At 42.5% G+C, this 243,793-nt stretch overlaps 46 protein-coding genes, 2 long non-coding RNA genes and 4 other non-coding genes across 80 annotated transcripts in view; 31 read left to right on the forward strand and 21 right to left on the reverse strand.

Moving 5' to 3' along the window:
- The window catches only part of LOC27208412, a 13,238-nt gene extending 1,086 nt beyond the window's left edge, over positions 1–12,152 (forward strand). The window contains exons 1-5 of one of the 2 annotated variants that reach the window (XR_001600855.3): positions 8,731–9,081; positions 9,176–9,405; positions 10,497–10,585; positions 10,755–10,859; positions 11,068–12,152. This is a non-coding gene — a long non-coding RNA (uncharacterized LOC27208412). Of the gene's footprint in view, positions 1–8,730; positions 9,082–9,175; positions 9,406–10,496; positions 10,586–10,754; positions 10,860–11,067 lie in introns of those variants that run through there. The other variant, XR_005543890.2, reaches the window with a different exon arrangement.
- A 15,887-nt stretch (positions 12,153–28,039) lies between these two features.
- Positions 28,040–31,295, forward strand: LOC123327212. Its single transcript, XR_006541767.1, has 2 exons — positions 28,040–30,739; positions 30,962–31,295. It is a non-coding gene; the product is annotated as an uncharacterized LOC123327212 (long non-coding RNA).
- Positions 31,296–35,547: 4,252 nt separating this feature from the next.
- Positions 35,548–38,285, forward strand: LOC6732147 (tetratricopeptide repeat protein 30 homolog). Its single transcript, XM_016180073.3, has 5 exons — positions 35,548–35,768; positions 35,826–36,004; positions 36,092–37,093; positions 37,227–37,437; positions 37,701–38,285. Exons 1-5 carry the CDS (start codon positions 35,709–35,711, stop codon positions 38,214–38,216), a joined length of 1,968 nt encoding a protein of 655 aa, XP_016024834.1. The 5' UTR covers positions 35,548–35,708; the 3' UTR covers positions 38,217–38,285.
- A 10,456-nt stretch (positions 38,286–48,741) lies between these two features.
- Positions 48,742–49,081, reverse strand: LOC120285290. Its single transcript, XM_039296819.2, has one exon. It carries the CDS (start codon positions 48,953–48,955, stop codon positions 48,782–48,784), a length of 174 nt encoding a protein of 57 aa, XP_039152753.1. The 5' UTR covers positions 48,956–49,081; the 3' UTR covers positions 48,742–48,781.
- A 48-nt stretch (positions 49,082–49,129) lies between these two features.
- Positions 49,130–50,563, forward strand: LOC27207293. Its single transcript, XM_039296814.2, has 4 exons — positions 49,130–49,634; positions 49,689–49,779; positions 49,835–49,927; positions 49,998–50,563. Exons 1-4 carry the CDS (start codon positions 49,485–49,487, stop codon positions 50,207–50,209), a joined length of 546 nt encoding a protein of 181 aa, XP_039152748.1. The 5' UTR covers positions 49,130–49,484; the 3' UTR covers positions 50,210–50,563.
- Positions 50,564–60,233: 9,670 nt separating this feature from the next.
- On the forward strand, positions 60,234–64,428 carry LOC6732148 (choline O-acetyltransferase). Its single transcript, XM_002079244.4, has 4 exons — positions 60,234–60,401; positions 60,462–62,927; positions 63,001–63,449; positions 63,507–64,428. The coding sequence occupies exons 1-4, from the start codon at positions 60,363–60,365 to the stop codon at positions 64,345–64,347; spliced, it is 3,795 nt and encodes a 1,264-aa protein (XP_002079280.1). The 5' UTR covers positions 60,234–60,362; the 3' UTR covers positions 64,348–64,428.
- A 7,511-nt stretch (positions 64,429–71,939) lies between these two features.
- LOC6732149 lies at positions 71,940–72,363 on the reverse strand. The gene has a single exon (XM_002079245.4). The coding sequence runs from the start codon at positions 72,310–72,312 to the stop codon at positions 71,992–71,994; it is 321 nt and encodes a 106-aa protein (XP_002079281.1). The 5' UTR covers positions 72,313–72,363; the 3' UTR covers positions 71,940–71,991.
- A 290-nt stretch (positions 72,364–72,653) lies between these two features.
- Positions 72,654–73,116, reverse strand: LOC6732150. The gene has a single exon (XM_002079246.4). The coding sequence runs from the start codon at positions 73,073–73,075 to the stop codon at positions 72,785–72,787; it is 291 nt and encodes a 96-aa protein (XP_002079282.1). The 5' UTR covers positions 73,076–73,116; the 3' UTR covers positions 72,654–72,784.
- A 15,158-nt stretch (positions 73,117–88,274) lies between these two features.
- LOC6732152 (glycogen synthase kinase-3 alpha) lies at positions 88,275–89,817 on the forward strand. Its single transcript, XM_002079248.4, has 2 exons — positions 88,275–88,431; positions 88,493–89,817. The coding sequence occupies exons 1-2, from the start codon at positions 88,317–88,319 to the stop codon at positions 89,665–89,667; spliced, it is 1,290 nt and encodes a 429-aa protein (XP_002079284.2). The 5' UTR covers positions 88,275–88,316; the 3' UTR covers positions 89,668–89,817.
- A 468-nt stretch (positions 89,818–90,285) lies between these two features.
- LOC6732153 lies at positions 90,286–92,761 on the forward strand. Its single transcript, XM_002079249.4, has 2 exons — positions 90,286–91,985; positions 92,044–92,761. Exons 1-2 carry the CDS (start codon positions 90,429–90,431, stop codon positions 92,707–92,709), a joined length of 2,223 nt encoding a protein of 740 aa, XP_002079285.1. The 5' UTR covers positions 90,286–90,428; the 3' UTR covers positions 92,710–92,761.
- Positions 92,762–92,844: 83 nt separating this feature from the next.
- LOC6732154 (dnaJ homolog subfamily A member 2) lies at positions 92,845–94,696 on the reverse strand. The gene is made up of 3 exons (XM_002079250.2): positions 94,487–94,696; positions 93,978–94,424; positions 92,845–93,862 (listed from the first exon to the last, which is right to left on the reverse strand). Exons 1-3 carry the CDS (start codon positions 94,553–94,555, stop codon positions 93,209–93,211), a joined length of 1,170 nt encoding a protein of 389 aa, XP_002079286.3. The 5' UTR covers positions 94,556–94,696; the 3' UTR covers positions 92,845–93,208.
- Positions 94,697–95,157: 461 nt separating this feature from the next.
- On the forward strand, positions 95,158–98,828 carry LOC6732155 (NAD-dependent histone deacetylase sirtuin-1). Its single transcript, XM_002079251.4, has 2 exons — positions 95,158–96,849; positions 97,029–98,828. Exons 1-2 carry the CDS (start codon positions 95,643–95,645, stop codon positions 98,300–98,302), a joined length of 2,481 nt encoding a protein of 826 aa, XP_002079287.1. The 5' UTR covers positions 95,158–95,642; the 3' UTR covers positions 98,303–98,828.
- Positions 98,829–99,297: 469 nt separating this feature from the next.
- LOC6732156 (polycomb protein Sfmbt) lies at positions 99,298–106,400 on the reverse strand. 4 transcript variants are annotated; one of them, XM_016178328.3, is made up of 8 exons: positions 106,262–106,400; positions 105,291–105,574; positions 104,023–104,902; positions 102,258–103,556; positions 101,941–102,190; positions 101,365–101,876; positions 101,011–101,294; positions 99,298–100,438 (listed from the first exon to the last, which is right to left on the reverse strand). In XM_016178328.3, exons 2-8 carry the CDS (start codon positions 105,435–105,437, stop codon positions 100,106–100,108), a joined length of 3,705 nt encoding a protein of 1,234 aa, XP_016024837.1. In that variant the 5' UTR covers positions 105,438–105,574; positions 106,262–106,400; the 3' UTR covers positions 99,298–100,105. The 4 variants fall into 4 exon arrangements, with proteins under 4 accessions (XP_016024837.1, XP_016024839.1, XP_016024836.1 ...); XM_016178330.3 differs by having other exon boundaries at positions 100,942–101,294; XM_016178327.3 differs by lacking the exon at positions 106,262–106,400 and adding an exon at positions 105,673–105,867 and having other exon boundaries at positions 100,942–101,294.
- Positions 106,023–106,701, forward strand: LOC27207656. The gene is made up of 2 exons (XM_039291073.2): positions 106,023–106,316; positions 106,408–106,701. Exons 1-2 carry the CDS (start codon positions 106,023–106,025, stop codon positions 106,594–106,596), a joined length of 483 nt encoding a protein of 160 aa, XP_039147007.1. The 3' UTR covers positions 106,597–106,701.
- A 109-nt stretch (positions 106,702–106,810) lies between these two features.
- LOC6732157 (sorting nexin-29) lies at positions 106,811–108,655 on the forward strand. The gene has a single exon (XM_002079253.4). It carries the CDS (start codon positions 106,923–106,925, stop codon positions 108,486–108,488), a length of 1,566 nt encoding a protein of 521 aa, XP_002079289.1. The 5' UTR covers positions 106,811–106,922; the 3' UTR covers positions 108,489–108,655.
- A 249-nt stretch (positions 108,656–108,904) lies between these two features.
- On the forward strand, positions 108,905–113,190 carry LOC6732158 (UDP-N-acetylglucosamine--dolichyl-phosphate N-acetylglucosaminephosphotransferase). Its single transcript, XM_002079254.4, has 5 exons — positions 108,905–109,311; positions 109,371–109,512; positions 109,575–109,788; positions 109,857–110,091; positions 112,517–113,190. The coding sequence occupies exons 1-5, from the start codon at positions 109,166–109,168 to the stop codon at positions 113,007–113,009; spliced, it is 1,230 nt and encodes a 409-aa protein (XP_002079290.2). The 5' UTR covers positions 108,905–109,165; the 3' UTR covers positions 113,010–113,190.
- Positions 110,093–112,326, reverse strand: LOC6732159. The gene has a single exon (XM_002079255.4). It carries the CDS (start codon positions 112,146–112,148, stop codon positions 110,685–110,687), a length of 1,464 nt encoding a protein of 487 aa, XP_002079291.2. The 5' UTR covers positions 112,149–112,326; the 3' UTR covers positions 110,093–110,684.
- On the forward strand, positions 113,132–114,487 carry LOC6732160 (radial spoke head 1 homolog). The gene is made up of 2 exons (XM_002079256.4): positions 113,132–113,273; positions 113,448–114,487. The coding sequence occupies exons 1-2, from the start codon at positions 113,199–113,201 to the stop codon at positions 114,405–114,407; spliced, it is 1,035 nt and encodes a 344-aa protein (XP_002079292.1). The 5' UTR covers positions 113,132–113,198; the 3' UTR covers positions 114,408–114,487.
- Positions 114,488–114,555: 68 nt separating this feature from the next.
- LOC6732161 lies at positions 114,556–121,568 on the reverse strand. Of its 2 annotated transcripts, none has more exons than XM_016178325.3 (5): positions 121,416–121,568; positions 117,153–119,198; positions 116,634–116,926; positions 115,937–116,568; positions 114,556–115,869 (listed from the first exon to the last, which is right to left on the reverse strand). In XM_016178325.3, exons 2-5 carry the CDS (start codon positions 119,151–119,153, stop codon positions 115,028–115,030), a joined length of 3,768 nt encoding a protein of 1,255 aa, XP_016024843.1. In that variant the 5' UTR covers positions 119,154–119,198; positions 121,416–121,568; the 3' UTR covers positions 114,556–115,027. The 2 variants fall into 2 exon arrangements, with proteins under 2 accessions (XP_016024843.1, XP_016024844.1); XM_016178326.3 differs by having other exon boundaries at positions 117,153–119,214; positions 121,416–121,525.
- Positions 121,569–121,689: 121 nt separating this feature from the next.
- On the forward strand, positions 121,690–126,177 carry LOC6732162 (ER degradation-enhancing alpha-mannosidase-like protein 3). 2 transcript variants are annotated; one of them, XM_016180074.3, is made up of 8 exons: positions 121,690–122,150; positions 122,224–122,611; positions 122,861–123,007; positions 123,063–123,882; positions 123,955–124,348; positions 124,523–124,794; positions 124,953–125,051; positions 125,110–126,177. In XM_016180074.3, exons 2-8 carry the CDS (start codon positions 122,460–122,462, stop codon positions 125,629–125,631), a joined length of 2,406 nt encoding a protein of 801 aa, XP_016024845.1. In that variant the 5' UTR covers positions 121,690–122,150; positions 122,224–122,459; the 3' UTR covers positions 125,632–126,177. The 2 variants fall into 2 exon arrangements, with proteins under 2 accessions (XP_016024845.1, XP_016024846.1); XM_016180075.3 differs by having other exon boundaries at positions 124,523–124,767.
- Positions 126,178–126,457: 280 nt separating this feature from the next.
- Positions 126,458–132,685, reverse strand: LOC6732164. The gene is made up of 5 exons (XM_016178323.3): positions 131,923–132,685; positions 130,101–131,819; positions 127,990–130,044; positions 127,730–127,928; positions 126,458–127,666 (listed from the first exon to the last, which is right to left on the reverse strand). Exons 1-5 carry the CDS (start codon positions 132,380–132,382, stop codon positions 126,940–126,942), a joined length of 5,160 nt encoding a protein of 1,719 aa, XP_016024847.2. The 5' UTR covers positions 132,383–132,685; the 3' UTR covers positions 126,458–126,939.
- A 434-nt stretch (positions 132,686–133,119) lies between these two features.
- LOC6732165 (ethanolamine-phosphate cytidylyltransferase) lies at positions 133,120–139,962 on the forward strand. 4 transcript variants are annotated; one of them, XM_016180077.3, is made up of 7 exons: positions 133,120–133,625; positions 137,428–137,678; positions 137,740–137,806; positions 137,991–138,103; positions 138,783–138,946; positions 139,007–139,192; positions 139,253–139,962. In XM_016180077.3, exons 1-7 carry the CDS (start codon positions 133,543–133,545, stop codon positions 139,568–139,570), a joined length of 1,182 nt encoding a protein of 393 aa, XP_016024853.1. In that variant the 5' UTR covers positions 133,120–133,542; the 3' UTR covers positions 139,571–139,962. The 4 variants fall into 4 exon arrangements, with proteins under 4 accessions (XP_016024853.1, XP_044779831.1, XP_002079297.1 ...); XM_044923896.1 differs by having other exon boundaries at positions 138,846–138,946; XM_002079261.4 differs by having other exon boundaries at positions 133,121–133,625; positions 138,819–138,946.
- LOC6732166 lies at positions 139,606–141,130 on the reverse strand. Its single transcript, XM_002079262.4, has one exon. It carries the CDS (start codon positions 141,117–141,119, stop codon positions 140,187–140,189), a length of 933 nt encoding a protein of 310 aa, XP_002079298.1. The 5' UTR covers positions 141,120–141,130; the 3' UTR covers positions 139,606–140,186.
- A 99-nt stretch (positions 141,131–141,229) lies between these two features.
- On the reverse strand, positions 141,230–141,425 carry LOC120284283. The gene has a single exon (XR_005543517.1). It is a non-coding gene; the product is annotated as a U2 spliceosomal RNA (small nuclear RNA).
- LOC27207931 (leucine-rich repeat-containing protein 24) lies at positions 141,235–144,456 on the reverse strand. Its single transcript, XM_016183561.3, has 3 exons — positions 144,325–144,456; positions 142,225–144,035; positions 141,235–142,163 (listed from the first exon to the last, which is right to left on the reverse strand). Exons 2-3 carry the CDS (start codon positions 143,879–143,881, stop codon positions 141,865–141,867), a joined length of 1,956 nt encoding a protein of 651 aa, XP_016024856.1. The 5' UTR covers positions 143,882–144,035; positions 144,325–144,456; the 3' UTR covers positions 141,235–141,864.
- Positions 144,457–145,077: 621 nt separating this feature from the next.
- Positions 145,078–145,273, forward strand: LOC120284284. The gene has a single exon (XR_005543518.1). It is a non-coding gene; the product is annotated as a U2 spliceosomal RNA (small nuclear RNA).
- Positions 145,102–149,125, reverse strand: LOC27206199 (actin-binding protein IPP). The gene is made up of 5 exons (XM_016168994.3): positions 148,225–149,125; positions 147,974–148,165; positions 146,872–147,716; positions 146,557–146,812; positions 145,102–146,490 (listed from the first exon to the last, which is right to left on the reverse strand). The coding sequence occupies exons 1-5, from the start codon at positions 148,675–148,677 to the stop codon at positions 146,356–146,358; spliced, it is 1,881 nt and encodes a 626-aa protein (XP_016024850.1). The 5' UTR covers positions 148,678–149,125; the 3' UTR covers positions 145,102–146,355.
- A 59-nt stretch (positions 149,126–149,184) lies between these two features.
- LOC27206826 (peptide chain release factor 1-like, mitochondrial) lies at positions 149,185–150,569 on the forward strand. Its single transcript, XM_016182619.3, has one exon. The coding sequence runs from the start codon at positions 149,288–149,290 to the stop codon at positions 150,464–150,466; it is 1,179 nt and encodes a 392-aa protein (XP_016024857.1). The 5' UTR covers positions 149,185–149,287; the 3' UTR covers positions 150,467–150,569.
- Positions 150,570–150,599: 30 nt separating this feature from the next.
- On the reverse strand, positions 150,600–151,654 carry LOC6739234 (exosome complex component RRP41). The gene has a single exon (XM_002076107.4). It carries the CDS (start codon positions 151,364–151,366, stop codon positions 150,626–150,628), a length of 741 nt encoding a protein of 246 aa, XP_002076143.2. The 5' UTR covers positions 151,367–151,654; the 3' UTR covers positions 150,600–150,625.
- A 53-nt stretch (positions 151,655–151,707) lies between these two features.
- On the forward strand, positions 151,708–153,509 carry LOC6732168. The gene is made up of 4 exons (XM_016180080.3): positions 151,708–151,879; positions 152,004–152,420; positions 152,473–153,054; positions 153,113–153,509. Exons 1-4 carry the CDS (start codon positions 151,861–151,863, stop codon positions 153,454–153,456), a joined length of 1,362 nt encoding a protein of 453 aa, XP_016024858.1. The 5' UTR covers positions 151,708–151,860; the 3' UTR covers positions 153,457–153,509.
- A 165-nt stretch (positions 153,510–153,674) lies between these two features.
- Positions 153,675–154,457, reverse strand: LOC6732169. Its single transcript, XM_002079264.3, has one exon. The coding sequence runs from the start codon at positions 154,344–154,346 to the stop codon at positions 153,849–153,851; it is 498 nt and encodes a 165-aa protein (XP_002079300.1). The 5' UTR covers positions 154,347–154,457; the 3' UTR covers positions 153,675–153,848.
- Positions 154,458–156,886: 2,429 nt separating this feature from the next.
- On the forward strand, positions 156,887–157,646 carry LOC6732170 (protein PRRC2A). The gene has a single exon (XM_016180081.3). It carries the CDS (start codon positions 157,069–157,071, stop codon positions 157,621–157,623), a length of 555 nt encoding a protein of 184 aa, XP_016024859.1. The 5' UTR covers positions 156,887–157,068; the 3' UTR covers positions 157,624–157,646.
- A 1,544-nt stretch (positions 157,647–159,190) lies between these two features.
- Positions 159,191–159,977, forward strand: LOC6732171 (protein Mabiki). The gene has a single exon (XM_002079266.4). The coding sequence runs from the start codon at positions 159,294–159,296 to the stop codon at positions 159,870–159,872; it is 579 nt and encodes a 192-aa protein (XP_002079302.1). The 5' UTR covers positions 159,191–159,293; the 3' UTR covers positions 159,873–159,977.
- Positions 159,978–161,293: 1,316 nt separating this feature from the next.
- On the forward strand, positions 161,294–162,332 carry LOC6732172 (proteasome subunit alpha type-1). The gene has a single exon (XM_002079267.4). The coding sequence runs from the start codon at positions 161,388–161,390 to the stop codon at positions 162,255–162,257; it is 870 nt and encodes a 289-aa protein (XP_002079303.2). The 5' UTR covers positions 161,294–161,387; the 3' UTR covers positions 162,258–162,332.
- A 672-nt stretch (positions 162,333–163,004) lies between these two features.
- Positions 163,005–163,897, reverse strand: LOC27206505 (protein Mabiki). Its single transcript, XM_016178322.3, has one exon. The coding sequence runs from the start codon at positions 163,796–163,798 to the stop codon at positions 163,178–163,180; it is 621 nt and encodes a 206-aa protein (XP_016024860.1). The 5' UTR covers positions 163,799–163,897; the 3' UTR covers positions 163,005–163,177.
- Positions 163,898–165,721: 1,824 nt separating this feature from the next.
- LOC6732174 lies at positions 165,722–168,465 on the forward strand. Its single transcript, XM_002079269.4, has 4 exons — positions 165,722–165,966; positions 167,539–167,919; positions 167,998–168,144; positions 168,205–168,465. Exons 1-4 carry the CDS (start codon positions 165,861–165,863, stop codon positions 168,357–168,359), a joined length of 789 nt encoding a protein of 262 aa, XP_002079305.1. The 5' UTR covers positions 165,722–165,860; the 3' UTR covers positions 168,360–168,465.
- An 849-nt stretch (positions 168,466–169,314) lies between these two features.
- On the forward strand, positions 169,315–170,937 carry LOC6732175 (circadian clock-controlled protein daywake). Its single transcript, XM_002079270.4, has 4 exons — positions 169,315–169,478; positions 169,538–169,912; positions 169,965–170,111; positions 170,705–170,937. Exons 1-4 carry the CDS (start codon positions 169,400–169,402, stop codon positions 170,854–170,856), a joined length of 753 nt encoding a protein of 250 aa, XP_002079306.1. The 5' UTR covers positions 169,315–169,399; the 3' UTR covers positions 170,857–170,937.
- Positions 170,938–171,234: 297 nt separating this feature from the next.
- Positions 171,235–171,430, reverse strand: LOC120284260. The gene has a single exon (XR_005543493.1). It is a non-coding gene; the product is annotated as a U2 spliceosomal RNA (small nuclear RNA).
- A 285-nt stretch (positions 171,431–171,715) lies between these two features.
- On the forward strand, positions 171,716–171,829 carry LOC120284268. The gene has a single exon (XR_005543501.1). It is a non-coding gene; the product is annotated as a U5 spliceosomal RNA (small nuclear RNA).
- Positions 171,830–173,085: 1,256 nt separating this feature from the next.
- LOC6732178 lies at positions 173,086–177,241 on the forward strand. Its single transcript, XM_002079271.4, has 4 exons — positions 173,086–173,754; positions 176,229–176,645; positions 176,711–176,860; positions 176,919–177,241. The coding sequence occupies exons 1-4, from the start codon at positions 173,538–173,540 to the stop codon at positions 177,068–177,070; spliced, it is 936 nt and encodes a 311-aa protein (XP_002079307.1). The 5' UTR covers positions 173,086–173,537; the 3' UTR covers positions 177,071–177,241.
- Positions 177,242–178,645: 1,404 nt separating this feature from the next.
- Positions 178,646–184,314, forward strand: LOC6732179 (serine proteinase stubble). 2 transcript variants are annotated; one of them, XM_016180083.3, is made up of 5 exons: positions 178,646–179,479; positions 182,317–183,451; positions 183,508–183,643; positions 183,722–184,018; positions 184,076–184,314. In XM_016180083.3, the coding sequence occupies exons 1-5, from the start codon at positions 179,275–179,277 to the stop codon at positions 184,229–184,231; spliced, it is 1,929 nt and encodes a 642-aa protein (XP_016024862.1). In that variant the 5' UTR covers positions 178,646–179,274; the 3' UTR covers positions 184,232–184,314. The 2 variants fall into 2 exon arrangements, with proteins under 2 accessions (XP_016024862.1, XP_016024861.1); XM_016180082.3 differs by having other exon boundaries at positions 178,647–179,479; positions 182,335–183,451.
- Positions 184,315–184,448: 134 nt separating this feature from the next.
- Positions 184,449–185,206, forward strand: LOC6732180 (N-alpha-acetyltransferase 20). The gene has a single exon (XM_002079273.4). The coding sequence runs from the start codon at positions 184,551–184,553 to the stop codon at positions 185,163–185,165; it is 615 nt and encodes a 204-aa protein (XP_002079309.1). The 5' UTR covers positions 184,449–184,550; the 3' UTR covers positions 185,166–185,206.
- A 536-nt stretch (positions 185,207–185,742) lies between these two features.
- On the reverse strand, positions 185,743–186,524 carry LOC6732181 (N-alpha-acetyltransferase 20). The gene has a single exon (XM_002079274.4). The coding sequence runs from the start codon at positions 186,500–186,502 to the stop codon at positions 186,014–186,016; it is 489 nt and encodes a 162-aa protein (XP_002079310.2). The 5' UTR covers positions 186,503–186,524; the 3' UTR covers positions 185,743–186,013.
- Positions 186,525–187,829: 1,305 nt separating this feature from the next.
- LOC6732183 (histone-lysine N-methyltransferase 2D) lies at positions 187,830–210,943 on the forward strand. Of its 15 annotated transcripts, XM_039298387.2 has the most exons (13): positions 187,830–188,029; positions 188,355–188,547; positions 198,012–198,688; positions 198,951–199,723; positions 200,306–200,797; positions 201,063–201,129; positions 201,394–201,601; positions 201,742–201,813; positions 202,416–202,693; positions 203,071–203,115; positions 203,215–203,346; positions 203,895–209,185; positions 210,202–210,943. In XM_039298387.2, the coding sequence occupies exons 2-12, from the start codon at positions 188,537–188,539 to the stop codon at positions 208,472–208,474; spliced, it is 7,335 nt and encodes a 2,444-aa protein (XP_039154321.1). In that variant the 5' UTR covers positions 187,830–188,029; positions 188,355–188,536; the 3' UTR covers positions 208,475–209,185; positions 210,202–210,943. The 15 variants fall into 15 exon arrangements, with proteins under 15 accessions (XP_039154321.1, XP_039154315.1, XP_039154324.1 ...); XM_039298381.2 differs by lacking the exons at positions 187,830–188,029; positions 188,355–188,547 and adding an exon at positions 194,389–194,802; XM_039298388.2 differs by lacking the exons at positions 187,830–188,029; positions 188,355–188,547 and adding an exon at positions 194,429–194,802 and having other exon boundaries at positions 198,012–198,343.
- Positions 191,866–192,774, reverse strand: LOC6732182. Its single transcript, XM_016178320.3, has 2 exons — positions 192,637–192,774; positions 191,866–192,574 (listed from the first exon to the last, which is right to left on the reverse strand). Exons 1-2 carry the CDS (start codon positions 192,637–192,639, stop codon positions 191,945–191,947), a joined length of 633 nt encoding a protein of 210 aa, XP_016024864.1. The 5' UTR covers positions 192,640–192,774; the 3' UTR covers positions 191,866–191,944.
- On the reverse strand, positions 210,736–213,324 carry LOC6732184 (DNA fragmentation factor subunit beta). Its single transcript, XM_002079277.4, has 3 exons — positions 212,977–213,324; positions 212,506–212,629; positions 210,736–212,451 (listed from the first exon to the last, which is right to left on the reverse strand). Exons 1-3 carry the CDS (start codon positions 213,214–213,216, stop codon positions 211,463–211,465), a joined length of 1,353 nt encoding a protein of 450 aa, XP_002079313.1. The 5' UTR covers positions 213,217–213,324; the 3' UTR covers positions 210,736–211,462.
- Positions 213,325–213,517: 193 nt separating this feature from the next.
- LOC6732185 (UV radiation resistance-associated gene protein) lies at positions 213,518–216,332 on the forward strand. Of its 4 annotated transcripts, none has more exons than XM_016180085.3 (6): positions 213,518–213,639; positions 213,692–214,134; positions 214,196–215,060; positions 215,124–215,446; positions 215,499–215,909; positions 215,980–216,332. In XM_016180085.3, exons 2-6 carry the CDS (start codon positions 213,761–213,763, stop codon positions 216,092–216,094), a joined length of 2,088 nt encoding a protein of 695 aa, XP_016024866.1. In that variant the 5' UTR covers positions 213,518–213,639; positions 213,692–213,760; the 3' UTR covers positions 216,095–216,332. The 4 variants fall into 4 exon arrangements, with proteins under 4 accessions (XP_016024866.1, XP_044779853.1, XP_002079314.1 ...); XM_016180086.3 differs by having other exon boundaries at positions 213,621–213,639; positions 214,193–215,060; XM_044923918.1 differs by having other exon boundaries at positions 213,588–214,134.
- Positions 216,333–216,668: 336 nt separating this feature from the next.
- On the forward strand, positions 216,669–231,016 carry LOC6732186 (probable phospholipid-transporting ATPase IIB). Of its 2 annotated transcripts, none has more exons than XM_016180088.3 (6): positions 216,669–217,985; positions 224,230–225,067; positions 225,150–225,924; positions 225,993–227,337; positions 227,399–227,472; positions 227,530–231,016. In XM_016180088.3, exons 1-6 carry the CDS (start codon positions 217,360–217,362, stop codon positions 227,661–227,663), a joined length of 3,792 nt encoding a protein of 1,263 aa, XP_016024869.1. In that variant the 5' UTR covers positions 216,669–217,359; the 3' UTR covers positions 227,664–231,016. The 2 variants fall into 2 exon arrangements, with proteins under 2 accessions (XP_016024869.1, XP_016024870.1); XM_016180089.3 differs by lacking the exon at positions 216,669–217,985 and adding an exon at positions 222,966–223,365.
- LOC27208456 (translation machinery-associated protein 7 homolog) lies at positions 219,555–219,981 on the forward strand. The gene has a single exon (XM_016184018.3). The coding sequence runs from the start codon at positions 219,678–219,680 to the stop codon at positions 219,870–219,872; it is 195 nt and encodes a 64-aa protein (XP_016024871.1). The 5' UTR covers positions 219,555–219,677; the 3' UTR covers positions 219,873–219,981.
- LOC6732190 lies at positions 230,014–237,373 on the reverse strand. Its single transcript, XM_039294856.2, has 6 exons — positions 237,365–237,373; positions 236,199–236,656; positions 234,968–236,123; positions 234,476–234,839; positions 232,228–232,408; positions 230,014–232,162 (listed from the first exon to the last, which is right to left on the reverse strand). The coding sequence occupies exons 1-6, from the start codon at positions 237,371–237,373 to the stop codon at positions 231,451–231,453; spliced, it is 2,880 nt and encodes a 959-aa protein (XP_039150790.1). The 3' UTR covers positions 230,014–231,450.
- LOC6732188 lies at positions 232,473–233,345 on the reverse strand. Its single transcript, XM_002079281.4, has one exon. The coding sequence runs from the start codon at positions 233,343–233,345 to the stop codon at positions 232,569–232,571; it is 777 nt and encodes a 258-aa protein (XP_002079317.1). The 3' UTR covers positions 232,473–232,568.
- Positions 233,431–234,415, forward strand: LOC6732189. Its single transcript, XM_002079282.4, has one exon. The coding sequence runs from the start codon at positions 233,431–233,433 to the stop codon at positions 234,274–234,276; it is 846 nt and encodes a 281-aa protein (XP_002079318.1). The 3' UTR covers positions 234,277–234,415.
- Positions 237,374–243,793: the final 6,420 nt, after the last annotated feature.

Below are 243,793 nucleotides of genomic sequence, written 5' to 3' on the forward strand. Positions count from 1 at the left end.
TCATTTGAGTTAATCACTTCATTTCAATAACACAAGCTGTTGTTTGCTGCATTACTTAACAATTACGATACATAATTAAGTCAGTCATATTTTATATAAATTGAAATCATAGTTTTCAATGCAAACTGAAAGAGCATCTGTAATTCGGCTAGTGCCACCATCTTGTATTTTATTTTATTTGCCATTTTATTGGCGTATTTCAAAATTGTTTGGTGTTGCACGATAGCAGACGCACCGATACCGTATGAAATGACACTCGAGGGGCCACTTTTGCTCGAGTTTCCTTGGCCTGATGGATGACTTAAAGCTGCATTTCTGCTACTTCCAATTGAAATTCAGCTAGCTTTCAATTTAAGGTTCGCCAAAAGCGCTCAGCTAATGCGGATTCAAATTCAGGCTTGATAAATTGTTTGACAGCCCATTGAAGCGTGTAATTTTTCGCATTGTTTCACTTGCCATTTGAAATGAGTTTGCAGGCTAGTGATCTATCGCCGCCAACCGATCTAGCTCTGGCTTTCCTGTCTTTCTATGTGCCGGGTGTTAGATTTAATTTATGGCGCAACACAAACGCTCCATGCTCTACATATTCCGGCTACCAGTTGGTTAAAGGTGTGCCACCCCACCGAAACCGAAAATGTTTGGGTCGGTCAGAGACAAACATCATGCGCCCATTCCACGCGGTTCGATGCCATCCCATCCAATCGCTAATTGTCATCGACACGGGTCTTTGTTGTTCTGCAGCTGACTGAAATGAATGGATGGAAATTGGGATGGGCCACCGGGTGCTTCTGTGCCGGATGCACTGCAAAAAATTTCGATTTCAATATGCATTACCAAAAAAAAACCATATATCCTGTTGGATCATGCAGTGTATCTGTATCAAATCGTTTTTATTGGTGCTGTTCTCCAGGCGCGTTTCGTCACTATGTGAGCTTTAAAATGTTAAAAACTAATGTTATTTTTTTCCATGGACTTCTGTTATTGTTGAAGTTCCTACTGCTGATGATCTCCATTCCATGGCAATTGCCTATCTGCCGAAAATTATCAGCCAGCGACTGAGTGACCTCGCCTCTTCTCTTCTCTTCTTTTCTTTTCTTTTATTTGGTTCTTCTGCTGCTGCGACTGGCTTCGCATTTATTCAATTTATTTCTATTGCCGCCGCACTCATATCGCCAGTTTTCGTGTCGAGTTTCGTGCCGAGTTGAGCTAAGTTGCGTTGAGTTGAGTTGGGTTGAGCCAAGTCGTCTTCTTTAACATCTCCTTGGTCTTTGGCCACAATTGTCATTGTACTAATTCCATTAAATGATGGCGACTTGCGTGCTTTTGTAATTGAAGTGCTCGTGCAAATGGAAGAGGAAGCAGCGAGCGCAGAGGAAGCAGTAAAGTCAAGCCACACTATGGCGAACGGTATTTTGCCATAATAGGATAGGAAGACTTACAATGAGAGACAATCTTTAGTAAAATTAATAAATATAAGTCTTATTTTTCTTGAATTTATCAATTTATCAATACAACTAACTTTAGAAACTGCAGTAATAGCCTTAGAGAATCTTCACAGTGAAAATAGAGCTTCGGCAATGGCACAAAGCATCAGCATACGTAAAGTAGAGCTGTCGTAGAAGATTTGGACTTATAAATAGCGGCTAAACCGGGGGTGGGGATGAAGTAGATCCGGAGGTGACTGAATAGTGTCTGAAAAGCTGAGACATCGGTCGAAAAAGAGCAGCTCAATAACTAAGCCACGCCCCTTTCGGTCCACATATGCGTGCTCGAGTGTTCAGTCTGCTCGAATTGAGACATTCGACGCCATCGATGTTGCTGCTGATGCGGTTGCTGCTGCTGCTGCTGCTGCGACTGCTGCTGCTGATGTTGCCGCCGTATATGTTGCTGCTGGCTCGCTCTTATCTGTTGCTCGAAATTCCTTCAAGAACGAGGGGATGTCTGGCACCGAGAATGCTATACCCTTTTATCAATAATTCTCTTTATCGCACAAATAAATAGAATTCTTCAAAAAGAAGGGAAGAACTCGGAAATGCCATTATGAGTGAGTACTTACATTTATGAGAAATTTTAGTGCGCTTTAAATTAATAGTAAACTTGGAAATAAAATTATATTTGTTAAATGTTCAGCTCATAACTTTCCAGCATGCACTTATAATATCTCTACAATTTAATAAATAGTATACATACATATAGTCGCTAAGCTTCTAAGAAATTAGAGTATTCCAGTCGGCTGCTTTAGCTTTTCACGCGCTTTTCCCCCCTTTTAACCTCTTTTCCACCCATTTGCCTTTGCTCTTGTAACGAATGCTTATCGTGAGGGCAAAAGCAAAGCCAAAACGAGGCCGTCGTTGTTGCTGCTGTAGAATGCAATTTTCTAATAATTTCGTTTTTTCATTTTGCGTTGTTTTTTTTTGCCATATATGTGTGCACTTGTAATCACCATTAAAAGCGCTTGAAACTTTCTGCTCGCTTCCTTTGAGTTCCAGCGACTGCCCCCTGACCCACCATGCACCACCCTGCACCACCCACACATATTTACTTATGCAACCCACAACAGCTTCCCGCCAAATCGTCCCTCTAATCACCGAACTGCAGCTGCTCAAGTTCTAATGAATATGTTAAATCTGACCTAATTTTACAGCGTAGAAAAAAAAAGTTCAAAATTGTGCGCTCAAATGCATTCGCATAATTAGATGCAGCAGAAGGGGGCGGGACAAAGGGGCGTGTCTGCAGTAATGCGTGCATTTTAAGTGTTGGTGTGGTGTGCAAAGTCTGGGGCGAAGGGCAAAAAAAACGTTGATACGAGCAAAGCCTTTTTTTCAGTCAATTTCGTGTTGAAAAGTTTGCAAGATTTACGGAAGAACATTTTTAGTTTTCGAACATTTTGGGCAGATACTCGGAAATGTAGATTGTTCCTATCTAAAATGGAAAAGTTTTGCAATAAGGATACAACTTTTCTGGTAAAACTAGTTTTTATAAAATGACTCCAAAAAATATTAATATAAATACGAGCGTTTTCTTTTCTGCTGAGAATTGCTGTTGTGCCCTTTTTATTTCAAAACAATTTAAATGATTTTTTATGCTTTAAACCTCATCAAAAGCAAATTAATAGATCAAGCTGTTATCTACTGAGAATTGTTGTTTTGCCCTTTTCGTTTTAAAAAAATTTAAATGATTTTTTATGCTTTAAACCTCATTAAACGCAAATTAATAGATAAAGCTGTAACCTCAAAAAACAATCATATCGGCGTCCTACTTTATTTTTAAAGCACCTTTAACACCCCTAATATTCCCACAGCGTCAATTCGAAAACAATTCACTCAAAGTCAAAGAATAATAAAAACAATCAAAGAACAAACCAAATTAAAAAGCAATTCCCAGCTTGGAGCGCCATAAGAAGTTCCGTGCTGTAACCAAGTGGACAACACTTACAACCTATCAAAAGCATCCCGTCCACCCCATGAAATGTCTCAATTTTGCGCTCGACAAAACTCCAAAAGCAGACCATATAATAAACACATAAAAGTAAATAAAAATCGCAATAAAAAACAAGAAGAATACAAAATATCTAACGAACTGAGAGTGGACAAGCCGAAGTGGAGATGATGAAAATATCGGGCATTGCCAAAAATACAAAAAATGGCTTTTTCTGCCAAACCAGCAATAAAGTCGAAAAGCAGTTTATCAAATCTCCACGCACCGAGGGGGTGGGATTTTCCGGGGTGGAGGTGGGGCGTCGCTTTTCTGAGGCGATGTCTCCCTGTTGCCACAAAACAAACAACAAAAGCCCCTGACGATTACGCATCGTGTGTCGTCGCCAGTTTCCTGACCAAATAAACAATGGAAAATAAGAAAAAGAGGCCGAAGGCGATTTTTTAATACACTTGAAGCATTAGGAATTTAATTTTAGAGAAGTACAATAAATAGATATATAGACCCTTTAGAATATTAAATATTATTTAAATAATTTATACACTTGTTAACGTGAATGTATTATAAAACATTTTAAATTTTCACAATTGTTTATTAGGCTTTTTAAAAATATATTTCCCGTATATAAATCCGTTTACTGCTCAGTTTCCTGTTTCGCAGCATTTAAAAATAAACTTACTGTTAACAAACAATTAAAAGAATACTTACAAAGATTCCTCGGGGCGTCGCAAACTTCTGGCCAATTTCGTGGAGCCATTTGTAATGGCCTTGCAACATCCCAATTCACGGAAAACTTTTGCCGCTGTCTTCTCGTCAAAAGGACACGCAAACCGCAAAATGCGGGGATGGCGGCCAAAAAACTGGAGATGTAATGAAAAAAGCGTTAAATGTCTTAATTTTTCCTTGCCGTCTTTCTGCGAGGAGGGAATAAAACGCATGACAGGCAATTTTCGCAAAAAGTTTTTTAAGAAACTGGAAACTCAAAACAGTTGGTTGGGTGAAATAAAGGGAGAGCCGGAGTTCAATGAGCCGCACAAATGAGCAATGGGTCAGGCGGAGCACTTGTGTGGTCAGTTTTTGGTTTGAATTATTGACATTTGTGTCAGCTACCCCTCACCCGCTGGAAAAATACTGCCCTCCATCCAAAGTTCTGGGGCAGCGTTTCCGATTTCTGTGGCGACAGCTGTGTAGAGTGGATAGGGCTGGGATCATATGGAGTGGCATGAGCATTGGCTATTTGAGGAATTTATGCAATTCCAAGTGACTTCTGTGCGATTGTCCGAGTCTTTGCCGTTTGGAATTTGTGGTTTGTCGGAATTTTTAATTGGCGAAAAGCGGGGTTGTGAGTGCAAATGAAATGCAAACATTAATGAATAGCCAAAGAGTTGATAAATAGTTTGGCTAAAATGGCATGAAATCGATTTAAACTCAGTCATTGCCAAAGCAATGAATATCTGCGGTATTTAAAATCCATCATTGATATTTACAAAATGCTGATATTTATTCAAAAATGTTCAATTATCACCTGTTATAAGCTAGAATGCCAATTAAGTTAGTAAATATGAGCATATTTATATATATGAATTATATATATTTTCTTATGATTTCAAATCATTTAAATATTCACAAATTTGTGCGAAGGAGAAAAACAAATAGTTTGCATTCTCTATAATTTTTATTCGACTTAATTATATTTAATGATACACATAAATTGCATTTAAGGACTCAATAAAACAAGAATAGCTCATGTGCTGGGGCAACTCTCACATCACCATTAAGTGATGACTAATTAGGGAATTTGGCTAACTTTCCGTTTCGCCTGCAACCCTCTGCAATTGTTAACAATTGTTGTGCGTGTATATAGTATAGACTCGTATGTTTATATATATTTCGCTGTGTGGCTGGGCTTTTTTGTTATGGCAACAGCTGCTGGGTGCTGCGGCGGCTGTTGCAGTCCGACAATAAATAAACAGCGGGCCACTTGAAATTGGATCGCCAAAAAAGAAAAATAAACAACGAGACAGACGGCAGCCATAAACCCGTACACCATCCACCAAACACCATATACCACATACACACACACAAGCACGAAAACAAACACTCGCCAAGGGAGTTTTCACTTTTCTGACACTTGACTTTACTTGGTTTGTCCAGGGTCCGAAGTCGGTTGACCCTGCCCCCAGCCGCCAAAAAGCCCCCCAAATGCCCCACCATGCTGGCGATGATGTCACAGCAACTGGCCATAATAACTCATAAATGAAAAGTGAAAATCGTGAGGAGGCCCTGCCTTCTGCTCGCCGTAGAAAGTTGCGCAAATTCTTTGGCCCTGGGGGCTTCGCATCGGGATCGGAGCAACCGACTGGAGCTGGAGATGGGGCTTAACTTAAATATTTGTTGAATTGTCACGCTTCTTTACATCATCAGCATCTTGGGGCCGATTGCCATCGGACTCATCATCGTCGGCGCTGTCTTCACCTTCATTCCGGCCGCATCCTGCGTACGTTTTTGAGGACAGCTCTCGATTTGTTTTATTTTCCATATCACACGGATGGGAGAAGAGCATTCAAGGCAAGTGAATTTAAATACTCTACGAGTTCTGAGCTACATTGAATCATTTATTCATCAAATACTTGGTATAAGGTAACATATTAGCACTGATTATTTGCTGGCTACTTGATACCATCATGTATCTTAAACTAATGTTCTTATAGATAAAAATTTAACAAATTTAAAATAGTTAATGGAAGTCATTCTAGGATATTAATACTTACTAACAAATATGTATTTTTTATAATATTTTTATTTATTTTTGATTTTTATCTCTCTCAACCTCAATTGTATCTATATTTTTCCCATACAAAGAGTAACTTAACTTCGAGTCACTTTTTGATAATCTCTTATTGAAGCACTCTTATTCGTTTTGTATCTATTGACCGCACATTCCGACACTTGCAATCGTTGACGCCCCAGTCTCGAATTTTATTCCACAGCTGAGCCGAGTCCGTATCTGAATCTCAGTTTGCAGCTGAAGCTGAATATGAAGCTTTTACTGCTGCTGCTGCTTCTGGCCTGCGGCAATTATGAAACGGCAGGCAGCAGACGGCGACTGTCGTTGACATTGATAAAATCGTTGGGCGCGTGCTGCGCCCAGACGACAGATCCGATGGATTCAGACACAATCGGAGATACGGATGCCAGAAGGTAAAAAAGGGGCCAAAAGTAGCTGGAAAAGCAGCAACGCAGGCACAGGCACTTATCGCTGGCGGCACACAAGCGTTTTTCCGGAACTCCGACTTTTGCTTTCATCGCAACGGGCTTGGACTTCTTAGAAAATTGCTTCCATTGAGCGAATGCTATCCACATTCGAAGTCGTCTGCATTCGCTTAGCATATATTTCAAGCTTTTTGCCTGACATTCACTTTTTAGCTGCTCTGCTGTAATTTATGTTGCTAAAGTTCTAGCACGGGTCACGTCGCAGACAGAAAGGTTAAAATATTCTTTAACTTTCAGGAGAGGCTTAAAGATACAACTTAACTTTAGAATATTATAAATTTTATGATTTCTAACAAGAGCTCAGATTCCAATCAATTATTAACTGCTTCAAGGTCTTGATATTTGTTCCAAAGACTCTAGAACATTTTGAACTTAACTTGAAACATTTGCGAGCCCAAGAACCCATAGACCTAAACATTTGTTTCCCCTTTTCGGTTGTTTGGCTTTGGATTTTCGGGTGGATGTTTGTTGCCGCCTGGGAACCGGTAGCGACGTCATTTAAATAAACAATGTGCACTGGTTCAAATTTATGCGCATATCAAGCTGACAAGGTTATGAAAATGCTAACACAGCCAGCGACTGCCAGACAGCCTGGTTTTCAGTTCCTGTGCACTCCACTTTTCCCCCAGCTTTCCTCCACTCTAGGAAACCCGTCTCCGAATCCTTCAGCTGCTTACCCGTAGGCTTCGCCGAGCTTAAGGCTGTATCTGTCTGTCTTTACCTTTCCTCTTAGGCACAACTCACCTATGATTCATATCTGATGTCCTGAGTTCCATCCTCAGCTGGATGAATAACTTTTTGGAGGAGGAGGCGGTGGAACTGTTAGCTGGCATAATTGAAATGTAAATTCACGGGAGGAGTTTTCAGATGCAGACAAGTGAGGTGGCTCGAGTGAAATTAATATTTTGTTTGTCATCTAACAAAATAAACTAGAAATGGCATAAGAAATTAAGGTGCAAAAACAAAACCAGCAACTTTTAATAGAGTTGGATGGAAAAAGTTCTTGTAAACTTTTTGGTTAATAGTAGATATATGGTAATAGAAAAAAAAAAGAAATTTCTTTCTTAAAACTTCAAGTATTCTATAGTTTTTACAACAGCAACACTTATTTCATCAGCTGCAGTTCGCCAGCTAGGAAATAAGCACAACTACCCCAACCCCTTCATCTAGAGACAAAGCAACTCATTTCCCTAAGCATATGCAAAATACATATTTAGCATATTTTTTGCTGGCATTTTTATTTTTCTGGTTTTTAGGTGGAATAGTACATCTTTATGGCGGCCATTTGGTTACACATTTGGTAACTGGCGTTGCTCTCACAAAACGTGACTTTGCCTGCATTTTTGCGCCACTTGCGGGTGGATATCACCGCCCATTTCCCCCTTTTGCAACCACCAACCACCCCCACCCGCGCTTGATCCACAAAGCAGACACACTTGTGTAAGACCCACTTTGGTGGTTTCATAATCAACACATCCAAGTGCCGACGACTACGACGACGGCCATTTTGCGGCCACCATCAAAAAAATGCCCAGCAGAAGTGCCAACCATCCACCCACTGGGAAAACTCTTAGGAAAACTCTGCCCCCCGCTCCCCGCTCCGCACTTTCATTCGCCCAGTCGGCCTGCATAAAACGCTGCTTATTAAATTTCGCTCAATTTTAATAAGCAACTTTTTTGTGCGCACATTCCCAAGAAACAAAGTGAAAAATGCTGCAATTATGAGTTTTCCTACTCAACCAAATATTTGTATTAAAAAAGAAAATCTGTGAAAGGCTACTATAAGAAGATGCTCTTAAAATATAATTCAAATATGAACATAAAAAAGAAAATATGAATAAACAAATTAAGCAAATTTAAACTCCTCACAATTGCCAAAGCAATCGTTTTAGCGACCATACCCTTTTCTAACCCAAGTAAAAGATAGTGTATTTGAACACTGAGTAAAACAAAATAAAAACAGCAACGGACTGTGATGACTTTTAATGAATTTTTCACGCGCGCTTTTGCAAATGAAACTCATTTTGCCGGGGCACGTTCTTCCCTCTCGCTTTTGGCGGGGAGCGTTTTAAGCAGATTTGCTCGCATGAAAGCGAAAACTAGCGAGACTAAAATGTTATTACGCATACGCTCCGTTGGCCGACGGATGGCCCTTAAATTTGGGTCAATTTTAGTTGTTTTTCGTACACGAAAAATTTCCAAGCGCAAGTGTTTCAGTTTTATTCGTTTTTTCATAAGGAGCCTCAGCTTGGGCGACAGTTCATCGACTTAAAAATGTTTAAACAAAAGCTGAAGAAGCAACAAGCTTTTCTCTAGTTTTTGCAAACGAAATGAAAGAAATGAGTTCACGTGCCCTCCCCGTTTATTTTAATTGTAAGATATTGTTGTTGCTGCTTTCCTTTATTTATATTTCCCTTCTTTTTATTTTATTTTTTTTTTTTGCTCTGTTGGCTAACAAATAAAACAGAAATGAGCTGGGTTTTGTGGCCTAATTAGTTTCACCTGTGTCAATGTGCAAACAAAGCCGCCAAAGCATATGGAATGTATGCCAGGAGCTTTTGTTGCTGCTGCTGCTGCTGATGAAGAAGACAACAACGGACATATACACAAATATATATGGTATAATATTCAATGGGAGCCAGACAGACGAGACTGCATCCAAAACAATGCCAGCATTTACTGAAAAATCCATCCAGGGTAAGAGCTTCATTTGTGCTTTCTACAGAAGGCACCTATAAAGGAATAATAATCTCCACCAGTGAATGCTCCTATATTTTCGTCTTCATAATCACTGCTCCAAATTAAATAATTTAAGAAGAATGCTTGAAGTACAAATAAAAGATAATCATCGTATGCTTATGAGTCATATATTTTATTTTAAACATGATTAAACTGAAGCCATTAGAAAATAATATAATCATGTAAGTTTAACATATTTAAATGTGTGCGCGGCGTGGGTGCAATAATCAAAATGGGTTGACTATGAATCCAAATGATTCATAGTCACACTACATGACTATTTTTCTCTTTGCTGATAAGAACAAACCCTTTTCAAAGTATGACTGTGCTAAACAACAAAGAGCACACTCAGTTCGTGTGATGGCATTACTAAAAATGTAGTACAAATTTTGTTTAATATAGTTTCTTATCCTTATCATACTTAATTTTTGGCTCATGCACATCTCTTGCATAAAATGTTCAGACTTTGAATAATGCAGATTATCGCACCGTGAGTAAATCCCAATCTGAATCATACAGGCATATCCCAATCGGCTATCGAAGCCGAACTTGTGGGTATCTTGCGAATGCTAAGCACATAACCGGGAACTACACACACTCAAATCGGTTTCATTGTCACTTCCGAGAAGTGTTTACCCCTAAGTCTGGCTCCATATAGATGGTTCTTGGTCAGTCCAGCCATAACTGCCAACGATTTCTTGGAATCTACTAGCATAATAAAAGTTTAAGTCGTACACGTAAGACCAAATAAATTACGAATCAGGCAAACAAGAACCTGCAATCCCGCTCGACTCGAATAAATAAATAAATAAATAAAAATATCTGCAGAAAATAGAGAAACAAAGAGCCCAGCCATATAGCAAGGTAAAAAAATGTAAATTATTGAACGAATTAATTCAAAGTTCAAGTCGCACGTTCTACGTGCGAAAAAGACAAACGCAAATAACAAGACAAAATAAACAACAAGAAGGCAAACGAAAGCAAAAGTTGCCGAGAATTCGTGGCACAAGGAAAACCAGACTAGAATAAATTTTTAATTTCAATTTCAGAATCAACAGCGCAGACTTCGATGTGGATACACCATTGCGCATAAACTTTCTGCGGCTCCTCCGATAGACCTAAATCTGGTTTTCGAGCGGTATGTGTGGTATTTCTGAATACACTTAAAGAATTTTGATCATATGAACTTATGCAAAGATGAATGTAATACTCATCGAATCAATTCTGACCCGAAAATGTATTGCTTGAAAGAATTGGCACTGAAATATTAAATAATAATAAATGCTTTTAACTTGTATTTTTGCCAGTGTACCACATACGTATCACCAGGGCAGTCTGCTAATTGCGTAGGCGCTGTCCCGCATGACCAACTAGATTTTTCAGTGGCTACTGGGCATTAGAGGGGGACAGAGGTGGGTTTTTAGAGCCCTAGGTGGGTCTAGTCTCGCCTGAGTTGTAGGTGAAGGTCACCATTCTGTTGTTCTATTTACGTTCTGTTATGTTAATTCTAGCTGGTAGTTCGCTTTGCCATTCCCATGTACATCAAAGTTGTGTGTTTTATGACTATTTCTTAACTTGTATACATTAATCATTTAAACATTTCCTTATCGTTTCTTCTAGTTCGTTTCATTGGACACGCGCCTTGGTAAGATTCCATTGGGATTTCTTTGGGTTACTAGAGTACTTCAATGATGCTCCATGGACCAATTTTACTGCGGATGGTGCTCAATGGGAATTCTTTAAAGTGCATTAATTCCAGGCATACATTATACTTATGTGTAGATAAGGGTTAGAAATCTGGTAGGGAACAAATTTAAACTGAATCTAAACAGATTCGTGCTGAAATCTACAAAACCGGAAGACTTCACCACTCTTATTGTTCTCTATGAAAACATGCTAAACATTTCGCACGTGGAATATCTCACCTTGTTGTAAACTACCAGAAAATTACGTATCCGCCGCGTGTTGCGTGTCTCATGAAGATTCACGGCTAAGAGAAGAGCACACCGATAGAAAGAGAGACGAAGAGAGGACGGTATGAGAAAATAGCTGAAGAAACGACTGCAAATTGTATGGCATTAAGAGACACTGTTGCCAGAGCTAAGTGCTTTTAATGTTTATTAATTATGCAATTAAATTTTGCTGGTCATTTAATTGTTTAATACTCATATACAATACAATATACCACAAGTTTATATGGTAGGCGAGTGGACGAGACACATTTGGCCGTCCAGCTTCTGCGGTTTTCTCCACTGTCCGATCTTTGTAATGAGGCGACTAATGCGCATTTAATTTGACACATTTGACTTGGCTTTTCGACTTTTCGACTTGACGACGACGCGGGCTCGTGCCTAATGGGCCAGTCTTTTACAGCTCTTAGCCAAGTGGAATTATGTCAGCTAATTATTTAGTTAACATCGTTATGCGCCCGACTCCGACAAACAATTGTGAGCAATTTTTCTATTCATTGAGTGGAAATTGTTTTTGTACAGCGTTTTGTTAGGTGCGCGCCGCTGTGCTGGCATATAATTTTCAAGACCCTGAGACCGAGCCAAGGTCAGAGTATTTAGCATTAGTTAGATGGCTCTGTCTTTTTTGTGCACTTTTGGGAGTCACGAACCGGCACGGAAGACGTCACCGCCAACGGCTCACAATGAGCAAACAGAACTCTTCTTTAGTTCGCTTTCATTTTCAGATACGTAGATACAGCTGCGGTTAAAATAATAGCACTACTGCAGGTGGAAAGTTGATTTCCTAAAAAAAGGTATTGAATGTTTATTTTTTTTAAAGTCTGATTGCATGAATAATAAGTACCATATGTTGTCTCTCTAAGCAAGAAATTTTGACTCTCTCAATGTAACGGTTCTTTTTGTTTTTGGGCACTTTCTGCAAAAGGGCGCTAAATGAGGCGGTAACAAAAATAGCACTGACCACGTTTTTGCTGAATAAAATTAATAGGAGTGATTGCTTTGGGTTTTTTTTCGACATATTTTGAAAAAAGGAGTTGCATTAAAGGTTTTAATTGAATTTTTTTCAAAAGAAGACCAAAAATTCTCTAGTTATGGGTCGGGGAAAGCATTTTACCGTCGAAATAAGGAATTTGATTAAAAACATGATCTGTGAAGGTAAAACCTACGCTAAAATGAGACGGTTTTTTTTGTTTTTCAAACAATGTGATCCGCAACGCACTGCTGTTCGTCGAAAATAACGAAAAACGTGGAAGAAAGCCCTCTATGTCCAATGTGGAGATCAAGCGCTTGGTTCGGCAAAGCAAGAAGGAGCCTTTTAAGCCGGTGACGGAACTGAAGAAGGAGCTTCAGACAGCTGCAAACGTGGAAAAAGTTCGGAAACACTTAAGACAAAACAACCATAATGTGTGCAGTCCCAGAAAAGTCCCGCTTTTGACTGTGAAGCATGTGGCAAAGCGAATCGAATATGCCAAGATACGCAAGGACTGGCCTGTGGAGAAGTGGCGCCACATTTTGTGGTCAGATGAGAGCAAAATTGGGTTTTTTGGTTGGAAAGGCTCTCGGTCTTATGTTCGGCGTCCACCACGAACTGAAAATAATCCTCGCTTCACCTTTAAGACGGTAAAGCACTGGGGATCAAACATCATGGTATGGGCGTGCTTTTCATACTATGGAGTAGATCCGATTCATATGATTCAAGGCATCATGGATCAGCACATTTACACAGATATCCTGGAAAATGTGATGGCGCTATATGCCGAGGATGAAATGCCGTTTTTTTGGACATTTCAACAGGATAACGACCCAAAACACACGAGGAAGAAGGCTCGAAAGTGGTTTGAGCAGAAATCGATCCGAGTAATGATCAGTCACCCGACTTGAATCCAATCGAAAAACTTTGTGCGGACGTGAAAAAAAGGTTTCTGAAGCCAAGCCCAACCATAACGAGAAACTTTGGATTCATGGGGGATCGAGGATCAAGGATTCATGGAGCAAAATTCCTCAAAAACGGTACCAGGACTTGGTGGACTCCATGCCAAGAGGATGCGCAGCTGTCATTGCCAACAATGGTCACGCAACCAAATATTAAGATTCTTTAAACATAGTTCTTAAGATATAATCCATTTGTTGAACTCTTATTTTATTTTTCTAGTTAGTTTTAGCAAAATACGAGAAACAGCGCTATTTTTGTTACCGCCAAAATTTGGAGGTTTTTCTTTGTTTTACCAATTATTTTTAAAATATCCATTAGATCTGTTACCAATTTTATTATTTCAATTGAAAATCATTGTAGTATTTAAGATTAGTGGAAAAAATTTTGAAAAAATTTCAGAAAATAGAGAAACGATGGGGCAAACACGAAATGTGCTTTTGGTGCTATTATTGTTACCGCAACTGTACATACTCTTAGACTTTGTATACCCGTACAAGACTCGGCTCCGCCGAAGGCCATATAAATTATGATAATCATAAGAATTACTTGTGTCTCCCTCAGCCGCCCTCAGCAAAAAATTCTTCTGCCTCTTAGCCTCATTTGCGTCTTTGCATGTTATGTAATAAAACTGAAAAAGGAACAGTCACAGAAAGGGGAGGGGCGAATATGTGAATGTTTGTGCGAATTTTCAACAAAATTGAATCGAAACAGCGACTTGGTATTTTTTACGATTTACGTGATTTACTTTAAAAATTCTTGAATTCATTTCCTTTGCGGTCTGCGATTTAATTCTGCAATGGATTCCTTATAAAGCACATACATATACTCGTATGTACACCCAGCCACTTTTTTCCTGCCTTTCGTTGGCTTTAAATTGATAAATGTTCTTTAGGTTTCTTGGAGAAGGGTCCTCTTTGCCCGAACAAATCATTTGAGCAGCGAAAATGCATTTTGATGGGCATTAAAGCTTTTGAATCGGGCTTATCGATAAGCTCTTTTGTGCTGCCAATGGAATTATTTATGGACTCTCGATGAAAGATGTTTTCAATGGGGTCGATTCGGTTCTTAGGAAATTTATGTATATAGTATGCGGCTTAACAGAAAGTTTGTTGTAAAATAAATGAGGGAGAAATAATCTAAGAAATAAAGCGAAACCTTGCTTATTCAATTTGTCATAACTCTGAAATCACATTTGTAGAAACGGAAAGTACTTGATTTTTTCAACTATAAAAAATTTTTCTTTATGTTAACTTTGATTTATTCCTTCCAAGTCTCCAACCGCTTTTTTTGCCATTTCTTGGTATTCAATACCTGATGAGACCGCCGTATGATTAATGGTCTCGATAAGCTCAGATGATAAATATTTAATTATTTCATTTAACCAAAACAGAACTTGTCACATTATTTATCTGCATGACATGGCCAAACAATTTCAATTGTCACAGTATTTATTTTATTTCGTCTGCCCCATTGTTGTTGGCACAATCGACCAAATTTGTGGAAGCCATTTGATTTCAATCGTTTGCGTATCGATTTAAAATTCAATGCATTCTGCATCCGCCATCAGCCACGCCCACGCTTCAACGGATGGCTCGGACGCCCCAAAAATGGATTCACCAAATAGTTTTTGGTTGATTTTTATATTCCATAGCCATCGATGAACTGCAGCTTTTGTGTCATGTACAACATGCTGAAGTCACTGGCGTTGATGATGATGATGTTATCGACGATGATGATCACCACGACGATTGCTTGTCTGACTTCTGCGCTTTAAATTTATTAAATTCATCAGCTCTGACAGTTGACAAAACAAATCGCCGCCTCAGAACGGCAGCGGCAAACAAATTGCTGGCCAAAAATGTGACAAAGTCTGATCTAAAATAAAATATGGCAATACGAAGACATGAATTCGGAGTGTACATTCAATGATGAAGTGGCTTATTGTAGTGGGTATACCCTATATGGGTACTGCTATGCAAATGTAAAAAAGTGGAAAGCTCTTAAATTATTGTAAATTATAATTAAACTTAAATCTATATATAATGTGTAGCTTATGTTTTCCCTCTTTCAGATATTTCAGGAGAGGTTTCTTTGTTCACTTTTAAGTTGTGCAAGGGTATTTAAATCGTCGGCCCGACTTAAAGTTAACCACTCTTTATTCTTGTTTGTGAAGCTGCTGCAGCCGTCCAATCATCGACCACACGTTTGGCATATGAAATGATTTGTGCCCATTGTTCGATTGTTGGACGTGTCGGCTCCTCGGGCTTTGTGGCTTCATTGGGTTCCTGGCCCGTTCTGAATTGATTTGGCTCTGGATGCCGGTCGCCAGTTGCCAGTTGCCGGTGGTTGCCTGTCGTCCGCTGTCGATGGCGCGTATTGATAATTGAAATCAGGCATGAAATCGCTGCGGCCACTTGAGTTATGGCGTTTGCCTGGCGCTTTTGTTCTCGCCACACTCTCTCCGTGCACTTGGCCACCCCAAAGACATCCGACACAGTAGCCGCTGAAAATTTGCATAACAATTTGAAATTCTCGGCCAGTAACGAGAAGGATGGAGGATTCCCTGGCCCGCAATCCCCCACTGCATCTGATTGCTTGCTCCATACGCTTGGGCGCTTGGATTGTAAGCAAATTCCCACTTTGGCCATGGGGCTATTTAAAAATTCCAACTTTTTTGGGCCTGCAATTAACAAGAAGAGGCATCCATTCCCTCCTCCCGAACCTCCTATACATATGTGATGGAAAAACTGCGAATTTGTTGTGTCTTTGCAGGCACGTGGCTTACTTCTTCTTTTAGTTTTATTTATTTTTTACATGCCACACCCACGACTGGATATATGCCTGCAGCTAAAAAACTTGACAGGTCACAAAGTGGAGGAGCAGGAGCCACAAGTTGGAGACAGCTGAAACGAGCATTCAGGGCACAAAGTTGCCAAAGATCGCAAAATGTGAAAGCAGTCGAAAGGAAATTTGGTTTGAGTAAACGTTATTTTGGCTTAAGTTACCTAAATAAATCAAATGTGCATATACTCTGTTTGATATTTAATTTAAATTCGATATAAACTAAATATTACATGCATTACATTTAAAGGTGGTCAGTCGTTTGCCTCAACGTTATCCTTGAGAGATAAAAAACCCAGGAAAGGGTATTAACAAGGTCATTTACGGCAACCTTCGGGCCACCAACGATGACTAGAGATGAGGACGAGGATGCCTCAGCATCTGGCAAAGACAGTTGTTAGTTGAGTTTCCTTTATGGCTGCCACGAGGGTGGTCTGCATCGTTTCGGTTTTCCACCGCTGCCTGTACTCAACTTCTGCAGTTGCATTTATTAGTTCTTGCGAAAATGTTTTATGCTTCAGCGGAGCAATTAGCGTTGCTTTGATTAAACGAAACGAGATGAGGGGAAAAATTCCGAAAAATAGGGTAGGAAAATGAAAGAAAACCCTTACCAAGAGATGAAATAATCATTCTATGTTGTGTAGAAATCAGTGAGAGTGTGCAACCAAATAGTTTATATTTTAGAAACTTTAAATTCGCAAAACTAATATTTCAGTTTATGAAGACTTCAATGCCTTCAATGTGAAACTTTTGGAGCTTTTAATAAAATGATTTTGCAGCATGTGCCTGGCGGGAATGAGATATTTTGAGCGAAAACTTCCGATCGATGACTTAGCCATGGCTTCATGACACTTTTGACACTATGTGTGCACTAAAAGGCATCTGGCACAGCCCCCGATAACCCGATGGAAGCCCCTAGAAATCCGCCATGTAGTATATATACCAAGACCAGAGTGTTTAAAATTCTATCTACGGACCGCACAAGTGTCCGTGTTTGCATTGCCGCGCTCGTTTGTCGTCTATTTGCTTAGACATTGCGCTCGCATCGTTTGGAATCGCATCGCTTGGCCCGGCGCACATGGCGTATGCGTAACCTTGAGCTTTGTATTCCGATGATATTGCACAGGCAAGTTGCTAGCAGACCGACATCGATGATGATGATGATGATGTTTCCACTGCTGCTGCTGCAGAATCGGCCAGCTAACGACACGCATATGACTGCAATATGCTTGAAAAATATAACAATTATGGCTAGTTAAGAATTCCGTCCCTCTCGACATTTCCCTCCATCTCTTTTTATGGCCATGCAGTGCAATTAGTTACAGTCGATTTGCAGTAGAGTTTAAGAGATAAGCTCAACAACAAAAACATATTTCTAAATAGAGCAATTTTTATGGAAATTCAATAATTAGAAGAGGCTATAATCTTTAGATGAAATGGATTGATTATCCTTGTCGTTGTGGTTTTCCTTGTGATTTACACATTGGAATCACATACTTTTTGGACTTGACTAAGCCAACTCTCCCCGATCGAATTGCCAGTGCCACCACTGCGTATGCGTAATCGAATCATCCATATTGCGCATACGCAATGCAATCCACTTCCAGCGTTAACCTTGCTACTTCCACGCTAACGATCTTCCGGCTGGCATAAGTACAAAGGAAATTGGCGATAGCGAAAACAACTTCGGCAGCATCAATAACAAATAACTACAACCGGTCAGCTGCATTAATGCCAAGAATTTCTAATAGGAAATGCCGAACGAACAGAAAAATACTGAAATTGCTCCAGCAACTCGACAAAAGCAGCTAGCCATTAAAAAAAAACAAAAAGGCGCGACATTGCGGGGTTGGGGGGCTTACAAAAAAAAAGTTTTGCTTACGTGACCACAGCAGCAGCAGAAGATTTACACGTCTGACCTTGGGGGCGAAAATCTTGCTGCAATCTTCAATAATAAAATTAAATATAATTGCCGGAGGGAGACGATAGAATAGAGAGCTGCTTCCAGCACCAACACCAAATGCAACAACTACAATGGCAAATGCAAAAGCAAACTGCCAATCAAATTGTCAGTCAAGTGGAAAAGAGCAAAAACTGCAACACGAGCGGGCCAGCAAAGAAATTTCCACAAGGCGAAACTTCTCGCTCTTCCCCATCACAGAACTGAATAGAATAGAACTGAACTGAGAGATCGGGCAGAAAACTAACACCCCGGCCATATATACCATATAGTATAGATGGGATGTGTGCGAAACTTGGCAAAAACAAATAGTGCAAAGACCTTGAAACGCTGCTGGGATTGGAGGCATCCGAAACAACAACAAAATGCAAAATCACCCTGGAATAACCGGCAACAACTAAGCTAAAAAAAAAGAAAACAACAACAACAAACTAAACAACAAAAATTACAAAATGCAACACGCAAACTTAGAACCGAAACGAGCGAAACAAATCGACAGGCGGATGGAACGGCAACAATGGCATCAGCCGCAGCGCTGTTAAAAATAAAGAAATAAATAAACAAAAACTACTTGCAACTACATATTTCTAAAGAAACCACTGGGAACTGTGCCTCAGCATCGACGACGTATTGGAATGACCCTTTTTAGCATTGATAATCAAAAGTTTTGATAAGAAATCAGCTAAGAATTTCAGGAAAAGATTACAGCATTTATAACGACATCAAACACGGTTTATGTTCATTTAAGCAAAGTAAAATCATAAAAAATATAAGCATTTACTTAATTTAAAAAAGCATAAATCTAGCTTTTATCGTTTCTGTTTGAACAAACACAAAAAAAAACTATTTTCTCGTTTATTAACTTGGCCGGCAAACATGGCCAACACCTGCCTTTCCAACTTGAAATAATGGCTAATCAAACATTAAAGCCAATTGAATATTAATTTAGACGCTTGTGCTTGTTAATTATTTGTTAGGGTATTTCAAGTTGACCTCAAAAGCTATCCCAAAGATGCATTCTGCAGCGGCGGCAGCTAAGCAATTTGCAAAATGAGCGGATTGCAGATTGTGAAATCGCAGGGTGGCAGCCAGGGGATGGAAGCTGGTAAAGCAAAAGGCTTGTGGTTATGGGTTTGTACTTGGCACCAGCTCATTTCATTATCATCTTCATTAGGAGAGTGCGAGGGGTTGCGGCTCGGGTGTTGCGGGGGTTGGAGGTTGCAGATGCAGCGAGGGCTGCGAGATAAGCTGAGGCGGATTCGGATTCTCCATTGCATTTCAGATTCAGTAAAGCTCCGCGCCGTCGTCGTCGTCTTATGGCGCAGTAAAGATTTATTTTCCATAGTTGCTGCTTTGCCGCCTGCCCGTACAGTGGCCACTCGCTAAGAGATATTCGGCTAATACAAATTTATGAGAAATAGTTGCTGTCATATTTTTCCGAAATTTTTCAAAGTTATCTACCCTTTTTGATGTTTCAAACATTTTGTTTTAAAGTTAAAAAAACATTTACATTTTCTTTATTTATATAAAAAATTCGTCGTTCAAGTTTGTAAGTTTTTTTGAACTTTCAAATTTTAAACATTCAAACATAACATATTGTAAGAATGGTTTTGCTGTACCTAAAAGTTTAATAACTTTCTTACACTTATAATTTTGAAGTTATATTATTTCAGAATTCTTAGGAATCTAATACATAAACTTAAAAAGTGCTAGTGAAATTACAAAAACCTGCCACAGCATGTGTGCTGCTTATTAGCCACCACCACTGTGTTTCTGTTTTAGTTTAGCAATAACTTTTTGCCGCTGTTGTTGTGCGGAAATTTCGCAGTGCTTTTTTTATATTTTTTTGTTGCTCAGCAACGCCCATTTGACCGCAGTGCAAGAGTGCGAAAGAGATGGACGACGAGCGGGACGAGGAGGGCGCGAAGCTGGACGGCAACTAAATCATGTGACTTTTTCCTCCGCCTTAACAGAAACGCTTTTTGTCGTCCCCTAAATGGACTTCTAAAGTGGATTTTTTTTATGCGAGAATTTCGGTTATTAAGCAAAGTTCAGAACAATGCAGTTTTGCTGATTCGTTGCTGCCGCCGCGATGAGTTAAAGTCGCATTTTTATGGGAAAGGGGAATTTTTGAGACCAGCTTGCTGGGGTTAAGGGTTGGTGGGGACAAGGGTTGCGGCACTGGTATTGTGGTTCGTCAAATGGAAATTGAGCTGGGAATTACCTTAATCTGAGAGGAAACTGATCTATTGAAAGATTCAACTTATTAGCCATGAATTCTGGGAATTCAGCTAAAACGAGCTCTACTCTAAATGGGCTGATTATTCCAAGTTGTCATTAATGGCAGGAATCTGTAGGGACTTGCATTGTTAACGAAGTGCTTTATTTATTGTTGCAAGAATTCTCATTACTTATAGTTAATTTTGTGTTTGGTGATTTTCCGGAATAAATTTAAATTATAATTAACTATCATCTGTTATATACATTTTTAATGTAATTACAATTTCGGGTATTTATTTAGAAAATAGAGCTTTTAAAGCTTGTGGCTAAATTGTACATAAATAAGTCCTTTATATTTGCGACTATTTACGACTACAATGCACCAAATGATTTCAATTAAATTATTCGAAATTGTCTTATCACATAAATGCCATAAATCGATGATTTTCATACTTAATTGCTCACAGAATTCGGGCATGGAAATTGGTTTATTAACTCACAATTTCCAACTAATACGTAGGTTATGGCATGCCCATTTAAACCCAATTTTGCACTAATGACGTCTAATTAATTGCACAAATAGCTACGATTCAGTGAAGGTTCCTTCATCCAAACCATGTCCTTTCCAACATCCCAACTCTGGTTTATTGTTAGACAGGAATATTGATGAGAGGACAAGGACAGCGTCTGGTTTCCATGGAGCAGGAAGACTTGACTGATGGAACCATAATCGTTGCCATTAGCTACCCCTCACTGGATTGAGCTTATTGAATGAAATACAAAACTATGAGAGTTCTCGACTGGACTGGACTGAACTGACTGACTTACTGGCCTTGGGCACAAGATTGGCCAAGTTTATGCTAAAAGCAGAATATGCAATAAAAGCCAAGGCAGAAATCAAGTTGACAAAAAGGTCGGAGCTAGCGACGGTTTCTTTAGCTTATTATGAATGCATATTTCAGGCTTAATCCCAAAGTGGCAAAACGAGAATGTTGCAGGACGGAATCGGATTGGATGGAACGGCTTTTGGGCAGCCGGCATCCAATGTGGCAACATTCACATCAAGTATCTTGTATCTTGTATCTCGGATCGCTCTGGTTTCGTTTCGCTTCTTGTTCCCTGGCTTTTTGGCCCGGTCAACTGGTTTGAGGGTAGCTTCTTCTTTTAATCGAGTTCATCATTGTTCATTATTGTCGCCACGGCTCTTGCAAGTGTTTAATTTTATGCCGCCTGCTGCTGCGACTGCTGCTGCCGCTGCTGCTGCTGCTGTTTCTGCCTCGAAGGTCAACAAGTGCCAAGGAGGAATTGGCCTGGCCAAAAACTGGAACTTTTTCGATTTCATATGCCTACGCCTTCGATGGAAATTTTAATAAGCAACCGAAGGTCAGCAACAGGAGATTTTTAGCCTGCGGTTTGGTCAACAATTTTGCCTTTCATTTTCTGGCTTCTCCTGGTCGAAGCCACTCGGAGCCACATCAAAAACCCGAGAAACTTCCACAAGGAATTCTAATCAGAAAAGTTTTCTCGGTCCGTGCAGCTGGGCCTGGGAAAATCATTTGGTCGAGAGCCAGCAATTTCCACAAGGTTACCTCGTCGTAAGCCTCAATTTGTTACAACCAACAACCGCACACGATGACAATTGCATGTCACATTCAGTTTCCATCTATCCCTCAGCAAGTGCACGCGAAGAGCACCTGAGTGGCCCACCTGAGAAACCGATCAACTTTCGGGGGTGGACAGGTGGGCGTGGCACGCCCCGAGTTGACACACAAATTAGTGGCTACCCAGCGGGCTGGCACTTCAAGTTCAAGACAGAAAAAAACACCAGGTAATTTGCATCTGTTAGCCAGAGATGAGGGACAGCGAAAAAAGTGAGAAAAGATAAAGAGAAATTACAGGTGCGGAAGTCGAAGTTAAAACACACTCTCAATATCCTTTATAGCATTAAATTAAGCCGCTTATTTAGTGTATAAATTGTAGTCAAGGTATAACCCTGCTTAGTTAATTTGAAGTTAAGGTTTAAATATCACAAATTGAACAATTTACGCTGGTGATAAGCTTTTTGTTACCGAATTATTAAGTCATAGAATATCTGCTCTCAATTCAAATATCCCTTTCCTGCATGAGGGTATGAAAAGATCTCCGAATGCAATTGCAAATTCAAGTGCATACACAAATTACCAATGCAAACAGACAATAGCTAACTGCAAACAGCATTGGAGGCTCTCGACTAGGCATATTGAGTCACCAAGCATGATGGCCATCATGGCCGGCGGATACATTTGTATCTGGAGTGTGTGCGGCTACAGATAGACCAGATAGAGCTACAGATACAAATGCCCAAACACATGCAGATACGTATCTCGTTGCTGGCCGCGCTCGAATTACAAAAAAAATCGTGCAAATTGTATTTGCTCTTTTTGGGTACAAATACTCAATCACTCGGCCGGGTTTAGTGTGTCATTTTCCAGATACAGATACATTTACATATACTTACGCTCACAGAACGTGTTTAACCATGATGGACAAGGGCAAGGGATTTTTCACACTCTGCCGTTTGCATAATTGATTCGAACAGATTCGATTGGAGGCCGATTGATTTGCTGTTTTTGCGGCCGCTGCTGGTATCTCTCAAGAACTTTAATGAGATGGCAGGTGGATAGATTGGGTTAATTCTGGGGTAAACAAAATTGCCATGAAATCGGTCTAATTAGCTGAAATCAAACGTTGGAACAGGTCGCGCTTTAAATGTGAGTTTAATTTAGATGGATATTCATGGGAACGAAAAATTTATATTTCCACAGTACAAGAACAGCTCGATTATAATTATATAATAAAAAAATATTTTTAGTTTCTTTTACCTCAAATAATTCGGAAACATAAATTCAGATTGTACAATAAGTCTCAAATTTCTTGCTAACTCACAGAAGTTTTTATTCAAACATATTTTCTTTTTAATTGGATACTTCACCGGCTATTTTCCCTCCATTATCTGATCAAAGAATACCAAGTATTAATTCCATTTGGACGTCGTTCATGCCTATTAATATCTTGACTTTTAGCTCAAGAGGCAAACAACAAATGGCCAACAGAGGCAAATTTAAATGAATTGATGCAAATGCAAATGCAGAGAACAAACAAATGATTGACATAAATTACAGAAAATGGCTGCCACGGCTAACCATGAAGATCATTTAACGCTGGCTTCTGCAAAATCTATCTTTGTATTTGCTGCAATTGAAATCATAAATTCTAGCAGCTTAATGACCAGAGTCAAAGTGGAGTCAAGCCAAGTGGAAAATTGACTAAGAGGGGTAAGAGTCGAGGCTTTGTTAGCTTTGTTCGGTTTGGTTTTGTAATTATATTTTGAACTTTGCCGCCAAGCTGCAAAACGTGCCTAATTGATATTCTTAATGGCCATACACACAGATAGTCGGAGACTCGCGTCGGCGACTGAGCAATTCACACTTCATTTGAAAATTTGCATACATAAATGCCAATACAGATTGCATGTGATGGCCCAGAGCCTGGCCAAAGATTCCAGATTAACCAAGTTTTAATCGATGGTAGCTTTAAGCTTTAAATTGCATTTTACACTGCAAGAAGGTAAAGGTAAGTCTAATTAATGCACTTGCTAGTTAAGTCTTTTAACTAATGAAAAATGTATTACAAACCCTACTATTTAAATTGTTCCAGACTTAAGATTCTTTTACAACATAAATTAGATTGGTTACATACATACATATAAATAAATGTTTTATCTAAATATTAATACGACTGCATACTTAGCTTCTTAGTAATATATAGATAACTTCCTCATAATGCTAATTATAATTGGTAGCATTTCAATTACGGCCAACTTTACCAACTTTTCTTGGAGTGCATTTGGGCCGACTTGGCCAACTCTCACGTTCCCAATATCGTGTCCAATGCTAGGGCTTCGCCAGTGCACTGGTCCGTTAAATGGGTCGAAGACAAAGCTGCGGTTGTTGCTTTTGTTTTTGTTGCTGGCGGTAGTGGTGGTGGTGGTGGTAAACGCCCCGCAGAAGAAGACCAAACAAACCGAAGAGCAGAAGCTGGCCAACACGTTGACAATGACAACAATTGTAAGCGACAGAGCAAACATCCATTCAAGCAGCCCAACCAGCAAGCAACAGCCATCCGTCCATCCGTCCAGCCATCCATCTGGCCATCAGACATTGCCGCAATTTTAAATGACCAAATTCGTCTTGTGGTTTGTACTTGAGAGACCCAAAACTGGTAAACGAAATGCTATATCAAATCGGCCAAGAAAAAAAGAGAGAACAACTCGGACCAGCTGTCAAATCGACCAAACTGAAATCGAAAACGAAAACGAATCCGAACCGAAATCTTTCTTCTTCTTGTGCGTTTTTTGGATTCTGTTTTGCAGCCGTAAAATGTTAAAATATGTAGCCATAAAATCGCCTTGCCGCAGCTCAAATCGAAATGCAATAAATGAAATGTACAAATGAATTAAATGATTGAATTGTTGCTCAGGCGGAGATGCAAAGGGAAATTAAGCAAGAGGATGGGGAGAAAATTTCTGTTGAAATGCGTTTACTTTTCATGTAGCTTGACTAAATGATAATTTAAACATTTATTCGTCAAGATTTCAACGAGCTCGTGCTGCGTATAAATCGGATGAAGTGAAACCGAACCAAAATTATGGAAGATATAGAGGTTTTAAAGATACAAATGTTTATAATATCTTTGTTTTTCAAAAACTCAAGATCATGAAAAGGCATGATTATTATCATAAAATGTGTATATTACATTTCCAACTAATTTACATTTGCTAATAAATATGAAAACAATTTACAATTTTTTAGAGGCAAGATTTCTTTGTATATTTCTAAGAATGGCAAATTTTTAGATTGAATATTGGCTTGTCTTGCTTTTGCAATCACTAAAAATGATGATCATGCGATCATCAAATTACTGCCTGATCTATCTCACCAATTAGTTAAATAATCAGCATTAAAATTAGTCTCGATGTTTTTATTAGGAAATGAAGCGATTAGAAGAGGCTGACAAGTTGATAAGGGCGATCTATAGATTAAATCGCTGTCCAGGTATACTATAAGTACCTTTGTTAATCGAAGGGGTGTCAAACAATTCCGAAAATCAGACCCATAATCTGTCAAATATAAACATCTTGGCGTTCTTGTTCATCCATTAACAGTTGTCTACAACTTTGACATAATGTTCAAGGACAAATTTCTACACACAGCCATTTTGATTTACAACCTCAATTACTCAGCCGCCGTTTTGGGCAGCCCCAAGAGAACCGAACTGACACCCGACCACGCCATATAGCATATAGTATATAGCATATAGCACCAGCTCACAGATCGCAGAACATAGCTGAAGCGAACCAAACCGAACCGAAAAGAACTGCGCAAACCATCGCCATCTTCAACTGGTGGGCCATTTATGGGTCTGGCAATGCCAGAAGACCGACAAAACATGAGAAGAATTCTTGGGCTCGTATTATTTATTTATTTATTTCGTGTATCGCTTAACTGCCGAAATAAACACGATCAAGGCTAACTGCGACAACGGCGATGACAACACGGACTGGAAAACACATTTCGGCACCAGTAATTTCAGCTTCTTTTGGCCAGAAGCCGCCAGAACAGCCAGAACAAGTGCAGATACAATACAGTCGGTTCGCCACGGCGAAGGTAAGATATTGGTATTTATTTATGCAAATTTCTCGCTCGGCAGCCAAATGAAGAACATGTGGCAATGGCGCTGCTCCGATGTTAATGATGTTGGCAAACGTTGAGTGGCAAATGCAAATTCTGGTTTTCTCGCTTTCTGGTGACAACGCTTGCGAAGTCAATAGGTTGCGTATACGCAGCGTTGTCTCTTTCAAGGATTGAAGTATGCCAGTTTTATGAGCCACTCAGTAATTAATTTTATCTATCGTGCCGACTTTATGACTTCTCATTAATTCAGCTAAATGCTTGGATTATAGTTACTAGTCAGATAAAGATAAACGGGCATTAAAGATTACTTAAATATATTGATCATTAAAATGATAGCTTTTTATTAGAACTGTTATGGTTTATACATTTTAAAAAGTTATTTTAGATATTTAACTTTTTGCTATAAAAGGAAGCATAGCCATATATGGTTTTAAGAAAATTTACCCTTTAATATCTTTTATGGAAAAAACTCTGTTAAGACTGTTTATATTAATTAAACCATAAAAAAGACGGATTTTTGGCGAATACTTCAGGTTACCCTGCTCTCTCTGCCAAAGTCACGCCGTGTAAAATAATTGCAATTTGTCAGCGGAGCAACAACTACAGCCATTCATCGCGATGATGATGATGATTGCGATGGATTTGATGATGGTGGCGGTGCTTTGGATGATGAGCTGCTGGGCCATGGGGCGTATACAGAATGTAGAATTGGTTTCGGCTGTGAACGATGATCTCACATGCACTCATTGCATGAAAGAGACCACAGCGAGTGAATTAGCTCTCTCTTGTCGTTGCACACGCACACACACTCATATATAGAGAGCCATCACTTACAGATCCAGAGAGCGAGAGAAGTAGCCTTTGTCACTTGGAGCTTTACAAGCCATTACATAACGTCGTAATGAAGCGTCAATCTGCGTCGCAGGTCCAGAAGTGGAAAACAGAAAGCAGAAAACAGAAAACAGAGAGAACCAACCCATACCAATACAGATGAGCAGCGTTGTGTGAACATTTCATGGTCACCCATACCAACAAATCCACATCAGTGCGCGAGTGTGTGTGTGTGTGTGCGAAGTAAATATTCGCATTGTAGCCAAAGAGCAGAAAAAAGGCACGAAGCCAGTCAAACATTTTTCCAGTGCACTGTGAACCGTTTTCGCATGGTGGAAACTTTTCCATGGCATTTAATGCATCCCCAACAGTGGGGAATAGTAAAGACCTTTTACTAGAAGGAGAGAGAATTTGCTGTGTAATAATGCAATTGGCTTTCAGCTACCCATTTTCCACCCACTCCCCCCTTCATAGTTTAGCCCCAGCTTCAATGGTTTGGCAGCCACTTTTTGTTCAGTTTCTGTTGCGAATTTCACTTTTTGCACTCCGCTTTTTATACATTTTATTTTCAGCCAGCTCTAGTTTGGCAATTACATGGGGAGCTCTTTTTAAATTAAATTTTTAAAGCTGACAGCAAAGCAAATATTAATGTTGCAAGCATTAAACGCTCGATAGTTTAGAGAACAGTTGCAATTGAAGTATACAATTTGGTTTAATACGCATTATGCTATTTTTAAATCAACATTAAGTAAGAATACTTATTTAAGGGTAGTTAAACCAAAAGAAAATTTAAGTAAATATTATTTCCATATAATAAGAACCTAATGTTGTTCTGGTCATCTTACTTTTTTTACTTCCGTTTCAAAATATAAATTGCAATAACATTTTACAACAGACCAACTAACTGAATACCTCCCACAAATCGAGTGATTTACTTTGTTATGTAACTTAAATATCTAGCTAATGCATTTCGTATTTATTGGTAGTACCCATATCCAAACTCTTGCTTTCCTGGCTTCTAAGAATTATCTTTGCAGCGACAAATGCATTTAGCTGGAATCCAAACCAATCGCCGTGTGCCATGGTGCGTATGAGTAATGTAAAACCTATGCTGGTAAATATTTCTTTAGAACATTTAGCTGGAAATCCAGCACAAACTGAGTCATCCACCTGGGTGGGCATAGAATCTGCGCAGCTTCCAATTACCAACTGAAAAACAAAACACTCTTGAATTAGTCACTCTGAATTTCGTTCTAGGGCTTGGCTGGCTTAGCAACGTATACGTAATATCCAGTACAGTGCAGTTCGTGAGAAGCAACCTGCGCGTTCTGCTGTTGCATTTTATAATTTATAATTACAAATGTACAGCCCTTGGTTGCCCCCTGCCGCCTGTCGATGCTTTGATTTATTTAGCTTTTTTATTAGTGCATCGGCGAGTTAGACCCGTTTCTGGTCGGCGGCAATTGCAACCTTGAACTTGATATTAGATACGATGGCGCGCGTGAGTGAGATTGTGAGAGAAATATTTGTCGACTTCTCACAACCGGTTTTCGCATCGATCCGACGGCCAAGGGCAATGGTATCTCTGGCACATCATTTTCATCCCGCCCAGTCATCAAAATTTAATTTAAAGATACTTTTGCCCGTCTATATGGGCCGACTTATCTTTTCGGCTTTGCCTTTCTCCACCTTTTTCATTTTTCTTTTTTTTGTTTGAGGTTGACTCATATCGGCAAAAGAATGCCAAATATTTGCTAGTTATGTGCGTTTAGCCGAGGCAAACATTCCACCACCTAATCCCCACCCACTCGTCCTGTTTGTGTGTGCAAATATGTAAATCAATGTGGGTCGCCCCTAATGGCAAGGGCCCCAAAAGGAACGGAAGGGCGAAGAGCAGTTCCTGTCAAGTGGTTGGCAGGCTACATAAATTGTGTGACAAGCAAGGAAGCAACACCCCTTGTCCCACCCAACAACACCCACTTGCGAATGGTGAATGGGATGGGAAAGTACGGCCTCTGGGGAGCGTCGTCATATGGAAAATTATTTTACGGCCACGCATCGCCATGTCACCGTAAAGTTTAAGTGAAATAATTGCACATTAAAATGCATCAAACGGACAGATGCAGCCAAGTAGATTCGAAAATATGGTACACATTTCTAGGCACTACAGTGCTACATATACATATGTATGTGGATACTGTGTGATTATATTTTTGTTTAAATCAATTCATTAAGATTGCCATAAGAAGTAACTAAGTAGGTAAGTAAGTTTTAAGTGTACATACATACCTAAAGTGGTATGCAACATTTTAAAAGGAAACCAGTAGCTTTCCCTTCTGTAGAGTATTCGCCATCGGAAAATAAAAAGCTATAAAGAATTACTTAAACACTTATATTCAGGCATATAGGAATGATCTATATGTGCATATGGTCGCCGAGACGGCCTACAATAAATTTCATCCAAATTACGTTTTCATGCCGTTGGCGTGCAATTTTCATTTAATTGAGGCTTATTGCGGTCTTTCGGGTGGGTGGTTTTTGCCCGCCTGTTGGCTTGGCCCGATCTCCAGCTGGCCAACGTGACCGACTGTTCATCTGGCTGCCCGCCGGAATGGGGAACTTGCCTTGTCCGGTCGTTGGCGCAACAGATGCGCCCGCATTTCAAAGAACAATACAAAAATTAATCATTAAAGACTTTGACGATGAGTATAATGACGACTACGGCGACGTTGACATCGAGATCTAGCATAAAGAAGCCCTCCTATGCGTACATATACACGGCTTGTATCTGTCAGATAATTTTGCCTTTTCCGTGCATGTGAAAGCGTTGTTTATTAACTTGTATGCTACTTTACTGTTTGATATATAACATTGAGCGTTCTATAATTAAGCAACAGAAAAAAAAAGAATCACTCACAATGCAGCTGATTGAGTGACGATGAAAGAAAGGTAAAGGGGGGTGCAAGGTGGGCACAGCGCATTGCCATCGTAAAAACCATTCAATGTCACATTTGATGGAAAATGCAGCCCACAGCGCTTTTCCACATTTATTTTTCACTTAGAAAACATTTTACACTTGCCCACGTACATTTCCCCTTTTTTGTGCTTTGATTTCCGCATCGAGTTTTCTTTGTGAATAGGTTGAGTGAACCTAAAAGGCTGCATTGTGAAAATATTTCCCTTCACTATCAAGCGAAGAATATCTTCTACACACAAATAAATAAAAATTCGAATAAAAATTCTCGAAAATAATTTCGGGGATTGTGACACACTTTTGCTGCTGGCATGGAAAATGTTTTATGAATATTCTAAGCGGAGTGCGCACGGCGGGAATGAAAATAAAATAAACAAATTCCATGACAATGACCTTCTATCCCAGCCCAGATAAACAGATCTCGCAGTAAGTGAGCAAACATTTTGAGCAAACCAGCCAAATGTTCGAAAATTCACATAAACAGAGAGGAGAAATGCTGGTGAGAGTGTCTGAAAGTGTGGAGAATCTAGAACAAATACAATATATACATATGAGTGTAAACAAATATATGCCTAGAACATTTCGTTTGAACGATAATGAAATAAAAACAAGTTCACTGCACGGAAGTATCAAAGCATTCGGGTTTCGGGGGGGTGACAGCTATACAAATCGAAATAGAAATAGCAGAAGAAATAGCAGAAATTGAAGCAAAACAACAATAATTAAATACTACAGCAGGCACGACGACAACAAATTCCATACGTCATCATTGTGTGGGCACAAATGATTAATTAAACATTCGGCGGGCAAGTGTGTGTCGTCACAAAAAAGGTGGGAAAATTCAACAAAATTCAGCAAACATGCATGTGTACCGAAATGTATTTACATAAAACACATAAAAGCTTATTTGTTTGAAGTATCTAAAATATTCGAAACTAACTTCATTCTAATGAAATACATATATTCTGTTTAAAACTTAAAAAGTACTAAGAGAAATGAAGTGAAATTTTTACTTGAAACACTTAAATAGTAAACTTTTTTATATTTTCACAGAAAATTCTTAAAGCCATTAAGTCAAAGACAGCATTCTGATGTATAGTGAGCAATCCTGCGGCCATTTCCCGCCCACATTCACCCCAATCGATTTTCCCCCACTGCACTTCGGGCTTTAAATTAATTTGATCAGCTTAAGTTTCATTTTCGGCGATTTTATTCTGGCCATTTGTGAAACCAGCTGCCCGCACGAGCGGAGTTGCCGAAAAAAACATGAGAGTGGCCAGTGAGCTTCGGGGCTTGAGATACATTTTATGGACATCATCGTTAAAGTAATCAGCAGTAACAACAAGAATCATCAGACGGCGGCATTAAACCAAACCAAAAATAAAAAAACAAGCGCACATATACGCCTATATAAAAGGCCAGCGCAGCGAGCGAAATAAAGTTAAAAGACTTTTAACCAAATTCAAGGTCAACTTCGTTTCAATAAATTGCAAACGGAATGGTACGGCCAGATCTGTGGGCAGATCGGAGTCGACCAGATGACAGGGGACTGGCCCGAAGAAGATCTGCGACTTTTGACTGCATGACGCAAATGAGGCAAAAACCTGGCTTACCTGTAACTGAATCTTAGCCCTCCCTCCTTCTGCCACTCCAAAGATCTCGAAATATCCCAATACCAGGCAACGATTTTTCAACCGAATTTTTAGCGTGTTAATAAAGACTGTCGAAAAATTAAAGAAAGCTTTAAAGAAGCACATCAGCAACAAAATTAATGAAGCGAAGAAGAACAGCTGGTATAATAAATACCTTTTTGTATTCTTTAGCATTGCAAATCTTCCAGAAACATTCAATGAAGGAAAATATATAAAATATATTTAAAAACTAAACTCAAAGCACAAGTAATTATCTTAGGTAGCAATGGTTTGCTTTGGCTCTATAAGGTTGACTTTCTTGGCCAAATCAATATGCTAAATTTGTTTTAAACTTAAGACCCTAATATCAGTACTTTAATTATGCTCTGTAAAACCACAACGAGACCAAAACCATTTTGGTCTAAATGCACTCTCCACATTTCACTCTGGAAATGAAACCGCAAAATATACAAATATTTCCAGCATTTATTTAGCTCTGCGCTTAATTTGTTTATTTTACCTGTTAACCAATTTATTTCTGATAAATTGTTTATATGTCGTTGGCACACACAAGTCTGGGTCTGGTATCCGTTTCTGCTGCGGCTTTTGTTTACACATTTTAAATGAGCTTCATGTATTTTAAGTTCAATCAACTTTGCACCGCAGCCAAAAAAGCCAAAAGCAGCGACCACAACAATTGATTAATTAATTAATTATTTATTGAACATGCAGCAATCAAAGATGTGTTTTTTTTTGCACATTCTACGTGAATGCGTTAGTCAAAAAAGCAGAGAGAAATAAGATTAATCGATGTAATAAAATTATGTTTTCCATCTAAATTTTGTACGATAAAGGAATTAGAAACATTAAATGTAAAGGAAAATATTCTAATAATATTCTTTTTCTTTTAGAAATAGGTTCCCAAATATTGATGAGCAAAATGCTTGCATCTTACAGACTAAGATAATACTAAGACTCATAAAACCGTTTCAAATATTAAAGCTACAAATTTGAAAGATCTTTCTTATTTTGCATAGAAAATATTTTATTTTATAAGTAAATGTATTTAATGAATCTTCTGAAAAAAGAAAGAATGTACTTAGAATATATACACATGCATTGCATATAAATACATACATTTGAATTGAGATATATATAGTATATATATTTGCTTTTCTCTGTGAAATCTAAACACTTGCATTTCGCACACTTGGTAAAATCTAAACAATATGCAACCAGCGAACTGAGATGAATAAAATGAGCGGGAAAAGCTGTATGATTTATCGCAGCGGCTCCAGCAGCTCCTCCACTCGAATGCCCTCGAATTCCCATCATGACAGCCCCCCACCAACCCACCGAGCTGGAGCTTATGGAACGGAATATCATTATTATTGGATTTGAAAAGTATAAAAGTTTGCCAGCTCCAAAATAATTAATTTTAAAGGGTTTTTAACTAATGAAACAACCATATAACCATGCTCTCTACAGCAATGTATATAGCAGCAAAGATAGTTATTGCTTTGATTATAAACTTATTGAATAGTAACTTTCTATGCACAGCATCTAAAATAATACACTATTCAATTAGAAAACCATATTCCCTTTGTTTCCCTCCAAAGCAGGAAATGCTCGCGATTTGATTCTTTTCACTATTTCCTCTTCGGTTTCTCTGTGTGGTTTCTCATTGTCAGTTCTCTGGGGCCAAGTTTTTTTTTTTATGGCTGCGGGACAGGAAAAGATTGTGCCACAAGGTCAGCTGAAGTAAACCGCATTATTGTTTTTTGTTGTTTTTTTTTTTTGCTTTTTTCTCGCCACTAATTTACAACTGAGATGATGCGCAGAGATGCCAGCTAACGATAATGATTTTCTAGGTTTTCTTAGACAGTCGCATGCAAATGTCTAGAAAATCGTGAAGAAAAATATTGAGTGGGTAGTTAAAAAGAATTTATGACTCAAGAATTGGTGTGAACTTAATATTTGCGAAGAGTGTGGAATATTGTTTCGATTATATAAGTAAGAGTTCTTGAAACGACTGTTTCTGATCACCCCTCTCTTTAGTATTCAATGATCTTTTCGAGTCTAAGTACCTAGCCAGTAATTTCACCCTTGACTCGATGACTTAACTAAACCCTTGACTCCGCCGTCTGGCCATAAAATAAAAACCACTTCCAAAGTGCAGCAGCAGCAGCACAAGCAGTTGAAACAAGACTTTAGGACCGAGCAAGTGTTAATTTGTGGCCACATCAACCCGAGCTCTTGTTGAACCCGGCAACCCTGAAAACAGCCCTCCGGCAAGTGCAGCTTAAAAAAAAAAAGCGGCAAAAAATTAAGAGATTAATACGAGACAAGCAAATGCAAAATTTCAGCCATAAACAAGTCGGGAGAGCTCGGCACAAGACAGGGAATGCAATAAAACCAGCATGAAAGTAATGTAACATTCGGAAGTCGAGGCGGGAAATACACTCGAAAAATCATGGCCAATTTCTTCATAAAAAAGTTTAATTGGAAAAGGAAATAATAATATTTAAATAATATTTAAAGCTATATAAGATATCAAATACTTTATTTAGTTTTGGTCGCACTTAATTTGCATAATGTATATTATTTATGCCAGTAAGAAACATACCTATCTTTGGAATTGGTTTTGGTAATAGTATCTAATTTTGGTATCTATACTACATGAGATACATGGTATCATAAATTTTATTTGAAAAACGTGTCGCAAAACAGTTGATGCATTTTAATTTTCTGAACATAAGGGGAAAATTATAGCATCCAATGCGATGGGGTTCAAAAGAAAACGATACTCAAAATGATATTTCATCGGACATTATCTAAATGCCTCTCGCCTCGTGTTCTTGCCGGTGTCTTGGGGCAATTAGGCCCCTGCAATAATTCAACAAAACAGAAAACAAAACTTGAACTTCAGCCCGCTGAGCGGCACCTTGGGAGCGAGTGCTTGTGTGATATCTGGTAATTGCCAGCATCAATTGCATTACTTATGCGCCGCGTTGTCGCTGTGGCTAACTGCGGTTAGCCTTAGGCCCGGGATCGAGAAAAACTAATGCGCGACGGGTGACATTGTAAGAAAATGCAGTTGCACTTGATGCTGCCAACTAAAGATGCGAGCAGCGATGAGATGACATGAGAGGAAAACGTTTAGCTGGCATCAAATGCATTTGTTATATCGCTGCCAAGATTTCCAGTTCACCATGAAACGGGACGCAGCTGGCCCCGGAGTCTCATGGTCGCGTTTTTGAACCATTTTCGCCAAGAGCTGGAGCACGAGAGCGGGCCAAAACCCGTTGTGCAACATTTGGTGGCCGCCGTCGCATTTGGCCAGACGGATGACGGCAAAGCAACCTTGACCCGGTTCTACTTCTAGAGCCTGGTCACCACATAACCTCCATTCGCGCTTGACTACTGGCCTTTTCCATGCTCCCAGTTGGCTCGGCTATCAGACAGACACAGAACCTAATTAGCATTTCCGCACGTTCGCTTTGTAGTTGTAGTTGTGAGTGTGGGATTTCCACTGGCGAAGGATACTGTTGCTCCTTGGGAAACCTAATTAAAAGTGCTCCTTGAACTCGCCGCCTGAAAGGCTTCAGCACGGATTAATGCCTCCGGTTGGCAGCTTCCAGTTAACACTTTAAGTCTTCCATCAGCAAGTCAAGGAGGGGGCGAAAGCTGGCGAAGGAGCTTGCCATCAAGATGCTAAAGTTTTCAATTAGAACATTTTCTCATTTACATTTCAAATGGATTTGTTGCGCCACTTGCGCCCGTTTGCCTCCATCTTAATTGGTTTTTATGGCAGAGTTTTGGCTAAGCGATGGATATTGCTTGACTTTCTGGGCGTTATTTTATGTGGTTGGTTAAACAAATCGAAGTTGAAAACTGGTAACTTGTATATACAAGATAAACTCATCAAAAAATATAATTATAATATAAATATAATTAATTATAAGACTTAACTCAACTGTAAACTGTCTGTTTCAACCACCCTTATTTCAATGCCGAACAACCAACTGTTGCGGGTTGTCCAAAGAAAAAAACGTTGCCATGATACTTGACGGAAAACAAATAAGGGTCGCCATGGAAACACCGACAAGCGACCATAACAAAGGGCTTTCAAGTGTATTTTTCATTTACCAACGGACCGCTCAGCGAAAATGTTGCATCAGGGAATTATCCTGCGCGAGGGGCATGTGACGAGGACAATATATAATCTGGTAAACCGTAACATAATTATAATTAAAATATAAACACTGAAGGACGCAGTGCTTCAGATCAAGGACAAACGCTACGAGGATGTGATCGAGTGCATAACCAGTTTCGGTGAGGCGGCCAACACGAGGGCGGGTCTATCCACCCTGGGACATTGCTACTACCACGCCCAGAAATACGAGGAGGCGGCCACCTGCTACGAGCAGCTCTGCCAACTGGCGCCCAAGGAAGCCAAGTACAGGTGATGCACAGTTCCAGTTGGTCCATCTACCAGTATGGTTAAGGAAAGGTGGAAATCAGGAACTAAAGCAAATGGGATTCCTTTCAGATTCTACTATGCCCAGTCGCTCTATCAGGCTGGCATCTTTGCTGATGCTCTGCGGGTGCTCAAGCAAATGGGTGACCAGGATGATGAGCTCCGGGAGCAGTGTCTGCAGCTGCAGAGTGCGATCCTCTACTCCAGCGAGGATTTCGCGGGAGCACAGAGCCTGCTGAATCAGCGGGCGGGAGGCACTGCAGATACCCTCAACGATGAGGGATGCTTGCTGTTCCAGGCTGATCAGCACGAGGCGGCGGTGCAGCGATTTCAGGCGGCGCTTCAAGTGGGTGGCTTCAACCCATTGGTGGCCTACAATGTGGCGCTGGCACATTTTCAAAAGAAACAGCGAGCCCAGGCACTGGATTACACATCCGAGATTGTGGAGAGAGGAATGCGTAATCATCCGGAGCTGGGAATAGGCGCACAGGTGGATATTCCCGATGGCGGTGCCAGGAGCGTGGGCAATCCCATCACCATGGCCATTTCGGGCATAACTCAGGCACTTAATCTCAAGGCAGCCATAGAATTTCAAGACGGCAATGAGGAAGCAGCCAGGGACGCCCTCCTGGACCTTCCTCCTCGAGCCGAAAGCGAACTAGATCCGGTCACATTGCACAACATGGCCTTAACCGATGTCGAAGGTCCTGTGGCGGGTCTGAGGAAGCTGGCGTTCCTCCTGGAACTGGGTGCACCCTCCTGCCCCAAGGAGACGTTCGCCAACATCCTGCTCATCTGCTGCAAGAACGAACTTTACGAAACTGCTGCGGATATCCTGGCGGAGCACACGGACCTCACCTACAAGTATCTTTCGCAATATCTCTATGAGTTATTGGACTCCCTAATAACCGCACAAACAAGTGCCGAGTTGGCCGAGAAGAAACTAGGTACTCTGGCCTCCAGTCTTGCAGGTAAACTGCGCAGCTTGGCCGCAAAAGTGCAGGAGGTCAGGGCCACCAATGAGCAACAGGCACTCAGGGATGCCCTCAAGGACTACGAACAGGCACTGGAACTGTGAGTTAACCTTAACGTGGTATTTATTTTCTAGAATTTATTTGCATTTCATTAAGTATAGGTCGCGTCAGGATTTGTGTTTATCAAATGCAACAGTATTTAATTTTATAATATTACGATTTTTCAAACATAGTTACTTGCCTGTGGTGATGGCTCGAGCCTGGATCTCCTGGCGGGATGATGACTTCGTCGGAGCTGAAAGGGAATTCCATGCCAGTGCCGAATTCTGTTCGGAGAACTCCATTTGGCGATTGAATGCAGGACATGTGCTATTCATGCAGGGCGACAAATACAATGAGGCGGCTGCCTTTTATGAGCCCATCGTGCGCCAGCACTCGGATGATGTGAGATTAAAATATTCAAGCTATTCACACAAATATTTCCTTTTTGAATACCCGGTACTGAATAAGGGAGTTACACCAGTAGCCAACAGGTGTTTAAAACAGGCAATGTCCTAGTAAATAAAATTAGAGTTTAAGAGTCCAAAAAACATTATTAAGAGCATAATGGCATTCACAAAAGTACCGGGTATCTAACAGTCGGTACACTCGACTGCACCATATCAGGTGGCACCCAATTTTAATCTTCCATCCCCCGTGTCAACCAGATCATGTCCGTTTCCGCAGCGGTGCTGGCCAACCTGTGCGTCTCCTACATCATGACATTCCAGAACGAGGAGGCCGAGGAACTGATGCGAAAAGTGGAAAAGGCCGAGGAGATGAAGGGCAATCTGGGCAAGCAGTACCACCATCTGTGCATTGTCAATCTGGTGGTGGGCACACTGTACTGCGCCAAGTCCAACTATGAGTTCGGCCTATCCCGCATCGCCCATGCCCTGGAGGGTGGGTCTGGGAACCGGCTGTATGCCGACACCTGGCTGCATGTGAAGCGCTGTATCCTGGGGCTCCTCACCGGCATGGCCAAGCAGAACATTATCCTGCCCTATGCCACCGTACAGGAGGTCCTCAACTTTCTGCGCTTTTGCGAGGCCTACGGCCTCTTTACGCCGGCCAACATTTTTTCGGCCACCGAACAGGTGCCGGAGGAGCCACTTACAATTGGCCTGGAGGCCAGGAAGTTGAGGCTACTACTGATTAAGCTGAGCGAATACGAAAACTTTTAGATTCGGCTTTAACTGTTTAACAAATGTATTCAACGAAATGAAACATATTATAGTCAAATAAGAAATAAATATCAAAGAGATTTACGGAATAATTTTGATATATAAATCCTTTAAGTGCACTTTACTGCACCTTCTTTAAAGAACTTAATTTAATTGTGATAAGACAAATATGAAATTTCAGAAGAAACCTCATGGATCAATTTGTCTTGGCTCTGTGACAGCTGGTAATGCCACTAAGGACTCTGGCCGAAGTGAATAGGCAAAACAAGGTGGGTAATAAATATAAATTACAAAAAAAAGAAAGGAGGATGAAGAGAAATCTGTCATAAATCACATTAATGGCAGACTTTCATCAGGCAGGTAAGCGCGCAACCAGGAAGTGGATTGTATGCCAATCTATTGACAAAGAACCCGGCCAGCACGTGCTAACCGGGGTGAAGTGAACTTCCCATTTATCTACTTTCACCCAACCCCATAAGCGTTCTGCTCGGCGAGCACGTGAGCACTCACGCGTTCGATTTGACAACGTGTTTATGTCGCAGCTCAATTCCGTATTGACAGCCTCATCGACATCATCATCATCATAGTCATACCCATCAATGGCACAAAAAATGTCGAGCATGAGCACCCGACTACAAAATACTTGGTAGAAATCAAATTGCTTACCTAAAGCCGATTTATCAACAGGCAGTACCATTAAACTTAACTCGAGCAAAACAGAAATCAATAAAATAATCATTTTGAAATATGAACAGGAGTTGGATTGCAAATATAATATTCAATTCCATATTATCATGATTAATTTATTTATAAATATAAATAATATAATTAAAAGGTGGCTATATATTTATTTGTATCTAAGTCAAATCTTTATTATGTTTCGGTTATTTGCCAGTTCTATTAAGTATTTTTTTTACTCTTACTCTTTGAACTCCATACACTCTGCTTCCAATGAGGTATAAAAATGGCGACAAAAAATCGCTAACAAGCACTTTAAGCTGCTACTGGGTGCTGTGGCATGCCCATGCCCACTACGCATCCCCACTCCGTCATCATCCCCTTTCGCCACCCCATCACCATCCCCATTCGCATCCCCATCACCATCAGCATTGATGTTGTCATTATACCCATCGACATCCTCCTTGTCATTACGCGACGCATACGAAAAAAGAGGAGGCACATATAGAACATGGAAACACTTGTCATTAACACAAACAGACTGTGCGACTCGCCCTCACGAAAACTTGAGGATGTAGAATGGCGCCTGCATCGGCATCTAAGTGAATATAGCAACACCTTTGGCGCTGGAATATCGTAATACCCTGACGGAAAGTGGGGAATTTAGATCTTAGATTGTGTGGTAATCCAAAGAATAGGCTATATAATTTTAAATATGATGAGAAAACCAATTGAAATTAATTTTCTTAATTTTATAGAAATATAATAATACAGAATCTCAATATTATTATATTTATAGTTCGTTCCCGCTTTTAATTATGGGATTAGAATTTATTCGGCCTACTTAACAAAACCATTAGATTAAATATCGGCAGATTTATAAAGATTATGCAGATATAAAGATATATAAGATAGAATAGAACAATCTTTTATATTATATTTAATTAAATAAAGCTTATATTAAAAACTGTAATTATTTGCCTCTCGCAATTCTTTGACATTTCAAGAACGATAGTATTTCTTAAACGTAATTGAATTCCCGAAGAGTACACGAAACTTAGGTAAACTTTTTGTAGGTCTCTTACATTTTTTTGCGCCGCCGTCAAGAGTTTCTCATTTTGCTTTACTTTATCATGTCTGCTTGTTAGCCGCCTTTTGTTGTAGCCTCCTGTCTCCTGCCTCCTGATCCGTGCGTCCTTAATCCTCCTCCTGTTTCTGCCCAATTCCATTTGAGTCTGTCTCCAGTAAATTGTGCATTTCAACAGCCTTAACACTCTGTTGCCCCCGATTTCCCACTTAACCCATCAAGCGATGTGTCGATTGTTAATATGAATGCCTTTCAAGCAGTTTGCCTCTGGAGGGCCAAGCAAAAGTTAAGTTTTGGCAACTTTAAGCAAATTGTGCATGCCACTCACTTAAACTGATTTTCCAGGCCATTTAAAGCAGCAAACACGGAGTACCAAAAGCACATAAATATGCATTTTTCTAAATGTCCTGGCAAACAGCTTCAATGCAGACCAACCAACTCGGCTGTCTGATCCTGTCACTGCCATTGTATTGCGTAAAAAATTCAAAGCCAAACGGGGCTAGCCGATTTAAACATACCCTTAAATATATAAAATTAAAAAAAAAAGATAAAAAGAAAAAGGTAGAACAATTTTATAAATTTCTCTGTTTTATTCATAATATAATAAATATTTTTAAATGAAAGTTGCTCTATGTGGTAAGTACATTTTAAATAGTTCATTTAAATCCTTCTCTAAAAATATAAAGATTTATGTAGTTTAATATATTTTTACTTGCTGTATTCATCTTCAAACGCTTTAAATACCCCTAAAAAGGGTATAAATCCATTTTATAAACCGCATTCAAGTCAAAAATCAATAAGGCTTTATGGCTGCTCCTGTTGTGATTCTTGTTGTTTTTGTTGACCGTCGGCATTTGGCGGGGCAATTGTTGCATGTCAATGTGTGAGTGTGTGCGTTTGTGACCGGTTAACTGTAAACGAGGAAATAACTCAGGCGGCAGTTGAAAATCCAAACAATATGAAATGGGAAAAAACTGGCAAAAATGGAGGAACGTTGGCATTTTCAAGAGGAAATCAAATATTTTGCTTTTCCGGTTTCTGCCAAGCGGATGCGAGAAATATAGTCCAACCACAAAATATTTAAGCTCGATTATTTCATTCAAATGCTATTGGAAAACCTCTAAGCAGTGAAATGTTTAATAAAAGACAAGCAGGTGTTTATCGGTCAATGGTGTAAGTAAAGCATTCATTGTAAATTGTGCTATGAAATATCTAATAACAGCCCAAACCATCACTTTCTTTTATTAAACCTTTCAGGCCATCATCCTTTCTGTTCTTTCGACAAATTCACACAGAATTTTTACCCGCGGCTGTCAAGAACTACCAAGCTCAATAAATCAAGCTTTGATTGCTTTTATCGACAGAATAGCAACAGAAACTCAGACAGAAGCGAATAGAAATAGTAAATCACTTTTCTCTACGGTCAAAGCAACAAATAACACTTTTGAAATGGCACGAGTACTTCCACACACACACAGATACATATGGCAATGAAAAATTGTTGGAAATTCGGCTGAATTGAAAGAGGAAATTGTCAAGGCGTGTTTGGGGTTTCTACTAAAATGTTGTTACATCCATTACGTATACGCAGCGTAGACAAAAGCGAAAGAGAATCAAAAGGGTCGAGTCGAATGGCGAAATCAAATATCAAATAATTGCTAGCCATCTTGAATGGATGCCAAAAGAGCTGAGTTGGCCATTTATTCGAATTTACACAAAGGCAATAAAAAGTGTCGTCTAGGAATTAAACTTCAAACACTATTAATGATTCAGCGCCATGGTCCTGGCCATGAAATGCAATCTGGAAACCATTTATTTTAGTTAATTTTGAAACTTTTCAGACCAACATTTTGTCATTGGGGTTCTCATTAATCAATGGCTTGGCCAGAGGCTAAGAAGGGTCAACATTGATTGACATGTATTTTCCACTCATGATTGATGCAACAATGTCATTCAAGGATTGTTGGCCGTCTTCAATCGCTGGAAGAAGCAAATATCTGCTCCAACACGTTTCGCATTGAAAATGTCCAGACAGCTAAAACCCTGAAAGTTTCTCTGGGGAGTATTAAAATTTTCTGCGCCATTTGCCCGAACTGCTGTGCTCCCAGGACAATGAGGATATGGAGTTGGGGCAGAGGTCTTAGCAGCGGCCAATAACCTTAACAGTACATTGGTCCCAGTTTTAACAGGTCCTGTTAGGGGTGTAAGAGTACCAGGGTAGTTCTCCCTTAAGAGAACTGTTAAGGAAGATTTTGTCCTTCAGATAAAGAGATTAAAAAGAAAACATTGAATTTAGGCTCAACATGAAGTGTATTAATTTATTCTCTGTGGCTGCCGAATAAAGATAATTTTAAATTTGTACACAGATTTGGTATTTTTTGCAAGTATTAGCTCCGGAATGATACTATAGTAAAATCTAAAAATATACCTTATCATCTCATTATCATTACCTACTTTATAAAAATAGAGTCAGAGCATATCAACCAATTTAATCAGCACGCTGGCTGCACATGAAATCGCCGACATCTAGACTTTAATAAAATATAAGAAAAATAAGGGAATACAATCACAACAGCACAGACACCGTATAATCTTCTCATTGTCTAACATTCCATAAGCATAACATTATCTGCTAACTTAAAAGAGCCAACAACAATTGCAGCGAAAGAGAGGTGTCTACCAAAGAGGGTATCTCTGAGTTTCTCTTGAACTTGAAATTGAAATCATTTCGCATCCTCAACTTCTCTTATATTTTTGTTTAACATTTTCAGATTAGCTCTAGAAACGCAGATTAAGCTAACTAAGTAAGGTAAGCTTACGCATCGGGAAAGACAAACTACGTTCTTTAATCAATACGAAATTGATAAGAATTGAATCGAGAAACCTTGAAGCTACCTAAATAAAATTGGCTCGACCAAAAGTCACAAACAATTTGAGTTTCCAAGGGTGAAACTCAAGTAAGTGAGGCAGTCAGCTTCAAGGCAAATTTTTCACAATGCGACGAAATAAAAATAAAAGACCCAACAAATTGTGCATGAAATGCTTCCCAGGCGAAGTCCCAAGAACTGGACGCTACATATACATACATAAGTATGTATATACTGTATCCCCGAGTCATTTGAAATTTGCACAAATGAAAATTGTGGCAGTAAATTGAATTACCCAAAACAGCAGCAGCAACAACACTGACTATCGCAGTGGAAACAAAACAATAAAAGCGCCGGAAAAGGAATAAAAGTTGAAAGGACGAAACGGGCCTCCTAACTCCTTTGCCATTGTAACCACCAGCTTTTTTTTATCCACCAACCTACCCACCAACTCCTTTCTAAAATAAATAAGAGCAGTGGAGAAAAAGAGGAAGATGGATTTGGTGGTGTTTTTCGACTGAAAGATACCTGCTATTATATACGACGTAATAGAAAAAGAAGGAAATACTCCACTGATTCCTTAAGCCCAGAATAATATAAACAAATATAACATTTTTAAAAGTTAGAAATATCTTTAAAATTCTAGTATTACGGTAATTTTGATAGAGGTTTTTAATCCTGAGTAGAAAGCAATGTTTGACTTTCTTGTTTTTCCAGTGAAAATATATTTTTTTATGTAATCTCTTAGAAAAGAATAGACATCCTTTTCCGCGATGAATACGGGGTAAAAATAACAAAAATAAGTGGTGGCCACTGACTGCAAAGTCAAATGAAAATCCCCGCGGGGCTGTCTACCATCCACCCAGGCCGGAGTTGCCCCACGATGTTGTCACATTAGCCACGCCACGCTGTGCGACCTTAATGAGCATCCCAGACATATGCCATGGGGCACGGACCAGGAGTCTTGAGCCTTGGGCCCTGGCCAGGGGGCGTGGCCCGGGTAGCGGCGGTCAGAGGTTGTGGGCCATGTCCCGGATGCCTTTATCGCAGTCCAAATCTCTATACTCCCGACGAACGTAAATTGGTATGTTTAGGTTGTCCTTGAATTGTCGCATTGCGGGTGGGTGGCATTGGGTGGCTGGATACTGCGCTCGTATACGAAAAAGGACACCCCTCGCCATATGTAAATGTCTTCATTGTTGTTCATCCCAACACTGACACTGACAGTTGCCTTAAGGAGGGGTTGGTCCGCTGCGAAAGAAATAAGGAACATATGGTGGGGATATTGAAGGACCTCGCTTAGTGAGGTAAACATGAAAATAAGAAGGCTGTCAGCTGTGAAACCAACATAAAATTAACTCTAATTTTAATTCAACTTTCATAATCACAATTGTACTACTGTTTATGAAGTACGTTTACAACATTTTCCATCCATTTAATCCAATACATAACGCCTGTGATCCATACGTGATTTTTAACCAAACATAGAAAGCCGCAATCTGCGCCACTTTGGTCAGTAATCAGCGTCGCGATTATCATTGGCATAATCATCGACGTTTCAAACATTTTGCGGCCCTAGATTGAAAATCATTTCGAAATGGCATCGACCAGAAATTCGTTGCTGGCACACTTCCCATTTTGCAGCGGTACCACATTTGGCAAACACCCTCCTTTTCCGACCCCACAAATACCCACAAATCTACGCGAGTTTTCCTCCGCACTTGTTGATGTTAATGCACATTACGTATACGCACGCTGGACGTTTTTATTTCTCTCTTTTCTCGCTGCATTTCGCATTTTGCATTTTGCATTTTGCGATATGCAGTTCGCCGTCTGCCGCATAATTCTTATTTTAATGCTGCACTTTAGGCACATGCCAAAAATGAGATGCTTTTTGGACGAGGACGTTTGTGTAAATGAGGGGAAAAAAATCCAAAAAATCTCCAGACAGAATACAGTAGAACTCTGCTTGTGCCACATTTCAGTGCAACGCTGATTTTCGGTTTCTCGTTACAGCTGCGAGTTGCAAGACAAGAAGTTGTCTAGTAGGCAATGTGTTTATGTGTTTCGGGCGAGTGTTCCACGAATGCTGCTGACGTCAGCCGTGCCTGCCACACGAGTCTTGTGGGAACAATTCGACGGAGAAGAAGATGATGTTGGCCAACTATGCAAACAGCCAACTGCATATGTAAGAACTTTCTGATTATCCTCTGCTAAGCAGAAATTATTTCGTGAAGTCACTCAAAATGTAATAATTTAATTTAATAATTAATATAGTTTCACTTTCAGAAAGGAGAAAGAAAATCGAAAGAAAGAGTGTATATTTGTAAACACTAAATAAAAATAAGGCAACAATTTTGTTATCCAAAGTTTAACTTTTGATTAGCTTACCTTAAATTTCTTTCTCATATTCGAATATTTATTTGATAATAATAATATAATAATAATTTAATGCGTAGTAATGTGATACTCACACTTTTTAAACAAATCTCTTGTGCATTTATAAATTTAATGGTTGTAATGCTCTTAAACATATTATGCAAATGGATTTAATTAAAAGCGAATGCTTTTTAAACTTCATTTTCACTCTTTTACTAAATTTGGTCAATTTGCATAGAATGCTGATATCCGCAAGTTAAATCTTTTTTACTATACCTATAGCTGCATAATCAAAGCCTTTTTTTATACGTGTTTTTCTCTTTTTTTTTCTTTAGCCCGAATTTTTCTAAAGTTTTTAAAATAACATGCCTGTCCTGGCGAAAATTTTGTGCGTTGTTCGGTTCGCTTCTGTTTGCTGCAGTTTTGCTCGATTTGCGGCAAATTAAGTTGGCCTGGCCAGCAGACCATGCCCACCCAACGGAGCACACCCACCCAACCACCAACCACCAACCACCTCCCACTGCCTGTTGGGTGGTGCATTGTTCACGACGTCGTCTGGTTTCGGTTTTCGGCTTCGGATTGGGGGTCTGGGGTCTGGCTGCTGCCCAAAAATGCAATAAAATTAAATGTTTTTGTGTAAAAACTTTATGACTTTGTGTTTATGTTCGCAACACGCTCAACTCTCGCAGCAAGTTTTCTGCGTTGTTTTTTGGAGTTTTGGTCGGACGCCTGGCCTGCTTTAGTTTCTGTGGCTGATTGGCAATTGTTTTTGCTCCGGCTGCGGACGCCATGCAGAGAACTGCAAGGGTGGCACTTTTTTACCACTCGACTCACACCCTACAATTTTGTGTGTGGGTGCTACCCGCCACGCACATCGCGGGTACTAACAAACACACAGTATAAATCTGAACATGTAGACAAGACACCCCGTTGTGCGCGCACCCGAATCAATACGGTGCTCCGCGTCGCGGGTGCCGATCACACACTGCCTAAAAAGGGATGAGTGAGAAAAACACTTGTGGGTATACCGTTAAACACATGGGTGTTTCCAAAAATACTCGGGTGTTTCCAAAAATACTCGAGTGGTCTCGTAGGTAATCGAGTCACAGACAAGATGCGTAACTCCATGCGTTTTACACTCCATACGTTTACACACTATTCTTTCGGCGTGGCTCTAGACTTTGTCGAATACTTTGTAAAATATGCCCTTCATCTTATTATTATATATTATTATAATTATATATATTATATTATATTTTATTATATTATATATTATTAATATAATATATATATATATATATTATATTATATATTATTATATATTATATATATTATTTACGTTATTATTATTTAAATATAGATTATAGTAAAAATAATAGTACATAATGTCACAAAATTCATTTCAAAAATGACTTTATATAAGAATATTTGTCATTAGAGTATTCAGGTAGCGACGTGTAAAAAATTAATAACGGAATGATTCGAAACGGGTGGCACCCATTGAGTCCATCAAAGACGTGAGCACGAAATTTTTCTTGGGTATTCCCTTTTACCCTTCATTTCTTATACCCGTCACGCTTCCTCCCATACAAATTTTAGGCGTACAAAAAATGACCAGAGAACTGCAGCCCGCATACAAAAAATGACGTGCGGCCGATCGTTGACTGTGCGTCCACTCACCCAAACGGCTCTTGCGCAGCAGGCCTCGGGTGGTTTTTTTACTCGTAACAAAAACACAACGTCGGTAAAACACTCGAGTATTTTGTGTTGCCGCAAGTAGGGTGTCAAAAAAAACGGGGTGCCTAGAGTACCGAGTGTTTATCGGGTGGACGTAGAGTGCGAGTGGCGGGCTGCAGTTCTCTGACGCCATGCTCCTCTTCTTGGCGATTTTCGTGGTGGTGTTGGAGCTGCCGGCTCGCATGTGTTGACAGTAATTAATTTAACTGGCATAAATGAAATTTATATGAGCAACACATTTTGGGACACTTTGACAGACGGCGAATGTCATATTTTTTCAGCCAATAGGCTTAAATAATAATGCCAAATTCAGCTAAATCTGTTTAAAAACAAGGAAGGAAATAAAACAACACATAAATAATATTCAATTATGTTACTACATTTTTCACTGTAAAGTAAGCCCTTTTTCTGTACAGTTTTTAACGTATTTAGACTTTAGCTTTTCTTTTGTACCTCCTCTCGTAATATAATCTTCATAATTTGTAATCCGTATCGCCATCATCTGCCGGACTTATCTCGTCATCAAATTAGCACGCTCGATCCCAATAAGAGGCCCCATCCATAACTCAAGTAATTCCAGACGCCCCACCAATTATGGTTTCACTTTTCGCCCTTCGCCGAAAGTTTTCTCTTCTGCAGCAGCCGCAGTTCTCTTCGCGATGCTCTTTGCTGGAAGGCGGCTGGCGAGGTGAAATCATCGAGTGGCAGGCACGTTCGCCCTTCAATTGGGGGGCGTGCGAAATGCATCATAAAAATCAAATATGAAATATAATTTTTAACAGCTCACGCTTTTTGACAACATCATTGAGGAGCTGCTCGAGGTGTGTCCAACTAAATGCTTATTAATTATGAGTCTGCAGGCTGGCATACCATAAACAGCCGGCCAAGTTCGGCAAAAGTAATTAACTTAATTATCGCTGTAAAAAGAAAACTTTTTTCGCCCAACTGTCGTAAAATAAAAGTTACCAGAGGAGTGAAAAACCGAAAAAACAAGTAATAAACAAATTAAGCTGCAACCTCCAGTAATATTGAACATTTTATCTGGCAGAACAACACGATACTTGTAATCATGAAAAAATGCTAGGGGACAAGGGAAAAATAGCCATCCTTTCAAACCGTATTAACCACTGCAATGCACAACATCAAGTTAAATATTCAAATCCCGTTTGACCTCCTGGACCAGGGTATATATTCATATATCCACCCATATTGTCATGTTGAAAAACTATTTAAATAGCGGGAGAAAAGTGGGTGCACAACTCCCGCGATTGATTCACACAGTGAACTTCCGCAGCCAACGAGCAAACAAAAAGTTTACGCTTCATAGCACAAATTGAATAAATCATTTGACGTTGTCGAGCAGTCAAGTTGGGAAAATTGTGGGCGGGGGTGGAAAAACCGGGGCTAAAAGTTCGTGGGTTCACATAATTGTTGCGCAAAACTGACCAAAAATAAAAGCCCCTCCATAGGCGGAGGCAAAAGGAGGCGGCGAATCTGATTTAATTGAAAATAAATAAATTATGCTGCTTAATGGCCTTAGAAGTGAAGCAAAACAATTTGCAGCCTTGAAAATTTATAAGATACAAATAGATTGGATAAGTATCTACATTTTAGCAGCGTTAACATTTTATATTGTTAGCTAATGTTAATCTTATATGCACTTGAATGTTTTAGGTTTGTACTTAAAAAGTAAAAGTAATTAAGTTACATGGGCACCTTCAACATCCAAAAGTTCTGATAGCAACTCATTTGGCCACATATGATATTACACTTGTCGTTACAAAATACCTCCACTTGCACTTTATTAACTGCATTCCTTAACTATATATGAAACTATACCACTTGGAGTTTCTGCCGCAGCACGGCCACTGGGGAATGGAGCATCGTTTGGCTGGGCAGGAGCAGCAGATGGACCACACCTCAACCAATTCCAACAGAAGGACCATCAGCACCACAAGCCAGGTGACGGAAAAACGCAGCGATGGAATCATTCTGGCGACTCAAATGGTGACTTACAACTGGGCACCAAGGCACATCGAACAAGGCTTGTCGAATCGTTGAACCAAATGGCGATGACATAAGCGCATCAGCAGCTGGCGATGCAAATGCATATGCAAATGCAAGTTGCTGGAACAGAAATTGCACGGACCAAGTTAATATATATCGCCAGACAACGCCGGAGTGTAATTGCGAGTGTCCGTGCCCCGTTTCCGATTCCGCTGCACGTTTCCGTGATGGAATATGTACACACCTGCGAAAAGAAGCGAAAACAATCATATCGTTGAGGCGTCATTCGTTGTGCAATTCCCCCGCCCATGGAAATGCTCAACAAAAGTCAAATAAATGCAGTAAATACAACCAAAAAAAAATAACATTGGTCGAATGCCACACGTGAGATTTGGCTACAATGGAAAGCCAGGTAGACGCTTTAAAATCCGCATCGAATTCATTAGCCAACCCCTATTGATAAGCCAAATAGACGTTTATTCATTTTAAAGCTATTTTAAAAACATTTCGCTAATGCACTTGACCTATTTAATATGTGTGGCAACTGTACTGCTTATTCTTCCGCATTTTTCTGAAGGACAAAAAAGAACGGGTTTGGTAACCGCACTTGAGGTAAAGAAATGCCTAAATGTTACAATCCTAAAAAATGTAAATAAAAAAAAGGTAAGAAGTTAGTTAGCAAGCGCCTTATAAACTGATTTATTTGATTTACATTAGTTATTGGGTGTTTGGTTCGCATATGCAACAACACCAGTGAATATACCCGTCTATAAACGTCGTTGTTCATCGTATAATGTTAAGGAAAGTAGTAAGTTTTGGATGTCACATTTTGTATTGTATTTGATATATTTCAATTTGGTAAGCCTATTTCGATACCAACATCGTGTATACGGACTACAAGCAAGTGACTATCACCTACGAATGCAAATACAACGACATGACCATGCTGAACGATCGTAAGTAATTCACATCAAATAGTATTTTTTAAAACTATACAATTATTCTATACCACTCCATAATTTTCAGTTAAAATCCGCGTTTTAACACGCACTCGAACCCCTGCGGTCGAGAATTTAAACAGAGCCTTAATCTTTCTAGATTCACTTTCATTTCCAATAAGTAAATTGGATTTCCTCAAGGCGAAAGCATTCTGCTTTGAGTGGTACGAATTGAAATACCACTTGAAAATCCGACCGGGTCGATTCAATGCGCCCGTCAACCGGGTTTGGGATCATTGACGATGTGGCCGTTGATGACAGCATGAATTAATTGCATAACTATCGCTAATTATTACAACATAATCAAGGGAGGAGCTGCAGCCGTGGAGAGGAAATCGTATAACTTAATTAGCCTGGGCTGGCCCAACCAAAATCAATTACCAACGACAGTCGCACTTGACTGATTGGGCCCGGGTCCTTCAAGGAACCCAATTGTGCTGATTTCAGTGTCCTTGCTCCCAAAACTCACACAGAAATTTATATAAATATATACATGTGCATATATTGACACACAAAGAAATTTAGACATCCTATTCCACTGATTTGAATTCCATTAAAATGAAACTATTTAGCAAACATGTAGATGTACTTGAAAAACCTCATTCTTTAAATATATCAGCAACATGCATTTAAAATTAATTTCTAACTACATAAATATTTAAAAAGTTCTTTTGTAATAACAAATATATATTATAGATTTACCACTTTATTTTCCACTGTGTACACAGTCACATATGGATAGCAGACAGCCTCCTGGTATCGAATTGATGCCTTGCCCATTCTGGCGACGCTTCAATTCAATTTACCGAAGGGGATTCCTCTTCCAAAAAAAAAGGGAAACTTGGAAATTTCTATGGGCCTCCGAAATTTGTGTGTCTCTGCCCATTTTCATTCTCACATTTTTTTCCCGGCACGGCTGTTTGGCTTCCTCTTGCCAAATTGCTCGGGCCAGTCTCAAATTGGCTTTAGGGTCCTGGCTGTGGGCAATAAAATCAAACCCATACTGGGGCCCACTTGGCGTATGCGTAACTCACAATTATCCCTCATTGTGTGGGCGTGTCCCCACAGGCATGACGATGGGGGCATGGATAATAGTCACTAGCCAGGGATAATTGTCATTGTCATGCGAATTTCGGATCCACAGGACACGAGAATCTCGCTTCCGGCTACAACAGCTATGTATACCCCAGGCCAAAAAGCGCCCGGGGACAATCCAATTCTCGAATTTCCATTTGCATTTGCATCTGTCTGAATGCCCATATTTTGCTACTAATTCGTTTGGACTTTAAACGGCTTCCTCGACTGAGTTAACCCACTGTGACATTTCGTTTGTTTGCGAAATTGAATTGCTGCGGGGCTTTTTGGTTAATTTGCTTGGTCCTTGTGAATAATTAACGTGAATTTTCAAGTGAAAGTCGAACAAAATATTTGTACATTGTGCGTGGTAATCAGACCACGTTGGATGTGTTTAAAGATATTTAAGACATGCTTTTTAAGATAAGTAAAGCCAGAAAAATTGAAGTTAGGTGTTGATGTTAGTTACGAGTAACAAATAACGAATATAATCATATAAGACAATGAGTTACTGATTATTCAGGGATCAACTACGATCATAATAGTGGTAAGCCAATAAGAACAAGCCTTATGAAAATCAAACCCCAGAAACCACAGCAGCAGCATCTGCAGCAGCAACAGCTTAGTTGCAACACAAAAAGCCACAGCAACAGTAGAATATCAGCAAAAACAACAGCAGCAACATCTGTTACGACAACAGCAATTTTCGTTTAACAGCGAGCAGCAACAGTAGCAGCAAAAGTAACAGCAACAGCAACAACAATTGCAGTGACAGCAGCAACATGGCCATAAGAACACGAATGTCACAGTTTGCGTCACAGTATGCAGTATATAGAGATAGCTATATACATACATATATACATGGCTAAAAGCCTAATTGATGCGCTCTTTCCAGCATTGCCTGGTTTTGTTGATCTTCTTGTTATATAGCCAACTGGCGTTGTTGCTGTTGTTGTGGCTTAAAGCTAAAGCTAAAGCAGTTATTCAATTTGATCTACTGGCAAACTGCGCTGTTGCTGCCGTTGTTTTAGCCATTTGCCTGTCCGTTGTCATTGTAACAATTTTATGGCTAGTACGTTTTTATTTCCACAGATTTCAGTGATTTTCTCTAGTCTCGTTTTTTCTTTTTTTTTTTTTTGTTTTGCTAACAAGCGCCGGTTTTTGTTTCGATTGCATGACGCATTTAGCGATTTCAAGTTCAAATCACTTTTCATGGGTCTTTATGTAATCACGTAAGCGTCATTTGCGGAATACGTTTCGAATCCAGATGATGACTGTGACTTCATGCAGAATGAGATGACGCTCCTAATAGAGTTGCATTTAAATTAATGGCCCGAGAACTTGGATTTCGAGATCTGTGAATACGAGTTAGCTGGCGCTAGCCAAAAAAAAAACCCAAAAAAAAACTCTTAATTAGCCGAAGAAGTTCTTTTGGCTTGGCCACCTCAGTGGGTTTGGCTTTAAGTCGTCTTTTCAACCGCTGCTCGACTGGTTCCACCAGTTTCCGTTTCATTTCGATTTCGATTGCGGTTTCGTTTTCGCTTCTTTCACGTCCAAGAACAAGAACAACAAGAGCTTGAAGACAAGAGCTTGATGCTGAAGACGCCGCCAAAACTAAAACAAAAAGAGCAACGGCAAAACGACGTCGACAAAGTATATGAAATAAAATAAAGAAAAAGAATCAACATTTATATTGATGTGATAATCTAAAGATCAAGGTCTTCCTTTTGCCATTTCAATAAATTTTGTTGTTGAGCTGCGTACACATCGTGGACACCCGAAACGTTCAATCTTTGATACCGACGGCGCAGAAATGAAACTAGAATTCCGATCCGAAAGATTGGTGATAGGACAAGCAGGAAGTGCGACGGTACACTGAAATAAATTACATACCTACTAATTAGTGACCAAGGTTCTAGTAAACTTAATAGTATTATCTTTTGTTGTGTTCAATTGGTTTTTTATAGCAGATTGAAACAATAGTTAATAGAGAAAATAGAGTAGAAAAAGAAAAACCGAAAGTTCAGACAGCCAGAAGTGGAGCATAAGCCGAGGATTCAGTTCAGCTTTGGGGAACAGTCGTGGTCCCAGCCTCCGGTTCCTACTCTCAGTTATGTAAAACATATGCTAAACTAATGTGGGTAGTTGCCGCCCGACAGCAGGGGGCGGCGAATGGGGGGAGGGGGACCTGGGTTTGCAATTCAAATGCAGTTTGCAAGTTGCTATTCATTGGGGGAAGCTGCGGAATCAGTGCAAGCAGTGATGAGTGATGATTTCGTTCCTCCATCCCGTCTATCACCCTCCCTTTCCCACATGCTGCCGTCTCTGTCTCGAGGAGCCTATAGACTGTAAAAGTCGGGAAAAAATCTATAACTATAACTAAACTTTATATGCTCTATTGCAAATTTGAAGTAGACATATGTATCAGTACTCTGTATCATTTTCAATAATAGTTATTGGTTTTCTTGTTGATGAAAATTATTATAATTAATTTTAAAATTTTTATATTCTTAACTAGAACACATTCTATACATACATTTCAAGCTTCTATTACTTATTGTGATGACTCCATGGACTCCATCAATTTATTACAATATAAGCAACACCCTTAAATCTTGTTCGTCATTTGCATAGCCGTCAAAAGGTTCAATTTTTTAGCCTACCTCATCGATCCCTCAGAATGATAAGCCTTAAGTGGCATCTACCATCCTTGATGGGTAAGTTTCCATACCCCAAAAGGGGAAAATAGAGTGCCAGACAACAAATCTGAGTCAAGCGTTCAGGCAAACAAATGGTTGCCCCCAAATGGGGAAAAGCGAAGAGTCAAATGCTCACACAAATATGTCACGCACAAACAACAAAAAATGCGACAAAATGAAAAAAAAAACACCTCGAAAAAAATGCTTCGAAAATATATGTAAAAGAAGAAATAAAAGTCAATGGAAGGGAACTAGGTTCGTCGGGTTCAAATGAGGCGAGCCAGAGACACAAAAACCCAAAGAGCGCCTAAAACTTTTTCCCATTTTGCCCATTTGCTTGTGTCAAAGAGGAAGCAACAGTTTCGATGATATCCAAAAAACGCCGAGTTCTCAAAGGGAAAACGAAACCGAATCGGAAACTAAGAAAACATCAGACCGACTGAAAAAATATGCTCAAGAGGGCGTCAAAGTTGACGCTTATCTGCGCCTCATTTGCCAAAGGCGGCAACAAAAGCCTCATCAATTTCAAAGGCCTCGACCGTCGGGTTCCAAGATTGAACCACTGACAGCTGTCTGCAGGAGGAGCAAATGCGATGGATACTCTTGCCGCAGAACTAGATACATTATGGCCAAAGAGGATGTAGTTAAAGCCGACGCTGAAATACACTCTTTTTTGTGAAAAATCAACATTGAACTTAACATTTGTTATGTCTCTACAATCTTCTTAAAAACAACAAACTCTTAAAGATATTTCTAAAAATATATATTTTCAATGATATATGTTTTAGATGAATAACAATCGTTTTCTAAATGCCAAATATATATTTTTTGCTCTACAAATAGCCAAATTAAGAGGCGAACAGTGGACACTGTCGCGCCAAAGTTCACTCAACTTTCAACTCGTAATTTGTCATTGTGCCAGGCGCCGTGAGTAGCCAACTGAAAGCGACTCCCGACAGCTGCCACCTCCCTCCATTTTCCAATTTCCCCCCCATTTAGCCCAACCCCCGCCACAGTTTTCAGCAGAAAAGTGTCCACCAACGGACATTGCCATCGCTGGCCAAATAATAAATATTAAAATCGTTTGCGGCAGTGGCACGTTCTCACCGGCGTTTCCGAATCCCCCAAAAGAAATCGTAACAGCTCGATGCCACTGCAACGTTGCGTATACGCAATAAAATTTATGTTAATGCAAAATACTTTGGACTGTCGCATTTTTGTGGAGAAAACGGCTAACGAATGTCAGATCGCAATGAGACTCGCATGTGGGGGTGGTGATTAATTTGCGTATTGTTCTTTGGGATATATTTCTCTTCTCAATATATTCCTTATTTCCCGGCATTTTATTTTTTTTTTTTATTATTTTCCCGTCGCGACATTTCCCCAGATGCTTTTCGGCCCGGCAGCTGCCATGTGCATTCAACGTATGGATGTAGTGCTCAAGTGCGGTGGTTGTCCCCACTCTTAAGTGGGTAAGGGCATTAAATGATTCCGGCTGGGTATTGAAATCCATATCAGAGCCTTCGTACCTGAAAATTGCTGGGCTTTAATTTACCAACTGCTTGTCTCTCATTTTTATAGAATTTAACTATGTTGTAGAAGGACAAACTTTTGTTTACTAGGTAAGCTAACAAATAAACAATCATCTAAATAAATAAAAAGGCTTTTAAGAAGATTTATTTTTAGCATTTTTCAAACATTCCAATAACATCTGATTTGTTCAGAATACATTGTATTGTAATTCTACAAATGTAAATTGATTAGAGCAATCTGCGTCCGACTTTTCGAATGCATGTATTTCGCCGAGCCTTTTAACTTTTCCACTCATTTTCCGCAACTTAAATCAATTTGCCTTTACTTTGAGCTGGCAGCATGTGGTTTTTTTTCTCTGGCCGGCTTCTCATCGAAGTCTGCCATATAATTTGCAATGCAAACAGGACTCATGTCCTGAATCCCAGCAACAGCATATATGCTGGAATTATAATGGAGGGCGAAAAATGTATATATACATATATACTGGTTGAACTTCCACTTTGACAGACGATGACGAAGAGTTTTCTTTTGTGTCGTTAATAATAACAATAATAGCAACAACGATGGCGGCGCGGAAACCTCCAATAATGAAATTTATTTCTTTCGCAGGAGCAAAGCTTAAAATGCCTTTGGAAAAATCTGAACTTCAAAAGCTTGACATGTAATGAAAATTCCTCGAATTGCTAAGTAAATTGGCCTTGGAATGGAATTAGAGGCGGCTTTTTCCGCCATCCAATCATCATTATCGTCGTCATCGAGTCGAGTGTAAAATGTAATTTATAGATACTAAGAACTCTGGCCAACAGGTTGCCAACTGGTTTTCAAATACGCTTATAAAACCCACCCAAGAATTACAATAACGATGGAAAAAAGAGCCCCAAAGCGGAAGCGAGCACTACAAATTTCATTTACAAACAGTCCTTGAAGAGCCCAGCGCCGACCAACAGATATACAGGTGCAACTGGACAGGTGAGTTCCAATTAGCACATTACATGGAAGGAAAATCTAGCCGGCGAGGGCGAGGAGGCAGCTCGTCTTGACTTCGATATTGAAATGAAGAGGCGCTTCGCATAAATCGCATAAATATGTTAATTAGTCAAGTGCCGCACGAAGCGAACGTAAACATTCTGCGCTGTTCGCTTGAATTTGTTTAGAATTAATTTCAGCTTCATTTGATTTGCATAAATTGTATGAATGTTTAATGGACTTGTTTGCCGCACAGCCAAAAGCAAGCGAAATAATAAAAAAAAGGCAAAAAAACGCTCTTCGAAACGGCAGAAAGTAAAAGTTAATTATCGCATAAGACTAGAATCGTCAATTGGGTATCATCTAGAATTGGGTCAATGGAATCGGGGAATCGATGAATGAAAATGGAATTGCTTGCACAACGGCATTGATAAGACTTCAAATGGTTTAGTAATTTGAGGAGCTACAAATAATTACACAAACACACACTTCTTGTGCGCCACAATTGACCTCCGACACTCGGGCCGTGATTAAGTATACGCAGCGTGGCCGAGTCAGATTGTCTCAATTTCGTTGGAAATGGTTCACAAGAAGCTGGGCAAAGGAGAGATAAGCCAAGAGGGACAGAATTGAATTGAAAAAACTAGCGCTCATCGCTCGAAATACTAGTCTTTAAGTAAACCAAAAGCCAAAAGGCCCACGAAAACCATGATAAGTCGACACACAAAATTAATGCTGCCCAAGAATCGGATTCCAGCGACAGCGGAAGATTTCCACTCGGCAGACTGATTAAATTTGTTTACTATGCGATGTCACTCCACGTTTGTGTCTTCTTGAACAGATGATGGCTATGCCAGTTCTGATTTGATGCCCTTTTCTAGCTCTTAAGTCGCATAATGACAGGGAAATTATTGGTCTTAGCTCCGTTTCTCATTCCCTCGATTTCTTATCGATGGAGGGCAAATTGAATTTGGTCTGCTGCTTATCTGTCTTTTGTTTAGCAATTCTCACTTATCGGGTATCTGACTACGAATCGGAATCTCTGGCAAAAGATATGGCGACTCTTGTGCCAAATATTTGTCAGATAACCATAAGAGGAACCATGGAGGAGGACGGCACCCAACCCAAAATCCAAAATACCAAGTACGTGCCAAGTGCCGAGTTTCTTTCGGAGCCGAGGAAGGGCACTTTCCCCTTTGGGTAGCAGAACTGCAGTGGATTTACGATGGTGCTGCGATTCAGGTCTCGTCGGGTTACGTGGGTTGTTTGGCTTGTTCTGTGTGTTTCACAGGGCGATAAAAATTAACTCGTCGAGCTGAGAACTTACGGGCGGCCCTCTAATCCACGTCTCAGGTTTACACGTGCCACCATTTCGCTGTCCATTTCTCGATGAGTGCGGCGTTATCAACGAAACCTGAGCGAAGCCCCGGTCACTTTTTAATTTCGGTTTACGGCGCCCAGTTCAATTGGTTCCACGCTCCTCGGACATGACTCAATGCGGACATTAATCATGCATCCAACCAAGTTTCGGTTAGTTGTGTTTTCAACTAACCAGTCGAACAAAGGGTGTTAGAATGCTTTTTGTTTCAGCATCGCTGAGCAGAGATTTAAGAGTCGCTTTTGCAGTGGAAAAAAAAGCAACCGCAAAACAACAATAAAGAAACCAAACGAAAATTACTTTTCTACTAATTGCAACTCTGGAACTGCTGAGGTCATCAGGTGGATTGTGAGTACATAGAGCGACCGGGGGGCAGATCATTTGGCCAACAGTTCAAAACAATGCACAGGAAATTCGCATTTACCCAGTGCCGAGAGAAAAGCCAACAATAAACCAACAAAAACTGCCATGCAACATCAACATTTTCCTTTTGCCATTGTGGAGCGGTATTTGCACAAAGCCTTGGATTGAATAATGATGCCGGCGGGATCAGAGGCAAACGGAGAAGGAATAGCTTATTTCCAGATTGAAATTCTCTTGCTGGCAAAAATTTTGATACGCTTAGGGACTTAGCAAGTGATATATATAGGCAACTAGGATAGTATGGGCACTTTGTTCATTTTATTAAAACATTCCGTCTTTTTTTAAGAAACAAATTGCTCGTTTGGTTCACTTAACTCGTACAGGAATTTTCTAAATTAAATCAAATTAAATATAAATTAAACCCACAATTCTTAAGCACGGCAGAGCTCTTCCGTGATTTTTCCAGCACTTGCCTGCGAGTTGAACCCCTAATCACTGCCCTTCGCCCAAATTGCAGCAGCATCATTTCAGCGCTGGGTTGCCAATTGAAGCGGCGGCAAGCAAACTCTATTGCATAACACCTGACAAATGCAATTCAGGCAAAATGCTTCGACGATGCCGATGATGATGGCCTCAAGTGAAAAACACTCACGCAAACACGCGACGCACTTTGAGCTCTGAATTGGGGGATTGGGTATTGGGTGCTTGGTATTTTGTATTGGGCATTGGGTGGCTCCATTCCAATGGGCACTTTAATAAAGTGCAGTCCAAATTGTGGGCCATCCGTTGGTGGCAGCGCTGCTTTCGTCGGCTTTGTTGTTGCTGTCGGTGGTGCTGATGCGGCGGTGCTGCAGTTGCAGCCACCGTGGCGTCAATTATCGCCGCTGTACGCAAAGTGGGGCAGGCAAATAATAAAAACGCGCCCAAACGCAGTCGTCAGGCTCAAAGCACTTCATTGTCAAATGAGCTTAAACACCACGCCCCTCGGCCCCAATACCGCCCCCTTAACACCGACTCCTCGACCCTCATCCACCCGACCCGCCAGCCGATCCTCCTCAGCCCCATCTCGATTTCATTTGTGCAGCACTCTTTGCTGCGTTTTCGTTTTCATTTCATTTCAGCATCTCAATGTTTTGATACCCTATCATTTCTCTTTATTATGCGGTTAAAATTCTTTATAACTTAATTATGAAGCACTTTCTTAATATATTGTTATTTTAATCGAAGTATTTTCATTGGTATTTTATGAATAATTTTATGTTTTAATTTTATTGGACTGATTTTTCAAAATGCATTTTAATGTGCACCTGTGCAAGCCACACTTTTAATCTCATACATAAATATATTAAATCAAGTTTATATCTTCATTAAATGCAATTTTCATAATACATCATACATTGCACTTACAGGGTATATAATGGCTTTAACTGAAAAAACACCTCTGCCTGGCTTCTTTTTTATGTTTTTCTGCAGTTTTGTTCGCCGTTTTCACGCCTCACTTGCCACCTTGTTTGCCTCGTTCGCTGATTTGCTGATTGATGGCGACGTCTGCAATTGAGACGGCAACTGCGACTCCGACTGCGAATGCGACTGGAACTGAGACTGCGGCTGGAACTTCGGTTCCGTCTCCGCGCAGGTGTCGCCGCCTAATTAAATGAAGGCAACGCTCACGCATGCGTAACCTGCAAACACTCCCTGGCCCATTACCCTGCACCGCCCCGCCCCCCTGGGAGCGCCGCCCTTCGCACTTGCATTGTTAAGAAAATGGGTCAATATGCAATTATTGCATTTATTTTTTTTTTATATTTTCTTTGCAAAGCACCGGGGGCTCAGCTTCGTTTGCGTCACATGTGGAGAGTTGAGAGGCGAGTTCGCAATAATCATAATATGGCTACTTCACTTGGCAAAGCAATCAACCCGAGGCCTCCGAGGTGTTGATTTTGTTAATATTTCACCTCCTACCCAGATGCCCCTCCAGTGTTCCCTGTGTTCTCTGTCCAGCGCTCCCGATTCGCGGAACTTGGAGTGGAGCCAATGCATCGATGGATGTGCAACAGCACCCAGTTCTTTGGGTTAATGAAGCGACGCCAAAGTTGGTTTGCTCTGCTCCAATTTCGAGGGTGATGGAAAAACACTTTAAAGGAAACCTAAATTGATTTTGAGAAGTAGACGATAAACTTGCAGAGAAAAACTATCATACCGAATTTTGGGGACATGCATGAAGTGAAATTTAATTAAGTATGTATCTATGCATGTATATGTATAGCTTTCAGAAATATGTCTAAATTTTAAGCAATGTTTACCCTAAAATAAGCACCCCTCCTAAATACAATACCTTTTGGACCACGCCCACTAAATTAGCCCTTGTTTGAAAAGCGACATGAGGGTCCTTCTAGGCACCAAATGCTTCGCGAACCTCGTAAGTTCCTCGGATCTCCAGATATTTTGAAACATTTCATCTAAATGTTATCATTGTTAGTGTAAGCACCGGATACGATGGCATCACAAGAGCAAGTCATATCTACCGCCACAGCAGCTCTACGATGTAGCAAAGAAAGTCGTCAGAGCCCACCGATTAGCATTTTCCTTCCGATTTTTATCAAGCAAAGGAAAATCACCGGAAACGCCAACTTTGGATATAATTTGCCGGGTACTAGCGTCAGCAAAAAACTACGGTGAAAGCTCTGGCAAGCCGAAAGAGCCATTAAAATTTGAATCCGTGGGTCAGACATCTTCTCGTTCCAGCAGCCAGGCATCGACGACAAATCCACTTCATATAAAAGGGGAAAGCCCAAAGCAGCCATCAAAAGGTCAATTTGAACCGGAAATAGTTATCTTAAAAACCCCGGAAATCTTCAACTGTAAGAACTGTTATGAAAACAGTCCAGAGATAATGATTGTGAACTGTAAAAATTGCATTGAAGATGGCCATAGTCAATCTACAGAATCAGTTATGGGAAAGGCCACATCACTACTACATGAAAACAGTGCAACTCAATTATCAAGTGTTTTAAAAAAGGAGCCCTCAACATCCGCATCCAAACCATCGGTTAGCCAATCTCTACCATCTGTTGCTCCAAAAAAACCCGACGAGTCACCAAGTTCTACATCTCTTAAAGAAAGATTTTCCATGCCGCAAAAATCAGCATTTCCGATGGGTAGAAATCCCTGTTTTGACGGCAAAAAAGATAAAAAATCGAAATGTCCGCCACCCAAACCCAAGCCGTGCTCATCATCGAAAGATGATCACAAACCGCCAGTTAAAAAAGGGTCCCCTTCAAAATCTAAGTCAAAAGATCCACCTAAAACAGTTGATTCTACTGCACCACGTGCACAGAAAAAGGAAAATGCTTCCGCAAAGCCAAAGATCGCGAGCCCACCTCCAAATAAAACCCAAACAGATAAATCACATGAAAATCCAAAGGTTGGTTTTAATATGCCGTCGAATTCGGCTTTTCCATTGGGTAGGAACCCTTGCGTTGATGGTAAGAATGATAAAAAAGTATCTAAATGTGCGGCAACGGATTCCAAGCCACAACAAAAAGCCAAGAAAGACGATAAGCTGAAAGTTGCGGCTAAAAGTGAATGTAGGCTAGAAAAGAAAAAGGAATCTTGCCGAAGTGCATCTGTGAGTGAGAAAGCAGCTACTGTTCCAAGTGGTTCACCTAAACCTCCAGAAGGCATTGCACCAAAAGCCGAACCTCGAAAGAAAAAGTCAATGAGGCAGGGTGTTGTCAAGCCAAAAGAGACTCCAGCTAAACCAATGAGTCAGAAGTCAGCTTCTAAGGCTATTAAGCAACCAAAAGACGAAGGGCTACCACCGGTGTCAACTTCCCGGTTTTCCATGCCGCTTATGATGGCATTTCCCATTGGAAGAAATCCTTGCCGGGATGGGCCAAGGGGATCATCCAAAAAAGAAGAAAGTGCTTGCGGTAAAAAGGTAGTCAACGATTGCCATTCAACATCGGATATCTGTCAATCTAAGAAGAATAGATCGAATGCCGCGGATTCAGAAAGAACTTCAAGCTCATTGAAAAGTGTTTCGCAAAAAGATTTTAAACAATCAGATGCAACAACGTCTGTAGAATCTCACAGCTCTCCAAAGTCGAAGGCTTCCACCCAAACTTCGCCACCGGTCAAGGAAATCAGTATGTCTGCTCTTCCTGCCCCCAAAGATCCAAGCATCTCAACAGCTAAAGCACCATTGCCACCAAATAAGGAAACCAAGGCACCTCCAGCTCCACAGCCTTCGCCTTCACCTTCTAATAAGGAAATCAAATCTAAGCCACTTTCAAAGCCCCAATATTCCAAAAGATCGAATTGCGAAGTAAAAACCCAATGTGCTGAAAAACCGCAAAAAGTTCCAAAGACATGCAAAAAATCGGAAATTCGTCACCTAGCCGATGCCAATAATGATCCGAATAAGAAACCCGAACTAAAAAAGTTTCCAGCTCTTCCGTTAAAGCAAAGCATCGCCAGTTATATAAGCAGTATTGAACCATTTCTTACTGAGGAGGAACTCAAAGTGGAACAGAAGGTGGCCAAGAAGTTTGTGGACAACGAGGGTGCGAAACTCCAGGAGCTTCTCGAGGAAGAAGCCGAGTGTACGGACAACTGGCTAACTCCCAGATGGACACGTTCCGCATATTTGACCTATCAGGCTCCGCTGACCGTCTTTTCCAGTCCGGGTCTCTCCTTTCCCATTCAAGAGTTCAAAGATACCAATGATTTTCTTAACTTCACCGCTAAAGCTATCTACGGTATGTGCGAATTCAAACAGCTAGTCGACCAACACAAAATTCCAGTGGTTAAGATGGGTAAAAACTGTCTGGACAACAGCCAGTTTGGTAAAATCTTTGGCACGGTTCGTAAGCCAGGTCGATTCTGCGATACCATCGAACAGTATAATGATGCCGATTATATTGTGGTTGTATATAATAATAATGTGAGTACTAAGAAAGTTATCATTAGAAAGTAAGATTGAATATTCTATAATTATTTCGTTGTCTCCTTTGCAGTACTTTAAGTTGCCAATTTACTCTCAAGGTGGAACTTTGTTGCATGCTCATACACTGAGAGATGCGTTGCAGGATATACTTGACTGTCCCATTAAAGTGGGCAAACACTTTGGTCTTTTGACTCACGACAATAGAAGCAACTGGGCAGAGGCATATACAGTACTATGTCGTCATCACGGAAATGCAGATACCGTGGAGACCATTGAGCAGTCCCTGTTCGTGGTCTGTCTGGACAACTGTGTACCCACGCCGAAGGGCGAGGAGCGGATTGTCCAGGCCCATCAGCTCCTGCACGGTGGTGGAGTGCGTCAGAATAGCGCCAATCGTTGGATGGACAAAACCATTCAGCTGATAGTCAATCCAAATGGTTTGGCCGGATTTTGCTACGAACATTCGCCCGCGGATTGCCAGCCACTTGCCATGCTGATGGATTTTGTGCAGCTGAAAGTGTAAGTACATCTATAAAACCTATTTTAATTTAATGCTAAATGAATCTTGTATTTTAGCACTGAGGCAAACTATGGCTGCGATGGCTGTGAGGCGGACAAAAAGGTCACATCCACGCTGTTAAAATTTCAACCTATCAATGAGTGCATCAATTTGTGGTTGTGTCAGGCAAGGCGAAATATTCAGCGGATCGTCAGCCAGCTGCAGATGAATGTGATCAATTTCGAGTGCTACGGCAAGTGCTTCATCAAGGCGCAGGGTCTGAATCCGGATAGCTACATCCAGATGGCCCTGAGTCTGGCCTACTACACCATGCACGGAAAAATACCCGCACAGTACGAGTCCGCTCACTTAAGGATTTTCACTGAGGGTCGCACCGAGACCATAAGATCCACGTCCAATGAATCCAAGACCTTCCTCCTGGCCATGCAATCGGAGAAGGCGTCAATGAGCGAGAAGCTGGCAGCGCTTCAAAAGGCCGTGGATGCCCACGAAAAGTTGATCAAAGAGGCCATTAATGGCCAGGGTATCGATCGGCATTTGTTTGGCCTGCAGGAGATGGCACTGGAAAAGGGAATGCCAATACCGGAATTCTTTCGGTCCAAGGGTTACGTCCGATCGGTGACCTTCCAGCTCTTCACCTCCCAGGTGGCCACCTCCAACGAAGGATTCATGGCATACGGACCTCTTCTATCCGACGGATATGGTGTCTGCTACAATCCAAAGGAACGTAAGATCACCTTTGCCATCTCCGCTTGGAAAAGTTGCAAAGAAATCAACACCATACGATTTGCCGAAGCCATCAAGAAGTCCCTAAACGAAATGAGAAAACTAATCCTGCTCACAGGAGGTGATCATGCGGGCGAGCATCCATGTAAATGCGAAAAAGTGCTGGTCTAGAAGGGAATACCCTATAGATTTCTGTTTGGATACCCTCATGTGTAACGTTTTAAAACAAGGCAAATATACACTCGTGTCATATTTTCAGTTGCATTAAACAAACCACTTTAGCTGAGTTTGGGTTCAGGGTCGTTGAAATAACGAACGCATATTACTCACCCCAAAACCATGCTCACCTTTGACAAAAAAGAAAAAACTGGAGACGCGTGAAATTCTCTTCGAGAATATTAGCCTGAGTCAGAGGAGAAAAGAGTGTGCAGCCAACTCAGATCATTCGACATCGCCCACGGGGCTTCTTAATTAAACAAAAACAGTTCGGGAAAGAGTAAGTAAGCTTGGGTGATTCAGTTTTTGGGTGTAATTGAACAGTAGACTTAGCTATATTGTAAATATTTCATTAGTGTAAAGTAGTCAAGTACTTAATAGTTAAATGTGGATCCCAATGCACCACTGACCCACTTCCATCATGAATGCGGCGCCTTCTTCTCCAGGGGGCAAAAAGTCTGCCATTATCATCTCATATCTGCCAGTTCTTATGCAACATTTGCAGATGCAATTCTTTTGAGTTTGCTCTCGGTTCTCCGCTCTTTGACGGTTGCAATTTTATTGCTAAATTAAGTAATTGGTACAAGAAGCCGCCATCTCTTCAACCCCCACCTCTCTCAGGCAATCTAAATGCACTGCTGTGTTTGCCGCGTATCTGCAGAAGTATCTGAGTATGTGTATCTATTATACCGTCGCATCTGAGCATTGCATTGCTCTCTTCTATTCGATTCTTTGGTATTTCACTTCTGCTTTCCATTGTGAATGTGATATGCAGATGCAGATACATGCAGATTGCAATAGAGTCCACGAAAAGCCTGAAAGAGAGAGTCGAAGAATACACATGCTCAAAGCAGTGCAGCTGTATCTGCATCTGTGAGGTACATCGCTATATATATCTCTAAGAATGATCATTCCAGCGAATTGCGACTTATTTTCATGCGAATCCCTAGCACTGCATTGCTGTCATTAGCCAAATTTCAGGCATTCTAATTGGATCACTCCATTTCGTCTCACTTCAATTCACTTCACTTAAACTCAAATCGCTTAAAACAAATTATAAAGTGTACTTGAAAATGCTGTACATATGGGAATCTATTTTCAATACTAATAATACTATAGTATAATGATTGAATTTTTAATATCATTTTTACCTCAAAATAACAGTAATGAAAAGCCTTAGAAGTTCGAAGTTAAAACTCCATTTAAGCAATTAAATATTTTCCAAATACGAGTAGCTGATATACCTGATAAACCGAATTTAGTTGACTTTGCCAAACTCAGCGTGTGAATCACACGCCTTTCGGCGCAGTTCGGCGGTGGGCGTGGTCCGGCGGTCAGCCCTCCTCTCACGTGCTGCTCGTCATCGCCGGCCACAATCTGATCTCATTTTAATCACAGCTAATGAATGTCAACACTAATTGCCACTTGAGTGCCAACACTCAGTGGAGCTGGCAGGGCTGGGGGAGGGGGGTTGTGTGTGGACCCAAAGGGGTGGACCCCAAAAAGTGATCTCAAACAAAACAAAGTTAACAAGCAGCAAACGAAAAAAAAGACTCAAACAAAAGGCAAACAAAACTGCGAAAGCCTAATTACTGGTTGTTATAACTATATGGGGCACAAACCTCTCCTTTTTCGCTGCGTTGGGAGGGGGGAAAAGAGTTGAAGGGCGGAGGAGTGCGTCACTTAAACGACTTAATATTTACAAAAATTTACACAAATTAATTAACCAATTAGGTGAACGTAGAGCAGACATGTTTGGTCATTAATCATGGAGTGTTTTCTATGACCAACCACAAAGTCCCCTCAAGCTAATGAAGTGGTAAAAACTCAATTCAGAGACGCTTTAATGGGTTTATTCAAGAGTGATAGATGGATTAATCGATCTTTGGAATTGTCAAAGCCCTAAGCAGTATTTAACCCTATTAACCGTTTGGCACTTAATAGGATCTTTGATATTATAAACATATTCTTTATTGGTTTTTTCCAATGTGAGATTTGTGTATAGCTAACAAATTAGTAAAGGTAATAAGATTGAATGGGTCTCCCTATTGGATTAAATTGAATTCTTTGGTAGCAAAACATTTTAAAGTTGTAACTTTTGCATTAATTAAACCAATAATATCCTAATTCCATGATTGCACATGCAAGCAGATGGAATCAGGCTTATTCGCCGGCCACATGGCGTATGAGTAATCAGCGCACCGCCTTAGCCATTTATGGAGCCCCTGCAGCATCGATCTTGACTTGGCTCTAAAACCGCCTCTTGGACAACGAATTCGATTCAACGATTGACTGTTTGTTTGTTTGTTTGTTCGTTCGGTTGTTTGCTTGGCGTGGCTCTCAGCTGCGATTCCGATTTCGAGCTCGTTCCGTGGCCATTTGGTGCCATGTCATGCTCCGCGCTGCAGTTAGCCAGCTTTTGAGGATAGCCTGCGACCAAGTTGGGGTCGCAATTCTTTATTTGTATTCCGAGTAATTGTCGTCGCTGCTGTCGCGATGATGTCATCCGGCAGGTAGATATAGGTGCCAAAAGGTGACTTTTTGCAGCAGTCATCGTGGCGAGCTGCTTGTCGTTGATGGATTCGTTGTGGCGAATCTCGGATTGGATTGGATGGATTGGTTTGAATCCGATTGAATTGGCCAGAGTAGGTGCTCTTGTCTTGGCCGCTTGCTGCGCATTTTGACCAATTTTAGCCAAAACTCAATTAGTCTTAACTGATGTTTCGTTTGTGCTGTTTATAGAACTCTGAGAAAACAAGGAGCGGGGGCTTATGGGTGCTTTCTGATATCATTGGGGTCAAGGACAGGGTTCAGCCAGCAAATCCCAGCACACAGATCTCAAAATCGTGGCTGCTGCTGCGCAATTCAAAGAAAGCCGTGCACATAAATTCAGTTGGCTAAATGTGCACATACATTTGAGTATACAGCATTCTGAGCTGGCTTCGATTCGGCGTCTTTAATTAGCACTGAAATTAAACTTTTTTTTCGGCCTGAGCTTTTTTCCTTTCATTTGTCGCATTACCTGAGACTCCATTTATCCAACTCTCGAAATCCCAGTTCGTTTGAGTGTCCCGAAATTCCAGTTCCCAAGGGGCTTCCGCCGATCGACCGACTAATTCTTCTTTAAACAAACCGAGAAGAACCGAAAAATGAGCAGCAGCAGCTCAAAAAAAAATAAGTAAGTTCAGAAATCTTCATAAACACGCTAACAAAAAGTTCTTTTGCCAGCGACCTTGGGACTTTCAGTTCATCTGCTTTGCGTGCTTCATTTTATGGACTCGCCCCCCATTTTATTTTATTTTATTTATTAATTCGTAATGCCATTTTACGTCTGGCCATTTGGATGTCATAAAAAGTTTTGGTTCAGTTTCAAATTTCTTTGAATTCGTTCGCTTTGATTCGCGAGAGGAGTATGCATATGTAAAAAGAACGATGCCCCAAAAGAATCTTTAGAATGCAAGTAGCAGAAGCGATACCATTTGCTCTGTAGTATCTGCCAAAGTTGCACAACCCACACTCGCATTCTGAGTACTTGCTTTGCTCGCCGCCTGGCCTCTTTGACTTCAATTCCTTTTGTATATTTACATTATTTTGGTTTTTGCCTCGAATCCGCATTCAGCATACGCCCTGTTGCCCTCGCCACTCCGCCAATTGCATCTGCAAAACACATTCGCCATGGAAGGCAAAAGTAGAATACCAAAGAAGAGCACAGAGCGCGCTTCTCATTGTGTGCCGCCCCGCGATGCCCAGATGCAGATACGAGGCCGCCAGCGGTCTAATAGATACAGATACTCGGCCACAGATACCCAGATACTCGCACAAAGGCAAACATAGCTGAACATTTAGATTGCAGAATCCACAGCGAATGCAGGGCAGCCGGAGGGAAGGGCGGGGCGGATGGGATACGGAGGCGGAGGCGGCTTCTTGTACCAATTACTTAATTTAGCAATAAAATTGCAGCCGGCAAAGAGCAGAGAACCGAGAACCGAGAAAGCGAGAGCAAACTCAAAAGAATTGCATCTGCAAATGTTGCATAAGAAGTGGCGGCGCAAATATGAGTTGATAATGGAGGAATATGTGGGGGGAGCGGTGCAAGGCAGTTTGACTTTTTGCCCCCTGGAGAAGAAGGCGCCGCATTCATGATGATGGAAGTGGGTCAGTGGTGCATCGAATAGAGGGAACACTATGGTTATGATTAAGAACTATTTGCTATGTGTTTCCAATCAAGCGCAGAATCTATTTTAGTAACTTTTCTTTCGCACAAATATATATATATGAAATGTTTAAGAATAATTGAATATAAGTAGTTATTATTACTTGTTCTTTACAATTAGTATTTATTGCAAGCATAACTCATCTTTTTCTATTCTAAGTGCTTAGAATCATTCATTTCCATTGCATATTAAGTTTGAATAATACGATATTTTAATGATTATTATAAATGCATCATTAGTACCTTCTTCTCCTAGCTTTTAAGTGTAAGAAGCCGATCTCTTCAGCTGGGCAACAGATTCCGATGAAGTGCATTAGCCAACTACGAAGTTATCCCTAGTTACCCAAGCATTTTGCCTCCATTGTTCGAATACATGCAGTATGGGTATGATTTAGTGCCACCGCCGACTTGGCTGAGTTATTAATTAGCGAGCTGAGTAAGTGAGCAGCCCACCTTTCCCCGATTGCGTTCTCGGATGAGCTGGACTGCCTGCACTTGACTGATCTCCGACCCCCGTCCGAGCCCCAGGTTCTCTTAGTCATTCTCAAACTCACGATCGTTTTTGGGGCCTTGTCAAAGGTGAGTAATAAGCGGGAGATCGTATATGGCTCGTTGGATGTTTCCACAGAAATTCGCCAAGTTTCACGGCAAATGCTCACCTTGAACTTGGCCAGACAAGCGAGCAGAGAGATGTTAGTTAGCTATATGAATTTGAGTTTTCCTATCTATTGCCCCCTCGGGTTTGCAGTTGCATCGCGCTGCTCAGCGAAGCTTAAAATATTTAAATGCTAAGCTACGTTTTTCATTTTTTTTCCATTTTTTTTTAATTTTTTGTGGCGGCTAAACAAATATGAATGCGAAATTTGTTTGGCGTTGCGGCTCACCCACGAACTGGTCATGACAATGCCGATGACGGTTTTGTTGGCCTGGCCAAAAAGCAGAACCACCACAAAGTAATTACGTCGAAGAGCGAGAAAGATAGAGAGAAAGAGAGAGAGCTACGGCAGGTTATGCAAGTTCAAGGCTAAAAACTCTGCATTAATTATAATTATTTTTGCATTTGTTAAACGCAGAGGGGCAACAACGACAACAACAATAATCATCGAGCTGCCTGTGTTAATTGTCTGGGCGAATGCAAAAGAGGAAAAACAGGTAAATGCAGAATTTGTTTTGCTCGAATGTGGTAATTAATTGTGGCCAACAATCGATGGCAGAATCCCCCAGCCACGGGGGTTAATGCCATTCAAAAGAATCGAACCCCCAAGATCAGTAAATTACCTCAAGATTGAGTTTTTATTACCTTGTAATACAGAGAGTATGATTAAAAGAAATACAAACAGACATTATTTAAAGACGTAGAAATTAAATAAACAAGACTAGGGGATTTCCACAAAACTTAACTTAAAAGAAGAATTGCAAGTCTTTTATAGAAAGTACAGAGCGAAGAACAATAGATATTATCAGCAAAGTATTTGGCACACTGCCATGTATATCTCATATCATTTGCAGAGATTTGGGATACCCGATAAGCGAGTAAACAAAAGGCTGATAAGCAGCAGTCCAAATTCAATTTGCCCCCCATCGATGAGAAAACGAGGGGACACAAAACCGAAGGGTGACTTAAGCCAGCGATTGCTCTGCCATTATGGGTCTTAAGAGCTAGAACAGGCCATAAAGTAAGCTGCTGGAGGAGGGGATGCCACCCATCTCCATTCTCCATTCAGCCATCCATCCATTTAGTGAGACACAGACACAGAGTGACATAATAAATAAATTTAATCAGTTGGCTGCGTAAAAGCTCTGCTGAATGGAAACCCAATCCGAATCCGATTCCGTGGCAGACTTAACTTCTAGTGTCTTTAACTTTGGGATTTACTTTAAGATTGCCGCCGTCTGTGTCATCAGTTCATATTTCGAGTGCTTAGCGCTCATTTCTTTCAATTCCGCCCTTTTTATGACCTCCACCACTGGCATCTCCTCAACTGGCTGGCTTATCTCATTGGAAGCCCCGATTCTCATTCCGTTCTTGTCGTTGGGCGTCGAGACAATGTGGCCTTGCCCACGTGGCGTATGCGTAATCAAGTTCTTAAATCCGACTCAAAGGGCAATTGTGTTGTGACACCCAACAAGTTTTCATAGCCGGCAGCTAACATACTTTTCAAATTATTTCACGTACATCATTACGTACTTCAGTTTTAATGGCATTATAACCACATTCTATTTAGCGCGACTCGTCGTGCGAGCTTTCCATGATTTTTCTCCTTTTCGGAAATTTACATCCTTTCGGCTATTTGAGTGTTTATTTATGAGGATTAAAGCGGCAATTAAAACTCTGATTATATGCGTTAAATGTGGCTGAGAAAACTCTGGGTCTTTAATAAAGTGTGTGGAAAATGGGGTGAATTTAATAAGGGAAACGTTTAAATATAATTGAAAATTTTAAAATGAGAAACCTGCTGCTCGTCCTGCGGCAAAAACGCAAAAACAATTTTGCGGTTTCCATTATTTACACCTCGAATTCGCTGTTGTAATTGTTATTTTAACGGGGTAAATAATTAGCAAAAGCAATCATTTAAATTTAAGTCAAAATTTAAACGTAAAATTGTTTAATTATACGAATACAGTCGTTACTGTGTGCCAAGAGAATTTGCATAGTAATTGATTGCATTGCAATCGAAATAATTGATTGTTCTGCTCGATGTTTGTTTTTGATTGATTCGCCGAGATAGAAATTACGCTTTAATGTGGGTAATTAAATTTAGATCTGTTGTATGTTTAGAAACAAATATATTCTATTATTTCATTTTGTTAAAAGGGCTGAAACAAATATAACTATTTTCGGAGCTAAGTTTGCTTAGGTCTTACGCAACATTTTCCTCTGATTAGCACTGTTTAAAATGTATTCATGATGCGGAAATCGATTTAATTTCTCTCGATAGCCTTCGCTTAGTTATAGTTATGTATAACTGGTTAACGCTATGCTGAAGACTGAAATTCGGCTATTAACACAGAACGTTGGTTCAAACATAAAATCGCATAAATATGCTAATTTCTTTTTGTTTTCGTTTTCATCGTAATGGTATTCTAAGCTCAAAATAGGTTTCGTTTTTTTTTCTACTTATTATTCACCTAATTAGCATAAGCTGTATGATTAAAGATATTTAGACAGGGGCGCTATTTTAAATCGACAGTAAAAGTGGTATTTTCTTAATGATGACATAGGCGAAACTGATTTGAAAATGGGTCAAGGCCCTTTGGATTTGCTAGAAAAAAAAAACAGCTAATAAAATAATTAAAAAGTTTGTTAAGTAATAAAATCGAAAGCATATAATGCTTAATTTTTCAAATTTTTTTTATTTAAATTGAGTATTTTAGCATCGTAACATTTATCCCATGTTTATAAACTGGAATCCACGAGCGCCTTCATTTGAGTCACCTGCGGATCTATCGATATCGAATCCAGAATTTCTCACCGCATCGTTGCCCCAATTATTTCTATCATTGCCACTGTTATCCAGTGATTCCAGTAGCTTCAGAGTCCTATCGACATCAGAACTGTGAACACTATCGCTCCAGTCCAGGTTACCACCTGAAGATCGTGTTCTTCCTCCTTCGCCACCGAGATTTATATTCTGAAATATACCCGATGCACCGATCGCGGTATAGATTAATCCAAACAGCACCAGCAGTCGGAGAATGGATTGCATTTTTCTTTCGATTAGCTCTGGCTACAGTTGACTGAATGTCAGTCGGCTCTTGAGCTTGGCTTTTATAGCCTTGCCCTGGGTTATCAGCAGCAGTTCTAAGTGGTTGGTTTATACACTTTTAGACTGAGGTGAGTGCGGGAAATTCCAGCGACACAGCTTACCACAATCTTAATTAATATACTAAACGAGCTATTAAATTCCATCTATGACTACTATTTTATGCGTACTTAAGATCGAAATTGCGATGGAGGCAACATTCATCGTCAAAAATGATTGATTTCAAGCCCACTCATTAAACTATATTGTAGTTTATTTCTTTAAGAACATTTTAAAATTCGAACTTTTATATAAAGCAAAAGCTATCTAAACAGTTTCTTTTATTTCACTTAATAGTTATTATTAAAGAACTAGTTTATTTACAGACAATAGGATAGCATGACTTAGCATTACAGCACTACTAATTATTGCAATATCAAGTAGCTGGTTCGGTGGTAATATCCATAGAATCCAAGGTCGTTTCATCGTAATCAAGACTTGGATAGTCGGTTGAGTTCTCATGAGCTGCATCGTACTCCTGCCAGCGTCTGACCAGCTCGTCCATCGCGTTCATGAACTCTTCGGCACTGTTGTATCCACTGCCAGATTCCTCCAACGCATCATCAGTACCTTCCGGGTCTTCAATAAGGTCGTGCGGATGGGCGGCAATTAGAGCCGCACAAATGATTCCGAGTAGGAGAAGAAATAATATGAAGCGGCTAGCCATGCTGATCAATACACTGCCGGCAACTGCATAGCTAAATGCAATTTCTTTCGTTTTTATATGGATCGTGTCGGTCGGTAGTAAGTTCAGTGGAATTCTGGAAAATCCAGTCTGGGCTAAGCCCAAGTGGCAGCCGCTTGGATTTCCTCATTCATATTTATGCGTTGGGCGGTACTAGAGTCCCCTCTGAATCATCGCAGACCCAGCAAGAGCAAGCATTGCGCATACGACACGTTGCCACTTGCGGATCAACAGTCATGCAAATAAGTCTATGATTAATTCCAAATAATTGCTGTGTCTGTTAAGAAAATTCTCGTCCATGCCAATCAACTGTCAGTGGCTAGAGTAGTGTCAGAAAATATACTCTAAATAAGGGAACATAAACTTAGCAAAGCCACTGTATTTCAGCTTTCCTTGTAGGCCGATGTGAGTGCTGCCGGCAACCCTTAAATGACTTGGTTGCCAGCATCGAGCACTTTACTCCGCTTCGTTGCCTCAATCCCTCGTTGGCTCCTCCGGCACTTTATTCAATTTTCCAAAGCGCGCGCACTCAGCTGCCAGTACAACCCCACTTTGTCACCCCAAAAAACGGGAGCCCATCCACGAAAAACCTGTGGTAAAAACATGCAATCTACTCACGAGGCTAATGCCCTTTTATGGCATTGGAGTGTGCCGCATCAGCAAAACGGTGCTGAATCGCTGCTGCTGTAGATGCAGCATTCAACCATCTAACCACCATGCGAACAACACCATTAGATGGGCCACCAGACTCGATTCACTGGGGCTGCAGCTCATTATCCTCCGGGGAAGCAGCCACCCGCCCATCCACCGAATAGCTGGTGGACTTGTCTGCAAATATGTCGCTCATTTGCATCGCCATCATTGGAGTCTAAGACTGCGCCATTGAAATCAGAGTAAGCTCTTACACGAATCGTTTTCAGTCATTTTCAAAACGTTTCAGAAAATTCTTCATGTAATACAAAAACTTTGCTAGCAACTGAAATAATAATACAAAATTTTTTTTAAATTATTTTAATATTGTCCAAATTCTATAAAGAATTTATATCTTAAAAAATTTCAAACTTTTGCTGTTGCTTTGGTATATTTTTGTCTATTTTTCAATAAGTCATTTAAAAATCCCCGCATACCAGCGGCGCAACAAATCAAAGTTGGTTTTGAGTTTTGTTCAGTGGTTTTTGAGACCACATGAATACCCACTTCTAGGTGTATAGAACCTTAGCAAGTGCCATTAAAAAAGATACAACTGAAATGGCCCAGGCACTCCGGCATAAAAGTACGACAGTCAGTCAAATTAACATTTCAGTCACACAATGACCTTCACCTAGAAGCCATCAAAGCGTACCCAAACGACGGCCCAGCCCTAGCCCCAAATCCCCAGCCCCAAAACCCCAAGCTCCACCGGAGACCAAAGCCAAAACCAAATCCAAAGCCAAAACCAACTTCAACGCAACGCGACCAAATAACATAAAAACCAAAGTCAATCAAAAAAAAGAGGAGGAAACTAAATATTTTTCAGCTAATGTCTAAATACCCTTTTCGATGTTTAGATTTCAATATCAATGATATTGAAGTTGTAAAAATAACTCGAATTTAATTGTTTACAAAAATTACATATAATATGAAATTTTCTTAATAAAAAACCCTTAAATTTAAGGGTATATTTTTCAGTGTTATAAAGCTCTTTTAAAAATCAAAGTACCCCTTGGAAGGGTACCACAAATATATGAAAAACGAGACAAAGTCAAAGCTGGCTTTTGCTCAGTCGGTCGCGTAATTTTGTTTTCGTAGCCACTTGATTAGCACGCTCTGAGCCATGTTTAAACGTGGGCTGTTTAGCCAAACGGCAGTCGATACACCCGACCTGGTCAAAAGCGTAGCGTCCAATACCAATATCGGCGAACAGAATTCAGCTAAAGACCGCACTAAAAGACTTTGACGCAAAAAACGTGCGAGTACGTGCCGCTGATTAGTAAAACAAACAAATTAAATTGGTCTCTACTTTATGCCCGATTTTCTTCTATTTTTTTGGCTTACGACTTTTGGCTAAGAGCTGCAGAAAAGAGCTATGTTGGCTCAAAGAGATTTATAAACTTTTCAAAGAGAAGCCAAGAGAAGTCAATAAAAGTTTTGGGTCTGCACGTGAAACAGATGTTATAGTTTTAAACAATATTTCCTTTTTAGTCTAAGAGTAAACGAATCAACTTTACTATCAGTTTTATAATTAAGTGTAACTATTAAAACATCATATTATTTAACTATAATTGCTGGTCTTTAATAGCCAGGTTAATGTAAAAAATTCCCATTTTCAATGCAGTGGTTCTTGTTCGTGATATTTATAATTCATATTTAAAAGATTAGCTCTTTTGACCATCAAGGTCCACCACAAATCGATTTGATCTTTGCGACTACTGGTCTTGGCTTATTTGCAGGCATGGTGGCACCTGCTACTTACTGGCCAACAGATCTATGAGTTAAAATGAATATTTATATAAGAATGGATTGCATTGTCATGAGTAGGCAAACGTCTCGCATTCTTGGCTTTATTACTTGGCCCGTGAAGGAGAAGGAGAGTCAGGTTTGTTAATCCATGCCGAATCAATATGCAGGTCGCGGCTTTGACTCAATTCTTATTTTGCCCGATACGTCATTATAAACCGCAGTGTTTTTGGTTGGCGAGGGGGGTTTACTTGGGCTAAGCCCATTACTGGACACCAGTTGGATAACTGCTGCCGATGCTGCTGATCTTACACCGTAAAAAATTAGAGGGCCCAATCAAAACAAGCAAAAATGGCTAAGAAAAGTCTAACAGAAATGTTAAAAAGTAAGGATTTTTAAGATATGAAAATATAATATTCCTAATTTTTTTTAAATATATATTTATCTTATAAATTACATAATATATTATCCGAATATACATACTAAAGTAGTACTAAAAGAAACCAACATCAAGTTGTAATCTACTAAACCTTAATATTAAGGACATATCTTCTAATGTTTTTCTACCCGTAACAAATTAAGTATTTACCCTTTTTTATTTTCAGTGTACTGCTCCCACTGTTGCATTGTTCTCGGTGGCGTTCTTAACGAGCGCAGCATGCAAAACAAGGCGCAAGACGCCATTTGGCTAACAGAAACACACAGAGGGAATCGCAGAATCGTTTTTATGGCCGCTGCGCCCCCTGAATGATAATGATAATCGAGTCCCAACTGGGTGAATCTCTGTCCACCGCACCGGTGCAGTCCAGTCGAGTCGGGTCTGGGTGCCTCTGTGAATTTTTCTGCCTGATTGTGCGCACGCGCTCATAATCAAAGAGCCTGCTGCTCCTCCCAAACCCGCCAACTTGGCCAACTCGCTGGCTGGGCTGGCCTTTTATGATGGATGGAGCGTTGGCGAGCGATTCGCCTTGACGTTGATGCGCCATCAAGGAAAATTATTGCGTGCGCGCAATTAAAACTAAAATAAAGTTGCAAAAATATGAATCCAAATTTGCATATACCAAAAAAAAAATTACATCTACATCTGGACAATGCAGCCACTTTACGCGGATGAGTCAGTGGCGGTTTGAGCGACATCCGATTGCATTGTTTAAATGTTTGTTTAAATATTGGTTTTGGTATGGGCACGTTTTTAAGGAAGTTTTAGGATGAGGAAAATAGCACAAAACATCAATTAAAAGATAAATCACATACCATAATTTAATATATATAAATTTTTTCAGACATCTTAATTTCTTAACTCATAAAGTAATTATTTCCATGTGTTAACAATCAGAAAAATCCATTAAAATTGCACCTTTACCATGTAAGCCCATTTTGACTTGTCCCTTCATTTAACAATTTACATTGATAGCTTTAATCTCATCACGTTTCAGTTGAATGAAAGGCTTTAAATTATTTCGTATTGTGCATATTGTGCAATGGACTTTTCTGCTGAATCTTTTAAACATTGCTGATTCAATTTGGCGTGTCTGTTTGAACCTTTTATAAAATAGTTCGGCAATGGAGCGCACAGCTTTGGTTTTCGTTTTCAAAAATTTATAAAGGTTTTGCGTATATTTATTGTATTTTTAACGTGACGCATGGGGAAAATGTTTCCCTTCCTGTGGAGCGGAAGCCCTTCTCGTTTGGTGACAAAAAAAAAAAGGAAAAAGTGGCGACATGGGGCAGCCCAAAATCATCGGACTCCGGCGCTTAACAGCGACATTGTTGACATATCTGGACACTTGGATCGCTATGTTTCTGCCACGATATGTTGCCAGTACCATTATATATACGTATATATATATCAAACGAACCCAGTTTGTGTGTAAATTTGTGTTTATTCGCCGGTTTCGCTTTTGAATTTATGGTAGGGAGTAAAGTGGCGATGTTGGAGAACTGCCAAACAAGCCTGAAAAGTTGTCAGCGATGCTTTTTGTCTATAATACATATATAGGGAACATATATATAGGAACGTCTATTAGATTTGGTTAGGAAATTCATGTTTTAGTCGAACATAAGATGAAGGATTGATAGATATTTTAAATAGAGTTGTGATTTTTAGCCAGCGGAAATAGTTTAATTTGAATCTTGCTTTTAACTAACTTATATCCTGTCTCTTTGCGCATCTATTTTGTTTAACTATGACTATTTTGTTGGGGCTATTAAGATTATACTGCTAAATTTATATTGATTTATAATACTTCAATACTGTTTATACTTCAATATTGCTTATTTATTTAAGCCATCTTGTTTTGAACTACCAAAATCAGTACTTTAATATATATTTTGTTTGAATTTTAGGTTCAAGAAATATTATCTGCATCTTTGCTACTACTTTCAATTATTTACGTTTAAATTGAATTAAGTGCCAAAAATCGCCTGCCCAGCAATTGCTGTCTTTTGCGTCACAAGATCTCCGGGAAAATGTACATGCCAATATACATATCTATACATATTTATATCCATTTATATACATATCTTACCGGCAATCAAATTATAGAGCAATTCGAGACAAGTCAAGACCACTTTTGGCTGTCAATATTTCATATTATTATCGATTTTGTAACCAAGTACACAACGAAGCGGTACAAAACCATAACACATTCTGGCATGGGCCACTAAAGATGGATATCTGGCAAAACATATTGGCGCAGTAACAATATTTTGCTTTCCAGGCCAAGCTTCAAATGACCGAATGACTGACTGGGTAACTGACTGAATGACTGACTGACTGCCTGACTGGATGACTGACTGGCATCAAAAACTAAGGGGAATACATTGAGCCTGTTTATCAGCAGCCTTAGTTTCAGCATCAACAACGGCCAAAAGCCGGAGGCGAAGCACGCGTTCTCCAAATATTTATGAGCCGCAAAAACAGAAGGAGGACGACCAAATCGGTGTGTGGATGGGAGGAGGGGGGCAAGTGGCCAGGGGGACTTTGGGCCAAGTGATTTACCGACTGAGCTTCAAGTAGCCGCAGCAGCTGTCAATCAGCCTGCAATCAGCCTCCACTTTAAGCCTATAAAAACGTCTGCAGTTAGCGGTAAAGCAAAGCCAAGACCCAAAAAAAAAAATATATATATATAGGTATAAATATATTTAAGCCAAAAAGTAAAAGTGGCTTACGGTAAAACCATATTCGACAACAAGAATTTCATACATTTCATATTGCGCCGCACCCAAGATGAAATCCATGAAATGGAGACGCGTCCCAAGTGTACAAAGACAATTAGTGACCTCAAAAACGTTTTGCAGTTAAAGATTTTTACCCTGCAGTTGATCTTTTATGAGCGATATGGCAGGGAGTCCTCACAATATTGTCGGCTGCATTTAGTTAATGAGATCTTAAACATTGACGGGCCGGATTTTCACTTCACTTATGGCCAACAAGACGTGATCGCAGGCCTAAAGTGCTAAATGGCCATGAAGAAATATTTTATATGAAATATTTAACAAAAGTTATATTATATTATATTTTTCGTATTTAATATAACATTTTTAGGTTGAAAGATACATATACATATTAGATACTTTTCTACATAGATTGATATTTTCGATTGCAGGCAAAGTAGTTCTTAGTTCATTTACCTAATACCTTATAACTACTTCAAAAATAGTAATAGTATAACTCTGTTACGTATTTTGTGAAATTAAACTTTAGGATCTTACTCACATATTTGGCAGGGTGTGGTTGGGCTCTTGGTTCCCCGAAGAATGGTCATCCAATTTGGGTATCGGTCACGCGGGCAATTTCTACCTGGCCAAAAAATATTTATTTGTATATGGCTGTTTCTTTTTTTGCAGACCTTCAGTGCGGCCAAACGCAAATAAAATCCCCAAGCAAATTAATGTTGTATCTCTTATTGTATTTATTTTTTTATATATTTTTTTTTTTTTACTTTTTTTTTACTTTTTATTGGCCAGCACGAAACGAAACTGTCAATTGATGTCTTCGGCGCCGGACGAGGCGGCTTTTGGTATTTCCTTGGAATTATCTTAATGTGAAATCTTGAACTATGTTTGGGGCATGGTCACAAGTAGGGCTGGCCGGCGAAAATACCTAAGACCATTTTTAATGGATTTCGGTCTTGACACACGACATGGCCGCAACGTCTTAAGGCGCAATTAATTGCAAAGTTTTGTAACAGCCATTTAATGTCACAGAAACTTGGCCTACAGCGAAAGTAGGCCTGAAAAAAAAGTAGCAACAGGAATCAAGTTAATAAGCTCCGATCCAATCTTCAGTCATATGCATATCTAACGAAAAAACCTTAAGCAATTCGGGATTCTTATCTTCATTGGCGTTGCCTTTAAGCCAGATTATGCCCACTTTAGTGAGCCACAGAACCCTTTTCGCATCCCGGCGATTACACATAATTTTCATGTTAATGGCGGCTGGCAAATGCCAAGGTAGAAAAGGTATTGGTGGGGAAAACCCCTTCAGAACAAACAGAAAAGGAGTAATAAAATGGTAAGAATATGGGAACATATGTGAACTGGCATGTGTGCAGCTAAGCGGAAATCTAACCGACATTCCAAACCGAAAAACACACAATCTGAAAGGAAACGTAAAGGAAGGATTGCAAAGCTTTAAGACTTTTAAATACTCTATTTAAGTCTAGAAGTTTCATAAATTTCATAATAGATTTCAAAATAGATAGATTGCATATAAGAAATATTGATTATAAAGCAGTTTCAATTGCCAAACTTTAGGTACAATAGTTTTCCCACGTTTTTTCTGCACCACAAAATCTTGTCTAAAAACAAATTAATATATGTAATTAATGCTTATTAAATACAATTTAATTTTAGGATCAAGAGCAGCCATAAGCTCCTGAACATAAGCCATAAGCTCCTGAACACAAATCCGACGATTCGTGACCTAATTTCGAATTGAAATAACTTCGAACTATATAGGTTTTATATATCCGCCTTTTATTAGTTTACACCCGGCCATAAGGAAGTAATACGCCAGATTACGTCACTCAGCACGACTCCTTTGGCAGGACAACAAAGTTGGGGGCTTTAAAAACCCCGAGGAGATTATATGACCAGACGAAACGAGACCCGGGCTACTAAGCTGCACGACAAAACCCATAATATCCTGCAGTGGGCCATAAAAAAACGGGAAGGGCAGAGCAAATAAAATGGTCCACAGTCTTGCGATTCAGGTGTGTAAGAGCAGCCTATGGACCAAAATCCACAGACTGACATTGGGTTACTTTTTTTTTTTGGCCCAGTCCTGCGGTTGTTTGTCTGCTTTTTTTCTGTTTCCAACAACGCTCGGAAACGGATGCGGATACGGATGCGGATGTCTGCCATAAACGAGCTCATTAGTAGGCACAATGTGCCGTGGCTAATGTGCTCCAATAGATACTCCGGCGGCATTCCTCAAGCGATTCGGTTTAAAGTTGGGCTCTTATTTTGGCCACAGGAATATCGCACCGAGCAACGAGCGCCGTTAAAGCCAACTTTTACAACAGTTTTAAAGTCGTAAACACCCAATGAAATTTTAATGACCGCTGGCAGGTTGTGGCCACGCCCCCATTCACTTACACACTGAAGCGCGACGTGGAGCAGTAAAATATAAAAAAAGAAGAAACAAAATCCTGAATCTGGTCCAGCGATTCTCGCATCCTGTTTAAAGTTGAAATATACAGGGCTTATTGATTTTTTTTTGTGCAGTCGCCGGCGCTCGTTTCGTTTGATTTTGGACAGTTTAATGCTCCATTGAATGTTCCCGGAGTGGAGAGATGGTGGTGGTGTAGGTGGAGGAGCCCCCATGGGATGTCCATGTTTATGCCTGGCTGCTCCACAACCAGGAGGTCCTGCCACTCCGTCTTACCCTTTCGCTGTATCTCCTGCCGGAGATACGGAGAATGCACAGGAACATCCTTCGCCCTTTCGTACACTCGATTGGCAACTTTGTTTGGCCAAATTGTCTCTTCTCCCGCCTGCACTTTTCCACCCACTTTCCCGGCTTTCCCCCCCGCAGCAGCTTGAAATGTCAATTGCGCTTATTAGGGTAAAAGTTCACTGCGCCCTAAGCGAATTCGAATCCTAGAGATGGACTATCTAGAAATTGCACTAGAAATCATACTATCTTAAGAATACTTTGATATCTTTAGTAATAAGTAGCCTCATAGATATTAAATTTAAGTAAAAATACACTTCATTATATATAGCTTCTTAGTTTGGTCACTGCTTTTCTCACGAAGCCATCGCAAACCAAAGAGGAATATTCTAAGTACGCGGAGGGCAGTGGGCGGAAAAGCCGTTTGCCAGGTTGACTAACAAAAGTGGAAAACATTCCGCCACTTGACGGAGGTGTTTTCGAAAGTTGTTCAAGTGTGTGGCATATTCCGCTGAAGAACCCAAAGGACGTGCTACTCAGCTCCTGCCAATGGAGCAAAATCCCGATGCTGATGACACTGCATCTGGTAGGGAAAATAACTAAGATGTTTGCCAGTCGGCTAATGACAGATACCAGCTTTCGGCAAGTTGTTGTTTTCGTGCTACGAATAATTTGTACCGTGACAAAAGCATTAAGACAATCAAATTAGTCAAAGACGAAAGCTTAAAGCCAACTGAAATGACCCAAACATCTGGCCAAAAAGTCGCATCAATTTTTCCCAGTTCCTGGCAGATATTGCGTATACGACAGATGGGTTTTTGGTGCTGTCTTCAACGAGATTTATTTGTCCAAACGAATGTCCGACCAAGCTGTGACTGAAGACTGTCATTTTGAGTCTGAAACTCGGGTAGATTGAGTAAAATATGTTGCACGATTTATTTGAAAATGCAAATTACTTCTGAAGGTGGCTAATTAAAAAGTTGGGTCTAAATAGACCCTCGAATAAGCCTAATTATGTTTACATTTTACTCAGAATTAACTGATTGCTAGCAGTTAAGTAAGAGCTACAGATAAAATTATATAACTTTAATATAAGATAGTGCTAAAGCTTTGCAATTGAACTAATTTTGGTTGAACAAATTAGCACCTTGTGTTCGATTTGTATTTGCCTGTGTAAATTTGCTCTCTACCAATAATGTCGTAGTTTTTGCAATAAAATTTTCATAAAAATGCAAAACGGCAATTTCGTGCTAGCCAAAAATGTTGTCGCGCATCTTTTTTAACGGCATCTAAAATACGCGTTGAATATTGCATTTTATGCGATTGAATAATTTGTATTTAAATCGTTTGGGTTCAATACCCTCGAATAGCCAAACAAGTTGGCTTCGCTCGCTTTTTTTTTTTGGCTTAAACGCTTTCGTTGTTCGGACGATAAAATGTCAGAGGGGATTAGATGCGAAACAAATACATTTTGTGGAGTAAACATGCATCCCTCGCAACCGTTCCGCTCCTCGTTCGGTTTTTAGCGCTCAACACGGCGTATGATTAATCTGCGAACGACTAATGCACTTAGCGAGCAGGGCTATGACATTAAAACTTAAGTGTGTGGCCCGCACTTAATTTAAAATGCATGTTAAAACGCCATTAACCGGCAAGCAGGAAGTGCTGATGTCCATATAATGCGACTACTACTCGCACTGTTCTTGATGATCATCTGACCCCCGGGTACAGGGATTACGGATCCATTCCGTGCGTTTATTGAACTCCAACTGGGGGGCAATTGGACAAAGCAATTGGCTACCCATCGTATCATGTCGCCATGCAGCCAAGCGTTGCATATAAATTGCCAAAAAATATTATGAAAATCCGATGCCTTAACAGGTAGCTATAATTACAGGGTTCACAGCTCATATGACTAATTAGGTTTTTTTTCAGCGTTACGCTTGTTTTTTACTTGGTTTTTTTTCCCCCTCCGTGGTCTGCGATTGCATTTGTCAGCCAGCTGGTTCGAAGCTCTTGAACCCCCGACCAGCTCATAAACCAGTCGAAGCAATTAAAAAGAGTCTTAAAATACAGAGCAACTTGCAGGCTGCGTGCGATTTGTACGATAAAAATAAGGGGCGAGCAAGAGATTCGTTTCTTGTTCCCCGAAAAACACGAAAATTACCTGTTGGCGACTGTCAGTTTGAATTATTAAAGCTTCATGCCACACCGTCAATCTTTGCAAACTCGATTTTCGTTCTGCTTCGATCACTAAGAGCATCCTCAGAAAAGTTAAAAAGGGGAAAAAATTTATAACTTAAGAAATTCTTTACTAATAACTAAGCAGATGGTAGAACCTAGCTTTAAAGGAAATGTTTCAAATACATAGGTTTATAGTACGAATATAGTATATAACAATTTATTTTAGTTTGCAACAAATAGAAACCTATATATATTAGGCATTTATAAAAGATTCTACATTGATCCTGTAAAGACTATATATATTCTTGATCAAATTAGAGCAACTTAGGCCATATTTTTTGACCCAAAATACTATGCATTGGCTTGGAGTTAACAACGTTATTGGTTAAGTAAGGACTATAAAGTTTATATGTTATTCAGAAATTTTATTTATTTATTTATTAATTTATTTATTTATTTATTTTCAGTTGTTATAGATTTCAAAGTTCGAGAGCAACTCTGTGCGGTGGGAACAGTTTGGCTAGCTCCCAGTTCGCCTCTAACATGTTCGATCGCAACGTGATTATGATCTGCCGCTGCCGTGGAGCAGAGCAACCTTGACCTGGTTCTTGGATCTCGAAAAGGGGCGACTGCGCCAAATGGCAACAAATTGCACGGCTGTCTTTGGCCGCAGCCACATGGAGTTGCAAGCAGGAGGCACTCGTAACCGGTTAGCCGCTTTTTTTCCCACCAATCTGCAATTAACTGGCTTTTCGCAGCGCTTAACTTGGATGCCGCCCCGCGGGGCAGACACGCATTGCGGTGGGCGTGGCACGGCACGTTAAGCCAAATAGGATTTTTTGGCGGTCAACAGGTTGGTGCGTGTAAGGCTGCGGGGGCGTGGCCTCAAATAAAAAATATATAAGTCGCTCAGGGAAAAATAAGAAGCTTTTAAGTCAGACAAGCTATTTACATGTATGACTAACAAACTTAAAAAAACGTATATATGATGGCTTTTTATTTAGTTTTTGGGATGTGTATAATGTCCACCAGTAATTTTAAGTATAATCACAGCTTCCTTAACTTTAGCTGCTGGTATTTACTATACCTAATACCATTTGAATTGATTAGAATTAAACACTATGCGCAGTGTAAATGTAAAGTAAAATGTAATCTTATTCTGCATATTTAGCATAGAAGTTCGTCATCATTTGTGTTTCGTGATTAATCTTTACCCAAAGGGGCTTAATTTAATTTCGTCTGCTTTATTAAAAATTCCATTTGGGTTGAGGAAACCCCTTATAAGTGGCAAACCATTTAATTAATTTACGATTTTATACCTGAACACTTAATTACATGTGTGTAGTAAATGCGTAAACTTTTCCCAATTCAAATTTTGTTTATGTGTAAATTAGTAGAAATTAATTACCTTATGCATACTAACAGTCGCGCAAGAGTTTTTCTGCTTTTGTAAATTTTTGTATAATTACCTGTTTTTTGGAATCTTTCTTCCACTGCCAATTGTCATTATTAAATTTTTATTAGCCCATTTGTTAAGTTATCAATATATTTTAAAGCATTAATCGTTTAGAGAAGCCAAGTACTTATATTCAAAATACTTTAAAGTTAAGTTAATGTATAAATGTGACACACCTTTTTAATAAATTGGTATAAACTACTATCTATATATATATATAAAATAAATAAGTCGCACCAACACGGCAAGTATTTCGCGATAATATCAAACAAACGAGACTAAAGTTCGCTCATTTGAAATTTAAATTCCATGGATATTTGCCGCCTGCCCAGCGTGCAATTGGTTTTCCAGTTTACCCTTCATTAGGCCCGCTCTCCTGTTGTTCTTGTTGTTCTTGTTGTTGGCATTACCTGGTGCTTGTCGCCGATTTCTTGCGCATTGCCCATTAATTTGCAGTACAAATAGCCGCGGAGAGCCGTTAACCGGTTTTGAAGAGCCTCGCATCTAATACCAAGTTCAAGGTCGAGTCCGAGACCGAGAGCACAATGCATCGCAAAGGTGTGACTATATCCACATGTACACCATATATACATACCAGTCCAAAGCCACCAAGCATTCAACCATTCGTTCTAACCTCATGCACTTAACGAAAAACCTGAAAAAACGCCACTTAAAACATAAATAATATTGCATAAAATATATACATTTGAAGGCTTCTTGTTCGGAAGAAATATATATATAATTTGAAAATTTTCTTTAATTCAGGCTTAGTATTTTTCTCAGTGCACCCAGAGCTTTTCAATTTGTTATGGTGGGCGGTGGCAGGCGCTTGTCTTATTCTCGTAGCTCATTCCCATTCCCCACTCATTCAAATCTTGCTTAATTATACAGTGGGTAAGTCTAAACAGCTTTATGTTCTGTGTGGGAGGGGGAGGGGGGAGGGTTTTTGTTAACTGCAATTGAAAGATTTTCCCACGAATTGCGAATTTCCATTAAGCCATTGGCTTTGAGACGTCAAGTGCTTGGCCACGAGAACCGAATACGGCACGTTTTCCAATTGAGCAGCGTCGAAGAATGCTCTCTTCAACCGAAGGGTACTTACCAATATAAATATTTATTCTGCAGTTAATTTTGGATTTGCACAAAATACACTGTTTAATAATATAGCATAACCATTTATGGCGCAAACTAATAGTTTCAAAGGCTAAAAAGTGGAATGTTGCGACCAAAAGCAAAGGTATTTCCACTTAAATTATATGAAATAGTAAGTAAAGTATCAATCGTTTAGAGAAACCAAGTACTTATATTTAAAATACTTTAAAATTAAGTTTAGATTTTTCGAAAACTGTACATAAATGCTCCTAAATATGCTCTTAAATTTGCACTACTCAATAATTATAATTCCATTTTAAACAGACATTTTCCTTCAATATTAGCCCATATTTTCCACCCATTTGCATCGAAAATAAAGCAAATTCGAATCTCTCAACGGGTTTCGCACAAATCACATTAAATGCCAACGCATCCGAGTTCAAACCGGGAAAAATATTGATCAAGTGTGGGAGTGGGAGTTCAAATATTGATAAATGACCCGATTTAGATGGAGGAGTGAACTTTTTGAGTGGCCACATGTGCGGTTTGATTTATGAACGAACCGGCAAAGAGTTGAGGTTCATTAAGACCGTTTTGATAAATGCGATAGACGTCTAATTTGCATGGAGCTGGCGAAATGTTCCGGGCACACATCGAAGCATCCATTTGAATCCATTTGAGTCCATCTGAGCCAGCCACTTTGTAATTATAATGCCGAAACGTTTCAGTAACCCGTCCACATTGCAATGGATGCCATTTCCCCCTTTAGAAGAAGAAAAAAAATGAAGTAAAATCCGCAAATGCCGGAAAAAAGGATAGATGGAGCAGGATAAGGGGATGCTGTTTAAACGGATATCCTAAATGTCTGCCAGGATGGGCGATGCTCCGCACTTTTGGCCTGACACTCGTTTCCGTTTCGAAGTTTTTCATTGCTTCCCATGGCGATTTTACGGGCGAATGGAGTGTTGAGGTCCTGATGAGGGGACCTGTTGCGCGGAGACAGATTTATGCCATCGTAAAATATGCCATTTGAATTTGGAAATTTAGTTTTAATAACCCAAAAAAGGAAGCGAACGATAGCGGAAAGTTGTGTTTATTTAGGTTTCGTTAGAGATGCGCAATATAACAGTTTCACACACTACTACATATTCATTTACACAATCAAATATGTATGTCTATAAGTATGCCGCCTGAAAGTATGCAATGTTTGTTTTACAATCAGAACGATGACATCCGGTTTCGGAACCCCTTTATAACCCCTTTATTAAACAATTTTTGGATTAATTTATTTCACTACTTTATTCTAGCAGCATAATCGGTGTCACGATAAGGAATCATCACTATCTAAGGATTCCGACAAAGAATCCGTTTGAGCAAATACACCAAAATCCAGACCATCCTCCCACGCACACACACACACGAGACGAGCACACACATACACGCATCGGCCATTAGTGTGAGTGCTCGTCCTTTCTCTCTTCCAGCGGAAGTTGTCTGTGTTAATGGAATTACATGAATTCCAACTCTGAACCGCAGAGTAAAAGCGAGAATACACTGGCAGGCGACATTTCCGCAAATGCATGGCCCATAAACTTTGACGGAGGTCGGTGTGGTGGGGGTGAAAGCATTTCCACAAAAGCGTGACTGAGAGGTCTAAACGAATAGAGAGAGAGAGATAGTTGCGGCTAAAGCGGAAATGATAATGGCTCGAACCGACGACCGACTTTTTATCGCATTAAGGACTCTGCCCCATATACATAATCCACTTTTGACTTTCCGCTGGCAGAAACAAAATCGAAACAAATGTGTCGAATATTTGGAGTGGTTTTTCTGATCAAGAATATATATACGGAAACGAAACGATATAGTCGGAAACGATTTCTTCTGACTGTTACATACTTTTCAAAGAATCTAGTATATCCTTTTACTCTACAAGTAATGGGTATAATAACATGACTTCATGACTATGGCTGTCAGCAGACTCAAAAGGAGCTTTTGGTGGGTTCTTATTATATATCATATAATATATTTATATACATTTAAATATGGCGTATTACCATTTGAGGATGAGAGTATCCTTGGCAACTCTAAAGTTTTCATTTCCAACACTTTTATTTCCATTCACAACACGATTCCTGAAATCGAACAAGGTGGCAATGCCCAAGAAAAGTGACATTAGTGCTATTCGTACTATTCCTTTCAAGCCATTACCTTGCTTATTTTATTGGAGAAATAAATCCGATTTTTTTTTAAGACTTTCGTTAAAAATGGGTAAGTCAATTTGTCCTAACATTATTTAGGATTTCTTTCAAATCACTCATTCCTCCTTTAGAAAATAAAGAAAAGAAGCAAAAGCCCTCTAAACGCCATTCCCAAATTCCACTCATCATTCCCAAGAACTCGGTGATCAGCAGCTATGCCGTCAGTCGCCTCTGCTCGGAACCTGCTCTGGTCAGGATCGAGGTTAAGGAATTGATTGGGAGTGGATCCTTTGGCCGGGTATACCGGGCTCATATCAATGAGTCCGAGGAGCTGGTGGCCGTTAAGCAAACCCTCTACAATCCGAAGTTGACCCAGCGCGAAGCAGAGATAATGGGTCAGCTAATGGAGCACAACAACATTGTCCGGCTCATCATGCACTCCTCCGTGAGCTTGGGCTATCCGTCAGTGGAGTACGTTTTGCTGGTTATGGAGTACATGCCTATGACTTTGCGGGACTATATCAACTATCACCTACCGCTGCTACAGCACACAGAGCGCGTAATCAATGTCCGCATACTCTCGTATCAGATGTTCAGGGGATTGGGATATCTTCATCTACTGGGCATTTCCCATCGGGACATCAAGCCCGGGAATCTGCTGATAGACAACCAGACGATGGTGCTAAAGCTAAGTGATTTTGGCAGCGCCAAACAACTGGTGCCCCAGGAGCCCAGTACAAGCTACATTTGCTCCAGGCTATATCGTGCTCCCGAGCTTTTTGCCGGACACGAACTTTATTCGTGTGCCGTGGACATCTGGAGTGCTGGATGCGTCCTGGCGGAGCTGTTCAAGGGATATCCGCTCTTCTCCAGCCACAAACACGACCGAAAGCAGCTGAAACTCATCGTTAATACGCTGGGCACCGATGGCTTGGAACGAGCTCCAGAAATACTCTCGAAGTGTGGCAATTCACTGCACCCACGGACTACTCGTCCCAGTTGGAATTATCTCCTGAATGCGGCTGTTCCGCAGGATCTGTGCGGTCTCCTGAACGTATGTTTCATCTATGAAGCCGCCGCTAGAATCTCACCCATGATGGCATGTGGTCATAGTTCCTACGATGAACTGCGCATTATGGACGCCCTGGGGCTGCCCATGCCCAATGGCAATCCGCTGCCGCCTCTGTTCAACTTCAACAGCCAGGAGATGGGCACAGATCCAAAGCTTTGGGTCCAGATATTACCGATCCATTTGGCTTCAATGGAGGACAAGTATTCGGTCGTAGAAGTCTTTGAAGAAGTCTAGAATATTTTCAAAATAAGCTATGTCAGGGATTTTTCAGGATCTAAATGTCCTCTTGTTACTAAGTGTGTGTAAGTGTCCTGACCTGGAAAGGACAAAAAAATAAATAATAAAAATGTAATAATAAATAACATAAAATAACATATCGGCGATAACATAAAATTATCATTTGGATGGAAAGATTATCAAAACCTTTTAAAAAACTTTTCTTAAGAACTTAGACTTTTATGCAAAAAGGGATACACTATAGAAATGTTAAATATTTAATATTTCATTTCATATTGATTAAAATCAAAAATTTGGTGAGCTTATATTAACATTTAAAATTGGAACCACTAAAACACTCGGAATCGATTGCATTTTTTAAGGACATGAACCGAATCTGAACCGGAACCATACGTTTCTTTTTTTATTGACACACAAAAAGTGAGTTTTGTAAATTGTGGTTGTGTGGAAGAAAGAATAATATTGCTATTTTTATAAAATATTAAATATTAATATTAATTAAAACTTAGACTTTAATTTGGTGAGAACTTCGAATATATTTTATTTGGCTTTTGAATATCTCTTATCCCTGAGAACTTGTTCTCTGTCATTTAGCCATATATCGAAGTAGCCCTTGGAAAAGCCAAAAGAAGTTTAGCAGGACCATTGGAAAAGTGAATCAGTCTTACAGGAGAGCTCGCTCCGGACGGCTGGAAGGTGTTCGGTGTTCTGTGAAAAAATCGAAGGAAAATTTTGGTTGGTTGAGATTTTGCCAAGTCATGGAGCTGCCTTCTATGGTGGAGCGTTCGGGTGATCGCCTGGTGGTGCGCAGCTTGGTTAGTGGTGCCCCACTCTATCAGTCATCTATTGAGGGCGGACCAGGAGCTGCCCTTCCTATGTCCCAAAGCATGCAGCCGCCGATAGGTCAGGATTTTCTGGAGCAACAACTGGAGCAGTATAAGGCGAACAACTTCATGTTTCCACTATCGATGGCCGGGTTTGTTTCCGCGAACACTGCACCACCAGCGGGGGACTTGGCCAAGGAGAATACGGAGAACTCACTGCCAGAGGGTAATCCGTGCAACAACAACAACGACGAGGAGCTGCCCCAGTGCAAGATACGGCGTAACTACAGCTGCAACCAGTGCGCATTCTTCACCCAAAATCCGCGCAGTCATCTCTCGCATCTACGCGACGTCCATGGCGAGCGGATTGTGATCAACGAGTGCAAGTTGTGCCTCTATGCCTCACGCCACTTCCAGAAGCTGGTGCGGCACATGAAAATGGTGCACGGCTGTTCCGATGATGGCGGCGCAGTGCAGGGAGCAGGTGCTCAGCCGCGTGGTAAGCGAAATCTGTCCAGGGAGGTGCGCAAGCGCCGTCTGGAGGAGAGCATTGAAGGCCAGGGTGCGACTGGGCAATCGCTGGACGTCAGCGTGCTGCGCATGATCCAAAATGGACCGCCACTGGAGCAGCTGAAAGTAGAACTGCAGCAGCAAGAGAAGCAGCTACTGGCCAGTGTCCAGGCGTACAATCGACAGCAGGAGATGCTGCAGCTCCAGCAGATCGTCGAGAGCCACGACAACATATTCTCCATGGCCTACGAGTTCCAGACCAAGCTGATGCCGCCTAAGCAAGAAGAGTCCCTGAAATTGGAACAGCAGAACAGCAGCTCCGATTCCGAGGTGCCTGCGAAGAGTCCGTCGCCGGATGCCAATGAACTGGTGTCGGCTAAGGAGCATTTCCAATGCCAGAAGTGTTCATATAGCACCCCCATTCGAGCCAGATTCAAGAAGCATGTGAAGTACCATTCCATGCCGCTGATCAAGTGCAGCTCATGTGATTTTCACACACCCTACAAGTGGAATCTAGACCGGCACACCAAGAACCATGGTGCCAATGGCCATTTCAAATGCTCGGGCTGTGACTTTAGCACGGATATCAAGCAATCGCTGACCATACACGAATCAAACCATCATGCGCCCATGCCAGTTCACCAAATGGGCAACCGAAGCCGTGATGATGGAGAGGATCAGGTGGATCAACAGTCAAGTGGTTCCAGGAAGCAAGAAACGCTTAAAATTGCTGCTACCGTTGCAGCGACGGAACCGCTGCTTCCCCGGACTTCGGGAATCGTTTGTTCACACTGCCAGAAACGGGTGGGCAATGCCATGCAGTTGATCAACCATCTACAAGTGTGCACTTTGGCCTTGCACAACACCACCCAACTGCATGCTTCTATCAACGCGGAGGTGGATCTTCACGATGAGGACTTCCCCAATCCTCCCACTGATCTTAGCTATTGCGGCGTAGAAACAGCTCCTGGCTATGGGGAGGTAAGGGGTTATACCTATATAAATATATGGTGTTGCAAATGTATCCCTTTGATTTCAGGTCACAGAAATTTTGCCAGAGGAACCCGAAGATATGGCGCCATTGAAGAAGGTTTTTAAGTGTCCTCATTGCAGTTTTTGGGCAGCCACTGCATCTCGCTTCCACGTCCACATCGTTGGTCATCTGAATAGGAAGCCCTTTGAATGCTCTCTGTGCGCCTATCGCTCCAACTGGCGCTGGGACATCACCAAGCACATCCGATTGAAGGCTCTCCGTGATAGATCCCATAACCAGGCCCAGGTGCTGATGAACGATGAGACCGGGAGGCGCAACTACGCCAAGTACAATCAGTATCTGACTATGATGAAGGTAAGCGCCGAACAGATGGCCGATTCCAAGGGAATGCGCACGGGTGAAATGATTGTGATGCCACCGGAGAAGCTAGACGACCACCATCCCATGGAAACGGAGGAGATCATCGAGATGGTGGACAGCGCTCCTTCGACCTCGGCACTGGATTTACGAAAGCCCAGGGATGATCCCACGGAGCACTTAGCAGGCAACAGCGATGAGCCGCCGCAAGAGGGAGCCAAGAAGGAGCCAAATTTAGAATTGAATTCATCACCAGTCATGCCAAAGCCCAAAGAGTCGCCTATGAATTTGACCAAGTCAGATGGTGGTCCATCAGAAGAAACGACATCCACTGATGACTATGAAAGCGATTAGAACGGATCCTGGAATCCTCAATTCTCTGCAACAATATTACATAATTATTGTATTGAAAAATTAAATAAAAAATACGTAAATCGAATTAAATTTATCCGGTTTTTAAGATTTCTATGACAAAATTATAAACCTTTCTACAGTGAGATTATTGTGTATTGCTTTATTATTTTGTAGGGATAATTGGGGCAAGTTCAGCCCAAAAAAAAGGTACCAATAAATAAGTAGTTAATAGTGTTAAAACAGTTAATTTAGCGTGGCTAATGTATTAGTGACACACCTATTGAAGATCAGATTAGCTAAGCTTTAGTCTCGAATAATAACACTACGAATTTAGATCACGCGCTTTTCACAGCAAACATTCCTGTATGAAAAATAATACTATGCAGATCAGGACGAACAGCGGCACCAGGAAGCAGACTTCATCTACGCCGAAAGTGCCCAGGATGAGCCACAAATCGAGGCAAAGATACCGCGCCTGCAGGAGCCACAACCACAGGCACTAAGCCGTCTGGCACTGTACGCCCTCAAAGTGAGACGACTGTCCGTCCTCGTCTTCCTGCTGTCGCGGCTGCGGCTTATAGTCCGTCATTTGCACTTCCTCGGCGTTCTTTGGGATCACTATCGGCTGCCTGGGAGGCAGTAAATCCTCCAGCATGGCCAACTGCGGTGCCGTGGCAAAGTCGTTGTCCGGAAACTTAACCTTAAACTTCATGTAGAGATCTCCACTGTCGGTGGCCTTGTTAAAAACAGGCATACCACTGCCTAGCACCATCTTAATTTGGTTGTGCTGCAACACTTCACCAGGGTATGTGCGCAGACAGACGTTTCGTCCATCCAAGTGCTTAAAGCAATGCGTGTAGCCGCACAACGCCTCCGTGATGTTGATCTCCAGGTCTCGCATGTACAGATTGGCATGGCGGCGCTGAAAGAGTGGATGTTCCAGCTGGTCGATGACTACAATTAGATCCCCAAACTCGCCGCTTCGCATTTGGTGGCCCTCATTTGCGAAGGGAACCTTTAGCATGTGAGGTGCTCCTCGCTCCACAACCAGGTCCCGCTTCATCTTCTGCTGTACAAAGCCACTGCCCTGGCAGGGACTGCACTTCTTGTCGTTCCTTATGGTGAAGCCCCTGCCATCGCAAGTCGGACAGGTCTGAAAAAAAAGATGTATATAATGGCTATTTGCTCCGAGGTGTGGTATATCGGGTCTCTCCGGATGTGTGGTCCGCGGCGTGCATTCATTATAACAACAATCAATTGTTACATACCGTATCGAAGGGGCTGAGGCCCATGAAGCTAAATGCGGCCGCTCGTCCAGCTCCGCCGCAGGTCTCGCAGCTCTCGTGCGCTTCCTTGGGACCGCCATCGCCGTTACACTTGGAGCACAGCTTCTGGCGCGTGTACTCCACTTTCTTTTTCATGCCGCCGACGTAGATCTCCTCCAGGGTCAGCTCCACTTTTACCACGACTTTGCCATTGCGCCTGCCCCGACCTTCGGGAGAGACTCGTTCGAAGGGGAACCACTGGGCGAAGAATTCGGAGGCATCAGAGAATCCCTCGGCGCCCTCTTGCAGGCCCTTTATTCCATAGCGGTCGTAGATGCGCCGCTTCTCGGGATCGGACAGCACTTCGTAGGCGAAGGATATTTCTTTGAACTTGTCGCCCGCATCGGGATTCTTGTCTGGATGGAACTCTTTTGCCAATTTTCGGTAGTTCTATTGGTGAAAAGGTGAATACAAACTATTTACCAACATATCGAATTGGAACTGTTACATACCTTTTTTATTTCCTCATCAGTTGCATCCGGCGCCACTCTGAGAACGTCGTATAAATTTAGGTTGTCCATTTCCTATTGCATCCCCAGTCCCCCTACAAACTAAAATATTTGTACATTGTAAGTGTACGACTTATTAAATTATTTAACAATGTATTTATGACAATATTTTCAAGTCATATTGGCTAACAAGTATGCCCAAGTTCTACCAAAAACCTATAATTTTGGGGAAAGTACCAAATAAATACTTCAAATCGCAGCTTTTTTCGGGAACAGTAGACACTTGCTGGAACGTTCTGGAAATCTGTTTACACATTTTTGTATTTAACAGCTTTGTGAAAGAATTTGAACACATGCAATGCATATTATGCATACATCAATTTATAATACTACTATGATATGTATGAATTTATGCCATAAAAATGATTTTTGCTTAGTTGTTAAAATATCGAGTATATGTGATAAGTAAAAATGTGCTAAAAATAATGTTCGAAGCATAGTTTAAAATTAATTTTATTGACTTTTTGACTATATTTAATACATATTTTAATGAAATGGATTAAATTAGATTTGCCAGAAGGCAGTGGCCACTGTAGCAACACGTAATCAACTCTCAAAAATCCCGAAAAATACTAAAAACATACCGTGATGAGTCATGCTGGCGGCACTTTCCATGCAAAAACGCGTTAGCACTTTCCACACGACGTGTCAGGGTCCCACCCGAATCACGTCCACCATCGCACATACACACACAGGCGCAGCTACGTGTGCCATCTTGCTTTTTTCATCGGAAAATTTTCCAGAAACTACGCTCGAAAATTACGAAAAAATCGCAACCAAATGGTGTCGAAATTTTTTTAAAATTTAAGTTTCGTGCGGATACGTGAAATAAAGTCGGGTTGGTTGAAAAAAGCGCCGCCAAACGATCGCTGGAGAATTTTTTCAATCAAGCCAAATGGGTGCGAAGCTGACGACGTAAAAATTTTTGTGTGTACCAACGAAAGAGCGGAGAAAACGGACGAGGCGAGAGCGCAAAGCGGAGAGACCGAGGAAACACTCGCGCAAGAAGAAGAAGAGCCAGCAACAGCACCATCTACGAGAGTTTTCTCTCCGTGAGTCTGTGTGTGTGCGCGTGTGCGCGCGCTTGGGTTGGGAAAAAATGATGGAAAATTACGAGGAAATTCGCCTGGGCCACATTAGGTCTAAAGATCTGGGCAACCAGGTGCCAGACGCTCCGCAATTCTATCCGCCAGCTAAGTTTGATTTTGGCGCCGAAATTCTGGCCTCAACGTCAACAGAGGCAGAGTCAGAAGCAACAGCAACAACCACAGAAACAGCAACAGCAACAAGCGAACTTGCTGGCAAAGCAAATGGTGAAATCAAAACAAAAACATTGGCTGCCAGGGAAGAACAAGAGATTGGCGCCAATTTGGAGCATAAAACCAAAAATCCCACGAAGTCAATGGGCGAGGATGAAGATGACGACGAAGAGGAGGAAGAGGACGACGATGAAGAGGAGGACGACGAGGAGGAAGTCACCGGAACGAGCAACGAGGATGAGGACTCCAGCTCCGATTGCTCCTCATCCGTGGGACCCGACTGGAAGATGCGCTGGTTGCAACGAGAATTTTACACAGGCCGTGTGCCGCGCCAGGTTATTGCCAGCATTATGCCGCATTTCGCCTCTGGCCTGGCGTCCGACACCGACGACTCCGTGCTGTGGGACTATTTGGCCCACCTGTTGAACGAGCCGAAGCGACGCAACAAGCTGGCCTCAGTGAACACCTTCGACGATGTCATCAGTTTGGTCAAGAAATCACAGAAGATCATTGTGCTAACAGGAGCCGGGGTATCCGTCTCTTGCGGCATCCCGGACTTCCGCTCCACCAATGGCATATATGCGCGATTGGCCCATGATTTTCCCGATCTGCCCGATCCGCAAGCCATGTTTGATATCAACTACTTCAAGAGGGATCCACGTCCGTTCTACAAGTTTGCCCGCGAGATATATCCCGGCGAATTTCAGCCCTCGCCCTGCCATCGGTTCATCAAGATGCTGGAGACCAAGGGCAAACTGTTGCGCAACTACACCCAGAACATCGACACCCTCGAGCGGGTGGCAGGCATTCAGCGTGTAATCGAGTGTCACGGCTCCTTTTCAACGGCCTCGTGCACTAAGTGTCGTTTCAAGTGCAACGCTGACGCCCTGCGGGCGGACATATTTGCCCAGCGAATTCCGGTGTGCCCGCAGTGCCAGCCCAATAAGAAGCAGAGCGTGGATGCCTCGGTGGCCGTTACCGAGGAGGAGCTGCGGCAACTGGTCGAGAACGGCATCATGAAGCCGGATATCGTCTTTTTCGGCGAGGGTAGGTGCCATTTTTATACAGATTTATTATATATTATCAATAGCCTTGGTGAAATAAATGCAAGAGTTTCCAATTCGACGATCAAAATAAGTGTTTATTTAAGAGTTAAACTATTGAAAATACAAAGTAACGCTATTTACCATATATCATATTGTGTTTGCTTTTCATATTGCCAACAGGACTGCCGGATGAGTACCACACGGTCATGGCCACCGACAAGGACGTGTGCGATCTACTGATCGTGATCGGCTCCTCGCTGAAGGTCCGACCTGTGGCCCACATTCCCAGCAGCATACCGGCCACGGTGCCGCAGATCCTTATCAATCGCGAGCAGCTGCATCACCTTAAGTTCGATGTGGAGCTGCTGGGCGACTCCGATGTGATCATCAACCAGATTTGCCACCGGTTGTCGGACAACGATGATTGCTGGCGGCAGCTGTGCTGCGATGAGTCAGTGCTTACCGAAAGCAAGGAGCTAATGCCTCCGGAGCACTCTAATCACCACCTCCATCATCATTTACTTCACCACCGCCACTGCAGTTCAGAGAGCGAGCGACAGTCGCAGCTGGACACGGATACGCAGTCTATTAAGTCGAATAGTTCGGCTGACTACATACTGGGCTCAGCTGGCACCTGCTCGGATAGTGGATTTGAGTCATCCACATTTAGCTGTGGAAAGCGTTCCACTGCCGCCGAAGCGGCAGCTATCGAACGTATTAAAACAGACATACTGGTGGAGCTGAACGAGACCACCGCCCTAAGTTGCGATCGTCTGGGCCTCGAAGCCCCTCAGACAACGGTGGAGAGCTATCGCCATCTTTCCATTGATTCCTCCAAGGATAGCGGCATCGAGCAGTGCGACAACGAAGCCACGCCTAGCTACGTGCGACCCAGCAATCTTGTTCAGGAGACCAAGACAGTGGCGCCCAGCCTGACGCCCATTCCACAGCAGAGGGGAAAGCGACAGACTGCAGCCGAGCGCCTGCAGCCTGGAACATTCTATTCGCACACCAACAACTATTCGTATGTGTTTCCAGGAGCTCAGGTATTCTGGGACAACGACTACAGCGATGATGATGACGAAGAAGAGGAAAGAGCACACAATAGACACAGTGATCTCTTTGGCAATGTGGGGCACAATTATAAGGATGATGATGAGGATGCATGTGATCTGAACGCTGTTCCATTGTCACCATTGCTACCGCCCTCACTGGAGGCTCACATAGTCACCGATATAGTGAATGGATCCAACGAACCGCTGCCCAACAGCAGTCCCGGCCAGAAAAGACCCGCCTGCATTATAGAACAGCAGCCAACGGTCATCCCAACGCCTGCTATTGAGACGGAAATTCCCCCACTGAAGAAGCGGCGACCAAGCGAGGAAAATGAGCAGCAGACCCAAATAGAAAGATCTGAGGAGAGTCCGCCTCCAGGACAGTTAGCAACAGTGTAAACGTAATCTTAGCCCTGGTAGTAGTTTAGTATTTATTTTAAACGCAATTCAAACCAACTTGTAAACAGAGAAGCTGCGAAATCGAAGCCGAGGGCCATGTTACCAATTTCATTCCCTGGAAATGTACTGGAATCGGAAACGATAAGTCCGTTTACTTGTTATTTATTTAGAATATGAGAACACTTCTATTCCCGGTATCACGAAGTTTTCAAGAAATGAAACCGGATCCACTAGTTTACTCAATTCGAGGCTTTAGAGATCTGACCCTCGTTGCTTTACCACCCACCCCCTATGCCCAATCCCGTTTTGATATTTTTGAAAAACTCTTAGTTTATTTATTATCTCTCTTTTTCAAAACGAATCGCTGTAAATGTTAGTATTTTATTATATTAAGTTGTTATTGAGGCCTTTTTAGATAAACTAAAAGAGATAAGCGGAAAGTTGAATATCCTTTAGAAAGCAGGGTTTCTTTGTATTCAAAGAAAAGCAGCGCCTCAACTTTAAATCTAGTTCTAAGCGTAACATATTCAAAACTATGCAAATGCAAACGGAAAAATACGTTAGTTTTAGTTAAAAACTAGACACAAACACTCTGTATATAAGCACTTGCCCCTAATTTGTATTGTACATGATTCTTTTTCTACTTTTTTGTGTTATCTCCTTACCATTTTATATTTCTATCGGTTATGGCAACTATTTTTTAACATTGATACACTCGCACCCACATCAAAATGGATCAGCGCATGAATTAAAAAAATATTCATACAAGTTTGAAATTTGGTGTGCGTGTTTGAAATGTTTATTCGAAACCTAGCATAAATATATAGCCACCAAACGCAGTGTAAACATAGCAGTAAGAATTTAGTCTATATGTCTTAAAAGTGTATTAATATCCAGAATATAAACCAATCTAAAAAAAACAGGAAAAAAAATGCGTTTTGATTGTAGAGCACACTTCAAACCCAAAGAAAACCAACACATATAGAAGTCGGCGATTTTTCAATACTTGCAATTTTGAATTCGGTTTTATTAAAGTATTTTGACATTAGCTGGTACCTTAGAGATATCTAAATATATATTTTATCATTAAGGTTGCCTTCTTCAAAAGTTTGCCTTACACCAATAATGCCCTCCTTGCAGGGATGTGGGACACCGGAACGAAGTTAACCGAAGGAGAGAGCGGCTGGTTAATCGTGGATCTTACGGACTAGGAGCGACTTGCAATCGCTCGGTTTACGACTGAAAGTTGAGGACATGCTGCCTGGGTTGTTTGCTTGCGCTTGCTTCTATATAAAATATGATATTCCTGGGTCCTATATAATCGGCGACGGCTTTTTTTATGTACAATTTACAAGCCCATGCTATGCAATCTCCATATATTTAAGTGAATACATGGTGTTGCATGCATTGTTATTATTATTTTTATAAAAATATGCGTGATTTAAAAAAAGTCACTGTCCCCAATTCAATGATCTTTATACAATTGTTGATATATAGAACTCTGACTGATATAACATGAGCGTACGGCTAAGATCTACGGTTTACAATTTAATCGGTATAAAATAACGCGCTGTGAGACTTGAGTTAGTTATACAATTGTATCATGAATGGTTGATCCATTCTAGGCAACGTTTGTGTTTCGATTTCCAGTGCTAACAAAATACTTCAATATCTATATATATATATATATATATATATTATATATTCATACGTACTAGTGTACACGTATAAAAGTGTGTGTGTTTGTCTGTGTTCTATCGGTGATAACTTTCGTTTCGCTTTGAAAAAACTAAAATCCGCGCACTATAAAAACGGAGATTTGTTGGTCTTGTGGGATCTGGCTCTGCCCGGATTAACCTTGCACTTAAGCTGTGCAATAAGGTCGGAGATTTTCAGTGCTGGGCCCACCTTCATGCCCAAAAGTGGCATGATATCGTCCTTGGTTAGCTGCAGGAGTCGCTTTCCGTCGATCTTGTTCCGGCTGAAGGTGTCACAGTGGGCTGTGCAATCGTTCACCCGCAAGAACTGGGATACGTCGTACACGTTCCATGTATCCGGCACCAGCTCCAAGTGAGGTTCACTCGAATCGATGTCGGCCAGACGCGGAATGTACTTATTATTCGTCGCAGAGGAGTTCTACAGTGCGGTAAACAAACAAGGATGTAATTAGTAAACGTTTAATGTTTCATTGCATTATGGGTTGATGATGGAACAATTGGATGTTGGTGTGTTGGGGCTGTTGCAAGTACCAAAAATAACAGTGCGTAAATTAAATTATATACAAATTGGCGTTTTATGAACGATTTCGGTTATATACATTTATGCAATAGTGTTACGGAGCTTTAGCACAGTGGTTTAAGTTGGGCTATACAATCTATATTATATGAAATAAAAAAAACTTAAGCTAAACATGAAAAACTTGGATTAATATGGATTATTTTGGTAAAAAGCTGAACGAAAAGCAAATAAATTAAAGAATTCAATTTTACTCTAATTTAAATTTAATTAATGTTTTGAAACGAAAACCACTATGCTCTTTGGACCTCCCGTTTAGATGCATGAGCTGGACTTCAGGCGGGCAAGCAGGCTGGCTGGCTAGATGGATGACTCTACGCACTATTATTCCGCTAAGTACTCACCGCAATGTAGCTAGTGGCTTTGCGGCCCACAGTTGGTGGCGCAGGAGATTTAGTAGTAGATTTCTTTACCGTTTTGTTACTGCCCGTGGCGAGGGTTACCAGTGAGGCGGAGCCACTTCCGCTGCCCGATCCAGCGATCAGATCACTGGAGGACTGTGTCGTCGACTGCTCGGAGATGTGGCTAGTGCTACCGTCTCCATCGCCGTCCGCATCGGGATCCTCCTCGTCGCCCTCCTCCTCGGGCTGATTGTTCTCGTAAAAGGCAGCATTGTGATGCTCCGGCTTTAGCTCCAGCTTGATGCTCAGCTTGGGTAAGTGCGGCGTGGTCTTCAGCGCAATTGTACGCGATTTGACTGGAATAACGATTGAAGATGCATTAGTTATTAATAATGACATACAGGAATTTCAATGCCTTAGACTCACCCGACTGAGTGTTATTATCGGTTGGAGTTTTGCCTCCCGTTGCTCCCTTTTTGGGCTTTCGCTTTCGCTGGATTTTGGGCTTTGGTGCCGGTTTCGGGGCCTGCTGATGTGCTACTCTCGGTGGGCCTTCTAGCTTATGATTCACCAATACACACCATCCGACTGGATATATATCGGCCGATTCGCAATCCAACCACTGGTCGTACTCATCCGTCCATCCATCAAAGTGAACCTTGAGTAGTCGACCCACCACTCGCGCCACTGTGGCCACGCAGACGAGTCGGGGATCCATGAGATCTGCACACTCCAGACTCATACCCACCTCGAATCCATGGTCGGGAATAATCCGATGAAATAGATGCTGGCCAGCGGCTACGGCTCCCGTGTCGCGGAGGTAACCCTCCCAGGTGAAAGTACGAGAGTCGTAGCCGTTCGGTGGCGTAACCGAAATGTTGTTGACGGAACAGAATCCAGCCGGAAAGATACATGGACTCTTTTCATGGTAACAGAACCTAAAAAAAATACAACAGAAGCTATTTAGATTTGACGACTTTAAATGAAGCCTTTAAAGCTCACCAATCCGACCCTGAGGCATCCGGTTGATAGGAATCAATGCGTATCATCATGTATCCGAACTTGAGAACCGCCATCACTGTAGCTGGGCATATGGATGATAGATTGAGAGGATCCACCGCTTCCAGCTTCATTCCTTCCACAAAGCTATTGGTTTTGCCGTCACTGTAGTATTCGTCGAAGGTGAAGTTCATCTTGAACAACTCAATTGTGGCGTCGTCCTCATGAACCTCGATCATGGCTTCGCGACCAGCTGAAAGTGGAAAAGTTACGAAAAGTGTTATTTAAAAACAGAAAAAGGTAGAGGTAAATATTATTACCCAACATGCGCTCCAGATAGTCCTGCGGGGCAGCCAGATTATGGCCTACTGTGGTCGCCCAGCCAACTGGATGGATGATGGGTGAGTCCTCGTGACACCAAAAGCCATCGTCGGAATCGAAGTAGCGCAGGAAGAGGCGCTTTCCCACGATCTTGGTGACGGTGGCCAGGCGCACCTGCGAAATGCGATCCTTGTCCACGCACTCGAGATTCAGGCCAAGGCGGAAGCGCGACTGGAGGCTGTCGTTGATTTTGTTGTAAAAGTTGGAGGGAAGGGTGCGGGCTCCGGATAAACGTCCCACCAGAAAGTCCTTCCAGTCCTTGTACTTGTGCTCGATGGTGCGGGGCGGGATTAATGGCTTGCCCCGAGTGGCGCACCAACCCACCGAATGCACCTCGGCATTGCAGAGGTTCACCCAGAAGTCGTGCGAGTCCGTATCGAAACCCTCGTAGCTCATTAAGGCCTTATAGCCCTTGATTTCCAGGATGGTGGCCACCCAGAACGAGGTAGGAGTCTGACCCGGTTGGATCACTTCAATGCTATCGCAATCTGTGTTTTCCACTTCCACCTTCATGCCCACGCCCAAATTGTCCCATACCTCGCAACCGGGTGCATGAGGAAAACATGTGACGGGTGCCGCATTGAAGTTCTCCTTGCTAAGGCGGGGCAACCAGTCGTAGGAGTGTGTGGGATCGTACATCCGCCGCCGAATGCTGATTATCTTCTCCATTTGCGGACACGGTACGGGAAGGCGCTCGTACTTGGGTATTTGCGGCAGGTCATCCTGTGGGTAGATGTCCTTAAAGAATCGCAAGGCCTTGGGCGTGGGAGCTGCGCTCAGATAAGAATTCGGTGTGGATGCACCCTCCTCGCTGAGGCCCGGAGCTGTGGCATCGCCCACTGCTCCGCCGTTTAACGCAGCAATTGTTTCATCTGCTGCCATTTGTACATTATTGGCAGCTGCGTCGCCGCCCAGCGACATGGGTTCGCCGAAGCTATTCAACTGGGTAATCTTCGATTGATCCGTAATGCGAAAACGATAATTGGCGTTCTTAATGTGCGCCGCATGCAGATCGAGCTCAATATCCGACTGCGACTGTTGCTGACCGCCAGGCAAATCGGCTGACTCCGAACCCGCTCCAGGATCCGGTGAACTAGTGGTTGCCTGGTCTCCCTCCATCTTAGTGTTAAGTACCAATGAATATAGTTCGCCTCGGGCACAGGCCATGCTGCAAAAACGTCGCGATTTTGTGTAGAATGTGTGCTTCACTCCAATGGCGCCACAACGTTTACAGACAGCTGTGGAAGAAGAAAAAACGAATCGTTTAAATGCATGTTAATATAAACGTAAATTTCGTTCATTCATTTAAGTACTATCCTGGTATACAAACCCAAATTCTTGCAAAATAAACCCAAAACCATAAAGATAAGTGAAACTAAAAGTAGGATTTAAACTAAAAAGCTTGAAAATTAATATCGTGTAGAGTGGATCGATTGCAGATTTACAGGGAGGGTGGCTTTCATTGTTTAAATAACCGAATAATTACTTATTACTTAGAAATAAATAACTATTTACTTTGTGAAAGATTGTAAATACAAGGCACAGGCTTTTGGAATTTTAGATAAGTTCAATGCACATTAAACTGATGATGTTCAATGATATATGAATTTCAACTAAGATCTCTACCACTTATCGTTACTTTAAGCTATACACTCGCAATGTTCTAATTAAGAATCGACCCACTCTAGTGCACAGCAACCTTACCCATGCCATCTTTCTGTATGGGGATCACCGAAGGGTCAATGTTGCCCCTGTAGGCGATGGGTGTCTTCAGCACCAGTCCTGGCCTGTTAACGGGCTCGATCTTGCGCGTCTTGCGCTGTGATCGCAATGCGGAGGACGTGGAGGCACTGCAGCTGGCGGTGGTTGCGGTGGAATTGGCTCCCTTGGCCGTACTATAGGTGCGCTGCATTTGCTTGCTGGAGCTAACGCACGGTGTTTCAGTGCTGACCATTATGTTGCCAAAGGCATTGCCATTGAGCGTACCCATCGCAGGGGCCAGGGTTGTGCCCAGCAGCTTGTGGTGCAGCAGGCCATCGGGCAGTGGAACCAAAAGATCGTGCTCGACTCCAGGGACGCCTAAGCCTCCGGGCATCTGTGCCATGCAGGAGGAGGAGGACTGCGAAATGTCCTTATCGGAGGAGGTCATGAAGTCGGTGCCATCGTACGAATTATTGTCCTCGTTCATCATCACAAAGTCGTCGATATTGATAATCTCCTGCTTGGGCTCCAACTCGGATCCATTATCATCAAAGTTATTGTCCATCGTACCGTACACTTGATCGTCATCGTCCACGACCGCCTCGCCCACACCCACGCCCATTAGACCACCGCCGTGTGTGGCCATGCCAACCATGCCGTTGTCCACATCGTTATCCATTGCCTCCGCATAGTTCTGGAAGACTGCTGCCGCCGCCGACTGCTGGAGCAGTTGCTGCTGCAGGCCGCCCATGTGGGCAAATCCGTACAGGTTGTTCGAGTTGGTGGCAATCAGGGTGCCCGGCTGTACACCCAGTGCCGCAGCAGCCGCCGCCGCTTGACCAGTGAAATCTCCCCCCATTAGGCTCATCATCGGATTCATGTCCTTTTTTTGAGCATTGTGGGTTTTGGAGATTGGAGGTGGTTCGGGTTGAGGTTCGACCATTGGTTATGTGTGTTTTTGTGTCGAGATTTAAATTGTAACCAATATATAAATCAAAGAAAAGAAAGTAGAAGAAATAAGTAAACAAATTCCAATTGTTTTTAACTGAGACAGACAAAAAAGATAGTTTGGAAATTTGGCCAATCCCCAAGGAGTACACGTTAAAACCTAAAGAATTTGGGTTTGTTTCCGACTCCGAGGACTATCAAATATAATGGAGTGCCTTAGTTAGGCACGTATCTCGTTTTCGCGATGCTCATTTGATAGCATTTTATATTTATTAGTCTTCGAATTGAGAGATTGGCTTCTGAATCAAACCGTCTGCACTCACCAAAGTTGGCTGATGGGCGGAGAGGTCTTCCATGACAGAGAGTCCAACAGTGGGATGACCCAGCAGAGTGGCCGCATCCTCCAGTGTAATGCGCTCCGAGTTGTACTGACTACTCATCCACATCATGCGCAGCTCCGTTGGATTCATTTCAAGCGAATGATGCTATCGATTCCGGATTGGTCAGTATGGCAAAAGCATTTATGGGACAACTTTCTGGGTTCTCTTCAAAGGTATTGCTTTCTATTGCTGCGTGTCGCGTTTCTTGTTCTTCCAACTCGCATTGACTGCAAAACAAACATATTGAAATAGTTTACTATTTTGAAATATTACAAATTGGCCAAGATGGGACGAGTTTTAAACGTGAATCCCTATTTATTCCTACCTTTAAAATTGTGTACTTATTTACTTAATACTTTTTTAGTTGTGTGTTAATTCGGATTGTTAAAAGAATATGTTTTTAATATTCAAAAATCTCAAAAACTTATTAGACGCTTATTGCTAATCTTGCTGCAATTTTATGGACAATGCATCATAGGATGCTCCCGATTTGTTTGGTTACGGATAGCTCCTGGAACCGGCGAATGTTCCGGCCATATGGGCTTTAAGTCCTGACCGAATTCCAGTGTTCCTCGTTGTCCGTTTTGTTTGCCTCCTTCTGTTCCTTTTTCCTTTTTTTTTATACTTTTTCCTTTTCTGCACGCAGCTGCTGCGCGGAGAGGGAAGGGCACGGAGATGCGATTGAAGCCTGTCGTTACGGTCGGAATTTCGGCGCAATCTTTGGCGGCGTCGCCGCGTGAAGTTTCACACAACTGGCCACTGAATATACAGTTCGAGCATATATCCGATTTATCCAAATTTTTGGTTATATTTCATGGGTTCAATCACGAAAAGTCAATGAAGCGTTTGCGCAGACAGCGAACGCGAACACAAAAGAAAATGCACGATGTTGCTGCCCCTGGCTGCAAACTTACACTTTTGCACGTTCGACGCGTTCGGATTGGGTTTCCCCAGTTGCTAGCACTTGCGGTATGACATATTATTGGATCTTTAATCGTTTAACAATGGTTTTTTTTACAGATTTTTGTGTGCTAACTTCTTTCGCATTTGCGCCGAGCAGGGATGGCAATTAAGAGCCAGGGCTACACAGTCGCACCACAGCGTTTTGGCATTATTTTGCCCGCTAAATCGTCAGGGCTGCACAAGTGGTCGCGTTCAGCGAGAACTAATAAAGAGTGATTTTTCACTAAGCGGTTATGTTATCGATAATTGTACAATACTGCTTATCTCAGTAAAAGCCCAATTTTAATCGAAATTGTTGTAGCTTGGTTACCTATATGAATTGAAGAAATTAAACGCATTCACTTGTAAATGGAATGTTTTTATAACGCAATCTATAATTTCATAATTTTTTTAGGTACCATAAATTATTTTCAAATAATTTTATTATTTTAATAAATCACCTAATGCTGAGTCACAGACACTTAAAATCATTAATCGGTGTGCTGAATGCGCCTATTCCAACGCTTACCAACACTGTTTGGCTTGTTTTGTTGTCAAGGAACCAGTGTTGGCACACAGCCGAGTGAGAAAAATGAGTAGAAAACAATATTAGTTAAATAATATCCACAAATAATGCCAGAAAATGCATCCAGCTCGATGCCCACAGAGGCGGGCTTCCGGAGCATGCGCAGCCAACTGGCGGGCAGCACCTTTGGCCAACGGCGCGAGGACATCTTTCGTCGTCTCCAGGAAAGTGCGCATCAAATCACACAGAAGTTCAGTGGCAAAGAACTGGCCACTGAGCGGGATGAATCTGTTCAGGAACTGTGCGAATCCCTCGAGGAGCTAATGACCTACGGACTTAGACAATCGGCCAGCACTTCCTCCTTCAGTGCCGCCAGCTTCATCCAGAACATGCAGGAGATGGTGTCCGGAAATGCGGGCGGAGGCAGCAACAACAATGACGCCACCTTCTGGGAATTCTGCCAGACGCATTTGACGCCCCACGAACGTCAGAGGTATATGGAGCTCAAGCAGATCTGGACGAATGTGGGCAGAGGACGTGCCTTCATACGCGCCACACTTAACGAGAAGCGATTGCATAGCCATGTCCTCACCTGGCTGAGCGACGAGAAGCAACTGCATCGATTTTACACACCTTGGTCCCTGCTACTCAACGATGAGGCGGCCAAGAAGCTGCCAGAGATCATAGACTCCCTCAGTGATGTACTGTTCGCCCTCAATGTGGACACCACTGAGCTGAATGCACCCAGGAGATCGACGCCAAGTGTTCAAGCCGTCAAAGAGGAACCAATTATATTCACCACCAGTCCAGTGCCGGTGGTGGGACGCCAAAAAAGACCTGGCATTGCCGTGGAACGTCCCATTGAGTGCGTCAACTCCACAGAGGATTTACTGGGTGCCCTAAAGCCCATCGAGTCGGTGGAGGTCCAGCAAATTCTCTCCAAGGAATTCATCGAACAGGAATTAGCCCAGCCACAGGAAGAAGTCAACTTGGGTCCCTTCGACCCCATTGAACCCGAGCTGGAGTTTCTCAAGACGCCCTTGCCAGACATTGGCGCGCATGTTGGAGAGTCAGAGCTCTACGAAGACCGGAGCGACACCTCCTCGCAGTGGAGCAAGTCCTCCTCCTCTGCCAACTGCTTGGCTAACAGCCAACAGCAAGCGGCGCTGGAGGAGCATGTCAACCAGCTAAACGAAAGATGCGCCCTACTGGAAACCCGTGTGGCGGAGCTTAGTCTACAAAATCGCCTGCTCATCCAAAGGCTGACCAAACATTTTGAGGAGACCGGCATCGACCCCAGTTCATCGCTGTGCTCCAATTTCCTGATAACCATTCCGTACGTAAAGCTGTCAAAGTCGCAACGATCTGGTTCCCACTACACTTACGAGGTTCACATCACGATGAGGCAGCGTTTGGAGCACTGGACGTTTTTCAGACGCTACAGCGAGTTCAACAAGCTGCACAAGTCACTGCTTAAGACCCATCCGGTGGTCAGTGCCGTGGAGTTTCCACCAAAGAAGCATTTCGGCAACATGAACCTGGTCTTCGTGGAGGAACGCCGCCAGCAGCTGCAGATCTATCTGCTCAACCTGGTGGAGACCCTGCCGCAGGTGGAGGCCTGTAAGTCGAAGGCGGAGCTGCAAAAGGTTTTCCCCTTCTTCAGGGATAGGTAGCAATCTTTACTGAATCTAAGTTAACCAAGGAAGCTCGAAAAGAACAAGTATTCGCAACATATTTTATCTATTTTGTTGTAGATATCTTTATCTATATGTGTAATAACGGAGTTGGTCCAAGTGCTGTAATCATTGATATTAAATAAAGTTAAGCCTTTTTCATCTAATAAAGTGTTTTTACTTTCCTTAAATTTTTAACGAGTATCTTTAAATCTCTTGATTTTAGAAATACTATAACATGTTCTTACTTTGATATGCAAGCGAAATTAAATTGAGATTCTTGCCGACTATACAAATTAATAACTAGTTTCACTAGGGTAGATTAAAATTAAATTAAATTAATTTGTGGTATTTTATTTATGAATAATTTAAATTGGTAAACTAAAATCAGCTGTTTGGTATGTCAAACAGCCCAAAGTACGGGCACACTAGCCGCCGAACAGCTGAGTTTGTTGTTATCAGCAATTTGAGATTCAATTGCGTGTACTTTATTTTTTGTCGGCGTAATTGATTTCTGCACCATGATCGAGTGATCGGCTGGTTATCCACGGCCTCTAACCCCATTGAAGCAGCGCACTCCGTACGCGTGACTCCGGCACATTTGCTGTGAACAGACACCAGCAACAACACCAGCTAATTGAATTAGTGCAGCGGAAGGTGGATTTTCAAGGCCGACCATGTCGAGTGTCGCCATAGCCATCAATGCGGCCATTTCGGCCGCCGCCTACTGCATGACAGTGCGGATGATACCCCGCTTCCGCGAGATGTTCATCAAGGCCAATCTCTTTGGCAAAGATCTGTGCAAGAAGGACAAGCCGCAGGTGTAAGTTGGCGCTTCGTTGTTTTGTAGATTTTCTAACTGGAACGATTCCTAAACTCTAGACCTGAATCCTTTGGCGTGCTGATTGGCTGTGTGTTCTTGGTCTCCTTGTTTCTGTTCATACCGATTCCCTTCGCCTTCGATGAGGCAGCTGCCACGGACGCGATTACTGGAGGCAAACCCGATACCTTTCCACATGATAAGGTAGCTATCTAATTGATAGATGTTTATGTGCGCCACCTTATCGACTGTTGTTTTCCGCATAGTTCGTGGAATTGATTGCCGCCCTTCTGTCCATTTGCTGCATGATCTTCCTGGGCTTCGCCGATGACGTACTCGACCTGCGATGGCGCCACAAGCTCCTGTTGCCCACCATCGCCACGTTGCCGCTGCTAATGGTGTACTACGTCAACTATAACTCAACGACGGTCATCATGCCCAACTTTGCGAGAAATCTGTTTGGGACCTCCTTGAATATAGGTAGCTAAAGTTCCCAAGAAACGAAAATCTCTCAATCAAGAGATGACACCTATTTTGATTTCTTCAAGGTGCCTTGTACTACGTCTTCATGGGCATGTTGGCGGTATTCTGCACAAATGCCATCAACATCCTGGCTGGCATCAATGGCCTGGAGGTGGGGCAATCCTTGATAATTGCGGGCTCCATTCTGGTCTTCAATGCCATCGAACTGTTGCTCGGTCACCAGGTGGATTCGCATATCTTCTCCATTTACTTCATGCTGCCTTTCCTGGCCACCACCCTAGCGCTTTGGAAGTTCAACAAGTGAGTATTCCAATAGATTTTTATTTTTATAAATACTGAATTGATCTGGAAGGTCAACAAATTTTCGTCTAATTATAATTAGGGTACGTTAGTAATAAACTAATAACACAAATCACGCTTCAAAATTGTAACCAAAACTAAATTCGCTTAAATTTGCTTGCCTTCTGATAATTGGTATCAATATTTAAAGTAAATCTAAAAAGCTTTCTCATACAGATCGTGTGTGTTATATCTTAAAAATAATGCTAAATTGCGATCAACCCAATTCACAACTTTTTCCAGCAAATTTGAGACTCCTCTCAGTTGGTTGCATCGACTTCCTCTCATAAATTCATTGTTTAGTTCTGGTTTTTCTTATCACAGATGGCGGGTCTGTCTGTCCTGTCTGCTGAGATACTAAATTTGGAATTCACCTGGCCAAAAACACAGAAGGGCATTCGCATGAGTGGATTAGGAGGCAGAGTATGATATGATGATTATGAGATTGTTAGACTTTGATGGGGACTCAAAAGCAGGCACATATAAATATATATTCGTAGGTTTATGCTGGTTCGATAGGCTGCCATGCCCAAGTCAAACTTCGGCAGGCGTAGTTAGTCTTCGTCCTGCAGATCTTCCAGGACGTCCACATCGTATAGGTTCACCAGCAGCTGGCCATACTGGCTGCTGTGCTGGAGCGCCTCCTCCGGAGCGAAATACTTCTCGCTCTGCTCCCGCAAGCGGTGCAGCTGCGTGGTGCCATCGATGTGAACTCCATTGGCTATCAGTTGCTGCATGTAGTTGGCATCGATGTGGGCATTGCGGGTATCGTTGGGTAGCTTTACTGGCAGCTTTCGGTGGTTGGAGCTCTGCAGCAGGAGCACAATCTGCTCGGGGGGCAGGCACAGCTCGCAGTTCCAGCCGCCGTAGTGGTTGAGATCACCCAGTGTGCTGCTCGCCAGCCGGTGCAGCCGGTGGGCATCCAGTTGGGCACTGTGCAGGTGCCCCAAGGAACTTATCACCCCATTTAGGAGGGTCTTCTTCGGATGCTGCCAGTAGAATCCATACACATTGTACTTCAAACGGAATTTCAGCGGCAGCACATCCTTGGCATAGTACTTGAGAAACTTGAGAGCTGCTGGCGCGTAGACCGTTCCACTGTCCCCGTGGAGCAGCAGATCCTGCGCCTGCATTTGGACACCACACTGCTGCCACAGCTGCCGTCTGAAGTGACTGTAGGCCATTGAGCTGCTGCAGTTGCTCTCGGAGGAGCAGCGAAGTAGTGTGTAGCTCGTTTGGCTGCCCAGCATGCTCTCCAGACTCCGCTCCTTGCTGCCGTTGCTCACATAGTATATGAGAAAGTAGTCAACAACCTCGATGAGCGCTCGAATTTGCAGCTCCAAGAGCTCCAGACTTAGGTGATCCCAGGCGCCCAGTTCCAGCATATAGAACAGGCGGTGCAGGGAAGTAGAACTGGCCTCGATCAGTTGAAGCGGTGTGCTTCCGCCTCGTTTACTGGCCCGATTGGACGTCATCAGGGCTCGCCATATGATCTCCGGCTGGCCGCAATCTCTGCCGTGCCAGCCAATTTCACATCTGCACTGCGGCGGCGCCATTAGATAGTCCACATCGTTGAGCCGCTGGCTCTCATTGATGGTACCCTCGCGATAGCACCAGAGGTTTGGGGTTAGGCCCATCTCCGCGTCCACATAGGCGGGCACGTTGTAGTCGGGCAGGTGGGATTCGTTCAGTCGTTCCGGTTTCATTTGATAAAAGTCCCTGTCGTAGCGGTTGACATTCTCCTGCTGATGCGGACAATGGGTTCCGCCCACAAGGGTCATCTTTTCCATAGGCGCTTCACCGCTGGCCACGAAGTTCACCCGTCCGCCAAGCTGGTCCATTGCACCGCGCTGCTGGGACTCCTGGCCACGACTCATCTGCAGCAGCCATATGCAGCCGATGAAGCCCACCTGCAGCACCAGCACCAACCAGAGCACCAGCTTCTTAGTGATGGCCAGCCGTCCAACGCCGGCTACCGGTGTCTGGTTGTAGGTGGCCAGGATTGTGCTTCTCACCATGGTCACTGGTTCACTTTCTGCAGTTTATCCTGCTCATTCCGTTTCGATTTTTCGTACTTTTCACGCTTTTCTTCCGCTGGCAAACACGCCCAAAAATTTTACAGCACCCCTCAACTCCCCCGCACAGCTGACGCAAATGTCCTCAGTCAGCTGTTCGCCGCTGCAGTTGTAATCTGGCTGTTTCGCTTCGATGGACCTTACAACACTGGTTGTTACTGTTATCGAATTATTAAGGATATTATTTGAAACTTAAATATACGTTATAATCTCTTATCGTCTTCTTAAGTTTAATAATTATCATATTTACAAAAAATATTATTCTATTATTTTTACTTCTTTTGATTTGTAATATATATCTATATATCCAGATATCCATCGCAGGTGTTTGTTGGGGACACCTACTGCTACTTTGCCGGCATGACTTTCGCCGTGGTTGGCATCTTGGGCCACTTCAGCAAGACGCTGCTGCTCTTCTTTCTGCCGCAGATCCTAAATTTCCTGTACTCCACGCCGCAGCTGTTCCACTTTGTGCCATGTCCGCGTCACCGGCTGCCCAAGTACGACAACAAGACGGATCTGCTTCACATCAGCACCACGGAGTTCCGCCTGGATGATCTCAATGCTCCGGGTCGCCTGATGGTCACAGTATTGCGGAACTTGCGACTGATTAGCTGGCATACCAAAGCGGACGGAGTTGTAAGGACCAACAACTTTACGCTCATTAACTTCGTCCTCGTCGTTTTCGGACCTGTCCACGAGCGAGTGGTCACCCAGATGTTGATGGGTTTCCAGGTGCTGTGCACACTGATTGCCCTGACCATACGATATCCCCTGGCCAACTACTTCTATGCGAAAACGTAGCCCTCGATACCATGATTCTTCGATTCTGATATTTATTGTAGTAAGCCTTTGCTAAGTTAACTATACAAACAGAATACATTTATTTAATGCCTACACAAAATATTTCCCGAACATAATTCGTAAGTAAAAATCTGTACTTCACTCGGCAATAAAGAACCGAAAGGAGCAAGTTAACTCAAAATCATCACCATGGCCATGAGCGAAATGTCCGAGGAGGACCTGTCGGCGCCCGAGGAAGAGGAGGATTTGGGACCCAATATAGGCGTAAGTTCCAAAATTGATGAGTTTCGTTGTAGCACTTTATGTGCTTTGAGTTCTTCCTTCCTCAAAAGAAATAACTTTTTAATGGCGTAACTTTAATCTGAACATTCTAGTAACAGTTTTGAGTTAGCAAGGAGCTCAATTAAAACAAATATCTATAATAATCCTCCATCCCAGCTCTACATAGGCGGTCGAAATGCTGCAGGACAGAGACAAGGTAGAGGTTGGGCCATCCTGCCCAACGGAGATCAGTATGATGGGAACTACAGGAAGGGTCGCCGTCACGGCATCGGGGTGTACGTGTTCAAGGATGGATCACGGTATTACGGACAGTATCGCTGCGGGAAGCGTTGTGGGCGCGGCATCTTCATCTATCCGGACGGATCCGTGTACGAGGGCAACTGGCGAAAGAACTTGAAGCACGGCAAGGGGCGGTACAAGTATGTGAATGGGGACAACTATTCGGGTGACTGGTTCAAGGGCCAACGTCATGGGGTGGGCATCTATCAGTTTAACAGCGGAACGGATGGCTGCTGTCTGTCCGTCAGAATGAAGGCCACCTGGAACAGCAACATGCGAACGGGTCCCTTCGAGCTGTATATCGGCAATGAGGACAAGTGCACAATACTTCATGGCATTTGGGATTCCCTGTACCCGAGTGGACCGGCCGTGTTTAGCTTCAACAATCGATACCTCCTGCTGGGCTATTTCCTGCCCGCCAGTTACAACATGAAGGCGATCAGCAACGAAGACGAGATGGAGGACGCCGAGGAGCGCTTGGAGGACGAGATGGGTGATGCGGAGCCAATGGAACCAACACTATGGTTCGCCCAGGAGATGGCCGTGTATGACTTTTCGTTGCTGCCACAGGAGCCAGTGCCTCTGGCCATTTCCGACTCCGAGCTGTCCGTCTGCTCGCTCTCCACGGAGCCGAGCATGCGCAGCGAGGAGAAGATCAGTTGGTATGGAGAGGGTGAGGAGGCCGAGGGCGAGGAGGGCGGCGAGATGGAGTGCTTCCCATGCGAGTGCGATCTCACCGATATCAGCGAGGTGGAGACGGAGAGCGAGGTGTGCAAAATCGACGCCAATCCATGCTGCATTGAGATCCTCAAGCAACCAGAGTGTCCAGATCCTTAGGAATGTAGCTACTATTCCACATGCACTTGTTATTTTTATTTTATGTTGCCTGCAAATGAAAGAATATATCAGTATATCTGAAAAAAAAATATTTATATTAACTCGGTGGTCGTAGAATGATTTAATCTTGGAATTCAGAATTCGCCAATTGATATATGTTATGGTTTATTTGTTATATACGCTTTTATTTTCATACAGTTCAATTAAAATTTGTCAGTTTCACTTTAAAATACGCCTTGCACTTTACAGTTTTGATGCTTTAAACTCGTTATGTAATGAAATCACAAATGGGGGGCTCTTTTCAAGTTTCATTGACGTGATACCTCAGCAATGGAATCCAGTGGTGAATTGATCTCAATTTTAAATTCATTAAGCTTGGTTTTTGATCAGCTCATCGGTCGGTGTAATCGTATGACTTGTTCCGATATACATATATATTTCCTAATGTTCAGCACTCGAATTTCTGTGTTTTGCTAATTAACTCTAAGTTTAATTATTGTTGTCCGCCCTACCATCGTAGCGTAACCATTAACATTAACTTCATTTGCAGATGCGTGTTTGATTTACGTACATCTATACAGTTTATATCTTCGTTACTAATGTTTAATTTAAAAAAATCTCTAAGTGCTGGCGTGGTCAGGCTTGGGGGGAGTAGATGGTAATGAGGCGGCATTTCCCAGCTTGCTGCTGACCTGGCAGACGTCGCCGCAACTGGCGGCCAAGCTGTTGGACTCACAACTGGACTCGGACGGTGGAGTCTCGCTATTCCCTGCGTCGCCCTCCTGCTCCGCTTTGCACAACGACGCCGTGCCGCATTCGTCCAGGATAATGTTCAGTTTCTCCGTCCTCATCGCAGGAGCAACGGATGAGGTCAGCGAAGTGGTCTCCACCGGATTTAGGCGAAGCATTTGGTAGGGTGCTTCGCCCTCCTTCTGCAGCTCATGCAGTGTGCTACCATCTCGCTGTTTGGAAACCTTATAAATGGCCGGACATGACTTTGAGCTCTTCACATCGTTCAAGTCCTTCAGTTCGGGCATCCCCAGTGCTTTTCCGCTGATCTTTCTTAGCGGCTGCATCTCCTGCTCTTGATTATTGTCCTCCACGCTGATGAACTGCGATAGAGCCCCCGCTGCCGCCAAAGCCGCCGCCTGGCTACTGCTGCTGGCGCCTTCGGGATTCATATAGAGCATGGGGGCATTGTAAAGCAACAGCTGGGGTTCCATTTTGAAATCGTGCTCCAACTGCTTTTGCTGATCCAGATTCTCATCAATGTAGTTGATGTGGATGGGGGAGGTCTGCAGGTTAAGTTGCGAGCTATGCAGCAAGTCATCGTCTGGTGGGGTATAGTAGAGCGACGCCTTGCTTGCTGAGTAATTAGCAGATAGGCGCGCCTTAATTTTTTGTATGTGCAGCTCCTTGGAGCCACCAAAGTCCATTTGGCCTTTGAAGTAGCAGTCTATGTCTGTTGAACAAAAAGAATTACCTTTAATATAAATACGACTCAATGGTGTTTTGTTATAATAGTTTACCCTCGGCAATGTCTTCCTCACATCCTCCGCGACAATTCTCAAAGTAGAAACTAGGAAGGTTCTCCAGCACCTTGTTCAGCGTCTGCTGTTGGTATTTGTATCCCTCGCGGAGGCGCAATACCTGATGCGCACTAAACTTCCGGATTTTGTTCCTTTGGAAGACGTAGTTTTCCCGCACCCAGCTCAACTGGCCTGTGGAGTAGTCGCGCACCTTCTTCACCTGATCGTAGTATTGGTCCTTCAGCGTGGTCAGATGATTCGAGCCTATGTCGCGGAACTCGCGAATATGCTTGGCCTGGCTGGTGTAGCTGCTCTGGATCCACTCCACCTGCTGGGCGCAGTTCTCCCGGATGCGGTGCACCTGCTGCGTGTAGTTCTCTCTCAGCCTCTCCAATTGCTGGCTCTTGTAGGTCTCGATGCTGTCCAGCATAGCGTATATTTGGCGTTTGCGCGGTGACTTCTTCTTTCGATTGACGCAGCAATAGAAGCGATTACAGATGCCCCAGCGTGACAGGCAGCTCCTCAATCCCTGCACAATCAGGGTTAGCAGCAGGAATGCGGTAGCCAGAGCCGTGCCAAACAGAATGCTACCGATTTTAACTCGGTAGAACACAATGGGATCGATGTACAGTCTACGAGAAAAGGAAAAAACCATTTAAATTGTTATTTAAACATGATAGTCGCCATTTAGTCCCACCGTAATCTTGCCGAGGCTTTGCCCATCACATTGAAGGCATAACAAGTGTAGAGGCCACTGTCAATTCTCGAAATATTGTGCACCAGCAGCGATCCGTTCTCCACCAGCACCACGCGTCGTCCCACTAGACTATTCTGGCGTGTCCAGTTCAACGACTGAATGTAGCTCTCGTCCATCAGAGCAGCTAGCTCCTGGGCACTCGGTGGCTGGTGAGCATCCTCCTTGCTGTCGATGATGATCGGCCGCTTGTCAGGATCAGCATGGTGGCGTAAAATCTTATTGCGTGGTGTCACCTGATGAAGAGTAAACGATTAACTCTGTGCCTCATAAAGAAGTTCATGGAAGAATATTACATTTAGTCACCTCTAGGAAAGCTAAAGGATTAACTATTAAAAGGGCATAATAAGTTCCAATATCATGTGATATTTAAATATATAAAAATGTGCTATGCTATATGAACATATACTCCTTAACTAACACGATAAACTCTAAATTTGAGTACAATATGAGGATACTCACCCAGATGATGTCCGGCACTGGGCTCCCTGAAATCTGGCACTCCAGCTTGGCGGTGGAGAGAAGCTTGTGCATCTTTGGCTCGGAGAACTGCACCACCGAGGGCACTGAGCAGTTGAGCTTGCTTAGCACGCGGAGCATATCGCCGCGATAACCATACTGACACTTGAGCGCATCGATTTGATGGTCGATACTCTCGTACGAGTCCAGTGGAGTCTGGTTGGGACTGCCATTGCTATTGTTCTGTGCCTGGGGCAGTTGGTGACGCAGGCTAGTGCTGGTATTCGCCAGCCAGGCAGTCAGCCAATACATGCTGCAGTCGCACTGATACTCGTTGCCCAATATATTAAGGTAGTGCAGCTGTCTGAGCTCTTTGATATTTTCGGGCAGCGATCCCAAGCTATTGCCACGCACACTGAGTCGCTGCAATCGCGACAGCCCTGAGATCTGGGTGGGCAGCTGCAGCAATCCGTTCTCGGCCAGCAGCAGCTCCCTTATATTCGGAGTATTGGCGAACAAGGTGGCGGGTAAATGCGTTAGTTTCCGGTTCTGCTGCACGGAAAGGTAGCGCAAACGATGGAGCACTTGCGGATCCACAAGGGACTCGTCATAGCGCGATATCCAGTTGGAGAACTGCTCTATGGGCGTCTCATCAATGCGTAGCAGCACTAGGGAGCGCTGCCTCTGAAACAGGCCACTGGGCAGCTGCTTGAACTGGTTCCGACTGAGATCCAACTGCCTGAGGGCATGCAGCGACTGGAAGATGATGGATGACAGCAGGGTCAGGTTGTTGCCGGACACGTTCAGGGCGAGCAGGTGATCCAGAGACTCGAACGCCTTTCGATCGATGACGGACAGAGAATTTTGGCTAAGGTCCAACTGACGCAGCTCGCGCAGACTGTACAGACTATGCTTGCCGATGGACTTAAGCTGATTTCGCTGCAGGTGCAGCTGACGCAGCTGCCCGTTGCGGGCAAAGAAGTTGTCCGGAAAGGAAAGCAGGCGGTTGTCGCTGAGGTCTAGCACTTGGAGGTCGGCTGCCGTTTGGAAGAGCATAAATGGCAGGACGCTCAGCCGGTTTCCGGATAGATAGAGGCGCTCCAGCTTCAGGGCTCCAACAAATATGTCCCGTGGAAGCTCCGTCAACAAGTTCTGGCTGAGATTCAGCATGCGCAATTCGCTCAGCTCGCCCAGGAAGCGCGGCGGTAGGTAGGTCAGTTCGCTTCTGTCCAAGTGCAGCTCCTGCAGTTGCTTCATGTGCTGCAGGTTTAGCAGGCTGCAATTGCTCAGTCGATTACCGCTCATCTTAAGTACTTTCACGCGCCGCACGGCCAGCGGAATGGCCCAATGAAGGCACTCCAGGCGATTCTCGGCGAGATTCAGCCGTTCCATATACTCAAAGGAGTGCGGCTGGCGGGTGAAGAGCTCCCTGAGCGTTTCATCTTTAAGCTCACTACTCTGCCAGCTGAATTCCCTCAGACTTTCGAGCTGCGGCAGCTTTAGGGGATTACTGCGATCCGCAGGTACATGGGCCAGCATTAGCTGGTTGTAGTTAATGTGCGAGCTTCGCTGGGAGAGCAGCTCCTGGTTAACACGCCTCAGGTTCACATCCTCGCAGCTAAGCTTAAAAACATTGCCCGTGGGATCGACGTTACCGACCGAAGGAAGTTCATGCTCCTCCACCTCTACGCTCTCTGATCCGGCGTCCGCCGCATCCAGCCACAGACCCTCATCACTGTCACTATCATCTAGATCCGAGTCGACGGCATGGCCAACGAACGGCAGGTGGAACTTGTAGCCCAGCAGTGAGAACTCGTGCTCCTGCCAGGTCCTTATCCTGGGCCTGATCTGTGGACGATGTTGCTGCGGGATTTGGGCCAGGTACGCCTCGGCACTGCTGTATGTGGCCAGACAGTGGGTGCTGTCGCCACTGATGGCCGTTGCGGCGTTGAGCACGACAAACAAGGCACACAATATCAGGGAAATCTTCGATATTGCTTCCATTTTTCAGTATGTAATCTCAAATATTTGTACGGTCGCATAGTACACCTGTAAGATAAGAGGGCTTTCAGAATATTATTGATTACTAAAATAATAATTTCATATTTTGTTATAGCCAACTATGTACAAGCCATCTTGATGTTTGTGGATGTCTGCTCACTAATTTGAACCAATTTAGGTTTTTGGTCATTATTGATTTTCGCTTTTACCCTTCGGGAGCCCAAAAAATGTGTCGCAACTCTCATTTCAGCGGGAGAAGGGAAAAGTGTGACTGGGCAATGGACAAAATCAATAAGTTAGGTAAATAATATAAATAAAACGGTGGTCTAAAGGAGGCGGAGGACGCACAGTCCAGTTGCGTGTCCAAATGGCGACGCACAGAAATGTGTGGAACCGTAAAGTGAGGGAACTTTTGTAGCATTCTTTTAATAATGCATTATAATAGTGTCTGTCTGGATGTGGACGAGTTTCCACTTCTCCAACGACAGATTTCCATTCGCACGCAATGAAGATTAAGAACTTTAAGGCATGCAAGAAACTAAAAAGTTATAATGTAGAAGTTTTAATGGAGACACTTAACAAAAAAGTTTGTAGATTAAGCGAATACTTTAGGTAAAAATTTGATTGTTTTTGATAAAAAGGAACATTAAATCTTGCTATAAATTGGTTTGCTCAATTATTTTCTATTGCTTTAAATCTAAGGTTTTAGAGGTCTTAAAGTACTCGTCAAGTTTTATTGAGATAAATGGTCCGCAACGCTGTGAATCAGCAAGTGGCCATTATAAGTTAGCATATATTTTAATTTTCCTTAATACCGCCGCATGCATTTGTTTATAAACAGAAATATCGAATGAATTGCCGCCCAGCAACCACAACCTGCACCAACAAAGCAATTACGTACAGTATATAGTATACTTCAGTTGCCAAGATTATTACTCAATGGCTTTGGGATAAAAAGTCGCGAGAACTATAAAATAATTCATTGTATAATACAGCCCATGTCTCGAGTGACTGACCCGATGCCACGTCGAATATATATACACATATATATAGAATATGGAAGGCGTAAAGCTTTTCTATTTGTTGATAAATTGACAACGGTTGGTGGTGGCCAGCTGTTGGGGAAAAGCTGATAAGAACAAATGAGCCCATAAAACTGATAAGCCGGCACTTTGCGAAAAGTGATCAAGATGGATGGTCGCAGGGGTATTCCATTTAATCTCAGTTCCCAAAGAGCTTGATTCGCTAAGTAAATATGACTGTTGATGGCGAATATTCAACACACAAGCAGAAATCTGGCCAAAACGAATGCAAACAACAAAAATAACGAAAAACCGATACAAAAATAGCCCAGCACACAGACGTAAAAAAAGCGAAATACACATGCAGAAATATGGCTAAAAAAGTGCCACGAATCTAAGACAATAATTAAATTATGTATGTACGTTTGCCTCGCAGAGCGAGAAAGTAGTTGCCAAATTGGAGTGGTGCTACCAATAAATTAGACTAATCAGCTGATATGCCAGTTAGCTGTATATTTTTTCCATTAATTTAAATGTCAATTTCGCTGAGCCAAAGAATAGGAGCAGCCCGAAAGAGACGGAGATAGAGTGGGTTGCATAATCTGTCATGGAATCCGAGCTCAAAACAACCGTTTAACTGGGTATACAGTGCGGGTACATAATGTACATGCGATACCTACACACAGACACACGCACACACTTGCAACACCTGGTGACATGTGAAAAGCCGCTAATGAGTCGGGCCGACAGTAAAACGGCCAATTAGCCGAGATTCCCTGCTGCCCGCAAGTGGAATCATTCACCAAAATGAAGATTTCCTCGCCGTTCCGCCCACTCTCATAATTCATTCATCGCTTTTCGCCTCCTTTTTACCTTGGAAAAACTCATCTCAAGTGAGTGTGTGCGTATGTGAGCATATACATATGTAAAATATGTATGTATTGCGCAAGGTGTTGCAGCTTAAGATGTTACCAAGGGCAACGATTTGCGGCTCTGATGTAAATCGAGAAATAACGGGAGTATCTAATTCCAGGTATTATGAAGCCACCGAAACTTCTGGTTTCGCACTTTTTCACCCTTTGTGCCTAAGGCAGCCGTTTCAGCTACGCACACACTCGCATCTGTCGAAAGTTTGAACTTTTCACTGGGCTACATAGAAAGTAACATCTCTGTTTTTTATCACAATATGTTGGTCACTTAATAAATATGTCTTTTGTGGCATATTGTTTAATTATTATCTCACCGTTGTTTATATTCTCTGCATCTTTTCGCGTCTTTTTTCGTCTGGCTTGCAGTGTGACCGCAAAAGAACCGTTGAAGCATACTCATACGCATTAGAAGGTAGTCAGAAAAGGCGCTTGAAATATACTAAAAACCAGTGCTGTACAATGGTAAAATATAATATATTTATATTATTGTTATTTATAAAATGGAAAAGAATAATTAGCTTATTCAACTTATTTAGACCATTAACACAATATTTTAAAGATTAGCTTATAATATTAGTTTAATTGCGGAGGGCCACTCTCTTCCGCTCGCTGCACAGCTGGTCACACTGACGGTGCAATCACTTTTTTTTCGTGATAAAATTAAGGAATCTTGAGTTCATCGTTGATAAGCAGGCGATCTGATAATTGCCAGCACAGCAGCTCAGATAATTATAAAAGCAGAATCAGCTGGATATATAAAAGAGAGTCGTAATGCCCCGCCGATTGGCTGGCCGCAGTAACCTTACGATTGTGACGCTCGCTTTGCAGTCGTGGTGTTTTGTTATTGGAGCAGAAAACATATTCCAAACGAGATTATAAATAGTCACGATTTGTGTCGCGGTTGTCGCTGTCGTCGGGAGGATGAATGTGCAATTGCAGATGCCGTTGAAGCAGCGCGCTCCAGTTTGATCCACAGTGATCCGCTCTTCTAGTGCCCGTGCAAACCGGGCGAATAGCAACAACAAATTAGGTCGACATTTCGGGCACAGGTAAGCCTAATTTCAGTCGAACAAAATTACTTGTTAAGTTATAAGCTAATTATGAGTTGGCTGTTTCAATTAGGCTGCAGAGCCAAATCAAGCGGGCCACGGGCCCAAAGCGGAGTCAACAAAGAAGCGGGGCAAAGAGACATCGAAACATTGGTTTCAACACCACACGTTCAAAGTGAAGGTCAACGTCACAACGACTCGAGCGGCAAGTCTGGCGGCCGAAGGCGAAAGACAAAGCCATCCGCCGTCACCAGCACAACCTCCAACACCACCGCCCCCGCCACCGGTAGTCTCCAGATAGCCAGCACCATGTCTGCAACATCCTCCGAATCCTTTGTGCACGGCCAGCGGCTAATGCTCATCTTCCTGGTGGCCCTGTGCATCGTAGTTGCCTGCGTCCTTAGCACCGAGACCACCATGCCCACGCAGAACATGTCCAACAAGGAGCGGGCGGAACTCCGGTAAGTCTCAGCTCCTATGCTATTTGTTTAAATGTAACCCATATATGCATCAGAAACGAGGAGGTCAAATTAGCATAACTCGTTTTTAATCATTTATGGATATACATTTAAATGGCATGCTTATAAAAACGAATTATATATCCATGACTCTCATATTAAGTCATATTAAAACGCTTAAGCTTAAAAGTTGTTCTGAACAATCACATAGAAAGTGAATTCAAGTATACAATATGTTCCATTTGCTTTCAGGGAAGAGGCTCGCGATATGTTCTATCATGCATACAACGCCTACATGCAAAACGCCTATCCAGCTGATGAGCTAATGCCGCTCTCCTGCAAAGGACGGTACCGGGGAGTGACGCCATCGCGTGGCGACATGGACGACATTCTCGGAAAGTGAGTTCAAATAACTATGGCTTGGAGGGAACACTAACATTGTTCTTACTTTTAGCTTCTCCATGACTCTGGTGGATACTCTGGACACACTGGTGCTGCTGGGTGATTTCACAGAGTTTGAGCACGCGGTGAAGCTAGTTATCCGCGACGTTCAATTCGACAGCGACATTATTGTGTCGGTGTTTGAGACGAACATTCGAATGGTCGGTGGTCTCCTGTCGGCGCACATCCTGGCGGAGTATCTGCAAAAGCATGCGGACACGATGCATTGGTACAAGGGCGAACTGCTGGAGATGTCTCGCGAGCTGGGCTACCGATTGCTACCGGCGTTCAACACATCCACGGGCATTCCGCATGCGCGTGTTAATCTCCGCCTGGGCATGAAGGATCCGATGCTCAAGAAGTCCCGTGAAACGTGTACCGCGTGTGCTGGCACCATCCTTCTGGAATTTGCTGCTCTGTCGCGTCTAACCGGTGATCCCATTTTCGAAGTGCGAGCCCACGCCGCCATGGATGCGCTGTGGAAGCTAAGGCACCGTGGCTCCGATCTCATGGGCACGGTACTTAATGTCCATTCGGGCGATTGGGTGCGACGCGATTCTGGAGTCGGAGCTGGCATCGACAGTTACTACGAGTACCTGTTCAAGTCGTATGTCCTACTGGGTGACGACAAGTACCTGGCCCGCTTTAATCGCCACTACAACGCAGTGATGAAGTACGTAAGCGAAGGACCCATGCTACTCGACGTGCTCATGCACAGGCCACATGCTAAGTCCAAAAACTTCATGGACTCGCTTCTGGCATTCTGGCCGGGCTTGCAGGTGCTTTCGGGCGATCTAAAACCAGCTGTGCAGACACACGAGATGCTCTATCAGGTATGTAACATCCTTTCCATAGCCACCAATGATTGCGATTTGTTTTACACATATATTTCATCTTATTTGCAGGTCATGCAGATGCACACCTTCATTCCAGAAGCATTTACCGTCGACTTCCAGATACATTGGGGACAGCATCCCCTGCGGCCAGAATTTATAGAGTCCACTTACTTCCTGTACCGCGCCACTGGCGATCATCATTACCTGCAGGTTGGCAAGAAGGCTCTGAAAACACTCCAGCAGTATGCTAAGGTATCTTGCGGCTATGCGGCCGTCAATGATGTACGGACTGGCAAGCATGAGGATCGCATGGACTCGTTTGTGCTCTCCGAGACGATCAAATACCTCTTCCTACTGTTCTCCGATCCCCAGGATCTGATCATAAACGTCGATGAGTTCGTCTTCACGACCGAGGCTCATCTGCTACCGCTCTCTATTGCCCAACTAGGGAATGCCACGTTTAGTAAGTACTTGTAAATTGTTTTACGTAATCGCCGCAACGCTATCAGTAACTCCATCTATAGGTCTTGAAAGGTCTCAATTGTTTATTTGCAACAATCTCTTTTATCTTTAATGTACTGATAGTCAAGTTGGCCATTTGTGAGAACTTTTATTCATGTTTTCCTTTATTTGGCAGGCTTTCGCCAGACGGACGAACACAACGTACTCGACTTCATGCGCACCTGCCCCAGTTCAAATAGGCTTTTTCCTGAAAAAGTACGCAAACCACTGCGCAACTTCATTACGGGCTCGTGCCCTCGCACCACCGCGGGGAAGCGACTCAGCGCCCTGGATTTTCAGGCAAGCAATGCAGATCATCTTCGAGCTGTTTACGACATGGGCATTACCATGGTTTCGGTAGGCGACCGCAGCCAAGGCAAGGTGCGACTGTTTCATAGTTTCTATAATGTAAGTTTTTTTCTGTTCTGCTTTTTGGTTTCGTCTGACACTCTGGCTGGTAACCATTGCGCCACCAGTTCCTCCTCGATCTTCCGCTTCCTACTCTTCCTTCTCATCATCATCGCACAGATCGTAGAACAAATTAATATATATTCGACTTTATTCAGGCCAAAAGTCACGAGGAGGGCGAAATGGGACTGCAATTTATGCAGGAGATGCTTGAGCTGACCAAGATGCAAAGCATAAATCAGCTAGCGCAACTGCAGGTTTGCATGCTTTATACATTTCAAATGGCAAGCATCATAATGATTTTTTCGTTTCTAGGCCGTAGCCTACGCCACTGACGAGAACCCACAGGATTGGATCGCTCTGATGGCTGGGCCCTCGCACTTTAGCCCGGAGTTAACTGGCGATCAGTTCGTCCAAGGGGACGTGATACTGGCCAAGCCGCTACGAGCCTGCGATGAGAGCCTAGAGAACGCCGAGGAGGCGAAAGGAAAGGTCCTGGTGGCCGAGCGCGGCGATTGCACGTTCGTTAGCAAAGCGCGACTGGCCCAGAAGGTGGGGGCGGCGGCGCTGATTGTCTGTGATAATGTTCCGGGCTCTTCCGGTGAGACGCAGCCGATGTTCGCAATGTCCGGCGACGGCAAGGACGACGTGCTCATTCCAGTCGTCTTCATGTACAGCATGGAGTTCGGCAAGCTGTCGGCGGTCATGCAGCGGCGGAAACAACCTCTGCGTGTTCGCGTCATGCAGATGGTGGAGTTCAAGCGCTGGCAACTGGCCAAGGAGCAGCGGCAGAACCAAACAGCGTCGGTAGCACAGAAACCGGACAAAGAATTGTAGTGGACTGCTACGGCTGCCGGAGCACCCTCAGCGTTTACTCTTCTTTCGGGGCTTGATACAGCCTTGAAATGGTTCTCGCCAAAATAGAGATATGTATATTCTCTATATTCGTAACGTGTGTACAGTAAGCGAACGTAACTAAATTGGAATTTCCTGTACTTTACTAGACATGTAAGAGCGATTTAATGCCACGAGTTATGGAACTCAGTTTAGGGATCTTTGCATTTCGTGGTTGGTTCTCAGGCAGGCAATTGGCTTCCTAGTGGCAATATTATAACCGAATAGCATCGCATTCGCGTTCATTCTAATTGTATATTTGGTCCACCTCACAATTTTTTCGATGGATTTTACCTTTTTGATGTAAGCTAAACTTCTGTATATAAAAACTTAGAACTTAGAGACTAACAAAATCGTAAATAATGATTAGTTTTAAGAAAATAGTTCATAGGGTAGACAGTCGGAATTGATCGACAACAGAGTAGTTGAAATTGATTAGATATTATACAAAATTAGTTTAAAATATACGAACTATAATGAAAAACCAAAGGCATTTTCGTTTTGTCATTAATACTCAAGAGCCAGCTATGATCTTACAACTGAGATCTTATAGGAATTACCTTCCCGTGTACTCCAATACACGAAGATCTCGGTGACCACCTCATCCGTATAATCAAGATCCAACAGATGGCAAAACCAACTTCGCTAGGATGCGAGTCCAGAGGCAGTCTCAAAATCCGTGATCGAGTATTATAAACCAAATAATTGTGGATGCCAACATATCTGTGAATCGACTAAATGCAATTGTTGCAAACAAAAACGTTGTATATTTAATAGGATTTCCTTTTTAATGACATTTATTTCTTTCCATTTTGGTGTTTCAATTGATCTTAAAAATATGACAAATTCACTACTTCAGTCGGTAGTAGCAAATCAAACAGTTGAATTCATAAGCCTAAAACTACGGTAGCTTAAGCTAGTTTTGTTTTTCTTTTAGAAAAAATAAAAAGAACGAAAGAAACAAAAACACTTATTTCAAAATAGCGCATAATAAAGGCTACTACTCTCCGACTTACTTAAGACTAAGGCGAAATGTTGATGCTTCTAGATGATCATGATTGTTAGGACTACGGGTTTAAGACGCAACTTTTTTATAGTTTCGTATATTTGAACTATACTTGGGCAGACAGCCAGAAGCACATTTATAGATCGGGTATTCTGTGTGATATTCAACATGGGATTGTGTGAAAAAAAAACAAAAACTTTGTTCAAGGCCAAGACTCTCCACATTCCTAGTTCCGCGACACAGGTCTACGCCGATTGGGTCTGCTGGACAGCCAATTTCAGCATGTGATTGGCGATACTATCTACAGTTAGGGATTGCGGGGACATCTCGATCACTTGGGACTTGTGGCGGGCATAAAAACGCTGCGCACCATTGCTTTGCGGCGCCAAATAGGTTAGCTGTCTCGGATCGGCGGCACTTATCCAGGCCTCGTCGTTCGATGCTGACTTGATGATCAGGTGATCACCGGTGTTAACGCCCTCCGTGGCATCGTCGAATTGCGGCGATGGTAAGCGATGGACCTGCAACAGGCGGTGCGAGGGCGTGGCATGGGACAGCTCACAGGCGATCACATGCACCTCAGCCGGTTTGTTTGGTTCTCTGAGCAGCTGGTACAGCACCAGCATGCTGCTTTGGTCCATATCGAGGCTAGGATAGTGCATAGCAGCCAGGCAACGGCCCAGCGGCCGGCCCAAGTCGTAGTTCATCAGAGTATCGCCGCTGCGATGATCCCAGACGGTGATGCGCATCTGGCCGTAGCCGATAAGACGATCCTCTGAAAGGCACTCAATGTGACGCAGCTCGTGGCGCAACTGCTTAAACTCCCGTATGGAGGCCAGCGTATCCAGCGTGGGCGTCAGTGAATACTTGCAAATGCCCGAGCGCGACTTGCCCATCACCAGTTCCTGCTGCCATGCCATAACGAAGTAACGCGAATCCGCTATAGTTGTGTATATTACATGCGGCCATTCGCTAAATAAACAAAAGTTGTGGGTTACGTCATAGAATTTATGCATACTGCATGATGAACCTCACCAATTGACAGCATCCAAGTGCACCGAGTGCATACGTGGTCGTAGTTCCTCCTCGCAGAAGTAGTACACATTCACATGTAACGAGGTTAGCTTCACCTCCCTCTTGTGATGGTCCAGCGGCCTGCTCCGCATTTCCAGGTACACTGGCGTCGAATTGTGCACGCAAATGCGGCTGCCAAACGGCGTGAAGATCTCTCTCTCTGTAATGGATCAAAGAGGCTAGAAAGATTCGTAATATATATATATATGATCGTAACCCACCGCTAGTCAGGCGCCGCACTCTGCCCAGGTAAGCCCAACGCGGGCCCTTATCCAACTCCTTCTCGACATCTTTGGGTTCGCGCGAAGGTGTTTGGGGCAACTGTGGAGGGGGAGATTTTCTGACGCCATCAAAGGAGGAATTATGTCGGGTTTGATGCAGCACGTTGAACACTTTGGAGTACTTCCAGAAGGTAATGCAATTCTCCTGCAGCACAATGAGCTGTTCCAGCTCATAGTACATATAGAGAACCTGGCCGTGCTTGGCAGAAAGTGGATTTGCTAGCGTCGCGGATCCCTGACTGAGTCGCAGCAGACCACCAGGAGGGGTGGCCAGGACTAAGTCAGCTGGATTGACTTTTCCGGCTTGCTGGCGCGGGCGATGCAGCTCCGTATTCGGTGGCGGTGTTGTTGGGGATGGCGGGTAAATAAGCACGGGCTGTGCATAAGGCGATTGAGCGACGGATGGGGAATGAACGAAGGTCTTGTCAGCGGCTTCTTTGGCTGCGGAGTTCAACAGATGGCTGTGTGTAGGCGCAAATGTGTTGGGCACGTCAGCGAGCCTCAACACTGTGGCATTAGGAACGGCTGCCACAGGTTCAGTCACCGTTTCAATATTGGAAGGCAGTGACTTGGCTCGTGCTCGCTTGGTCCGCTTACTAAGGCGACTAGATTTCGTTGCACTTGTCGTGGCAGCTTCAGTCTCCTTGACACCTTTCATCTTTCGGGGAGAGTTTGGCGGAGCCAATTGCTGTTGCTGCAAGCGATGTTGCTCAGGAAGACTTTTGTCTACCGGTTGCGGCTTCTTTAACGACGTCCGTGCTGCCTTGGGCATTAGGCCCTTTTTGGTGGTTTGTGCTGCACCGCCAGCAATCCGTTTCGATCGTCCCTGAGCCATTTCATCCGACAGGGCGTAGCTCTTGAGCAGACTAACCTTGCGGTTACGAAGTAGCTTTGAATTAAGATGTGTGGTGGAGCGGGTAACCAAGTCGCGTGCACGAGCTTCCTTCCCGGGACTGGATGCACCCATGGTAGTGCGGCGTCGTGGTGTAGCGGCAACAGGTTTGGTGGCTCCATGGGTTTTCCTATGCTTTGGTTTCTTGGGTGTATCCACTGGTAAGGGGACTGGAGACTGCAGAGTATCCTTAGCTGGACTGTTTATTGTAACACTTTTCTTCACTGGCTGGGAAATGACTGAAGGATGCGGCGCGCTTACGTCACCAAAGCCGCCGATTAAGTGCGAGGGCGCCGGTGAGATGTGAGACTCCTGCCTGCTGTGCGATGCATTCGGGGGCGAGGCATTGCTTGTAGCCTTGATAATATAAATTGATGGCTTCGTCTCACGCGCCTGGCGCAAGCGTTGCTGCATGCTCTCCAGCAGCTTGGATTGGGCAGGTGCGGCAGCCTCGAAGATCTTAGTAAAAGCCGCCTCAACGGACTGAACCCGACCCTTATCAGACTCCTTGTCTATCTCATGTTTCTGGTAGCCGTCGCCATCCACGATGGATCTACGACGTTGCGGCTCCGGCCCTTTGTGCGATGGTTGCCCCTCTACATCCTTTGAGGATTTTGAACTGGCTAAAAAGTCGGTGGTTTTGGGTGACCTCTTCGTAGAACAATCTTCCTCTTCCGCAAAATATGAGTTGTACAAGTGATTCAGCTTTCGCTTATGCTCTGCAGGCAATTGAGAGTTGAAATGGACATCCGCGTCCCCCGCCATCCTCGAAACGGATTGTGATGTCTGAGGCGGGGAGGGTTCTTCTTTATCGGTGCTAAGCTCACTACTGGTGGTCAGCGGTATCTTCTTGTCCTTATCCTGCTGCCTATCTCGCTCCCGTTCGCGCCGCTTTCCACGCACATCACTACGCATCCTGTCCAGTTGCTGCTGAGGTCTCACCCGCAGCGATCGGCGAGCGATAGTGCTGTTGGCTAGCTCCCTCATGGCGGTAGCCACGGCATTTGCTGTTGACAGTTCGGTGAGACCCAGATAGTTGCAGAATTCCTGTTGCTCATTCGGATAGTTAACGTAAGGCCCCTGATTCCCTTCCATTTGCATCTCTGTAAATTAAATTAACCAATTAAATTTGCAATAAAATACAAATAAAAAGTCTTACGTTGGGGAGCCTGTGGCAGTTCCTCGTAGTGATACATCTGTGGCTGTTGGTTCATCTTTTGCTCCATAAACTGCTGTTGCTGCATTGTTTGCACCTGCTGACGCATAACATTCAATACAGCGTTGGTTAGTTGTTGTTCTTCTGAGGGCCCACGGTCGCTTAAGTTCGCCTGCATAAAGTCAGCAAGTCCTGCCGGAGCAGTTGGACAAGGTTTAGTATAGGATACGGATGCGACCAGGTCTAAATTCGCAGCGGATGAACATGCCGTTTGAGTAAGCGCGCTACTCTCCAGGTCTGCTGTAGATGTTTCCTTGGTAAGGTTCCGCTGCTCGAAGTTTGGTGAATCCGTGTTCTTAAAGTCATCAACATCTGCCAGCACTATCTCCTCTTCCTCCGGCTGTTGATCATCCTGTAGCTCCTCCTCGGGTATCAATGTGGTTACAGACGCTTTTTCCATGCCCACCACCTCGTAGCAATCGTCGTCATCATCATCTAGCACAATTGTCTCCTCGGTGGGCAGAATGTGCAAATAGCGACGATACACCGGTCGTTCCGCCGACTGAGAGCTGGCCAGCTCTTGAGTGGATTCGTCTGAGGTTTGCATGATTTCACGGCTGATCTTCTCCATGTTCCGGACCAGTGTTTCACGGAACTCGGCAAAGTTAAGCTGTTTGAGTGATGCGGTAACAGCCTCATACTGCTTGAAGGCAGCTTCAAAGCCTTCCACATCCTCGACATCGGCCCACTCCTCCCTAGGTGCCGTTTCCCAATTGGAGACTTTCTCGGCGGGACTCATCTGCGGCTGAGCCTGACAGATGCTTGCCAGTCTTCGATCCATAGCCTCTCCATGCAGCGTATTCTTCATCAGCGGCGGATATTTGCGCTTCAGCGGCGCCACTTTGGATGGAGGGCGTCCGCCCGTTAACTCGTCTTCATAGTCATAGTGATCGCTGGCGTTGGGCATGGAGGATGAGCTGACGGGGAATTCCGTGGGACTGCTGTGTTCGCGAAGCAACTTTCTTTGCGGATTATTTGGCAGCGGCTCCTGTCCCTCGAATTCAATAATGTCGATAGGCTGGGCTTGTTCTTCCTGGATGACTGCGTCCTCGCATTCTTCATCGTCGTGGTCCTCCAGTTCGTGATCATACACCTGACAAATATCTGGACGTTCCTCCTCCATCGGTGTGTCGTCTAAGAATGTGGCGTTTTCGTTTTCCTCCGGCGCCTCGTCGTCGACTAGTTCCTGGTGCACTAAAGGCTGTTCTAGCGCTGCATCACTAAGGTACACATTGTTTCCAGCCGCCAATCGTGCCTCGGCCACACCCATATCCTCCACGACCTCCTCGATGTAGGCAGTTCCATTGAGACACTCATTCGCATCACTCTCCTCGGGCAGCAAGCCCAGCAATGCTCCGGTACCGTTTCCGGCCATCATGATGGCCCTGGCGAACTCCTGCTCGCATGCCACTCCCTGGGTGGCTACTATGATCTCACAGCAGTGTTCTTCTCCTAAGACGACCATGTTCTCTCCATCCACTGACTCATATATCACACACTGCTCCTCTTCCTCGGCCACCTGAAGTTCATGTTCACCCTCATCATTCTCGTGGGACAGCATTTCGAACTGGTCAACATTGCCATTGGTCAGCAGCATGGCGGGGCTGCTGACTACAGTCTGCATTAGTCCAATGGCCGGATCCTGGACAGATTCGGGCGAGTCTAAAAAACAAGAAAAGTATGTGAATGCATGAGTGAGTTTACCATATTCGATATTTCATATTTTCAATTAGGAAAAATGTTCATATAGAAGAGATTAACAAACCGTTGATCTCGATGACCTCGTGGCTGCTGTACGAACGTTTTGCCGGGGTGCAGGTGGCCCATGCCGGTGCTTGGTGTGTCTCTTCGGCCATCATCATTTGTCGGCGAAGTCCGAATATTAAGGGTTCACTCTGAGAGACGAAACTGGAAGACGGCTGCTCCTCCGGCCAGCCCTTGAAGCCGCTGCCACTCGAGATAAGGCTTTGGACATCCGAGTCGTCGGAGATCACGTGCAGCATGCTGTCCACGGCGGGGTCCAGATCTGCTCCCGTCCTCGAGGATCTGGTGACGGATGTAACGATATCCGTGGGATACTCCCGATCCTCAGCCACGCCCGATGCGTCGCCTGGAGCTTCGCTGGCCTCCGTATCTACCTCGTCGCCTTCCAGCGGCGAGTAGCGGTTCAGTAGTTGCTCCTCTGCCGTAACGTAGGCCATCAGGCTGGCTTCTCTCCTGGACATCGCGTTGGTACGGGGAATGGGATTGGGATTATCTAGCCCTCGTCGACTCGTTTAGCAATTGTGGTAGGATTTCTTGTAAATTTAGCACGTGAAATTTAAAAAATATACTTGATGCTGTCTAGAAAACAATGCCCGAACTGACTGTGGACGATCATGATTACATTATCATGGCTTGGTCGGTTTCCTTCGATTGTTATTTTACGTTCTCTGCGTGCTTTGCGTTGTATATTTCTTATTTGATAGGCTTAATATTTTAAGTTGCTTTATGCTGTGTGACCGTGGAAAACACCGTAGTATTATCTCACATCGCCATGGCCAATATACGTCTTAAAATACCATCGGTATTATTTTTACAGTGGGATTAATCAATAAAATATACCTTTGAAATATTGAAAGGTATTGTGATTCTGTGATGATTTTATAAATTGTTGTATAGTTAACATTATTTATAAACTAAACCTTATTCTCTGGAAAATCGATTAGTTTTCAAATATAGTTATATCCTTTCAAATATTACCCATTTCATTGCGGTGCTCGATTCATAAAGATTTAATAGAGTAAATACCCTTTTAGCTCGTATTATAATACAGATTTTTACTTCCTTAATATAAAAGTTTAAGCTTAGTAACATAAACTGATTAAAGTGATTCCCAATATATCTCGATCAGCTGTTGCTGTTTACAAAATCCGCGTTTGCTGGTATTCATCGCACCCTGCAGATGGCATATTTGCCCAAACGCCGATGCGGCCACTCTGCTCTCACGGTACTCGAAATTGTGAGAAAAGAAATGAAAGAATATAAAAAAAAAACACAAGCTAAACACACCGCACTTACGCCCCAAAGAAGTTCCCATGCGCCCGCGCGCTGATAACGCAAGTCTGAGAATCTGAGTCCAGTTCCGCTCCGAATCTGAAACGAAAACTGAACTGAGTAGCTCGGTCGGGAAATGGGAATTGATATATAGCGGGCGTCGTCGTAGCTCAGAACAAATAACTCATAGCTCTCGAAGCGTGAACGTCGCTGTCGTCGAGTTTCCGCATTCAAATCGAGCACTGAAAACAGAAACATACTAAACAATATACGTACTCTCCGGAATCTAATGTTCGCCCGTTAGCCGGATTCTAAATTAAATCAATTGTGAAAATTCAATAAGTCAACGATGGAGGCAAATGGCGATACTAGCGCCTGCAATGGGTATTCGGACAAGCAGCGGAAGGATGTGCGCGTCTGGTGCGATGGATGGTGAGTCATCTACATTTAGGGGCCTCCAGGAAATCGGCCCACAATGTCTAACGGTTCTTAAGGCAACCCATTGCGTCACATCACTCGTTACTCAGAGCTAACGGTAAAGTGAGTCAAAGCATAACCAGTCCACGTCGGTGCCAACGATTCCATGCCACACCACGGCCAACCGTACCCTACAATTTCAATTCTGATTTGGTTTCCAATACCAATACCCATAATCAGCCGACGATAAACTAAACCCCATTTTCAGGCGTGCTAAGAAGCGTTCAGGGTTCCTCAGTTGATTAGCAAATCTTTGTGGAACTGTGCCGTCTCGCTGCCCGCTCCAATAGCCACCCATTGCCGTCGTCCGGCTGAAATGTCTACTTAATTCAGGTTCAAGGTCTTTCGGATCCGAAATGTCCATATTCTCCACGCTTGACCGGGCCATTTGGCATTATATTTATATTTATACGCTATGCAATCTATTTATAAAGGGGTACGCTAATTGCACGCTTACAGTGGTTATTCTAAAACAGATTACTGGGGAAAATGTTTAAATTTTCCCTACTCTCAAATTATGGCGCCTTAACTAGCTATATTCCAAGTTAGTTTGCACAATAATTATTTGTTATATGCGATAAACCCGGTGTTCGGTTCATCTAATGCATGTATGTATGTATTTTAGATCCGAGTATAGATACTATTGACGCACTTTGACTTTTTTGGGCACCATCAAATGGTTCTATAGGCATTGCGCTCCCCTATATAAATACATATATATAATTATTTGATTCCGTGCAATGCATCATCAGAAACCGGTTTATCTTTATCGGTAATGACGCGTTAGACTGCGATATGAACGGATGGATAGATAGATGGCCTACCATAACAAGTTTGTCTGCTCCATTGGGGGACGACAGGAATTTCCTCAATTGCGGCTACCGCCAGGCGTCGATTTATAAGTAAAAATAAAAATTTACCCATTGTTTATATACGCCCTCGCTCTTTCTCTTATTTCCTTGTATTTCTACTCACCGTATAAACAATGGCACACGCCCAACAAACAAAAATACAATCATCGTACGATTCTCTGTATATACATATGTGGCATACATGCTCTGGCTAACCCACTGTATTTGAACAGCCTTTCCTTCCTCTTTTCTGTTTTTGAAAGGGGCTTCAGATCTTCGGATGAGGGCTGCGTTTACGTGGCCCTTGTTGACTGTGGCTGCCCGCCGGTCGTCCGTTCTCAAACATCACGTGATTCTGGCATGCGCATGCCCTCCGCCTCGGCGATGGACCCCACACCCGCTTTGCACCACCATCATTGCCATTGCCTCGCCATTGACCCACAATGCTGTCGTCATCGTCTGGCGGTCTTTTGTGTGCCCAATTTAATTGGCATTTCGCTGGGCTGCTCCTGAACTGAATAATCGCAAGGGATTGTCTTAATTTTAGGAGGTTTTTTAAAACATATCCGTTCATTATTATTCAATCTGGGAATAGAATAGAATACTTCATATCGCAAAGCTATTAGAATCCAATTGCCATCTAATTTATGGCTTTAAACGTAAAACAAATACATCATGCTCATTGGCATTTCCGGGTAATTTTTGGCAATCTATGCTCCCTTATGTCCATTGTCCACGGGTCAGTGTGGAAGTCCTCTAGCTGCGTCTGATAAGACTAACCTACGTAGTCGTGCTCCAATCGCTGAAATTCCACATCAGCTGCTCATGGGCAAGAACAACAAGTATAAACATCATATTTGCGTGGAATCTGCCCAATAACCCAGCAGATGGGGGAAAGCACGTATGTATGTGGGGCACTTGGACCCAAAAATATTCTAATCAGCTGAGATTGATCATTGACGCAGGCACAAGTGCTCGGCTTGTCTCCTCCTTTCCACCCAAGTCAATGAACCTCTGCCAGTGGAAATAACAAATGAATGGGAAGCTCTCGTAATAAGAGAGTCCGGGGCCTTAAGTCGGCATATATGTACATGTGTGTTGTACCATAGGGTCTATATGGCATACTTTACCCCACCAAGTCAATCCACTTTACTAGGCTCTGGGGTCCGGACGACAGAGCACAAATTCTACGGAGAATCGCGTGATATTTTTTAATCAGCAAACGGGCGTCGGCGTTGCTGTCGCTGGTGTTGTCGCCGCTTTTAGCTCACTCAATTGATTAAGCGGCCCCTGGGTCTGTTCCACATATAGAGTACAACAATGCTAATATGGGTATAGTATGTTCGGCACAGATTTCTTGGTGCGCTGCAAAAAAATCTCCGGGAGCAAAGGTTTCGCTTCGATTAATGAATGGCCCACGTTTTTACTAGCTGCTTTGTGGTCATCTCTCCGCAATTTGTTACTATCTGGACAAATCAAGGGAATAGCTGGCATAATGCATCTTTTATTTTTAGGTTTGCATAACAGGGGGATTGCATTTCATTTAAATTTCATATCAGTTTAAGATCCAGTTTGTCTTGAGTATAACTATATTCTTGGGAATTCTCTAATCTTCAATGGAAACAGTACTTAAAATACTTTCCGTCTATCTATTTCAAATGAACTCCCCCACAATCGATTACCGAAGAAACGGCGGGCGTGTGATAATGGTGACGCTATTGTTTCTTATCATACGCAATTTAGTTAAGTGATTACCTTTTGCATCATATGTTAAAAAATGTTTACACAAAGCCCGCTGGGTGAATCATTTCCCAAGAAGCCCCCAAAAGGGCAGGTTTTAATTAAATTGTTGTATAAATACTTACAATTACAATTTACTTATGGTGGAAAAAATAAATACCTTCATAATTGGTGTTAAGTGCAATTTGTGCAACGCCTCACGTCCCCCGGATGCTATTATCGCTTTCCCAAGCCAAACAAAAACCAGGCCAGGGCACGTGTGCCTATAACCATAATGCCTAGAATCGCCGGAGAATGTAAACAAGCTGAATGGCGATGTTTGCGTATATGTGGCCACTGAAAAGCTGACGCAGCAGCGTTCATAATTGCAATTAGAATTGCAAAACAACGAGCAGCAAGCGCGGTTTCATTGATATCCCCTGTCCTCCGGTTGCTTCATCTCTCTCTCTCGGCATTTTTGGCATACCCGCTCTGATGATCGAGTCCAAAGATCAATCTCTTGACCAATGCTGGGCAAAAGTGGAGCACACAAACCGCCTCTGTATAGTCTACAGTCACCGGTGGTCAGTCCGTCAGCTACTGGTCATTAAAGCACTCGACCAGACATCTTTGACGCGCTTCGACAGCGGTTTATGTAAACTATGTAAATGGCTTGCTGGAACCACTTTATTGCTTTGTCGTCTGGGTCATTAGCAGTACTGCGTCGACGGGATTTTAACCTAGCTTCCACCATTAACTAAATAACCAGGATTCCAGCTGAGCGCCAAGACAAGTGGTTCATTATACATAGTATGTATGCACATTCCAAGCGATAATTGTTTTTCTTTTTGTCTCGAAGTTAAACACGGCTTATCTTGCGAGCTTGAAAAATTGCTAAATTTATGAAATATATGCCATTTTCTGAGTCATATTGGCAGAGCCAAGATCGTTTCCATTAGATAATCGACAAGGTCTCCCGGCAACCGTTGCAGTCTCAGTTATCTCAGAATTTGTGAAACTTCCACGAATGGAAGACAACATTTCCGGTGGTAATTAACGAGGTCTTGTCTCGATAAGGGTAACAAATGAAGTTTGTTCACTTGTTCACTGGCACGCGTTTGATAAAAAAAAATAGCCGTGTATCTATGCTTGTACTGACATATCTATCTTCCTCCCATCCTCAACAGCTATGATATGGTGCACTTCGGGCATGCCAATTCCCTGCGACAAGCCAAAGCTCTTGGCGATAAGGTAATTGTGGGCATTCACACCGACGAGGAGATCACCAAACACAAGGGACCACCGGTCTTCACCGAGGAGGAGCGCGTCAAGATGGTCAAGGGCATCAAATGGGTGGATGAGGTGGTGCTCGGTGCTCCGTATGTGACCACACTGAAGGTGCTCGACCAGAACAACTGTGATTTCTGTGTGCATGGAGGTGGGTACCAAAAATAATGCAAATATCTGGATGTAACTCAATCGAGTGTATTTGTTTGCAGATGACATTACCATGACAGCCGAAGGAGTGGACACATATCATTTGGTCAAATCAGCCAATCGCTACAAGTGAGTTTGAAAAGATATATTTTTCAGACATGTGGCAGTTTATTGAAAAGGGAATGCAATTTTAAATCCACGTCAGACTTTTTTACACTTTACCTTGACCTTTAATGAGCTGCCAGATGTCTTGTAACGCACGTACTTAATTTTTTCCAATTACTGACCTTAAATTTTCTTATGCAATCCGCAGGGAAGTAAAACGCACAGCTGGAGTCTCGACCACTGACCTTGTGGGCCGCATGTTGCTCCTGACACGCAACCACTTCCGTCAGGGATCCGCCGAATATGATATCGAGAAAGAAGGTAGCTTTAGCTTGTCCCAAGGCTTTTCTGGCACATTCAATTTTCATTTTAATGTCCCTAAATCACAGCGCCAAATTCATTGTTTTTTAACCATTACTAACTTTAATTTTAAGACAACTTTTTGTTTGCACTCTCTTTGTCTTTTATTTCCTTCTGTCGAACTTGTTTATTGCTCTTGCATGCTGTGCATAAATCAAAGTCGATCAATCAGTTACGAGTATGAACAATATTATACAGATATATTCAGTTTATACATGGGCTACGCACGATTAGTTTATGCATTTTCCCTAATAGACTCTTCTTAACGAGTTCAACTTTTAATTTGCCATTGTTGAACGCAAATAACTCCTTGGTTTATGTTGCTCTCTACAACTTTACTATTTCTCTTCTTTTTATTTCTATGTACGCACTGTTTACCACTTACCAAAATATAATATAATGTATGAAACCTATGAAAACTATGCTAAAACCTCAATATGCCAAATGTTTTGTGCGTGTGCGCGCCCGCGAAATGAATCCAAATGCCGAACCCAATGACCAACCTGCAATCAAAATATCCAAATCCGAATCCAAATCGAAATCAAATCCTAAACGTAAATTTTCGATCTTAAATACACACTATTGCTCATTTGTCTGCGTTGCTTTACAATACAATTATTAACAAATAAAAAAAAAATAGTGTCAATTTTAAAACGCCAAATAAAATCCCATCCAGGTTCTTCGAACATGGGTCAAGATTCAGCAGCCAAAAGTCCGTGGACCGGTTGTAGTCAGTTCCTGCCGACTACCCAAAAGATCATACAGTTCAGTGATGGCAAGTCACCGAATCCCGGCGATAAGATTGTAAGTTTAGCCCTCATTATATATAAATTATAAATAATTCATAATGGCCGTTATTTCCAGGTTTATGTGGCTGGCGCCTTCGATCTCTTCCATGTGGGTCACCTGGACTTTCTGGAAAAGGCTAAGAAACTGGGTGACTACCTGATCGTTGGCCTGCACACAGATCCAGTGGTGAACTCCTACAAGGGCAGCAACTATCCCATTATGAATCTGCACGAGCGCGTGCTCAGTGTTTTGGCCTGCAAGGTAGGATTGCAATCGGTATTTTTAAAGTAATATCTCATAAACACTTGTCTTTTCCCCCAGTTTGTCAATGAGGTAGTAATTGGAGCTCCCTACTGCGTCACCGAAGAGCTGCTTGAGCACTTCAAAATCGATGTTGTCTGCCATGGACGCACGCCCATTGCGCTGGAGAATGGCAAGATCGATCCGTATGCCGTTCCCAAGACGCGAGCTATCTTTGAGCTGATCGATTCCGGCAACGAGATGACCACGGAGCGCATCGTGGAGCGCATCATCTCGCACCGACTGGAATATGAGCGTCGCAATCAGGCCAAAGAGAAGAAGGAAATCGAAGCCTTTGAGGCACTTCAACGCCAAAAACAGACCCAAAAGGCCGGCTAGCCGGAACCAGATTCCGACCTCTCACACTAGACGAATGTTTTTTATTTTCTAGTTGCGTTCTTTTAGTTTGTTTTGTTTAGTTTGTCTTGTTTAGTTTGTCGTCCCCCGATAAGATGGCGCTTATATTTCTTGTTGCGTTAAAAGCGAAGCGACGCTGCCTGAGGATTCAGCGCACCGCTCTCTCTAGTACAATTTTAGAATATCTGCACATGCGCGCCACTTAGAAAGCCTTAATGATATAAGGTTATACACATAATTATATATTTAAAATCTAAATTTTATGTATGTAAGCTCAAAATTTGTAAATTCCCCTTAGTATGCTGTAAGTGTGAGGAACAGCACAATTGTACGAATAACAATGATAAACTGTGACATGTTATCCAAATTGAAAAGCCTTGTACGCCTTGTATGTATATATATTCAGCAGTGTAACGCAAGTAGGATGCCTGGATCAGGAAGTAGCTGCTTTTATCAAATGTAATCTCTGATACTTTGTACTAATTTATTAATGCATATACTAAGTGCAAGTTCAAGTTTTATGTTTTCTTGTTTAATCTTAGACTTAAATACATGGCCAAAAATATTGCGAATTCCAAAAAAAAAAAAACTGGAAGTTTTATATTCTTGCCTCGCTAATCACTTTCAGTTCGACGGTTAGCGATTGCTGCCAAACATCCAAGTCCATTAGTGCCTTAAGGTCATCTAAGCTGATGAGGATCACGTTGCTGTCGGTCTTGATGAACTCACTGCAGGTTTGGTTCGACGACAGTGGCAGCATTGGACGCGCTTTTATCTGCCTGGCGTAGTAACGTGGCAGGTTGGCCGGTTGGACCAGCAGGCGCAGAGTGATGGCCACGCCTTGCAACGGAGTAGCCACCCAGATGGCCAGGACTTCGTGCTTGACACGCTTCCTTTCCCACAGCACCGAGTGCATGGTGCGGCAGGCGAAGATCATGAGGGCGCTATGCTGCGAGAAGCGGCGGTACTCCACCGGCAGATGGGTGTTTCGGTGGCATTTCAGAGGATTGAGGCCGGTGCGCCGATAGCCATAGACCCCCAGCAGGGAGTTGACATCTTTTTCCAGGCTGCTAATATGACACGTTAATGACACTCGCTTGCCCATTTCCAGTTCGTAGAACGGCACCCCCATTCCCGGCAGATGGTCACTCAAATAGTGACCCAACAGAGCGCTGGGCTCAACCGAGCAGAGGCATCCGTGACATGGGCATGCCACCAGGCGCAGTCGGCTCCACGGCGAATCGCTAGATGTGTTCACTGGCAGTGCGCTTTTCCTGCTGCTGGACGGCTGCTCGGTCAGCGAATGGAAATTCTGCAGTTGGAGCAGCTCATCCTCGGGAGTTGGCGCGGCCACCGACGCCGGCAGTCTGTAGTTGGAGAAGTGCTTGGTGTACAGCAAATCTTGCATTTCCTGCAGGCGCTGCTTTCGTCTCTCCTGACGCTTTCGATTCCGGCTTAATCCAAGGACGGGAGATTGAGCCTTGCCGGAATCAGTGGCCGGGTGGGCACGCGAGGTGGACGGCGCAGTCATTTTGGCTATCAGGCTTAACAAAACGACATAATTTTGATAAGAAGCTAGACAGAAATTCTACTCTATTGACAAATAAATCTTTTGACTTTACATTAGTTAAATATTTATTATTCAGTTGGGCCGAAATCCCGGCGGTACTGCAATACCGGGCCAACCCGCGACAGAGGTGGAGCAAGCTCCTAGCACTCCGTCTGATTCCAAAAATCAGTTTAACATTTGTTGTCCTCCAATGGAGGAACTATCAGATGTTAAGCTGATAAGAACAGATACTACACTTTGATCTTAGCCATAAGGCCGAGAAGCGATAACTTGAAACTGAAAACGAACAGGGTCTCGGTGAGCGAACAGCCAGAACCAGTTGGGAATTATAGGCACACATCTGAGAATGAATTCGGGGTAGGTCAGGGATAATATAAAGGTCAGGTAAAGGTAAAGGCATCACTTAAAACTTTATTATTACATTCCTTTCACTTAAAGTGCGTGGGTTAAAACACTTAGAACTGTGTAAATAAATGTTCTTATATTAGTAACGTTTTAAAATACATAATTTACTACCAGAAATAAGGCGAGGTACATTTCTTCTTGACTGGATCTCCTTTGTCCGTCTATCTCCTGGAGGTCTTAGAGAGGTAGGGCTGGATACGAATCGAAATCCTGGGACAGACTAAAATTTCAATGGCATGGGGATTACGGTGGTTTCGCAGGCTGATGTGTTGGGAAATGCCATATTATAAACATGAATATATTATTTTGAGATATCAGCACCACTAATGGGATCTTTAGTACTAATATTAGTACTGATATTCTTTATTCTAACACTGCCGTACTTCTCCTTTAGGTACTTTTGCACATTGGTATTGTACTTGCTTCGGGGATTAACTTCTCCTTTTTTCGCTGGTGGATCGAAAGGTTCATTCATATTTTTTAAGGCAGTGGGTTCAGTGGAAGGCAAAAGGTCCGGTTGGAGTTCATCGATTTGCCCCATCTTTTTTGAGCAGCCTGTTGATTGGGAGGAACTCTGCCGGGAATCCCTATCGAGCTCATCTAAGTAGTGAAAAACAAGAATGGGTTAAAATTTAAACACTGGTATTTTGCATTTTATTGCCTTTCTGTTTGAGCTCATCTTTTTCCTGGAGCTCCCGATTCCGCGATGAAGTGGATTCCGCCTGATTGTCTAGATCTTCTATATAATTTTTGTTGTTTAATCTCACGTCTTCATAATTTCTCGTGGGCATATACTCGCTTGGATACATTTCACTGCCATTCGAATTGGATGTTTTAAATAAAGTGTAATTTTTATTTGATGGTTCACTGGTCGCACTTAATGGATCCAGTACTATCTTGCTTTCCCTTATAACTCCAGAACTTAGGGCGCTGATTGCGGTAGCATCTTCACTACCAGGTGATTGAACGGGAAAACTAGTGGGTTGCAAATAAGTGTGCTGGCCGGGATGGAACTGCTTGAATCTCTTGAAAATCAGGCATGTTACCAACGAAAATAGTATCGACATGCTGAGAAAACCCATGGCTATAAGGCAGACTATTGCAAAAAAGTTGCTGTCCATGAGGGAAATCCTTTGCATATCCTTTTGCACCACCACACTTATGTGCACCGAATCCTTGCCACCGGGATTCTCCGCCAGGCAGGTATAGACGCCCTCATCGCTCTTCCGGGCATTAACAATCGTAAGACGCGACACAAAAACATCATGTCCGAATTTCCGAACCTTTGATTCATCCTCCCGCAATAGTTCTATGTAAACACGTTGCTTTTGCAGACTTTTCACCGGCTTGGAGCGGCTTTCGTATACTTGATTGGTGTAATCCCAGGCAATAACCGTATTGGGAGATCCGTGGACGCGACATATAAGCGTTACGTTCTCCTTGGAAGTGTTGATGGAAGTACTGAGTGTTGGATACACTATCTTTGGCTTGCAGGCAAACGCCTCTGGCTGATCCTCGATCCACAGACGACCACGTAACTGCAAAGGATAATGGCAGGATGTGGGCGGGGTGTACAGGTTCATGCCTATGACAAAGTCACGGAACATCTGAAGATCGCAGGTGCAGTTCCAAGGATTCTCGACCAGCGACAATGCTGTGAGCTTAGTCAAGTCCTGGAAACTCTCCACCCTCAGTTTGGTCAGCTCATTGTTGTCCAGATAGATCTGCGAGAGGAGTGGTACTCCCACAAAGGCCTGGACATCGATGCTAACCAAGCGATTGCGCTTAAGTTCGATCTTGTGCAGATACTTGAGATTACGAAAGACTCCATGGCGAAGTGCTTGCAACAGGTTGCCATTCAGCAATATCGCCCGTACTTTCGAAAGACAGTCGAACACATTGGGTAGCAGGTCCATAAGTAGATTATTGGACAAGTCGAGCTCTATTAGGATCTGCAGTTGGGTGAAACTCCGCTGGTTCAGGTGTTTCAGCGTGCCATTTCGGATGAGTAACTTTTGGAGATTTTGCAAGTGGGTGGTCAGGAATGCGTTCTCCTCCAGGTAGAATATATGATTGTGTGACAAGTCCAGCACTTGAACCTCCGGACTGAGGTACTCCGGCACTCCACTTAGGCTCAAATTGCGACAGTCGGCCGTCTTCTTGCCAGAGTTCCATTTGCAGTGACAGTTTCCACAGTCCATTAGCCAATCGGCACTGGCACTTTGGAGTACGAGCGCCAAGCAGTATATCTTAAGTAGGAATAGCGACAGGTGCTTTAAGGAAGTACTACATGGATCGAAGCTAAGCTTGATGGCCATTGAGATTTCTCTAAGGAACGGAAGGTCTAGCACATCCCAGTTAGTCTGGGTTATTGTTTGATGCACATTTGATTGGTTTTGCTTAATTTTCGCTCATGTCCAGTGTCCGTCATTAAATCGTTGTTCGCCATGCATTATAATCCTGAAAGCCATGCTGTAAAGTAGAAAGAAAGGGTATTTCATAAGTTTATTCTTATTTAAATGTAAGGTTTTAAACTTATTCCGCCTTTAACTTATACACAGGTATATATTTTAAATTGCCTTTATCTTCGATGATATATGTATAGGCTGACAAGATATTCCCAAAGCGCCAATTACACCTGCCTCAAGGGAACTGCACCTTCAAGGCCACTTTTCCCATTTTCCCTTTAACAGTACGGCATATAAACATTGGAAAATTGCTGACACTGGCCGTGGGAAAACGCTGCACTTTGTTGGCTTACCAGATTTAGAAAAACAATATAAATTTACTATCGCGCCACGCCTTAAGCTCGTTTCGAAAATGTTCTTCCAGAGACCTCGGCGTATATCCATCAACTGTTTTTCTATTTTGGTACTGCCCCGCTTACCAGAGTGTTAACAGTATTTCGGCGCATGTCAAGTAGATTTTCAGCTTTCCTTTTCTTTTATGTAAATTAACATTGGTATTTTGTTGTTTTAACGAATATTATATTTAAATTAAATGTTACTGGTTTTGAACTATTAGTAACATTCAATTATTTGTATTTCTTTGTTACACATCTGATTTATCCAACATAACCTTTTTAAATTCATTTTTCGAAAGCTACTCATAAGAATAAGATCAATAATTTAAACAAATATATGATATTATCCATATAATATGGCGGTTTTAATGTCGCATAAAATATTTATATTTGTCAAACAATATATGTTAGTCAATAATACGTACCTCTTGTCAGTTTAAAATGGTTATGTACACATAAGTTTAAGATTTATGTATAAGTCTTAAAATAAATATTTTATTTGGGCGAAATGTTTTTAAGATTGTCCGTTACAAAGTAAAAAGATTCATTTTTATTTGCTCCGCAGACAAAAACATCATCTACCCCTAAAAGCAGGCTATTCATACTGAACAACAGCTGCGTTGAGTCAGTTTTCGTCTGCGCACACTTATAATTCCCAACTGTTTCTGGCCGTTTGCTCATGGAGACCCTGTTCGTTTTCCGTTTCAAGTTATCGCTTCTCGGCCTTATGGCTAAGATCAAAGTGTAGTATCTGTTCTTATCAGCTTAACATCTGATAGTTCCTCCATTGGAGGACAACAAATGTTAAACTGATTTTTGGAATCAGACGGAGTGCTAGGAGCTTGCTCCACCTCTGTCGCGGGTTGGCCCGGTATTGCAGTACCGCCGGGATTTCGGCCCAACTGAATAATAAATATAAAACCAATCTAAAATAAGTTGTGATAAAGAGCTAAACTGAGTTTCATTATAAGCAAGTTAATAAAAATTTAACTTAGACCGACATTATTTAATATTTGGTATTATTTCCGGCTTTTTGACTGAATGTCATAAAAATTTCGAAAATAACAAGATCTTTTCTTTAATCAACATTAAAGTTACCCCGATGGAAATAAGACTTTTTTAATTGTTAGTTAATAATTCGTATATTTATTTCGATAATACACCTATTATGAATACAGTTCGCATCTTTGATTGTTTGTATTAATTTGTTTTGGTACAGTTAGGGACTTTTTCTTATCGGTATGTTATTTTAATTAAAGTATTGAAAAATTGGTTACGATACTTTAGATTTTGATAAACATAATATTAATTTATAATAGACATTTAAAAAAAAATTATCACTGACACATTTTAAAGGATTTCATTCGTATAAATATTCGAGCATTAGAAGTAGAATACTGTTGGGATGGAATTAGTCGAATTAACATGCAGATAAGGAAACGTCCCTAATGACTATACTAATACAAAGTTCAGTGGAGATTTCGCTCTTTTCAAGGGCGCCTCAAACATTGTTCCTAACACTCTGGTCAGCATTCAGCAATAAAAGTAGATAATACATTTGAAAACAAACAAATAATTGATTCAAATAATGTTCAGCAATTACGATACGTTAAATTTGTCGTTTTCAAAGTGAATGCTTTGGTTTCTTTTTTTTTCGGTGTTTGGTTTCGCTTTTATAAAGGACAACTCCAACTACGGAACAATCTGAGGCTGGCTGCTTCCATCGTGGCTAACTATTAGCATGTGTACTAACTGGTGAATAGCTGCGCTATGCTCCCACATACAACATCAACCATACCATAACAACGCGCTTACATATCTTTGGCGAGTGACCACTACGTTCAATTGAATGGAAAAAAGGGAAGAGACTTGTGATGTGTGTAACGTATACAATGTCAAAGAGCTACAGTTAGAGAGTGTTTTTCGTGTGTGGTTTTCTTAAAACGACGACAGATTTTGTGTTTGACCCTCGCGAACCAGTCCGAGGTCCTAAACAACCACTGCTCCGGCCTCCGAACGGCTAACTGGTAGATCGGGACAATTCTTCCAGGTGTCCGAAAGCGGATCATAACATTCGACAGCATTGATAGTCACTTGGGCTCGGTAGAAGTTCACCTCACAGGGCTGCAAGAGAAGCATACAAAAATAATGATTAAATTATGAATTAAATAAATGGAAATACACTGTTACCTGATCACCGCCAGCTACGTAGAGTAGGCCATCGGCGGCGGCCACGGCAGGAATGGCTCTGGGCACGTTTAGTGCACACACTGTAGTCCACTTGTCCTCGTCGAAGCTGTAGCGTTCCACGGAGCTGAGAATGTCCTGGCTGATGCTACTGCCTCCAACCACATACAAGTACCGATCCAGAACGGCCACACCCATTTGACAGCGAGCTGTTTGCATGCGGGCCAGCTCGTTCCACTCTTTTGTAACTGGATTGAAGCTGCAATGGATTTTTATAAAAATATATAACCACGAAAATATATATTTTTGGTCAAATACCTAATTAAATCCGGCAGATGACGTGTTGTAGTTGTGCAGCCACCCACAATGTAAATGAGACCCTCAAAACTGACCACACCCATGCTGAATCTGGGCTGCGGCATGCTGCCCATTAATTTCCAGAGATCCTGCTCCGGATCATAGCACTCCATGGAGCCGCCGATGTCGTCGCCTATCCAACCGCCTACGGCAAACAGATTTCCGCCCATGGTGCAAAGACCGAACTCGCAGCGCGGCACAATCATCGGGGCAATCGGTTGCCAAACATCGTTCTGTGGATCATAGACCTCGCCATTGGCCAGAATCTGTGAACCGCGCTCTCCTCCTACCACATAGATCTTGCCATTCAATGCTGATACACCTGGCAGGATGCGTCCCACCTCCATAGGCGCCGTTTCCGTCCACTCGCGCCGGAATATATCGAATTTCGCCACCGTCTCGAAGATGCAGTCGGCCGAGTTCCATGTTCGCGGCGTATCCCGATGAGATCCACCAATGATATATATATTCTTCTTGGCCAGCTGACGGGGACAGACCCGCAGCGGCACCAATTGTCCGCGCTTGGACGCAATGTCCCGGCAAATGGAACGCAGGGCTATCTTCACGGACATGTCGCGACAGTCGTCCTTCAGAGCCTTGTCGATCACCTTCACCGGAACAAGCGCCATGCGCACGTGGGACAGAACATCGAAGACGTAGCAGCGGCGCTGCGTCACGTCGTGCTTAATCCAACGGAGCGCTGCCTGGAACACCTGCGACTCGGAGTCCACACGCAGCAGCTCCGAGTTCAGTAGCTGCGAGAGTAGGGTCTGTGGCGTTTCTAGGAACTCATCTTCAAGCGTTATCTGAACGAAGAAAGAAAGGACCAATCAGTTAATATAGTATATATAATAGGTACATTTTTGCCAAGTGCTCAAATTTAACGTTTCAAGGCAGAAATGGGAATAACTTTAAATATTATTATTTGAATATTTTTATCGTTTATCTCTTTGAATATTTTCGGTTCCAATAAAAATAGAACCCTGGTAGACTGATTCAATGACCCACTTTTCGTTTGGGCGTTACACCTACAAATCAAGCCTTTCAAGTGCCTCCAACTTACCGCTGGGAAATTGGCGTGGACAAAGTTCAGTGCACTCTTGGCCAACGACTCGCAGTTGTGGGCCTCGGCGAAGCGTAAAATGCCCAGGGCATTGGAGGCGTGCAGCTCGCGGCAGAGGAACTCGCAGCACCCGTCGACCACCTCGTTCAGCTGCAGCATATCGGCGGCGGCCAACAGCTCCTGGACATTGGACTGTAAGATCGAAGAAGGGATTAGGATTCGTGGACCAAGCGACCAAGGGCTTGACTCACCTGGGTGATTTCGCAGCGACCCGTATAGATGAAGTCAAGCAGGATGTGCAGGATATCGCCGTCAATTGTGTGCAGCACCACGGATTTTTGCTTGACCTCATTTAACCCGAGCTCGGGTCGAAACATGGCCTCGAAGTAGGCACTGGCTGCACTCAGGACAGCCCGGTGGGCACTCAATGTAGCCATTCCGGCGATAATCTCCACGTCGCAGAAGCGGGACTGCTCGCGCAGTTGGTTGAGATTGGAGAGCACCTTGAACGGATACTGGGCGTTGCAGTAGGAGGGCAGGTTTGTGCGATGGCTGGCTGCTGTGGCCCCAGATCCCAGATTTTGGCCAAAGAAGTCACCGTCGCCGCCGCCGGTGGGATTCTGATTGGCGTTCTGATTGGCATTCGCATTCGGACTGGTATTGCCATTGTATTCGTGTATCTGGTATGTTTTCAACGGTGGCATTTCGTCAACTGTTGGGTTTTTACTTTCCGGCGATCTTGAATCGGATATCGCCTTAATAAATGCACTTTTCGGGCGACAGCACAGCTCAGACTCTTCGCATTCAATTGTTTGGCTTAATTAAACTTAATTGCTGCACTCTGCGCTCACTTCACCCGTTGTTGTTGCTGCTGCTGTTGTTGTTGTCGCAGTCCGTTCATTTTTCTCCAATCAAAAGGCGAGCACACACACACACCCACACACGCAATACGAACGACTGCAGGCAAAAGGTTAGCATATCACACATTAAAACAACCGAAGTCCGCCACTAAGACAGCTATTTCCCCATTAAGATGAAATAGAGATTTTAATATTTACAAACTGGCATATTTCTTTGACTTTTCAATGCACTTTTGTATGTAGCTGGAACTGGAATCGATGTTTTTGGGGGTCTATCGATGTTGATAGCAGTTGCATCACGCTTGCCTATCGATAAGTTAAATCATATACTAACTACTAAATATATCCAGCACCTATCGATAGTAATCGCTGCTATCATCTTTGGTCCACCTCTTGTTGTTATTTAATTATTTGTATGTTATTTTCAATCAATTTTCAATGAAAAGCTGACAAAATGATGTCACGAAAACTACTAAACCTCCGCCTGGGATACCTGGCACGGCGCTTGGCCAGCACAGATCCGCTGAACATTCAGAACGAGAGGCTTCAGGCTTATTTGGAGTCCCTGCGCCAGGAATACTACGCCGTGCGAGTCAACGCCGCCGGAAACAGCAAATCCTACGCCCGTCTCGCCCAGCTGGAGGGCGTGGTCAGTGCCCTGGAGCAGCGACGCGTACTGGAACGGCACATCACCAGTGCCAAGGACATGGAAGCGGAGAAGGACGAGGATATGCGTGAGCTGATGCGCGAGGAGAACGAAGTCTATGTGGATCTACTGGGCAAGCAGGATCAAACCTTACTGCAGGAGCTTCTAACGCTCTCTGACGATGAGGAGTATCCGGCTCTGATCTTCGGCCTCAATGCCGGCGCCGGTGGCCAGGAGGCAATGCTATTCGCCCAAGAACTGTACGAGATGTACACCGGCTACTTCGACCACATGGGCTGGGAGTGGGAGGAGTTTGCCAGCGAGAGCACCGACATCGGGGGTCTGCGGCACGCCAGTCTGATGGTGAGCGGCGAGGATGCCTTCCGCTGGTTGCGCTACGAAGCTGGAGTTCACCGGGTACAGCGGGTGCCGACTACTGAAAAGTCTGGACGCATGCACACCAGCACCGCCTCGATAACCGTGATTCCTCGACCCGCCGACATCCAAGTGCACATCGCTGAGAAGGATCTGAAGATCGAGACAAAGCGAGCGAGTGGAGCTGGTGGCCAGCATGTTAACACCACCGACTCGGCTGTGCGAATTGTCCATCTACCCACGGGTCTGGCAGTGGAGGCGCAATCGGAACGCTCCCAGCTCAAGAACCGTGAGCTAGCGATGAAGCGTTTACGGTCGCGACTTGTGCAACAGCAGTTGGAGAGCGTCGAGGCTAGCAAGATGGCCACCAAGAAGGCGCAACAGGGTAGTCTCAATCGCAATGAGAAGATCCGTACCTACAATTTCGTCCAAGATCGCATCACGGATCATCGAATTCAGGGCGGTACGCTGCACAACCTCGATGGTTTTCTCAAGGGCGGCGATCAACTGAGTGGACTCATAGAGAAGTTGCAACTAGAACATCGAAGGGAACGACTAAAGGAGCTCTTGGATGCGTGGGAGCCACCAAAGGAAGCTATTGAGAAAAACTAGAGCTACTTTCGTTTGTTACTACATTTATACGCCTATGTTTTAGAAGATAATTGTGCTTCCGCAGCTGAAGTGATAATAAAATAAAACTTTGTCTCAAGAATTATGAATTCCCTTCAATTGCAAAAACGCCTAGTTTGGAAGAGAAAATATTACTTTATTTCAACCAACTTTCGCAAAGTCAGAGGCACTGCCCATGTGCAGAAGGTGCTCCTTGACTGCTGCCTCCAGAATGTCCCTTATCTCGCGGCAACCCGCCATAGCAGTCTCGATGACAGTTTCCAAGTGATCGATGTGGAACCGCTCGCTCATCTCAAGAAAGGCGATCTTCTCGGCGGTGGGCAAGGCAGCCACGGTCAGCTTCGGGCCGCCGGATACCTCCTCGAACTGGGAGATGTCTGTGAGCGGGATGTTCGATTTGCTCAGTGAGGCGGTGCAGGCGACAATGAACTCGTTGAGGCAGATACCCGCATCAATTAGCGCCAGTGTGGCGGCATTAAGGGCCACCGCATAGTTGGCGCCGTCGTCTTGGAGCACCTCCACGTATATGTCTATCTGGGAGCGGGGATATAGTTCAGATTTAATGGCAGCACTTAGCGCCTGCTGCAGATACATCTTGAACTCCAGAGATTTGCGATCGCCGCGCGGCCTATTCTTGCGCTCCGCCGTGGAGAAGGTGGCCTGACTGTACTGACAGTTGATGACGGACTCCGTCTGATTGCCCTTGGCCTGGTGGGGTCCATAGACGGCAGCCAGAACCTTGGTGTTTCCCTGCTCCATGTAGGCACTTCCATCGGGCTGCTCGAAGACTCCCAGTTTGCACTTGATGCGACGCAGTTCATGAGGACGTCGTCCGTCCAGACGGAGGCCCTGCTCGCTGAGCAGATCGTATTTACCAGCCATATTTTGGAACTTTAGAAATACAATTGTTTTGATTTTAAATAAAAATCACACGTGCGGCGCGGTTTGTTTACAATTTTAACAGCAGTGTGGAAGTACTAAAAATACCAAAAGTCCATGAAAAAATCTTTTTAAAACCAACTTCTTTTAAAATGTACATCGTAATTATGTAAGAGTAAATAACTAAATAAGCATACGTTGCTAAATTGTACTACATTAAATCACGATATATAGAAATTTAATAAGATTCTTTAAATTTAATTTTGAACGATGTTTGTTGATTACCCCTACTACAACATTTTGACATTTAACAACACTAACACATGGTCTAATCGATATCCGATAACCGCATACCGATAGTCGTTCACGATTTTTTGTAACCCTATAATATAAAAATAGCTTCGAGTGCAAAAAAACGGAATTTATGGGAATAAAATAAATAAATACTAGTTGATTCGTGTAAGAAACTGTGCTTGCCAGCACCAGAAATACGCAAAATGTCCAAGTCAAACGCAGGTGGGTGTAAAGCATCGTGAAAACGACTCAAACTGAACAGACGCTTCCGGGTGCAAAACAAAAATAGAGACCTAAAAAATATTACATACTTTAAAAATAATGAACTTGCTAACGAAAATTACAGCACGCTGGGTAAAATTCTTCAATGCGGCCGGCATCCCATCTCCTGCGGCCGCCGGCTATGCCCATGTCTTCGTGGAAAACCGCATCCAGGACGACATGTTGTTGGATCTTAACAAGGAGTATCTCCGGGAAATGGGCATCACATTGATGGGCGATATAATTGCCATCCTGCGGCATTCAAAGACCGTCTGCGAACAGAATGCCCGGGAACAGGTCCTCACCACGGAGGTGGTTCAATCAGTTGTCCGACCGGTATCGCCAAAAACCAAAGCGCCGGTTGCAACTCCAAAAGCAAAGGTTAATCCGCCTGCGAAACCGGCAAGACGGGTGCTTCCGGAGCACGAGGGCAAGTACAAGGTGACACTGCCCTCGGGAACCACCGAGCGCAGCAAACAGATCTTGGCCAAGCGGGAAAAGTGTAAGATTACAGATTATAAATTAGATCAAATTTTCAATATTTCTTCTTTTAGTATACTCCGATCGTGTGAGCAGCTCCAAAAAGTCGGACATATTTACGCGCCTGCATGCCGAGGACGAGGCGCAGGAGGGCATTGTCTCCAGTTCCGGCGAGAGCACCGTCCGCGTGCACGTCGCCGGCGTATCAAAAACAGTGGCCACCTCCAGCAACCATTCGGTCTTCGCTCGACTCGGTGGCAAACAGGGCGCTCTTTCGGAGGAGTTCACTTCGACCAGGGAAATCAAATCGATTCTTAAAAACACACACCGTACAGTTGGAGGAGGTGGAGGAGGGGTCACCATGAACTCGCCCATTGTAAAGGCGAAGAAGGTGGCCGCTTTGCCGCAGCAAAAGGTCATGCTCGTTCACAAAGTGCCTTTAAAAAAAGGCGACGATGACGACGATAGCATGGACGATCTCGAAAGTGACGAAGACGATTACATGTCCAGCGGAGAAGATTTCGATATGGGAGCCGGTGAAAAGATTGTAAAGTTCGCCTCCACAGCAGAGGTTCGGGAAATCGTTCCCGAAGCGGCATACAAAAATAGGCAAGGCAAAAGTTTTGCGAATAACATTAAATCGAGGCTCGGAATGGGTATGTTTGCTTCAGAGGAGAAGTGTCACAGTTAATTAATCTTTAACATTTTGTTTAGTATCCAAACTTCATGCCACAAAGAAGACCTACAACCTAAAGGCATCGCCTGCAAGGAAACCACAGGCTCGTCTCAGTCCTGTTAAGGGCAAAACCATACGCATGCGCAGCGACGAGCTGTTTAGCCGACAGGACACGATGCCCGTCCACAGGAGGCTTGGAAAAACCGCCACATCCGCTCCCCTCAGAGCTCCACCAGCTCCGCCACATCGACAGCAGCGACCGGAGCCGCAGAAGAAATATGTTCCGCCAAGGCGCCATAATAGCATGAATGCTGGTCACAGCAGGCAGCGAGATCAATCTGGCTCTGTTTTTGACCGCCTTGGCTTCAATAACTCTATGTAAAGTTTAAGTAATGTGAGCCTAATTAAATTTGCCAGTACATGTTTGAATTCATATAGAAGTTGGTTTGAACTGTATGAAATGGATGAGAAATGGCAGGATTTTCGATCCTGATCTCATTTACTGTCCGCATTCAAGTTCGGCTTAAACTCCTGATTGTTGTGAATACCGAATACCGGATTAGTATCCATCGCAAGCTGTCAGAACATAAAACCAATTGATTAACTTTATGATGAAAAACTATTTATTTTGTTTAAAATTATATGTATCTACAATTACGCTAGAATTTCGCATTCGTTCATATTGTACAATCTGTCCGCGTTCACTTAAAGGTCTATATCACTGGTTGCTAGGCAAATCACTCCGTTTCGAATGTGTTTATGTGCGCATCAAGCTCATTGCTGCAGCAGAGCCTGGAGGGCCTGGCGCCATTCCAGTGGCCAGGTGTTGGCATCCGGATTGATGTTGAGCAGTTGTCGCATCTGGAGCACGGCGCGCTGCTTTTGTAGCATGTAAGCGTATGCCTGGTGATTGAAGACTGGCGAATGGGTGACCGGAATTTGAAATACCGGAACTTGGGTGACCGAAAGCGGATGTTGCTGGTGCTGCGGAGGTGTGGTTGGTGGTGTGGGAGGCAATGAGTGGTGATGGTGCAATGGTTGCTCCTGCTGCTGTTGCACCTCCCGCTCCGTCTCCTGGCGACGTTTTCGTGGTGTATTTTCGCTGAGGGCATATGGCCGGAACAGGGGCGTGGCATTGGCTGTGGGGGCGATATCCTTGGAGCTCTTCTTGCCAAACTTTTTGTGTGTATACCCGGCGGTTTTGAACTTCTTGTGGGTGTAGCTCTCGCCGACTTCCGACTCGTTGTGGTAATCCATGTTCGAAGGTGCCATGATTGGTGTTTTAAGTAGTGGTGGTTTTAGTTGTGCTGTTCGTTGAGTTGTTTTCACGACGGCTGTTAAGGCTCGACTATGCTCCTGCTGCTGCGCAACCAGGTTTTTATACCAACGAGATCAGAGGTCCTACCTGAAAACACTATCATTAAGAGCGAACATGCGCCCTGTTTATGGGAAAATCTTCGTTGACAAAAGGTTGGCATTGTCGTAGGGAGAAGAAAAGGATTTCGGCATGCACCCATATACTACGAGTACCTGTGACCGTTGACTACCTGCTCATCCGAAAGTCCTTTGTAATTAATTTTTCATTTGCTGCAGCGCGCTGCTCGCACCTTCTATTGTGTCTGCCTAGTCCGTTCGGTTTTTCTTGGAAATTTTCCTGCCGACTTTCTCGAGAAGCGTTTTCTACCTCGGAATCTGGCCAGCGCCTGCGCTTGCCACTCTTTGATGCTGGGCCACGTTGGCTGGACGCTTCGGAATCTGGATTCTTATCTCGCTTACCGCTAATCTGCCTCATTAAGTTCTCGTCCAGGGTATCCGGGGATACCTTTATGTACCTTCGGCAAAATGCCAGCCGCTGCTTAGTCACAATAGTCATTGAATGGAAATTTATTGGGATTTTCCCGAATCTCTGTCCTAGTCTGTTCAACGGATTCCTTGGATTCTTTTCTCGAGTATTTTCCAGACGTAGTTGCATACCATTTATTGATTTAGAGATCACTCGCGGCGATATAGCATTGCTCAGATCACTATAGCCTTTTGTATAATAGTAGAGTCATCATTTTTGGAAATACAAGAAATTTTGTTTATAATATGTGATTATATGATTATTATACATTTATTATACATTAATATTTGTTGGTTTGCGAACATGAAATATTGGTAATATAGACATTAAAATATTGCTATATTAAATAAGAATAGCCAAGGTTCTGCATCTTATAATTTTGCAAAAATGAACAATCAAGTGAAAATTTTGTGATATAAACAATATAATATTGCTATACTGTTTTATACTTTAAGGGTTATAACCGACTTTAAATATCACTAATAAGGATCATGTTTTATGATATACAAGTACATACATACATATTTGCGCAAATTGGTTTTTCTTGAAGCTGTTTTTTATTGCTTAAAATGTTTATTGCATTTAGATGCAGTTCGAAATTTCATTATTGTAAATACGTTTACTACTGCTTTTAGCATTCTACTGCTATACTACTTCTATACAAGTCGGATTTATAAATACATATATCCTTAACTTTTGTATTGGCTTTTTAGGTGAATTCTTAAACGTAATCTTGGGATTTAAATTAATATTCAAAACCATTCAAAGTGAATAATCTTCGGTTTAAGGTAGTATATTTATACAAGGTTATCCTGGACGCAAAGAGAAATAATTGTTGCTACCATACAAAGTTAAATATTCTCTATTCTGGATCATAATATTTACAAAAATATCTATTTATTTTCACCTTCATCATTCCTCCTTTTTTCTCAGAAAAATGAAAGCTTTTCATGCCTAAAATTTCCCATCGCTGAACAGAACTACTCCTTAGAAAAATATATGGGAATCCATTTTCCCATCCACCATCCTGTTAATTCAACATTATATAATGTACAACATTATTGTATCATTGGTGAAAGCACTTCCTGGTAGGATATCAATGCTCTTTCTAAGGTCATTCCCCTTGAAAGAATGAACAACACCTTCCCTGAGAGGACCCCATGCAATCGATTCTCTCCGTTCCAGAACAGATGAAAATTGATCAATATAATAAAAGGGAAACAATCAAACAATACGACAATCTTTCACTGTAATACTTCAACTGAACAAATAACCAACTCCCACTCCGCTCCTGCTTATTGACTTTGGGATTCCTTGAGGCGGGGCTCGTCTCAAGCCCACCTGAAATAAATCCGCTTAGGCGGGGGAACAGTGAAATGTGAGAACCATCTACCACATATATTCGTTCCCTGACTGCATAAATCAATGGACAATGGACCATTGAATGAAACGGAAAAATCCGACATAATGCCAAAGACACGAAACCAGAGAGCAGAGGGAGGAGCATTCAGTAATTGCCCGTGTTCTAGGATATTTCAACCGGGAGATTCAGAAACTCCGAGACGGTTTTTCTTCAGCTGTCCAAGCTGAAAGTCATAAACGCTTGTTGTTCGAATCGAGATCGGGCATTGAAAACTGCAGCATGTCTGCTATTCAGGTGCCACAAAGAAAGCCGAAACAATAGCGGGTCGGCCGGCAGACAGCCTGGACGAATTGAGCGCCAGGATTAGAGATTACACATGGGATCCTACACAGAGATCCCTTTTTCGGGCCCGACAACAGGTAATTCCATCGAAAATCGTCGTCCACGTAAACAGACGAGGCAAGGACAACAACTGGTTTATGACACCCTCGAGAAGATTGCCAGCCTGCGGATTAGGGACTCCCTATTCCCAATTCAGGTAACAGCAGCCGATTAGTTTTGGTCCCGTTTTTAGGGAATGAATGAAATGCGTTGGGGAAATACCTGATCCGTTTTCCCGTGATCCACAGGTACGCGGTGGGAAAATCTTTGCCATTTGTGCCAATCCGTTTTTGTGGGAGGCTCTGCGAATTACCTAATGTTGCATAAAACGGATGACCAGGAGGAGGGGCAGCACAGTCATCTCGAGGACAGCAAAGCGTACACCACTACTCTGATATCAATCGAGAATGGATAACTATAACCACAAGAAATTCACTGGAGCTCTGAAGCGAAAGCGCAGCATGGATGCGGACTCCGATGACGATGTGGTCTTCATCATGGAGCAGCCGGGCCAACGAACTCCAGAGCAGCCACAGCCCAAGCGACGCTTCTTCCGACCCTGGTTGGATGAGTCCCCGGAAGAGGAGCAACCACAGCCGCCACGTAAGATTGTCGCCACAACGACACCGCCGCCACCGCAAGTGGATGCCACCTACCACGCCAACATGGTGCGCAATCACCACAAGCGCCGCCAGCGCAGTCCGCAGGAGCAACTGCGTCGGGATCGCAACACCTTGGCCAGCCTGCGCCACCGACGCTCCCAGCAGCAACAGCAGCAGCTCATCGAACAGCAGTACCTGACCAGCCGCATCCAGCACGAGGCCAATCTGCAGCAGCAGATCCGCCTGAGCCTCTACTACGTGCGCTTCCTGCAGCAGGCGATGGCCTCCACGGAGCCACTGCCTCCCACGCAGCCAAGGCACATGATGCCGCGCCAACAGACCACCACCCAGCATCCTTGAAGGGTGGACATGGAGCTAGGACTAGGCGCTCCTCAAAGCGCTCTAACTTATTGTAGAATAGCTGAATAGTGATTGTGATTACTTTTAAAGTTTAATTTATTTATCTGGTTGACTAAACAATAAACACACAAATTGTTATCGAAATAGCTTGGAATTTTTCTAATTTTTGGTAATAGAGGGATATTTCCAAAGAATTTCTAAAGGGTATGCTGGCATTTTTAGTTGGTTTCTGATTGATCGAATCTTACTTTATATATTAATTAAATTTATATCTTGCTTTAAACTTTGGTATATACAAAGTAATAATGCCAACATTCTTGATGACTCGATTATAAGTAAAACTAAGTGCTTGTTTTTTATATAAAATATGGGTTTATCCTGATTAGCATCATTCTCCCCATCCTTATAATATAGTTGTAATCTATAATCTAATAAATAATCTAACGACTGATTCTTAATCAACATCGTTAGGATTTATTCTAGACCAAAATTGACCGGAAGCATCAGCTCATAAGAGTTACCTCACTTGGTTTTCCTGCCACGACATTACATTAAATACATTTTATGTAATTATTTTCTTGGAAGTGCAATTTGCAATGCTAATTTAGGTGTGAAGTAATTCTAGTGATCATAGCCAGACTAAAGTGAGAATTGAATCGATTTGGCACGAGTGACATATTGTGGGAAACACGGAATAAAATTGCAATTTATTTCAGTTGGATTTAATTATTTAATTTATAAACAAATCCGCATAGCGAACGAACAAAGTGCTTGCGAAATAATTAAAACATGGTGACAATAGGATCCGCCTCTATATATTTAAATAATCATCAATGAAATCATCATATTGTTGTCCGCAATTAAAAATTGCGCAGATAAATAAATCTTAATATACTTAAATTACTTATATCAGCAGTGTTTTACTAATTTATTTAATATGTGCCATATATATGTACATATATAGGAAGTTTATTTAATTTTTTAAATATTTTTTAAGGGCGTATTTTACTACCTAAACTAATAAATGAGGCATATATTTAATTCATCTCTCAAGACTTCCATGAATGCAATTCCTTCTACGTAAACAAAAATCGAATCTGCCAGCAGTCTTAAAAAATCCTTGACACTTCCTTCTAGCCACCGAGAAGGACACTTAATGCCATGTCATTCTACAGGAAAAGTGTTTGGCAAAGGACCCTCGAGAATTTCCAGGGAATTAAAACAAAGTGTGCTGAGGAACCAGGAGCCAAAGGGACCACACAAATTGTGTCATGCAGGTCAATAAAAAAATGCATCGCCTGCATAACAGTTGTTCGGTCCAGAACTTTCCTGTTCCGGTGGCCACATTTGTCCGATAATCCAGGTAATCCACACACCAAAAAAAGGATAATGAGGCAATCCAGCGACGGCAATTAGCGCTGTGATAGAGCAGGTCATAAAATATGCTGCTTAATCCAGGACGGAGATTACCTAATGCGGAATGGATGCGCTAATCCCTTTGTTGACAGACCCAAAACAAAGGGATTTCCCAATGTGGCTACCTGTGCCGCCTACCTACTGTGCATATAACAAGGATATCAATCTGGAAGCCAATCATTCAGCAAACGATCGTCCAACGAGTCACATCATCACACACAACTCATTCGGAGTCATATCATCGAAATACAAAAATGGAGAACTCATCGAGCTACACCCACAAGAAGTTTGCCGTCAGCAAGCGGAAACGGGAAGAGGACCAGGACAAGGAGAACCTAAGTCAGCAGTCGGAGCAGCCGATCTTCAAGCGACGCCAGACACAGGGATTCTTCCGACCTTGGTTGGATAACGAGCAGAACCAACAGGCGGAGAAGGAGACGTCACCGGTGGCAAAACCCAGTGGCCCAGGATCTTCGGTCAGCCAGTACCGTGCCAACATGGTGCGCCGTAGTCAAAATCATCGCCAGCGCAGCCCCAAGGAGCAGATGCGCCGGGATAGAAACACCCTCGCCTGCCTTCTCAGCCGGCGGGCCAAGCAGGCTCAGGAGGAGCAAGTTGGTCAGCAGTACGAGCAGTATCGGAGCCACCATGCCGCCATGCTGGAACAGCAGGTGCGCCTGAGTCTCTACTATCGCCACATCCTCCAGCAGGCGGTGTTCCAGCGAGCCATCAATCCGGCACCGGGTCACATCCTGCCGCAACAGCAACAGCAGTTCCTCCAGCAGATGGCCCTCTCCCAGCAGATGCTCATCTTTGGTGGCCAGCACTGCTGACCGTCCAAAATATCATAATCAGCGACTATGGATAGCCCAATCATGTGATTTAGTTTATTAAGCCTTAATTATTAATATTTATTGTTGACTTTGAAATAAATTAAAAATTATGCATTTAATTTAAATTACCGGTTTTGTTGACTGGGGGTTATTACTTGGAAAATTTGAAATTTAATCGAAAATTATTATTAAACTAGTTAGGAGGTCAGTGGATTGCAACCATTAAAAATTTTTATATATATAATAATGCTACATTTATTAGGATTTTAAACATGTTTAAGTTAACCCACCGGTTTGAAAAAGATATTAAAATTATATAAAATAATCAAATGATCACTGATCATTTCTAATTTAATTACAACCAAATTATGATCATAATATATGAAATTTAGATCAATAATACTAAACTTACTACTATAAAAAGTAGATTATCTATTATTTGATTTGACTTTTGGTAGTAAAGGGCTGAGTCTCCAGTTTTGTCTTGGCTGACCACTGGAGTAAGTGAGTCATCGAAGCATTGACAGATTTTTCCGAGAAACCATTTACCCAGAGTGTCATTACCCAGCAAAGTTCAACTAATTGTTGTCTAGCTAATTTTCATGGCGTTCTCATTTCGAGGCGGCTTTCGTCAAGGTTCAAGCCCGCCACAAAGAACCACATTTTGGACTGGGCCAAGCTTTTCGGCATCGCCTTCAACGCGGTGGATTGTTGGCTAATGATATTGACAGAGATCGGATGTGGCTGTACGGAGATATAGACAAAGTCCAAGCAAAGCTTCAAGTTCAATTGGCCAGTGAGACGGAGTTTTGCAAGCGCACACAGCTCGAAGCGCAGAAATGCAATTTTCAATGTTAGGCCAGTTGGAAAAAAACAAAAAAATAAAAAATAAAATGCAGCCACAACAAAACTCGACAATTAACTGAAATTGATGTTTGGGGCTGCATGGTACAAGTGCAAAGTGGTTTACTGGGTTGTTGGAGTCGCGACGGAAATTTGCGCCATAGGAAGTCGGACTGCCACAAGTACTATCAATGAAAATTAAAAGTAATTAACTGGGTTGCGCAATCGCCAAAGAGTTAATTATGTTATGTGCATGGGGGCTTCCCCGGCAGCATGAGTACGCCGACTAAATCAAAGCTCCTATTTTTCACTCACAGCCCGATGCAGTTGGCTGCATATGAGGCGGGTGCACTCAGTGACGAACATCAGCCTATGTTTTCTCCATCGGAGCACCCGAACTTCCTCATAGACCGTTGATTTTCTACTTGGTTAGGCATTATGCAAGTTAGCTGGAGTGAAAGCATGTTGGGTTTGCAATTGCCATTTGTCTTGGTATGCATCGAAACCCTTTCTGACCTTTGTGACCTCATTCTATGAAATGTGTTAGAATTGACCATTACAAATTCTATTACACCTTTGAAATTAATATCAGTTTCCAATTACTTTCAACTCAAGCTAGACAAATTTGCAACTAACAACAAGCTCTCTCATCTCGTTCTCACACTTTTGGCCATGTTCCGGAATCAGTATGACAACGACACAACCACTTGGAGTCCGCAGGGTCGACTCTTTCAGGTGGAGTACGCCATGGAGGCTGTGAAACAGGGAGCAGCCACCGTGGGACTGAAGGGCGCCGACTATGCCGTGCTGGCCGCCCTGTGCCGCACATCCAAGGACACGAACACGCTCCAGCGGAAGATCATGCCGGTGGATGAGCACGTGGGCATGTCCATCGCAGGACTCACGGCTGATGCGCGCGTGGTGTGCCAGTACATGCGGACGGAGTGCATGGCATATCGGCATTCCTATGATGCAGAGTTTCCGGTCCGCCGTTTGGTGGCCAATCTGGGTAACAAGCTGCAGACCACCACCCAGCGGTATGATCGTCGTCCCTATGGTGTGGGCATGCTGGTAGCTGGCTATGATGAGCAGGGACCGCATATCTACCAGGTGATGCCCACGGCCAATGTGCTCAACTGCAAGGCAATGGCCATTGGATCCCGTTCGCAGAGTGCTCGCACCTATCTGGAGCGAAATATGGAGAGTTTCGAGGACTGCGACATGGATGAGCTGATATGTCATGCCATTCAGGCCGTTCGAGGATCCTTGGGCTCCGATGATGCCGATAATCTCACCATAAATGTGGCCATTGTGGGCAAGGATATGCCGTTCAAAATGTTTACGGATGCCGAGAACCAGATGTATGTGGAAATGGTCAAGGGTATGGATCCACCTCTGGAGGCGGACCACGATGCTCTATCCGAGGAGGGAATGAGCGATGATGATATGATGGACCACGGACCAAGTAGCAGTGGAGTTCCACCCAATGATATATCTGACATGGAAACCACTGCATCCACCCGTGGCAATGATGCGCACTGATAGGATTAGAAACTCTCACAGAGTATACCAAATTTGTTGTTTCGTTAATAATGTTATTAAAGTTTATAGTTATTATTTTGCTTTGCTTTGGATTTGTTTCTGAATTAGTTTTAATAGCATGTATAGCATTTATATATACATCTGATTGAACCTAATCAGATTTAAGTAATGAAAACACTAGTCATTCCTATCAATACATTGAAATTTTCCACAGGGATTAGGGGTTATGCAAGTGAAAGCCTTTAGCGTGACCAATTCGATTACTATGGATTTGAAAATATCGTAGCTGCGACTAGCTAAAGTGTTTAGTATAACTTTAAGTGCGACGACGACAGCTGAGCGATGGACGGGAATAGGAGTAGTTAACATTTAAGCCCACATTCCCGTAGTTGTGGTTTCGATCGGTTTACGGCTCTATTGCCAGTGGTTTGACCAGGGTGCAGGGTTAATACCCAGTGAACTTTATCCGACTGGCTGGCCAGTCCATCGATATTCCCAATTGCTCCATGGGGAGAGGCAATTGTCGATGGGATCACCCATAACGATTTGCCCCAGGGGCTGATGATTGCCTATGACGCCAACCTTTGTGGATTTATTGGCCAGATCCGATGGCTCCACTCTTCATTGTATTTTATTATAATTATATTTATTGGTTTATTAGCGGTTGATTACTTCTTTTAATATTTATACCATTATTAAGAGCAAGATTAAAAGTCACGCACGCGATAAAAAATCAATTAGCGTTAAAAATGAAATTTTTATATATTATTTATTAAGAAGTTCCTGCTTAGCCTTTTAAGGCATTTATACTAAATACATACTAAATTTCTTAGCATTTAAAGTTCTTGAAGAAACTTAACAACTTAGCATTAAAGTAATACTTAACTATATAATACAATCCTGAAAGGAGGTGGGCGTGCCTAAGCATGCTCCTGCTTTATGCCACCGATCAGGTAGTCGATGCTAAAGTTACTCTTGGTACTCTCCTCCGGAACTCTCCTGGAGGAGACCAGCGGGTGGTCTTCCTGCTTGACCAGCTGCTTGAGATGATTCAAATAGACCCTGGCGCGCAGACTCTGCTCGGCGATCTTGAGGTGCTCATCGGAACACTCCTTGTACTGCTGTTCGATCTGCAGGTCATCGAACTTCTTCTTCCGCCGACTCATCCTGCAGGCAATGGTGTTCTTGTTGCGGCGCTCCTGATCCTTCGGCGAACGCTCCTTCTTCGGGAATTTTCGCACCATATTAACGTGGTACTTGAAGATGCCTTGGATGGCCTCGGTAATGATGGGACTGGCGGATTGGTAGGAAACGCTTGAGGATGAGGATCCCAAACGACGACGCTTTGGCAGTGGACTAAAGTCAGCATCGTGATCACTGAATTCCAAGCTGATGGAGTGATTTGCCGCATCGAAAGGACTCCGACTGGTGCAGGGTGTGCCGCTGCGGGAGATTAGCTCTTCCTTCAGCTGCAAATCGTAATTCTCAATCTTTCGAACCATGTCGAACTTTTTGTGGCGATAGATCTGATGGTGCTCCATTATAATATGGTATTGTGCGCTGTGGTTATGCTATGTGTGTTCTTCTCGAAATCTCTCGATAGAATGCTGTCCTGTGGATTGGTACACTAGCTTATATGGCGAAAGCCTTATCTGCCGCTCTACGTAATCCCCCCACAACTTTTATAACTTTGTTTACACAAATCGACGACGAATTTTCTTTTTGCAAAACGAAAACAAGATCATAAACCCGCTCGATTTGCCTGCGCACGCGTACATGCCACCCAATCCCGTACCCAAACCCAATCCATCCCACTTACCTACTCGTAAGCCCACCCGTTGGGCATCCCTATCTACTGGTCATGTTTATTCTTGCGTGCGTTCAGCTGGGATCTTTTGAATTTCAGATACAATACAATCCGAGTTTTTCCGGATCAGTAGGTGGCGAAATGCGCGCCCATCGATTGTCTGGTTCATTCAATTCGTGTTTGTTCCTCTTTCAAATCTATTATCTGCTGTGTTTTTCAATGTCGCCGTCTTTTGTAAAAGTCATATATACATTTATGTATCTATGGATTTTGGGCTACTCTTGTTCAATTGGCCTCTATTGGAAAAGTATTTTGCGGCCTCATTTGTCCAACTCCCTTTGTATCCTGCTGTTGATAAGGTGTGTGTGGCACTGATCTTTTGTTCTTCGCTTGTTTCTCTTTTTTTTAGATATCACTTCTTGGAACTCGGAGTGCCATTTCTGGGTTTGCAGTTTAATGCCAAAGATGTCGATAAGATGACGTCTATTTGGGGTTGCAAAAGGGCACATTCCTGTAGACAGTCTGCGTCTGCTGATAACGTGCGTTTATCTCTTTTGTGCCAGGTCACTTGATAAATCGTTGTGAACTCTGTGCATCTTAAAACGTTCCTAAAAAAGTAGCATTCAATAATTGACCTGCGTAAAATAAGCTACTTATTTGTTTGTCAATTAAGAACTGAGGTTTTCCGAGTTAGTATACAGATTTGTTTTACATGTATGACTCATTTACAGCCTTTTAAGCTTTGACAAAATCGACGTACTTCGGCTACTAGACACACGTGACTAAATAATCACTAATCAAGCACTTTAAAAAATGCCGTAAGGTGCAAAAAGCTGAATTAGCATTATAGCTGTTAGCACAGCCACGCTTGACACCAATTGTTTGATTTATACTTTCCTTACTACTTACTAGTAAAAACAAGTGTGTAGAAAATGGGCAGTAAAAGGTTCTGACTTTTCATTTTGAGGGTATGCACAAATGTATATTTTACTAGGCCACAAAATTGCAGTAAGTTAAATAGAGCCTCAGCGAAATGCAATAGGTTTTCAATTGATAGTGATAGTAATTTTAAATGTTTAGCCATGGAAGTACAGTGATCTTAAACTAAGTTATCTATAGTATCGCCCGAAATGGCAATAAACCCAGGTTCCCGATACATTTAATAAGGTGGTACGTTTTAATTAGCCGCCTGGATCCAAGATCTCCATCAACATCTCCATCACCAAGTCGAGGAAGCATCTCCAAAGAGACTCGGATCACTTGGGACAGCTGCCGGTAGTTGGTAGGCGGTTATGTGATGGGTAAGTCGGGTCGCACTGGGGTCGCGATAAGTCAAATCGGATGGCTGGGTGGCTTCCACTTCACGACTTTACGGGGGAATTTAATAATGTCGTTTGTATTTCGCTACTGTCTACTGTCTATTGACTTTTGCATTTGCTTTGTTTTCTACAGCTGCGACGGCGATTAGTTTCAAGCTATTTTTGTTATCCACCCACCACCCACCGCCCACCGCTCCGCCCCCAAATCCCTATTATTTGCTAATGCCGAGCATCTGTGTTTGTGCCTCTTTTTTATTTTACGTTTGTCTTTGCAATTTCGATTTGATTGGATTTGTTTTGTTTTCTTCCCATAAATAAGAGCCCGCCACCCATCGCAGCTCTCAGACGTTGATTCGCATTTGCATCGGTCAGGTTGGGCAATCCAACGGATGTGGAATAACTTCACCCAACGAGAAAGTCATTTGAACCAACATTCAATCTAAACGTATCCAATTATATATTAAACAAACTATCGAAATGGGTCGTATCTTTGGCGCAGTTGCTCTAATTCTGATGGCGGGCTCATGTTTGGCAGCGGAAATAGAATTGCCACCAGTTGAGTTCAAGCCGGTTCGAGAAATACGTGAGTGTCATTATACATATGTGAAAAATCGAACCCGATATTTAAATTAAGAAATAAGAAGAACTGAAACAATTCTTGGAAAGTGCAAACTTAGTGCATTTAAACAAAATAAATGTTAAAGCAAAATATATAAAAATAACACATTTATCTTAGAACTTTATTTCAAAAACACAATATCTTAAGATACTATAAAAATAATACGATCATTTATAACATTGGAATTGAAACTAAAAGTTAATCTTTAAATTTCTAAAAAATTCTATAATTTCGAGCGTTGTTTCAAACAATTTAAAAAGTACAAATTGTTAATTCGACACTTTAGTATACTCTGACGTTGCCAAGTCGTTTAATTTGTGATATTATCGGTTAAATAGAAAATTCGAACATACAAAATTGACTTCGTGATAGCAATAATCATGTGAAGCACGCAACTTTGTGTGAATTTTATAACAAAGCAATTCAACCGTCTGACAAAGTCAAAGTTTAAACTCAGATTAACTTAAAACAATAGAATTGCACAACTTTAGATACATTGCAATATATTGCATACCCTTAGCGAAAATCCTCTTATTTTGACTTAATGATAATAACATATTTAATGTCTTAGCTGACCTTTTAAAGGATTTTTAATTGTCCATGAAGCCTGTTTTGTAAAACTCAACATGTAAATAAGGTAGATAAGATTGAAATTTATATTCTTCACATCACAACGGAATAATAAAAAGAAGATTATATAGAAAAGAATTTTCTAAAAAACATATACACTTAAAAATTTATAATTTATAGTTATTTAGATAAGAATTTGCTGAAAAACATATACACACAAATAAATATAAATTATGTCAATGTAACACGTGATGTCTAGAAATTGTCCTTGATGTGAGCTTTATTTCGCTATTAAGACACTATTTTACGAATTCAATTAAAAGTATATAAATATAGTTCTTTGGCATACGCAGACAGACCATGACAAAACACAAAATGTAGATTGTCATGCTGATAGGTATTGTCTTCAAAAAGTTTTGGCCAAAAATAAACACACAGCCATTTAAATTACCTCATTGTCCAGCCGACAATTGCAAATGTTTTTTATACGATATTTGCCGACCGAGTCACTTGTTGTTGTAGATATAAATATAGCTTTTTTATGGGAGAAGTTAAAAATATATGACAAGTTCGTCGCTTAAGTCTTTTGTCCGGACATGTCACTTCCGCTGGTAAGGTAGACTTCTCCCAAGGTAGACCAATAGGAAAATTGCCGAGACGAACTTGAGACAACGAGCAGAACGAAACTCTTAAATGATATGCAGGAATTTTTGCTCAACTCACTGACAAAATCAAATCTAATCAACAAATTAATTGCGCATGACGTTGACAATTATGTGAGCGACGAAACGTTTAAGCCAAACTCCAACTGAAAATTCTCGGCTAGAAAACTGTCACGTTCTGATCATAGGCACATCGATCGTACGCGATATGGCTAACGTGTTTTATGCTGAACTAAATATGTCAAGGTCCCCATGCTCACCAATTTAATTTTTGTTTTTTTTTGTTTGGCTTGGCATTCGGCAGCTGGGGATATTCCGACCTGCCGGGAGGGTGACATCAACATAAGCGAGTGCATCAAGCAGGGCCTCCAGCAGATAACGCCACGCATGAAGTACGGCATCAGCGAGCTGAACATTCCGCCACTCGATCCCTTCGAGATGGGAAAGAGCTCCTACAGCTACACCTCCGGCCTGCTCCAGGGACGGATCTCCATGAAGAACGTTGTGGTCCATGGCCTCAGCGAGGGCATTGTGGACAAGGTCAACTTCCGGCTGAAGGATGGACGCGTGCGCATGGAGATCCTTTCGCATGTGCCACAAATGTTCGTCGAAGGCTTCTACAAAGCGGACATCAAGCTCAACGACCTCAAGCTGAATCCAAAGGGCGCCTTCAACATTACCATGAGTAAGTAACGTCACATAATAATTAGCTAGTATTATTATAATATTATTTAATGGTTTTGCTTGGCTTTTTCTTCTGCAGCTGATGTCGCGATGAGGGCGAGACCCATTGGCGAGCTCTACGAGCGTGATGGTCACACCTATCTGCGTCTGACCAAACTGGAGACTGAGCCCAAGGTGGGTGACCTGAAATTCTACGCCAATGGACTAGTTCCCGATCCGGTGCTGAGTACGTAATAACCAATCAGCTTTATTATAGCACTTACTAAACTGCTTTGTTTTCGCTCAGACGATGTCATCTTGGACTTTATCAATCAGTACTGGCGCCAGCTTTACCAGGCCATGCTTCCAGAGACACTGGCCACCTGGCAGCCCCTGATCCTGAAGTCCACCAATGACTTCTTTGCTGCACTACCGTTCGATATGCTTGTTACCAAGAATTGAGATACCTAACTTTAATATTGTTTTACTATTTATACCTTCCGCATTCATCTGTTCTACTCAAGGTGTTAACATAGTTTGTACCGAAATAAAGATACAATTACCTAAATATTTTGCTAGAATTACTTTTTTTATATTTAAAAGATATGTATATCTATGTTTTCGCGTTTTTGTGGAATTTGTAATGTGTATTTTCTTGAGTGAAAGGTTGCACTTACACTAAATCATGAGTCATGAGTCAATTTACAAGTCAAGATCAATTAAATAGGGCTTGAGTGGCAGATTGAAAATGTGGTGCTATAATGGTCACATAAAAGCTAATAAATTGAAATGTTTTATTGGTTTATTGGTAGTTAGGAATCGAACCAAATGGATGGAAAACTATTGGATCGAATAATGGAAGTCACTTAGTAATTATCCTATAAGCAATAACTCAAGACACTAATGGTTTTATGCAACCCGATTGAATTGTACTTAATTGTATAACTTTTCACAGGGCGTTCAATGACACACACAAACTTAAAGCTTCTCAGAATATAATAGATCTAATTTAACTTTCTAGCTAGATACTATATATTGTTAAGTTCATAGTACAACTAACTTTAAATATGACTCACGTAATGACGAGACTTCTTTAAGCTCAATTTGGCGGCCCTACAATGTCACCATTGAATAGCCAAAATCGGCAGACCATTATTAACATACGTACTGGGTAATTAGTATAAGAATTAATGGCAAATCATCGTTGCCATTTGCTGTAGTACCTTCAATATATTTTTCCATTTAATAATACGACATTATAAATCAGGCAGACCGAGCCGGTTTGGCATTCAGTCAAAGTCTAGCTGTTTGCCGGCTAATGTTTCTGATTTACAAGTAAAATATACTAAGCTAGATTCTAACTTGCATTGTGTCGCAGTGTGCTAATTTGGAGAATAAAATAGCTCGACTTGCAGTCTGGGAGCTTCAGTTGTAGTTTAACGTTCTAGCAGTAGGTTGAAAGTCGAATTCGAGTCCCAAAAAGGATATAGTTTAGTAGTAGAATGTATTATACTATTGGATTGCTCAGTCTGCTGGCCTTGGGATGCAGTGCAGCTCCCACGGATAAAAACTACTTTGCTGGTAGGTATTATATAGCTTATATTATTATGTTTTATTTACATAACATTTTCCCCTTGAAGATTTGCCAAAATGCTCGACTGAAGAGGATCAGCTGGGTGAGTGCGTGAAGCAGCTGTTTAACACATTGACTCCGCGCCTCAAGGATGGCAATCCGGAGCTGAGAATCGAGCCCTACGAACCTTTGCACCTCAACCGCACCAGCTTCCAATACTCCAGTGGCACGGTCAATGGTCGCATCACCGTTCGCAATGCCAAGATCTATGGCTTCTCCTCCAATCGCGCCAAAGAGGTGTCCGTCAAAGTCAATGGCGACAAGGTGAAACTCCGTTTTGTCACCCAAATGCCCAAGTTGAACATTGTGGGCAGCTATAAGGCCGACATGCAGGTGAATCAGCTGCAACTGAAGCCCAAGGGTGAATTCAACGTAACGCTCTGTAAGTAAGTTAGTTCGCCTCGTTCGGTGATCACTTATCATTCCGGTTGCAGTGGACGTGGAGGCCACAACGGTGACCGATGGTGAGATCTACGAGAAGGATGGTCATCGGTTTTTCCGACTCAAGAATATCGATTCAAAGCCCAAGATCAAGGATTTGGTCATCAAGGCAAACGGAATATTTGCAGATCCAGAACTGGGTGAGTTCAAAGTTGTTGTTAAAGGCAAACTAGTGAATTTGTTGCACTATGAAAAACGATGTTTGCTTCTTGAAAAAGTTGTTAAATATTTTTATTTAAATTGTGCATTTAAGCAAATACGGTGCTTGGTCGTTTGCAAATTCTCATTTAAAAATACTTCAGAACATATTGAATAGCACTAAAACCGATTGCCTTATTGCTTCCTCGTGTTTACATAAATATTTAATTACTTTAAATACGTAAGCACTTTGCATTAGTTGTATGTATTACGTCAATACGAGTATCAATTGATTCCGCAGTAATAGAATTACCGTTCATTTAACTATAATATATATTAAATGATTTACGAAGCTATAATTAAACTATAAAAGTTACATACCAAACATTTTTTGCAAGCTTCCATTTTTGATGTATTATATTTAAATTAGGTAACTTCATTTTCGTACACACATATAAACAGGTGCAGTAGAGAAAATTGGTATTAAGTCAAATCCATTAAACTAAAGGCAAACCAGTTTAAATGACTCTACACACAGTGTTTTCTGTGTACTCAATGCACATATTCTAACGCTTGTGATTATTTTTCGTTACAGATAAAATCGCTCTGAATGTGGCTAATCAGTATTGGCGCGATATCTATGGAATAATGCTGCCTGAGACCCGCCAGTTTTGGCAACCCCTTATGTTGCGAATGTTCAACGAGGCATTCGAACTGGTTCCCATCGACCAGTTTCTCAAGGAGTAGCCCAATTGGCGGTTGGATTTAATAGAATGATGATGATTAAATAGAAAATAAATTGTTCCATTAGGTGCTATTAAATGATAATATTTTTTTAAATTAAAAAACATTTATTCTAGGCGCCAGCTTGAATTGCCCATTTTGAGCGACACCAATTAAGCCAGGTTTTATGGAATTTTTCATGCCCTAGTTGAGCGCAGCGCAAATGTAACACTTTTTTTTACCGCTCTATGACCCAATGTTAATCGCGATAATAGGTTAAGTGCGCACCCCGACCTTCGACCTTGACTCCAATTGTGGAGTAGCAGCAAATGCGGTGCAATTGAGCAAGATCCCAAACTATCTTTGAACTTGAATTTAGTGGGAAATAGTTTAAATTTATTATTCAGTTGGGCCGAAATCCCGGCGGTACTGCAATACCGGGCCAACCCGCGACAGAGGTGGAGCAAGCTCCTAGCACTCCGTCTGATTCCAAAAATCAGTTTAACATTTGTTGTCCTCCAATGGAGGAACTATCAGATGTTAAGCTGATAAGAACAGATACTACACTTTGATCTTAGCCATAAGGCCGAGAAGCGATAACTTGAAACGGAAAACGAACAGGGTCTCCATGAGCAAACGGCCAGAACCATTTGGGAATTACAAATGTGAAAGTAGAAAGTTATCATGCTTTCTATTGCCTATTTTAGGGGTTTCTGGTTCATGTACTACGGATATTCCAGTTCCAGGTAGCCACATGAGTTAATGTGACTAAGATCCCTACCGTAAACATACTTTAGGGGTTGTTTGCGTTTTACAAATATTATGATTCCCAACACGTTCAAGCTCGTTCTAAATGGTAGGGTAAATACTTTTCGATGTTAAGTTACTCTGGTTTCTCTTCAATTGTCGAATAAATCTTTCGCCTTTTACTAAAGATTTCCGTGGAGAGGAACACTCTAATGAGTCTAAAATAATTTTTTTGTAGTGCCCGGCGACTTCGGTAGCTGGGCCATAATGAATTCATTATAAGGTTTTTGTTTATTATTATAAAATCTGGTGGTCATATGGAGTGATGAAATTTTACTCGTACCGTAGACGGGCGCTAAATGTGCCATAAATCAGCTTATTATATTGCAGTCAATTATATATTCTTAATGTCTATGGTGACTGGATTGTTTCGTGATGTGCATGCAAAACAGAAGCGATACAAAATTTATAGAAAAAATAAACACGCGACTGTCTGTCGTCTGTCTAAAGACAGGCCCATCATATTAAGTGGGTATTTTAATCTATTAATTGTATACATTTGGCATAGAATTTGTGCAAAACTCGAAATATTGCTTCCGTAGCAAAGTTCATCATTTGCAGAGTTCTGATTTTAAATATGTTCTCGGAAGCCTCGTACTTGCTGAGCTAAATTTTCGAAGATGTCACGTACTAGACTACCTTGAACATCGATTTGTACACCCACAAAGTCGCAGGTTCATGAATAATTTTATGTGGCATAAAGCTGCAAAGATTTACAACTGACCCACATTTTACATGAACACCTCGGAGGGCCTCACAGCCGAACTGCGACTCAAACTTAATACGTGCCTTGCACTTTGACTGAAAACAGGGATTGGAGACTGGGGAATGGGAAAACCTCTTGTCACTTTCCTCATTGTTAGATGTATTTGACAGATTTGAGGGAACAATCAGGAGATAGATGTATGCATATGGTATGGGGATTGGTATACATGAATTGTACATCTTTAAAAAAAAGTAGAATATAAAGAACTTATTTAATTTAAAATATAAAACAGAATTACAATGTTAAAAATTTCAAAAAAATCTTAAACAAATCTATAAATTATTCGTAAAAAAACTTATAGTTACATAATTACACACATTTTATCCAGACTTACATATAAAATTAAATGGTTTATTTGTACCGTTAAAATAAGATTTTTTAAGTTAGGCCCTGAAAACTGATTTTTTCAAAAGGTATTGTATAAATATATATATAAATATTGAACTTGTGGCTCTCAAACTTTAGTATAGTGGTTCTTTTGAATAAGCTTTTTTTTTTTGGCCGAGATGAGCTTTTGAGTTCGGCTTTTGGCTTCGGCAGTGACGGCCTAAAGCCTTCAAAACGACCGATTTTGTTGGGGCCTACTTGTGTGTGTTGTTGCTGTTTGCTTTGGCTTCGGCAGCGGGTTGGAAAAACTTTTGAACGAGCACAAAAATCGGGCAGCTTGAAAACTATAAATAAACGTGCGATTTATGCAGCGCTCATTTCAAGATTTGCAAGCCACGGGCCGTCAACTCGAAAAAATTCGTTTGTCCATTTTCTGCGGATAAGTTTGGCAATTAGCTGGCTGAGATTGTGTGCATCCCAGTGTCCGTGTGTGCAGCAATTGCAGCAACAATTGCAGTTAACCGAGAAAACCGAAAAAGCCAACAAAAAAGCAACTGTAAAAAGCGCTCGTGAAGAAATAAAAGTGAAGCCGGTTTGCAAAAAAATTACGCAAATAAAAAACCAAAAACCAAAAAAAAAAAGGAAAAACGGAGACAAGAAAATTACCGTCTGGACCGTAATCGTGTGTTAAATCAAGTCACACGAAAATAGTCAAATAGAAAGAGTCCAGTAATCAATTGAAACGAGTTTGCATCGGCCCATTGTGCAGGGGAAATCGGAAAGCAAGAGTCAGCCAGTCCCAAAAATGCAATTGCCTTGCATATCGCTCACCATTTTGGCCGCCTTGGCACTCGGAAGTGGCTATGCGGCCACGCTGCCAACCTCCGCACCCAGTGTTTTCAGCTCCGATCCCAATCCGAATCCAAATTCCAGCCCGGTCGAGGAGTTGGCGGCGCAGACTCCCAGCTTTTCCGACAGCCATGTTGCTGTGCCCTCCAGTTCAATCGATTTTGCCGATGCAGGTAAGGTAACTTATGCAAGCGTACAAAGGAACTCGATAGTCAAACAAAATGTCACTCCCTTCTCACGTCCTCAAATATATAAACACCAAATTAATGCAGCTCAAGTCAACGAGTTCGTTGTCTAAGTCTTTCGTTTGCTTAATGCAATTTGTCCTTGTCGAGTGCAGTGCCTCGTTTAAACAAAAACTCATGGTTCATATCATCATCATGAAACCTTGCATATCTTATTTTTTATGTGTACTTTAATCGAGGTAAAAATTCTACCGATCGATCTAAAATACATACTATAATACTACTAACAAATATGTTATTTTTAAAGATATTTGCATGTATGTCGAAGATTTTCTTATCTTATTTACTCAGTTTTGTTTATCTTTTTATGACATTTGTAAGTGCTATTGCCTGTTTTTTAATATCTTTTGATATTTTGCCCTTGTGGAGTTAGTTTTAAGTTTCAAAAATGGACCTTTAATGTATACATTGCTAAACAGGTGTTTTTAATATTTGTTAGCCAAATACTGACCAGTAAGAAAGCTTATTTGCAAACGCGTTCTCAAATCTTTTTGTAATATCTAACTTCCTGTTTTCAAAAAGTTCTTCATTTGCCGTCTATGCTTCACTGACAATATGATTCCTTATTTTAAATTCAGTACAGGCCGTGTCCGGTATGCCTTCCATGCCAATCTGTGGCGATTACTCATTGTAAAAAGTTTACCTTCTTGAAATGTTTACCTGTATTGCGCATTCACTGGACACCACATTGACCTTCAAAACTGGGAAAAGTACTGCCATCGTAAAAGAAGTTTTAATGGGATTTGCAAAGAGCGAAGTCCAGGCTATAGAAACTGAAATTGCAATAGAAATTAGCAAGTGTATTTGCAGTAAAATCTTTTTATTTATTTCGCCTTTTAACGCTTTTGAAATGGCAAGTGGAATATGTAAAATAAAGCGACAAGCAAGTCATCGCCTGTGCCACTTGAACTTGACACACTTACACATGTTTTTTGTGGTAAAAGTTATCAAGCTGAGGCGCAAATCGTTGGGTAAATAGAAATTGTGACGCAAGTCGGTCCGAGTTATAAATGCAGAATAAACACGGGATAATGCAGGCTATGAAATATTGGCAATTACATTAATTTAATCAAGCACGAGGTGTTGGCTACTGTATGCGATTGTCCATGTGTGTGTGTGTGTTGTTTGCGCTCTTGCGAAAAGAGTTCAGCGTCAACAAAAGCAAAAACGAGGCTTAAGTCCGATCCGAAACCGGCTGCCGTCACTACCAAGACTATCATGACTACCGCCGAGCTGACATAAAGCGAAAAGCTGAAAAACTGACCTACATCAATGCGTAAGCGGCGCTGCTGGGCTTGTGCCAAACTGAAAGCTGTAATTGTAACTTGTCTCTAATTGCGCAAAGAAAACCGCCAGTAGTAGGTACTAAAAAAACGCGGCGAGCACGAATTTATTGGCACTTGCCTGAGCAAACAAAGGACTTAGGCAACGAACTTGAGTGCGACCCAACCCTTTTCTGTCACCTCCTATTTTCGACATTTCGGGTTTGGTATTTGCTTTATGCCATAACAGCTCACCTTTGACATTGAACTTGTCAGGCGAAACAGGGGAAAAAATGTTTAAAACAAAACAGTGGGAAACATATTTCGAAGCACTCAAGCCAAATGACTTAATAGGGCTGTTCACGTGGGTAATTCGACTTTAAATTGACCAAAGTTTGTCTCATTCTTCAAGTTCTTAATTACATGCCTTCAATTCGTGTTCATATCTTTTAGATTTGGACTTGCCTTGCCAAGAAACATTAAAATAATTGCTTTCCGCTTGTCGTTAGAAGGAGAAGATAAAAACAATTAGTGGCGTGACTAAATATCGTTGCAAGTAAAATTTCATTTTAACAACGCGTTGTTAAACTTCCTTAACTTTATTAAGATGAAGTATTAAAGTGTAAGCGTAGTCTAAAAGTGGATTTGCATTTAAGCTATTTTATATGTTTTCTTTTAATACGCTTACATATAGAAAACGCGCTTGCATATTAAAGCCTCAGTGGAGAAATCTTTAACTTTAGTGTTTGATAATAATTTGTAATAAATGCATTACTGCTTGGCATCGGTGATGAGTGTATGATGCATATTTCTTACCTACAAGAGTGCAAAAGTTTATAAATTTAATATCTTTTAGTTTCTTGTTTTTAAAACCTTAAAATGCGTTTCCTTAACACAAAGGTCACTGTCACCATGACATAAACCCCATTCGCATATGACAGAAGACACGTGGCGACAGGGACACGTGAACTTCGTCATGCCTGGTCGGCTGGCATCAAAAGCCAAAATTTTAATAAATATAATAGTAGTGATCTCCCCTTTGGTCAGACCCTTTTGCTATGCCTCGACGAACTTTACAACCTACGCTAACCATGACTTAACCGACTTGTGAACTAATCTCACATCACTTTCGCCTTCCAGTTGCACCAGCGCCCGCTACTCTGTCCAGTGGCTCGAATGAGGTGACACCCTGTAGCTTGAGCTCTTCGGATCTGAATGAATGCATACGCGGCTTGATCCAGTCATTCGCGCCCAAATTGAGGTATCAGGGAGTGCCGGAGTTCAATATGGACTCGATTGATCCGTATTTCTACAAGAGGGGCATCTTTCGTTACACCAACGATGGCATCCAGGGCGGTCTTCTGATCAAGAACATGGAGATCTATGGCATCAGCCAGTTGCAGGTGAACAGTGTTGGGGCCAATTTCACCGATAACGGCTTCATAATTAAGTTGGGCGTTGAACTGCCGCAACTGAAGGCCGGTGGACACTTCAAGGCGGACGTGAAGTTCGGAGGACTGCGTCTGGTGCCCAAGGGGCCCTTCAACATCACCATCGGTGAGTGCCAGTTTGAAAACTTAGTTCAGCGGAGCATGTGCCTGATACTTTCATTTTCCCTCCAGACAACATCAAGGCCACCATTCTGACCGACGGCCACATCGAACAGCTGCCCAGTGGTCAGCAGCGTCTCAGTTTACATCGCCTGAATGCCAATGTCAATATCGGCGATGCCAAGGTGGTGGCCAATGGCATCTTCTCCGATCGCAACCTGAGTAAGCCCATTATTTTCTTTTAGTTTTCAATAAGCTGATAGATTTTATAACCTCCTAGATGCCATGATTCTCAATCTGGTCAACGAGAATCTGCCGGAGATCACTCGCGTCGGAATTCCCGCCACCCGCGAACAATGGGCTCCCATTCTGATTGCCCACATCAACGAGTTCTTCGCCAAGGTACCCATCGAAAAATTCCTGGTTCAATGATGCACCAAGCGCGTCCTCAAGGATCCCTTAGCTCCTAGTTAGTTTAAGCCTTATGTTTACGACTACAAATTTATCTTAAGCGCTGTTTCCAAATACTTTTCTATGCACAAACGATTTGGCAATCATTTGCAATGATTTTAAACATAACCAATTTGTATTTATTTATGTCATCCATTCTGAACAAAAAAGAAGTTATGTGAAAATTTTAAAATAAATGCTCTTGACAAAAGTGTGTCCTTTTTTACTTATTTTGTTACTAAATTAATCGATTAAGCCTTTGCAAGTTATTTCTACCCGGTTTTTTTGCCGATCCTAAAAGTATGCTCTTTGCTGAAAATCGCTCGACATAACATTTTTTTACTTACACTTGACAGGTAAATTTTATGTATCTTACATGTAAGTATATACACAACGTTAGTTACTTTTGACACATGTTTTTAAAATTTAAATTTTTATTGGGCACACCGACAAAAAAATCCTTTGACAGGCTATTTGTTATAAATATCTTTTTAAACAAATATATAAATTCTCTTTATTTTAATACACAAATACAAGATTCCTTGACATCGAAGAACTACTAAGAAATAAAGTTTAAATTTATAGCTAGCAAGAATTGACCTAGTCGAAAAAGTATAAATAAGCTAATTAATAAAATATGAACGGCTCCAATTCCAAAGAGGTTCATTGAACATTGAGTGGGCGATGTTCCCTTGTCAGAACATTCAATTGTATGAAACTGAAGATGCTGAGAAATGCTCACTCGATCGATACCGATTCCACTGGAGAGCTTTTCAATTACAATATTCAACACTCCCACTTGTCGATCAATCAAAGGTGCGAAAGTGCCCCACGGCTTCCAATTACCAACAATTAGTTGGCAAAATATTGAAACACAATTATCCAGCAAAGGTCCAGGCCGTGACACTTAACTTTCCATCGATCAATATATGGAGCTTGGGTCGAGTGCTTTTTTATTAAAATGATCTGGCCGATTCTCAGGAAACAATTGACTTAATTTGTGATGCTTCTAACACCCAAGGCGCCGCTCGAACTCAGCGTTAATAATACGATTGAAACAAATCCCTGATCAATGAAGATTATTATTAAATCCTGAGACAAGGGGTATCCTCCGTACAACCGGTAAAATGCTCGCTAAACGTCGTAAATTTTGCATGTTATTTACAAAAAACACTTACATCAGGCGATGAATTCAAACGGGTCTACTTAAACTCACCTGGTGGAAAATGAAGATCCCAATGCATTATGCACCTTGGAATTTAAATGGAAACTCAATCCAGTCATGCAGTGAGGAATTAAAGTGGTAAGTTAGCTGACTTGCTATGGAAAATGTGTGATTATTTGAACTTAACTACCATCTTTATTTTTATGACATAGGAAAAAACAAATGCTAAAAGTGTTTAATGTTAAATTAATCTTGAAAAAATAAGTTATCACGTTAACATTTTTTCTGAGTGCATATTAATGGCCAACTGAGCCAGAACGAGAAGATGCAACCGCAGCTGGATTTTTCTTTTAATAGTATGCAGTCGCACAACTTCCCGGCGGCTGATTTCAGTCTGATTTGGTGCGTGTTCCGGATCGGATTCGGGATCGGGATCGGAACCGGGTTAGAAGACAGACTGCCTGGTAGGCAATCGAAATGGAGGCGTTGCTGGAACTAGTTTAGTACAGTGACCAGCATCGCGTGTGCATTTGAAGGCGGCCCAATAAGTTGGCCAAAATTGATCCGGCGAAAGAAACGCGTTCATAATTGACATTTCTGCTGCTCCGGCCACAACATTTCTGCCGACGTCGCTGCCTCCGTCGTCGTTTTGGCAACGGAGCTGTTAACCAATCCCCAGAACCTCTGTTGGCTCAGAAGCGATCGGCACTTCGAGCCAAAAAGACGGTCCTGTCCGTCTAACGCACGAGTACTTCCAAGTCCAGAATCGAGTGCCGCGATTCAGAGCAAGTCCGAGTCCAAGTCCGAGAACTTCGTCTTCGTCTTCGGGATCGTAGTCGTGGTCAGGTGAATGCCATCGGGGCAACGTGCCTGGCATTCCAGAGGAGATATATATTCTGAGTCGCGATTCGTGTTGGCGGCTCTTAATACAATATAGCAGTCAACTTATATATGGTCTGCCCCGTTCAAAACGAAAACAAATTGGGAAGATATAACCGCAGCGAAAGCAACAAATATCAAAATGTTTGCATTTTTGCCAGTTTTATTACTTTGTGTGCATTTGCTGCATTTTAAAATTATCTCGGGAGCAGATCTCCCATCCGTTTCGGGAGGGGCACTTGCTCCAGCTCCTGTGTGGCCAAGTGGTGAAATTAACGCGGCGCCCGAGGCAGGATTGTTTAAAGCCAATGCCACAGATGAGGAAAATCTCGGGGGAACGGTGGTGGGTAAGTGATATTGCTGGATTCAAGGAATGAGAACTAGAAGCACGAGGCGTAACAATGTAATCGAAAGACTTAAGGCACAAACTTGAAAATTTTATTATAACTAGCACTCAAGGGAATTTTGTTGGATTTATCATTTTAGCCAGTAATATGTACACTTATATATGTAAACTATAACATCAAACAAGTTTTAAGGGGTTTTTAAAGTTTTTGGTTTTAGTTAAGCATTTTAAAATGGAAGCCCCGAACAAAAATTTTTCCTTGTCTACGCTTTAAAAATGTTAAAAATTGTAATCCTTAATTTTTGATAGCAAATTTTGCTAAAGAACCTGGAAATTAATATTGGCAATAAATAAATACTTTCAACACCATCAATAGTCACTCTTCTATATACGTCACTATTATAAAATGAAGTTCAACGACATCGAAATAACACTTTTCTGATTCGACAGTAGAATTTATGCGCGGCACGCACCAAGCATTACTTGTATGACCTTCAGAAATCTATAAATCGCTTAAAGTTTGAGGGGAAAATGCGAAGTAGGTGTACTCAACATTGTTTATCTTATACCTACATAGATGGCTTGTCGCTAGGCACTGCCCTTTAGGCCAGTTAAAGAGAACTTTCTACTGCAAAAACAACTAGAACTCATGTGTAGGCGTGCATTTTGAGATCAACTTCGTCGCTTGTCGTTCGTGTTCCGTCGCCTGTCAATGTACCCGCCAATCTATTACCTTTTATTTACGGCCAACAATTAGACAATTAGACAGCACTTTTGATGGAGAGGCGTGATCTGTGGTGATGTTTTTTTGGGGGCGTCGACATAAGCCTATTAATTCGGGATGCCGCGCAGATTGGGCCATAAACGAATGCCATATAAAAGGCAATAAGCCGACACCTTTCGCGGATTTAACAAGCCATATTCATTAAAAATTAATTTTTATTTGCATTTTGTCCACTGTGCTCGCCTGAAGTCGCGATAAATATCGTTTATATGACCGTTGGTCATATAAAATTTACAAGCCACCATTAAGTAGACCTCCAGCTCGAGTTCTCTGGCATCCTGCGTCGGAATTCAGGTTTTCAGTGGCACACGAGCTGTAACGGTCTTGCAGACCTTGAACTTGTAACTTGTCCCTGATTCTTAGTTAACGAGTTGCAAGTCTTTTGCATCAAGTGTTAACTATTTGCAGAGAAAACCAGTTGAACTTCAACTTGGGTGTGTCTCGAGGACCATTCAAGGTATAAGAACTATCATATGTTACATATGTATGTATATAGATTATTATACTAAAAATGATTTACTGTTTTCACAAACTTAAACATTTTACTTTAGTGCTTAGTCACTAAGTCACATAAAGAATATCTTGTTAATTTACTTATAAACTGATCAAGTTATTTAAAAAGCATTTACGTGTGCAATTCGTTTTGGACAAAATGTTTGTATATTTAATTTAAATTTTTAATCTTCTCTTTTCTTTTTATAAAAAGTATAAACATTCTCAGCTTTTTAAGCCAAAATAAGTGTGTCGAATTCAAAGCAGGATCTCCGATCGATCAAAGGGAATTTGTTGCCTCTGACAGCTTGTCATAACAATTTAAAAAGAATCAAAGTAATGTCGAGTAAGCAATAAACATAAAAGCACCAATTTTAAACGATATTTGGGGCAAATGAGTAATATTTCGGTGACTTTCTTTGGGGATCCACACAAAGCATAAGTCTCATTTAACAATTCCTCTCAAGTGAGTCACGATTGGCCGAATACTTTTGGCGGTTTGTAGGATTTATATTGTAAAATAAAAACACTTTTCAGAAAACCAAAAATGATATGCATATTCATTAACGATTCGTAGCACGAACTGAACGTATTCTTCATTACGACTTGTGTCAGTAAAGCAAAAGCCACGTGCAGATTTCTAAGACTTTCCTGTGACAAATCGCTTTTACGCTCGATTTAGAATCAATAAAACTTACACCCCAACGAAGGCATTAAAGTTTTTTAAAGCCTGTCAAGAAGATCGTTTAAATTAATCGCCACAAAAGCAAATAGCTCGTTAGGAACAAAACCCCAAGATAAGCTGAGCATATCACATATTTAGTCAAATTTTATGCGCTGCCAAGCCATTCGAACTATATTTGTGGGCCAGAAGCAGACCAAAACATGCGTAATAAATTAGAAATATGGCAAATTCATGCTAAATAGCAACAACAATTCTCATGCGATAAAATCAGAATGGAAACGGCGACCTAAACAAAGGCCTAGACCAATTTTAAGAAGCCGCCAATGAACATGACAAATATATGACAATTGACAGTAGAAAGTTGCCGCAGTGGGGGCAAGTTCAGCATCTGTGAAATGGCACAGCAATTGTCATTCCGTGTGGAAAGAGCTTAAGTTTATTGTCAATATTCTGGCCAGCGAAATATGTCAAAATATTGAGTAATCACTCTCGACTGGCTGAGAAGCGTGGACCCAAAACTCAAAACGTGAACGAATGTTAAGCAAATATTGGCTTGGTCTTTTCTCCACTCATATCTGTTTTTTGTTATTTGGGTGCTTTGTCAACAGCGCGACAGATTGGCCAAAAAATGAGTTGTAAAGTACCATAGTTTTGGTTAGACAATTGCGTATGTAGCTCAAATCTTTTCGGGGGTCAACAAACTCTGATCTCGAGTGCCCCTAGAAATGATCAGCAGTTCCCCAAGTGCCACAGATATTTTCCAAATATAGAATCGTTATCTCATTTACACCAGATATATAATTTGGTGTTCTAATTTTTTTTTAAATTTATTTTAGAATAAATAAGGTTTTAGATAATTAAAAATGAATATTTGAAGCCTCTTTTTATACTGCAGATCTGCAACCAAATCTGAATCGCCAGCGACGCCAATTCTTTTTCGATCCCAGCATTTTGCTATGGCAAGGAGCTCTCGGAGCCTCGGGAGTTTCTGGTGGCTGGGGTCCTGGCGAAGGATCCAAGTGCTTGACATCCCGTGGCCAACCCGGTGTATGTGTGCGCATCGATGGATGTCGAGAGTATTACAGGCTGGCCCGCCAGCTATCCATCTTCACCCTGCGTCAATGGCCACAGACGAATGGACTTGGACTGAATGGCAATATGTGCAACTTCTTCGATCTGCTGGGCAGAGTTAACAATGGCATATGCTGCACGGATATTGATGCCAACAGTTTTGGGGTATTCCCACTTCCTGGAACGACGACCACGACTACGGAGATGCCTTCAGTGGTGGCAGATGAGGAGGATAGGGAACATGTGATTCCCGAGGGAGAAGTGGAGGGTGTATATCCTGCGGATGCTCCTCGACCGGAAGAGCCCATTGACAATGCGAACAGTGTGGAGGACACGCCGGATTTCCAGGACGTTAACACAATTGAGGGTAATCCTCCAGGAGCAGATCAAAAACCAGAAGCAGAACCGGCGGTGGAACCGGTGGAGCAGCCTATTCCCACACACCCACCGTCTACCATTCATCCCTACCAGTGGCCCTTTGGTTCCTTTGCTGGCGGCCAGTGGCCACCGGCGCTACCGACTCACCCACCGACAACGGGTGGTTGGCCACCACCGCTGCCCACCCATCCGCCGAACCACCATTATCCCACGCACCCCACCACAGGAGGAGTTCCAAGCACCAAGCGCACTACACCAAGGCCCGCAAACCCCGCCAGACCGACAACCACTAGGCGACCCACTTATCCTAGTTATCCCTCGCCAGTTACAACCACGACAACTACGAGACGTCCTGTGAGCGGAACTAGTTCGGAAGGACTTCCGCTGCAGTGCGGCAATAAGAATCCAGTGACGCCCGACCAGGAGCGAATTGTTGGCGGCATCAATGCCAGTCCACACGAATTTCCCTGGATAGCTGTGCTCTTCAAGTCGGGAAAGCAGTTCTGCGGCGGCAGTCTTATTACCAATAGTCACATTCTGACCGCAGCTCACTGTGTGGCACGGTGAGGAAAAAGACGGCGTCCTATAAAAGCATCTTAAAATCTTGTTATTATTGCAGCATGACCTCGTGGGATGTGGCGGCCTTGACAGCCCATCTGGGTGACTACAACATCGGCACGGACTTCGAGGTGCAGCACGTGTCCCGCAGGATCAAGCGACTTGTGCGGCACAAGGGTTTCGAATTCAGCACCTTGGTAAGAGAATTCAATCTATTTTCCCAAAAGACCTAGTGATTTCCTTCATTATATTCAAATGATAATCCTCTTTTCCAGCACAACGACGTGGCCATATTGACGTTGAGTGAACCAGTGCCCTTCACCAGGGAGATCCAACCAATTTGCCTGCCCACCTCGCCCTCGCAGCAATCCCGATCTTACAGTGGCCAAGTGGCCACCGTGGCCGGATGGGGTAGTCTCCGGGAGAATGGGCCACAGCCATCCATCCTGCAGAAGGTGGACATTCCCATTTGGACAAATGCCGAGTGTGCCAGGAAATATGGACGTGCAGCGCCTGGTGGGATCATTGAGTCGATGATTTGCGCTGGTCAGGCAGCCAAGGATTCCTGCAGTGTAAGTGATGACATATATCATATATCATCAGGATTCTCAGACTGATTCAATCTACAGGGCGACTCTGGCGGACCTATGGTAATCAATGATGGTGGACGTTACACTCAAGTGGGAATCGTGTCCTGGGGCATTGGCTGCGGCAAGGGTCAATATCCTGGAGTTTACACTCGTGTCACTTCGCTGCTGCCCTGGATCTACAAGAACATTAAATAACATAGGATTCCAATTAGTCTAAGACGTGATATGCTGCAATATATTAAGAGCGAACGATTTAATAAAATGTCAACATTATTGTAGACCTAGACTTTTGAAAAGCCCAAAAGTATGCCAGGATTTCGAGTCAAGTTGTCTTCTCTTTAATTGCGATACGAAGAAATAGTTCATCAGAGATTTTAAGATCTTTAAAACATATTTTGGCTTAGCAATTGCAATTGATGATATAGTTTCAGACGCCAATGAAAAATATGTCACATTAACAAGGCAAACATAATATTGTTGAAGAAAAAAATAAATTATTATATCCCAGCGAGTCATGACTTCTCCGCGACTGTTTGTTCTCGAAGATCTGTTCAAGTTTAACAATATTGTGATGGATCCCTTGGTGGAAGTGTACTCCCTGCCGTTCTTGCTTCCCAAGATTCTGGAGCATCCCGAACTGGTTCTGGCCGCCGATGCTCCTGACAACAGTCTCATGGGCTTTATTCTGGGGACACGCGTCGAGGATGCGTCTGAATCTTTTGGAGATGGAAAGTCTATGAGCTGGAATCATGGACACATCTCTGCAGTGGCCGTAGCTCATGATTATCGTAAACTGGGCTTGGGCACTCGGCTCTTAACAACCGTTAGGGATATTATGGATCGTCAGAAAGACTTTTATGTAGATCTATATGTGCGGGAGAAGAATACAAATGCCATTGGTCTTTACGAGTCCTTGGGATATGTGAAATATCGCTGGATGCCTAAATTTTATGCCGATGACCATGGATATGAAATGAGACTACCCCTGTCCCGCGATGTGGATAGAAAGTCCCTAGAGGGAATTATGATCAAGAAAATCTACAGCTTTGGCTATAAGCTGTACTATCTGCTGATGTTTTACATATTCGGAATTATAGCTATAATTATTGGTGTAAAATTGGTTGAATAAGCAATTGTAGTGGCACCAAACTAATAAACTTTATTTGGCATCAAAACGTATAATTTATACCAGGAAACGTCTAGAAAAAGTTCATTGCACTCGGACGCCATCGTTCAACTTAAAGTTTGAACAAATCGCTCAAAGTAAAAAATGAAGACCAGAAAATGTATGTCAGAAAGCATATGGAAACAAGAATTGTTTATATGACAACATTGAACCAGAATTTTTAAATGCTGTGCGTTTCAAGTTGCGCAAAATGCCAAATTGTGAAAATCATTGCGCGTGTTTCAGACACATGCCCCAACCAGACTACACTTTATATTTATATATATAAATACATTTTCTAATTTGTTTGCTTTTGAGAAATGTAGCTAATAAAAAAGACAACAACGAAAGCCTTGACCATCTCGAAACGGAAATTTGCAATTGAATTTGGTTTGGCAAACGACACGAACATCAATGCGTTTCGGTTAAAGAACATATGTATGTATATGCATTGCCAACATTAGAGTGGACCTTTAATAACGTTGAGGATTCAAAGCAGGATTTTTAATAAATATGTTAAAAACAAGCACTAAACTCTGCGTTTGTTTGTTATTTAGCATTTTATTTCATTTAACGAGATTGTAGTACCAAGGCAACATGACGTATGAGTGATGACCCAAAAGGGCCACCCTTTAAACGACTGATGTCCACCCTAGTTAACATTTGTCTGTATTTCTACCTATAGTTGGCCTTTGTGCGTCAACGGAAATTGATCTTCCTCTAAAAATTCACCTCAATGGATTTTCTTTAATTAGCTATGTAATCCAAAAAAAAACTTTTAATTTAATCTGAAGGCCCGGCGACTGCACTGCTCATTGAACCTCCATGGGGCGGGGAACGTACTTTCTCAATTCGTAGGCACTTTCCGGCTTCGGTTCATCCGGATAGTAGTCCAGGAATGTTTGGCGATGAGCATAACCCAGAGAAGTATACAATTGATAGGCAGCACGATTACTGATTCGCATAAAGAGGTTAACGTAGGAAGCTCCCTTGAGGTCTGAGACCATAAAGAAAAAATCCATTAGAGCAGTGGCCAGTCCAAGGCGTCGGTAATCCGGAGATACAGTCAATGCTGCCACATGACCATAGGGATCCTGTTTGTGCTTGACCTGATACTGCCCGAATATATAGCCCATGGGTCTGCCATCAGATCCTGGAGCTATGGCAATCTGTGAGAGTCCTGGAAACTCCAAGAAATGCTTCACAAAGAAGGTCAGGCTATAAACCTCGGTGAGAGAATCGAAAACTAATGAATTAATTTTGAACAAATCATCGAAACGCATTTCCCGAAAGCTCGTCATCACTTACAACAAATTTGATTATACTTACTATGTAGTTTTCTATTTTTTACATTTTTTAAAACTCATAGATTGACAAACTAGTGGCCTGCTTGAATGGATATAAATCTCTTTACAGTATCCATTCATTGTCAGGGTTATTTTTTGGGGTTATAGACCACACCCGGATAAACATAATCATGCCGGACAGTCGAAAATCTTCGCGCACGAGAATCGAAAATTATTTCTCGATCTTCTTCTAATGAGGTTAATGTTCGAGGCACTCGTTGACTCAGCGCCCTGTGCGCTTTTCAAAGATCTATTTATACGATTTAATGGCGCATTTTGCACAAAAATAAATAAAAGTACAAACCGATATTTGTCTTTATACTATATGTATGCCCACATTTATATGTAAGCACACATTATCTTGGTAAGGAGCCGGATTTCTATTTATAATCGAGAGGCATCATCCAAGTTAGCTATGCTTTTCCATTTTCACTGGACAGGTGGTCCAGTCAGCAACTTAAAATGTAAATGTAAAATGCTAGCGCTAAAAATGAAAATCGTCTAAACGTCTGATGAAAAATTAGTTGCTAATTCCACAGCATCGCTCTTTTTTCCCTTCTTTAGAAGACATACATACATACACACTGAATGTTTTTTCAGCGGTCGCTTTGTGTTATTTATTTTCCAAGCATATGTGATTTATAATGATTTATCATAAGATTTGGCCAGAACGACCAAATGGAATCATTCACATTGTGTTGGAGCTCTATTGTTTGTTTCTTCGAAGCCAACTCTTTAATGATTGAATGCAGTTTCTTATTTTCTGATTTACCACTCAATAAATGGAAAAACTATAAAACTCAAATTTCACTCAATTTCTTGCCAAAACACTACAAAACTATGAACATTGAGAAATCTGTCCTAATTCGATCAATAAAAGTGCACTGCCGATCAAAATCTGAGAACCAGCCAAGAAGTGTGAGATGTGGGAGTATCAATAATTTATTTAAGTGCATTGCGCATTAACTCGCCGATCATCGGCCCTGGGTGTAAATACATTATTAGAATTATTTTGTGGATCGGAAAAGAGGAAAACAATAAGTACGAACGTCCGCGGGTTTTCTCAACTTTTAGATTTCTTTCATTTAAATAAACTCAAAATTCACAGAATTTTCCGAGCAGACGCACTTTACACACATGCTCACAAGTGTACGCACACAATCGCATTGTGACCACTACAATCACACGGATATAGACACCGACATGACCGATGGTCGAATAGAATATGTACTATAGAAGAAGAAGGAGCATTTATTTCGAAATGTGAAATGTGCTTTTCGGCTTTTCGGCCGAGAAAATTTCGTGTGCGAATTCAGTGCGACTTGGGCTGCTAACTTGAACGCGTTGCAAACGAGAAAACCATCCGAAATAAAGAAATTTTCAACTAGAAACTAACACATAGATATATCTATACCATCTAGCTGGGCTGTCTATATATACGGATATATATAGATATAGATACGAGTATTTTCTCTGGCAAAAGTGAGCAATGCGTCGTGCCGCGTTTTATAAATAGCAAATTACAAAATATCGAAACGAACGTTGGTGAAAAGGGTTTCATAGTTTTAAAAACAGTGCAAAACCCTAAGTTCTTAGCCAAACTAACTTATCTGTATATATAATAATCTACAAGATATTGAACACATTATAGTATATATTATATGTACACACTTGTGTGAAAAACTATTTCCGAGTGGATCGCTTGTGTCCGTGCCGCAAATTATATAAGAACGCGTGATTTTTGATGCAAATTAATTTTTCGGCTTAATATTCATAATTTAATAATAATTTTCCATAAAATTTTCAGTGTTTTTGTGTGCATAGGCGTCGTTTTGCAAAATCTTTTCGTAGAACTTGCGTGCGTTTTGGCGAAAACCAACGCCTACGACCAAATCTAAATATCGCGATTTCTTCCGACTGGCGGCTGTGTGTAGGCGGTGTGTAAAAGTGTTCTGAAGTTGAACTTGAAATACAGAAAAAGCGGCTAAAATGAGTTCTGGGTAAGTAAAAAACTTGGTGCAAATTAAAGTTACTTTAGTGCTCAGAGAAGAAAGAAAACAGTAGTCTTTTAAGCAAAAAGAAACTGTCTAATAGTCATAAACTATTTTAAAATACACCAGATTTTTACCGGGGAAATCAAAAAAAAAAAAAAAAGAACAAAACATAAAACAGATGTATTTAAAACAGAATTTAATTTGTAATACTGCGGAAAAAAATAGTTCAATCGAAAGTTTCATAATTTTTTCTACTGTTGACTTTTCCAATAGAACTGAAAAACAAGGAAAAGATTATGTAGAATTATGAAAGATATTTTAAAACGCTTTTATTGGCTTGTGTTCTTTAAAAAGTTGGCTTTATGTCTTTTTAGGCACTTTATGCTTCTTTTGCCCACCACTATTATTCTGACCACAGCTGTATGGGCCTATATACGTATCTATAGTCTGAACATCTTTATGATCTCCGCTACAATTAAGGCTCACACATGAGTTTTTTTGAAGGCCATCGATGGCCCACGCCCACACTCGTATCTCTTTATTATTTCTTTTTTTTTTTTTGGCTAGTCCCATGTTGCACGCGCTTTTTGGCAGGCGACACTTTCGGTGTTTTCCCCTGCTTTCCTAAGCGAATTAATTAATTAAATTTCCCATTTTTCAACATCTCGCTGGTGCACAGTTTTGTGTGTTTTAGACACGGCCAGCAGCTGTCTTTTGGCTTTGTCTAGAAGCAATTGGCACACGTGTTGGGTATTTAGACGGCTGACGGCATTCACCGGAAGTTTCCTTCGAAGCCACGCACATCATAAAACACATTCTCAAGAGCCTTTCACAACAAAAAAGCCAGGAATTTGGCATAAAATGCATTTGTTTTATTTCATTTTTTTTTCCCGTTCCTCAGACAGCAGATTTTTTTTTTGCATTTCGCTGTTGACGTTGATGGGTGGCGCATAAATTTTCAACTCCCACGGAAATCTGCGATAATATATTGACAAAATTGGGTCAAGCATCAGAAGAAAACAAAATACGAAGCACTAGGACCTCTATTTGAATATTAAATTTCCGATTTTCATTGTTTATATTCTACTTTCTAAAATAAAGAGTCGATAAACAATTTTCCATCGCCAAACTTTCGGCAAAGCATCAAGTATACGCCACGCTTAACATATAAATGAAATTTATATCTTGTAAGACTTGACTATATGTACTTACAAAATTTACGTGTGAACTTGGAACAAATATTGACCATGTACATGGTTTTAAAGTGTTAATGTTTATTTTAGCTTAAATTATTATTCGCATTTTAATGCCTGAAACTGTGATGCATTGCACATGACTTTGATTTTTGTCAACGACAATTATTTTCACACTTCTTTGTCGGTTTATTTTTCACTTTTGTTGATTGCGTAAATCAGGTGTGAGTTTATTTATTTTATAAATTTTTGCATTTGTAAAATACGTAAACAGATTTCTTGTCCCAAGTTCAAGTTGGTCGCAGTTGACCGTGAAATTTGTATGCGAAATAGGGTACTAAACTCAAAGGAAGATTCCCAAGTGGATAAGGCAGAAGATATAAAGCCACACCCATATGACAGTTCAACAGCATTGGGAATTGATTATTGGACAGCGATGTGAATGTACCTAGATCGTTCCCATGATAGTTGACTCAATGATTCACTTTGCCTTTATGACTACTCTTCATCAATACACTCTGAATTAAAATTGATCAATGGAAAATTCACAATAAATTCGCAGTCGAATGTTGTTAAAGAACAATTTCTGCAACTTAATTATTTATTGAATTAACTTCAGAACTTGTGTCTTAAAAATATTTTAAGCTTACATTTTCTTTTGGGGAATTTTATAAGAATTATTGCTCAGATTTTTCCATGATTTTTACTATTTATTTGTTTTCCCGGAAAATGGTGTTGCTGTGCGTGATTTATTCCTTCACACTTTCTCCACAAACAAATATCGAATTTTCATGGCGCGGTTATTTTATTTTTATTTTTTACAAATCAATAACATGGCAATTTTTCAACCAGCACCAAATTTGAGCTGCAGGAAAAATGTTAAAAATCGGAAAAAAGGCGCTGGCGGGATTTGGTTGCCTATCTGACCAAAAACGACCGACGATGAATGACGACATGTGGTCATGGTAGGAAAAATATACAGAAATTCGCGTTTGTATGCGCATATATTCCGCAAGGCAACTGAATGAGAAATATTACCGCCATCGATTGTGCAACGGGCTTTTGGGGCAGAGTCTGCGTTTCGCTTTCACCTGGGTTCGCTGACGTTGACCCAGGCCAGATTAATATAAATAATTGCGAGTACCGACCAGACCCAGACCCACTCCCAATCCCAATCCCAATCGCGAACCCAACGGCTCCCTGTCTGATGTGCTCATGTCATGCAATCAACGCAGCTAAATGACAAATGCAAAACGAGTTGCACACTCAAGTGGCCGTAGAAAGTGATGAATGGCTTCCCTGATTGCGTTTGTTTTTCTTTCATTTTTTGTTTCTTTTTTCGTACGTAAAACTTTTTTCCCGTCGTTCAGATAGTTTTTCAAGGTCAGATACAACAAAAAAAAGCCAGAAATATCATAGTTTTATACACGCTCGTGTCTTCTGGGCGGTGGGTGTTGTTGGTGAAAAGCTAATTTTTATTGGATTATCCATCTTTGTTGTTCCTTTTACTTTTCCGTGAGAGATCGTTTCGTATTTAATGGCAAAATTTATTCATTCGTTTTATGTTTGCAAAATTAAGTTTCTTATAAATAGCATCGCATCTGTGTGTTTGTAGGTGTTTATGTTTCTTGCGTTTCTTTAATTTCTCTATAGTTTAGGCTAATTTATGATATTAACCGCTAGACCAAAAGGCGTTGATCTAAGCATTTACTTATGTTTTATTCTTTCCTAAAAAATACATTTATTCAAATGTTTAGCTATATTGTTTATAAAATCGTTTTTGATAGCGATTGCATTTAAGAACCCACTGCAACTAAGTGGGTCACAAAATGAAACGAAAGTGAAAAGAGAAAATAAAACGAAAATGTTTTTTCGAATAGAGCACAGCAACTTTTAACACATAATTAAAAATCCCATTCTTCACGGTCAGAAGAAATGACTCTAGTATTTTCCGCAATCGGAGGCCTGTGGCTAACTAATTAGATGGCCCCCATGATTGATGTCTGCACAAAACCAAATATCTCTGTCTGACCCAGTTTCTGGCCAGCCGAAGCAGAAATATTGAATGAATAGGGAAACCAATTTCACTGACAGTTCTTTGAGAAACGAATATTATTGACAGCCACTCGAATTTCAAGTGTGCGTCAATTGGCGGCGCAGCACTTAAGTGTTTATTGAACCAAATGAGTCACTCGGCCGGACACCTTTTGCTAGGCGACAGCTTGGAAGGGTTCGCCGTGTAGCACGATCTTGACGAAGATCCTCCGCTGCTCGCCGGAGAGGCACAACTCCCGGATGTCGGTGGCCGTGTACAGGAGGTAGTCCGTGTTGCAATGCAGCCGATTCTGGCTATCCATCAAGGGGCTGTCCAGGGAATTGCGCAGGCAACGCCATCCGAGCTTCTCGTTGGCATGGCATCCATCGAGGAGTGTTACATTGGCACTCACCAGCTTGGAGGGCACAGCACTCACCAGATAGAACATGTAGACCTGCTCCGTGTTCAGAATAGGAGGGCTCACATAGAGCATCAGGATAATGGGCAGATGGTGGACAATCTGCAGGTCCGGAGTAACAGCACAACTAAGACTCGGCTTTGGGGCTCCCCCATAGGCGATGACTCCAATCGAATGATTTCGACCCGGTGTCAATTTATCAATCTCCACTTCGTACTGCTTCGCCACGTCCTCACCAATCTCGATCATCGAGTCCTGCGGACTGTGCCGCATCATCAAATGGGCCAGCATCTCGAGTGGCGACATCTGCGCCTGGCAATTGGTCACTGGACACATAGCCGGAATTCCATAGAGCGCATCCAGACTCAAATTGGCGAACCTTTGGTACTTGTTGGGTTTTTATGGAATGGTCAGTTCACGAGGCTTTCCTTGCATTTATTTTAACTTACCATAGTTTCTGAACTATTAGTTAGGAAATTAAACTGAGAAATCTGGTAATGTCTAGAAAATGTCAGTGACTTGACAGGAAACGCTTGGCTAATAATTTCCTACAAAGTGACTTAAACTTGTAGAGGAAATTATTGAATTGATTGACAATCATAATCATATCGATTTTCCAAAATATCGATATGATGCACTTAAATAATTAAAGCTACACAAAAATACTTTTCTTGCTCATGGTTGAAGCTATATAATGGGATCAAATGAAAGTAGATGACCAGAACTATCCACAATAATCGTTGTCTCTTGACTTTCCCCTTCTTTGTGGCATTTTAAGTTTTTTACTTCGTACAAATTGTGGATGTCGAGCGGCGAAAGAAAATGATTTTAGCCCAGTCATTCCGCATTTTAAATTCCTTAACGCTTTCTTGCCAATTATTATTTAACTGGGCACAAAGCAGTCGCAAAAAAATAAAAATAAAACTGGAAAAAAACAGCAGAAAAGATAACATCTTATTTGTCTGTCAAGGCTAGTGGGCCACATTTCCGCAGATGCTTGTTCAAATGAGTTAATTAAAGCAAGCCGAGTGCGCAGATTCGATAAAGAAATCCCCCGAACTAAAGATAATGCCGAAGTGGGAGATACCCGTTCTTTCGATTTGGCTTAATCGTGAAAAGCGACAGAAGTAATAAGCAGACGACATGACAGTAGAGTGAAAACAATTAGTAGCACGATAAGAGATGCAGATACAGCCGAAAGATACCAGATACAGATAAACGAAAGCGTCGCAAAGTCTTTTTGGCGTTTAGCTGGAAATTTGTCGCCATCATCGAACTGCATTGACAGACAAATAAATTGCTATACAGTCCGCGTGCCAGTCGGCCGTTTGTCAAGCGATCGGTTTTCCTTTTGAGGCACCACCAATACCATCGTAGCCACTGGAAATGTATCTGCAACAAGTTGCCGAACAAGCCGACTCAGATGTGCCGTCCAACCTCCGGCGAACCAAACCCGACTTCAATGCGCCTCGAGAGTCCGCTGCGATCAGTCGCCCAGTAGTGCGCTCCTCAGATACAGATAAAAAACGAACCTACGAGATACTTTTTGTGCGCAGCGCGTGTGTTTTCAATTTTAATAATTAGTGAGTGAGTGAGTGATTAAAGTCGGATACTATCAGATAGGCCGGTCAAATGCCATCGTAATTCGGAGAATCTTTAGCTCATGCCTAAAAATAATTCAACTGCGTAAGCGTATCTCTGCGAGACGGAAAACGGCTGGTCCACATTGTAGTGATTCTGTTATAGGTTGCCCCAAAAATTTCAGTGATTCTTCTTCGTCGATGTGAGTCAGCAGACCATTTGCCGGCTGCCCCTTGTCAAAAAAGGTTAAATTCAATTCCCACAATCGATCGTTGAGTCATTCGACCACCTAGGCTCCAATGCAGCACCTTTGTTTGCATGTCCCCTGATCGGCCAAATGTAAATCGCTTGTACAACCCATTGTACTTGGCTGCTTGAATTGTAACTCTTTGTTCTGCGCACATTTACTGATAAGCGCACTTGCAACCTGGCAAATGGGTTGCAAATATTTTCATTTCAATTGTTTAACTTCTAAAGCGATTCAAAACAGATCTAGACAGCAAAGAAAGCAGAAGGAATTCCGGCGTAGATCTAATAATTTTTAAAAATAAAAAAAATAAATTATTTATTGTGTATCTATGAATCAAGATATATATAATGTGGAAAAATTTTGCTTTGGGCTTTCTTTAAACCCACTTGCTTGTACCCATTCGCAGATAGAGCTCCGTTTTAAAGATAGTCGACTCACCTTCATGCTATGCAAGTGTAAAAGCAAAATTCAGATAAAATAGTGAACAACAAAAATAAATTAGAATAAAAGTATTAAAACAAGTAAACAAGAGTCCGCGAGCAATGGCCACCTCAACGCTGCAATCTCCGTCGCCGTCGCCATCAACTGCCTCCGTGTCATCCAAGAATCCGCAGCTGAAGCGCGTCGTGTACTCCAAGTATCGGGAACTACTTGGTTCTTATAATGATAAGGCCAATGCCATCATCGACACTCTGCCCGCATATATGGTTCGTCAGGATCGCGGATTTCAGTTGTCGGAGCTGCCCGTGAACGGGGATGCCAATCGCAACGGCCTGGAATCGTCGTAAGTCCGCTACGAGTATATCCATATATATATATCTATGTATATATATAAATATATAGCTTAATTTGCTAAAGCTAAAATGCCAGAGCAAGAGCAATTTCCAAGTAAATATTTATCGCTAGATTAGCTCAACTGTGGAATGTGGGCGGCTGGAGGGAGCACCCTGTACGAACGATCTTCCGATCTCCGACTCCAAGCTATTTATAGCCAAGACGGGCGGACAATGACTATCATTATGTCATGTTGCATGTGGCAGCTTTCAAGTTCTTACCTCTTCTTCTACTTCTGCTGGCTGCCCTTGATCTTGAAATATGCGCTGCCAGCTGCAACTGCAGATTCTTCTAGGCAACTAGTTTGCTTTTACTAGAGGGTAGTAGGGGTTATGATGGAACTGGACTAAAAATATCAAAAATATTTATAAATATATTATAAATGCGGTAAATGAATACATTTCATATTAAATGAATGTGCAGATAATGGTAACTGATTAATGCAATAATAACCCAAATAAAACAATAACATCTTGTATAAACGAAATATGACCATACAAGGGATACCAACTAGTTCATCATCCGGTTTCCAGTGCTTTCCAGAAGACATCACCCGTATCTTGTGGATCCACCCGGTTGCCAGTTAGTTGCGAATGCCTTTAGATACATTTCTGCACGCTCATTTGCATGCGAAAAGGCAAAATAAAAGTCAAGCACACAACAACAAATTAGAAAAGTGAAAATGCGAATTGCACAGATGTTTTTCTATCATTTAAATTTGAAATTGTGATTGCTTTCGTTACTATTGCATGTTTTTAACTCACGCATGAACAGCTGCGAGTTGAGGATTTTTGCTATTTTACATTTATTTTTGGCAAATCATAAAGCGCAGTCATTAGTCGGTAAAATGTATTTACATTTATTTATAGAAATGTATGTTTATTTAAGGCTAAGTGCAAGTGCAACGCATATGCATATGATTCACAAAGAATATGTGCAAACTTGTGCCAGTTAATTAGTCATGTTGCATTATGATTATAGGCGAACTTTGTATGCCATCTTATTGGTTAATTCTTCCCGGTTCTTCGAAACTTTTTCCTGGTGCTCTGACATTTTAATTGCCAAATCTGTCAGTGGCTAGCAAACAGTTGGTGGTCTTGTCTTGTGGTCAATTGCTTTTTATCCGCAGCCCCAAGTACCAAGTACTGACGCCATGTCCCCGCCAATTGACGTCATCAGGCGACATCTGTGATTTCAGCGCGTGTATCTTTTAGTTTTTAACGATTCTTTTGTTTTTCGAAAATTTTGGCAACGCATTTTTTAGTTCACTGTGCGTGACGATCATTGGAATTGAGAACAATGAATGGGAATGTACATTGCTTTGGTGGGTTCAGGAAATGCTGAGTGCATTAAGCTGACTTTTTTCCAGGCTTGTCACGGTGTTTAATAACTTTTATAACCCGGCCCAATATGGCAGCGGTCTAATGTTTAATACAGAAAAAACAGTTAACAAAACGGTTGTGTAAGTTGCATTTCCTATCCGGCCATAAAGCATCGATCGAGTCAATAAACGGGGAATAGACCGATCTGAACTGAACGACCTCACAATTTTGGGCACGCCTCGACAATTATGGAAGCTGTTGATGCTATTAATTCGCACATAATCAATGGCAAGTTCAACAAAAAGTGTCCCAACCTGACTGGGCATATGTATCCATAGTTTATTTTATCCACCATATGCCAGGTCTATAAGGAGCTGACGGCATTTCTTCGACCATCGCAAATATGGTGATAATTAAAGATTTGTTGTTTTGTATTTCGATTCGATTTAAATGCGATTTTCTGTCAGTAACCGCAGGGAGTTACGTCATTTGCATTTGACTTTGATGCACGCGCTCCAATTTGCATGTAAGCCAGTTGTGGGTGAGTTTCGCAACAGTTTTCCCACACAACTTGGCCTTCGCATTTGCGGTTTGCAGTGTAGGGTGCCTTGTTTAACTTAGTTTTATTTTGTTAATAATTTGGCGAGACCGCAGAGTTTTGGCCGTGTCAACTTAATGGAACAACTGCCAGGCAGACCTGATCACCTGTTCCTGTTCGCCTGACCCACTTGGATGCGAATCATCCACGCACACCAAGCTCATGTCAAACGGGCCTGACAACTTTTCAGAACCCGATCCCGAACTCCATCACTTTCTTTCGGCATAAACGGGCTTTCTGATGGAGCCAACGTTAACGAGAACGCATATTGTCGCCGAACCTCTTCGATTTTCGCTTTTAATTAGCGAATTGTTAACGTTTAACGCATTTAAAATAAGCAAATTATGCGGAGAAAATTCGCCGTTGACTGGGAAGTGGGATGCTCGTACATGAAGACATACTCAACGGGACTGAGAAAGTGCAAATGGGAAAATTTTCACAAGCCTAAATAGGCATTAAATAAAGTAATCTTAACAAAAAATATTTTACGTAGATACTCTGAGGGAAGCCAGATAGATTGTGATCAAATTTATTATAACGAAACTAATTCAGCCAATTCCTTCAATAGACCTTCTTATAGACATGATACCACAATAACTTCTCACTTTCAACCTTTCAAATTTGGCACTTCATCGGACGTCTCTCACCTTTTATGGTCGGTCGTCCGTAACAACTTGAACTCACTTTCCCCCTTTTGATCGTTAAAAAATCAAAACATTGGCTCGTTGAACTATCGATGATCGACTAATGAGTCGCAGCAGCTGCGAAGAAAGGAAAACAATACAAATGGGTGCTTTTGCCGGCGACCAAGAGCGAAACAATAAATTAGAAAAGATTTAACAAAAATTATGATAAATAGCCCATGCAAATGGGAGAGGAAGTCAGATTAACATGACAGCGAAAAAAATAATACCAATGTTAACTAAAAGATTAAAGTATTGTTAATGCATATACCCATTTGAAAGCCTTTGCATTGTATTAATAATAATTATCATAATCCAACGGACTTATCGTTATCAGAAATATCATCTTTACTTTTCCTGTTTAATAATTAATAAGATTTTCAATAGCCCAAGTTATATAGAAACAAAGATAATCTTGAATGAAATTCGGAAATATTTAAATTAAATGATTTAAAGATATATTTGCAATTGTCTAAGTACTGGTTAAGCAAAAGATTATTATTTTTTGTTGAATTATTAAGTGGCTTACAGAGATTTGAACTTTTTTTTCCTGCAGGTATGGACAGCGCGGAGGAGGCGGATCCGGAAACGGTGGCTACGAAGCGCCCGCGTGCGTACAGAACGCGATGATGACAAAAGACAAGAAGCCCTTCACCTACACGCCCGGCGGCATCGATCTCTCCCAGATCCGGTCGGAGCGGATGGCTAAGCGGTTGGCGCGCAATGCCCAATCGGAAGGAGCCACCGGAGCCGCCCAACAGAACAGACCCGCCCAGCCACAGTCGCCAGGTGGGCCAGGTGGTGCAGCCAGTTCGATTGGAGCCGCTGCCATGGGCATGCCGTTCCAGGTGCTGCCGCCGCCACCACCGCCGCCGCAACCACAGTCGGGTAAGAATGGCACCCAAGGTGCTAGCGCCGCACCCCCACCACCACCCCCACAACAACCCAGCACATTAGCGCCACCCACTGGGCGCCTAAGTGCTCCCGGTTCCCCGGCAACGGCGCGCAAATCGCCAACTCCACAGCGTTTTGAGCCACCGCCACTGGGATTCCGGCCGGAGATCAAGATACCGCCAAATCCCATGGCTGCACTGCGCAAGGTAGCACCGCCAGTGGAGAAGAACACGTTCTGGAAGGACGAGTACATTAAGGATCGCTCCAAGAGTCCGCTCCCCGAGGTGGCACCTGCTGCGAATGGAGGATATAGCAGCACCACAGCCGATGCCGTTGATGGTGAGCAGAGCCCCCAAGGATTGGGCTCGCTTTACTTTTTGGGTGATTTTGGTTCAGCTACTGATCCCGATACGACTCATCACACATCGCCAGCTCTTACTAAGCGGTTGAGGTTGCTTCTTCTAAAAGCCCCATTCGACTAACCAGACATCCAAAAGGCCTTACAAATTGGCTCACAATCCTCCCACTAACAGCACTAATAAACTGATGCAATTTAAAGAAAGTTATGGCTAACAAATTCCATTTCTTTTGTTCAATATAGGTCCAAGACCATCGGCGGCTAGCGTTGAAAGCAGCTACAGTCCTTACACACCGACTCAGCAAGTTCCGCCCGTGGCCAAGAGTCCACCGGTGCAATACCAACAGCCATCACCACCGGCAACACCGCCGCAGCAGCAGCAGCAACAGTCGGAGCAGCCACCTGCAACACGCCCGGAGTTCCGCAGTGTGCCCATGCCCACATCGCCAGCGGTGAACGTCTACACACGTCAAACGGACAGTCCCAGATCGCCTTTCGAGCCGCAGCAACAGCAGCAGCAGCAACCACAGCGATCCACTGAGAGCCCCTTCCGGTTTGCACAGCAGCAGCAGCAACAGTCACCGCAGCAACGTCCACCAACAGCGATATCGCCGCTGGCTCAGGTGCAGCAGCAGCAGCAACAGCAGTTGCAACAGCAGCAGCAACAGCTCCAGCAGCTGCAGCAACAGCAGTTCCAGCAGCAACAACTGCAACAACAGCAGTTCCAGCAACAACAGTTGCAGCAACAGCAACTGCAGCAACAGCAGCAGCAACAGCAACAGCTGCAGCAACAGCAGCAGCAACCGGCATCTCAATCAGTACCATGGCGCACTCAACGTGCTCAGCCTGGAGCACAACAGCAACAGGATTCGCATCCACAACCCATCTACAACAATGTTCAGCAGCAGCAACAAAGATCTCGCGATGTCTTCAGTCCGGCAAGGAATGAAACACCGGCAGCAAACACGTTCAATTCACAGCAGCAACAAAACCAATTTGGTGGAGCATCAAAGCCGGTAAGTGATCTATAAAATGGATTTTTATTTATTTTATTCTTTTTCTTTTGGAATCTGCAATGCAATTTAACTCACTATTTAGATTGCCCCACTTAGTTTTGCGTTATTTCCATATCGAATTGACCTTTAACTATGTTACTCATACGCCATTGAGCATCATTGTGCAAGCACTGTGTGGCCTATGAGTAATTCATAGAAAACCAGGCACAACAAATTTGACAAATACCAATATATGCTAAGTAATATGAAGTGTTCACGCTGCTACAATGCAAATAAATGGAACGCCTATAATCACTTACAAACTGTTTTCGCGGAAGAACATTAGGATATTTATAAACCAAAATCTTTGCGAGAAAATGCTCGAATCACGCGTTAAAATGAACATTGAATGCATTTACCAAGTGCAGCGTCTAAAATTAGGCGCAAGCAAAGGCCAAACACGAATTTTGAACTTGAGGCGACTGACGAGCGCAAAACTTCATGGGGAAATCTAAAAACCAGATTAATTATGTTAAGAAAACATTGGTGATTAACAAATGCTAACGATATATTGTATTATTATACCTATTTTTCAATGTGCAGACCAACGTTGGATCGCTTTACATAGCTCCACTGGCCCAGCCCACTGAGCCGCAGGCTCAACGAATCCTTTTGCAACAGCAGCAGCAGTCATCTGCTCGGGATTCTCCCATGCGCCAACTTCCACAGCAGCAGCAGCCACAGACCAACCAACCGATGAGATGGCTCAGCTCACAGCCGGCTAGCAAGGAGCAGGCACCCTGGGCTCGTCCCGAGGAGAATGGCAACGTTCTGCCCTCCACCTTGCGTCAGACCACCCCGGCACCGCAGCCCCAAGTCGTCCCTCAACCGCAGCCACAGCAGCAGCAGCAGCAGACTACCTTCTACCAGCCGCAGTTGGTGCAAGGTAATGGCTATGGACCAACACCGGTCTCAGCCGCTCCCATCAGTCTGCAGAATTTCGGATCAAATCCACAGCCGGGAGGACTACGTTTGCAGATCAACCTAAACACCAATGGCAACAGCAGCAATAACACAAATCAAAGTGCTCCACGGGTGAGTTAAGAACTAAAGCATTTTGGTAAATATTTATAAGGGCGACAGTTTGCTATAATCAAGCATGATTCAGACTATATTGGAGAAGCGGGATGCTTATCACAACATGCCCTGCATCCGACGAGCTTATGCCGGCACATGATGTATTAGTGTATTATTATCATATATTCATAAGTCGGTTATATTTCTAACTATGTTTTGAAAAGTAAATAGTACACAAGTTTAGAAATTATTTAATATCATATATAATTTTATTTCCTTTTAGGAGCGTATCATACCGATAACTCTAGAGCAGACGCCGACGTATGCCGCAGCCCAGCCCAACTTTGGTGGTAAGTTTTGAAGTCAGCATTTTGCATTATGTGTTCTGTACAATATGTGTGGCGCTTTCCTAAAATCCGTAAATGTTTGTGACTAATACCCTACGTAGTTTATTCCCACCCCAAACCACCCGAAACTCCCGTGCACTCTCCACTCCAAAGGAATGACTTTCACCCGTGTATGATTTTCCCAAATCCCCGCTCTCGTCCAATTGTGTAACTCTCCAATTTTTGTTTCAAAATGTGTCTATGTATACTCTTTCTATCCCACGAAAGCGCCTGCAGGTCACATAATACGCTCAGCTAATCAATTTGTCGATCAAGGTTACCAGAATTACCCACCACAAGCCCAGCGATTCCCGTCGCCCAATCAGCCAACGAGTACGAGTAACAACACCAATGGCAATGCCACCCGATTAATCCCAATAGCCATCGAGAGAGGACGCGGCGGTCCAGTTTCCCAGTCGCCAGTGCTGCTCCAGAAGTAAGTCAACTTTTGTTTTCAAAGGATTTACCCTACTGCCGGCTATCCTTGTGCCTTACCCAAAACCCAACAATTGGCCCGCACTAATGCGATTTAATTTTGTGCTTTTCTACCGACTAAAACAACCAACAACTACTTAGTGGCAATTACAATTTGTATGTGCACCAGTGTCCGCTCGAGGCGGAGATCCTCTACAGAAAGAATCGTCTCAGGTAGTACGAGAGCACTGTGCCCACCAAAGTATATCGAGCAACATCAATATCTCATGCCATGCATTCTTCTGTATGTTATAATCTCAATTCGAATCTGGATTCTTTTGATATTTGGAAATATCATCAATTTGATCAATCTATTAAACTCAGAAAGTGCCTTTGTGCCTAGATACAGATACATACATACATAGATATTCAGATATATAATATATAATATATATGCCCAGTAGAAGCTGCACTTTTAAATAACTTATTTAATTATTATCATTATTTTTTATAATTATTATATTTTTTGTTATATTATTACCAATTCACAACAGTTATAAGTAGATCAAAAATAAATTTGATTAGGTTTTCTTGCATCGTAGTTAGCCTCATACATTACATTTGCATTCTCGCTTTTAGTACACTTTCGTACATTTATGCAAAATTCTAAAATTGGTTTCGTTAAGTACCGATCATAAATCCAAGCCAAATCTAACCAATAATTCAAACGTTTCGTTCGCACCAAACAAAATCGTTGTAATTTGGTTAATTTCAAACATTTTCGATGGCATGCTAACCAACAACCTAACCTAACACACGCCTATATCTACTTGCAGCGATCCACGCTCACCGCCCATCCAATCGAAATCGTTTAGAATATTGCAAAAGATAACCGACACCGTGGACGATGGCAGCGGGAATGGCGATTTGCGGCAAGACATGCAGCAGACGCCCCATGAGGCGGAGCTGCAGCGGCCGCAGTTCGCCCGCCAGATGAGCGCCCAGCAGGCCAGGAATAGTCCGACCATCGAGCAGATGCGACGCCTGCAAATTGGACAGGATCAGCAGAATAACCAACAGCAGTCGGGTACGCCACTAGTTTGGTCCCCGCAAGGTGAGATCCGATAGGTTGTCCTCCTCATTGCTCCTCGCCCATCCTCAGATATCTCACATCTTATACATATATATACGGTATTATATATCGGTGGGTAAGAGTGTAGTTGTGGTGAAAGTTCTTAATCCTTGGGGAGTGTCCTTGGGTCCTTGGGAAAACTTCTACTAAACCCTATAACCGCTTTTAGCTACAAGAACACCTTCTGGTTGATAGAAACTAACTAGCTTACTGTATCTGTCCTGACTAGTATTGCTAGAATCAGTGCTATGCCAAAATTATGCAGCACTACTAAGTAGAATATATACTAAGTAGCTATATTATTGAAATATTACTTCAATTAGTTGGCTTTAGCTTATAAAAGTAAATGTTTTTTTCAGGTAACGGAGTCTCCGCTCAGAACCGATTTACGCAACAACGATATGGTAAGGATTGACTATGGATAGTTTTCAAAAATAAGGGGCATATTTATAAATGAGGTAAAAAATCGATAAAACATATAATAATTTATTATTTTTATTTAGATACCCCACAACAACAGCAATATGTGCCGCCAAGTGAACAGCAAGCTCCGGAACCCAAAAAATACACAGGCAGCGCTATACCCAGTCGATCATTCAAAATTCTACAGGCAATGACAACACCTGAAAATGCCGGTAAGTACAGATGTGCCGAGTAGTCAATGTGCCGACTGATACACACTTGGAAGGATAAATCGTTCTCTGAAATTAAGTTACAAGTTTACAAAAAACCAGAACATACATACATACATCAGACAAAAATCATGGCTGTATATATACTCAGAATCCATTCAGCATCACTAATCCTACTGATCACAAAGTTCACTCAGACACAAGCACATGGAGCATTGCACCAAGGATCGTAGTTTTTATAAAACCGTTTTTGAGAGATTTCACCTTTTTTGCTAAATGGTGTCCCGACACTAGATTGACCTAATCCCAATGGCTTTTGATATTAATTTTGAGCATCCCACACCATTTTGCCTATACTCATGCGCCATTTACTTGTACATAGCTTGGCTTGAACATTTAACCAATCAGTTATTCAAATCGCAATTGATCGGATCAATTTGACAAAAGAGATCACATTCGAAAACCAAACATTTTGTTCGCACTCTCATCGTGTCTATTTCTCTTTTTCTTCTTTTATATTTGATAACCGTGTACCACAAAATCGACCTCAGACCATAAAATTCACACCGAGCTGGACTCGGATTTGGAAAATGTTGAACTGAACGAATCCCCAAACAATAATAATAATAATAATAATAACAGTAACAACGGAAGTACTGAAAATAATAATAATCATAATAAGATTAACAGTAAAACCAATAAACGTCACAGCTACACTTCATCCACACCCACACCCTCACCATCAGCCTGCACAGATCCCACCACCCATTCATCAAACTCATCTCTTAGTTCGGATAGCTCTTGTCCCCCACAGCCACCTCGATCGCAATCGGTTCCACCCCAGTATCCCTATGCCTACGGGTATCCGTATCCATGGTACATGCCACCTCCTCCACCTGTCAACGGTGAGGGAGCTCCTTGGCCATATCCCTATTCATATCCACCGCCACCTCCTCCACAATCGATGGATGGAAAGCAGGCAGAAGGATTTCCACCATATCCCTATTACTACCCATATTATCCGCCTCCCTTGCCACCTTATGGGCAACAACCCGGGGAAGCTCAGATACCGCCGGGCTATCCTCAGTTTCATGCCATGCCACCATATGGTCACCCGTATCCCTATCCAGTGGCTCCCAGTTACAGTCAGAGTTCCACCGAAGAGAGCAGAGCCAGCAGCGTTCTACCGGATATAATCATCACTCCCAGTACCGATGATATACCCTCGCAGGTCATAATGAAACATCACATCCGAGTGGAGCCACGAGAGCCACCAAAGCGGGCGCACTCTGTGGAAATAGAGGAGGTAGTCAGCAGACCGAAAGCCCGGAATATTTGCAGCAGCAATCACGAGGTCATCGATGTGCTGAGCCAACGATTGGCCAATATCAACAAGATTGCCAGTGGCAACACCCAGGCGAATCTCTCCAAGCAGCTACAGAAAAACTATGCAGGTGAGCAAGCCAAGGAACTGGGTGACAGATCCCCCAGCGAAAATGCCTCCAACTCGGACAGCGAATCAGAGGAAGAGAGCAGCGATGACGAAGAGGATACCCCTAAGATGGGAACTCGTCCCGCTCCCTTGCAGTCCATTAAGTCGGTGACAAATGTGCAAGTGTACAAGGGTAAAACACTGGAACAGCATTTGGACTCCGAGAGCAGCGATGATGAAGATGATGTGACTACAGCGGATGAAATGTACGATGAAGAGGAACAGATTGAGGAGGAGCAAGAAGGATTGGTCGAGGAAATGGAAGAAGATTACATTGTCGAGGAGGATCTTAGTGTTATATACGAGGAAGAGAGCGAACTGGAACGCAGCAGTGAATATGCCAAGACAGTCATTCGAAAGGATGACTCCCGATCCACCATAGTTGATGATATTGAAAAGCAGATCGAAGAAAATGATGATGATGATGACGACGAAGAGTCCAACTCGGTAACAGTGCGTTTGCCACTCCGCTTCTCCTTCAGTCGCTGTTCGAACGATGAAAACATTGCCACTGTGGAAGTCGGCAATACAACTCAGATCGAAGAAAAACAACCCATCATCGCAAGCACGTTCAGCGTGGCCAAGGTTGAAAGTGATGATGAGGATGATGACTGTCAGGTCAGTGTGACCATCAGTTTGTCGAACTCTTCGCGTTCCAATTCAGTGGAGAAGGTTTCCCAACCATATCGGCCATCCAACGCATATCCCGTGGAGGATATAAGTACACCCATCAAAAATAGTGAAGAAGATGTTTCCACATCGTTCTCCCTTGGTATGCGCAACAAATTCATGGGTGAAACAATTGCCAATGATGTGACTAATAATATATCCCGGGATCAGGCAAAACCAAAGAACGACGCCACCGAAGATGAAAGCTCCCCAAAAGAAGAATTCGACTTCTTTGCAACTTTGATGGCCACCAAAATGCAGGCTCAGAAAATGATGGAGCAGTCTAAGAACTTTTGGAAAACTCCTGACCCTAAGCTAGTAGAACCCGAAGCTGAGAAGCCAAAACTTCGACCCAAGGAGAATATTCCTGAGACAAAACCACCAAGACCCATTTCTGGTGATATGTCCAAAACCCAGGCCTCGCTGGAGGCAGCCAAGAATAGCTTCTGGTCCACCTTCGCTACGACCTCAAAGGAAACGGAGCCCAAAGCAGAGCAAGAAGATGCAGCTGAGGATGTCGACTTCTGGGCAAGCATAGAAAAAAAGGAAATCTCTGACCAGGAAGAAAAACAGTGGACCAAAAAAAAGAAGACCGTAACCTACACTCCGTTGAAGAAAGAGACAGTTACTACGGTGGAGCATTGGACAACAACGTTCAGGGCTCAGTTGGAATCGCTACCAATCCCCCAAAAGGCTGAAGTACATTTTGTAGTTGAGGAAAAGCAAAAAGAAGTTGAACAACGACAAGAAGAGAATCAGGGTGAAGAAGAGGATTTCTGGGGCTCAGTAATTAAGGATAAGATGGAAAACACAGCCAGTGCGACGTGGGAACGCACAGAATACAACTTAGAACCCTCTCAGGGAGTGACAGATCAACCCAAGCAACAAGATGAGGACAACGTTGACTTCTGGGCCGAAATTGAAACATCTAATACTTACGAAGATAGAGAAAAGCCCAAGAACCTCAGCTATGATCCCACAAAATATCCTGAAGAGCCCCGCGAAGTGGATACTGATGAGGAGATTGACTTCTGGGCCGAGTTAGAAGCTAGACGCAACCCAGGTGAAGACGACGACGAAGATGTCACGTTCCATAAATCGGCAACTTTCTGGGCTCGCAAAGAACGACAGAATTCTGTAGAGGAAACCCCTTACAAGCCTGTGGAAATCAAGGCTTTCAGAGCTAAGTTACCCGATGAAGCAGCAGTTGAAATTGATGTTTGGGCCACCTTAGAAGCAGCCAGAGGTCACGAGCCCGAAATTGTTGATCCCGCGGTGGAAGAGGAAAAGGTTCTAGCCGAGCAATTTGAGGAACTTGAACACGAGACCTCGGATGAGGAGGAGGAGGAGGAGGAGGAGGAGGAAGAGCTAGAGCAGAAGCCTCGGAAAGAAGTCCAGGAGAGCAATCTCAGCCATATGGACACCATGTCTTTGGCCTCGATGCACGAGCCAGCTACAGTCTATACATGGGCTCCACCACCACAGGAAGCGGAAGATAATGAGGAGGAAACTGATTTCTGGGCAGACATGGAAAAGGAACGATCCAAGAAAGAACAGTTCGAGGAGGCGGAGCAGAAACGACACAACTACCGACAGGCCATGGCCTTCTTCAACACCTCGATCGATGGCCAGCACTCACCGCCACAACAAAATGCCAGTCCCAATCGCAGCAGTGTTATCCTGGAAGTCGAAGAGCCACAGGAAGTGAACCTGGGACCACCTGGTGAGTACCAGATAGTAGGTGAGGATGGCGTCGTAGTGGAGGAGCATAAGCCGGAGATAACAGAAACAGAGGAAGATGAGCGAGGTGCTGCAACTCCAACCAATATGGAGCCACAACTACCAGAGGTCTATGTGGAGCCCGAGCCGGAAGTAAAACGCCTTGTCAACGGACTTCCTGATCTTGCCGTTGAGAAGTTTAGCGAAAAACCCAAGATATCGGTGCGTGCCAGGATCAGTGCCTTTGAGGTGATTCCCTCGGCGACAAGTGATGGCGCCAAGGGACTAACCAAGCAATCTCTATCAGTGGATAGTGCCTATGGTAAGGGAACCCTATCGCGAAACAGCAGCACTCAGCGATCCGAGTCGGAGATTGAGGAGGACGACTCCGGGGTAACGGACATGAATCGCCAGTTGTCTGAGACAGACACAGAGTCCGAGAGTTTTCCGGAGCTGCGCAAGATGACCAGCTACCAGCGGGCAGCCACACATTCCAGGCTCTTTAAGCTGCTGCAGGACGAAAACGATGTTCCGGAGGCGGGAGCACAACCCGCCGATGAATTTCAGTTCAAGCCCAGTCGCAGGAAGATTGTCCATAATGTGTCCATTACCAGACGACAAAATCCAGGAGCTTTGAATGATGCGGAGACCATGACGCAGCGCAGGGAACGACTTTCACTACCGCTTCGCAAGAATACCAGCATAGATGCGGACAATCCCTCGACCCCGAATAGTCCTGCCTCCCCCATAATGGGACCGTCGGCCAAGAACCAACGCGTGGTTAGCGATAAGTTGGTGAATGAATTGGTCCAGAGCCTGCTCCTCAAAAGTGACAGTTCGCATTTGAGAAATCTGCCCATGGAACGTCTCCAGGCGGCCGCCAAACGTGCCCTGGTGGAGGAGATGGACTCCGCGCAGGAGAACAGCTCGCTGGACAGCACGCCGGCACCCACGCCCAAGCATGACAAGGAGTATTCCGACTACTACAACAGCTGGTGCGATGCCAGTGGCAGTGGCGAGGAGGTGTTGCCCTCCAAGAGCTTCCGTGCTCTGCAAGATCCACGACGCAGTCCCTGGACGGTGCGGTGTCCGCGAGTTCTCAGCTCCAAGACGATAAACCGGGACTTGGCCCGGGTTACAGAGTCACCGGAAATAGCCAATGGACGGGGCAGCAAAAGTCCCGAATGCTTCCGTCAGAACTCACACTCCCAGTCCCGGGAACGATCCGTAAGCAGTTGGCGGAGAGTTTAGGATACGGCAACGAATTGCCTTTTGTATATAACAGGGCGGGTCTATAGTCTTTAGCAGGGATGTGAGACCGGCTCAAATGGGAAAAAGAATCTCGTGAGGAGAATCTGAGTATCGAACGAAATATAAAGCGAACCTTAATCGAAGCAGGAGATGGTTCACTAACTAACATCCTATTTCTGGTTAGTTATTATTATCCAGTATCTAGGAGGTTAGGCTAGCAGCTAAGCGCTCCAGAGCCGGATTTCACTCCCGAACTTCTCGTAAACTAAGAAACTACTGCATTTGGCCGAAAGAGTCACTGCCTCTGGGAATGTGTGATAAAAAAAGAGCCAGATTTTGCATTTCTCATCTCACCATCATCGAACTATTCACACACATTGTACATTATGAATATCGAATACACTCAACACATTAATAAACTAAATCTAATTAAACATGTAAATAAACCAATTGAAACCAATGAAAGGAAATCGTTCATTCGTTCGTTCGTTTGTTACCTCAGTAAAGCGCAAAACCAAAAACCAACCGAAATCATTTTCTAAACTTACATGAGTATTTTCAAATTTGTAAGCCGTAACTCATGAAATCGAACCAAATAATAACAAGCATATAAAACTGAAAAAAAACTATCAAGCGCCACAATAAACAACAAAATAAAAACCAATTTCATCTCAACTCAATGATTTTGTAAAACTCGTTCAAAATCCTAAGGTACCTAAAATTGCAATTATTAAAAATTACCCAAAACCAAGTTTTAACTAATTGAATGTTTTCATAATATTCCAAAAATTGTCCTTTTTCTATTCTATGTATTTAATTTTATTTTCGCCGCTGTTTGACTTTATTTTGTGTGCCGTATACTTATTTTTGATTTGTCTATAAAAATATTTGCGATCTTTGCAATTGAAGTCGAACAAATTAACTCAGGTTTGTATGCGCAAATAATCAACAAATAATTTAAAGTAAATATTATGAGTAAATGCATTTACCATTTGCCATTTATAATTGTTCAATGGACCCACAAATATTTATGAAAATCCCTCTTACATCGCAAATATTTTTATTACACTATTGTAGTTCCTTCCCCAAATGCTTCCCTAAAAACTTGAGCTTGGAGAGCAAACTCCACCTTGCAAAGAACAACGAATGAAGATTACTCTTTTGTTGTTGAGACCATAAATAAAAACTATCGAAATAATGGTGTGGAAAAATATAAAGTGAAAAATTGTACAATATGACTTGTCGAAAACTCGATCGTTACATTAACCATTCATGAGTTTACAAATGCATAATTAAATGTTTCTTTCTCTTATACTCGATTAACTTGTTTTATACACACAATAAGAAATAAATATTTTAACAAACATTAATCGTTAACTTTAATAATGACAATGAATGGCTTTTACCCCAAAACTTAAATCGAATTGAACTGAATTGAATGAATAATACAAAAAAAAGTAAAAAAAAAGGTGAAGTTTTCTCTCAAAATTGTTTTGGCTGCCTGGCACTTGCACTTTCTCAGTTGCTGCTTCAATATTTCTGATTTATTTTATATATTTTTTATTTACTTTGTACGTTTTCTTTTTATGTAAGTCTGAACCTAAATCAGTGTTCATGGCCAAGTCAAGACTGGAAAGTTTCCACAATTTAGTGTTAGCTTTATTTGTTTGTCTCTGCCAGTTAAAACCATTTTAAAGTAACACTCTTCTTGGTTTAATCTTTTTCAGGACCTGGTCAATCGGATCTATAATTATTTCTCAACGCCATAGAAATCAATTATAGCAACTCAACAGCATCATACAGAAATCGAAACGAAACTGAATATTAATCAGATTGCTTGTTATAGTTATCTAGTTTAAGTACCAGACACTCCTGAGGATCGCCACAATCAAATAACTTGGGAACGGGAACAAGTTTTTAGTAAAATTTCTTTACACTAACAAACATCATTGTAACTGAGAATGGACAGTTTTTATTGTTGAACGCGATTTGGTAGCAGCACTAAAACCAAACAAAACAATTCTAACACAACTACGAAGCAAATAGCGAAAGCGAATATATACTAATCCTAAAACTTAAGATGAAGAATGCAGGTGCAATGAGGTAGCAACGAAACGAAACAAAATCCAAGAAATCGACTATGCTTGATATGTATCCGGATAACACGAAAGCGCACACATCAAACACGACTAATAATATATTAAATATTTTTGTTACTTGCGAACAATATTATTTCATTTATGAATATTCTCTTTTGTTTGTCATCAATATTTATTCTTTTACTCAGTTCGTATGCATACGAACGTTCTGCACATTTATTTGAATATTATTATTTGATACATAAATAAAATATATTTTGTGTTGTACAATTTTATATGCAGTAAACATTTTTAGTAAATAAAGAAGTCAAATCAAAAAACTTGTACTTGTCTTTATACAATATCGATGGATACATTGCCCATACAAAAATAAAACACTTGTAGAGGTGCAGAGAAGCCAAGTGTAGCAAAACCTTTTCATACTGTTACGCTTTGTTTAAATTCGTTACATGAGTATATATATTTAATAACATACAATATTTTCATATTTCATAGGTTGGACTTGCTGATCGATGTAACGCCAACTTTAAATTGTTAGCTACTAGCGTTACAATCAACTAACTCTTAACTCTAGATTATATACCGATATTGCATAGTCACATAATTCTAATAGTTTGAAAAGCTATATCAACATTAAATGCATATAAGTATGTTAGTAGTTTACGTATTTACTATGAAAAACCTTCAACAGTAAGTTTTTATAGTTGGCATCGAGATAATTTCCATTTGTACAACATATCCCATTTGAGATCAGCAATATAATATGCTTAACAACTGAATATACAATCTTTGTTAAAAAATAGCAACAAAACTGGTAGATACATTTTGTAAAGTTATTGTGTACAATATTGCTTGGCTAGGTAACTTTTATATATTTCTCACATACCATTTAAGATGTTAGATTGTCCACCTGGACTTCCATCAGCTCTTGCACAATGCGATACTCATGACAGTGGGAGCACAGTAGGCGGCCATTCGAACGGTTTGAGCGCTGCGCCTTCTCATGACAAACAATGTGCACTAGTTTGAGATTCTTTAGGGAGAATATTTCTAGAAAGTACTCCAGTACTGAGATATCGACCACTTGCTTCTTATGAAGTGAACACTTTGTCTGCGGATGACTCACAAGTTCTTCCACATTTGCCACAAGTGCGGGAAGGATTGTGCGGCACAGTTCAATCTGGTGGTCCAGATTCCAGACCTGAAACAAAATGAGATTCTCACGCGAAGCGTACGGATTAATAGTGTGCTGCTTTGAGCAGCTGTTGCCATTCTCCGAGTAGGAGCCCTGGCAATAGAAGTCACCCAAGTCGGAGCACAAGGAAGTGGACCATTCGTCGAGGATGCAGTTTTCCTTGGTGTACTCCTTAATCACCTGCCTCAGTCTCTTGCTGGGTATCCTGCCAGCGTCTGTTTCCTCATCGCCCAAGTGCTGCTGCAGGAATTCATGCTTCTGCTTGCAATTCCTGTCAAACATCATGGAGAAAAAGTCGCAACCGATGAGCAGGTATCGAAACTTCTCCAGCACAGAGTTTATCACTTGTCGGGCCTTGGCATTTTGGCGGTACAAGGGATTGCGGGTCAGCTCCTCCTTGGCCTTATAGTAGTAGCCGCGCACACGTGTCTGGGCACGTGTGGCCATGGCTTCTTCCTTCGAGTGGAAGCGCTCCTCTCCGCCCGTAAACCACTCCACGTGCTCGGCCTTCAAGCTGAGGTGGGCCTTGCTGTTATCCAGGACGCGTCGCTGCTTTTGGTGTTCGTACTCCGTGATCATGCGGCGGAACTTTTCCGGATGCTGTTCGATAAAATCGTAGAAAATGTCGGCCACCTTCAGTAAAGGCGATTGTTGTCGCATCTTCTCAAACTCAAAATCGGCATCTAAAGAAAACCAGATTAATTGAGGATCAGTTAAATATTTAAGCTGTAGCTCACCTGTTGTAATGACAGCATCCGGTCCAGACACAATGAACAGCGTCTGGGCGGGTAGGCTTTTTAAGTACTCATCGTCGGACACCTCGAAGCCATCAGAAGCCAAATACAAATGTAGCTCGAGAAGCTAAAAGGTAGAAAACGATTTAATTGTAATGCCCTTGACATGGGCGAATTATAACGAGGCCAGTTCGCCCAATTCCTGGTTCAGGGGCCTTCAGTTTGTTTTTCATTTTTTTTTTTTTTTTTTTTTTTGCAACACAAGGACGCTCCAGCAACAGGTGGTTAGCTCTACTATACAGGACATGCGCATTGGCATTTACTAGTGGCATTGAAAGAGAGCCAAACAAACGCGGAAGCCACTGCCAGGGACATGGCCTTGAAAATTACCAGGGCCAGGAACTTTCAGCCCATATACGTGGGTGGGTGTAAATTTCGCGCTTCTACGCAGGAGTTTTTCCTGTTTTTTCTTACCGGGAACTTGCTTTTTGCCTTGGCTATCAGCATTTCCAGGGAATTGGCTCCGATTCCATATTTCCTCGTTCGCTCGTTGTCAGTAACCTTGTAGCCACGCATTGGAGCACCTGATGTTCCCCTGGATTCGGATGAGCTCACATCCTTGAGAACTTCGCCTGTTGAGTGACTGCTTTTCTTGTTATTTGAGCTGCTGCGTGTTGTCGGTGACATGATTGCATCTCTAATGTAGCTGAGCATCGTTCTGGCTCATAATAAAGTCAACTTTGGAATGTTGTCCTCGCAGCAAGTTTCCTTTTCGGCGGACAAAGCAAAATAAACCAGCAGAACCATGAATTTTTCGCGCTTCTCAACACTAGATTCTCATTGAAAGATTCTTTAGTAGTGCTGCAATTTTAGCTATAAATTGCAAAAGGCTGTGAAGTTATAATAAAAATAATTTATTTTTTCCCGCATTTTGTAATTTACGAACTATTTTTTGTATTTTTATGAATGAATTCAAATTGATGAACATTTTCATTTATCGATACATTAAGTAATGTGTAAATTTGGAATAAAAGGGAAAATAGCCAAATTAGTAAAATAAAAGTTGAACGGTGCACTTGCCACCACTATTGCCTTCAGTGTTTTGCAGCACTTATGCATCTAGAAACAGCTGTTCGGGTAATCATTTTTTTTGTTAAAAGTTTCTGTGGAAAAACTATAACAAACGTAGTCTTAGTGTAAAATGATCTGGGCTGCGGGCTCCGCGTAATCCGCAGATCGGCCGGAATCGCGTTTTACGATGAATCTACGGCCGCGATGCCGCAAGTGGCTGCCCCTAGCCACCCAGCAACTACGACTGCGGAACCTCAACAGAATTCAGGGATTCAATATTGAGTCCTGGCCGCATGAGAAGTCGCTGGAGCTGGAGGAGCCGGATGATGTTCTCCTCTACTACACACTGCACACGGACAAGGCCAGCGAAGCGTTCTACACCAGCGAAAAGCTGCCGCAGCGTCATCAACAGCAAAAGTGGGCGGAGATTTGTACGGACGACGAGGCCTGGCGGAAAACCAATGCGCAGTGTGTGTGTGTCAAGGTGTGGAAGCACTATCCGGCGGAAAGACGAGATATCCAACCGCCTGAGGTTGAGCTAAGACATAAGGATGTGTTCAGGTAAATAGGAGCCTGCTTGCAAATAGAACTCTGCTATCACCACCCAACTTACTTCCAGAAGATCCCAGTTAACGCCCAGCAGGCTGCCACGCCCTCCTGAACTACTGTTCAGCTGGGGCGTCTACTTCTCCGGCCTTATACCCCTGTCTCCCCTCACCTTGTCCCAGTGCGGACGAAATTGCTTGGTCTTTCAATTGAACGGCGAGCAGTTTGCCTCCCCGTCGATGATAAGCGAGCAGGCCTTGCAGTCGCAGCTGCATTTGCACTACCAAAAGTATGCGGAGGAAGAGGAGCTAGAAGAGCCGCAGGATGAGGGCATAAACTCGCCGGTCGTCAGTCGCAGTTCGAGTCCCGTGCTGCGAATGAGTACGATGCGCTATGCACAGCTGAAATGCCAACGGCAGGAGATTCGGCGCAGCAACAACCTCGAGAAGCTTCTCACGTTGCAACGCCTGCAACGATTGCATCAGCAGAAGAGGCGTCAAATGGCCGAGGTTTGCCGAGAAATAGCCCGCCTCAGTGTACACTGTGTGACCAGGAACGAGCTGCGCTTGAAGCCCCGCACGACATCGCTGTCCGGCGACCACTCCGCCCATCAATACCATTCCATGGGCCGCGCCCTGAGCGTGTTGCTCGCCGAGCAGCAGCAGATCGCGCCCCTCACGCTTTATAATGCCCAGCAGCTAACTAGAAGGATCGAAGCGCTAAGCAGTCAACAGCGGCTACTTAAAGCGGAGCGGGAAACGTTTCGCCAACGAAACGAGCGCACCCGTCAACGTCTACAGGAGATGAGAGAACAGCGGGAGGCACAGCAATGGGAGCTCCACAGCCAGCGACATCGACTGGAAAAAGAGCGCCTGGAGTTACGAACCCTGGCACCTCAACATCTGGAACAGCGCGATCAAAAAAGACAAATAGAACGGCAGGTGGGGCCGCGGAGTATAATAATATTTAACAACAATATTAATTAACCTCTTTACCTTTTTAAGGTGGAGCGCCGAATGTCGACACTGGTGTTAGAGCTACAGGAGATCTATAACATCCAGAATGTGGGCGGTCGGCAATTTAGCATCTGCGGCATCGCCTTTCCCCACATGGAGCAATACACGAGCGAGTCACGTCAGGCAGCCAACGCACAGCTCCTGGATAACGTCTCGCCGCTGGCAGTGAGTGCGGCACTGAGCTATGTTGCCCATTTGGTGCAGATGTTGGCCATCATTATGGATCGACCTCTGAGGAACCGTATTCTGTACGAGCCATCGAAAGCAAGGATCGTGGACGATATCAAAGAGTTGACGTACACAACAAGAGAGTAAGCACATAGACTAAATATTACCTTTTAGTATCTTATTGTTCCCTCTTAGATTTCCTCTGTACACACGCTCCATTTTGCCGTCGCAGCAAACAAAGTATGCCATCTACCTTTTGCGCCAGAATGTTTCGCAGCTGTGCTTCGACATCACGGGCCAGTGCGATCTGCGAAACACCTTTGGCAATCTGCTGGAGCTGTTCAGCACTCTTCGCTACATCGAAAGAACGCAGAGGGATGAGGTCGACGAACGGGATGGAACTGCAGTTGGAGCTAGCGGTGGAGAAGCACGCTTGGCAAATGGGTTGACGGCGCCGCACCTGTCGCAATCGCACTCTTCGGTCGACATGAATCATGTGCCACTGCCGACTGGCGTCAATGCGGTCAAGGATGCACTGCTCCAGCAGCTGTTGCCGCCGGGTGTGAGTCAGGCACTGGCAATCGAAGGCTATGCGTCAACTCAACGGTAATCTATTATATATATTTATTAAATGGTAGATAAAATTGAATAATAATATATTGTAATTTTCTTGCAGCATTTGCCGTTCGATGGGGTCCTATTCAGATGGCGAAGATGAGTTTCGCCCGCGACTGGAGCATAACTATTCCAATTCGGACTCCAACATACCCCTGCAAACTGAGCGCAGCTAAGCTAATGCGATTATATCCAATATCCAAGATAGCATTGTTTAGCGGCTTCAACTCAGCGGATTTCTTGGTATTGGTCGCGTATTGTATACTTTTAAATTATAAAAGTCAATGGTGAAGTATATGTGAACGGTAGTCCATTGCGATAATATTATTTTTAGTTGTTTAAGATCTCTGTGTAAATTCCCTTTTATTGTTTGTTTGCTAATATAAGCTACGAATAAACATTAAATATTTTATACATGACAAATATTTATTTAATGTTGATGACACACGTTAGAAATACTTGGAAGAGAACGAAAAACGAAGTGGTTACGATGCGGAAACTCCTAATCTTTTTTTTTTCTTTATTCAAGTTTGAATTAGGCGCCAAATAGTGTTGCGAAGTATGAAGACCAATTGCTGCTTTACCTCATGAAAATTATACCGTGTGCTCCGTTACTACATAATGGTGTACAATCTGTTTATTTTGACTATAGCTATTCAATATAAAATCCAAGTTTTGCTTTAAATCCTTCTTATTAAATTCAAAAGATTACAGCCTCTGCTTGGACAGTGCTGCAAAACGTTCCGTTCCTTTAACAGTCGTCTGTAAAGCCAGCTGATTAGCATTTGGCCAAAATTATTTCGCTGGCAACTTGCTTCCGGGATTTAAATGTTTTTCGGGCTACATCCGGGCTATTAATAAATTAAAAATGTGCTGTCGAAGCTCCAAACAAGGTCCAAACGTACTGGGATAATCGATTTAATAATTGAAAACGTGAGAAGCCTACAATTCAACGTGCTAAATGTGGTGCATGTGCATATGTGTGTGTGGCCCGGGCCTTGGCCTTTTATTTATCGAATTCGTATCAATTAAATTAAAACGCTGAGCAATAGTAGGCAATTGGTATTTACGGTCACGATTTGGTAGCCGGCAACTGTAGCCACTGATAAGCGGACGACGGGGAATGCCTGTGATTTACGCGTATATATAGTGTGTTTACCCTACCTGTTTACCGCTCAAACAAAATATAAAAGAATAAAACTCAGGTGTGATAAGCAGCACCCATCGTTTACGCCTGAAAATTGCTCAATGGAAACGTGGCAATAAGACTAACTGAGTACCCAGCATTTAATTTTTCTGAGATAATATCATTTGAAAGTGAGAGTAATACTGCATTTCTGGTGCTAATTAGTCAATTCAGGCGCCAAAACTCTCTCTTAATCAAAACTTATTACTTTAAGCTGACTACGCTTGCTCTCTTTTAAGCTCTCTTGGCTTGAAAATGGCTGAGAGCAATGTACCGCTACGAGATTTTGACGAAGAGAGCGAAACGGATTCGGAGACCGAATTGCTCATACGCCGCGATGTACCGAGCGGGAAACAGAACAACAACAACATTAGGGGGCGACGCAAAAGCTCCATGGGCTACAGCGGCGTCGACGCCGGCGCTGGCAGCTCTGCCGCCGGCGGCGGAGGCAGCTTTCTGGGCAATCTCTTCGGATCCAACAGTTTTGGCTCTGCCGCCGGCCAGATACGTTATAGAAATGAGCGGAGTCGCGAGCGCGCCAAACACTCAAACGGTAGCTACAGCAGCATTTCGAAACTGGCGCAATTAACGCACACGTCATCGGGCGTCGCGGGGGCGGGATCGATCGGTGGCGTTGGGGGTGGTAGTGGTGGTGCTGGTGGTGGGAGTGGCAGTGCCACCGGCATTAAAGTAACAACCGGCGATGGCAGTGCAGCGACATCTGGAGGATCTGCTGCCACGGGGGATCTCAGCAATGGCGCTACGCACAGCACAACCGTCATCGATCCGGAAAATGGCTCATCCACGGTCTTCTACCAGCACAATCGGCGGAAAAGCAAGAGTCGCAGCATTGGCAACGTCTGCAAGTTGTGCCTCTGCAGGTGAGTGTGCATTCGGTGCGATCCAGTCGTTACCCTCCAACGGCAACGCTGCGTATGCGCAATATTTCCATTTCACTGCTGCAATAGTTGGTGGCGGCGGGAGTAACAGCTGTTCACTGGCCAGCAAAACATGGGAAAGTGTTACCTCTAGGGAAAATGGTTAAATAATTTATATTTTCGCACATACATAAGCTTTTTTTTTACTTTTACCACAAAGCATTTAACATTATTATAACTATAGCATGAAACAACATATTTAATCTATCGCATTAAGACCTTGAAAATATGTATATTTTACTACTTTGAAGAAATATTCGCTCTTATCGCTTCATTTTAAATTTCGTGTGAAATAGTTTCGTTTTGTGTCATTTTTAATCAGTGCTCCCGTAGAATACCATTGCTTATAAAATGCTGACAACAATAGTTATAAAACTTCTATAAATAATTGAAATGTATATTAAATATTTGGCAAGAAAAAACATTGACCTTTCTATCGTTCTAGACATTCTATCACTTTCGCAAACAAGTTGTTGTTTTGTTTCTGCCACTTGAAATATTTGTTTATTATTTTTTGGCATGAGCCAAATATCATTGTGTGGTTTCTCAAAACGAGCAGCGTTGTCTTGCAATTTGATGTTCTTCTTAACTTAGAACTTTTACGAAACACATTTCCAAGAAAATAAATTCTAGCTGAATGTGTGAGTTTGTGTGCGCCACACATGTGTGACATACACAATGAATGCAACTGTATATAAAGCATATATGTATGTACGGCATATATATAGCGATTCCAAGATATATTTTTAATTTACCTAATTAGAGAGAACTTTTGAGAAAGGCCGCACATGCGAACAAGCAGACACGTCTGTAAGTGGATCGTAGAAAGAAAATTAAAAACATTTCGGTTTCTGCGCGCCGACGACGGTCTGTGCAAATCGATAAACGTGACGACTCTCAAGACTTGGTGCAAAAGATTTTCGACGAATGGAAAATAATAACAAAAACATGGCTATAAATAGTGGCCAAGACGAGCGACTTGGTTGGGTGACAAGGCATAAACGAAACGCAAACATTGCTAGCCATGCTTGCTCCACCCACTGAGCGAGTGTTTTTCTTATTATTTGTTGTTTTTGTTTTAGAGTACAAACTCTTGTTGCCGCAAAACTTTGGCCACAAATATCACACACACACACACACAACAGCACCCGTTAGCTGTGCATTTTTAATCGATGTTTGCCGTGCGACTTTAAGCCCAATTGGTGGGCGAACGAAAATAAGAAACATGAACGAAAACGACTCAAGAAGTCACCAAGAAATGCTAAAAATTCGAAAACCAGTTCCTCAGCTGGTTTCGGCCACACAATCATGTATTCAAGGTTTCTAAAAAATACAAACGAGTTGCACACAAGAAGTGAGTCGCTTTAGGGTTTTTGGTTTTTACTTTTTTCGGTCGGACTCTGCTTTTTGTGATAAAAATTGAAAGTTTCGCTGCCGCCCAACTTCAAATGATTGCAGGAAAGATTTTTTAATTTTTAAGTCTTCTATGACATTACATGATCAATACTACACAAGTTTTGACAAAGCGTTTCCTTATGTGAAAATCTGTTTGTCACTTGAATGTGTAAAAAGTAAACATTGACAAATACTGATATAGAAATCGACAAACGTGGGAAAAGGCAATAGCAAGTCAGAATGTCTGGACGCGATGGCGGTAAGAAGAAGCCTCTGAAGGCGCCCAAGAAGGACTCAAAGAATCTAGACGAGGAGGACATGGCCTTCAAGCAAAAGCAGAAGGAGCAGCAGAAGGCTCTGGAGGCGGCCAAGGCAGGTGCCGCCAAGAAGGGACCTCTTCTCGGCGGCGGGATCAAGAAGTCCGGCAAAAAGTGATCCATAGCCACACTTTCATATGAATTCCTTAGCATATTCAAAACACACCAATGCAGAAATTAAAGTCTTCACGTTATTGTACAGCAAATATTGCTGAAAAAACCTAAAACTTTTGGTGTATATTTGTCTTCATCTCCAAATTCAATGCTTCAATGTCATTTGTTGCCTTTGAAGTGCGTCTTTAACTCGTTATCGCCCACTGACCACGAAAATAACTTGAGGCCTTTACAGCTTCAACTTCTCCTCAAGGTTTCCCTAATCAAAGCCTAGCTTTTTTCGGGGTGCTCGAAACTTTTCTCGGGTTTTTCGTTACATTTTGTTGACGCTCAACTCCAATTGCCGTTTCGGTTATATGAGGCTCAAAGATTTCGACAGGCCGATTAGAATTGCAAAGTGAGGCGCCATGCGGCACAGTTGGTTGGTGCGATTGTTGTTGTTGCCACGGTGGCCACTGTGGTGGAACCAGCTACCCTATGTTCCAAAATATACCATTACCCTATCAAGTGAAAGAGCTACTGATAACCTACAAAGCAAGTAACTTGTATTACTTACTTGATTTCACATAAATATATTAAATATTACAGTGAAATTTTGAAACCTGTTCAATAGTTTGCTAAAGTCTCGAATCAATCACACTTAAGCTATTGTAATGGCTACAGCCAAAGCCATTACCAACAGCTGACAAAAAACTTTTCCCAAGCTTTTTTCACTTAGCCGCATGCAAATTAGTGCGCCACGCCCCCCAACCGCCCTGACCGCCCCCGCGGACGCCACAAACTGTCAATGGTAACGCCTAATGTTATTATTTTCTAGTCGCCGTTAGCTGTTTATCTAGTTGCGAATGCAAATGGCTGGGAACAGAAAAAAGCCACGGCAAAACCGGGGGGCTTGTTGGCTTGAGCGGTGAAATGCCTCAACGATTGACGCCCGCAACTTGGCCTGGCATTGTTTTCCACCCACCGGCAATGTGGGTTAATAACCAAAAGGCAGAAGGCAGAAGGCGGCGCAAGTCACACTATTCATGGCTCACCTCATTCCAATCCGGTTACCCGTGAAAGGGTATATTGTACACGTGTTAGCGTTCCACTCCCGCCCGAATAACCAATCATATTTGCCTTTTTCCGCAATCGCCATGTGTGCATATGGTACATATAGCAAACCGATATGTACTCATTCGCTTTTCAAAAATATTTAATATTATATTATCGCTAGCCAAAGTGGCAGTTCATTTGAGGATTTTTAAAAATTTCCGGCATGTAAGTTCAAGATACTGGAACAAAATAATCAGTAATCCATAAAATATTTATGTACAAGTAATAATGAGTAAAGCAACCGTGTAATTTAGAATGAACAGAAAAATAATATTTTTAAATAATTACTCATTGAATTAAAGCTGGTATGATTGTAAAGTAATTTTTTTCAGGATCTCAAAGCCCGATAACTACAAAAATAATAAATAATAATAATAATAATAAAAATAATGATAAAATAATAAAAATATATTTAATATTATTTAAAAATAAAAAAATAACTCAAATTTTCAAGTTAATTTTAAACACATTTCTGAGCCCTCTAATATTTAGTTTACTTGTGAAAAAACTTGTAAATAGTTTTTTTTGTGACACACAGCCGATAAATGAAAATGGTTGAAGAAGTTTAATGGCATGAGCAATGAGTAATGCATAAATTACACAAATCATGTGCTCATGTACTTTCAGAAAACTATATCAGTGAAAAATAGTATTTCCCCTGACGGTTTCGTTGCATTTTATGTTTGAGTTTTGTTTCATTTTTACATGCATTACTTTTACGCTCTTACTAACCAAAGTAATATTCTGCGAATTTTTTATTATTGTTTTGATCTGGGTCAAAGATAATGAAATGCTATCAAGCCACAGACAACAGAACTGATAAGAATATTTATCTTATACCCTCGTTTGAAGGATTTTCATTCGATGTAATAATATGACATCCATATACATAGCTCTATTATTTGTATATATATCATATTAAAATATAAAGAAACTCTATGAAATTTGATTTTAAATTTCAAGTATTAGTGTAAAAAAGTGCATTTTTCAATCATTAAAAATGTGAGACTCAAACGGTTTTAACTTTATTCGAAAACTTTAAATCTTGCAGTTTATAAAGCCGGAAATGTGCACACTTGCACAAATCTCGATAATAGCAGCTGGTTAAATATATAATTAATAGGAAAGGCGGAAAACAATATTTGGTTGAGAAGCAGCATGGAATCCAAACTGCTGAGGTCTACAATTCGTTTTGAGATTTCCAGTTAATTACTCAGAACGAGACGAATTGCGGCAATTGTTTGTTATGGCCGCTGCAATTGTTGACGATTGCATTTCAATTCAGTGGGTAGACAGGATGAGATACCTCAGCTGAATCGCAGTTCGACTGATAAGCGAGCCTCTAAAAAAGGCGAAAATATACACTAAAAACGCATCTAGGCGTATTTAACGAGCGTGACACACATCGGGATTATGGCGGAGCCACAAGGCTTCGGCGGCAAAAGCGCTGACTTTGAAGTGCAGCATGAGTCACACACAGGTGAGCTAATTCTGCTGGCCCTTTTGTTTTGTCTGTTGCTGTGGCAGACTGGTCGTTGAACTTTCCCTTAAGCATTTTTGGCAACTTTTTCTTATGAGATCATGACACGAAATCGTCTGGCCAACGAATGTGTGTGCTATATTGACAAAACTTCGAAGCGCGCTCCTATTCGCACACGTCTAGCGCAAGCAGCCAAATAGAATGGTCGTAAAGAAGAAAAAAAATGCTGTAGAAAAACCAGTTCGCTCGTGGGCAAACAAATAAGAGGAGCAGCACATCGCTAGTGCTGATCTAAGCAGCTGAAGCGTAGACAACGTGCAAGAGCTTATTTAATTAACATCCGAGTGCTAACGAAAGCGACGAGAAGACCTGTTGAGTGAGCAATAAATGTGTCATAAAGATCTCCACCCGGCAGATGGCTCATTTGAATTTGGCGCTCTAAGTTAGAGCGTTGCCAGATTCGGTTAGCAAACTCTAATGGCAGCGCTGGCGAACGACAAGCATACAGTTGTCACTTTCCCCCTTATTGATTTCTATAGAATCGCAAAAACAGGGTGGTTAAACGCGCAGACGACGCAGTTTTCATACGGAATTTTCACTTTTTCATTTGTTTTGTGCATAAGAATTTTGCATAACACGCACTTTTATTACTCGGACTGCTCAGTGAATGCGTGTGCCATGAGCCGCGCCTGTGAGAATGTGAAAAGAACCGAAGCAAAACATCGATTTGAAGTGCCAGCTGCAACTGCTGAGAACAAAAGCTGCACAAGACTACATAAATAATTTCGGGAATATCAAATAAGTGCGAATCTCGGCCAGCAAACATGGATGATGCCACCTCCCAGAACTCGGCTGCAACGCCCATGACGCGCGAGAACATTCCGTTGCTGAATCGCCAGCGAAATCGCTGGTATCTGTTTAGGTGTGAATCATACATAGGCCCAATTAAGTGTGCCATTTGCTTATCAGCTTTTTTTTGCTTACTTATACTTAGTAGGTGGATGCAGTATAAATATACTTATATGCACTATACTACAGTTACTCTCTTTCTAACACAAAGCCTGGCTTTCCATCTCCCACTCGCACTCTCTCTCTCACACTCACTAACACCCACACACAAATGCATATACACCATTAACCTTTGTTGTTGTCTGAATTTTCACTTTTGTTTTTTTTTTATTCGAGTTCTTATTATCGATTTTCCACCCAAGGTCGTCTTCTACATATGTATGTCTGTAGCTCACAGACTTTGTGATTGAAATTTAAATTCCCTGGGCAGAGCACTTGCTACCAAGTAGGGATTTCCCATCAGAATACGAATATTATAGATTCAATAACGGTTGGAAGTGCCTTAAAAGGTTCACCATTCGTGGGAATTCAATTAAATATGCAAGTCAATGGTTACAAATGACATATTCGAGCGTTATTAATAGATTATTCATCAATCTAAATTGTTTTTAAACGGTTTTTTGTATGACGTGACACATCATCACTTAGAATTTAATTGTTAGTTATCTTTTGATTTAAATATTTAAGTGCTTGATAGCAAGCTATAGTTTCGTTACAACCCCTTCTTTTCGTTATGTTTCGAATTATATACAAAATTCTATGTAAACCAGTAAAGATTGAATAACTAAAGCTTGAACCTCGTAGGCCGTGCTCGTCATATATTTGATTGTAAAACTAAGAGGGTTATATAATGACTGGAAATATTGGCCGGAAGGATGTTTCTGGCTCACATTCTTACCGAAGGCGCCGTGGTACTGATCCTCGTCTGTCTTTACAGCTGCTGGCGAAAATGGTTCCGGCCACGGGAGCTGAGAGCCCGCACCGTAAATCTCGGACGGGTCAATACGGAGAAGTTCCCACCGAACGAGATCCGGAACCAGAAGTACAACTTCATCACCTTCCTGCCGCTGGTGCTGTTCGAGCAGTTTCGCTTCTTCCTCAACCTGTACTTCCTGCTGATGGCGCTGTCGCAGTTCATTCCGGACATCCGGATCGGCTACCCGTACACCTACTGGGGTCCGCTCGGCTTCGTGCTGATGGTCACCATTTGTCGAGAGGCGGTCGACGATCTGCGTCGCCATCAGCGGGATCACGAGGTAAACTCGCAGAAGTACAAGAGACTGTCGGCCACCAACATCAGCGGCTACGAGATGGTGCCCAGCTCCAAGCTGAAGGTCGGTGACGTCATAATCGTAGAGAAGAACGAGCGCGTGCCAGCGGATCTGATCCTGCTGCGCACCAGCGATCGCAGTGGATCGGTATTCGTTCGTACGGACCAACTGGATGGCGAGACGGACTGGAAACCACGTCTCGCAGTTCCGTATACTCAAAAGCTCAGTCGAGATTCGGAGCTACATAGCATCGATGCCAGTTTTTACGTGGAGAAGCCACAGAACGACATTCACAGCTTCATCGCCACCTTCTGCATGGCAGACGGCAGCGAAGACACCGGTCTCAGTGTGGAGAATACTCTGTGGGCCAACACCGTCGTAGCCGCAGGAACAGCCACAGGAATTGTCATATATACTGGCTGCGAAACGCGCAGCGTGATGAATAACTCACAGCCAAGGTCCAAAGTTGGACTGCTAGACATGGAGATTAACGGATTGACTAAGGTAAGAGCGTAAATGTATATTGGTATTACAAAGATTCTGTTTTGGTACTGTTTTAAACTCAATCGGATTTTCCTCTCTACAGGTTCTGTTCTGCGCCGTGCTTGGACTGTCGCTAGTCATGATGATGCTTAAGGGTTTCGGCGGTCCTTGGTACAGATACATGTTCCGCTTCGTTCTGCTCTTCTCCTACATCATTCCAATCAGTCTGCGTGTCAATTTGGACATGGGAAAGGCGTTCTACTCATGGCAAATGCAAAACGACTCGAACATCCAGGGAACTGTAGTGAGATCGACCACCATACCCGAAGAATTGGGACGAATCTCTTATGTTTTGACCGACAAGACGGGCACACTCACACAAAACGAGATGGTGTTCAAGAAGATCCACTTGGGCATTGTATCGCACGATGCAGACACTTTTCATCACATAGGGCAGATGATACAGAAGCTATCGGGAAACATTCTGCAACAGCAGCAGGGTAGTTTATCGAGTTCGAGCAGCGGCGGAGAGTCGAACAAGCCAATGATGTTTGGCAACAGGATGCGTCGCCCGGAGGGATGGCGGGAATGGGAGGCGGTGCGAGCACTGGCCCTGTGTCACAATGTTACACCGGTAAGCGATGACGACGACAACCGATCCGTGTCCACGGCATCGACCGTTACCGGCGGTAACAACTCGCCAACCAAATCTGTGATAAACATCGAGGCACCTGGCAGTACGGACACAGAGCATCAGTATCAGGCTGCGTCTCCAGACGAGATTGCACTAGTGAAGTGGACTGAGCAGGTGGGACTGACCCTGATTGCCAGGGATCTCAACACGATGACGTTGCAGGTGAAGACCCCCAGCGAAGACAGTAAGTATTTGTATAAATAATAAATCAATCATAATCAGGTGCTGATTTTGTTTTTCCTTTTTTTCTAGATGACATTCTTCTGCACTATCAAATCTTGCAGCTTTTCCCATTCACCAGCGAGAGCAAGCGTATGGGAATTATAGTGCGTGAGAGCAAAACGGGTCAGATAACGTTCTACCTGAAGGGTGCCGACGTGGTTATGTCTAGTATTGTGCAGTACAACGACTGGCTTAGCGAGGAGTCAGGAAACATGGCTAGGGAGGGTCTTCGCACTCTTGTTGTGGCTAAGAAGGTTCTCACCGAGGAACAGTACTCTGACTTTGAGACGCGCTACAATGCTGCACGACTGAGCATTACTGATCGTGTCGCCAAAGTGGCGGCAGTCACTGAATCCCTTGAGCGTGAACTGGAACTGCTCTGTTTGACAGGAGTAGAGGATCGTCTGCAGGAGAACGTACGACCAACGCTGGAGCTACTGCGCAATGCCGGAGTTCGCGTTTGGATGCTAACGGGCGACAAGCTGGAGACTGCTTGCTGTATTGCCAAGTCCTCACAGCTGATTGGCCGGAACCAGGGACTCCATGTTTTGCGTTCCGTAAAGACGCGTACCGATGCTCACCAGGAGCTCAACAGCTTCCGGCGTAAGCAGGGTCATGCACTGGTCATCTCAGGCGAATCCCTCGAGGTTTGCCTGCAGTATTACAGACCAGAGTTCCTGGAGCTGGCCACGGCCTCACCGGCTGTCGTTTGCTGTCGCTGCTCGCCCACACAGAAAGCACAGGTGGTGGCCCTCATCCAAAAGCACACAGGCAAACGAACCTGTGCCGTGGGTGACGGTGGCAACGATGTCAGCATGATTCAGCAGGCGGACGCTGGAGTTGGAATTGAAGGACGCGAGGGAAGACAAGCCTCGCTGGCCGGTGATTTCAGCATTCCGCAGTTCTCGCACATCGCCAAGCTCCTGCTTATCCACGGCCGCAGGAGCTACAAGCGATCGGCGGCACTATCCCAGTTCGTTATCCACCGCGGCTTGATCATAACCACATTGCAGGCGGTCTTCTCAGCGGTATTCTACCTCAGCTCGGTTGCTTTGTATCAGGGCTTTCTCATGGTCGGTTACTCGACGCTGTACACTATGTTCCCGGTGTTCTCATTGGTGCTGGATCAGGATATCACATCGGAGACGGCCGTCACATACCCAGAGCTTTACAAGGATTTGTCAAAAGGACGCAGTCTAAGCTACAAGACCTTCTTTATATGGGTACTAATTAGCATATACCAAGGCGGCGTTATCATGTACGGAGCATTAATACTCTTTGTGGACGAGTTTATCCACATTGTGGCGATCAGTTTCTCGGCATTAATCATGACTGAGCTCATCATGGTGGCACTCACCGTGCGTACTTGGCATAGGTGAGTTTTGTAAACGCTTTTAATCTTTATTGTGTTATTAACGTTGCTGCTTTGTTCACAGGTTAATGGTGCTAGCGGAACTATTCAGTTTAGCGCTTTATCTCATTTCATTGGCCGTGTTACATGAGTATTTCGGTACGTAAATCGTAAATTCTGCCTATGAGAATATAATAACATTTCTGTTCTTTTCAGACTGGGAGTTTATTTGGTCGTATGATTTTCTGTGGAAGGTTTCTCTCATCACGCTGGTCTCCTGCCTACCATTGTACATAATCAAGTTCTTGCGTAAGAAATGTTCGCCGCCCTCTTACTTGAAGCTCTCTTAGATGGCGGCCTGGCAAATGAAATACAAATTACAAATTATCCTGACTATAATTTCCATTTAGTTCTGTTCACAATTTAAACTTTCTTTGTTATCTACCACTTGATGCGTTGTTATTTTAACTTGGCAGCCATCCCACAACTATTCTTTGTTTTGCCAATACCCGCACCAATCCCAAATATACGTGATATCAGGTTAAACTTCCCATCTTCGACACTACACTTTTCTCTATGGTATTTTTGTTTAATTTTTAAAGTTACACGAAATACAAAAGATGAAGTGATTCGATAATTGTAATTTAAATCAAACCGATTCTTATTTGTAAGCGTGAGGCGTAAAAGTTTTAAAATATCTTTCAGTTTTGTATACCTGTGTGTATTTGATTAATATTTAAGTCGCAAAAACCAAATTATGTTACTAATTATTTAAAGATAAAATAAATTAATAATAACTGTAACTATGACTAATAATGAAATCAATTACCATGGTATAAGAATTAAAATGTAAAACAAAAAATATAGATTTTGTATAAGGACTTAGAAATTGCATTGCATTGTGTAATAATAATTATAAATAAAAATATACATATATTAATTAATTAAAGAGGAAATTTGGTGTGTATTACTGGGGGATTCACTTTCAGATACAAAAAACAACGCAGATATTTTTGTATTGTACATTTTTTATTTACCATTTTGCTTGACATTTTGTTTCTGTTTATTACTAATTCACAATTCTTTGCTTGAAATACATAATAATTTTAATAATATATTTTATTATGCATGTACGCACATACAAACATACTTACGTACGTAAGTTAATGAATTTTGTGTTCTCTCTTGTCGGTAATATAATAGTTTAGCTTTTGCTATGCTCTTAAAATGCATGACATCCATTAGCGTTTACACTTTCATGGTTTTTCTAACAATTAATTATTTTCTTGTTTCGTTACTTGGTTGTTAATTGCTTAGCAAAACTTCGACTCATTATAGGTTGAAATGATGAAGCATTGTTTTACGATTTTGCTTAAATGCGCAGAAATACTTTTGAAGTAAACAATTTGGTTTGTATTTTATTTCCTCAAATTTCACAACATTGAAATTTTATTTCTTCATCAACACATGTAGTTTTATTTGTTAAGATTTATTCTTGGTGTGCTTTGTTAATAACATTTTGATTTTCTTTGTATACTCGCAGCAATTTGCCATCCGCTAATACTGAATTCTGTTGAGCCTTTCGTGTACTACTACCTGGTGAGCCAACTCATTGCCAAGAACTCAAGTGAGCCGTTTTGTTCAACTTTTATGTCGGTGTATAAAAGTGTCGTCCAATCGTTTTGGTTTCTTAAAGCTTTTCCATTTCCTCATTTGTTCAATCAACAATTTCAATTCTAATTCTCAACTTGGGTACAGAGAGCTGAGCTACTTTTCGAAGGGTATGGGGGATGTATATATTTGGGATAAATATTTTTGTAGACATATGTATGCACGTGTGTGTTGAAATCGGTTCTCATAATCGTTCACTTCTAATTTACTAAAAATCTACAAAATATAATATTTGAATTTTTCCTCTGCTAAATATATTCTGCATATACATACGTTATAGTGATTGTTTAACATTTTTACATTTTTTTTTAATGCAAGTTTTACTTTCTTACTGTGGTTTTTATGTGTGGTTCTTGATGAGGTCAACTTTGATTTGCTTTATTTGAAACATTTCTTTCATCTCCTTTAATATCTTTATATTTAGAATGATCATCTCTAATTGTTGATATGTGTTTACTGTTGTATGTTGTGGCTAATATGAAATCTTGCGTTTTTCGTTTTATATTTTTACAATTCCGAAAAGATTTAACCGCTTCCATTTACGTGTTAGTTCGGTTATATACTTTGTTAATTTCTTTTTTTTTTTGCTTTTTAATAATATTCAGTCTATATAAACATTCATTTATACATTTATGCTAAATTTTTGGAAAACAATTTGGGAAAAGCGTGCGAAACTGACATTTTGCAGTCCCTCAACCAAAACTGGTAAAGCTTCTCTAAAAAGAAATTGGGTTCAAACAATGTGGAAATAAAAATACCTGAATACCTGTGGATGATCGGATTTATTTAGGAGAAAGTGTTTAATTTATGTAAATCTATCAAAAATTAATGGTTGTTTACTTTACTTCGCTATTATGTCTTACATCTTTATTCAATAATGTAGTTATAGTTTGGGCATGCTATTTGCTCTGCATTCGCTTCTGTATATTTATTTAAATATTTTGTTATATTTGTTTTGCTTTAGCTTGTTAACACATTCCTCTTGACGAGTTTTATTCAATGCATTTGATTTTCAGTTGTATTTTTTCATTGCTGTTTCTGAATTTTTACTCAAGGTTGCTATACCTTCCTTTTCACGGGAATCGACATTTTCTTCAACAGATTCCTAAATTTTTGCTATGCATTTGAATATAGTTAGAAGTCGATCAACATAAACGAAATCAACTATTTACATATATAGGTTTCCGTCTGGTAATAAATCGAGTCACTGTTTTCAGTATCTTCCATACTCGCAGAAACCAACAAAAGCAAGATATCAGGGTTTTGTGTAGGGTACGTATTTGGATTCGAGTCAAAAGTAAAACGTTTTGCAATATACTTTTCAACATCGTATGCTAAAATATTTATTTCTGATATTGTTAATCGTAATACTTTACGTCGTGCTTTCTAGAATAAGGTTTATTAGAGTGTTCTAGCAGCGACTGAGCTTGCTGGGAAAATATATTCATATAAAGAAACGTATTTTATGTTATCAATTCACTAATTACTAAGCAAACCAATGCCAAGCGTATCCTAAAATTAATGTTCTTTGCTCTACATTCACGTACTCCTTGTTCGGCGCCGTTGAGCTCCTTTTAAAAAAACTGCCAATTCTATTCGCCATCCTTGTGCTCAATAATCCCAAGGACCTTGAAAAGGACCCTTTCATTTCAATTAAATCATCTATTAATTGTTTATCCCTTCTTCTGCCTCGGATGATGATGCACGAATTGGCTTAACACCTGCACCGATATATAAAATTTGTGTGGATAAATGGTTAACTTAGCTAATTAAAAAAGTTCCTAACTTAAATCATTGTAGGCAGTATGTCATTTTGTTTACTCGGTTTTCTCTAGCGCTGTGTGGTTCTGAAAATAATTGCTGACAGTGTGTTAATTTGTTATTTGAACACAATTGCTTGATTATGTCATGAAATACATAGATAACTGAGCTGCAAATTAAATACTGTGAGTGGGTTTCGTTAAATGTAAACATCGTGTTCAACTTAGTCCATTAAAACGTTTTAAACTGTTGGAACGACTTGCCGCAAAGATTACCATTCAAAAAAAGTCCGAATACACTCAACGGTAATCCTTTGCATTAATGGAACAATTCTAATATTCTAAAACTTTGTCGTGCTATATTTGCATGCATGCTATGCGGCACACTGAGAAGCGTCTACACATTTAAAAAGGATTGGCAAAGCTTTTACAAAATTACGAAACTACGGTTACAAACTACTTTGCCAAAAAAAAAATAGCAATACCATGTGCAATACTGATTTGAGCCCGATCAATCGATTTGGCCTGGCAGGTATATTCGAAAACTAGACGTCTCGAAAGCAAATCTAAAAACTAACCACTGTGCTCATGCCAAATGGCGCTCCTCCTCGCAGATGGCGCTGCGCGTCGCCTCGCACTGGGCACAGTGCTTCTCCAGAAACTTCATGGACAAGTGGAACGTATACCGGTGCCGGGTGCAACGCCTTTACATCTTGTACTCGACGATTTTGTTGGGATTGAGGAACTGCTCCCGTTGCGACGCATCCAAATGGGCTACGGTGCGCGTCAGTGCCGAGCCCGAACCCGAACCCGATCCCTGTCCCTGACCCTGACCCGATCCTGTTCCAGCTGCTGATCCCGAGGAGGACTTGTGCTTGCCATCGCCGCCGCCACTGGTGCGTCCAGTATCCGTGCCAATGGGCTGGTAAACGCCCTCTGCACTGATCACACCCACATTGACGCCGGCGACCACTGGTTGTTGGAGATATCCGGAATACTGTGGCGGCAGCTGGTAACTGCCCGGCGGCTGCTGCTGCTGCTGTTGGTGGCTGCCCGCCCGCGGCTGCTCCGTGTGGGCAATGGGATACTGCTGCTGATGGGCGTAGTCCTGGCTGCTGCCCACAGCGCCAGCGCCAGCCACCGAGCCACCAGCTGCTCCTCCGCCACCGGCTGATCCTCCGGCACCGCCACCGCCCATCCGGGAACCGGAGTCATCGTTCAGGCCCTCACCCATTTCACCATCCCGATTGTGCCGTCCACGGATGCATAGCTTGGTGAAGAGCCAGACTCGTCCGCGGTAAAGGAGGTAACAGCAGAAGTGAACGAAGAACGTAAAGATGATCGCACAGGCCGTCACTATGATCGCCTTGCCCGGTTTGGTCCAGTCCATCATCGGGTAGATGGCAGTTTGGTTTTTCCTGCGAAAACAAACATCATTACCATCCTAATTTGATCAATCATATCCAGTTGGGTTAAAAGTCACCTGTCTGTTCCGCCGGCCAAGAAATAGATTCCCGTGAATATGGCGTAGGCCAGGCCAATGCCAGTGGTAAAGTAGGCGTGGCTCATCTTGATCGGATGCCCCACGATGGCCAAATCGATGAGCATTATAATCGTGTTGAGCACATGGACCATTATGTTTAGCGCATCGATCTTATGGATTTCTAAAAGATAAAAGATAGACAAAAGATATGTTTTTTAATTAAATGGTTTTCTTTTTCTAAAGAACTCGATTAAAATGCACGTTGTTCTTTCCTTATATTTATAAAATACACTTTGCCCTGCAGGGGAGGCTTTTTCACAGGTGTCCAATTTAGGAAATCCCTAGTTTGAGTCCATGAACATCTCCCACTGGCTCTTAACGGATCTGGACAAAAACTTTTGATTTTCTGACTGGCCAGCGTAGTAGAACTCAAATCCAACATCATCGGCGGAGTCAAGAAAGATGTAGCAGGCGAGAAAGTCGAACAGGAGCATCGTGGAGCACAGTGGCCTATCCAGGATAGGCGGCAAGTTCTCCCAATAGCCGGATATGACCTGCGCCTGGAACACAATCAGTGGGCATATAACTTGCCAGAGCACAAAGTGAATGGCTACTTCATAGGAGAACATCTGATCTGACACGTGGACACAAACGGCGACCATTAGGACGGAGGAGAGCACAACGAATATGAACCAAGTGAGGAACAAGTAGGCCACTGCAGGACATTCGGGCAATAGATATGAGCCGACCAGCAGGAGCAGCGACATCATGACAAGAATCTCCATGCTCAGGAGCAGGACGTGTCCCGTCCGCTGGTTTGAAAGGGTGCACACCGTTCCCAGAGCCAGACAAGCTGCTATGCAGCAGCTGACTATCCAGTTGAAGGGGAACTTCCGGCGCAGCCAAGTGACGTTGACATAGACGCACAGGGTGACCAATCCGATGACAAAGAAGCAATAGGTAGCCACTACATCCGGAACCAGGAGGTATCGTCTGAACAGGCCCGGCAAGATGAGCAGCCCAATGGCCAGGACAATGAACAGCACCGCGATGCCGTAGATCCACTGGGACACCTTGAGACGGAGGCGCACGACGCCATCGACTGGCTGATCATTCATCGATGTGGGGGATTTCCTCGTTTTCTGGTTGTTTCCCGGCGCCCGTGTCAAGTGTCAAAGGCGACAGTTCGGCCTGACAGCCAGTATGTTAGGTGTAACCAGATCGGCATCAGTCCCAAATTTCAGCGTGCGATCCTTTGGAGCCTATAGCTCCAAGAGCCACTTCGAGGCAAGTCATAGCGTGAGTGAAAGCACGTTCTCGGAAGTGGAGCGTTTTGTGGAGGCTGCCACCAGCATCAACCGACTTCCAAAGAGGCGGAAACTCTCCTCCTGCATTTTCCGAACCTACGTCTGCCTGCTGTTGGTCATCCAGGTGACCCTGGCCTCGCTGCAGTGGCTCGGATCCACGTACCGCTGGAAACCGCAGCTGAGTGTGGCCAACCGCGGCCTGTCCGTCCTGCTGCTCCTGCTTTCGTGGATCAACCTGACGCTGGCCTTCGTGGGCTTCCGGCGACTGCAGTTCACCTTCCCGCTCAATTGGATTGTCTTTGGGTGCATCTTTGAGAGCCTCACGCTGCTGGTGGTGTGTCTGCACATTCTGGAACAGGATCTAACGTGGCCATTTGTGCTGATTGGCATTGGCGTGCTGGTTGTCTATACGCTGCTGGGGCTGTGGGTACCTGGATTCCTCACCGCCAACTTGTGGATCCTAATCCTAGCAAGCATTGTTGTCTTCCTGGTCTCTTCAGTGGCCTTGGGCGTCCGCCTCCAGATGCGATACTACGTGCCCGCCAGCGTCTGTTTGGTGTTCTTCGGACCCTGGGCCATGTACAACTCCCAGAAGCTGTTCCTGTGCCACAAGCGGTCTGGTTACGTAGCTCACCAGTACTTGGAGGCGTCCGCCAAGATGTTCATGAATTATGCCTTCACTGTGAGTGGCATTATATTTGCCCACCGCTTCTCGGTGGACACATTGGATGCCCCCAGTTAGGATATGGCGCCATTTTTGTGGCTTAGGTTTTTTGTAAGTCTTTCTAAGTGCTGTGCACAATTAAATTAGGTGCCGCAAAATTTTTTGTTATTCCTTAAAATAATATCATAATAATATAATATAATTATTCCCCCAAAAATATCATCGTGGAATATGGTGTACTGGAAATTCGAACTTAGCGCCAATATGGTTCACTTACCAGGATTGTGGACCAGTAGCCAATAGCACATGGTGACGATGAACGCATAGACAGTGGCACAGGTGTAGAGCACCCAGTACAAGTGGTGCAGGCGACTCTTCTTCGCCTGCCGCACGATCTCGAAGTCCTCGCGCTCCACCATCATGCCCTGGGTCACTATCCATGCGGCCAGCCAGGCCTGGACTGTGCAGAAGAGCAGTCCCCAGTGGGTCAAGTAGATCCACCACTTGGCATAGTGGTGCTCAAAGTGCTCGTCCGTGCGCCCGATGTCCAGCAAGGAGCAGACCAGTGCCGCCAGGCAGGTGATGGCCGTTATCCATCGGTAGAACAGGTAAACGATGCGCACCTGCGTGTTCCGTTGCCACTAAATATGAAGAAGCTTATTAGATAAAGGATCTAGGATTTGTGAATAATCTATATGGGAAAATAGCCATTCCAAGGTAGAGATCTATGGCTCTGAATATGCTTTTCAGTGCGAAAACTCTGGCTCACCTGGCATAGGTAAAAGTTGTGGCGATGCACATGGTCCGGGGTGAACTCCGGGAAGCAGCTGTTCCACAATTTGCTAACCATCATTCTCTGATTGCCCAGGCAGCTGCCCGCGTTGGTGGCGAATTGGTTGAAGCCTTCGCAGCTGTCCTGCGAGGGATATTGGTACGAGTGGTAGGACTGCTGCTGCAGTTGCTGCTGCGACGGCTGGAAGTGCTGATGTTGCTGTGGGAAGTGCGACTGATGTTGCTGGTGAAGTTGCTGCTGCTGCTGGTGATGCTGCTGCTGTTGCTGCTGTTGGTATTGGTAGGGCTGATATCGCTGGTCCTCAAGGACGCGCTGCGACTGACCACCACCACCACCCCGACCGTCTGATCCCGCAGATCCTGCTCCTCCCGCTGCGGCTGAGCCGTGCTCCGTTTGGTACTCGTGTTGCGGCGGCGTCTTGTGGCTGTGCAGGCTGTCCCGGCCGCTGCCGCCGTAGGGATGTAGAAAATCCGGCAGGTCAAGGATGTGGGCCAGCTGCGTGGCAACCTCCTCGTCGTCTTCGTCCTCGTCCTCCTCCTGCAGATGGAAGAAGCGCAGTTCCTCGAGACTCGAGCAGTCCGTGGAGAGCAGTTCCTGCGGCAGGCACTCCTCGAGCAGGTCCTCCTCGTCTTCAGTGGTGCTGGCAAAGCCAGGCAGATAGCCGTAGTTGTCGTAGGCGTCGTACCGCCTGCGTGGCGTGGCCTTGTAGCGATAGCCAGCTTGCAGCTCCTCCGCCGCGCTCCCGTACTCACGGAACGGCGAGGTGGAGACCGCTGATGCTGATGCCGCTGCTGCAACGGCTGCCGGAGTGGGCGGTACCGGTGGCGGAACGGTCCGTGTGCTCCGGCTGCTGAAGTAATAATCGGTGGCTACACTCGGCGCCGGTGGCGGTGGTGGTAAGGCTGCCGGAATGGCCAATGGTGGCAAATAGCCGGGTGAAGTTCCCGCTGACGCTAACAGCGGTGTCGGCGAGGCATCGAAGTTAATGAGCGCCGCTGCCGGATAACCTCCTCCGGAATATCCACCTACGCTCCGGTACGGATACGGAGGATACGGTGCGCTGCCCGGGGCACCGCCGCTGCTGGTGGTTCCAATATAGATGTGCGCCGATGTGGACGGCAGATGGTACCAGCTGGAATGGCAGAGAAGGATGCAAATTGTAACCTGTGCTATTAGTAGTTCTATGTTTATGGGGTTGTGATAATACCTGGCTAGGTTGCCGCTGCCCAGACCGAAGCCCAGGCCCAGTCCGAGACCCAGATCGGTGTTGGTGCTACCGCGACTGAAGTAGTAGCTGTACTGCTGCTGCTGTTGTTGCTGCTGCTGCTGCTGGTGCTGCAGTTGCTGGTGCTGCAACTGCAACTGCTGGGCGGCAAGGAGCTGCTGCTGCTGGGCAATCTGCTGATGCTGCTGATGGGGGGCTGCGTAGTCGGTGAGCCAACGTTGCCGCAGGCACGAGTAACTCTGCTGCAACTCACGCTCGAGTCGCTGCAGCAGCAATTGTTGCTGCAGCTGCTGTATCTGCAGTTGCTGCTGCTGCTGGGCTAGCAATTGCTGCTGCACGAGCTGCTGGTGCTGTTGCTGCTGCTGTTGTTGCTGCTGTTGGCCACTAATTGGCACCGCTCTAAAGTAAAACTGCGCGTAATCCAATGTGAAGGCGTTCCTCTACAGCTTCGACGCGCGTCTACCGCATTCACGTTTGGCTATAGTTTGCGTCGCTCCCCGCTGTTGCAGTTGCTACTGCTGTCTTCCTTATCCTTTGTGTCCTTTTGTGGCTTTTGCTCCTGTTGCAGTTGCAAGTGGCAAGACGTCTAAGCCTGTAAGTGGAGCAAGGCATTGAGGCATTGAGTTGAGTCGACTGCATTTCAAATGCGAGTGCATAATGCACTAATTAGGCGGGCGTTAAGTATACGCCGTGTGTACACAGAAAAACAGGGGCGTGTGCGTAAATTAGTTTCTTGTTTATAATAAGTATAAGCATTTTATCATTATCTGTATAAATGACTGTTCAATTAGTGTATTACAACTTCATAAATTCATGATTATGCTTGTATTCTCTGTATAATTGATAACCAAAATAGTTATATATGCTATTATACAAGCTAATAGATATGAAATGGTTTGAATAGGCTTAGAACATCATGAGCCACCTTAATCCCGACTACGAATCCAGATTGTAACGGATACAAAATGAAAAGTACGATTCACTGAGCACACAGTTGATGGCTCCTGAAATCGTTTCTTTGAAATGCCAATTTGCAGCCGTGCAAACGTTCTCAGTTTTCGAGGAATTAAAAGGAGCACACAAAAACCGAAACAGTTGGATGGAATCCATGAAGGCAGTTTCTTTGGAAGGATGTTCTCTAAACATACGTTGAACATCTTAGAAGTGTAGAGGCATTCAAACGCATACTATGATGCCTCGACTCTTGAACTCTGTTGAACTTTTAAATTAGAGTTTGCTGGCTATTAAATGGTAATTTGAGGAAGTGCGATGACTTGGTTGGCTATGATTTTTATTGCAAATATAGAAAAAGATTTAAGTAGGTAGAAATTTATATTACTTTTAAATAGTCCATACATATTTACCCATTTTCACTAATTTCTAATATTATAGTTGAATTAAATTTGTAAAAACATAATGTGCAGCCATTTTTGTCCTATTATCGCCAAATGCCGTGGGCTAAACCATTTCCACGGCATTATCCTTTCGCTGCAGAAATGTCCTTAGCCAGTGTGGGCGGGGCAATAAAATCAAATCAAATTGCGCGTGCCTCAGCAAAACGCAAAACGGCGACCAGGAAGCGCCGTTGTGGCAATTTTGGTTGCGTTGCTTTTCCGCTGCAGAATTGAGTTGCAGTTAGTTGAGATGTCTGCTTCGCGTGGGGAAAATGTCGGGGAAACTGCAGGCAAAATTGCTGGGTGTGTGTCTGTGTGCATTTGTGCTTTTTGACGTCATCAGCAAATACTTTGCAACGGACACAGGCACTGGCACTCGTTTTGTTGCTCTTGTTGTCGCTGTTTGCACAGCTGCCATGGGGCCGCATTTAGTTGTTGCCACTACCACCGCTGCCTGTAGCTGGTTGTTGCAACATTTACATTGGCAATTTGCTTGGAAAAGCACTTGCGCCACCATCCTCCGTGTACCAGCCATTCGGAGCACACACACAACACAGACGCCAACGGACCCACTTCCGGCCACAAGTCTGTGCTTTTGGCCTAAACCGAACTTCCGACATTTTCACCATGACCTGAACACCCTTTTGTTGCGCTGAGCTTACTCCAGGGGAAAATCAGGGTGGGCTCCTTTCATAATATGCATTAATTAAATTAAATACATAATTTTATGCCAATAGATTTGATGTTGTAATGTAATTAACCGGTTACCCTTCGATGCATTCAATAAATTCGCTGTGATTTGTATATCTACATGATCATATTATATATACAAATGGTATTTTTGTGATAAATCAATTCCAAGTTTCTTTTAGCCAAAAATCCAGATTGGTAATTGATAAAATTGTCAATGTGCAAAAGAGAATTCATGGTGTCCTAAGTAAAACACATATCCGCTGACACAGCTTGTGTTTTTTGTGTCCTTTTCTTTGGGTTTTAAATTCCACTTTTCCTGTGGAAAAACCACGTTTAACTTGTGTGAAAACTTTTTGCTTCCATCACTTTAAGACTCCTCTGCGTGATGGCAAAAACAATAATAAAAAGATCCAAAAGAGAGCGAGTAAAGTTTGGTTCAACATTTAGTTAAAGTCGTTTGGATGGTTTTCAGCGCTGGCTGTTTATTTATAGCCCACTTGGCGGACAAAAGTGCAGAAAGAAAAAAATGAAATTTGACAATAGTTTTTGCAGCGGCAATTAGGGGCACGCAGAACGTTGCAGGTCATAAAGCCGAGAATGAATTGCCCAACAAAGTTGCAATTGAAATGGAAATTGAAATTTAATGGCCATGCGCACAGATCGCGCTGAATCCAACGTGGAGTCGTACTCCAGAGTGAGCGAATGGCTCAATAGATGGACAATTGTGTGCTTAAGCTGCATCATAAATTCACTGAAGTGCTCGCCGGGCAAACAAACAAAGCACACACGTTGCGGACAACGTGTCGTATGCGCGATGTTGGATGAAGTGCACGCGTGGACGGCGCTCAAAGAACTATGACATTAATGCTAATTTAATTAGGAAAACGTGTCAATGAATGATTGTTTGGTATATATACTACGAAATCTGGAAAAAAATTAAATACACTTTATTTCGATTTTATTTAACCCTCAATGCCTCTACAATTAAATACTTTTTTGTCTAGCAATTATTAATTTTCGCATTCCCTGAAAAGTTTTCCTCTAATCTTTGACTGGAATCCCCATAAGATCAGAGCAAGTTCCTTTCAGTTCAAAGTCAAAATAAACAGCCATTCAGGCACATAACTTGCCAAGCACTTGAAGCCTTAGAAATTTGCAGTATTTTCCCCAGAAACTCACTCACTCACTTCCCTGTTCCACTGAAATAAGCGAAAGTAAAGTATAAAAAAAATATAAGAAAATTTGTTCATTTTAATTAAATTGCATTCTCCTCGCAGTGCCACTTTCATCTGACGCAGGATACGAAGGATACTTTAAGCGAATCTCCCTCCAAAATACACACACTTGGCTGACTTGGAATTTCTGTTAATCAAACTCAGCGCTGAGCATGAAAATGCTTAATTGTATTATTACATAACTTTTATCCAACCAAATGGAGCGGCAAGCATATTCCGCATTTTACCCAAGACACAAGTCGTTGGCAATTAAGCCCTGTGTTCGCCAAATACAAATCGATGCGGTCTCAAAGGATAATTAATGCGTCACCAGCATATAGAAATCTGAAAATGACAGCAGCCAGTCGAATTTCATATGCTTTATATGCTGCTATAACTTAAGTGCTCGATCAATAGCATACATAATGACATCCATGGTAAATGCTTAACCACAATGAAACCAACAAAATGCCAAAATTTATAAATGACAACGCACATTAAACGCAAATGTAAATACATAGATTTGTCACATCCCAGTTCCAGTTAAATATTTAATATGCTACCGAGAAACAGCTCTTGTTGCACAAATATTGCACTTATAGTTAACCAAAACTCAGGTTATGATTTCCTGGAATTCATTAAGAAATTCATTGAGCCACTTAGTGCTTTTTCGAGTGCATTTACGCAAAATGTAAACCACATTTTCATGCGTATAGGCATTTCCTAGTATGACTTTTGTATTGCAAAGCTAATATACATTTTACTGAGGATGATCCACGGAGCCAGGATACCGAGGCTCCCATAGAAGTGGCTACCTGAGGCGGGAGAGGTGCAACGTGTGTGTCTGTGTAAACAGGAAGTGTTGCACCGCAGGCAATGTTGCTGCAAAATAGCCAGTCAAATGGGCACCCTACTCCACGCCACGCCACGCCCCTTCGTCTAGCATTTGGGATTTTGAAAAAATATTTGCCTACATGGAATTATGAGGGGCCATCATTTAATGAATGGCCTGCCACCTGTGCACGCTCTTAATGAGCTAAAACAAGGACTATGTTGCCAGGCGGATGTTAACTGCGTATGTTTGCCAACGTGTGCACATATGTATATGTATATGAGGGTAAGGAGCTCTTCAGCTCGTTCTGGTTGTGTTATTTTCTTTGATTATATGCACAATGCCGAGTACCCTGTCCTTAAACCACACAAAATAAACTAGCAAATATGTTATGGTGTGGCTTAAGCTTTTCGAACAAGTGTAGCTTCTAAATTAGGTTCAAATAAATAGTTAGACAAGACTGCATTTCAAATGCAATAAGCCGAAATTAGTTTTGGAATGCATGCGGAATATAGCACTATTTGCATTTCGGCTGACACGATGAGGCAGCAATGGAAATTTGTCCTGTTTGCGGCACATGCAAATAAATATTCGCTCACAAAGCACTTGAAACCAATTGTCTGGCCGACTTTAAGCCAACATTAAGTTTGGTTTCTTTCACCGAAAAATTAATGGCCCGGCATTGGAATCTTGTTTATGGCATATATATACACAAAATAGTTTGGCCAAAAAGCCGAAAAAAGTCAGAGCTGCCATAAATCAGATGGAAAAAGTGAGTGGAACAAACGGGGGAGGGTTCGGAACGAATATTGCTGCCGCAGCAAAGGGAAAGTTTGAAAAACGGCTTCGAGTGGGAAAAGCTGAGGAAGTGGAGATTCCACGACACATTTGCGGCTGGCAGACGGGGAATGAAAATGGAAATATATTTCCGCCAACGACAATCAGGTGAAATGCAAAAAGTGTCGAGGAAGTTGTCAAAACACTGAGATAACATTTTCTGGCCAGGACATTGATGGCCAACGAGCTGTAGAAGATGTGCTATATCCTGGCCCTAATTAAGGACGGGGTCCAACTTGTCTCTGTGCAGTTTTTAAAGTACATTCATTTGTGGACGAACTTTTCCATCCTGGTGGCTTTTGTAGGCTCCGTTTTTATTTATTGTGCCACAGCATCAGCGAAGGCAATATATTTTCCCTGCGCTTGCACTTTACATAATTTTTCCCGCAAAGCCCCCATCTGCATAATTTCCAAGGATTTTTACACAGAAGCCTTCAAAAGAAATTAATCTTGCCGACGCGAAACCAACGAAAATTTACGAGGTACCTTGCCAAAGGTGAAAGCACATTTTTCCGCCAATAAATATTTGTATTCACAACTATTAATTGGGGTCTTAAATATATGCCGCTTCAAGGGAAACAAGTTAATCAACTTGCCATTGAAGGCAACCTGTACTAATCGAATTTAATCAAAGTTAACAATTGCTGTCATTTAATTAACACATAGAAAACCTTGTTTGTTTCAAAGGGTCGGGAGCGGGGGTATGTAATTTGAAAAACCCAGGCAGGGATGTAAACAATTGAGAAATCCCAGTAATTGAAAGGGATCCGAACAACAAAACCCTTTGGCACAAAAGCCGCGAGTGGTAAAAACAATTGCTTCCCAGCATTTCCCCTGCCAGCTAACTTTTTGCACTCACTGTGCAGCAGACTACTGTTTTTATTACATGTTTGAAACCCTCTTTTTTATGATATGGTAACATGTAGGAAATCAAACTATTATCACAGCATGCTGCTTTAAATGTTAATTATGTTATGGCCTTTAATTTATTTAAATATTATGCCAGTTAACTTATTATGAGCGTGGTTATTATCCTCCGAAAACCCTACCACAATTCTATAGTGAACTGTGAACCCATTAACTTCCACTTATCGTAAATCAGCTGTTCGTGGTTGACATTCTTGAAAAATCATGCAGCGCTGCCCCTGCAATATTGCAGAATGGTTGAATGGCACAAATGGTTGAAAAACTCACAAATATGGCATGCAGGTCACCCATCGTCCCTTTTTTTTCATTTTCCCTACTGCCATAAATCACATAAATGTGTGGCCGCATCAGCGGCATTCACAGAAAAAAAGTAAAGAAAAAAAGCAAGTGTAAAACCGGCGAAACAACGACGGCAGCTCAATATCACCATCAACTTTTAGTTCAATTAAGCGTTACGCTGATGGCATTCCAGAACTTCCGAAGGCTTCTTTAAAATTTATGGTTTTCATAAGGGGGATTTCCCATAATGAGGAGCACCGTAAAAATGGCTCAAAATGCCTTAATGTCCAGTTAGCCACAATTCGCAATAGCCCTGTTTGCTTTAAAGTCATGGCTTTGGTTTTACTTTTTGGTTATTTAATGTGCTCATGTACATGAACGACTCTCAACCAATTATTATTCCTCGAATTTCATCAACAAACTCTTTTTCAGCATACAAATTCAATACCGCTGTCATCCGCACTCATCAATAAGGCTTATAAATGCACACGAAAATGGCATTTAAATGAAAATCATCAATATAGATTTTCCAGTCATGGACAACATATAAATTTAATTTATCTAAGGGCTCTTAAAAACAAACAGCTAAATTCGAAAAACGAAAAGCAGTTGAATTTGTAAAAAAGCTCAGTTTTTTGCTAAAATCATTGCTGGGTAGGCGGTGGAAAAACCACAAACATAACAAATGCACGGCAAAAACTGAAAAGAGGTCGAAACGGGCAAAAACATTGGACAGAAAACACAGGCGGATGAACACGGGTCGGAAAATGCTTCAAATGCGTTCGTTCGCTGCGAATCAATATGGATCCGTAGCGGAGGGGGGAGGGTTGGGGGGTGAGCGGGAAATCAACAATAACAACATACTGAATAACGTCAAACTAGACCATGAAAACGGGTGGAAATTCCAATGAAAAGATACCTACTACGCACTCAAAGAAAATAATATTAGCATGTCAACAGGGTGAAATGATAACTTTTATGAGCCGCGGAAACCTTATCTATACAATAATATTCAATGTTATTCTGGTTTATGTATAAACAAATGTACTAAAGACATTTTATAAAGATAAATGCTCAGTTTCGGTCAGTTTAAACGTGTTAACTGTTCGCCGCAGTGTAAAATCCATGGCAAAACCATACGCCCCGTTGCACGGGATGCACCCAAAAGTATGCAACGTTTCTTCAGCAGCAGCCCAGTTCTCTGTGGAAAACTGCGGTTTCGGTTTTTATTATTTTGCATTTCTCCATTTAGCCGCTTAGAGCCGAGACACAAAATCGCACCACGTTGACCGCAATTAAAGCGAAATGTACGAATGATGAAGGTTTAGGGGCGAAAGTGGGGCAGATGGAAGCTGTTTCATTTTTCTACCTTGCTGGCAAAGAAACTTCCCCGAATAGACA

This window comes from Drosophila simulans, chromosome 2L (assembly GCF_016746395.2).
Source record: "Drosophila simulans strain w501 chromosome 2L, Prin_Dsim_3.1, whole genome shotgun sequence".
Taxonomy (NCBI): Eukaryota; Metazoa; Arthropoda; class Insecta; order Diptera; family Drosophilidae; genus Drosophila; species Drosophila simulans.

Excerpts from the sequence above, each read along its gene's own strand:
- LOC6732178 (XM_002079271.4), top strand. The coding sequence starts at position 173,538 with ATGCAATTGCCTTGCATATCGCTCACCATTTTGGCCGCCTTGGCACTC. Across the intron at positions 173,755-176,228 it reads AATCGATTTTGCCGATGCAG|TTGCACCAGCGCCCGCTACT; the intron begins GTAAGGTAACTT and ends TTCGCCTTCCAG. Across the intron at positions 176,646-176,710 it reads GCCCTTCAACATCACCATCG|ACAACATCAAGGCCACCATT; the intron begins GTGAGTGCCAGT and ends TTTTCCCTCCAG.
- LOC6732169 (XM_002079264.3), bottom strand. The coding sequence starts at position 154,346 with ATGGCACCTTCGAACATGGATTACCACAACGAGTCGGAAGTCGGCGAG.
- LOC6732159 (XM_002079255.4), bottom strand. The coding sequence starts at position 112,148 with ATGGTGAGAAGCACAATCCTGGCCACCTACAACCAGACACCGGTAGCC.
- LOC6732164 (XM_016178323.3), bottom strand. The coding sequence starts at position 132,382 with ATGTCCAGGAGAGAAGCCAGCCTGATGGCCTACGTTACGGCAGAGGAG. Across the intron at positions 130,045-130,100 it reads ACTGCCACAGGCTCCCCAAC|AGATGCAAATGGAAGGGAAT; the intron begins GTAAGACTTTTT and ends TTTAATTTACAG. Across the intron at positions 127,667-127,729 it reads CACTTGGATGCTGTCAATTG|CGAATGGCCGCATGTAATAT; the intron begins GTGAGGTTCATC and ends TTGTTTATTTAG.
- LOC6732148 (XM_002079244.4), top strand. The coding sequence starts at position 60,363 with ATGAGGGTCCTTCTAGGCACCAAATGCTTCGCGAACCTC. Across the intron at positions 62,928-63,000 it reads TGGTTGTATATAATAATAAT|TACTTTAAGTTGCCAATTTA; the intron begins GTGAGTACTAAG and ends TCTCCTTTGCAG. Across the intron at positions 63,450-63,506 it reads GATTTTGTGCAGCTGAAAGT|CACTGAGGCAAACTATGGCT; the intron begins GTAAGTACATCT and ends CTTGTATTTTAG.
- LOC6732184 (XM_002079277.4), bottom strand. The coding sequence starts at position 213,216 with ATGCTCAGCTACATTAGAGATGCAATCATGTCACCGACAACACGCAGC. Across the intron at positions 212,630-212,976 it reads AGGCAAAAAGCAAGTTCCCG|CTTCTCGAGCTACATTTGTA; the intron begins GTAAGAAAAAAC and ends TCTACCTTTTAG. Across the intron at positions 212,452-212,505 it reads GGATGCTGTCATTACAACAG|ATGCCGATTTTGAGTTTGAG; the intron begins GTGAGCTACAGC and ends GGTTTTCTTTAG.
- LOC6732153 (XM_002079249.4), top strand. The coding sequence starts at position 90,429 with ATGGAGCTGCCTTCTATGGTGGAGCGTTCGGGTGATCGCCTGGTGGTG. Across the intron at positions 91,986-92,043 it reads CAGCTCCTGGCTATGGGGAG|GTCACAGAAATTTTGCCAGA; the intron begins GTAAGGGGTTAT and ends CTTTGATTTCAG.
- LOC6732161 (XM_016178325.3), bottom strand. The coding sequence starts at position 119,153 with ATGGAAGCAATATCGAAGATTTCCCTGATATTGTGTGCCTTGTTTGTC. Across the intron at positions 116,927-117,152 it reads CAGTGCCGGACATCATCTGG|GTGACACCACGCAATAAGAT; the intron begins GTGAGTATCCTC and ends ACTCTTCATCAG. Across the intron at positions 115,870-115,936 it reads TGAGGAAGACATTGCCGAGG|ACATAGACTGCTACTTCAAA; the intron begins GTAAACTATTAT and ends TTTGTTCAACAG.
- LOC6732179 (XM_016180083.3), top strand. The coding sequence starts at position 179,275 with ATGTTTGCATTTTTGCCAGTTTTATTACTTTGTGTGCATTTGCTGCAT. Across the intron at positions 183,452-183,507 it reads GCAGCTCACTGTGTGGCACG|CATGACCTCGTGGGATGTGG; the intron begins GTGAGGAAAAAG and ends TTATTATTGCAG. Across the intron at positions 184,019-184,075 it reads CAGCCAAGGATTCCTGCAGT|GGCGACTCTGGCGGACCTAT; the intron begins GTAAGTGATGAC and ends TTCAATCTACAG.
- LOC6732183 (XM_039298381.2), top strand. The coding sequence starts at position 194,561 with ATGGCCACCTCAACGCTGCAATCTCCGTCGCCGTCGCCATCAACTGCC. Across the intron at positions 203,116-203,214 it reads ATTTACGCAACAACGATATG|ATACCCCACAACAACAGCAA; the intron begins GTAAGGATTGAC and ends ATTTTTATTTAG. Across the intron at positions 203,347-203,894 it reads GACAACACCTGAAAATGCCG|ACCATAAAATTCACACCGAG; the intron begins GTAAGTACAGAT and ends AATCGACCTCAG.
- LOC6732147 (XM_016180073.3), top strand. The coding sequence starts at position 35,709 with ATGTTGCATCAGGGAATTATCCTGCGCGAGGGGCATGTGACGAGGACA. Across the intron at positions 35,769-35,825 it reads CGAGGACAATATATAATCTG|ATCAAGGACAAACGCTACGA; the intron begins GTAAACCGTAAC and ends GCAGTGCTTCAG. Across the intron at positions 37,438-37,700 it reads TGCGCCAGCACTCGGATGAT|ATCATGTCCGTTTCCGCAGC; the intron begins GTGAGATTAAAA and ends CGTGTCAACCAG.
- LOC6732154 (XM_002079250.2), bottom strand. The coding sequence starts at position 94,555 with ATGGACAACCTAAATTTATACGACGTTCTCAGAGTGGCGCCGGATGCA. Across the intron at positions 94,425-94,486 it reads CTGATGAGGAAATAAAAAAG|AACTACCGAAAATTGGCAAA; the intron begins GTATGTAACAGT and ends TTTCACCAATAG. Across the intron at positions 93,863-93,977 it reads GCCTCAGCCCCTTCGATACG|ACCTGTCCGACTTGCGATGG; the intron begins GTATGTAACAAT and ends CTTTTTTTTCAG.
- LOC6732174 (XM_002079269.4), top strand. The coding sequence starts at position 165,861 with ATGGGTCGTATCTTTGGCGCAGTTGCTCTAATTCTGATGGCGGGCTCA. Across the intron at positions 167,920-167,997 it reads CGCCTTCAACATTACCATGA|CTGATGTCGCGATGAGGGCG; the intron begins GTAAGTAACGTC and ends TTTCTTCTGCAG. Across the intron at positions 168,145-168,204 it reads AGTTCCCGATCCGGTGCTGA|ACGATGTCATCTTGGACTTT; the intron begins GTACGTAATAAC and ends GTTTTCGCTCAG.
- LOC6732165 (XM_016180077.3), top strand. The coding sequence starts at position 133,543 with ATGGAGGCAAATGGCGATACTAGCGCCTGCAATGGGTATTCGGACAAG. Across the intron at positions 133,626-137,427 it reads CGCGTCTGGTGCGATGGATG|CTATGATATGGTGCACTTCG; the intron begins GTGAGTCATCTA and ends CATCCTCAACAG. Across the intron at positions 137,679-137,739 it reads TGATTTCTGTGTGCATGGAG|ATGACATTACCATGACAGCC; the intron begins GTGGGTACCAAA and ends ATTTGTTTGCAG.
- LOC6732170 (XM_016180081.3), top strand. The coding sequence starts at position 157,069 with ATGGATAACTATAACCACAAGAAATTCACTGGAGCTCTGAAGCGAAAG.
- LOC6732152 (XM_002079248.4), top strand. The coding sequence starts at position 88,317 with ATGCCCAAGAAAAGTGACATTAGTGCTATTCGTACTATTCCTTTCAAG. Across the intron at positions 88,432-88,492 it reads AAGACTTTCGTTAAAAATGG|AAAATAAAGAAAAGAAGCAA; the intron begins GTAAGTCAATTT and ends TTCCTCCTTTAG.
- LOC6732158 (XM_002079254.4), top strand. The coding sequence starts at position 109,166 with ATGTCGAGTGTCGCCATAGCCATCAATGCGGCCATTTCGGCCGCCGCC. Across the intron at positions 109,312-109,370 it reads AAGAAGGACAAGCCGCAGGT|ACCTGAATCCTTTGGCGTGC; the intron begins GTAAGTTGGCGC and ends CCTAAACTCTAG. Across the intron at positions 110,092-112,516 it reads GCGCTTTGGAAGTTCAACAA|ATATCCATCGCAGGTGTTTG; the intron begins GTGAGTATTCCA and ends CTATATATCCAG.
- LOC6732190 (XM_039294856.2), bottom strand. Across the intron at positions 236,124-236,198 it reads GGCAGCGGCAACCTAGCCAG|CTGGTACCATCTGCCGTCCA; the intron begins GTATTATCACAA and ends CTGCCATTCCAG. Across the intron at positions 232,163-232,227 it reads TTGGCCGGCGGAACAGACAG|GAAAAACCAAACTGCCATCT; the intron begins GTGACTTTTAAC and ends TTGTTTTCGCAG.
- LOC27206199 (XM_016168994.3), bottom strand. The coding sequence starts at position 148,677 with ATGCCACCGTTGAAAACATACCAGATACACGAATACAATGGCAATACC. Across the intron at positions 146,813-146,871 it reads CATCTGCCGGATTTAATTAG|CTTCAATCCAGTTACAAAAG; the intron begins GTATTTGACCAA and ends AATCCATTGCAG. Across the intron at positions 146,491-146,556 it reads ACGTAGCTGGCGGTGATCAG|CCCTGTGAGGTGAACTTCTA; the intron begins GTAACAGTGTAT and ends CTTCTCTTGCAG.
- LOC6732181 (XM_002079274.4), bottom strand. The coding sequence starts at position 186,502 with ATGACGAGCTTTCGGGAAATGCGTTTCGATGATTTGTTCAAAATTAAT.
- LOC6732162 (XM_016180074.3), top strand. The coding sequence starts at position 122,460 with ATGTCTGCAACATCCTCCGAATCCTTTGTGCACGGCCAGCGGCTAATG. Across the intron at positions 123,883-123,954 it reads CACACGAGATGCTCTATCAG|GTCATGCAGATGCACACCTT; the intron begins GTATGTAACATC and ends TCTTATTTGCAG. Across the intron at positions 124,349-124,522 it reads ACTAGGGAATGCCACGTTTA|GCTTTCGCCAGACGGACGAA; the intron begins GTAAGTACTTGT and ends TTTATTTGGCAG.
- LOC6732156 (XM_016178330.3), bottom strand. The coding sequence starts at position 105,437 with ATGAATCCAACGGAGCTGCGCATGATGTGGATGAGTAGTCAGTACAAC. Across the intron at positions 102,191-102,257 it reads CTATCTGGAGCGCATGTTGG|CTGGTCGCGAAGCCATGATC; the intron begins GTAATAATATTT and ends TTCCACTTTCAG. Across the intron at positions 101,295-101,364 it reads CGATAATAACACTCAGTCGG|TCAAATCGCGTACAATTGCG; the intron begins GTGAGTCTAAGG and ends TCGTTATTCCAG.
- LOC6732155 (XM_002079251.4), top strand. The coding sequence starts at position 95,643 with ATGATGGAAAATTACGAGGAAATTCGCCTGGGCCACATTAGGTCTAAA. Across the intron at positions 96,850-97,028 it reads TATCGTCTTTTTCGGCGAGG|GACTGCCGGATGAGTACCAC; the intron begins GTAGGTGCCATT and ends TATTGCCAACAG.
- LOC6732149 (XM_002079245.4), bottom strand. The coding sequence starts at position 72,312 with ATGCAATCCATTCTCCGACTGCTGGTGCTGTTTGGATTAATCTATACC.
- LOC6732171 (XM_002079266.4), top strand. The coding sequence starts at position 159,294 with ATGGAGAACTCATCGAGCTACACCCACAAGAAGTTTGCCGTCAGCAAG.
- LOC6732172 (XM_002079267.4), top strand. The coding sequence starts at position 161,388 with ATGTTCCGGAATCAGTATGACAACGACACAACCACTTGGAGTCCGCAG.
- LOC27207293 (XM_039296814.2), top strand. The coding sequence starts at position 49,485 with ATGCACTTGACCTATTTAATATGTGTGGCAACTGTACTGCTTATTCTT. Across the intron at positions 49,635-49,688 it reads AAAATGTAAATAAAAAAAAG|TTATTGGGTGTTTGGTTCGC; the intron begins GTAAGAAGTTAG and ends GATTTACATTAG. Across the intron at positions 49,928-49,997 it reads CATGACCATGCTGAACGATC|TTAAAATCCGCGTTTTAACA; the intron begins GTAAGTAATTCA and ends CATAATTTTCAG.
- LOC6732175 (XM_002079270.4), top strand. The coding sequence starts at position 169,400 with ATGTATTATACTATTGGATTGCTCAGTCTGCTGGCCTTGGGATGCAGT. Across the intron at positions 169,479-169,537 it reads GGATAAAAACTACTTTGCTG|ATTTGCCAAAATGCTCGACT; the intron begins GTAGGTATTATA and ends TTCCCCTTGAAG. Across the intron at positions 169,913-169,964 it reads TGAATTCAACGTAACGCTCT|TGGACGTGGAGGCCACAACG; the intron begins GTAAGTAAGTTA and ends TTCCGGTTGCAG.
- LOC6732157 (XM_002079253.4), top strand. The coding sequence starts at position 106,923 with ATGCCAGAAAATGCATCCAGCTCGATGCCCACAGAGGCGGGCTTCCGG.
- LOC120285290 (XM_039296819.2), bottom strand. The coding sequence starts at position 48,955 with ATGATTCCATCGCTGCGTTTTTCCGTCACCTGGCTTGTGGTGCTGATG.
- LOC27206826 (XM_016182619.3), top strand. The coding sequence starts at position 149,288 with ATGATGTCACGAAAACTACTAAACCTCCGCCTGGGATACCTGGCACGG.
- LOC6732160 (XM_002079256.4), top strand. The coding sequence starts at position 113,199 with ATGGCCATGAGCGAAATGTCCGAGGAGGACCTGTCGGCGCCCGAGGAA. Across the intron at positions 113,274-113,447 it reads ATTTGGGACCCAATATAGGC|CTCTACATAGGCGGTCGAAA; the intron begins GTAAGTTCCAAA and ends CCTCCATCCCAG.
- LOC27207656 (XM_039291073.2), top strand. The coding sequence starts at position 106,023 with ATGCGATTGAAGCCTGTCGTTACGGTCGGAATTTCGGCGCAATCTTTG. Across the intron at positions 106,317-106,407 it reads CCCAGTTGCTAGCACTTGCG|GGATGGCAATTAAGAGCCAG; the intron begins GTATGACATATT and ends TGCGCCGAGCAG.
- LOC6732189 (XM_002079282.4), top strand. The coding sequence starts at position 233,431 with ATGTTAGGTGTAACCAGATCGGCATCAGTCCCAAATTTCAGCGTGCGA.
- LOC6732180 (XM_002079273.4), top strand. The coding sequence starts at position 184,551 with ATGACTTCTCCGCGACTGTTTGTTCTCGAAGATCTGTTCAAGTTTAAC.
- LOC6732166 (XM_002079262.4), bottom strand. The coding sequence starts at position 141,119 with ATGACTGCGCCGTCCACCTCGCGTGCCCACCCGGCCACTGATTCCGGC.
- LOC6732150 (XM_002079246.4), bottom strand. The coding sequence starts at position 73,075 with ATGGCTAGCCGCTTCATATTATTTCTTCTCCTACTCGGAATCATTTGT.
- LOC6732188 (XM_002079281.4), bottom strand. The coding sequence starts at position 233,345 with ATGAATGATCAGCCAGTCGATGGCGTCGTGCGCCTCCGTCTCAAGGTG.
- LOC6739234 (XM_002076107.4), bottom strand. The coding sequence starts at position 151,366 with ATGGCTGGTAAATACGATCTGCTCAGCGAGCAGGGCCTCCGTCTGGAC.
- LOC27206505 (XM_016178322.3), bottom strand. The coding sequence starts at position 163,798 with ATGGAGCACCATCAGATCTATCGCCACAAAAAGTTCGACATGGTTCGA.
- LOC27207931 (XM_016183561.3), bottom strand. The coding sequence starts at position 143,881 with ATGGCCATCAAGCTTAGCTTCGATCCATGTAGTACTTCCTTAAAGCAC. Across the intron at positions 142,164-142,224 it reads AGATGAGCTCAAACAGAAAG|ATGAGCTCGATAGGGATTCC; the intron begins GCAATAAAATGC and ends TTCACTACTTAG.
- LOC6732168 (XM_016180080.3), top strand. Across the intron at positions 152,421-152,472 it reads CTTGGCCAAGCGGGAAAAGT|TATACTCCGATCGTGTGAGC; the intron begins GTAAGATTACAG and ends TTCTTCTTTTAG. Across the intron at positions 153,055-153,112 it reads TAAATCGAGGCTCGGAATGG|TATCCAAACTTCATGCCACA; the intron begins GTATGTTTGCTT and ends CATTTTGTTTAG.
- LOC6732185 (XM_002079278.4), top strand. The coding sequence starts at position 213,761 with ATGAATCTACGGCCGCGATGCCGCAAGTGGCTGCCCCTAGCCACCCAG. Across the intron at positions 215,061-215,123 it reads AAAGACAAATAGAACGGCAG|GTGGAGCGCCGAATGTCGAC; the intron begins GTGGGGCCGCGG and ends TACCTTTTTAAG. Across the intron at positions 215,910-215,979 it reads GGCTATGCGTCAACTCAACG|CATTTGCCGTTCGATGGGGT; the intron begins GTAATCTATTAT and ends ATTTTCTTGCAG.
- LOC6732186 (XM_016180088.3), top strand. The coding sequence starts at position 217,360 with ATGGCTGAGAGCAATGTACCGCTACGAGATTTTGACGAAGAGAGCGAA. Across the intron at positions 217,986-224,229 it reads TGCAAGTTGTGCCTCTGCAG|CTGCTGGCGAAAATGGTTCC; the intron begins GTGAGTGTGCAT and ends CTGTCTTTACAG. Across the intron at positions 227,473-227,529 it reads CGTGTTACATGAGTATTTCG|ACTGGGAGTTTATTTGGTCG; the intron begins GTACGTAAATCG and ends TGTTCTTTTCAG.
- LOC27208456 (XM_016184018.3), top strand. The coding sequence starts at position 219,678 with ATGTCTGGACGCGATGGCGGTAAGAAGAAGCCTCTGAAGGCGCCCAAG.